The sequence below is a fragment of the Gobio gobio genome (assembly GCF_949357685.1).
Source record: "Gobio gobio genome assembly, chromosome: 19".
Lineage (NCBI taxonomy): Eukaryota > Metazoa > Chordata > Actinopteri > Cypriniformes > Gobionidae > Gobio > Gobio gobio.
Genome location: NC_137112.1, coordinates 17,278,693 through 17,567,050, shown reverse-complemented (window position 1 = coordinate 17,567,050; position 288,358 = coordinate 17,278,693). Strand labels below are relative to the sequence as shown.

Here is a 288,358-nt window from a genome sequence, read left to right as displayed (position 1 = left end):
ACGCACACAGTCACGCACACAGTCACGCACACAGTCACGCACACAGTCAGGCACACAGTCAGGCACACAGTCAGGCACACAGTCACGCACACTGTCACGCACACAGTCACGCACACAGTCACGCACACAGTCACGCACACAGTCACGCACACAGTCACGCACACAGTCAGGCACACAGTCAGGCACACTGTCAGGCACACAGTCACGCACACTGTCACGCACACAGTCACGCACACAGTCACGCACACAGTCACGCACACAGTCACGCACACAGTCACGCACACAGTCACGCACACAGTCAGGCACACAGTCAGGCACACTGTCAGGCACACTGTCACGCACACTGTCACGCACACAGTCACGCACACAGTCACGCACACAGTCACGCACACAGTCACGCACACTGTCACGCACACAGTCACGCACACAGTCAGGCACACAGTCAGGCACACAGTCAGGCACACAGTCACGCACACTGTCACGCACACAGTCACGCACACAGTCACGCACACAGTCACGCACACAGTCACGCACACTGTCACGCACACAGTCACGCACACAGTCACGCACACAGTCACGCACACAGTCACGCACACAGTCAGGCACACTGTCAGGCACACAGTCACGCACACTGTCACGCACACTGTCACGCACACAGTCACGAACACAGTCAGGCACACAGTCAGGCACACAGTCAGGCACACAGTCACGCACACTGTCACGCACACTGTCACGCACACAGTCAGGCACACAGTCAGGCACACAGTCAGGCACACTGTCAGGCACACAGTCACGCACACTGTCAGGCACACAGTCACGCACACTGTCACGCACACAGTCACGCACACAGTCACGCACACAGTCACGCACACAGTCACGCACACAGTCACGCACACAGTCAGGCACACAGTCACGCACACAGTCACGCACACAGTCACGCACACAGTCAGGCACACAGTCACGCACACAGTCAGGCACACAGTCAGGCACACAGTCACGCACACTGTCACGCACACAGTCACGCACACAGTCACGCACACAGTCAGGCACACAGTCAGGCACACAGTCAGGCACACAGTCAGGCACACAGTCACGCACACAGTCACGCACACAGTCACGCACACAGTCACGCACACAGTCACGCACACAGTCAGGCACACAGTCAGGCACACTGTCAGGCACACTGTCACGCACACTGTCACGCACACAGTCACGCACACAGTCACGCACACAGTCACGCACACAGTCACGCACACTGTCACGCACACAGTCACGCACACAGTCACGCACACAGTCAGGCACACAGTCAGGCACACAGTCAGGCACACAGTCACGCACACTGTCACGCACACAGTCACGCACACAGTCACGCACACAGTCACGCACACTGTCACGCACACAGTCACGCACACAGTCACGCACACAGTCACGCACACAGTCACGCACACAGTCAGGCACACTGTCAGGCACACTGTCAGGCACACAGTCACGCACACTGTCACGCACACTGTCACGCACACAGTCACGCACACAGTCAGGCACACAGTCAGGCACACAGTCAGGCACACAGTCACGCACACTGTCACGCACACTGTCACGCACACAGTCAGGCACACAGTCAGGCACACAGTCAGGCACACTGTCAGGCACACAGTCACGCACACTGTCACGCACACAGTCACGCACACAGTCACGCACACAGTCACGCACACAGTCACGCACACAGTCACGCACACAGTCACGCACACAGTCAGGCACACAGTCAGGCACACAGTCACGCACACAGTCACGCACAAAGTCAGGCACACAGTCAGGCACACAGTCAGGCACACAGTCAGGCACACAGTCAGGCACACAGTCACGCACACTGTCACGCACACAGTCACGCACACAGTCACGCACACAGTCAGGCACACAGTCAGGCACACAGTCAGGCACACAGTCAGGCACACAGTCACGCACACAGTCACGCACACAGTCACGCACACTGTCACGCACACTGTCACGCACACTGTCACGCACACAGTCAGGCACACAGTCAGGCACACAGTCAGGCACACAGTCAGGCACACTGTCAGGCACACAGTCACGCACACAGTCACGCACACAGTCACGCACACAGTCACGCACACAGTCACGCACAGTGTCACGCACACTGTCACGCACACAGTCACGCACACAGTCAGGCACACTGTCAGGCACACAGTCAGGCACACAGTCAGGCACACAGTCACGCACACAGTCACGCACACAGTCACGCACACAGTCAGGCACACAGTCAGGCACACAGTCACGCACACAGTCACGCACACAGTCAAGCACACAGTCAAGCACACAGTCAAGCACACAGTCAGGCACACAGTCAGGCACACAGTCACGCACACAGTCACGCACACAGTCACGCACACAGTCACGCACACAGTCAGGCACACAGTCAGGCACACAGTCACGCACACAGTCACGCACACTGTCACGCACACAGTCAGGCACACAGTCAGGCACACAGTCACGCACACAGTCAAGCACACAGTCACGCACACTGTCACGCACACAGTCAGGCACACAGTCAGGCACACAGTCACGCACACTGTCACGCACACAGTCAGGCACACAGTCAGGCACACAGTCAGGCACACAGTCAGGCACACAGTCAAGCACACAGTCACGCACACAGTCAGGCACACAGTCAGGCACACAGTCACGCACACAGTCAAGCACACAGTCACGCACACAGTCAGGCACACAGTCAGGCACACAGTCAGGCACACTGTCACGCACACAGTCACGCACACAGTCACGCACACAGTCACGCACACAGTCACGCACACAGTCACGCACACAGTCACGCACACAGTCAGGCACACAGTCACGCACACAGTCAAGCACACAGTCACGCACACAGTCAAGCACACAGTCACGCACACAGTCAGGCACACAGTCAGGCACACAGTCAGGCACACTGTCACGCACACAGTCACGCACACTGTCACGCACACAGTCAGGCACACAGTCACGCACACAGTCAAGCACACAGTCACGCACACAGTCAGGCACACAGTCACGCACACAGTCAAGCACACAGTCACGCACACAGTCAGGCACACAGTCACGCACACAGTCACGCACACAGTCAGGCACACAGTCAGGCACACAGTCACGCACACAGTCAGGCACACAGTCACGCACACAGTCACGCACACAGTCAGGCACACAGTCAGGCACACAGTCACGCACACAGTCACGCACACAGTCACGCACACAGTCAGGCACACAGTCAGGCACACAGTCAGGCACACAGTCACGCACACAGTCACGCACACAGTCACGCACACAGTCAGGCACACAGTCAGGCACACAGTCAGGCACACAGTCACGCACACTGTCACGCACACTGTCACGCACACTGTCACGCACACAGTCACGCACACTGTCACGCACACAGTCACGCACACAGTCACGCACACAGTCAGGCACACAGTCACGCACACAGTCAGGCACACAGTCACGCACACAGTCACGCACACAGTCACGCACACAGTCAGGCACACAGTCAGGCACACAGTCAGGCACACGGTCAGGCACACGGTCACGCACACTGTCACGCACACGGTCACGCACACAGTCACGCACACTGTCACGCACACTGTCACGCACACAGTCAGGCACACTGTCAGGCACACAGTCACGCACACAGTCACGCACACAGTCACGCACACAGTCACGCACACTGTCACGCACACAGTCACGCACACAGTCACGCACACAGTCAGGCACACAGTCAGGCACACAGTCAGGCACACAGTCACGCACACTGTCACGCACACTGTCAGGCACACTGTCACGCACACTGTCACGCACACAGTCACGCACACAGTCACGCACACAGTCACGCACACAGTCACGCACACTGTCACGCACACAGTCACGCACACAGTCAGGCACACAGTCAGGCACACAGTCAGGCACACAGTCACGCACACTGTCACGCACACAGTCACGCACACAGTCACGCACACAGTCACGCACACAGTCACGCACACTGTCACGCACACAGTCACGCACACAGTCACGCACACAGTCACGCACACAGTCACGCACACAGTCAGGCACACTGTCAGGCACACAGTCACGCACACTGTCACGCACACTGTCACGCACACAGTCACGAACACAGTCAGGCACACAGTCAGGCACACAGTCAGGCACACAGTCACGCACACTGTCACGCACACTGTCACGCACACAGTCAGGCACACAGTCAGGCACACAGTCAGGCACACTGTCAGGCACACAGTCACGCACACTGTCAGGCACACAGTCACGCACACTGTCACGCACACAGTCACGCACACAGTCACGCACACAGTCACGCACACAGTCACGCACACAGTCACGCACACAGTCAGGCACACAGTCACGCACACAGTCACGCACACAGTCACGCACACAGTCAGGCACACAGTCACGCACACAGTCAGGCACACAGTCAGGCACACAGTCACGCACACTGTCACGCACACAGTCACGCACACAGTCACGCACACAGTCAGGCACACAGTCAGGCACACAGTCAGGCACACAGTCAGGCACACAGTCACGCACACAGTCACGCACACAGTCACGCACACAGTCACGCACACAGTCACGCACACAGTCAGGCACACAGTCAGGCACACTGTCAGGCACACTGTCACGCACACTGTCACGCACACAGTCACGCACACAGTCACGCACACAGTCACGCACACAGTCACGCACACTGTCACGCACACAGTCACGCACACAGTCACGCACACAGTCAGGCACACAGTCAGGCACACAGTCAGGCACACAGTCACGCACACTGTCACGCACACAGTCACGCACACAGTCACGCACACAGTCACGCACACTGTCACGCACACAGTCACGCACACAGTCACGCACACAGTCACGCACACAGTCACGCACACAGTCAGGCACACTGTCAGGCACACTGTCAGGCACACAGTCACGCACACTGTCACGCACACTGTCACGCACACAGTCACGCACACAGTCAGGCACACAGTCAGGCACACAGTCAGGCACACAGTCACGCACACTGTCACGCACACTGTCACGCACACAGTCAGGCACACAGTCAGGCACACAGTCAGGCACACTGTCAGGCACACAGTCACGCACACTGTCACGCACACAGTCACGCACACAGTCACGCACACAGTCACGCACACAGTCACGCACACAGTCACGCACACAGTCACGCACACAGTCAGGCACACAGTCAGGCACACAGTCACGCACACAGTCACGCACAAAGTCAGGCACACAGTCAGGCACACAGTCAGGCACACAGTCAGGCACACAGTCAGGCACACAGTCACGCACACTGTCACGCACACAGTCACGCACACAGTCACGCACACAGTCAGGCACACAGTCAGGCACACAGTCAGGCACACAGTCAGGCACACAGTCACGCACACAGTCACGCACACAGTCACGCACACTGTCACGCACACTGTCACGCACACTGTCACGCACACTGTCACGCACACAGTCAGGCACACAGTCAGGCACACAGTCAGGCACACAGTCAGGCACACTGTCAGGCACACAGTCACGCACACAGTCACGCACACAGTCACGCACACAGTCACGCACACAGTCACGCACAGTGTCACGCACACTGTCACGCACACAGTCACGCACACAGTCAGGCACACTGTCAGGCACACTGTCAGGCACACAGTCACGCACACAGTCACGCACACAGTCACGCACAGTGTCACGCACACAGTCACGCACACAGTCACGCACACAGTCAGGCACACAGTCAGGCACACAGTCAGGCACACAGTCACGCACACAGTCACGCACAGTCACGCACACAGTCAGGCACACAGTCACGCACACAGTCACGCACACTGTCACGCACACAGTCACGCACACAGTCACGCACACAGTCACGCACACAGTCACGCACACAGTCACGCACACAGTCAGGCACACAGTCAGGCACACTGTCACGCACACAGTCACGCACACTGTCACGCACACTGTCACGCACACTGTCACGCACACTGTCACGCACACAGTCACGCACACAGTCACGCACACAGTCACGAACACAGTCACAGTACATTTACACTCACAAGACCCATAAAAGGCACTAAACACGTTATTACAAAGTCCATCTCACTACAGTGGCTCTACAATAATTTTACAAAGTGACGACAATAGTTTTTGTGCGCAAAAAAAAATCAAAATAACGACTTTATTCAACACAAACTTTGACCTCTGCCGTGAACTCATGAACCACCACGACGCATGTGCGAGAATATGACGCAGAACCGGCGTTCGGGAATCCATGAAATGCACACTTTAGTCCCATATTGAGCTCTACGACGAGACCTAAAGCAGGATCAATGTAGAATTCAACAGCTTAGATACGGCGCGTCTTCCTCTGCTTGTAAACACATCTCCTCACGTCTGGGTCACGTGTCCGAATGCCGGATCTGCGTCATATTCTCGCACATGCGTCGTGGTGCTTCGTGAGTTCACGGCAGAGGCCAAAGTTTGTGTTGAATAAAGTCGTTATTTAGATTTTTTTTTTTGCGCACAAAAACTATTGTCGTCGCTTTGTAAAATTATTGTAGAGCCACTGTAGTGAGATGGACTTTGTAACGGCGTCTTTAGTGCCTTTTATGGGTCTTGTGAGTGTAAATGTACTGAATGTCAATGGAGGCCTTTCTCAGCATCAGCTTTCAACAAAAATATCTTCATTTGTGTTCCGAAGATGAACGAATGTCTTACGGGTGTCGAACGACATGAGGGTGAGTAATTAATGACATAATTTTCATTTTTGGGTGAACTAACCCTTTAATAAGGGTAAAGGAATCCTGCTCCTAGAGAGCCAATGTCCTTCAGAGAGTTACACCCATTTCATACCGCACGTGTAAGCAATGCGTAAGCAACACATCTTTTTTTGGCACCTAAGAGCAAATCACAAAGCATTCATAAGCAGTGCAGCCATCATTAGGGCCCTATAAAATCTGTTTTATTTTTTCCCAAATTCCGTTTTATTTCCCCAAATTACATTTTTTTCCATTAAAATTTTTGGGAATTATATATTTTTTTATCCTTAACTGTTATTTTAGTCGTAAAAAGATTGTGCTTTTAATGTTAATATAATAGAACATAGGAATGACCTAAAATTGATTGAGGAAACAAACAAACATTTACTCTGTACTTCAAGACAAATACTGCATGATGCAACATAACACTGCACTCTAAGTACCTCAAGTCACAACAAAATATTAGTGCTGTGAATAGATCAATTCAAATTAATAAAAAAAATTCTGTAATTAATCATGATTAATTGCATTTAAAAAACATTGGAGTTTTTAATATTTTGATATTGTATTAATTTCAGTTACTCTCCAAATTAATGTAGATACAATTTTAAAGACAGCTGATTTTTATGAATGAAGGCCAGTATCACTGATACTAATGTCTCTTAGTAAAACATTAATGACGTTACATTACAGTATCACTGAAAGATACCAATTTAACATTTATTAGGCTTTAAAAAAACTTTTAAAACAATCTTTACATAAACCCATTATAATAAATGTTATATTTACCCATGGCCTAGCCCTGTTAGACATAGCCTAAATAGAAATTGAATAAAGTTATCAACACCTTTATTAACTGCATAAATAATCTAGATTATTCATCATTAAAGCTACATTTGTCTCTGTTCCTTTTGTTCTTTGATGAACATTAATGACAGACATCATCAGTGCTCCTGTCCCTTTAAAAACGGCCACTGACGAACATGACGCAGATCTGACGCTGTCCCGCGCATCTCATTTTCTCACAAGTTAATTTAAGAAATTTTCCATACAGTACATTAAAGTGAATTAAAAGCAAAGGAAAATACAGTAAGTACTCCCCGCGAGGGAACTGCTCGGTACCGAGGGCTTAGCGTTGAGTTTCTTAACTTTTTCACCAGCGAAAGCAGAGCCGTGGTGATCCGCTTTGCCATGCTTTCATTGTTTTGAAGGGGGGGCTGAAATGACGGGGGGGGGGTTGTGCTTCCCCCGGTCTGCATTTTCCCCAGACATGCGTTCTTCTCCCACACAAAACAGCATTGCATTCCAAATATGTAAAATTCAGTGAAATTCCGTGTTAACACTAGATTCCGCGTTAATATGCCAATTATGCGATTCCGTCTGCCCATCCGTGATCGCGGAATTTATAGGGCCCTACATAATTTCAGAGCCAAGTCTATTTTTACTGCGTTGCTCATGCTGACTGGGGTATATGCTTATGTGGCGATGACATATTTCCGCTAAAATCTCAGCCAGCTTTGTTCCATCAAGCGCATGTTGCTTTAATAGGGAGCAATGTCATGTGTTTAGTCATTCACACAGAAGCCATACATCAAGAACAGTAAAGGAGAAGGGCTTCAAACTACACATTTCATTCGCCATTCACAAATATGAAAAAAAGGAAAAATGATTGCATCACAAATCACTCTCTCCTATAGTGAATAAACCCTTTATGCCCCCACATCATCAATATACTGCTTACATGTGCAGTGTAAAACAGGCGTTTCCCTTAATGGATCACGAATTGTGTATAATGTCCTCATATTTACTGTTGATGTCATGTTGTGGGGGTTGGGTGAAGATCCAGGTGAGGGTTCTACAGTCAGATAGGGATACGTGTTGTGTATAATGTCCTCATATTTACTGTTGATGTCATGTTGTGGGGGTTGAGTGAAGATCCAGGTGAGGGTTCTACAGTCAGATAGGGATACGTGTTGTGTATAATGTCCTCATATTTACTGTTGATGTCATGTTGTGGGGGTTGAGTGAAGATCCAGGTGTGGGTTCTACAGTCAGATAGGGATACGTGTTGTGTATAATGTCCTCATATTTACTGTTGATGTCATGTTGTGGGGGTTGAGTGAAGATCCAGGTGAGGGTTCCACAGTCAGATAGGGATACGTGTTGTGTATAATGTCCTCATATTTACTGTTGATGTCATGTTGTGGGGGTTGGGTGAAGATCCAGGTGAGGGTTCTACAGTCAGATAGGGACACGTGTTGTGTATAATGTCCTCATATTTACTGTTGATGTCATGTTGTGGGGGTTGAGTGAAGATCCAGGTGAGGGTTCTACAGTCAGATAGGGATACGTGTTGTGTATAATGTCCTCATATTTACTGTTGATGTCATGTTGTGGGGGTTGGGTGAAGATCCAGGTGAGGGTTCCACAGTCAGATAGGGATACGTGTTGTGTATAATGTCCTCATATTTACTGTTGATGTCATGTTGTGGGGGTTGGGTGAAGATCCAGGTGAGGGTTCTACAGTCAGATAGGGATACGTGTTGTGTATAATGTCCTCATATTTACTGTTGATGTCATGTTGTGGGGGTTGAGTGAAGATCCAGGTGAGGGTTCTACAGTCAGATAGGGATACGTGTTGTGTATAATGTCCTCATATTTACTGTTGATGTCATGTTGTGGGGGTTGAGTGAAGATCCAGGAGAGGGTTCTACAGTCAGATAGGGATACGTGTTGTGTATAATGTCCTCATATTTACTGTTGATGTCATGTTGTGGGGGTTGAGTGAAGATCCAGGTGAGGGTTCCACAGTCAGATAGGGATACGTGTTGTGTATAATGTCCTCATATTTACTGTTGATGTCATGTTGTGGGGGTTGAGTGAAGATCCAGGTGAGGGTTCTACAGTCAGATAGGGATACGTGTTGTGTATAATGTACTCATATTTACTGTTGTTGTCATGTTGTGGGGGTTGAGTGAAGATCCAGGTGAGGGTTCTACAGTCAGATAGGGATACGTGTTGTGTATAATGTCCTCATATTTACTGTTGATGTCATGTTGTGGGGGTTGAGTGAAGATCCAGGTGAGGGTTCTACAGTCAGATAGGGATACGTGTTGTGTATAATGTCCTCATATTTACTGTTGATGTCATGTTGTGGGGGTTGAGTGAAGATCCAGGTGTGGGTTCTACAGTCAGATAGGGATACGTGTTGTGTATAATGTCCTCATATTTACTGTTGATGTCATGTTGTGGGGGTTGAGTGAAGATCCAGGTGAGGGTTCCACAGTCAGATAGGGATACGTGTTGTGTATAATGTCCTCATATTTACTGTTGATGTCATGTTGTGGGGGTTGAGTGAAGATCCAGGTGAGGGTTCTACACTCAGATAGGGATACGTGTTGTGTATAATGTCCTCATATTTACTGTTGATGTCATGTTGTGGGGGTTGAGTGAAGATCCAGGTGAGGGTTCTACACTCAGATAGGGATACGTGTTGTGTATAATGTCCTCATATTTACTGTTGATGTCATGTTGTGGGGGTTGAGTGAAGATCCAGGTGAGGGTTCTACAGTCAGATAGGGATACGTGTTGTGTATAATGTCCTCATATTTACTGTTGATGTCATGTTGTGGGGGTTGGGTGAAGATCCAGGTGAGGGTTCTACAGTCAGATAGGGATACGTGTTGTGTATAATGTCCTCATATTTACTGTTGATGTCATGTTGTGGGGGTTGAGTGAAGATCCAGGTGAGGGTTCTACAGTCAGATAGGGATACGTGTTGTGTATAATGTCCTCATATTTACTGTTGATGTCATGTTGTGGGGGTTGAGTGAAGATCCAGGTGAGGGTTCTACAGTCAGATAGGGATACGTGTTGTGTATAATGTCCTCATATTTACTGTTGATGTCATGTTGTGGGGGTTGAGTGAAGATCCAGGTGAGGGTTCCACAGTCAGATAGGGATACGTGTTGTGTATAATGTCCTCATATTTACTGTTGATGTCATGTTGTGGGGGTTGGGTGAAGATCCAGGTGAGGGTTCTACAGTCAGATAGGGATACATGTTGTGTATAATGTCCTCATATTTACTGTTGATGTCATGTTGTGGGGGTTGGGTGAAGATCCAGGTGAGGGTTCTACAGTCAGATAGGGATACGTGTTGTGTATAATGTCCTCATATTTACTGTTGATGTCATGTTGTGGGGGTTGGGTGAAGATCCAGGTGAGGGTTCTACAGTCAGATAGGGATACGTGTTGTGTATAATGTCCTCATATTTACTGTTGATGTCATGTTGTGGGGGTTGAGTGAAGATCCAGGTGAGGGTTCTACAGTCAGATAGGGATACGTGTTGTGTATAATGTCCTCATATTTACTGTTGATGTCATGTTGTGGGGGTTGGGTGAAGATCCAGGTGAGGGTTCTACAGTCAGATAGGGATACGTGTTGTGTATAATGTCCTCATATTTACTGTTGATGTCATGTTGTGGGGGTTGAGTGAAGATCCAGGTGAGGGTTCCACAGTCAGATAGGGATACGTGTTGTGTATAATGTCCTCATATTTACTGTTGATGTCATGTTGTGGGGGTTGAGTGAAGATCCAGGTGAGGGTTCCACAGTCAGATAGGGATACGTGTTGTGTATAATGTCCTCATATTTACTGTTGATGTCATGTTGTGGGGGTTGAGTGAAGATCCAGGTGAGGGTTCTACAGTCAGATAGGGATACGTGTTGTGTATAATGTCCTCATATTTACTGTTGATGTCATGTTGTGGGGGTTGAGTGAAGATCCAGGTGAGGGTTCCACAGTCAGATAGGGATACGTGTTGTGTATAATGTCCTCATATTTACTGTTGATGTCATGTTGTGGGGGTTGAGTGAAGATCCAGGTGAGGGTTCCACAGTCAGATAGGGATACGTGTTGTGTATAATGTCCTCATATTTACTGTTGATGTCATGTTGTGGGGGTTGGGTGAAGATCCAGGTGAGGGTTCTACAGTCAGATAGGGATACGTGTTGTGTATAATGTCCTCATATTTACTGTTGATGTCATGTTGTGGAGGTTGGGTGAAGATCCAGGTGAGGGTTCCACAGTCAGATAGGGATATGTGTTGTGTATAATGTCCTCATATTTACTGTTGATGTCATGTTGTGGGGGTTGGGTGAAGATCCAGGTGAGGGTTCTACAGTCAGATAGGGATACGTGTTGTGTATAATGTCCTCATATTTACTGTTGATGTCATGTTGTGGGGGTTGGGTGAAGATCCAGGTGAGGGTTCTACAGTCAGATAGGGACACGTGTTGTGTATAATGTCCTCATATTTACTGTTGATGTCATGTTGTGGGGGTTGAGTGAAGATCCAGGTGAGGGTTCTACAGTCAGATAGGGATACGTGTTGTGTATAATGTCCTCATATTTACTGTTGATGTCATGTTGTGGGGGTTGGGTGAAGATCCAGGTGAGGGTTCCACAGTCAGATAGGGATATGTGTTGTGTATAATGTCCTCATATTTACTGTTGATGTCATGTTGTGGGGGTTGGGTGAAGATCCAGGTGAGGGTTCTACAGTCAGATAGGGATACGTGTTGTGTATAATGTCCTCATATTTACTGTTGATGTCATGTTGTGGAGGTTGGGTGAAGATCCAGGTGAGGGTTCCACAGTCAGATAGGGATACGTGTTGTGTATAATGTCCTCATATTTACTGTTGATGTCATGTTGTGGAGGTTGGGTGAAGATCCAGGTGAGGGTTCCACAGTCAGATAGGGATACGTGTTGTGTATAATGTCCTCATATTTACTGTTGATGTCATGTTGTGGGGGCTGAGTGAAGATCCAGGTAAGGGTTCTACAGTCAGATAGGGATACGTGTTGTGTATAATGTCCTCATATTTACTGTTGATGTCATGTTGTGGGGGCTGAGTGAAGATCCAGGTAAGGGTTCTACAGTCAGATAGGGATACGTGTTGTGTATAATGTCCTCATATTTACTGTTGATGTCATGTTGTGGGGGTTGAGTGAAGATCCAGGTGAGGGTTCTACAGTCAGATAGGGATACGTGTTGTGTATAATGTCCTCATATTTACTGTTGATGTCATGTTGTGGGGGTTGAGTGAAGATCCAGGTGAGGGTTCTACAGTCAGATAGGGATACGTGTTGTGAATAATGTCCTCATATTTACTGTTGATGTCATGTTGTGGGGGTTGAGTGAAGATCCAGGTGAGGGTTCCACAGTCAGATAGGGATACGTGTTGTGTATAATGTCCTCATATTTACTGTTGATGTCATGTTGTGGGGGTTGAGTGAAGATCCAGGTGAGGGTTCCACAGTCAGATAGGGATACGTGTTGTGTATAATGTCCTCATATTTACTGTTGATGTCATGTTGTGGGGGTTGGGTGAAGATCCAGGTGAGGGTTCTACAGTCAGATAGGGATACGTGTTGTGTATAATGTCCTCATATTTACTGTTGATGTCATGTTGTGGGGGTTGGGTGAAGATCCAGGTGAGGGTTCTACAGTCAGATAGGGATACGTGTTGTGTATAATGTCCTCATATTTACTGTTGATGTCATGTTGTGGAGGTTGGGTGAAGATCCAGGTGAGGGTTCCACAGTCAGATAGGGATACGTGTTGTGTATAATGTCCTCATATTTACTGTTGATGTCATGTTGTGGGGGCTGAGTGAAGATCCAGGTGAGGGTTCTACAGTCAGATAGGGATACGTGTTGTGTATAATGTCCTCATATTTACTGTTGATGTCATGTTGTGGGGGTTGGGTGAAGATCCAGGTGAGGGTTCTACAGTCAGATAGGGATACGTGTTGTGTATAATGTCCTCATATTTACTGTTGATGTCATGTTGTGGGGGTTGAGTGAAGATCCAGGTGAGGGTTCTACAGTCAGATAGGGATACGTGTTGTGTATAATGTCCTCATATTTACTGTTGATGTCATGTTGTGGGGGTTGAGTGAAGATCCAGGTGAGGGTTCTACAGTCAGATAGGGATACGTGTTGTGTATAATGTCCTCATATTTACTGTGTAACCAACATAATATTAGAAGGGGGGTCTTAATGTTATACCTGATCGGTGTATATACAGGTTGGGAAAGCAATTAAACATTAATCTTAAAAGAATGGTAAAAATTTTTAATGGTACAAACCTGCTTCCCTATTACAAAACAAGCAGGCCAAAACAGCCCCTCAACACTTTAGTAAAGACTAGCAATCATTCAAACAAGCCTAGACCAAAGATAATTATTAGACTGGTTAAAAGAATAGTGAGATGAAATCTAGCCATCATGGTGTTTACTCTAGTTTATTGTTGTATATAAATAAACATGCGACACCAAAACCTTAATATTAAACTATATTATTCATACCACAGCACTGAAGCGAGTTAGGCGACCTGTCGAGGATCTTCCAGGCACCTCAGAAGGTATGGGCATTAATCTCATTTAACTAGCATGTTTAGCAAGGTTTGATTCAGTTCATGTAGACCAAGCAGTGCCTACTGTATATTACAGTATTATTTTATTCTTGGATTATTAGCCTTGGAAAGCCCTGACCTTGAATCTGCTGGTAAGACAAGATGGAAGTTTTTAACTACTAATCGATTTTAAAGATATATAAATGTTAGTCGAAGCTAAAAAATCAGTGGCATATCTAGAATTTGAGATTCTGGATCACTTTTTGCATTTGCTTGATTGATTTAAATTAGATGTGCACATGTTTCTGTTTTGTTTTTAAGCAGTTTACCAAAAATGTAAGAAGAAGAAGAAGAAGAAGAAGCAGCACAGCAGTAGGGAAGAGCATGAACAAGCTAGTAAAAAACACCAACAAAAATGTACAATAAACACTTTATTAGATCTGTAGATCAAGCCGCCTTAGCATCTGTTTCTATGAGCCGCTATACGTAGGTAATTCACCATATTGGAACAGTCCAAGCGGTTGGGGATGCCAAGTCCATCCCCCTAAACTACACTACTTTTAAAGGGGTGGTAAAACACATTCTTTCGAAGGCTTGATTGTGTTTGTGGGGTGGAATGTAACATGTGTTCATGCTTCGTTTAAAAAAAAAGCATTATTTTTCATATATTTGACCTTTATTCTACACTGCTCTGTCCCTCCTTGTAAAAACGGTCTGATGGTTTCCGGGTTGTATGAAGCCGGTTCCTCAAAAATACGCAATGGGCTCAGATTGGTTAGCTGGCCCAGTGTGTTGTGATTCGCTAACCGCCTAGTGCACGTATGTCGGAAACGCTACGCCCCTTCCCTTTACCGGTAGCCTCAGGCTACTAGCCTGTGCTTTGGGTAGTACAATGGCGTCTATAAAACCATACAAATTTGAGCAGTTTGTAACGTTAAGTGTTTGTCGGATAACGTTAAGTATGAATGAGCATTTAACGAACTGGTTTGCAGAGCCAAATGAGCGTTGTCATCTGTTTATTTCCTTGCTAACGTACAATTAACAATACAAACTATTACAGGAAAACACTGCGAAGAAAAATAAATCACACTTACAGGTTGTGGCCCGTAAACAGCTTCTGTTTTTAAATCCATCTTTCAGGACAAGCCGTTGTGCGAATCCTGCATTGAACTCATTGAACATGTGCAGCGGGAGCCGCGCACGCCCGTCTCATGTGGCGTTCACACCGGACGCGATTGACGCAAATAAATCGCGCTATTCGCGCGAAGGTGGACGCTTGAACATTTTGAGTTTACTCGCTTCATTCGCGGGTGAAATTCGCTTCATTCGCGTGTAACATTCACTGCACAACAGACGCAAATCCGTGTCATGGGCGGGGCTTCTGCCAGCGGCTCGTCTCGTTGAGAAATGGCTGACATGGGCTGCTACACATCTTTTTTTTGTTAAAATCTACTGTTAATGTGTGACAAAACGGAGTTTTAAGACTTTTTCAGTCGATAATGTAGTTGTTTAATAGCCTGGTTTTACCAGACTCTCGTACATTTCATTTGTACATAGAGTCTGGCCACTCTCCATTGACAAGCGTTTACTTCCTTGAAGGCGGGTTCTCTGTTGAAGTTTAAAACTATTGGATCTGCCAAGAGTCACTCTGAATCTGCCTAACCAATCGCTAACGTTTGGTCGTGACGTATGTCACGTGCCGTTCGCCTAGATTCTCACATTAACTGAGCACACCACCTCAGTATCAGTGATAAAACCTCGTGCATTCGGATTGTTATTTATTCACAGTGGAGGAGAGTTTTGTGATCGGAACGCGCTGCTCTCGTGGTGCATATATCATGCAATCATAACATGATTGTATGCTGTCAATAAAATGTCATATGCTTAGTATGATAAGAATAAATGCTGCCTTGAATAACAGCCCAATTCAAATGTTTACGTGCTTTTCTTTTATTTTTTGAGCGGTGGTGAAATATTTTGCTCTTGTAAACACTTGCCAGTATTTAAAGAAATACAAGTCTAGAAATGCAAATTACAGCTCACGCAACCGCGCAGTGCTCTGAAAGGGTCTATAAAGGATATAAACAGTGAGTTTTGAAGTGACATATTCTTGAAAACTCAGAGATGTGGATTCGGACAGCAATTACATTACCACACGACCTTGGTGTTTGTCAAAAGTCGATAATTCAGCCTGGGTTTTTCTCGCGGGTGGTGGGAGACGGACGGCTTCAGCAACTCCTTCACCACTAACGGAGCGAGCTGGAAAAGACTTTTCCCGGACCACAACATCAGCAGTACAGCAGTGATTGTTCTTGCTCCGTGTAACGGGAGTTCGTTTGTTCAGGGAAGAAGGAGGCGGGAACCGGCGAACGTTTAACAACTTTTAATCAAATAATAAACACAAAATGAAAGTAAAAGCGGCAGCCCCTCACGGACGACTGCCGCGCACAAACATAACAAAACCCAACTTAAAATCCCGGCCTGGTCCTCTCTCGTCCTTCACCGGTGTCGCTCGCCCTTATATGCCTCCGTGCTCCCTCATGAGAGGACTCGAGACCGGTGTGTCTCAATCACGCACACCGGTCTCGCTCGCTCGTCCACCTCGCCACTCTTTTAACTTCTGGACATTCGTCAGCGCTGCCACACACTCGCATCTTTCTCCGACGCCATTACTGAACTACAACTCAAACTAGCGCACGACATCAACGTCATCGCTCTCAGCCACTCCCTCTGTGCGCTGATTGGACCGGTAAAAAATTGTTCGGGGGAAAACCTAAGCATACACCGCAGTCCCAGACGTAGTACTGAAGGAAAATGAAAATTGAGCGGAAGTACGTAGGAGGGCGGAGCCAGGCTAGTTGTTTAAAGCTCAAATCTGTGGTTTATTTATATAAAGAGTGCCTATTTGTACATTTTATCTGGCGTTTTCGGAGTTGTGAGCTCCAGTGGATCAGCGGCGCTCACACTGGCAGTGTGTGTCCCGTGCAGCTGAACCGCGGCTCGTGGATTGCAAATACAGGCAAATATTGTCCATTCTGTCACATTTTCCAGTCTTCTCCTCCGACCCCTGTCTGTCTCGTGCTTTGATTTATGATGGGCAGCATATATCTGCTGCAGATGCGACCTATTCCCCTCTGTCTCATACACACATGCATATAACATGTTGAATGTTAAATGCACTGCAACCCCCCCGTCCCTAGGAAGGCTGAACAAATTGGACCTGCAGTCTGGATGAAAATAACAGCGTTTCGTCGGCATTGGCAACAACACTCCAGCCTACTAACTATACCACAGCAACACTCCAGCCTACTAACTAGCCTACCACAACAACTATTCCCCGCGGCGATACAAAATGGCCTCGCCCACCCTTATTTAATATTCTTGGAGGAGGGGTTTATGCAAATATTGGGGCTGGTGATGTCAGAGACCCCTGAGGAATGTCTAGTAGTCCCTAGCGGCCGTTTGCTGTAGTCCTTAGAAATTGATTTCTTTAAAAGCCAATATCTCCCTTTGCTTTAAACTTTGAACGTTGTAACTTTCCAGATGTTGTTTATGCTCAAACAGCAACATTACACACTAGCTAAAGTTAGAAAAGTGAAATCGTGCTTGCTCTATTGCTCTAAACTATAGAATTAAACTATTATTCTTCCGCAGTTTAAAGGTTACATTTTTTTTTTTAGCCAGCTGTCTTAAGGTGCGTTCTGGTTTCACCGATATCTATGGTTTCTCCACGGGGTTTGCAGCTTTTCGATGACCGTTGGCGTCGGGTGGCGTCACTTCAAAGCGTTCCCATGGCAACAGGGGGAAATGGCGGCTCTTGTGTGAAGTAAACAAACATTTTTCAACTTTCTACTAATATATGTGACTTTATTGCAACGAAAATGCGGGGATTATGAAATCATGCTAGCCCCAAATATTTTGCACGCGGAAATAGGCAATTTACGCAGCGAAAGTGCGGCGTATTTGGAAAAAAATGCTGTCCCCGCATAAATATGCAGACTTTGGCTGATTATGCATTAACTCTTGCGATCGCCTAATCGCGTTTTTCTGGAGGGACTGTATTTTATTTAACAGAAGTTCCCTTTCAAAGCCTACAGCGAACTGCCGGTTTGGACTACATCCCTCTACTTCCTGCTTTAATTACGTCAGTAGAACAGACTAACCTCCGCCCACAAGAATACGCCAAAAAGGGGGCGTGGTCTTGTTGCTCTCCCACGTGGAGAAGAGGAAGTGTTGCGTGGAGAAGAGGAAGTGTTGCGTTTGAGTGTGTTTGTCGCCATGTCGTCGAGACGCTGTTATTTTCTTCCCGGAGTCAAATCACCTTTGTTTGGCTTTCCCAGGGACGCTGTAGAGATTATTGAACGCATACATCTCCCCGTTACGGTAAGAGGCGTGACCTTTCCGTGCAACGTGCAACACAGGAACCGGGCAACGTGCGCTAAGCTGCTGTCCAATCACAACACAGGAACCGGGCAACGTGCGCTAAGCTGCGGTCGAATCACAATACAGGAACCGCTGGCACAATCAGAACTCGTTACGTGTTTCTGAAGGAGGGACTTCATAGAACAAGGAACTCATCAGCCGTTTTTAGGACAGTGAGAACAGCGGTATACAGATGAGTAAATTGTGTGAAAAATACTGTGTTTTTTTACACGCGAAACATGAACACATGTTATATTGCACACTGTAAACACAATCAAAGCTTTAAAAAAAACACGAAAACGGGACCTTTAATGTTTTTGATGAAAGCATTTCTCCATATAATGGACTTCGATGGGCATCATTCTGTTCAAGGTCCAAATGAGTTTCAGTGTAAATCGTCTGGTGTCGTTTGGTATTATTTAAAGGTCCCGTTCTTCGTGATCCCATTGTTCAAACTTTAGTTAGTGTGTAATGTTGCTGTTAGAGCATAAATAATACCTGTAAAATTATAAAGCTCAAAGTTCAATGCCAAGCGAGATATTTTATTTAACAGAAGTTCCCTTTCAAAGCCTACAGCGAACGGCTGGCTTGGACTACATCCTGGTACTTCCTGCTTTAATTACGTCAGTAGAACAGTAGAACAGACTAACCTCCGCCCACAAGAATACGCGAAAAAAGGGGGCGTGGTCTTGTTGCTGTTCCACGTGGAGAAGAGGAAGTGTCGCGTGGAGAAAAGGAAGTGTTGCGTTTGAGTGTGTTTGTCGCCATGTCGTCGAGACGCTGTTATTTTCATCCCGGAGTCAAATCACCTTTGTTTGGCTTTCCCAGGGACGCTGTAGAGATCATTAAGCGCATACATCTCCCGTTAAGAGGCGTGACCTTTCCACGTTTTTAGGACAGTGAGAACAGCGGTGTACAGATGAGTAAATTGTGTTAAAAATACTGTGTTTTTTTTTACACGCGAAACATGAACACATGTTATATTGCACACTGTAAACACAATCAAAGCTTCAAAAAACACGAAGAACAGGACCTTTAAAGCCCTTTTGAAGCTGCACTGAAACTGTCATTTGGACCTTGAACAGAATGATGCCCATCGAAGTCCATTATATGGAGAAATGCTTTCATCAAAAACATTAATTTCTTTTCGACCGCAAAAAGAAAGACATGGACATCTTGGATGACATGGGGGTGAGGAAATTATCAGCAAAAGTTTATTTAAAAGTGAACTAATCCTTTAAGTTTATCAAAGGGAAATGATAAAGTGCTTTACCTCAATTCGCATTTTAGTTATTTTTTATTTTTGTATTTGAAAAAGCACACATTAAACTTTGCTTCTTGTTCCCGTACTTGGTGTACTGTTTTATGTTCCTATACACACACACACATATATATATATATATATAAAAATGGCCTAGTGGTTAGCGTTAAACTTTTCGTGTTTGTGTTAAACCATTTGTCCTCATAGATCACTTTTGTCCTTATAATACACAATGTTTTCACATTTGTGTGTGTGTGTTAAACCGTTTGTCCTCCTAGATCACTTTTGTCCTTATAATACACAATGTTTTCACATTTGTGTGTGTGTGTTAAACCGTTTGTCCTCCTAGATCACCTTTGTCCTTATAATACACAATGTTTTCACATTTGTGTGTGTGTGTTAAACCGTTTGTCCTCATAGATCACCTTTGTCCTTATAATACACAATGTTTTCACGTTTGTGTGTGTGTGTTAAACCGTTTGTCCTCATAGATCACCTTTGTCCTTATAATACACAATGTTTTCACGTTTGTGTGTGTGTGTGTTAAACCGTTTGTCCTCATAGATCACTTTTGTCCTTATAATACACAATGTTTTCACGTTTGTGTGTGTGTGTGTTAAACCGTTTGTCCTCATAGATCACTTTTGTCCTTATAATACACAATGTTTTCACGTTTGTGTGTTTGTGTTAAACCGTTTGTCCTCCTAGATCACCTTTGTCCTTATAATACACAATGTTTTCACGCTTGTGTTTGCGTTTTTAAGTTTTCAATTAATGGTGTTCTAGGGGGTGCATATAAAAATATATGGCTTGGTTGTCCAAGGATAAGACAAAGCTCACACATTCACACTTAGTGAAAAAAGATGAACAGAAAAAGAATTACTCTTGATTCTGATTGAGCTAATTATTGTGGCATTATATTGTTTTTGCATTGAATTATGTGTATGCATGGTTAAAGAGATGAGTCTGTAGACTTAAACTGATCAAGTGTGTCTGAATTCAGAACGGGGCTGTGGAGGCTTTTAAAGTTTAGAAGTCAGAAAACTGTTTACTACCTTTTAAAGGATTTAGATATTCAGGGCATTATTAACAGACCAGAACTTTGTGACTATAAGGTTTGACTGACAGTAGTCTCATGAGGGTTCACAAATATATTGACGTGATAAGCCATTTGTCCTCAGGTCAGCGATGTCATTTCAATACTCAATGCATTGATTTTGTGTATGTTTAGATATGTCCTATTAATACATTTGTGTCCCTTTAATACACGATAATAACGTGTGTGTGTGTGTTATAGCTACTGTCCTTATAATAATGGTTTGTGTCATAGGCGGGGCTTGCATGTAATTATAATATGTCCTCATAATTGTGTATTTTGTCAGGTTGTTACATTATCACTTGTGTTGAGTGTAAACTAATTCTGAAGTGAAATCTGTGTTGTGTGGCTAAAACAAAATTTTTTGATATGCACCACAACTCTGTAGAGCAAGTGCAAAGGGGTGTCCCCCTAATACAGCAAAAAACTGGTTTGGGCTGAAGTGTCCTTGTAATACACATAAACCCGTGTGTGTGTGTGTGTGTGTGTGTGTGTGTGTGTGTGTGTGTGTGTGTCGGCATGACAGACCAACATTACTCGCAGTCGCACGATGACAACAATTAATCTTTGGATGTTTTCCCTCCCCTGAATGCCTTGCCCGTTTGGTCTTCTCCCTTTAATGATTTTCTTTAGATGCCTTCCTCTTTCTCCCAACAGCAGCTGGAATGACCGGCACCAATCCGTCATCGAAATCCATAACGTTAGCTTGACTCTGAAGCTTTGATTCTCTGACTGACAGACAGCTGTTGATCAGTGACTTAGCCTATGTGACTGACAGCTCGCCTACAGTATAAACTGGTAAACGTTTTTTAGTTAGCCTATTGAATCCTCTTTTTAAAAATATGTTTTTTGTTTTGATATTATCGTTAAATCACTGGGCAAACTCGGAGCACTTCACCGGCGGTGACTCTCTCCTCGCGTGACATCCTGAGCTTGCGCGGCATCCTGAACGTTCTATATCGCACTTTGCAAAGAAACTGGGCTGGCGGATATCGCGTTTTGTGAAAAAATACATTTTGTAGTTGGCTTAAAATGTACATTTTCAAATCTTATTAATGGCAGCAATTCACACATAGATTAAGGTACATCTAAACAGTGATTTCCAATAATAAAATCCAAATGTCAAAAAATGGCGTTTATCGCGTTTTGCAACCAAACTCTTCATATGCTGATATTTTTCCTAGCACACATGGGGGAAAATTATATATAATTTTTCCCCATTCCCCATGTGTGTGTAAATAAAACATATATATATAACACATGTAATTGTTTTTTTATATATATATATATATATATATATATATATATATATATATATATATATATATATATATATATATATATATATATATATATATGTATATTGAGACTGTATTTATTTTATGTTTTTCTGTGTGCTAGAAAAATTACAATATACCAGTATAGATTATACATATACTGATATTTAGCATTTTTTCTAGCACACATGGGGGAAAATTTTATATAATTTTTCCCCATGTGTGTGTAAATAAAACATATATATATATATATATATATATATATATATATATATATATATATATAACACATGTAAATGTTTATATATATATATATATATATATATATATATATATATATATATATATATATATATATATATATATATATATATATATATTGAGACTGTATTTATTTTATGTTTTTCTGTGTGCTAGAAAAATGACAATATACCAGTATAGATTATACATATACTGATATTTAGCATTTTTTCTAGCACACACAGGAAAAAAAAAATATATATATATATATAATATATAAAATGCATTTTTTTCCCCTGTGCTACAAAAAACAAATTGACGAAAAAAGAAAAGTTCTGGACGGCCGACCATCTGTGTGATTGTTGATTTTATGTCTGGCCATCAATATGAATGCTCACTGTATCACCGGCCATTAGATTGATTGTAGGACTGTGTGAGAATGTATGGGCCGCCGTCAATATGAATGCTCACTGTATAGCCGGCCGTTAGATTGATGCTTGGGCTGTGTGAGAATGTATAGGTGGCCATCAATATGAATGCTGTCTAACCGACAATATATGTCCAATGTTTGGAAGTCACTGGCTCCAGTTAACTGTTTGGTTACCGACATTCTTCAAAATATCCTCTTTTGTGGTCAGCAGAAGAAAGAAATTCATACAGGTTTGAAACAACTTGAGAGTAAATTTTAAAGTGAACTATCCCTTTAATAGACAAGTTGCGGGCCACCTCTGACTTTCAACCACCAACTACCCACCCAAACTGGCTTCCAGTTATTCCAAGGTAACAATTAAAAGTCTCACCTGGTATTAGTTGTTCTGCCAGTCATACTCAATGAAGTCCCTGATGAATGATGCCACGTGTGGATTGAGGCAATCGGTTTTTTTTTGGACCACCTTCCCAGTTCGTCTGCTAATCTGGACCTTTGAATTAAAAAAAAAAATGACGTTATAAATGTAATTTCGCCAGATAAGACAAATATTAATACAATATATGCTCCCAAAAGTCGGGAATGGCACTTCTAATTAGGCTATTAACAATCCAACGTTATAGTTTCTGCAGCTTGAAGGCAATGAAGTTCAGAAAAATCATGAAATTATTAAAAATATGTTAAGTAACGTAACTTAGCTGCTACGTTACCTCTAGCTGCGTTTTCTCGGCCCGCTTAACTTCAATGTCTGATTCCTCAGTCGGCAACAGCAAGCAAGAGAAAAAAACGAGAGATTATTAAACGGCTACCGCGCCAATAAATACAAAAAATTACACCATTTTAAATTAATGTCATTTCACAATGCTAACGTTAGACTTTAATCAAATTAAAGACGTTAAAAATGTAATGTTGCCGGATAAGACAAATCTTAATACAGTACAGCCCATGCCATGCTCCCACAAGTTTGAAAAGCATTTCACCAATCTCGTTGGTTTACGTTCAGAAAAATCATGATGAATCACTATGAAAAATAGGTTAAGTATTAGGCCTAACGTACCTCAGCTGCGTTTTCTTTCAGCTCGAGACCGCCGAGAGTCGGCAGGCTAGGCTCACTGCCGCAGCCTCACGCGCAAGTGGTGACAGAAAAAAAAGTGATCATATTATGTGACGTATCTGCACCAAAAGAGATCACATACACAATTCCAATTTAATTTTTATTTAACAATGCTATAAACTAATGACGTTATCAAATGTTGCCAGACTAGAAAATATATCGAAATCATGCAGAAATATATATTTGTGGTAATAAAATTATAAAATGCACACATAACATGAGACGTTTACTACGAAGTGTGCTGCTCATTACTCTTTTCTCTCTCAGTGCACTCTTAAAGTTGAACAAACAGGTGACTTTACAAGAATAAACTTTGGAAATAAATTATGTTACCTTTCTGAAGTAAAAAATGCAGATGAAAGTGGGAAATCTCGTAGCTTTCCTTGGCTGAAAAAAAATCTTCTAGAAATTGCTGTATTGTGATTCACAGGGAAAAAAAAATTACTGTAGAATTTACCCACCGTTGAAAAAAGACCATGATGCTTTGCAGATCTACAGCAACATGCTGTATACAGGTTCTACAGTAAGTATTTGCTCATTTTACAGTAATAATGCTGTGAAAACTACAGACATTTGTTACAGTGTATATTTATAGTTATTATACTTATATTACTTGTTGTATTTTCAGTTGCAAAGAAGTTTAGCTTTTTTATTAATATTTCATTTTTATTATATTTTTATAAGTTCTGTTGTACAAATAAATCACTTATACAAAGTCTTATGGTTCTGCCTATTATTTTATAGTTGAAAAAGCATTCAAGCATCATATATGATGGCTAAAACAGCTTGCAGTACACTTCATAACATTAGGTTATCAAGTCTCCTGTAGGTTTCTTGGCACCTGGACATATTCTTAGAAAAAAGCATGCAGGAACCCCATTTTTCATGATATCTTCGTCAAATTTTAAATATAAACTGATGAGACTTGTGCCTTTCCATTCATTAACTAACTGGATTCCTCCAGGATTATTTTCATATAGTTTTACATCAAATAATAAAGTGTTCATTGTAGCACAAATCATCTTCAAGACACTTCAACTTCTATAACTGTTTGTCTTTCTAAGTTTTTTTCTACTTTAATGTTTGGGTAATAAACTCTAAAGTGTCTTCTTTTTATAGATGTCTAAATTGTGCATGTAGTGCAAATTGTTCAGCAACTGCAATTGTTTTAGTTGGGAGATGTCATTTCTGGGGATGTGCCTCAAGCAGGCGGAGGGAGAAATGGAACAGACATAGTCTTGGAAAAAAGCTTGCAGTAACCACATTTTCCTTTATATCTTCCTCAAACTTGAACTATAAACTGATAAATCGTGTGGCTTTCAATCCATAACTGAACTGGATTCCTCCAGGTCTATTTTCATATATTTTTACATGAAATAATACAACATTCTGTGTAGTGCAAATAATTTTTGAGGCATTTCAACTATTATAATTGTTTATCTGTTTGAGAAATATCAACTCTGATTGCTTTTTATTAGAGTCCCAAGTGTCTTATTTCCAAAGATACCTTAATTGTGCCTGTAGCACACTGTTCTCAGGAGCTATAATTGTTTTAATTCAGGTAGGTCGTTTTCAGCTGTGAGCCCCAAAGTGGGGGTGCAGCTTAACAGGTTAACACTGTGAAGCTGCTGTAGCGTATTAGGGTTACATATATATTTAAATTAAAAATTAGCTCAATAGGGAATTGTGGGTATTAATATTTAGGAATTTATGATTAATCATAACGGGTTATAATCTAATCACCAATCTCCAAAATCACCCAAAATGGGAATACCTCACCTCGGTATTTCTGCAATATAATATATATATATATGGTTAACAGCAATTTATTGTAATTAACTACAGATATATCTATATTAAATAATCACAGAATAACCTCAAGGGAGTTGATTCAAAATTCCTCTCCGTTCCGTTTAAAGGACGAGCGGAGATTCCTTATCCTCTCACCAGGTCTATTCTTCCTAACCAATTTTCGGGAAGTTTATCCCTCTGGCCACAAAGGACAAACTTTCCGAGTTATGGTATTAATTAAAGCATTCAACGATGCTTATAAGAGCTCGTAGCTTAGATCTGACATTAAAGGGACTCGTGTTCCGTGAGCAAACAATGACAATCAAAACATGAATATCATGGTTTTAATAAAGATTAATACTACGATTACATATGACTACATAAAGAATACATGTATTTACAGAATAGTGGAAAGTAAAGAGGAGGATGAGGGGAAGGGAAAGGAAAGGAAGGAGGGTAAGATCGTGTCCGATCCGACACCTTCCCAGACAAAACCATTGGAGCCAGCAAGAAATATCACCTTAAACAGGGGTACAATCTTTAAAACGCATCTAAATTTCGGTAGAATTGATACTTGCATGGTTTCTTGGTGTTGTGTAAAGCAAGATGCGTGCGTTGGCGTTTCTCCGAGAGTTTGCGCGCTGAAGCGTTCTCTCCGTTTGGTTCTTCCAGAGCTTCGTTGGTCCGCGGGACTTTTAAAGGTGTCGTCTTGGAAGGGAAAGTTCATCTCGTCCAGCTAAGTGCGTCCGCTGACTGCGTCGCGGGGCGCGTCGATCTTCAAAGGAAACATCAGCTTGGCTGGACCGCGCCGGCTCGCAGGTCGAAAACCCGCGAGCCGCGCTGATGAGATGGGAGGAAAAGGGAATTTGACTCGTCCGGGGTCCTTGCAAGATGACTGAGCAACAATGTGTAGGTGTTTCTGACCTTTAATGTCCATTAACTACGCCCACTTTCCCTGCGGCCACCAATCGTTGGTGTGAATTTCAGGCGGGAGAGAGTTTCTTTGTACGGACTTTATTACTCAATGGAATGTTGTTGCTGGAAGCCAGAACTAGTAAAGTTTCACTCCCAAAAGGACTCACATATTAGCGGTACATCTCATAATCATATACTTTGTAACATTGACTAAGACACAGAAAAAGGAACATTTAGACATCCGACATGCCTTGGTTTACAGACATGAAGGCAGTGCATCTTCTATACAGAGCAATTTGGAGCGTTTAAGATGGCTCTTACATCACGCAAGCATAAGAAATATAGGGAGCATGCATACACTTAAGAACTCATCATATATGTAATTTCTGGGATAGTTTAATTAAAGGCTAAATAGAGGGGAATGCTTGTGTGTGTGTGTGTGTGTGTGTGTGTGTGTGTGTGTGTGTGTGTGTGTGTGTGTGTGTGTGTGTGTGTGTGTGTGTGTGTGTGTGTGTGTGTGTGTGTGTGGACTGGTAATCATCACGTTATGGGGACAAAATGTCCCCACAAAGATAGCAATATCCGAAATCCTCATCCTTGTGGGGACATTTTTAGGTCCCCATGAGGAAAACATCTTATAAATCAGACTAAGTGATGTTTTTTGAAAATGTAAAATTGCAGAATGTCTCCTGTGAGGGTTAGGTTTAGGGGCAGGGGCAGTGTAGGGGGATAGAATATACGGTATGTACGGTATAAAAACCATTACGCCTATGGAAAGTCCCCATAAAAGATGAAAACACTACATGTGTGTGTGTGTGTGTGTGTGTGTGTGTGTGTGTGTGTGTATTAGAGTCACACAACCCATGGCCCCTCCAGACTGATTGTTCTGGCTGATTAACATCTGATTGAAGTTCAGAAAGGGCCATCAGGTCTCTCCTGGTCATCTTCTAGCTGGCCATTAAACAGTTGGAGGCGCAATTTGGCTCAGACGCGCCGGAGCCAGTGGGCCAGAAATGTAATTTATATGCAGAGCTGTTTGGAGGAAAGCATCTCTGATCACTTTGATCCTTGCTGGGAGACGCTCCAGACGCTACACTGCTTTGAAACAATCTGCATTGTTGAAAGCGCTATAAAAATAAAGTTGACTTGACTTGACTTGACGTTTGAAACTAACCAATCAGATGAAGCTTCTCCCACTGTACTGAAGGTGTGACAAACATTTGGCCTGCAAGCCTTCCTTTGTCCTTAGAAATTCCAAATGGCCCTTCTGATGAGGTTAAGGGGGGAGGGGGTTGAGTCATTTTCAAATATCTTGGGTAAGGCAGTGGTTGCCAACAGTAAAGCAGATGTCTTTGTTTAATTTCAAATATCTTTGGTTATTTTCAACCTTACAGTATCTACTGAATCACTGAATGATAACATAGAAACAATTTGCACATGGACTAAATCCAAGACAGCATTGTGAATATCAAAGCTCAACACTGAAAGTAAACAAATAAACTGTAAATCAAACTCAAACCCAAAATACTAAAGTGATTCACAAATACACACAAACCAGCTAACAAATATATAGAAGATGTACCAAACAATTCAAAATGTAGAGGGAAAATGATATACACTCTGCTATTCAAGTCTTTTATCTGAGTGTTGTATTAGTCCCAGTCTTTGTAAAGTCCCAGCAGGCAATAAAGATATAAAATCCTAAATCCTAGATATGGCACTGGCACAATCCAACACAGGTAAGAAGTAGGTATCAGCGCACTAAAGCCCCATAACAGAGTCCTCTATGAGCTTCTCTGCAAACTTCCAAACACTATGAATTAACATTTTTATGGGAACATAAAAATGTGCATTTGAATAAGATTGTAAAGCATTAGAATGTACAATTCACTTAACTCCTCAAACACAATGGCCGTTTCTCAATATGCGTTCTTGTCTGTACTTGTGTTCTCGTGGACATGTGAAACGTCATCAGTCGCTGCCCAAGTACTGTTCCAATTCAAAGTTTACATCTAGCCAAGTACAGTTCAAATCCCCGGATGTGTCCTTGATCCATGCCTTTTATCGAGGATGCATGGACTTGTGCGGACTTCAGACAGACCTGTATCCCAGAATGCATCTCGCACCAACGGATGCTGATCAGTAATGGCGGAGGAGAAACCCCCAACCCCCCCATCTACTTTATAACAGAGCACCAACAGGGTGTGGGATTGTTTTGTTCCGCAGTCACAAAGCAGTGATTACATCTGAACTATATAAAAAATAAAAAATTACACTTGCAACAAATACATGCACAATACAAATACTTGCTGTAAACTTTCGACCGACCGCCTTCCCTGTTCAATTTATGGAAAAATTGTTGAAAGTTACCCTGCCGATCGAAAGACTAACGCGACCAGGTACGCTCATCATGACGTCACGTACGCATCTTGAGTTTCACTTTCAACATTCAACACTTTTCCATGGAATGCGGTCGGTCGAAAGTTTACTTGATAAAGTTATAAATATGAATATTGTTCTTACACAAATGCGTCAATTCGCTTCAGAAGGCTTTATTAACACCCTGGAGCCGCGTGGAGCACGTTATTTGATGGACAGATGCACTTTTTATGGGCTTCAAAAACAGAGCAACTATGAATCATTGTTCTAATGCTTGGATTAGCCTGGACTTTTGTAATATAACTCTGATTGTATTCGTCTGAAAGAAGAATGTCATATACACCTAGGATGACTTGGGGGTGAGTAAATTATGGGCTGATTTTAATTTTTGGGTGAACTTTCCCTTTAATGTAAATGGACATTTCATATATTCATGACAGTTGAACAAAGTTATGCATGTCCATGCAAAGTAACGTTAGGTTAGCGCATATGGAGGAGGTGGGTCATTGAATTGACAAGGTAACGTTAAGGAATTGTTTAGGAAATAAAAACGGCAAGTCGTCATTGTTAACATTAGTAATGTATTATCAGAACCTGTTCCGCTGTCATTAGATTAGATTAGATTAAACTTTATTGTCATTACACAAGTACAAGTACAAGGCAACGAAATGCAGTTTAGGTCTAATCAGAAGTGCAATAGCAGCAAGTGCAGGATATACAACGGTTGCATAAGTGCAGGACATGGATATGTACTGAATATATATAAATATATATAAATAGAGAGATGGTTATTACTATGAACAGAACAGAATTTACAGGTGAATATGTACAGTGAATAAATATACAGATGGCTATTACTATAAACAGAATTTACAGGAGAATATGTACTATGAATATAATATAATATACAGATGGCTATTACTATAAACAGAATTTTACAGATAGAGGTATACAATGATATGTTAGGCTAAGATGAGGAATATAGCATTGGATTAAGGTAGTGCGATAAATTATGGACAGAAGCTATCAGAAAAAAGTGTAAAAGTGCAGTGGAAAGTGGTTGCATATTACAGTTAGAAGTACGGTGCAAAATGCAAATGTAAACAGTAGGTACTGTAAATAACAGTCGGCAGTGCAAATGAGCATAATCCAGTTAAGGTATGGTAGTGCAAAATGCATAAGTAAACAGTTTTTACTGTAATAAACAGTCGGTAGTGCAAATAACAAAGTGAAGGTAGATGTGAGGTAGGAGAGTTAGCAGTATATGAGGGAAGTGGATCAACGGGGGTTCGAGTTCAGTAAAGAGACAGCTCTGGGGAAAAAACTGTTCTTTAGTCTGCTGGTTCTGGTCCGGTGGCTTCAAGCCATGCTTCAAGCTCGATGCAGACAGCGTTTCCTTTGGATGTAGTACTCGATGGCAGGTAGTGGAGTCCCTGTGATGCGGCAGTTTTCACCACCCGCTGCAGTGCCTTGCGCTCTGCAACAGAGCAGCTCCCATACCATACAGTTGGTCAGGATGCTTTCTATTGCGCAGCGATAGAAGTTCACCAGGATAGCCGAGAAGAGCTGATTCTTCCTCAGTGTCCTCAGGAAGAAGAGGCGCTGGTGAGCCTTCTTGACCAGGCTGGAGGTGTTGGTTGTCCACGACATGTCCACCAAGATTGTGGATCCCCAGGAACTTGAAACTGGAGACACGCTCAACAGCCATTCCATTGACGTGGATGGTGTTGTGTGTGCCTCTTGACTCCTTCCTGAAGTCCAGAATGAGCTCCTTCGTTTTGGTGGTGTTGAGGAGCAGGTTATTTTCAGTGCACCATGTGGCCAGGTGCTGGATCTCCTCCCTATAGGCAGTCTCATCGTTGTTGCTGATGAGACCAATCACCGTAGTGTCGTCCGCAAACTTGACGATGGAATTAGATCCATACACAGGCTTGCAGTCGGAGGTGAAGAGGGAGTAGAGAAACGGGCTTAGCACACAGCCCTGTGGTACACCAGTGTTAAGAGTGATGGATGTGAAGCAGGTGAGTCCTGATCGAACATTCTGGGGTCTGTCAGTTAGGAAGTCCAAAATCCAGTTACACATTGAAGTGTTGATGCCCAGGTCTCCAAGTTTGGCTATTAACTTGGTTGGGATGACAGTGTTGAATGCTGAGCTGAAGTCAACAAACAGCATGCATGCATAAGTGTTCTTATTGTCCAGATGAGTGAGCACAGAGTGCAGTGCAATGGAAACGGCATCCTCTGTCCTCCTATTGCTGCGGTAGGCAAACTGGTGTGAGTCCAATGTGGATGGTAGAGAGTATTTTAGGTGCTCCAGGACCAGCCGCTCAAAGCACTTCATAATGATGGGTGTGAGTGCTACAGGGCGGTAGTCATTAGGGCACCTCTGCTAGAGTGTTTTGGCACTGGCACAATGGAAGTGCGTTTAAAGCATGATGGTACAGCTGCTTGGGCAAGAGACAGGTTGAAAATGTCTGTAAAAACCCCAGCGAGCTGCTCCGCACATGCCCTGAGAACACGACCAGGGATGTTGTCTGGTCCAGCAGCCTTGTGCGCGCTGATCCGGCTCAGTGCCTTGCAGACATCTGTGGAGGAGAGTGTGATTGGTGGGTGGTCATATGAGGGTTTGAGCTTGGTTGCAGTTTCTCTGTTGTCTCTTTCAAAGCGAGCATAAAAGTAATTTAGCTCGTTCAGGAAGTTGATGTCAGTGGCTGCGGGGGTGGAGTGGGTGGGTTTGTAGTCACTGATGGCCTGAATGCCCTGCCACATGCGTCAAGGGTCAGAGTTGGAAAAGTGTCCCTCTATCTTTAGCTTGTAGCAGTGCTTGGCCTGTTTGATGCCCCTCTTCAGGTTTGCTCTGGATGTGCTGTAGGCTTGTGCATCTCTCGATCTGAAGGCAGTATTGCGTGACTTCAGCAGGAGTCGCACTTCCCTGTTCATCCACGGCTTCTGATTTGGGTATGTGGTGATCTGTTTCTGGGTTGTAATACTTTCAATGGTGGTATTGATATGATCCAATACAGAGGAGGTGTAGGAGTCAATGTCTGTGTGAGCGCCACTGGTGGCTTGAGAAGCAAACACACTCCAGTCTGTGTGTAGAAACCTTTCCTGGAGTGTGGAATCTGCCCCCGCAGGCCACACCTTGATGGTCTTCACTGATGGCTTCACACGGTTGATGAGGGGTGCATATTTGGGGGTGAGGAACAAAGTAAGGTGATCTGACTGTCCCAGGTGGGGGAGGGGTGTCGCAACGTAAGCTCCAGCCATGTTTGTGTAAACATGGTCTAAGGTTTTGTTTCCTCTGGTGTGGCAGGAAACATGCTGGTGAAACTTGGGTAGCACTGACTTTAAGTTTGAATGATTAAAGTCACCTGCAACAATAAAAGCAGCTTCCGGGTGATCAGTCTGTTGTTTACTGATGGCTACGTAAAGTTCTTTCATAGCAAGCTTGGCATCAGCATCCGGGGGAATACAGGCTGCAGTTATAATGGTGGAAGTGAACTCCTGCGGTAGATAAAATGGTCTACATTTAACCATGAGAAACTCAAGGTTAGCTGAACAATGACTCCCAACAATTATGCTGAGGCTCTGAGGTAAACAACATTAGCACACCCATTATGGCAATGTGAAAACGTATTTGAGACAGTAGCCTAACGGTAAAAATGATTCCTCATTCGTTCTTCCCATATATAGTGGACAACACATGCTGCAAGTTGACCTGTATGACACATAGTGACTTATGCTTGTGCTTGTACTTACATTAATGACAGATACCATTAAAAGTTAGACTAACAGCTAACTTACTGTTATAACAATGTACTGTCACATATGAGCGTTCATATTTATGATTATATTTGGCTAATCGCCATTAGTAAATTTTTGCGATACATAATTAATTCACAAAACATCTCTCATGAAGCATAAACAAAATTAACAGAAAAAAGAACTTACTGTGTAGGACTCGACACTTGCCATTGGAAGCTCCTTGTAGCAGCCTACGTTCCTGCTGGATTCTGCAGCCTATCTGGCAACTTCGAGTCAGGGGGGAGGGGGAGAGGGGATACACCGCTCTACAGTAATTTGAAAGTGATTGCAGTACCAGTTTTGGCCACAATACAGTTCCTTTAAAACTATATTTTGTGAAACATTTACAGTAGTATTTTTAAATTAAGCAGGGTTTCTCATCCGCTATTGACGCTTGCTGGTTGGTGCGAGATGCATTCTGGGATACCTGTCTGTCTGAAGTCCACACAAGTCTTCTCTCGATGCATCCTCGATAAAAGGGGCGGATCAAGCACACATCCGGGGATTTGAACTGTACTTGGCTAGATGTGAACTTTGAATTGGAACAGTACTTGGGCATCGACTGATGACGTTTCACAATTGACGATTGATGCCGATTTCTCTGGAGTTCGTTCTCCCGAGTCGAACTTGGCAAGTCTGAACTACCAAGGACGCAAGTCAGAAGTTTGCGTACTTGGTATTGAGAAACGGCCAATGTGATTCCAGCCATTTTCACCCATACTCCATCGCCATACCTCTCCAATGTTACTCGCAACCTTAAAACCACTTCCTCCCTTTGTTGCCCTCTAGTAGACAGGATGAAAAATTTCACCCCTGTACCAGGGTAACCGTTACATGCTACACAGAACAAAACATGAAAGTACACGGCATGCTAAAAAAACACACAACACATGGACAAAAGAGTGTATACTGCCCAAGCAAAACTACTTGCTCACACGAGACCAAGCGAATGCTCATACTGATCAAGATGGCAACAGGAGCATCAGGTGTTGTCATAGCTCTGCTAATGCACAGACCTGGTAATTTTAGTTTATTTCTGAATCATGCAAACAACCGCCCATCATTCAATGATAAAATATATGTAAATAATGTTTATAGCTCAATCCAACAAACAAACAATGCCTTGGGGAAGTTTGGATATGGGAAGCACGTTTTAGCGGTAACTTTTTGTAGTAATGTTTGTTCGTGTGGGAAGAAGGAGGCGGGAACCGGCGAACGATCAACAACAAACCTTAATCAAATAAACAAACAAAGTGAAAGTAAAAGCGGCATCCCCTCACGGACGGCTGCCGTGCACATACATAAACAAAATATAAATAAAACACAACTTAAAGTCCAGGCCTGGTCCTCTCTCGTCCTTCACTGGAGCTGCTCGTCCTTATATGCCTCCGTGCTCCCTCATGAGAGGACTCGAGACCGGTGTGCCTCGCAGGTGACGTTCATTCTCAATCACGCACACCGATCTCGCTCGCTCCTCCCATGTCTCTCGCTCGTCCACCTCACCACACTTTTATTTTTCCGTCTTTGTACAATCAAGCAAAGAAACATTCAAAACCATCAACTCAACTTCAACAAAGAGAAGCCTTAATCACCATGATTTGTTTACTATTATCGGGAGATATTCATCCGTGTCCAGGTCCGCGTCACACTAAACTACAGAATGCATCGGATTTTACGGCAGATTCAGCCATCTCACAGGGGACTAGTGGCTGGGCTTTGCCGGTACAGAATGTTGTGGTAACGGAGGCCGAGTTGCCAGTTGCTCCCATGGACCCATGCCACACCAATCTAGAGTATGCTGTGGATCTTACATCGGATTCAGCTATCCTACAGGTATGCACTTTAGGTACGTTTCTGTTTGGCCATGCTCAACAAACTAACCTTCCTTGCTTTGGTTCACCGGGCACTGGTGGCTGTGTTTTGCCTGTGCGAAACTTCGTTGCATGTGATGGGGTGGCGGAGACCGAGTTGCCGGATGCTTCCATGGCCGTGGTTGGCATTTCGTGTCGTGTTCCTGTGGGGATGTCGGCGTCTGGGGTAAGCCTGGGTTCCTGTGTGGTGAGCATGGGTGATGCGGATTTGCTGCCGGGTTTGTGCATCGCAACATCCTTGGGGAATGAAGGCAATTCTGCATTGATTGAACCCCGGGTCATATCTAGTTCTGTGAACTCTGGTTTAGGTACTTCTTATGTGCTTGAAAAGTCTATGCAAAAAGTAAAAAGGACATTTGTAAATCAAGCTATCTTGAAGAACAAGAAATGGGGGATCCTTCGGACAGTAAATCAATCAAGAACAATTTGGTATCCTAAAGTTAAGCCAAAGGGTCTCTTAGGTGGTCATTTGAACATACAAAGTTCCCTTTCAAGGGAACTTGAGCTGCGTCACAGCTTTGGGAACGCCTCTGCGTGATTGCGTGTGTTTGCTGGTATGCTTTATGGTTCCAGGTCTATGACATCACCCGCCCATGACGTTCCTTCTCTCTATTGGACTGATTACATACGTGCTTCACAACGCAATCACGCAGAGGCGTTCCCAAAGCGGTGACGCAGCGGCTCGTTCCCCATTAAGGTTACAGTCGTAACCGAGACGTTTTGTATCAAAAAGTGATCAAATTCATCATCTCTTTTTGAATTTTAATTTAGATTTTCTTTGCTTATCTGAGACATGGCTTCATGTAAACTCCCCCTCAGCAGCCTTAGAGGTACCTGGTTTTAAACTATATAGGAAAGATAGTTACGACATGTGAAATCTGGTATCCAGTGTAATTAAATTGTTTGGTCAAATTGTATGGATTTGGAATGTATTGGCCTGAATCCTATTCTATCACCACAAATGTCCTTTATATTAATTGTAATTTATCGACCTCCCTCTTCATATAGTAATTTTTATAATAATTTGAAACAATTACTAAAACAGTGTGATTTTAACAAAGATGTTGTTATTATTATGGGAGATTTTAATATTAATTGGGATGACAAAATGGCTAGAAAAAATCTTAAACAGGTAACTGATCATTTTGATCTGAAGCAGATGATTAATGGGCCTACAAGAATAACTAACTCAACAAGGACTCAAATTTATCTCATTTTTAGTAATCGACCAGAGTGAATTAAAAAAAATTAACATGGTAACAGGCCTTTCTGACCACAATTTGATTTTAGTGGCCAGAAAATTATCTAGTAAGAGATTTAACAAATTTCCTAGGAAATACGCTCCCTAGCGGTAGCAAATCGAATCTGCCGCGAGTGTAGTCTAACAACTCTCAGTAGACCTGCGAGCTGGAAAAACCAAACTCTGGTCAGGTCAATCACATTGTGTATAGAGTCGGTGGGTGGGCTTAACGTTATGACGGCACGTCACGGCACAGTTGCGGAGGTTCTACATGCTACTTGTAAACAAAGAAGCTGGCGAAGAGCGGTATTTCGAATCGACTTTGGCTGCGACTCTGGAATCTGGAATGGCTCTCATGGAGCTATCTAATTGCGTGCAGAGGGAATTTGAAAGACAACCATTTATCCCGCCCCTCTTGATTGAGCCCTGCTAATGGTGAGTTTCCAGACCCAACATCTTGATGTGGGTCTGGCTTGTCAGGCTAATTCTTATGGCATCCCAAAACATAAATTAGCTGATTTTAGAAGTGTGGTCCGTCAGATGAAATGGGGTGATTTATTAACCCTTAAATGCATGACTGTTTCACCAAACATTCTTACATATTAGGGTCTTTAGCGACCCGGATCTACATCTAACATAGATAAATCTATACCTGTCGCAATAATATATAAAACTCCTGATATTAGAGCAACAATTACAGAAGAATAAAATAAAACATATGTTGTTACCTTTTGGAGCTTGTAAGGGTTCAGTTTGAGCAGATGTTTTATACCATCATCATTGTCCTCATCAAAACTCATTTCCCAATACATTCTGCATCTGGATCATATTCGCGATCTCACAAATATTCTCAAATCTAATTTTCAATGTCTTGAAAATAGATATTTTGATCACTGACAGCTTCCTTCACCAGATCCATCATCAAGTGACAGTGACACTAATATTTGAATGTGTTCAGTACTTGCTCTGCAGTAAATCGCTGAGGCATTTCAAGTTTTGCAGTTTATAATTATTATTGTTTCATTTTCAGTCTGCAGTATGAGTGAAACATCACTTCATCATTCATTGTGTATCAGACACCTTGTGGAATAAAGGTGAATTGCAGATTTTTCATCATTATAGACTCATTTATTTTTGTGCAGGAAAAATAATACAAACAATCTTACACACCTCGGGTCGTTAGCGACCCTATACAATTTTGACAAAAAACTAGTGGAAAAACAGGCATTCAATTACAATTTTATAATTTGTTTTTCTTGTTATATTGTTTAAAATGGATTGATTGAGGAATAATAAGAAAGACAGGCAATAGATAAGGGCAACATACAAAGGGCAATGGATAAGGGCAATAGTCAAAAGTTCAAAGTCAATTTCATTGACGTGTTGCACACATATTCACAGCTGGTCACACCAAAAGGCGTTCCCCATAGCGCTCAGCGCAGAATCTCGTTCCTGCTTTTTCAAGGAACACGGTTGCAGTCAAGTAACCCGCAGTAGGGCTCAGGTGGCACTGATCCATCATACCTGGGTAGCTTAATTCCCTTGGGTCAGCAAAGTCGCCAGCGACTTTACTTGAGTTTTTTTTCCTGATAACTGTGAAAAAGACTCAAATAACTTACAACCCCAAATCAGAAAAAGTTGGGACAGTATGGAAAACGCAAATAAATAAAAAAAGAAGTGATTTCTAAATTTACTTTGACTTGTATTTCATTCCAGACAATATGAACACAAAATATTTCATGTTTTGTCTGGTCAACTTCATGTCATTTGTAAATATGCATCCTTTCCTGTCATTCAGACCTGCAACACATTTCAAAAAAAGTTGGGACAGCAAAGCATTTACCACTTTGTAATGTTGCCATTCCTTTTCACAACACTTAAAAGACGTTTAGGGACTGAAGACACCAAGTGATGAAGTGTTTCAGGTGTAATTTTGTCCCATTCTTCCTGCAAACAAGTCTTAAGGTGGGCAACAGTACGGGGTCTTCGTTGTCGCATTTTGCACTTCAAAATGCGCCACACATTCTCTATTGGAGACAGGTCGGGACTGCAGGCAGGCCAGTCAAGTACCCCTACCCTCTTCCTCCGCAGCCAGGACTTTGTAATGTGTGCAGAATGTGGTTTTGCATTGTCTTGTTGAAATATGCATGGACGTCCCTGGAAAAGATGTCTTCTTGAAGGCAGCATATTATGCTCCAAAATCTCTATCTACTTTTCAGCATTAATGGTGCCTTCACAGAAGTGCAAGTTACCTTTGCCAAGGGCACTGACACAACCCCATACCATGACAGACCCTGGCTTTTGGACTTGTTGCTGGTAACAGTCTGGATGATCCTTTTCTTCTTTGGTCCGGAGCGCACGGCGTCCATTCCTCCCAAAAAATACCTGACATACTGATTCATCTGACCACAGTACACGTTTCCACTGTGTGATGGTCCATCCCAGATGCCTCCAAGCCCAGAGAAGTCGACGGCGCTTCTGGACACTGTTAACATAGGGCTTCCTTTTGGCACAGTACAGTTTTAACTGGCATTTGTGGATGTAACTACGTATTGTGGTACTTGACAAAGGTTTGTCAAAGTAGTCCTGAGCCCATGTGGTGATATCGCTTATAGATGAATGACGATTCTTGATCGGAGATCACGGTTGTTCAGCTTAGGCTTGCGCCCTTGTCCTTTACGCACTGAAATCCTCCAGATTCCTTGAATCTTTTAATTATGTTATGCACTGTTGAATGTGAAATATCCAAATCTCTTCCTATCTTTCTTTGAGGAACATTGTTTTTAAACATTTCAATAATTTTCTCACGTATTTGTTGGCAAACTGGCGATCCTCGGCCCATCTTTGCTCCTAAAGGATTAGACCTTTCTTGAATGCTGCTTTTATACCAAATCATAATTACAATCACCTGTTGACATCACCTGTTTCAAATCACATCATTATTTAACCATTTTACCTCATTACTAGCCCTAAATTGCTCCTGTCCCAACTTTTTTTGAAATGTGTTGCAGGTCTGAATGACAGGAAAGGATGCATATTTACAAACAGAGGTGGGTAGTAACGAATTACATTTACTTCGTTACATTTACTTGAGTACATTTTTTGGGTAACTTGTACTTTTAGAGTAGATTTAAAGATGGGAACTTTTACTCTTACTCAAGTAAATTTCTTGTGAAAAAACTGTACTTTTACTTAGTTACATTCGGTGGCGTTCCTCCGTTACTGTCAAATGGTAATAATTATATTATATATATTAAAATAAGTGAATATGACTTTCGCAAGTCTCGCGAAACGTTGGAGAGGCTGCTTCGCGAGAGGTTGCTACGCATCACCCGCTTATAATTAGCGCGCGTTTAGTCGGAAGATGTGTGTGAGCTACGGGAGGCAGATTGCCCGTGGCCTCAAGTTCAGTCTATGTTTTCACTCCAAGATGTCAAAAAGAATAGTTTCATAATGCGATGCATGTTGTGTGCACCAAAACGAACTGACATCTCTCAGCATACAAGAATTCCACCCTGAAAAGAACATGTAGCGGTAAGTGTCACAATGATGCCTATATTTGAACACTATTAACGGTCATTTGGTAACTATGGGGAATTTTCCCTTATTATAATACTATTTCACACACTGTCCGAGTGTTTTCCTCATATGCGCTCTTGTGCAAGCAATGAATCGTTTGAATCCTCCAAACAACACACGTCCACGAACAAACGTTCTCATCTTCACATTTACATATCCTTTTCTTCACAAAACGAAACAAATTGAATAGCCTAATGTGACGTCTTGCATTTATACACAAATCCGGACAGACACCTGTCTGAAGTGTAGAAAATACATACAAATAAAAACGGTATTGTATTTTATTCCTACCTAAAGAATAGCCTATATACTTATACAAATATAAGAACAAAGTATGTTTTAAAAAGAGCTCTAGTTAGCCCAGCACACCATTAATTTACACTGTTTAACCATTAATCTCACACACACACACACACACACACACACACACACACACACACACACACACACACATATATATATATATATTATATATATATAAGGTTCATTAGCTTACATTAGTTAACATGAACTAATAATGAACTGCACTTATAAAGCACTTATTTATCTTTGTTAATTTAAACATTTACTAATGCATTATTAAAATATTGTTAACATTAGTCAATGCACTGTGAACTAACATGAATAAACCATGAACAGCTGGATTTTTATGAACTAACGTTGAAAAAGATTAACTAATGCTGAACAGAGGTGTTGTTCATGGTTAGTTCATGTTAACTAATACATTAACTAATGTTAACTAATACAACCTTATTGTAAAGTGTTACAGAGAGGTGTGTGAAAGCTCTCCAAGTAGCCTGAAATTCAGGGTTTTCGCTTATCAATCAGATCGAAAGTAACTAGTAACTAACTACTTGAGTAGTTTTCTCATCGAATACTTTTTTACTCTTACTCAAGTAAATATTACGATTGTTACTTTTACTTTTACTTGAGTAAATATTTCAGTAAGTACTTGTACTTTTACTTGAGTACAGATTTTGGCTACTCTACCCACCTCTGTTTACAAATGACATGAAGTTGACCAGACAAAACATGAAATATTTTGTGTTCATATTGTCTGCAATGAAATACAAGTCAAAGTAAATTTAGAAATCACTTCTTTTTTTTTAATTTGCGTTTTCCATACTGTCCCAACTTTTTCTGATTTGGTATTTACTTTTATTTGTGTATACTCACAATTAAAACAAAATGTTTTTCATAAAATAAATAAAACGAACATGATGCACATTCTGCCATCTGCTTCTCTGAGAAGTCAGTTCTGAAATGCTTTTGAAAATGAATTGATACTTGCCACCAATACATGAGCGATATGTCTTTAAAAAGCTTGAAGTGTCTACTTTTAAATAAACAAACTTCATCATTCCTCTGCTTTTTATCAAGTTTGGAAGACGTGTTGTGAGGAATATGGACTTAACTCAGAAGAAGAAGAACACGATGGACCCAGCGGATGTGAGAATCTTTTTCCACTTTCAGTAGTTAACGTGTTTTGATGCATAAACAAACAGCGCACTGAAGCATCCTTTGTTTATATTAGTTTAAAGTTTTAATGTAAACGATTGTAATTCACCCTTCGCCGCAAGTTTGATTGACAGGTGATCTGACCAATCACATCGCCAAATCTGCCATTTTGTCCGACAAAGCAGCCCAATCTGCCGTTTTGTCCGACAAAGCAGTCAGGAGAGTTAGTAGATTAACGTTGGTGGACTTGAACTTGGAAAAACGTCTCGGTTACGGATGTAACCCTCGTTCCCTGAGGAGGGAACGGAGACGTAACGTTAGTGACTAACGAATGGGGGTTTCGCTTAGAAGCCTATCAACTTCGAGTTTTGAGAAAACGCCCAATGGCGTGCCAATGCCATGGGGCATGCGGAATTTGCATACGTAGCTCCGCCTCACTGCGTGAGTATATAAGGAAGTACGAGGCAATATCGCATTATGTTACCTGCTTGAGGAGCCAAGACTGAACTCCTGCGTTCCAGGCAACACAGCTGATGTGGCAAGGGGACGTTACGTCTCCGTTCCCTCCTCAGGGAACGAGGGTTACATCCGTAACCGAGACGTTCCCTTTCGTTCAGTCACTACGACGTAACGTTAGTGACTAACGAATGGGGGTCCCAATATAATCCCGCCACTCAGCCGTCTTCCAGCGCCCTGCGTAAGTGTGAGTTCCCTGTCGTAAGACTAGTACGGACGAAGGACTCCCACTTAACACAGGATTACCAAGGTACACTGGGAAGCATATCCCAGTGAGGGAATGCCAAGATGCCTACCCGTGGGGAGGACTTAAGAGACACATATGACCCGGAGAGGGTTGCATATGGAAGATCTCTAGGGTACCAGCCGAAGGTGGATTTTTAACCCTAGGGGTGGCGCGGACACGCCAAGGGAAGAAACCCGCTCACTGCGGAGACTTACGGTGAAATACACATGTGGGGGTCGCCAGAGGGAACCATGCACATGGGGCACCTGGCCGGACATGAGTGTCTGGGCTCGAGAGGGCAGACTGAACTGATGTCGGCGTCGACAGTGCTGGAGGAGCTCAGGGCTCTCGGGGAGCTCACCTGAGGAAAAAATCGCACGTATCCAGTCCGTGGAGTGGAGTGGCGAGCAAGCGAAGACACCTGAGCCTGGCCCATCACCGGCCCCTGCGAGTACATAGTCGGACACTGGCTCCACTCGGAGATTGTAGAATCTGGCGAATGTGTTGGGTGTCGCCCAGCCTGCAGCTCTGCAGATGTCTGCTAGCGAGGCGCCATGCGCTAGAGCCCAAGAGGAAGCCACACTCCGGGTGGAGTGTGCCCTCACACCAAGGGGACATGGTCGGCCTTGCTGCTGGTAAGCCAAAGCAATGGTGTCCACTATCCAGTGAGACAGCCTTTGCTTTGAGAGAGCACTTCCCTTCCGCTCTCCACCATAACAGACAAAGAGCTGGTCTGAGGTCCTGAAACACTGCGTCATGTCTACGTAGGCGCGGAGAGCGCGTACTGGACAGAGCAATGCCAAGGCTGGGTCTGCCTCCTCCAAAGGCAGCGCTTGCAGGTTCACCACCTGGTCCTTGAACGGAGTGGTGGGAACCTTGGGCACATATCCAGGCCGGGGTCTCAGGATCACGTGAGAAATAGCCGGCCCGAACTCCAGGCACGCTTCGTCAACCGAAAATGCCTGCAGGTCCCCGACCCTCTTGACTGAGGCCAATGCGGTCAGCAGAGCCGTCTTCATAGACAGAAACTTAATATCAACCGACCGCAAAGGCTCAAAGGGAGGTCTCTGCAGAGCAGTTAGTACTACTGCGAGGTCCCAAGAGGGTACGAGAGGAGAGCGAGGAGGATTCAGTCTCCTAGCTCCCCTCAGGAACCTGATGACCAGGTCGTGCTGACTTACCTTTTTGTTCTCCAAGAGATCGTGGTGGGCAGATATTGCGGCCACATATACCTTGAGGGTGGAGGGAGACAGCCTTCGCTCCAGCCCCTCTTGGAGAAACTCAAGCACGGAGCCGATCGGACATTTCCAGGGGTCTTCTTGGCGGGAAGAGCACCAGGTGACGAAGAGGTTCCACTTCAACGCATAGGCATGCCGAGTGGACTCTGCCCTAGCGGAAGTGATGGTGGCGACCACCGTAGGTGGTAGGCCACTCAAACCTGCCGGGTCCCGTCTAGGAGCCACACGTGGAGGTTCCAAAGGTCGGGACGCGGGTGCCAATGGGTGCCCCGTCTCTGAGTAAGGAGGTCCGGTCTCAGAGGAATAGGCCAGGGAGGGGCTGTCGCAAGGAGAATGAGTTCGGGGAACCAGGTCCGGCCGTGCCAGTACGGGGCGACCAAAAGGACCTGCTCCTTGTCCTCCCTGATCTTGCACAGAAGCTGTGCGAGTAGGCTCACTGGGGGAAACGCATATTTGCGTAGGCCCCGCGGCCAGCTGTGCGCCAGTGCATCCGTGCCGAGCGTGCCCTCGGTCAGGGAATAATACAGGCTGCAGTGGGAAGAGTCGTGGGAGGCAAACAGGTCTACCTGTGCGTCGCCGAACTGTTCCCAAATCAGCTGAACCGTCCGGGGATGGAGTCTCCATTCTCCCGGGAGAGGCTGAAACCGCGAGAGCTCGTCGGCTGCGTGGTTCAGGACTCCCGGAATATGGACAGCACGAAGGGACCTCAGGCGCTTCTGACTCCATAAGACGAGATGGCGGGCGAGTTGAGACATGCGGCGGGAGCGTAGACCGCCCTGGTGGTTGATGTACGCTACTACGGCCGTGTTGTCTGTCCGGACAAGCACATGTTGACCCTTCAGCAACGCTCGGAAGCGGTGCAGGGCGAACCGTACTGCCAGCAACTCGAGGCAATTGACATGCAGGAGGCGCTGGGGTCCTGTCCAGGAGCCCGCGGCTGCTTGTCCATTGCACATGGCACCCCAGCCCGTGGCAGAGGCATCCGTCGATACGACAACATGCCTGGAAACTCGTTCTAAGGGCACACCGGCCCGTAGAAAGCTGAGGTTCGACCACGGGGTGAGTGTCTGTAAGCAGGCCCGAGTCACTTGGATCCGGAGCGTGCCAGACTGCCATGCCCATCTCGGGACTCGATCGCGAAGCCAGTGCTGAAGCGGTCTCATATGAAGCAATCCGAGCGGCGTTACCGCGGCTGCAGATGCCATATGCCCCAGGAGCCTCTGAAAAAGTTTCAGTGGAACCGCATTCTTGCTCTCGATTTGTCGGAGGCAAGTCAGCAGAGACTGCGCGCGCTCGCTCGAAAGCTGCGCGTACATGGCGACCGAGTCGATCTCCATACCGAGAAAAGAGATCCTCTGCACTGGGCAGAGTTTGCTCTTCTCCCAGTTGACCCGAAGGCCCAGACGGGTTAAGTGGTGGAGAACCAGATCTCTGTGTCCGCAAACCTGCTCTCGAGAGTGGCCTAGTATGAGCCAGTCGTCGAGGTAGTTCAGGATGCGGACCCCGTGCTGCCAAAGGGGCGCAAGGGCTGCCTCGGCGATCTTCGTGAAGACGCGAGGGGACAGAGATAACCCGAATGGGAGAACTGCGTACTGGTATGCCCGCCCCTCGAAAGCAAACCGTAGGAACGGTCTGTGTCGAGGAAGGATGGAGACATGGAAGTAGGCGTCCTTCAGGTCGATCGCTGCAAACCAATCGTCCGGACGAACGCATTCGAAAAGGCGTTTCGCAGTCAACATCTTGAACGGAAGCCGGTGAAGGGATCGGTTCAAGATGCGAAGGTCCAGGATTGGCCGTAACCCACCGGTTTTCTTGGGTACAATGAAGTAGGGGCTGTAGAACCCCGACCTCATTTCGGCTGGAGGGACAGGCTCGATCGCACCCTTCGCCAGTAGAGTGGCAATCTCCGCACGCATGACGGGGGCATGGGCCCCGGTCACGGTATAGCGGACTCCCCTGTAACGGGGAGGAGCCTGCGCGAACTGAATCGCGTAGCCGAGCCTGACGGTCCGGGCAACCCAGCGGGACAGCCCCGGAAGCTGAAGCCAGGCTTCCAGAGACTGCACCAACGGGGTCATACGGACAGTAGGCGTACCCCGGGTGGGGCAGCGAGGCAGCGTTACCGGCGCGGACAGGGGAGGCTGTTGGGCGTCCCCGGGTCGGAGCACGGTTAACGGCTGCGCCCTGACAGAGGAGACCAGGGAAGGACTCGCGTTCCACGGGGGTCTGCTCTGCCAGGGGGCTGGCGACAGAGAGGGACGAGAGTGGCGTGACCCGAGGGTGGCGCGCACTGCCGTCACCGATCTCTGGGGGCTCAGGGATGGGTTTGTCAGTTCTTTCTTTAACCACATTAGGGTGCTGCTGACCCGGGGGCCAGCAGCTGAACAAAAGATTCTCCCCCGGCCCTCCACCGGGGGAAGGAGCGGCCCTGCCGCCGTCTCCTGGAAAGAACTGCCCATCCCTGAGCCGTCCGCATCAGGAGCGCCGCTTAGCCTGGCGTTTCTTCGCGGGCTGCGGGGCTGGAGCGGACTGGGACGCCTTCCTGCGGCTGCCTCTGCGCGGCCCGGGTGGAGGCTGCTGCTTGGGTGGCGCAGAGGCGGAGGAAGCCGCGGGAGGGCGTCCTCGGCGGCGAGCAGGCTGAGGCACCTGCGCGGGCGGTGGGGTGGAGGCAGCAGCTGACCGCCGGGGCAGGATGTATTTTATTGCCTCAGTCTGCTTCTGAGCGGCCGAGAACTGTTGGGCGAAGCTCTCGACCGCTCCGCCGAATAGCCCATCCTGTGATATGGGGGCGTCGAGGAAACGTGTTCGCTCAGCGTCGCGCATATCAGACAGGGTGAGCCATAAGTGTCTCTCCTGGACCACATTTGTGGACATCACCTGACCCAGGGAGCGCGCGGTCACCTTCGTCGCCCGGAGAGCGAGGTCGGTGGCGGCACGCAACTCATTGCTGAGCCCTGGATCAGCCCCTCTCTCGTGCATATCGCACAGCAACTTGGCTTGGTAAGCCTGAAGAGTTGCCATGGTATGCAAAGAAGCGGCGGCCTGCCCCGCAGCTCTATAGGACTTCGCCACCAGAGATGACGAAAACCTACAGGCCTTGGAGGGGTGCTTTGGGTCACCACGCCAGGACGAAGCGCTCTGTGGACACAGTTGCATCGCAACAGAACGTTCGACTGGGGGGACCCCAGTGTACCCATGAGCCGCGGCTCCATCGAGAGAGGTGAAGGCGGAAGAGGCCGCCAAACGTTCACGGGAAGACAACGGGGCCTTCCAGGAACGCGCGACCTCTTCATGCACCTCGGGGAAGAAAGGTATTGGAGGAGCGGCCGGACGGGTGTCCGAACGCGCCGCCCCCAAAAACCAATCATCCAACCGCGAACGCTCGGGCTGAGGCGGAGGGTTCCACTCCAGTCCAAGCGCTGCGGCGGCCCGAGAGAGCATGGCTGTCAACTCTGGGTCCGACTCGGGCAATGCTTGGACATCCGAAGGTGGCAGCACAGCCGAATCCTCATCCTCAGATGACTCCAGCCCACCTTGTGATGCGGCGATAGACATCACTTCCTCCTCCGCCGCGCCAAACGCCACAGTCGGGACAGCAGGAGCCGGCCCCGATGTAGACGCCTGAGCGCGGGCCGGGTCAAGTGCCTGAGAGGGGGGTGTGGGCCGAGGAACTAGCGTCGGAGCTTTATTCCACACCGTCACCCTCAGATCACCCTGGTCACCAGCCAAAGTGCCGCCTCCAGAGGAGACCGCAGATTGGGGGGGGACGGAGGGGACTCTCGTTCCGGCATCAGCACGGAATTCACGGAGTCTCGATCGAAGCACTGAGATGGCCAGGTTCCCGCAGAGAGAACATGAGTCATCCACGAGCGCTGCCTGAGCGTGCTGAAAGCCCAAACACGTCACACAGCGCTCGTGCCCGTCGAAAGAAAAAAGCGATCTACCGCACCCAGAAGTGCACGGACGAAACATCCTGAAAAGGACGCGTCACGTGCAAGCTCTTTTGTGAGAGGAAACTTCACAGTCGATGCCGAAGCGCCCAGGGAAACACACACCAGCTGGATGCAGACCACTGCACAGATCAGCAGGCAGGAAGTATGCGATCACTGGAACGCGCCGTCACACCAACACCGACTGGAAAGCTGCTCGTCTCGAAGAAGCTGACAGAGTCTCAGAAGGCTGTAGGAGTGAAGAGGTAGGTACTCTTGGCTCCGAAAGCAGAAACATAATGCGATATTGCCTCGTACTTCCTTATATACTCACGCAGTGAGGCGGAGCTACGTATGCAAATTCCGCATGCCCCATGGCATTGGCACGCCATTGGGCGTTTTCTCAAAACTCGAAGTTGATAGGCTTCTAAGCGAAACCCCCATTCGTTAGTCACTAACGTTACGTCGTAGTGACTGAACGAAAGGGAACTGTGTGTACTGACGTCTTTCCGAGGTTAAAACAACATTTCTTTTAGTGTTCATTCATGTTTATTTTGTGCTTATCAATGAACTACAAGGAAGAGATAATCGGTTCACGAGCATCTTTAACTGAGGCGCTACAGCGATCACGACACATTAAATAGCCACAAAACGGTATTTATTGTTTAAATTTCTTTTAAAAAATGACAATTTTAAAGTTGAGACTTTGTTTCATATCAAAAGTAACTTGCTCTGTCTTGTCTGTCGGTGTGTTGTCAGTGTCCTCTTTGCTCCGCAATGCATTTTTCCCTACGTGAGAACGTGTGTGGCGTGTGAGCGCCATGGCTTGTCAGACATAGGGTCTTTGCGAACGGTCAATTACTTCAACAAACTATACATCATTCAAAAAAGGATCTAATACCCAAGCATCAGTATTTTACCTATTTTATTCTGGAAATTTTTGTGTCAAGAGTTATGAAAATGAAAAAAAGGAGTCGATACCTTAAAGGTCCCATGGCCTGAAATTTTAATTTTATGAGGTTTTTCAATATTAATATGAGTTCCCCTAGCCTGAATTTTGTCCCCAAGTGGCTAGAAATTTTGATCGGTGTAAACCGAGTTGTGGCTGTCTTTTTCTGCCTTTGAGAAAATGACAGCCCAGACGAGCTGATCTTACATTTTCCTGTTATGACGTCATAACAGGAACGGTTACCTCCCTTTCCTCCGTCCAGAGAATTTGGCACACCCATGCGAGCGCCATATTTATTTGTCCTCGAGAGATCATGGCTTGTGAACGAGTGAATGCTGGCAGTTTCTCAGTGTTTGGATGTACAAATGAAAACAGAAGTCTTTTTTCAGTTCCTTTTGATCTGTGATCAGTGATTTCTGATGTGTAGCTAATTATTCATGTTCACACAGAACTTTATTATTCCTGTTGCGGCTTCTCTCTCTCCCGACAGAACAGTGTTTTCTATCTTGTGAGTCAGTGTTTTTGTACGTCCTCGTCGCGTCTATCTGTTCTTAAATGTGCATCCAGTCATGAGTTTCAGCTCAACATCGACAGAGCCACATCTTTAGAGATAAACTTCACGCACGCCGAGGCTCGGGCTGCACTGACCGGTCGACCTTCAACATCACCGACCCCCAGTACTGCATCAAGTTCAAGTTCAAGTTCAAGTTTATTTATTTCTAAAGCACATTTACTACCGGCTTTTGGCCGACCAAAGTGCTGTACAATAGTCACATACACAATACACATTGAACTAACGACATCACAATCCTCAATCTAAATATGGTGCCTTAAAAACACGATCAGGTTACACATTAAAAGCTACTCTAAACAAATGAGTTTTTAGCGCTGTTTTAAACTCAGATAGAGTGGAAGCCTTTTTCAGTTCAATAGGAAGATTATTCCACAGAGTTGGGCCCACCACTTCAAAAGCACGGTTTCCCCTCTTTTTCAACCGGGTTCTAGGAATATGAAGGAGGGATTTGTTTCCTGATCTCAGTTTTCGATTTGAAGTATATGGGTGAAGTAAATCTGATAAATAAGCTGGTGCAAGATTATTTAAGGATTTGTAGACTAATAGTAAAATTTTGTAGTCGATTCTATATTGAACCGGTAGCCAGTGAAGGGATCTCAAGAGCGGTGTGACATGATCAAATTTTTTACCTCCCTTCAGAAATCGCGCTGCTGCATTCTGAACAACTTGTAATCTAGAGATTTGGCTCTTCGAAACTCCAGAGTACAGAGAGTTGCAGTAATCTAGCCTGGATGTTATAAAGGCGTGAATAGCAACTTCCAGAGAGGCATTAGATAGGAAAGATTTGATTTTGGAAAAAGAACGCAGATGGAAAAAACTAGAGCCCACTACTGAGGCAATTTGCCTATCAAATTGTAAGTTGTTATCAATTACCACACCTAGATTACGAACTTTTGCTGAAATAGTGAAGTTTAAAAGATCGAGATTAGGTGTATGTTGCCTGCTATGTTCGGAGGGGCCAAAAACAATAGCTTCACATTTATCTGAGTTTAAAAAAAGAAAGTTTTTTGAGAGCCATACATTTACATCATTCAAACAAGCTGATAGATTACTAACAGCATCCTCATTACCGCTGGTTAAAGGCAAGTAAATTTGCATGTCATCAGCATAACAATGGAGGGCTACATTATGTTTCCTGAAAATGGATCCCAAGGGAAGTAAGTATAGAGAAAAAAGAGTGGGTGCAAGAACAGAACCTTGTGGTACGCCGCATGATAGCTTGCTTGAAGAAGAAGTAAATTTACCAATTTTAACAGAAAAAGATCTGTTGGTTAGGAAAGATTTAAACCAGTTTAACACTACTCCTCCTAAACCCACATAAGACTCCAGACGGGAAATGAGAATTCCATGATCGACAGTATCAAAAGCTGAGGACAAGTCCAGCATAATTAGAATGACAGAGACTCCTGAATCGGTAATCATTAAGATGTAATTTAAGACTCTTACAAGGGCTGTTTCAGTACTGTGTAGTGATTTAAAACCTGATTGGAAGATCTCATGAATGTGATTAGTGGATAAGAAGGACTGAAGTTGCAGAGAGACAATTTTTTCCAACACCTTAGAAATAAAAGGAAGGACAGACACGGGGCGAAAGTTTGCTAGAATAGATGTATCCAGTGTGGGCTTCTTTAGCACCGGAGATACTGTGGCCCTTTTTAAGCTATCAGGGATAAGCCCTGACTGCAATGATTTATTAAGTAAAGTTACAAGGCCAGGGCCTTCAATATTAATGAATAACTTCATGTAGCGGGGGTGAATAATGTCAAGGGGACTTGAAGAGGTTTTTAGTTTTAAAACTATTTCTTTTAATGATTCTAGGGAAATAGAATTAAACTTAGTCCAAGAAGCCAGTGGACTCATTGAGATCAAATTATCATCGCCGGCATCTTGTATTTGTACTCTTAAATTTATCATTTTAGTTTCGAAGTAATTTTTAAAACTTTCACATAATGCTTTAGTAGGATTATGGAAGGTCTGTACCGTCGGATGTAATACTGAATTAATAATCGAAAAAAGAACCCTAGGAGTTTGATGATGTTCCTCGATCAAATTTGAAAAATAAAGAGACTTCGCTTTCTTAACGGCACTCTGATATGACCATAGACATTCTTTAAGTATAATAAAGGATATTTGAAGTTTGTCTTTCTTCCATTTTCTTTCTGCTTTCCTACATGATTGTCTCAGGGAGCGAATATCTTGATCTATCCAAGGCTCAGATTAACGTTTTGGCTTTTGCAACCTGTAAGGTGCAACAGCGTTTAATATCTCAAGCCATACAATGTTTAAGGATTCAAGATGTTGCTCAACATCTAGATTGGATACTAAAAATTCATCAAACACTGAGAGAGTGATTTCATTATAACGTTCACTGAAAGCCTCGCAAAAACGCGGTGAATACGTTCGAACTTGTTTTAAATCAGAGACAGTTTTGTAAGAAATAGCTGGAAGAGACATTTTAAACATGATAGGAAAATGATCAGAGATGGGTAGTTCAGTCACTTCAGTATCGATTATTGAGAGTCCAAAAGACAGTATTAAGTCCAATATATGACCACGGTTGTGTGTGGGTTCTTCAACCCACTGCACCAGATTGAAAGAATCAATGATATTCAGATGCTCAGATGCTAAGTAATCCGAAGCACAGCATACATGCACATTAAAATCACCCAACAATAAAAAACGATCGTAAGTAATGATTAAATCCCCAACGAGCTCAGTGAATTCTTTCAAAAAATCCTTCGTCAGATGCGGAGGTCGATGTATTAGGGCTAAGACAATAGGTTGAGTCCAGTCAAGTGTTGGTAGTTGAACTTCAAAGCTTGTAGGATTGATGGTTGGTAGCATTTGACAGCATGCTCCAAAACTTTCTTTAGCAATTACAGCTAGCCCACCACCCCTACCAACAGGACGGGGAGAGTTATAAAAGCAAAAGTCAGTTGGAACAAGTTCAGAGAACGGGCTCAAATCTCCTACCTTCATCCAGGTTTCGGTGATAAACAAGAAATCCAAGTTGTTAGATACGATAAAATCCTGTAAAATAAATGTCTTATTGACCAAAGAGTGAGCGTTGATCAATGCCATTTTAGGAGAGTGCAAAATGCTGTGAGGAGGAACAGAAGTTTTCCTCAGAGGACAAAGATTTAGAGAGTTTACTCCCGTCGGACGAGGACGAATAATAATCCGAGTGGCAGAGTCCTGTAGTAGTCGAACCGGGAGGTTGGGAGAAGCTGGTGGATTAGGCTGAACATATGTGAGCCAGCGAGATGTTGGGATCGGCGTATATTGAACCGCAAAGCGGATCTGATCCTCGGTCCATGGTCGAGATGTAGAAATCTTTCGAAGACCAGCTCGCAGATGGATCTTCAGACTGACCAGTTTTCCGCTGCGTTTCCCACGTCTTCTCCGGCGTTTCCTCGGGTTAACATCCAATGGCCAACGGCGAAGAAAATCTGGAATGTCCCTGAGAGTGCTTCTGTAGGTATTTTCTGCGAAATTCCCCAATTCCGCTTCAAAATCAAAAGTATCCAAACAGTACTTGCGAATATCCAGGAGTGTCTGAGGATCGTAAACGACAGGCTCCGTAAGATAAAAGAGTATAAAAGCACATAAAAACAACCAAACATAAAACAAGGAAGTGAGTGATAGACGGCATGCCAATCGCACAGGCGCCATCTTGACTGTAAATGGAGTGTAAATGGACTGTCAATACTGCATCTGGCCCACAGCGGAGGCACCAAACGCAGCGTGAGTTTAAGCAGAAGGGGGGTAAGCGTGAGGGTCTCCGGGCTAGGCTAGCCAGCTATCCCCACAATAAACTGGATTACATTCGATTACTGCTGTTGTGTCTTTGTTTGCGCTGTGTACTCAATCACTGGCGCTTTTCATATGATAGGAAAATATCAAAAAAAAATGCTATAATCAACACTTACTCGTAACTCGTTCATCTCGACAGCTGTAATGGTACATTACATGCGTTACAACGTTGGTAATAATCAGGAAGATGGGCTCGGCGTGACTGGGACTCGTGTTTATTCAGAACTCTCACATACAAACAAAATAAACTTGTGCTGACAGCGCTCTCACAACTCAGTACAATATCACTTTGTTAGCAATCTCTCTGTCTCTGGTCCATTGATGTCCGGTTGGCTAACGAATTCTTTTGAAATCTTTTGAACCGGTTATTTTTAGTGAACCGGTCGAACCAGTTCACCACATCGGACTGAATCGTTCTAAACCAGGGGTCTCAAACTCATTTTACCTGGGGGCCGCTGGAGATAGACTCTGGGTCAGGCTGGGCCGCATCACATATTACACATAAAAAGTGTTTCAAGTATTCTAAAAAAAAGTAGTACAACTGATCCAATCTTCTCAATCTTTATTATTAACAGTTCTTCAACATGAATGTTTCTTCTGAACATGAACTGTTCCTCTGAATTTGAACTAAATATAGCCTATAGAAATGAAATCATGTAATATGAAATAATGAATGATTTTAATTTTATTTTACTGTAAATAATAGACTAATTCACAGCAAGGCCGTAACCAGGTCAAACAGAACAGTGAGCGAAATTCTAGGTGTAAGTCTAGTTGGGAAATAATCTTTTTGGGACTATTTGTAAACAATATTTGCATTCATTTGCGTCAAATATATTATTAGTCCCGATTTTCTTCGAATAAGTGAGTGAATAAATACATAGATCCGCGAAAGATGGTGGTTTGGTCGAATTCTCTAGTGGTTTGATGGTAAGTGGAAGTGATGGTGTCTACCACATTCTGTGGTAGGTCACCTAGAACCTCCGCGTCCCGTCCACGGACCAGACATGGAGTTTCCAGAGGTCCGGACGCGGGTACCAGACGGTGCCCCATCTCTGAGTCAGAAGGTCCTTCCTCAGAGGAATGGGCCAAGGAGGTGCTGTCACGAGGAGCACTAGTTCCGGGAACCAAGTCCGGTTGGGCCAATACGGAGCAACCAACAGGACCTGCTCCTCGTCCACCCTGACCTTGCACAGTGTCTGTGCGAGAAGGCTCACTGGGGGAAACGCATATTTGCATAGGCCCCGGGGCCAGCTGTGTGCCAGGGCATCCGAGCCGAGGGTCCTCTCAGTCAGGGAACAGAACAACTGGCAGTGGGTCGTGTCCGGGGCGGCAAACAGGTCTACCTGTCCCCAAAGCGACTCCAAATCAGCTGGACCACCTGCGGATGGAGTCTCCACTCTCCCGGGAGCACTGGCTGTCGTGAGAGCTCGTCGGCCGCACGATTGAGCAGGCCCGGAATGTGAATGGCGCGAAGCGACCTCAGATATTTCTGACTCCATAAGAGGAGATGGCGAGCGAGTCGTGATATGCGACGGGAGCGTAGACCACCTTATTTGTTGATGTACGCAAGGGCCGCAGTGCTGTCCGTACGGACCAGAACGTGCTTGCCTCTGAGCGGCACTTTGAGGCGGCTGAGTGCAAGACGAACTGCTAACAACTCCAGGCAATTGATATGCCATTGCAGTTGAGGCCCCGTCCACAGACCCGAAACTGCAAGCCCGTTGTGCGTGGCACCCCAGCCGGTGGATGAGGCATCCGTGGAGACAACAGCATGCCTGGACACTTGTTCTAGAGGCACTCCTGCCCGTAGAAATGAAGGGTCCGACCACGGGATGAAGGTTTGGCGGCACCATAGCGTCACAGAGACACGGAGGGTTCCGCTGTGCCATGCCCATCTCGGGACTCGTTGTGTAGCCAGCATTGAAACGGTCTCATATGAAGCAATCCCAACAGCATTACTGCGGCTGCGGATGCCATATGCCCCAGGAGCCTCTGAAAATGTTTCAGTGGTACCGCTGTCCTGCATTTGAACGAATTCACGCAGTGCAACCCTGACTGGACGCGTTCTCATTGAGGCGTGCTTTCATGGCGACCGAATCCATCTCCCTACTGAGAAAAGAGAAGCCTCTGCGTGGGGCAGAGTTTGCTCTTCTCCCAGTTGACCCGAAGCCCCAACTGGCTGAGGTGACTGAGCACCATGTCCCTGTGTTCGTACAACTGCTCTCACGACTGGGCAAAGATGTAGGTCGTCGAGGTAGTTGAGAATGCAAACACCACGCTCTCTCTCATGGGAGCAATGGTCGCCTCCGCGACTTTCGTGACGGCACGGGGTGACAGGGACAGCCCGAAGGGTAGGACTTTGTACTGATATGCTCATCCATTGAATGCAAAGTGTAGGAACGGTCTGTGTTGAGGGAGAATCGAGACATGAAAGTTTGCGTCCTTCAGGTCGATCGCTAAAAACCAATCTTGGGGACGGATGCACCTGAAGATGTGTTCCTGCGTTAGCATTCTGAACTTAGCCTGTGAAGGGACCAGTTCAAGAATCGCAGATCCAGGATTGGCCGTAACCCGCTGGGGGTGCTGAAGCCATCTCCTGAAGAGCAGTTTCCTCCATCTCTGGGTGGCCCGTCTCAGGGTATCTTGCGACGGCGCTTGCCACCTGGCTTGGCAGCGGCCTGAGCGGGCTGGACGTCCTTCCCAAGGCCGGCTCCACACCTATGCCCGGGTGGAGGCTGCTGCTGGGCTGGGGCAGGAGCGGGGGCAGCAACGGGTGGACGTCCTCGGCGACGAGCAGGTGGAGGTGCTGCGGCCGGAGGCGGGGTGGCGGCAGCAGCTGACCGCTGTGGCAGGATGTGCTTAATGTTCTCCGTCTGCTTCTGGGCAGCCGAGAACTGCTGGGCAAAGCTCTCAACCGCGTCGCCGAACAACCCGGCCGAGGAGACGGGGGAGTCCAGGAACCGATACTTATCGGTCTCCCTCATGTCGACCAGGTTGAGCCAGAGATGTTGTTCCTGCACCACTAAGGTGGACATTGCCTGGCCAATGGAACAGGCGGTGATTTTCAACTGGTGGGATTCCCACGTAACCCCTGGCCAAATGGACGCCCATGGGAGGGGCCAGCGGTTTCCTCCGGGAGCACCACCGGCTGCGGAGCTTGTGGGGGATCAGAGGCCAGCGGAGGTACGCTTGGCGGGTTTGCCCTGAACATAATCCTCAGGTCACCCCGGCCAGCCGTCGAAGTAGGTCTATTCTGCTGGGCAGAGATAGCTCTAGATCGAGGTATGGGGAGGGGGACTCCACCTTCCCGGAGGTAGGTGAGTCTCGGCCTAAGCGCCGAAATAGTCATGTTCCCGCAGTGAGAACATGAACTATCCACAAAAGCTGCCTCAGCGAATGCCCAGGCAAGTGAGACAACTATTGTGATCGTCAGTGGGCGACAGGGAACGACCGCATCCAGAAACGCATGGGTGGAATGACATCTTGAAAAAAAAACGTTCTTTCAGTAGTGCTGAAGCACCCTGGGAAGACCGCGGCAGAATACAGGGGATAGTATCTGCTCTCAATAAACGGCAACGCCCTCACCGAACCAACAGGAAATGTACAGGTTGCTGTGAGAATAGCAACAAAGAATGTTTGTTTGATGCAGCGGAGAGCTCGTGCTCACGCTGTTCTGTGCTGTAACGCCAACACGAGCGTCCCTCTTCAGTTCTCTGATGAATCTCTTGCTGAATAGCAGGCAGTCTGTCTTCGTGTAACGCAGTACGTCGAACGGGACCGACTGAAAGGGAAATATATATTTCCTCCTATTTTTTTCTTATAGTTCAGAGGGAATACCTGACTCAAAGGCTCATTCATTATGTGGTGCATTATGCGGTTATTTGTCTGCTCAAGTTTGAATCACAGCATTATCATGATCGTTTACGCCTCTTAACATATTGCCTTTGTAAACAAAAAGTTTGTCTTACAAATTTTAAATCAATATATTATTTTATGTGAATGAGTAGGCACAATGATTTTCACATCAGTTTGAAGAAAAAACTCTAATCAACAACATTCATTAGTCAAAAGTCTTGTGGACACATATTTACTATGTTTTGTGGCCTTATTTTAGTGACTTTTTTTATAATTTTTTTTAAACCATGCATAAACATTATCCTTTCAAAAATACAAGCATTTACATACATGTTGCTCACATATCATGGTAGCCCAGTGTGTGCTGAATACAGTGTAATGACAATTTTGCCATTAATATGTTTATAAGCAACTGAAAAAAGCACAAATTTCAAAACTTCTAAAGGGCCCCAAAATGGCCTCTGACCCCTAGGGGTTAACATGGACCCATGCTGAGCCAGACTCAACCCTGTTCACCCCCCTTCCAGGCAGAATTTCCAGTGCTGCACACACACTTCCAGCAATGCAAGGTTGGCACGTCCTCAAAAATAAAAAAACAGCATGTTCACTCTCACCAGCTGAAGTATCGTCCTCATGCTGGCTGAATGCTTCACACATCATCTCACATCTCCTTTACAAGACTGCTCAATTGCACAGGACATGTTCCAATTGGTGGAAGACGAACTTGAAAGGACCGTTGAGCCCATAATAAGTCAAATTGCTTATGCATTTGAGCCGATATGGCGAGGGTACCGACCAGTACTACTACCATTACAGGTGTAAGAAGTCGTGAACCTGCTGGTTTGGGGTGAACAGTGGAAAGTGTGGATGGTGTACGCCGATGCCCACCATGTCAAGAGTCCATCTGCTGTCAGGAGGCTGATCTGGACTATGTATTGCGCGGTCACTTCACCATGGTACGTACATTTAGCATACTATGCTGGTAGGTGTTGGAAGTGGCAATGCTTTCTCTTAAACAGTGTTAATTTCGTTGACGAATAATTTTCATCATAATTTTCATCAACAACCTTTTTTCACTGACGAAAACGAGATGATAACTAAATAAAAACTAGTGTTGGATGACAAAAACTATTACGAAAATCAACTGTCATTTTCGTCAACAAATAAAACAGAGACGAAAATGTTAGGGAGGGTCGATTAGGGAAGAGATCCAGTCAGAACTGATGTCTTGTGTAACAGATGTGCGCATGATTTGAACGTGCTGATCTAACCGCTGGAAAACATCTCGGGTTATGACTATAACCCTTGTTCCCTGAGAAGGGAACGAGACACTGCGTCGGAATGACACTTTTGGGAACGCCCTCAGCGTTGCGCGTCTGAAGCATGAATGAAACTAAGACCGATCTTGATTGGTGCTACATCATGACGTAGTATGTGACGGCATACCCGGAAGTATAAAGGGACGCAGAGTCACAACAGCGCTAGCTTTTTCGCGATGAAGCAAATCGCCCCCAGGCATGGAGAGACGTGGCAAGGAGACGCAGTGTCTCGTTCCCTTCTCAGGGAACAAGGGTTATAGTCATAACCCGAGGTGTTCCCTTTCGAGGGAACTCGCACTGCGTTGGAACGTCACTTTTGGGAACGAAATGCCCACTATGCCACCATGAACCATGCCTGCCCTAGTGTGAAGCTGGAGCCCAGGCACACTTAGGACAAGAGCACCCTAGCGCCTGGCGTCGCAGGGAGATGCAGACTATAGAACCTGATAAATGTGTGTGGGGTAGCCCAGCCGGCTGCCTCAAGAAATCTCCCCATATGAAGGGCCCGAGAAGAGGCCATGCCCCTGGTGAAATGCACCCTCAAGGCCAAAGGTGAAGGCAAATCGTGCACCTGATAGGCCCAGGCAATCGCCTGAACGATCTAATTACTGACCATCTGCTTGGACGCGGGAAGCCCCTTCTTAGGAGACCCGAAGCACACTAACAGTTGGTCCGATCTTCTCCACTGCGAAGACTTTCGCAGATAAACTTGCAGAGCTCTGACCAGGCAGAGCAAATTAAGTCTCCCCTATTCAGCCGACACATGAGGTGGAGGATGAACGCCTGCAGAACCGTGGGCCGTGCCACATTAGATGGCACCTTTGGCACCTAGCCCGGCCTAGGATGAAGGATGGCTTAAACTCTGCCAGGGGCAAACTCCAGGCAAGTCGGCATAATCGCCATGGCCTGAAGGTCCCCCACTCTCCTCAGAGAAGTGATAGCCAGGAGCAGCGCCACCTTTAGCGACAGAACTCGATCTGTCGCAGACTCAAGTGGTTCGAAGGGGGCCGAAGCCAATCCCTCGAGAACCACCGCCAGATCCCAAGTTGGAACTCTGGAGCGAGTCGCAGGCCTCATCCTCCAAGTACCACTAAGGAAACGTACGACCAAAGGGTGCCTCCCCAAAGGCCCATCACTTATAGGAGCGTGGAAAGCCGCAATGGCAGCCACGTACACCTTAAGCGTGGACGGGGTAAGCCCTGCAGAGAAGCAATCTTGGAGGAGCTCCAGCACTGAAGCCACTGGGCAGTTAACTGGGTTCACCTCACGCTCCCTGCACCAAGTGGAAAACACGTTCCACTTTAAGCCGTACAACCTTCTCGTGGAAGGAGCCCTGGAACTGAGTATGGTCTCCACTACACCTGCCGACAGGCCAGCCTCTAAGTACTGAGCCCCCTAAGGAGCCAGACCCAAAGCTTCCACAGCTCTGGCTGGGGGTGAAGTATTGTGCCCCCTGCCTGAGACAGCAGGTCCCTCCTCAATCTGCCATTGAGGACCTGCCAGCAGTGCCATGATGTCTGAGAACCACACTCGGGCTGGCCAATACGGGGCTACTAGGAGTAGACTGACCCCGTCCTGCCAGACCCGCTCCAGGACTCCCGGGAGCAGAGCTATCAGGGGAAATGTATACAGACGCAGCCTCGGCCACGTCTGCACCATGGCATCCAACCCCAGCGGGGCTGGATGCCTGAGAGAAAACCACAGAGGAATGTGGGACGTCTCTCGAGACGCAAATAGGTCCACTTCCACTGGGCCGAACCTCTCGCATATGGACTTCACCACCTCTGGGTGAAGTCTCCACTCCCCGGGCCTCAGCCCCTGCCTCGACAGGATGTCTGCTCCCTGGTTCTGGTCCCCGGGGACGTACATCGCTCTGAGAGACGACCGTTTCCCCTGGGACCACAGGAGGATCTGATGCGCCAGTCTGCACAGAGGGCGAGACCTCAGACCCCCCTGATGGTTCAGGTACGTGACCACTGACATGTTGTCGGAGTGCACCAGAACGTGATAACTCCTGAGATCTGTGAGGAAGCTCCTCAGAGCCCTGAACACAGCCAACATCTCCAGGCAATTTATATGCCCTGAATGATGATGGTCCTGCCACAGACCCTGGGTAAAGCGGCCGTCCATGACCGCGCCCCAACCAGGGAGGGAGGCGTCTGTCAAAATGGATTTCCGGCGACATGACGCTCCCAAAACTGGCACGCAGCTGCCATGAGCCCCAGCAGTCTTTGAAACTGCTTAACAGTGATGTTGCGGCCTAGCTTCATGCTGGAGACCATCGCCCGTATAGACTCCAAGCGTGCGGGAGACATTTGTGCCCGCATCGTCGTCGAGTCCCATACTACCCCCAGGAACATGGTCCTCTGGGAGGGCGCTCTTTTTCATGTTGAGTCTCAACCCCAAGCTTTGAATATGGCCATGGATGACATCTCAATGCCGAACTGCCATCTCTCGCAACTGAGCCAGTCATCGATATAGTTCAGCACACGGATACCCTGGAGTCTCAGAGGAGCCAGAACTGCATCCATGCACTTGGTGAATGTGCGAGGGGAAAGAGCTAGGCCGAACAGAAGAACACGATATTGGAACGCTTCGCCCCCGAAAGCGAACCTCAGGAACTTCCTGTACGTAGGACTGATGGAAATATGGAAGTATGCGTCCTTTAGATCTATCGTGACAAACCAGTCCTCGGACCGAATTTAATTCACGATGATAGGAATCGTGAGCATCTTGAACCTGAACCTCCTCAGAGACCGGTTCAAGGACCTCAGATCTAAAATTGGGCGCAGACCCCCGTCCTTTTTGGGAACTATAAAGTACCGGCTGTAGAACCCCGACTCCCTGTCTGGCGGAGGAACACGTTCTATGGCCTCCTTTACCAACAGGGATTGTACTTCCTGTTCCATTACCCAAGCCCGCTCTGGGACCACTGCAGTCCAGACCGCCCCACTGAATCTTGGTGGGCTGTGGCCGAACTGCAGTCTGTACCCTTTCTCTACAGTGCGCAGGACCCATGGCGACACATTCAACAGGCGTTACCACGCCTGGAAGAAATCTACCAAGGGAATCAGTCTCTCGAGACTGACCTCAGGTGTTTTTTGAATACCATTCTCGACCCCCTGAAGCGGCTGACCGGCAGGGAGAGGTCGTGGTGACACTGCATAGTAATCGTTGGAAACTGATGTGTCCCGCAACGCACGAGGCGGCAAGAACAAACAGCGATTTCCCACATCTTAGATGATAATTCAGTGAAACACAGTTTGGATGATAGGCTGAATTAAAATATCTAACTTCTCAAAGTCAGATATCCCATTTAATTCCTCAGAATGAAATGCTGCCACAAATCACCCAACAAGTGAAAAACGGTCTGAATGGTAGGCTGAAAAAAAATATCTAACTTCTCAAAGTCAGATATCCCATTTAATTCCTCAGAATTAAATGCAGCCATAATCATCAAGCGATACTGTTTTAATATTTATTGTATGGTCTCGTTATCTACAAGCTGCCTCGGCAAACAACCGATCCGTTCACAATATATTTGGCTTTCATCCCTCGAGATGAAAGTCCACATGCGCGAGGCTGAAACACCCGAAAGCGCACGGCTGTTTGCGTCGAGTTATTTCTCAATAAACACAGCCAGCACCCTCAGGAGCTGACTGCATGCCTCGCATCCATACAATATCACATGTACACAGATCGCATGTGTTCACTCTTGTTGCAGACCCGCAATCTACGTGCTGTCTCAGCAAACGTTTAGATAGAGTCTTGTATTATGAAGTGACAAGCTTTTATTTACTACTTAAAATGCCTCGATATAATATACATAATATAATAATATAATATACATAATATACATATAATTCCTCGGAATCAAACATCTCAAGCATCGGGTTCTCCACCCCGGGGGAAGAAACCGCAGCGCGGGCTTCCACACAGGGAGGGAGAACATCGTAACTGTCTGATGATGACCGGGAAAAATGCCTCAGCAGTCCCGACCTCATCAGCAATTCCCAATGCGATCCCCACTATCTGGGCCACCGCACCGCCTCAGCGGACGCAGGACCCGAATCACGGGGAACGCGAGCCTGGCCGGCCTCATCGAACACGGCCAGGCGGGAGCGCAGCACTCTGATGGGTAGTGCTTCACAGTGCTCACAGCCAGCTCCCTCGAGAGCTGACCGAGCGTGCTGCGCTCCCTAACAGTTTACACACATCAAATGCGTGTCCCCACCCGTGTTGTAGCGAGGGCAGGGGTGCACACATCTTTTAAACTGTTCACTCGTCATTCTTTCTCTTTCAGACAATTTAACTTAAACACAGTCAGTTTCTCTCACACACAACACACAGCGCATTTGCTGAAGAGCGAAAAAGCTAGCGCTGTTGTGACTCGGCGTCACCTTTATACTTCCGGGTATGCTGTCACATACTATGTCATGACGTAGCATAAATCAAGATCGGTCTTAGTTTCATTCATGCTTCAGACGCGCAATGCTGAGGGCGTTCCCAAAAGTGTCGTTCCGACGCAGTGCGAGTTCCCTCGAAAGGGAACACAGTGCTGTTCTACAGGCTCATCCCCAATACAGCGCTTCAGAGCGGCTCAATCAATGAATAGGGCACATTTATGCCAGGCAAGTGTTTATGAACTAATGCTGATGAATAATGACAATGTTTACTTTACGATGTTTATATAGTAATATGTTTTAGACGGTTGTAACAATGCATATTTTATCTCCTGAATTTGAATGAGCTCCTGCAACTGCAATATAGTAAGGCGCAGACGTTTCAAAATAAGACTCAATGTTTATTTCGAGCTAGTTTATAATTAAAAGCCATGCATTATATATTCGTTTTTGCTTACACAATAAACTGTATTTCATTTAATTCCCATTTAATTCATAGTCAGGAGGAAAGAACAGTATTTGACACATATTCAATAAAGTATCAGGGTTATAATAGTTAACTAAAACCATTTAAAAGAAATCTTCATTACTTGAAATAAATGTTAACTGAAATAAAAAAAAAATAAATAAACAAACTTATTTGAAGCTTTAGCTTAGCCTGATATGGCCTACTAACTAAAACAGAAATACAAAGTTATAAAAACTATATAGATGTTTTTAAAAAACAAACAAAAAAGTGAATTGTGCTCTCTTTCTTGTATTTTTAATGTAAAAAAACAAAATGATGTCAAAATGTCAGTTCAAGTGACAGTCAGTTATGTAATGCTTAAATGCTTAATATATAACAATTTAACTAAACTCATTAGATTTTAGGAGACTGAATCTACTGTAGATTTAGTTTTCTAAAATCTTATGATATTTAGTCGACTAAAACTAGACTAAAACTAAAAACAATTCAGGTGACTAAAATATGACTAAAACTAAAATGGCATTTTAGTCAAAAGACTATGACTAAAACTAAATCAAAATTTGCTGTCAAAATTAACACTGCTCTTAAAGATGCCATCGAGCGGAAACACTGGAACATCCTGTTATAATTTGGATGAATATCCAACACCAAACTGCCTACATCACAAAGTTTTGATCATGGTATACCAAACAGATTGTTTTCGGTGCAGCATGATGTAAACAAATAACGCATCATACAATATCGTTCATGTGGCATCTTATTGCTACATCAGACCTTTCAGACATATTTGCATTACACTGGCTCGTTCACCAGTAGTGCTATGTCACATATTTTATGTTCACCTGCGAATACAATTAGCTTACCTGCTGTTAACTCGGACATTTTTAAGAGATGCATTAGCAATTTGACTTATTATGGGCTCAACAGCCTTTTCAAGTTCGTCTTCCTCCATTTCAAAACAAGCGTGTGTTAAAAAATTAAAGAAATGCTTATATTACTTCACTGGCCAATGGAGCAAACCATCTCCGTGACGTCACGCGCTGTGGTATTGCAAGATGACGGTGCCTTTGCTCCAAAAGCTTTAACGAAACATCCTTTTTTCTTTAAAATGGTTACATTAATCGTGTTTGTTATATAATTAATTATCAAAGTGGAAATCCCTTTACTAAATAATGTAAACTTGACTGATTGCTTCATTTCTACTTTAATTCAGATTGCATCACTTATATTTTCTCATACGGAACTTACTGAACTCTCTGCATTAACCCCTTAAATGCTAAAACAGAAAATCCCAACTTTTACAACTTTCCCAACTATTACAAGCAGATGGCTGTGCTACACTACCAATTGAATAACAGCTACAAAATACAACTGAAGTTAGACCCGATCACTTAAGACTACAGCAATCAGCTTCAAATGGCAGAAGGATGGATTTTTGCTTTTTTTATAGGCGAGGTGAGATAAATTATATTTATATTGTCATGCTGTATGAGTTATTTTCTTTAATTTTCTGTCTAAAAGTGACCAAAAAAGCCATTTTAAAGCTGTTAGGCAAACCTTGGGAGGGGATCTGACCGTTAAAATTTTGTGTGCCTTCTCTGTTTTAAAACCCACAGGCCACCAATGTTTAAATTAATATTTGGTGATGATATGTTCCTGTTCTTGTTATTTGTTTAGCAGGTCACATGCTCTCCTAACAGGTTGTGATGACACTGCCTGTGATCACACTGACCTGTCTCACACCTTTGTCCCCTAGGTCTGTTTACTCAAATTATTTCTACAACACAAACCAGTGTTTCATTCTCATAGACTAGCATTTACTGAATAATTTTCCATTACATAACATTTTATATTAAATTCTAGGTTATATGTAGCAATGTACTTAACATACATATGTGCACACTATGATGAACCATTTCTATGTTTTATTTTGGATTCAATTACACAAAATCATTGTTGACCAGGCATAAGATGTAAAATTTTTATTTTACATTGTATATTCTTTACATTTGTAATGCTTTTTTACATTCTTACATAAAAAATGTGTGTGTGTGTGTGTGTGTGTGTGTGTGTGTGTGTGTGTGTGTGTGTGTGTGTGTGTGTGTGTGTGTGTGTGTGTGTGTGTGTGTGTGTGTGTGTGTGTGTGTGTGTGTGTGTGTGTGTGTGCGTGTATATATATATATATATATATATATATATATATATATAGAGAGAGAGAGAGAGAGAGAGAGAGAGAGAGAGAGAGAGAGAGAGAGAGAGAGTGTGAATACAGGACAAATGTGATGCCACAGGGTCGCTTTACCTCACTAACTGCATCAGATAAGGGAGTAGGAGGGAAAGACAGCTCCCTGCTATATAAGGTGATGTCCAAGTGACTGATACCACATCTGGACTTAATCATGTGGCAGTTGTATCTCTGTCTCCTGGTAGCCATGGCTGGTGAGTACATAAAAAACAGAAAAGAGTTAAGCCAGATTCAACTGCATGCAGAGTGTGGTCAAAATAATTCTTGCTTAAATATTATTTATAAATGATAATTTTACCAGATAACATGTACTTTTAATGGTTAAAAGAGAATAGTAATGTTTTTCTTTCCCCTCCATTAGCCAGTGAGACTGTCAATTATGGTATGTAAACACAATAATGTACATCATTCATAAACCTACAGAGATTGCCTCTTTATTCTAAGATTTACTATAATGTTATATGTATTATTATATGTGATGTATATGTCAATAATACAGTTAAAAACAAGTTATTTAGGACCATTTCATTGTTTCTCAATGGGCAACATTTTAGATCCTTTCTTGAACTCTAAAAAAACGTACGAGTATAAATATGAGGGATTGGTACGAGTGGGCCGGGAACTGCCAGACCTGGTCGAGTCAGCGCTGAAGCTGAGGTGCACTTTTAAAATCATTGGTGAATCGCCACAAACCTTTGTCCTTCAGGTACTATTCTCCAATTCCAATTAACACTATTTCTCCAATTCCATCACATTTTAATATTTTCCTACTATAATAACTTTAATAATGTCATGTTATTAAACATAAAATTTTATTTTGCTTTGAAGATTTCAAATGTAGACTTTGAAGACTTGAATGGTATCCCTGGGAAAAGTGACTTTAGGCCCTCCCAAAAGCTTACTAAGCGTCTATCTGCTGAGTTCAGCCAGCCAATCGTATTTGAATTCTCCAAAGGACAAATTACTGACATTCGGACCGCACCTGGGGTCTCAAACACAGTTGTAAATATTGTGAGGGGGATCCTTGGATTTCTACAAGTCACAGTAAAAACCACACAAAGTTTTTACGAACTGTTGGAGGTACAGTATGAAATCTACATCAAGAGTTCATGTGCAAAAACCTCTAAGTCCGCCTGACATGTTTTCTTTAAAATGATTATTATTATTATTATTATTATTATTATTATTATTATTATTATTATTATTATTATTATTATTATTTTATCAGGCTCCTATGTTTAGGTTCAGTAATTTCCCTTTAAAGGCAATTAAAAGGTTATTAGTCAGTTGTCTTATGTCTAATTTTAAATCTTTATTCAATTCACTGGTATTTAAAGCTGTATTCCGTAACTTTTTGGGTTAAAAATTATCCAAAATTAAATTTTGAGCAAGTACATAATCAGCCAATCTCCTTACCTTAACCTGATTCACAACGGTAATCTTGTAAAAATGTGTTATAATTTGAATAGTACTGGTGGATTTCTACGGGAGCATGTCTTTGCGTCATTACATCACGTCTGTATACATAAAGAAGGAGTCTGCAGTTCCAGGTTAAAAAGACACAAAACTTCTGTCTTTTGCTGCAAAACCAGCAAAGTCCGTGAGTGGGTTTTAATTTTTTTTTTTTGTTGCAAAAACCTCTAAATCCACCCCTTTGGACAACAAGACATAAACAGTTGGAAAATCACTAAAGATGCAACTGGAAACATTGCAAATGATGCAAGCAGAATTCAAAATGTAACAATGAAGAAACTGATCCACACAGTAGAGGGGCTGCCATGTCCGTTTCTGTCAGAGTTTTATAGCAGCACAAGGAACACTGTTGTGTTTACTTGCTACTCGCGGAATCCTGTCATTGCCACTGTAATGATGGAAAAAATATGATAAACACTTGCAGCTCTGCAATTGAAAGCTGGCTCATACACACACCGTCATTCATCTTGAAATCATATAATTCTATTCGCATCTTCTGATTGGTTTCTGTGGATTTAGAGGATTTTGCTGACAAAGGAAAGTGTTTAACGGTTTCTGCCAACAAACCAGTATTTCTGAATTGGCTGACTCTGGGATTTAGCTGATTTGAACTGAAAGTATTTGCTAAACTTATACTATGTGCAGAGAGCATTCGCTCAATATCATCTCATTTTGGACGGAGGTGGCGTTAAGCAGCTTTTGCATCTGAACTCTTCACATGTTAATAGAAAGAAAACAGCCATTAATAAGAGAATGGCTCAATGGAAAATAACATAAAACTTTGATTTTTGTATGTCTTTAGTTGGGAATTCATGGTATATGTCAGAGCAGTTACACTGTTGAAGAAGACTCCAACGCCAAAGAGTTGATAGTGAACCAAATGGTTGATATCACCAACTGTCAACAGCCAGCTGCTTTGTACAGCGGTATGGCTCTCGCCCCAGAAGACAAACTTAGCAAACAGGTGTGTGTTTCGTTAAATTTCAGTTATAATCTTGAAAAGGAAAAGTTTGAAAGTTCAACCTTGAACTAATCCAAATGCTGTTTGAACTTACAGAGGGGTGAAAGTGTTGTTTCCACAGTGAAACACACCTACACAGTGAAGTCCACAGAAGATGGCGGTCTGATCACTAAAGCATTTACTCAGGAGCGCCAATATTTCTCTCCGTTCAATGTAAAGGGAGGAAACTCTCAAATGTTGGCATTGTAAGTGATGTAAATAGTCACCAGCTAACAAATCGTTGCAAGACTGCTGATTGTGCAAGACATTTGATGTGTTCCTTTTTGCAGACGGGACATTGAGCTTCTCAAAGTTTCAGACACAGTTGACAAAATAGTGACCGGACAGGTGCAAAGCAGAGGCAATCTAATATACAAGACAGAGAAGGACCTTAAACCAATTCCTGTTGTGATGGTCGACTTGAATGACCCAGCGCCAAAGGCAAACCTCCAAGACCATACACTCATAAATATCCAAACATATACAGACATTTAAATTTTTCTGTACTCCACAGATTTTAGATTTCATTAAGCGCTTGGCTCAGGCAAACATATATCATGTGGACAGCGCTAGCAGTACGGATATTCTGGGTCTAATTCAGTTGCTACGTGTGGCAACACTTGAAAATCTAGAGCAGCTATGGAAGCAGGTCTCAGGAAATGATGAGCACAGGTATTTTCTCTACACTTATCTAAATACTATGCAGTCTGATTTGCAGTAATATTTTCTCCCACTGAATCTTCTTTTTTGGTCTTCAGGAGGTGGTTCCTGGACTTGGTTGTGGGGGTAACAGATGAGAGGATCCTCAAATTCCTTGAGACTAGATTCAAAGTAGGAGACATTACAGCGAATGAGGCAGGACAGGCACTTGTAGTGGCATTTAACCACTTGTCTGCTGAGCCTGTGTCAGTGGCATTAGCTCAGGTGAGTCAGTGACCTAGTTATACATATGTTACAATCATTAATGGCATTTTTACTGGCCTTCTGATGCTCTGTTTTGCTTTCCAGGAGTTCCTGACAATTCCTTTCAGTAAATCCCAACCTCTCCTGTGGAACACTGTGGTTTTGGCATATGGATCTCTTCTACACAGATACTGTGTGTATACTGATCCCTGCCCCATCACTGTGGTGCAGGTAACTGTGGTCTCCCACTTCTGCATGCCGAATGATTCATACAAATATCATATTTTATAATCTGTTAGTTTTATGTGGAACTTGTTTCTCTGATATTTACCTTTTTCCTGTCCTTTGTCAACAATGTTGTCCAGCCATTACTGGATATGGCTGCAAGTAGCCTAAACAAAAACTCGGAGGAGGACATGGTCCTTGCACTAAAGGCCTTGGGAAATGCAGCTCACCCCTCCAGCATCAAGACTCTCCTAAAATTCCTTCCAGGCTACTCAGCTGGAGCTGAAAAACTTCCAACCAGAGTGCAGGGTGCTGCAGTCCAGGCATTCAGACTGCTTGCATACAGGGACCCCCACAGTGTAAGTACTCAAGTCAAGTCATCTTTATTTATATAGCGCTTTATCCAAGTAATTGTTTCAAAGCAGCTTTACTGGTATAAACGGGGAAAAATGATTCAATGATGCAAACAAAGTTCAAATTCTGCATAAAGTAGCTCTAAAAAAGAAAATAGTGTCATTGTTCAACTGAGGTCAGTTCAGAGTTGATGCAGTGGAAGGGAACTTGCACTGTGTCCTAGAATGCTTTGGGGAATGCATCAGTGTGACAGGTGTCTGAAGCAACTATTGAATCACGGCAATCCTATTGACCGGCGACAGCCCAAAACATCATCGTTTTAGCGACCCTGAAGTATAAAAGGGCGCCTTGTAAACATGACATTCACCTTTTTCATCTTCAGGGACTGTAATGTTTGAAGCACTACTCGAAGAGGTAACAAAAGTATGAAGTGCACAGAGAAGGCCAAGTTCTTTCAGAAGTGTGCCAACCCGTTTCCAAGTTATTTGACACCGTAGGACACACACGAGCTGTGCGTTTACTGCCTAGTGGAAGAGAACGCACAGGCAGTTCTTGATGGAGCGAATTGTGAGTGTTTTCCCTTGAGAACGCTCCACTCTCGTCTGGCTCTCTTCTCGAGGTAGGAGGGTTGAGCATCTGGAACTGATGGTTCGGGTCCCGCTCATGCCGAGGCAGAGTGGCGAAGCGCATTATGGGGCTCCCAGATGGAGCTTGCCAGTCGTCTTGAGACAGGGTGTAGTCCTCTCAGCCACCCTGTCCCATGTATGCAGAGCTGCTGGAGATTATGGAACACGCTGCGCGCAGTCTGCAGCTGCCATGGCAGCGCGTTATGGGAGAGATCGCTCACGGTAGGCTTGACGATCGATTTCTCTCCAGCCATAATCCTCCAGCTCCGGTGAGCCTTCCATTCCTCCCCGATCTGCATACTGAGATCGAGAAGGCATGGAAGACCCAATATTCAGCCTGTATTCACCGATATCAGCGGGCTAACTTCGCTGATGTCGAGGGGATAGGGGAATATGGGTATGTGCCGATGCCACAGATTGACAAGACATTTGCGAAATATCTCGCATCTGGGCAGGCATCGACAATGAAAGCTCCAACCCTGCCATCTAAGCCTCTCAAAACAACATCTCGCTTAAATGGCAGGGCATAAATGGCAACAGGTCAGGCTGGTGGTGCCTTGCACACCATGGCGGTGTTGCAAGCATACCAAGCAGACTTGCTGAAGGATCTCAATAAGGGAGATTTGTCCCCTGATTTGTCCCCAGGTTTGTCCCCTGATGCGGTAGTTGAACTGCACTGCACCACAGATCTGGCCCCAGAGAGACAGCTGTGGCTTAACATGGCTGATATCAAGGAGAAAGAAAAGGGTTTTCTCCTCGATTCACTAGTTTCGCCCTCTGAACTTTTCGGTACCTCCATTGAGGCGGTGGTGGGAAAGTTCAGGGAGGCGAAGGCACATTCGGCAGCATTTAAAACTTGCATACCGTGGAGATCTCGGTCCGCGTCCAGGCATATGGGAGGTCGCTCATGTGCCCCCTCCTTGGAGGAGTAGGACGCAAAGGAGGCGGGACTCCAGGAAGAAGAATGATTTGAGGGAGGTGATCCATCACAAATGCAATCAGCGTTGGTGATGGATCTACTCCCACGAGGGTGAACAAAAAAAAACTAATTCGCTTCTTACATCAGGCCTGGGGCTGGGCCCATGATGAGTGGAAGCGATATTCTGATGGCCCGTCTTGGCTTGGTTAGTGAGTGTGCTCCTTGCAGGCCTGTATGGGTGATAGACTTAATTCTGAGAGTTGGTGAGTCTTCATTCAGCACGCCGCAATTGAGTCTCCTTTTTCTAAAATAAAAAATAAACATGAAAATGCATTTCGCGCCAGACCTCTGTTCCCTGTGGCGAGTTAGAGGAGTTTGGGTTTCACAAAAGAAAGTAAAAGGAAGGATTATTAGGGCCCTGAAGTTCCCCTGCTAGGTGGCTAGAACGATAGAGTAGAAGCACCATTTATATGGGCTTCGTATATGAGTTTGGGTTGGCTTTCCTTTTGTGAATTCACTGGTTGAATCTATACTAGATATAGTGGAGGCGTTCTGCTAAAGCATTTCTGCCTCTGGCCTTTCACTATGTGAATGTAGGCTTCTAGCATCCCTAATGACAGTCTCCTCTCATGGTAAGAGTTGTCCGGCCAAGGCCCACCCCACTTTCTATATTCTGAGGTGATAAGAGTAATGCAGGCTGGTGCAGAGGCAGAACTTGATAGCGTCCTAGGGTTAGACCTTCAGTGTTTTTTTAAGAAAGGCAGATTGCATTTCTGTCACCCTGTAAAATCTCAAGGTCATGTGGATTAGTACTTCCCTATTAAAGCAGGGCATTTCTGAGTATTCCATTCTCAGCTCTGTATCATTCTGCTTCACACCACAATGGCTTGGGTCGAGTTGGAATTTCTAACCTTCACTTTGTGCTGGGTTTTCAAAGTACACTCCTTTGAAGCCAGAGCATTGCCATGAGCTGACGCTCACGAGTGCAGATGGTAGGGCCCTGATCCGGGACCTCCATTGAGGTAGGATGGTGTAAGTTGTACTCCCCTTGCTTAAAGGGTTTATTTGCTGAGTACACTGCCATTGGCAATGTAGTTAGGTACCAGGTCAGGTAAACAGCTTTTCTGCCAGTGAAGGCTGCACTATCATGTAGTAGGCCTCAGCAGGCCTCCATGATGGCCAGCCCCAAAAAGGGCTTTTTAGGCCAGCTTGCTTCAGGCGGTTGGCCTAGCAGTTTGGGCTGTAGACACGCTGACAAGTAGCAGGCTTTTGCAGGCCTCATTGGAAGAGAGTCCCGATGTTTGTGGGACATACAAAGCAGCTGCAACCAGGTAGCTAGCCTTGAAAGGCCTCCTGTGGGCAGCCCCAATATAGGTGTTGGTGTGATATGGTTCCCAACTGTGACTGTATTCGTAGCAGAAGACTTTCTATCAGCTAGTAGGCCCTACCAGGCCTCCCTGAACACGGGTTAGGGAGCCAATGCAGTGTTGACAGAACCGAGCTAATATTGTCATACTTCCTTGTTCTAGTAAGAACTCTGGCTACTGCATTTTGGACCAGCAGGAGTTTGTTTAATAAGCGTGCAGGGCAGCCACCCAGTTGAGCATACAATAATCTAGCCTTGAGGTCATGAATGCATTAACTAACTTTTCCGCATTTGTCATTGAGAGCATATGTTGTAATTTAGATATATTTTTGAGATGGAAGAGTGGAATCAAAGAGCACATCCAGTCAGGCCCTAACTGACGACAACGACTTGACAGAGCAGTCATTAAGAGTTTGATTGTATAGTAGGTTATTACATTCTGAGGTTTTTGGTCCAATAATTAGAAATCCCTGTTTTTTTTTTTTTTTTTTTTTTAGAATTAAGTAGTGGGAAAATACTAGTAATCCCATTTTTTATATCAGCTATGTATTCCTTTAATTTTGTGAATTGATAAGTTTTGTTTGGGTGCAAAGAGATAAAGAGCTGAGTATCATCAGCGTAATAGTGAAAACTAACGCCATGCTTCCTCTAGATATCTCCCAAGGGTAGCATGTACAGGGTGAAGAGCAACTGTCCTAGTACTGAGCCTTGCGGTACTCCATACTGAACTTGTGATCGATATGACACCTCTTTATTTACTGCTACAAACTGATAATGGTCAGATAAGTATGATTCAAACCATGCCAATGCATATCCACTAATGCCAACTACATCATTTTCTATGATGTCTATTCAAAAGAATGTTGTGGTCAACAGTATAAAATGCAGCACTAAGATCCAATAACACTAATAGAGAGATACAACCCCGATCAGATTATAAGAGCAAATCATTGTAACTCTAATAAGAGCAGTCTCAGTACTATGATACGGCCTAAATCCGGACTGGAAATCCTTGGTTAAATAGACAGTTGCATGGTTATAATTTTATCTCTAATATTATCAATCTTGCAAGTAAAGAAGTTCATAAAGTAATTACTGCTGTGCTGTTTAGAAACATCTTGTTAATTCAGCCAGACTTCTGAGTAATCATGAAGATATTACTATAAATTACAGCAACCTTTGCCTTTCAGACGCAGCTTGTGTTTATAACAGTAACCTTGAGGTTAGACTCATTTAAAGTATTGTAATCGTCTTTTGTGTAATTCATGTAATGTAATGTAATTTTAGCCAGGTTTCTGTCAAAACACAGCACATCTAAGTTATGATCTGTAAGCATATAATTAACAATATATGCTTTTAAAAAAAGGGATCAAATATTCAGCAACCCAAGCTTTAACATCTTTTCATCTGTATTATATCTGTTTTTAATGCCACCCCTTAAATGGGTTTGGGAGTTCTTTGTATTTACTATTTCCGGGGACAGACACAGTCTCTATATGGTGATATCTTGGTGAAAGAGTATCTATGTGTTGGGATTTATCTGACTTCTGTGACATGAGACAGCTTCGTTTTAGTGAGTTTGACAACCACTTAGACAGCCAGGTATTGAGTGATGACAGTCTGCTAAGTATCTCATCACTCCGGCAAACAGGGAGGTGAACTGACACCAAACTTGCGAGTTCACACACCTCTTTAATATTAATTTTAGGTAAGAGAGATGACCAATAACCCAGTAGTCACTCTGGTTGAGCTCCAGAGATCATGGGCGGAGATGGAAGAAACTTGTAGACAGACAACCAGCATTTTAATACTCCAATGATCTTGGCATTTATGAGTGATGAGACAGAAGCGTGCTTGGCAGTGGTTAAAAAACAACAACATCTAAAGGATCATTTTTTATTTTCTACATGGTGAAGGGCACAAAGTGCACTATATATGGAATAGGGAATGATTCAGGCAGTGTAAATATGCTTTCCATTGGGGCAAACAAAGTCTGGTTTCCTTTCCCACCACCATGCACACAATCTGCTCCGGTCCAGAGTCATGATAGCACAGAGCGGATCATATGCACGAGTCGCTGCATACAAGAATATAGGGTCCGTTTGAATTCTGCACAGAATGATATATTTGGAGGAGATTAGGTGAATAAATGGTCAGAGATAAGGCAAAAACTGCAACTTTATTGATTCCAACGGCTCTAGTCAAGCTATAAACTAAATGCAATTGGCTTCACTTCTCTGACAAGCAAATGCTCCAAAAAATATGACTAAATAGGTCAAAATCGAGTTACTTGTGGAAAGTGTGGGCTACAATGAAAAAGAAGAGTCTTGTTGGTTTTCACTTGTGCTTCATTCATTGCTTAGGAATTCCAAGAAAGAAACGTCTCGGTTACGTATGTAACACTTGTTCCCTGAAGGAGGGAACGGAGACGTACGTCAGAACTAATTGGGATCTGTCTTAGTCTGAGTGTATTAGAAACGAGCCAATCCGTATTGGCATGCGGTCCACGCTCCGCCCCGCAACACGGGTATAAATACGGAAGTGGAATACTGCATATTGCTTTTTCCAACTGAGGAGCCGAAGAAGTGACTCGGCCCTTCAGCGGAAGCACAGCACAGCACCTGGCGACGGGACGTTCGTCTCCGTTCCCTCCTTCAGGGAACAAGGGTTACAAACGTAACCAAGCTGGTCCCTTTCAGTCGCTCACATTCGGCGTACGTCGGAACTGCCCAACGAATTGGGATCCCTACCAACACGCCAGAGATGCTGGCCCTTCCAGCGCCCTGCTTGAGCTTACTGGAGTGCTCCCAGCTGGAGCAGGAGTCAGGGCTGAAGCAGGGAAGGTCCGACACTGCTGATTTCTGCAAGACCCACTCAGTGTGACTATTGGATAATGCTGGGAAAGTGTGCCCGTCTCGGGAAGAACGGGCAAGGCACATCTTGCGATTGGTACGCTAAGATGATAGCATCCACTATCCAGTGGGCTAACCTCTGCTTGGAGACAGCCTTTCCCTTCTGCTGGCCTCCGTAACAGACGAAGAGCTGCTCTGAGGTCCTAAAGCTTTGAGTCCGGTCGATGTAAGCGCGAAGAGCGCGGGCGGGACACAACAAAGCCAGGGCTGGGTCTGCTTCCTCCGAGGGCAGCGCTTGCAGGTTCACTACCTGGTCCCGGAAGGGAGTGGTAGGAACCTTGGGCACGTATCCGGGCCGGGTCTCAGGATGAAGTGAGAATCAGTCGGTCCTAATTCTAGGCACGATTCGACACGATTCGCAAGAGGGTACCGAGGATGAACGAGTAGGTTTTAGTCTCCTCGCACCTCTAAGGAACCTGACGATTAAGTCGTGCTTCCCAATGGACTTACCACGTACTGCATCGTGATACGCAGCTATTGCTGCAACGTACACTTTGAGTGTCGAGGGAGACAGCCTTCGCTCCAGTCCATCCTGCAGCAAGGAAAGCACAACGTTAATCGAACACCTTCGGGGGTCTTCGTGGCGGGAAGAACACCACTCAACGAACAGGTTCCACTTCAGAGCATAGAGGCGCCTCGTAGAGGGGGCTCTAGCCGAAGTGATGGTGTCTACCACTGCTTTTGGCAGGTCACCTAGAACCTCCGTGTCCCGTCCAGGGACCAGACATGGAGTTTCCAGAGGTCTGGACGCGGGTGCCATAGGGTGCCCCGTCCCTGAGAAAGAAGGTCCTTCCTCAGGGGAATCAGCCAGGGAGGGGCTGTCAAGAGGAGTGCAAGTTCGGAGAACCAGGTCCGATTGGGCCAGTAGGGCGCAACTAGCAAGACCTGCTCCTCGTCCTCCCTGACCTTGCACAGAGTCTGTGCTAGAAGGCTCACTGGGGGAAACGCATATTTGCGTAGGTCCCGGGGCCAGCTGTGCGCCAGTGCATCCGTGCCGAGGGTGCCCTCGGTCAGAGATTAGTACAACTGGCAATGGGTCGAGTCCGGAGAGGCGAACAGGTCTACCTACGCGGCTCCGAAAAGGTCCCATATCAGCTGGACGCGTGGACTGACGAGAGAGCTTGTCGGCTGTCTGGTTCAGCACACCAGGGATGTGAATGGCCCAAAGCGACCTCAGATGCTTCTGACTCCACAGGAGCAGATGGCGGGCGAGCGGAGCATGCAACGGGAGCGTAGACCACCCTGTCGGTTGATGTACACAATAGTAGCAGTGCTGTCCGTACGGACCAGTACGTGTTTGCCCTGAAGCGGCTTCTTGAGCCGGGCCAGGGTAAGACGTACCGCCAGAAGCTCTAGGCAATTGATATGCCAATGCAGCTGGGGCCCTGTCCACAGACCCGAGACTGCATGCCCGTTGTACGTGGCCCCCCAGCCCATGGATGAGGCATCAGTGAAGACCACAGCATGCCTGGACACTTGTTCTAAGGGCACTCCCGTCCGTAGAAACGAAGGGTCTGACCACGGGCTGAAAGTTTGGCGACAGTACGGGGTAACTGAGACCTGGCACTTGCCGCTCCTTGCCAGGAGTGGCAAGGCCCGGGGGCGTCACACACAGCCGGCTTGAGCCTCTTTGGGCCCAGGGACAAAGGAAACTGCTCTTTTTTTGACAATGTGGGTACCGCTGAACTCCATAGAGCCAGCGGCAAAGATTTTTTTGGTGGAAAAGATGTTGGCCCCCCGGTCCTCCTCCGGGGTGGGGGAGGGGTGCGGACACCATCTCCCTCTGATCAGGTCCTTCCGTCCCTGGGCTGCCCGTCTCAGGGCTGCTTACCCTTCAGTTTACCGGCCGACTTCGCAGGACCCTGAGCGGGCTGGGCTGCACCCTTGCGTCCGGCGCCCTGCTTCTCGGGTGGAGGCTGCTGCTTGGGTTTAGCAGGGGCGGAGGCGGACGCAGGGGGATGCCCAGCGAACCGACACAGGAAACAGTGTTGTGTTGGAGCGGCCACTCGCTGAACTGCGCCGTCACACCAGCACCAGCACCAGGTAAGAGCAGCTTCTCGTAGAGACACGTAGAAAAAAGCTTTTCTTAAACCGTTCGGCTCCGAAGTTGAAAGCAATATGCGGTATTCCACTTCCGTATTTATACCCGCGGTGCGGGGCGGCGTGTGGACCGCATGCCAATACGGATTAGCTCGTTTCTAATACACTCAAAGTAGATTGGTCTCTGAAGACAGATCCCAATTTGTCGGTCAGTTCCAACGTACGTCGAACGTGACCAACTGAAAGGGAACAATAGATACATTGTTTCACTACTTTCCAGGCAGTGAAATTACATCTAAATTTGTGTCAAGTTTTTGGCATTTTCACATGTGAGTATTTGAGGTCATATTTTGAAAAATAATTTTGGAAAATTATTTTAGTCTTAAATGTAGATCCCAAGGGATAAATGTAATTTATGTGATTTCTTAATTAGTTCCATAGAGGGTTACACTTTTCCAAATCACTTAATGCCAACTTCAATTAAATATGCTCATCAACAATTATCCACATTCATTATATGTTTAACAATATTGATCACATTCACCAATAATTTAGATGAAACACAAGACATATTTTTACACTAAATGCAACAACAGAGGATCCCACATTAAAAAAAATAAACAATTTGACAAATTAAATATTTGTCACACTTTATATTAGGTGTCTTTAACTACTATGAAATTTAAAAAAAAACTTGTGCTGCAATTGAGGTGGGATATGGATAGGTTTATGGTCAAGTTTGGTGGTATGGGTTTTAGGGTGGGTTCAAATGGAAGGGAAGGGTCAACAGTGAAATTATAACTGTAATTACAACAATTAATTATTATAATAAGTACATGATTACTTAATATGTATGTAATGAAGTACAAGGTAAAAACATGAATTCACATAATTAGTCCATTGTATTAAATGTTAATTTAAATGTTAATAGATAGTAGTTAAAGACACCTAATATTAAGTGAGACCAAAATCCTTATAAATCAATCCAGGTAACCACATCAACTGCATAACAGTGAGAGAGCTAATGATTGCAGTCATCAGAAATACATTGTCACTAAACAACATTGATCTTCACAATTAGAATATTTGGTAACACTTTACAATAAGGTTCATTATGTTAACATTGTTAAAGGGGGGGGGGGGGGGACACTCATTTTCAGTCCATCTCATGTCTATCTTGGGTGCCTATAGAGCAGTACTGCATCCTTCATATCTCCGAAAAGTATTTCGTTTTATTATATTTATAAAAGAAAGATAGGCTGTACTGAGTCTTTCCGGAAAAAAAAACAGCGGCTGGAGGTATATCGGGTGCGTATCAGCATCTGAAACCTGTGACATCCTTAAACTTAGAAAAAATACTTTATTCTAAATAAACCTTGGAGAACAATCAGATTTAGCCATACATATATGATCCAGAATCAGATCTAGAGGCTGAAATTGAACAGGAGAAGCAGCAACGATGACTACAACAGGATGTCTCAATGGTATGAACTGTAACTATCACTTATATAACTTACTTGTTTAGAGGCTTGTCATGAGCGAGTTTTGCAAAATTTGTGAGTGTTTACTCGTGGTTTATGAGGACATAATTTGGTTTATGGACTATTGTATGCAATTTAATGTTAGCAGTTGCAAGCGGTTTTGCACGTCAGACTAGTGCGTGTTTACATAGAAAAACAATGGAATAGTTGCGCATTTGAATGAACGAGTCGATAGCTAACAACACGAAGACATCTGAAGCAGTTTTACTCACCGCCTGCTTCCAACACACGATGCCAATACCTTTGGCCGACAGTGCAATGATGTCACACACTAATTTTATAACATTTGTAAAATTCATGTATTAATCCAATCATCCCTACATTTCATTAATTTAAGACAGAAAAATGTAATTCCTCATTCGTGCTGTTAGGAGCCAGTGATTTCAATTTATAAATCCAAAATGCTTCTCGTTTCAATAATTCTTTATTTATATCCCCTCCTCTATGTAATCCTAAGACTTCCTCTATCCCTATACATCCCAATTGTTTAATATTATGCCCCTGCTCATTGAAATGTCTAGTTACTGGAGAAGCTATGTCTTGACGTCTAGTGCTTGATTTATGTTCATTAATCCATAATTTCAATTGCTGTGATGATTTTCAATTAAATATATTTTGGTAAGGACCTTTTAGCATATAGATCAGGGGCATACCTGAAAATGGCTGCCCACAGATGGTCCCAATCCAACCTCACATAGCTAAACTCTTAGCTTTTAAAAAGATTTTATATTATTTATGATAAAATGCTTTACCGCCATTGATGAGTTTTTTTCCGGCAATCCATGTTTTGACTATTATATGGTAAGGCCGCTGTTACAGATCTTCTGAAATAGTACTGCATCTCCGGACCCAAAAACAAGTGAAGAAGAAAATCAGTGTAAACCAGAAGGAGCAGATAGTAGTTATTTATACACAGGTTAGCAAACGTGATAACCAACATTCAACATTTAAATCTAAAAACTGCCTAATGTTACCAAGAAAAATTTGAACCCACAAAGAGGCATACGACTGTGCAAGCTATGGGGGGTGTTGATGGAATCTACTCAATTTATCACGCCCAATGGACCCTCGTGTACACTTAAAATCACAGAGGTCTCCACTAACATGTACTACTTTCAGCAGATGCAGACCATCTCTCTACTTATTGTATGCTTGCAGGTACAGGATATTGTCTTGGACCTATTTGTACAGAAAACTCTTCCTGCTGAAATCCGCATGCTGGCCTGCATGGTGCTTCTAGAGACCAAGCCATCCATAGCTCTGGTCTCAGTAATAACTGAAGTTCTCTTAGAGGAGACTGACCTGCAGGTTGCCAGCTTCTCCTACTCTCTGCTCAGGGGCATTGCCAAGTCCCGCACCCCTGATAATCAAAATCTGTAAGCATGCTAAATTGTCTGCTGTGTTCTCCTCATCTCTTTTCAGAGCATATGAATAGTCCTCATTCCTATTTACTTCTTTTAAAAAGATCTACTGCCTGTAATATTGCCATGAAGATTCTTACCCGCAAACTTGGCCACCTGAGTTATCGCTACAGCAAGAGCATGCATTTTGACTGGTTCCATGGTTGGTTTACATCTCCTCAATTGTTAGCTTTGTAGTATGGCGTTTTAGTGGTGCTGGGGATGGTCTGATGCTGTTTCTTGTTTCCTCAGATGACTTTTTATTTGGGACATCCACTGATGTTTATATGCTGCAAAATGAACGTCTCATACCTTCAAAGCTTATGCTAAAGGGAAAAATCCATTTCATTGGGAGAATATTGCAATTTATTGAGGTAATCAAACAATGCTATAATGTTCAGTTGAATTTGATGTATACCATGTTTTTATATGTAATATGTTTCCAGCTTGGTGTCCATGCAGATGCAATCAAGGATCTGTTTGCAGGAAAAATCACTCAACTCACAGGTTTTGCCACTATAATGAAAATTGTGAGCATCTTCAGTCTCAGGATTTATTAAATGTACAACGTATGTCATAAAGTTAATGGTTATGCTCTGATCTTTAAAAGCTCTCTGACTGGCAGAACCTACCGAAAGACAGACCTCTACTGACAGCATATGCACGCTTGTTTGGACAGGAGGCCTTTTTAATGGATGTAAGAGGAGAATCCATTCAGAGCATCATAAAGGTATTCCACCATCTGCCTTAACAGGAGATAGAGACTTGTTTATTGTTGATTCTTTATTTGTGTCAATTTAATCGAAACATTAAGCTTTATTTTATGCTCCTCAGTCATTTAGTCCTTCTGCAGGGAAGGAGAGTAAAGTTTGGGAAAAAATTCTGGATGTTCAAAAAGGGACATCCTGGCACTGGACCAAGCCACACCTAGTGTATGAAGCTCGATTCATACAGCCAACTTGTTTGGGTCTCCCAGTTGAAATCAGCAAATATTTTTCCATAGTAAATGGTGTTACAATGAAAGGTAATATTTTTTCCTTTCTTTCTTTTTTCTACCATTTATTGTCAGTTTCCCATAACACTTATTTTAATGCTGGAAAATATGGCGCTAAATACAAAATAACAACATATTCCATGTCTACAGCTAAAGCTGAAATTAATCCTCCTCCCAAGGAACATCTGGGTGAGCTGCTAAGCTCAGATATTTCCCTGCAGACAGATGGCTATGCTGGGTAATAATAAAATGTTTTCAGCTATGATTATTTAAAGGTACACTCAGTAGTTTTTGGTTTATGTCAGGCAGGCTGATGTAACAGTCATCTTGAACTTGGACACTGACACCCAGTAGTGTGGATGTATCAATTTCAATCAATAGCTCCCTTTTGAAGGAACTCAACTCAGTGTCAGTTGTTGATGCTATAGGGACGAGTCCTCGTGGAACCTGGTGTCTGGGGTACAACTTTATGCCAATACCTATGGCCGACAGTGCAATGATGTCACCCAAGTGTATAAATAAGCGCCCAAGTGTATAAATAAGGTGCATGCAAACACGTCATCAACTTAATTCTCTTCAGGAAGCAGACCATTTTTGATATTGTGCTGTTTGTCTAGGAGCTTCTTTTTCTCCCGGATCTGCACACTGAGGTGTCATGTTCATGAAAGAACCCCTATTCAGCCAACATAGTTCCCACTAGTTTGAGTCCTGCCAATGTGGAGGGGCTGTGTAGGCAGGGATATGGGAGCGTAACAGATGCCTCCGTCATCACCATCAAGTAGCCAATAGAACAGCCTGCTTACTTTGTGGCATAGAGTGCTAATCTGTGGCCATGAACAGCTCCACGACTGCCTCGAGGGACAATCCCTCACCCTGGTCCAGGTTGGATTTGTAAACCTGCACCGCCATGGGCTCCACCAGCCAGACCTGCTGCCACATATGCTTTACTTACCAGCCTCTATTTATTCTGGCAAGGATGACCATGTGGAGAGATAAATGGATGGTTAAATTATCTTCAACCCGATACATCGTTCCATATTCCTGCTTGCACATCCCTTCCATATTTGCATAACTCAAACTAGAGGGAACTATGTAGGTTGAATATGGGTTCTTCCACTAACCTGACACTTCAGTGTAGAGATCCAGGAGAAAAGGAAGGCTCACCAGAGCTGACCTGACAGGAATCGTTCATCTAGACGTTCATCTAGATTTCCTGTTTCAGACCTGATCAGTCTAGCCTCATTGGTTAGCATGGCACAGTGGGTATTAATGTCCCCATATCATCAGCTACTGAATTAAGTATAATTCCAGTTTCCTGAGAAAGGAATAAACGCTCCATCGCATTGCCATGCTTCAGGCATGCTTGTGCATCTTCCTTCAGACAATTTGAATCTGATGACTTGTTTGCAGATGTCCTATTTAAACGCTCAGATGTCATCGCACTGTATTGGCCAATGGTATTGGCGTGGAGTGACATGTGTCTCAGACACCGGGTTCCGTGAGAATGCATCCTCATAGCGCCAGAAACTGATGAAGAATTTCGTTCCCTTCTCTGGGAACCAGGGTAATACACATACTTCATGAGACAATCCGCTCAAGTTAAAATTAAATGCCATTTATTAGACTACTGATATAACTACAGTTTCAATGTCAGTGCGCATGATTTTAAACATTATGTCTGTTTCACCTAGATCACAGAGCATGTTAAAGAAAGAGTTAATCCAAAAATTTAAATTGTTTAACCATAAATCCACCATAAAAATAAGTTGTTAAATTCACATGTATAATTTTCATTTGTGGGTGAACTATTTCTTTATTATTTATGGTTTCTCTGCTGAAAGCTAACTTTCCTTCTGTCTACAGAGTGACAAAGGATCATTTTGTCTTCCATGGAATCAACACAGATCTTTTCCAGTGTGGTGTTGAGATAAAGAGTAAGATGGTAATTGACCTGCCTTGGGCATTTGACTTGAAGATAAATGTGAAAGAGCAAAAGTATGAAATGAACTTTACTCCGAGGAAAACAGTCTCTGAGTTCATTTCAGTCAAGTAAGTTTTCCAACATTTCTACCGCACCATTGTGATGCAATAAAGTGCCACCAAATATCCTAATGAGTTCTTACCTTTCTTCAAATAGTTCTAATGTGTTTGCTGTTTTGAGAAACATTGAGGAACCATCCTTATCCAAAAGTACCCCCATGATGCCTGAGACAGAGGACTCCAAGCAGGGTTTGCCATTGGCCAGAAGAATTTTACCCACTTCAAGGGATGAACAGGTACAGCAACCTTTACAACACTAGAACAAAATGGAGATGTTTGGCACATCCTACAATCTAAACAGCTGTTTTTTTCTGCGGCAGACTGAGAACTCTGAGGTTAAATTCAGGCAATGTGCTGAGGCCAAGATTTATGGAACTGCAATCTGTATTGAGGCAGAAACCAAACGATCACACTACCTTCATGAATATCCTCTGTATTACTTGCTGGGACATACTCGCTTTTCATTTAAACTAGAACCAGGTATCAGAACCTTGAATTAATTATTGATACAATCCAAAAATTATATTTAAGCATTCCTATCAATAACATGTTTCTTTTTCCAAAGCAAAGGGTGCAAACCCCATTGAAAAGATTCAGATTCAGGTCACAGCGGGCAGAAAACACCCTCCAGGAGTCAGTGAAATGATGGATCTCAGCCGCAGAGTATTCAAGGTACAATAACTCAGCCATAACTCTTTATCAGTTATAGTGGCTGAATCATTCCCAGTAGTGAACTCGGAATATATTTGTGGCCATTTTGTTTTACATGCTCCCTCTATTTAGGACACAAGAGATGAGATCACCTCCTGTGGAGAACACAATCTATCCAGTTCCTTCCCTGCATATAAGGTGCAATAGAAACATTTGTTGTGTCATTGATTCAAATGTAGATATTTAAAAAAGGAGGAAATTTCAATGATGGATTGTGTTGTGTATATTTGGGAGACAGATGAAGACTAGCTTGATTACAACTACACATACTGTAAATGTGCTGCATGATATAAAGTGTCATGCAGCACATTCATTACACCTTTCATTCAGTCCACCCAGAGATTTATGTTTTAAAACTCCTGGTAAATTAATTTAAATTTGAGTGATTCCAAAGTATCTAGATGAGCTCCTTATTTTTAGTAGAAAAAAATGAGCAGCGGTGATATTGCTGTGCGAGAGTAATGTAATGTGACTGTAAGAACAGGATATCTAGAGAGTAACTGTCAACTTATTTAAGCTCTGCCATTCTCTTCATACTGTAGGATCTTGATTCCACTCCAGAGCCTGTAGTCACAGTAAAAGCACTTGGCCTAAGTCCGCCAGCAAAACCGCTGGGCTATGAAGGTGTAGCATTTTATCTGCCAACTGCTCAAAGAGATGACATTGAAATGATAGTCTCCGAAGTTGGTGAACAAGCAAACTGGAAAATGTGTGCCAATGCAAACGTAGATAAGAGTCATTCATCAGCAAAGGTAAAGTACTTTTTTTTCTGGTGCAACTTATTCTCATTGGTTTCCATACTGCCTCACTGATTTTTGTCCTGTGTTTTTAGGCCCATCTCAGATGGGGTGCAGAGTGTCAGACATATGATGTATCTATGAGAGTGTCCTCAGCGTGCCAGCCAGAGTCTAAACCTTCCATATACACCAAGATTAAGTGGGGAACTCTGCCCTCAGTGTTCACAATGATTGGTCAAAGGTAAATTTCCTGAAATACCAAAGCACAATTTATTATATGATTTCAAATCTCAGGGCTTATGTTATCTTTTTATTTTCACATGAATTTCCCTCAGAATTCAAGAGTATGTGCCTGGCATATCTTATATTATGGGTTTCTACCAGAAATATGAGAAAAATCCAGAACGCCAGGCTGCTGTCACTGTTGTAGCACCCTCACCAGAGTCCTTTGACATGAGAGTGAAAATTCCAGAGGTTGTTGTCATATGAACACATTTCATATATTCTCATATGTCTTTTCGATTGAAAATATGTCTTATTGCCTTTCTGCTTCTGTAGGCTGAACAAATATTATTACTTTGTCCTCTCTAGCGAACTTTCTACAAAAAGGCAATTCCCTCACCAATCGAACTTGTGGGGTTTGAAGCTGTGAACCTCACCATGTCTGCCTAACAGGTTAATTTATAAACTACAGATCAAAAATAAACTTCTGTTACAAACTTCTGTTCTTGTGTATTTGTGTAAATTCTATATCTTACTCTTTTTCACTTAACAGGCTGATGTCAAAGAGCACTTCTGGAAGACCAAAATGACAACATGGGAAAATGGACATTACTGGACATTCCTGACTTATATGCTAAAATTATGATTTTTGAATTATGCATCAAGAGTTAATTTGTGACATGAATTAATTATCTTCTGATCAATCATTATATTCCAGCCTAGAGTGGGTTATATTTACCTGTAGAGCATCAGCAACATCTCCTTTATGTTAATGTCAAAGGATTGGCATGGACTTGCAATATCTGCAGAATGAATCATACAGTAGAAGACAGTATCGCTGGGTATTTATGGGTTTCTTCCAGGGACACCTTGGCTAAAGGATGAAGAGTCCAGCTTGTGATTAGGTCAAGGATAGGATTCAAAACCTCTAAGACTTTATGTGCTGTATGTTAACTGTACATGCAAATGCATAGTGACCATCTATTTGCTAGTTACATCAACAAAAGCAAGAGAGCTTTTGCTGTTTGTTGATAATAATGATAATGATGTTAATGCAAACAAACTGTATTTGCTTAGTCAATATTTCAATTAAAGTGCAATTAACATGCTTGAGTAGTAAAAAAAAAAGTTTTACTTAATCTTTTGTCAAGTTTTAATTTTGTGCGTCAGAGATGTTTAGACGAAATGGGATCTCGGGGGATGAGGCCTTCATGGGGGAGAGTCTAGTTGACGCAATCTCTGCTGACACTTCAGGGATGTGTTTTGGTCGTGTCTAGGTGTTGCGGTCATGTCTAGGTCCACGAGTCTAGGATCTGTATACGGCCCGGATCCGGCTGACTACAGTGAACCTCAGGATAAACAGAGAGACTAATATTATCGTAGATACCATTCTTTTTGTACAACACAACGCTGACGAGGTGCCCATTCAACATCGAAAAAAAAAAAAAATTCTCATAAATTCACACAAGTGATTAAGAGTTTTTTCCTGTGATTGGCTGAATTCATCATTGCACTGCACACACTACGAAGATCACGTGGCAATAATATCAAATAGGGATGTGTCCGAAAACCTTAAATGGAAAGGCACGGATAGTGGCTTCAAAACGAATAACGAATAATGGAAAACATAATCGGTTGACAGCCACTCCTCATGTTTGCTGGATAACAGGTGAGCCAGAGGATAGCACAAACTTATACATAAACCAGTAAAATCCACAATAATGAGTGTATGAAGTCAATGGGTAAATTGAGTGCAGATCAAACAGCCATTTTGTCGTCTCAGAAATCAGAGCTTGGCAAGAGCATTATCAACTAAATACTACATCATACACATATTCTACTATTTGATATGTCTATTTTAAATTTAAATTTTAAATTTATATTTAAACCTTGTAAGATATGATACACAAATGAATGGAATAAGCACAGCACGATCGCAAATAAAATATCCCTGTTGTTCGTCTCTCAGAAACCGCAAACAGATTGCGCAAGACCGGAGAAGGGAGAAGAGAACACGAGGGAAATTCGCTAGATTTAGTGATCAAGAAAATAGAAATAACTGAGTAAAACCTTGAAAATAGTGTTTAAAGGTGTCATGAACTGGCTTTTTTTATTTTGTTATACTGTTGTCTGAGGTCAACTTATGACATCTGCGTGGTTTTTACATTCAGAAACATCATAATGAATAAGTAATAGGCTATTTTCTGCCTTGGTTTTGAGGCTCTCTGAAAAATGGTCGGTTTTGATGGGCGTGCCGCACTGAAGACTTGGAAGTAAACGCCCGTGGCTAGGATTGGATAAAATTTGCATATTTAATGAGCTTCAGCTCCCTCAGTACATGTGGGAATCGTCTGGGGAAACGCTCACAGGGCTCATCAAACAAACACAATGATTCATCTCTCATCCACCCACGATTGATTGGAATGTTATTTTTGTATTGGCTGGCCCGGTGTGAATATAACCGCAAACCGTACACACACACACACACGCTTGGTCGGCCCGATCAGTGAATAACCGCAACCCGTACACATACACACACGCACGTGCGCGCAAGAAAGGAATGTTATTTTTGTATTACTTGGTCTGCCCAAAGTGAATATAACCACGAACCGCACACACACACACACACACACACACACGCTTGGTCGGCCCAATCAGTGAATATAACCGCAAACCGTATACACACACACACACTTTGCGAGCCCTGGCGTTACAAGTCCGAGTCTGATCACGAATGATCCAATAACACCTCAAATAAAGGATTATCCAGCCTGACAGCGTGCTAAGGTATGTAATCAATAGATATCAAACAATCTGTAACAATGCAATACTAACACATATAAAAAACACTGCATGAAAAGTGGGATTTTCGTCAGTATGTGGCACCGTAGATTGCCGTGGAACTTCAGGTTTACGACTGTGCACGGCAATTTGCAGGCAACACCGAAAACTGCCGGAAATTGTCGGACATTGACGTGGGCCTTGCTTGGCAGTTGTCCCCCATGTCCCCCATGACCCCATGATTTCTCCCAAACTCCATTTTTGAAATAGCGCTTTCTGTGGTCAAAATACTGTGTATGACACAGTTCAGTGTTGCAATGTTCACAGAAGCGCCAACGTCGTTTCTTCAGTCTTGGGACTTCCATCTTTCAACTGACAGCACACCGTGTTGATATCACAGAGAGTTTAATATGCACACCGCTTGCTCATAGGTATGCTTGCACGTCTCGCGAGATATTCCTTATAACAATGACCTCGCATGTGATTGGAGGAGCCCGACGAGCTTCTCGCCCTCGTCCAATCACTTGCGAGGTCATGGCCATGACGCGTACATGACGTGAAGACGAGCATTAAAAAGACGTGTTTTGGACTTTTTTTTTTTTTTTTTTACATTTCCTGTGTTCCCTTATCGAGTCGGTCTCTCGACATTACATATGGGGGAAATCCATTTCCTCGAAAATGCTGAAGCCTGATTTGAATAACTCTTTTGCTTGCAAATAGCCAATGGCGCCCGAGCCCTCGCCTGATTGGCTGACAGCCTCCAATATAGACGACGGCGGGCGCCAAAAAACCTCAGAATCTTTCTTCTTCACCTGGAGTCTGATGATAACTCGTCGTAGATTGACGCAATCAGAGTGGACAACGTGGAAAATATCCCCTCTCGCGTTCCGGCGGATTTTTCTTTCAAAATGTCTCTTTACCGCATGTGTGGTCGTCCTATCGACTTCCGGACACACACGAGCAGTGCGTGCTGTGTCTGGGTCGAGCCCATGCGGAGGCGGCACTCAAAGGTTCAGGTTGTCGAGCCTGTGAAGGACTCTACCAGCGGAACTCCCTGCAGCCCTGAGGACGCCAGATTCCAACCTGGTCTCCGCCTTCAGCCACCTGCTGTTCCAGCTGCACCATCCAGCGTTAAAATATCCTTTATATTGTGTATGTGTGTCTGTGCATTACTTCTAAGAGCTTACTAGCTCTCCACCTCTCTTCTCTCGCGTCCGTCGCGTGTGTGTATGCGCCGCGGACAGAGAACGTTATGCTTCCGCCGCTCTAAATAGAGCCGCGGACATACGGAGCTCTCCTCTTCTCTCGCTTCCACCGCGCTGATAGCGCCGCGGACAGAGAATGTTATACACCCGCCGCGCTAATGGTGCCGCGGACAGAGAATGTTATACCCCCGCCGTGCTGATAGCGCCGCGGACAGAGAATGTTATACCCCCGCCGCGCTGATAGCGCCGCGGACAGAGAATGTTTTACCCCCGCCGCGCTGATAACGCCGCGGACAGAGAATGTTTTACCCCCGCCGCGCTGATAGCGCCGCGGACAGAGAATGTTATACCCCCGCCGCGCTAATGGCGGCGCGGACATACGGGGCTCTGGAAATGGCCGCGGACAGAGAATGTTATACTTCCGCCGCGCTGATAAGCGCCGCGGACAGGAGAGGTGCACTCCTGCACACGAGTGAACTCAAGCCTAAGCTCTCCTCACTCTTCCTCCTTTCTACTCTTCTTCTTCTCTCGCTCCTGCCGCTCTGATAATGGCCGCAGACAGAGAATGCTAGAGTAGACAAGCAAACTCAGGCTGCTGGATATATCGAGAACGCGCTTACGTCACAGCCGTTCTCGCTGCAGCGCGCTTGCTGCCAAAGGAGCGCTCTCTCCACAGTGCGAGTTCGCTGACTAGAGCGCGTCTTACGTCATAACACGCGCTCTCCGTCTAGAGCATAATGGTGTAAAATGGCGGCCAAGTCTGCACCTTTTTTCACTATATCACTTCTCCCAGTCCCCTCTATTCAGACAACTGGAGTGGTTCAACACTGTAGGTAATGTGTCCACTGCATAGTGTACACTCCTGCACAAGCACTGTTAATCAGTGCCACAAAATCACTCAATAAACCTGATATTCTCCCAGTTCCCTTGGTTCAGGTGACTGGAGATGTAAATAATGCAATTAACTAGCCTGTGGTCAAACATGCTCGGTTGCACACCAACGCTGTTATGCGTTTACCTCTGTGAACTCGCCCGCCGGATACGCCGCGAGTACTCTAATGTAAGTGGCGCCCACTATACAGTGCGCGCCACCACATTATAAAAAAAAAAAAAAAAGGATTGGGTAATCAACACTGTAAAACGCGGTTATACGCTTCAGTTCGCTCGCAGACCACCCCGCTTCGGCGGCGTGATTATGTCAGAGGTATCAGAGCAGAGCGCTCCATTACTACGGGCAGAAATCTCCTCCCTCCTGGCCAAACAGGCAGTAGAGAGAGTTCCCGAGGAACAGAGAAACTGCGGATTTTACAGTCGTTACTTTCTAGTCCCGAAAAAAGACGGAGGCATGCGCCCCCATCTTAGATCTGAGACTACTGAACAAGCGCTCGCAAAGCGTCTAGCTTTACAGAGTTCGTCTAGCTTTACAGAGCTTCCATCCGTTTGTGATAGATCGTCATGTTCTCATCAGAACGGACAACACAGCGGTGGTGGCATACATCCACCGCCAAGGAGGACTGCACTCACGTTCCCTGCACGCGGACATGCTGTCCAGGGAGGGCATTGTGCATGGAGAGTGGAGACGTCACCCTCAAAATGTGAGCATGATATGGGATCTCTTCGGCAAGGCGGACACGACCTCTTTGCTTCAGAGGAGAACGCCCATTGCCCGCTGTACTTCTCGCTGACAACAGCTCCTCTGGGAGGGGGCGCGCTGTCGGGCGTTGGCCCAAGGGGCGGAAGTATGATTTTCCCCCGGTCAAGATAATGCTGCTGGTGCTGCAAAAGATCAGGGAAGAGAAATGCGCGTTGATCCTGGTAGCACCCAAGTGGCCCAACCAACCGTGGTTCCCGGAACTGGTGAACATGTCGCGAATTCCCCCGTGGCAAATCCCGCTGAGAAGGGACCTCCTATCTTAAGCGAGGGGCACCATATGGCATCCCAGCCCGGAGCTGTGGGACTTGCATGTGTGGCAGATCAGTACGGAGTGTCACAGCGAATAATGCAAACAATAGCAGAGGCTAGAGCCCCTTCGACAAGGCGATTGTACGCTCTGAAATGGAATGTGTTTGCTAACTGGTGCGCTAGCAGACGGGGAAACCCAAAAGGTTGTGATGTTTCCTCTATTCTGACCTTCCTGCAGGAACGTCTGGATGCTGGCAGCTCCCCATCGACAGCGAAAGTCTACGTGGCCGCTATTGCCACCTCCCGTGATATGCTAGTTGGCCATTCAGTGGTAAACACCCCCTGATACTTAGTTTTCTCCGGGGGGCGAGATGACTGAATCCTCTTCGCCTTCGTCAGATGCCAGTTTGGGACTTATCGCTAGTGGTTAGTGCGCTGTCCGATCCACTTTTCGAACCAGCCGAGACTAGTGACCTTAAAGTGCTCTCTGCAAAGACGGCACTACTGCTTGCGCTAGCCTGCGGGAAATGACTGTGGGATTTGCATGCCCTGTCAGTGAACAGTGCTTGTATGCAGTTCGGGCCAGAGGATTGTATGGTCAGGCTCATACCCAAACGCGGCTACACACCGAAAGTGCTCTCAATGCCGTTCAGAGCTCAGGTGATTACGATTCAAGCGTTTTGCCCCACTGAACTAGACGCTGTGCGATGTCACAGAAGTGCGCTTGTGCCCCGTGCGTGCGCTGCGTGCTTATGTAAACAGGACTAGTCAGTTTCGAGCTTCAGAGCAGCTCTTCGTCTGCTACGCGGGTGCTAAGAAAGGCAGTGCGCTATCGAAACAGAGGCTATCACATTGGATTGTGGAAGCTGTGCGACTAGCTTATGCTTCCCGAGGAACCGATTGCCCAATTGGGGTGCGAGCACACTCCACTAGGAGTTTGGCGTCATCATGGGCTTGGGCAAAATGTTGGAAATTCCCTCGTTTGCACCTCATGTTCTGTCAGTGCAGGAGGAGAGAGCTGAGCAGCCATTGGGCGATTAGTCGCCTGAGGACACGACCCAGTTGGCGCGTGGTCTGATCAGGTTTTCAACTAGGTCGTATATCAAGTTGATGCAGTATGGTTGCGGTTGATTGTTGATCATATTAACTATGATACAGACCTCCTTTATTATGCCCGCGTTCATAAGCCGGCAGTATTCTCAAGCACTAACATGTTTGCTGTTTGGAAAATGGATTTCCCCCATATGTAATGTCTCGTTCCCTCCTCTCAGGGAACTACGGTTACGTGAGTAACCAGAGACGTTTTTGCTGCTTTGCTTTTTCGTGATCAACAATGACAGGACGCCGTTTCGCCTTCAGCTCCGCTTCAACTCCTCTGCATGGACGTGACCAACTTTTTCAACAAATTTTCAGGAGGCTGTCCGGCGTCTTCACAACTCTGAGGCAAACTGCAGGCGCTATGAACCAGAGCATGGGTAATGTAACGTTACGATTTAAAGAATATGCTTTTTTTCAGCTGTATAGGGAAATGGATGCTTTAATAGCTTAAAGCTTAAAAACTGCACATTAGACATGTGCCGGTAAACGGTAATACGATATACCGCAATAATGAACATGCACAATATTGTTATCGTGGTCACTTCAAAATACCGTGAATAATTATTTATTACGAATTATTCAGATTTTTAGAATGAATTTGAAGAATACTTTACCCCTCAACCGTTTAAAATGAAAAACACATCAAAGAGGGACGCACTGATGTAAACAGACCGTGCATGAGCCGAGCAAATGGCGGAATGAGGAGACGTGCTGAAGTGCACATTCATTCTTCGACAGCAGAGGGCGCTGACGGAACAGCAGAAATGCAGCCGTTTCCCCAGTAATCACATAACCTAATACATAATACTTAAAGACTTAAGGCTATTAATTTTCAAACTTGCATTTTATATTTTAATCTGGACTAAATTACATGCCCTAGATATTGTTTGAATATGTTCTAACTCTTGTTCAATCACACACTTTACAAGGCTCTATTATTTAACAGTAGTTCCTTCATTAACAAACTGACAATGAAAAATACTTCTAAAGCATTTATTTATCTTAGTTAAATGTACATTTCAGCATACCTATTGTTCTTTATAATTCTTTTGCACTTTAATCTGTTTTAAATATTTGTTTACTTTATACATTTTTGTGTATTGCTTTATTGTATTTAAATGTTTGGTTCTTTTGTTATAAGAAAGTGATTTAACCTGTTATAGTATGACAACACTTTTTTTGCAACTTATTTCAATATCGTGATAATACCGTATACCGTGATAAAAGCTTCAGCAATTAATCGCAACATGAAAATTTGATACCGGCACATGCCTACTGCACATTTTGTTTTCACAGACTATCCTCGCCTCATAACGAAGCCGTGACCTCTTATCTGCTTGGAGCGATTTCCGCGAGTCCAGATTTAACCGCTGATCATGACGACATTGTGTGTAAGTATAACTTCTAATGTTTTTCTCATTCCTTGTTTAATTTTACCGTGACTGTTTTTATTAATACCAGTCTCATGTAATTGTTTTCCAGCTGCCTGTAAGACGTATTATGAATCGATAAACCGGAGCTTCAGATACAAACAACCTGAACTTGCATCGTAGGCGGAAACTGCGAAGAGTTTAGCTCGGAGTCGATCAAGAAGAAAAAGGGTAAGATTTATTATATTAGATCCGTTTTTTGTCAATGTGAGTATTTTTCAGGTTGCTTATTGTCTTTATGGATTGTATTACAGTTGCTGGAAGCGAGACGAAGTGTGCTGGCTGAGGATGAGATGGACATTTGGAAGTGCGTGACCATTGAACTCATATCTGATGAGGAAGACGGCATTGTTGACGGGTTGTCTGGATGGATTGTGCGGCCACCACCCTCTCGCAGCCTGGAGCTCTCCGAACTCTGTGCCACTTTGCAATCCAGATTAGAGGCGATACCGAAATACAGGGCAACTCACCATATACGTCTGTGTTTCCCGAATGTGTTGGGCACTTCTTTTTGACGTTTTTGGAGGACAACATAAGAGACATTACTGCTGCACTGTACATAGTTGTGTGTTTAACAATAAATCTCTTTCTTTGAATAAACAGCTGTGTGTTCATAAACGAAGCTCTTTCTTTGAATAAACGGCACGGTCCGGGCAAATTTTCCCATATATTCCTTGATGGTATGAATAGTGTAGTTCATAGCACAATAACATTAATATAAAACATAAATTATTACAACATAAATTATATATTTATTATTATTATTGGGGTTTACATTTATAATGAGCCAGGGTGACCAATAATGATTGGTTTGCAGTGATCTGCCAACCAATCACGAGGGATTTTTCTTGTTTAAAAGAGTGAGTAAATTCAAGTCAGGCCGTTGACTCTCTGGTTTCGCTGCTATTCATATGCTAATTAGAGGCGTCGCACCTCCGCGCGGCCTCTCCGCGGGGGGCTCTCCACCTACGTCATGGTGTGTTTACGACAATTTGTGGCACAGACGAACGCGACGTTCGCTGCCTCTAAATTGTCGAAAACTGCCGAAAATTAGGGAGATTTCCGGGAGTCTACAGGCGTTTACGGGGTCGAAAATCCCACTTTTCATGCAGTGAAAAACATGTTTTACTTAAGTGTGTTGCACCATTCCTGTCGGATCCAATATAGAAGGCACAGCATTGTGTTTTAATCTCACTCTGTCTGCAAATTCAGTCTCGACCTGTATCTTGTTTACAATCGATACCACGGTGAAATGCGCAGTGTCTTTACCACGTGAGCTGGAACTTCATTAAAAATAAAGTTCAATCACTCATTCCTAATAGTAGAATCAGAAGGAAGCTTATGCAGGGACTGTGTTCTTCCACAACCAGGCACAGCGCAATGTATTACTCTCTTTGCCATGTTTATAGCTTGGTAGCGTGATCCATCCGTTTAGCTCCACGAGTCGGTGGGCGGGGCTACAGAATCAGACGTACATATTTATCTGTAGAGGCGGCGCTTCAGCATCCTATTTCGTCAGTGGTGTACATATTTCTGAGAGCTCTCGTTTTCTGGGCCTGGTGTCAATAAAAGCTTTTCTTTGACTAACAAGGAAGTTCCCTTTCAGTCGGTCACGTTCGACGTACGTCGGACGTCACAGACGAATTGGGGATCACTTAAGAGAGCCCCTATCAGCTTCGAGATATAGAGAACAGGCCAATGGGCTCCGCCCCGCGTCGCGGGTATAAACCAGAAGCGAGAGTAGCGCACTATTGTCATTCACTTCGGAGCCGAACAGGCATTTGTACGGAGAGCAAGACAACGAATATATATGCAAATATATATTTACCTTCTTCAGCAAAGAGAGAGAGACTCACGAGGGCGCTTGTGTGTTGGCGTGACGGCATGTTACAGCGCGATCTCACAGCACAGAATTTCTGTTTGTTATTTTCTGTTGGTTCGGTGAGAGCGTTCCGTGAACACAGTGAGTACATATCCAGGCTGCACTTCCCCCTGTATTCTCTCGCGGTCATCCCCTGTGTGCTTCAGCACAAAAAGAATGTTTCCTCATGTAGCGGAGCTCCCTCTCCTACACGAGGAGCGATTACAGGGATACTACCTCTAGCTTAAACATGACTACGCCACCCTGGTTACCAGGGAAACATTAATACTATGGATCTAAGATTTTACACAAGACACACAGGAACAAAATTGTCAAGAAGGGCTAGAGACATGGATACCAATCATCAAAAGATTTATTTAATTACTCACAATGATTGTTTTTAAAAGAGTATCAAAACTGGGTCATCATCATTCGCAATAAAAAGCGGAGACCATGAGATAAAGGAAGCCGAGCCTTAACGGCAGATGCACAAACTTAGTAAGCACCTATGATGGCACCTACTAGAGGACGAGCGAGCGTCACACACACACAACACGTAGGCTGTGTACACACGTGCGTGGAGAAGAGTTTGTGATCAAGATATCTTAATATATAAAGCAGCAGCGTCAAATCGCGTTGCTCCCCAGGCGTCGCAGAACATCGATTCCTCCTTTAATTCATGAACCCGTCGCCCATCCACACCAGGCATTCACAGGACACGGGACACAACCTCCCCCAAAGCACGGGAATGCGAGAGGGGCATGAAAAGCTCACACTGTTAGCTATCTCCGCAGCTATAAATCACATAGACGTTACGACACATCATATGCCTGTGCACTAATTAATCAGCCAACGCACACGTATAAGGTTACCTCAAAGCATCATGAGACACAGGACTGCAAGAGAGACATGTGATGAGATCTGGAGCCGCCAACAGGCGCGAACTATCCCGAACTATGAGCAAAACAATCGTTTACACAAAATCCCACACCTGTGTTACTATCTAACTCACACGACACCTACCTCAGAGCGGAAGTGTTACGGAAACAAGGGGCGGTCCCACGGGCAACGACGCGATACTCAAGTGGTAAGCACACGCAAAGAGTGGTTTTCGTGCTATTTTTATACCGTCCCATCCTGTTCGTGATTGGACCCGCACTACCCCAAGCACATTAGTTTAATTACAGGGCCACAGTACATCCCACTACACTCACAAAAGAGCAACACAGGTGTGACACTGTGTCTTTTTCAAGATGTCATTCAACCCGTGCGTTTCTGGATGCGGTCGTTCCCTGTCGCCTGCTGATGGTCCCAATCGCTGCATCACGTATCTGGGCATTCAGCACACAGGATAGTATAGACCAGGGGTGTCCAAACTTTTTTTAAAGGGGGCCGGATTCGATGTTGTGGACATACCCGGGGGCCGGTCCCTTTTCTATTATATATATATAGACGTTTATTTCTTGGAAACGACAAAAGCTTGAGCTGACAGTAGAGTAGCTTGAGATAGGACACAGGAAATTTATAGATATTTAACAATAAAAGTTTACCAAATTTTACCAATTTAACCAAAAAGTTTTAATGGGTGAAATTTTTATATTATTACGGAGTTAGAACTCTTTTCTTATTTAAATTTTGTAAGTGCTCTATTTAGATACACTTCAAAGCATTCTTTTCTGACTTGGTACTTGGTCTTTTTTCCAGTCCAAATATCTAAAAATTCTTAAATCAAGATGCTTTTACTAAGGAAATTTACATATTTTTTCTTGATTCCAGGGGGAAAAAATCAAAATGAATTGAGTTTTTGCTTGAAACAAATTAAATTATCTGCCAATGGATTAGAAAAATAATCTTCCAAAATCTACCTTAAAGATTCCAAACAGAAAAATAATTTTTCTTACCCCATTGGCAGATATATTTGCTTGTTTTAAACAGAAAACAATAAAAAATATCTAATGTCATTTAACTTATCTCGTAACATCTTGATTTAAGAATTTTTAGATATATTTAGACTCGAAACAAGACAAAAATACTAAATGACAGCATTGTTTGCAGTGCACACAAGGCATAAAGTAATACATATATATATATATATATATATATATATATATATATATATATATATATATATATATATATATATATATATATATATATATATATATATATAATGGTATTTAGTCTATAGACATAAATACAAATGCACAAAACTGCAAGTTTATGACAAAAATAGTCTGCAATTTGGCCTTTATTACTCACATGTCTACATTACAAATTTAATAAAATTATATATTAACCTACATTTCTGACAAATTACCGGTTACAGGTGTTACCACAGTAAACACATGATAAATTTGTAATGTGAATTGTTGTTTGAAAAGTATTTTGAATCGGCTCAGCTGATTTGCACGTTAGTGTTGTTGATTAAGTCAGCGCTGTGTAATTGGATTTAAATTAAATAAAATCACAGAGAGATTCGCTGCTCGTACCGGAGAGGAGACCTCTGCGCCGAACTCGAACACTTCTCACGGGCTGTTTAGTGGGCGCGTGATCGAGACACTCAGCAGGTAAACATATTTGTTCAGAGTCAGAGCTCGCGAGTTGCGCAGAGCACAAGCAGCGCTGTTTCGTTCCGCTTTGGGCGCTGTTTCCCTGGCCTAAAGTCTAGTACTGACACCTTGTGGTGACATCGTGAAACTGCATGATTTGTAAATGATCCGTGGCGGGCCACATATAATACATTTTAATAGACGCGCTGCGGGCCGTTTGACATTCATCCCCGGGCCGCATTTGGCCCCCGGGCCGGACTTTGGACACCCCTGGTATAGACTCACCTACCTTCGGGAAGGCGGAGTCCCCCTCCCCATACCTCGATCTAGAGCTATTCCTGCCCTGCATGATAGACCTACTTCGACGGATGGCCGGGGTGATCTGATGATTACGTTCAGGGCAAACCCGCCGAGCCAGCCTCCTCGGGCCCCTGATCCCTCACAAGCGCCGCAACCTGTAGAGCTTCTGGAGGAAACCGCTGGCCCCTCCCATGGGCGCCCAGCGGTCACTTCCAGGGCTCCGGCGGACAACCAGATGGCGATCACAGCATCGGAGGGGGAGTTCCAGTCCTCTGGGGATGAAAGTTTGGCTGTACTGCCTCCCTCTGGGAGAGTGGCAACGGTCGCATCGGACCCGGAGTTGACGGCTATGCTTTCCCGGGCCGCCGAAAAGGTCTTTGAGTGGAACCCTCCACCACGTCCCGAACCTTCTAGGTTGGATGATTGGTTTCTCGGGGTGGGTCATGCTGGTTCTCAGCGTCCCGCCCTGGTGCCTTTCTTCCCAGAGGTGCATGAGGAGCTTACCAGGTCGTGGTCGACGCCTTTCAGTGCTCGGAACCAAGGGCTTCAGGGCTCCTCCCTCCACACTATCCTCGACGGCGGGTAGGCCAAGGGTTACGTGGGAATCCCACCAGTTAAGCGGGCTGTCGCGATGCAGCTGTGTCCGGCGAACGCTTCCAACTGGCGTGGTGACCCGCGTCTCCCGTCCAAGGCCTGCAAGTTCTCTTCCGGTCTGACCGCGAAGGCTTACAGGTCCTGTGGACAGGCCACGTCTGCCTTGCATGCCATGTCACTGCTTCAGTTGCACCAAGCCTAAGCACTCATGGACATGCACGAGGGTAGGCCTGACCCAGAGCTCCTCCAGGAGCTCCGGACGGCGACGGACCTCGCCCTATGGGCAACGAAAGTCACCGCCCGTTCCCTCGGTCAGGCAATGTCCACTCTGGTGGTCCAAGAGCGTCATCTCTGGCTCAGCCTGGCCGACATGAGGTAGACCGATAAATATCGGTTCCTGGACTCCCCCATCTCCACTGCCGGGTTGTTCGGCGACGCAATCGAGAGCTTTGCCCAGCAGTTTTCGGCAGCCCAGAAGCAGACGGAGGCAATCAAACACATCCTGCTCCGGCGGCCCACCTGTCGCAGCACCTCTGGCTGCTTGCAGCCTTCGCTCCCGCCAAAGCCCAGCAGCAGCCTTCACCCGGGCGTCGGCGTGGAGCTGGCCATGGGAAGGACATCCAGCCTGCTCAGGCCGCTGCCAAGCCAGGTGGCAAGGGCCATTGCAAGTGACCCTGAGACGGGCCACCCAGAGATGGAGGAAACTGCTCTTCAGGAGATGGCTGCAGCTCCACTCATTCCCTCGGAGGAGGGCCGGGGGAGAATCCTTGTTTTGCCATTGATTTCTGTTGGCACCCAAATTTTCGATAAAAGAGCAGTTTTCAATATCTCTGTGCCCCAAGAGAGCACGCTTGGTGGTGTTCGGCGCTCCCATCCCTTGTCACCCTCAAGTGCCTCTCCAATCGCCAGCAGGGGGTGCCGGCTGTGGGGACACACACAAGCGGCCTTCCCACACTCGCACACCCCCTCAGCGGAAGCAGGTAAGTGTTGCACAGCACATTCAGACCCCCCTTCCGGCCGCTCCCATACCGTCCGAGTCGGGTCCCTGCACGCCGCTACGCTGCCCCGCTCCCCAGCCCGCCTCGCCGGCTCATCCGCACCATCAGACTCGGCTATGCGATTCAGTTCGCCCGGCGTCCCCCCAAGTTCAGGGGCATTCACTTCACCTCTGGGCGAAGGCGGACACCCCTGTGCTCCGGACAGAGATTGCAGTCCTGCTGGTGAAGGACGCGATAGAGCCGGTCCCTCCAGCTGATATGAAGTCCGGGTTCTACAGCCCTTACTTCATTGTACCCAAGAAAGGCGGTGGGTTACGGCCGATCTTGGACCTGCGGTTCTTGAACCGGGTCCCTTCACAGACTACCGTTACGAATGCTAAGGCGGAAACGCATCCTCAGGTGCATCTGTCCCCAAGACGCGACCTGAAGGACGCGTACTTTCATGTCTCGATTCTCCCTCGACACAGACCGTTCCTACGCTTTGCGTTCGAGGGACGGGCATATCAGTACAGAGTCCTACCCTTCGGGCTGTCCCTGTCGCCCCGTGCCTTCACGAAAGTCGCGGAGGCGGCCATTGCCCATGAGAGAGCGTAGAGTTTGCATCCTCAACTATCTTGATGACTGGCTGATTCTTACCCAGTCGCGGGAGCAGTTGTGCGAACACAGGGACATGGTGCTCAGCCAGTTGGGGCTTCGGGTCAACTGGGAGAAGAGCAAACTCTGCCCCGCGCAGAGGATCTCTTTTCTCGGGATGGAGCTGGATTCGGTCTTGCTGACAGCGCACCTCACCGTGGAGCGCGTCCAGTCGGGGTTGAACTGCTTGAATTCGTTCAAATGCAGGACAGAGGTACCACTGAAACATTTTCAGAGGCTCCTGGGGCATATGACATCCGCATCCGCAGTAACACCGCTCGAATTGCTTCATATGAGACCGCTTCAACGCTGGCTACACGACCGAGTCCAGAGATGGCCGTGGCACAGTGGCTCCCTCCGTGTCTCACTAACACATAGGTGCCGCCAAACCTTCAGCCTGTAGTCGGACCCTTAATTTATACGGGCAGGAGTGCCTCTAGAACAAGTGTCCAGGCATGCTGTTGTCTCCACGTATGCCTCATCCACCGGCTGGGGAGCCACGTACAACGGGCATGCAGTTTCCGGTCTGTGGACGGGGCCCCAACTGCAATGGCATATCAATTGCCTGGAGTTGTTAGGAGTTTGTCTTGCGCTGAGTCGCTTCAAAACGGCACTACTAGGCAAGCATGTTCTGATCCGTACGGACAACACTGCGGCCGTTGCGTACATCAACAAACAAGGTGGTCTACGTCAGGGAGGATGAGGAGCAGGTCCTGTTGGTCGTTCCGTATAGGACCAACAGGACTTGGTTCCCGGAACTAGTGCTCCTCACGACAGCACCTCCTTGGCCCATTCCTCTGAGGAAGGACCTCCTGACTCAGAGACGGGGCACCCTATGGCACCCGCGTCCGGACCTCTGGAAACTCCATGTCTGGTCCCTGGATGGGACGCTGAGGTTCTAGGTGGCCTACCACAGAATGTGGTAGACACCATCACTTCCGCTAGAGCTCCCTCTACGAGGCGCCTCTATGCGTTGAAGTGGAACCTGTTCATCGATTGGTGCTCTTCTCACCGAGAAGACCCCCGGAAATGCTCGATCGCTTCAGTGCTTTCCTTCCTACAAGATGGGTTGGAGCGAAGGCTGTCTCCCTCCACCCTCAAAGTTTATGTTGTCGCGATCGCCGCAAACCGTGACATGGTAGATGGTAAGTCTATTGGGAAGCACGATCTGATCGTCAGGTTCCTGAGGGGGCGAGGAGACTAAATCCGCCTCGTCCTCCCTCTATACCGTCTTGGGACTTAACTCTGGTGCTAACAGCACTGCAGAGAGCGCCCTTTGAGCCTTTGCAGTCAGCAGAGTTAAAAATTCTGTCTCTGAAGACAGTACTCCTGACTGCATTGGCCTCTATCAAGAGGGACCTGCAGGCATTTTCGGTCAACGAATCGTGCCTGGAGTTCGGGCCTGGTAACTCTCATGTAATCCTGAGACCCGGCCTGGATATGTGCCGAAGGTTCCCACCTCTCCCTTCTGGGACCAGGTGGTGAGCCTGCAAGCGCTGCCTTCACATTTGGCAGACCCAGCCCTAGCTTTTTTCTGTCCCATCCGCGCCCTGCAGACATATTTGGACAGAACGCAAAGCTTCAGAACCTCAGAGCAGCTCTTCGTCTGTTACGGAGGCCAGCAGAAGGGAAAGGCTGTCTCCAAGCAGAGGATGGCCCACTGGATAGTGGATGCCATCGTCTTGGCGTATGAGCCCACTCCACCAGGGGTGTAGCTTCTTCCTGGGCATTGGCTCGTGGCGCCTCGCTGACAGATATTTGTAGAGCTGCGGGCTGGGCGACACCTAACACGTACGATAGATTCTATAGCCTCCGTGTAGAGCCGGTATCTTCCTGTGTGCTCACTTCCCATAGTCAGTAACACCAAAGTGCCCATTCTAGTGTCGGCTTGCTGCGCCACTCCCTTCCCCACGGAACGAATATGTGCGCTTATATTGCTCCAGTAGAGTTCCCCAGAACGGCGAACCCTGTCGAGTCCTCCGCAACCCGCGGCAGTCGGACGTGGCAGAGTGTCCGACGCCAGGTCTAACACTTGTATGCATTGGTGGAACTTGTGTTTGGCTGGGTTCCATATGTTGTGACCCCCACGGCGGTCCCATATGTGTATTCTTCCACAGTACGGCTCCCTATGGTGAGCCCGTGTCTTTCCCTCGGCAGAGATCCTCTGCCGTCTCAGTACGGTGTTGTTCCCCCACCTACATAGGCCGGGGCCACCCCTGGGACTTCCGTATGTTGTACTGCCCAAGGCCAGTCCATACATGTATTCTCCACATGTTAACTCCCCCTGGGCATGATGTGGCTTCCGCAGCGGCCTTCCGGGCACGCTTTCCCAACGTTATCCAATAGTCTGCTGAGTGGGTCTTGGGGAACAGCAGTTGACTCTCCCTGTGTGAGTTTTCTGCCCGGAACAGACGGGGTCTGAAGGGCTCTTCGCTGGGCGCTGGAAGTGGTAGTAACTGTGGCGTTTTCCAAAGGGATTCCAATTCGTCGCTGACTTCTGACGTACGTCAAACGTGACCGACTGAAAGGGAACGCCTCGGTTACGTATGGTAACCCTCGTTCCCTGACGGAGGGAACAGAGACGTACGTCCCATCGCCACAGTTGCTGTACCATCACTGCATGGCAGAGTCACTAGTCCGGCTCCTCAGTGAAAAACAATAGTGCGCTGCTCTCGCTTCCGGTTTATACCCATGCAAATGCAAATCTCACACGCCAATGGCCCATTGGCCAGTGCTCTATATCTCAAAGCTGATAGGGGCTCTCTAAAGTGATCCCCAATTCGTCGGTGACGTCCGATGTGCATCTCCGTTCCCTCCTTCAGGGAACAAGGGTTACCATACGTAACCGAGACGTTTTCAGCTCTGAAACTTACAGGATATTCTTATATCACGATGAACTTTTATATATCGAAGGCTCATGGGAAAGTTGATTTCTTAGTTCATGGCCCCTTTAAATAGTGTTCTTCATATCCCTTGGAAGAGGAAGAGATGTGAGAGTGGATTTTGTTGTCATTTTACTCCTGTGATGATTGCTGGGTTTATTACATCCTGTATTGCTGCTGGACAGTGAATATCTGGATGTGGTGAGTTAATTTATGTATTTATGTTGAGTTTAATTTTTAAATGAGAAACCAACACTTCTTTTGTAAGAAAAGCAGAAGTTTATTTAGTTTGTTATGGTCATATATGTGATTTATGTTGTATTTTTGGATGTTGTTGTACAAATTCATAGTGTTGAGTTCAGTTGTTCTCAGGTGGTGTCGTTTTGCTTCACGTGGATGTCGCTGTGATGTACACGTGCCTGAAAATAAATGTGTAAATATATATAAGCAATGTAATATTTTTAAACATTGAAATAATTACTATGTATGTTAATTTACTGATATGTGGATATACAGTACTTACCTAATGTGATATTATTGTTACTAAATGCCAGAGGTGGGTAGAGTAGCCAAAATCTGTACTCAAGTAAAAGTACAAGTACTTACTGAAATATTTACTCAAGTAAAAGTAAAAGTAACAATCGTAATATTTACTTGAGTAAGAGTAAAAAAGTATTCGATGAGAAAACTACTCAAGTAGTTAGTTACTAGTTACTTTCGATCTGATTGATAAGCGAAAACCCTGAATTTCAGGCTACTTGGAGAGCTTTCACACACCTCTCTGTAACACTTTACAATAAGGTTGTATTAGTTAACATTAGTTAATGTATTAGTTAACATGAACTAACCATGAACAACACCTCTGTTCAGCATTAGTTAATCTTTTTCAACGTTAGTTCATAAAAATCCAGCTGTTCATGGTTTATTCATGTTAGTTCACAGTGCATTGACTAATGTTAACAATATTTTAATAATGCATTAGTAAATGTTTAAATTAACAAAGATAAATAAGTGCTTTATAAGTGCAGTTCATTATTAGTTCATGTTAACTAATGTAAGCTAATGAACCTTATATATATATAATATATATATATATATGTGTGTGTGTGTGTGTGTGTGTGTGTGTGTGTGTGTGTGTGTGTGTGTGTGTGTGTGTGTGTGTGTGTGTGTGTGTGTGTGTGTGTGTGTGTGTGTGTGTGTGAGATTAATGGTTAAACAGTGTAAATTAATGGTGTGCTGGGCTAACTAGAGCTCTTTTTAAAACATACTTTGTTCTTATATTTGTATAAGTATATAGGCTATTCTTTAGGTAGGAATAAAATACAATACCGTTTTTATTTGTATGTATTTTCTACACTTCAGACAGGTGTCTGTCCGGATTTGTGTATAAATGCAAGACGTCACATTAGGCTATTCAATTTGTTTCGTTTTGTGAAGAAAAGGATATGTAAATGTGAAGATGAGAACGTTTGTTCGTGGACGTGTGTTGTTTGGAGGATTCAAACGATTCATTGCTTGCACAAGAGCGCATATGAGGAAAACACTCGGACAGTGTGTGAAATAGTATTATAATAAGGGAAAATTCCCCATAGTTACCAAATGACCGTTAATAGTGTTCAAATATAGGCATCATTGTGACACTTACCGCTACATGTTCTTTTCAGGGTGGAATTCTTGTATGCTGAGAGATGTCAGTTCGTTTTGGTGCACACAACATGCATCGCATTATGAAACTATTCTTTTTGACATCTTGGAGTGAAAACATAGACTGAACTTGAGGCCACGGGCAATCTGCCTCCCGTAGCTCACACACATCTTCCGACTAAACGCGCGCTAATTATAAAGCGGGTGATGCGTAGCAACCTCTCGCGAAGCAGCCTCTCCAACGTTTCGCGAGACTTGCGAAAGTCATATTCACTTATTTTAATATATATAATATAATTATTACCATTTGACAGTAACGGAGGAACGCCACCGAATGTAACTAAGTAAAAGTACAGTTTTTTCACAAGAAATTTACTTGAGTAAGAGTAAAAGTTCCCATCTTTAAATCTACTCTAAAAGTACAAGTTACCCAAAAAATGTACTCAAGTAAATGTAACGAAGTAAATGTAATTCGTTACTACCCACCTCTGCTAAATGCAATTATGTAGGTCAAGTTTTTGAGTGAAGTTTGTTTTCGTTGATGGCAAGCCAACCCATTCGGATACTGGAAAAGAAAGAAGAAGAATCATCCTACAGGACCAATGAGAGTACCTTTATTAAATGTTTTCCCCTTTTCTCAAGGTAAAACTATTCCTGTATAGAGACTGAGTTTCTATACGGGACTAAGAACTGTTTGAAATAACTCAAGAAAGAGCTGAAATTAGTGATTGAACTATTTGAAATCGAACCTATCGTCGACGTGTGTGATATATCACACTTTTCAATAATCAAGGACTGATTATTGTTGAACTTGAACAAACTTTTGTCAGTCTACTGAATTACATGGTAAATGTATGTTTAGTGTGAAACCGTGATTTGATTTTTTTTCCCCCTTTCAATTATTTTCATTGTATTGATGTAATTTACTTTGAATTTTTTATTTATTTTATTTTATTGAAAGTGTTACTTTTAAAAAAAGGCCTGGAGTTAAAAGATTTATAAAAATTCTACATACTTGTCCACTATGGTAAATAATGCCCTATTTAAGGGGGGGCGATTTTGGATTCAGCCCCTGTCATGGAGACTGATGAGGGCAGCCCATAACACATCTCGATTGAGACAGAGCAGTCTGTCAGATGTGTAATGTGTAATCTGTTAACTTAATTCTAAATTGTGGTCTCCTGTCATCCCTCAGCAACTACCCTCTACCACTGTAGTCGAACACTGTGGTCTTCTGATTTCTTAATTAGTCCATAAAAGTGACAAACTAATTTGTTGAAATACAACCCGTTACACTTATCTCTCTCTCTCTCTCTCTCTCTCTCTCTCTCTCTCTCTCTCTCTCTCTCTCTCTCTCTCTCTCTCTCTTTCTAGGAGACAGCATGTAGGCCTATTATTTACAATTTGTTCAAATTTTGCATTTGCATGCAGTAACAGTAGTTTTAGCAATTCTCAACCACTAAATATATATTCTTTCATCTTCCATGTTCTCTAATCAGCTATTTACACAGTGCGATTCCTCTTATTTGACGTTGTGGATGATTGTCCTGACATACATAAAGTACTGTGTCGATTTCACCATCCAGCTTAGACTTTGCCCCTGGACTCGTTAAAGCTATTTTGCACCCTCATCCTGACTACCTTCCTACAGTTCCATTCTCGACCGTGCATCTGGTCGTTTTTGAAGCCTTCTGTCCTTCGCCGTTCACTACACCAGAGTAGGAGAAACTTTACCTACTGTGTCCAGTTTGTGCTCTTAAGACTTACGTCCAATGCACTAGCCAATGGAGTTAGTCAGAGCAACTTTCCATTTGCTATGGGGGCCGAAACCAGGGGACGGCCACCACCAAGCAACCGTTGTCACACTGGGTGAGGGATGATATAGCTCTAGCCTATGAGGCCAGTGGTCAAGCTTCACCTCTGGGAGTTAGGGCTCATTCCACCAGGGGGGTATAATCCTCCAGGGCCTCCAGAGGTGCCCCCTTGCAACAAGTATGTAATGTGACAGGCTGGTCGTCTCCGCACACATTTATCAGATTTTATAGTTTGGATGTTACTCCAGGCTCACATGTCCTTGAGTCGATATCCCAAGCTCATGCCTAAGGCCTTTCTTGTGTTTGTGTGCACTAACTACACAACCTTGAGGGGTCCAGACACTTCCAGTGCCGCATTGTTGATATATTCTCGTTCTCATAGTGCTAAGTCAGTAAAGCATTAAAGGGAAAGTTCACCCAAAAATGAAAATTAGCCCATGATTTACTCACCCTCAAGTCATCCTAGGTGTATATGACATTATTCTTTCAGACGAATAAAATCTGAGCTATATTAAAAAGTTCTGGCTAATCCAAGCTCTATAATAGCAGTAATAGTTGCTCTGTTTTTGAAGTCCATAAAAAATGCATCTGTCTGTCGAATAACGTGCTCCACGCGGCTCTGGGGTGTTAATAAAGGCCTTCTGAAGCAAATCGATGCGCTTGTGTAAGAAAAATATCCATATTTAAAACTTAATTAATTAAAACTTAATAAAGTAAAGTTTTGGCCGACCGCCTTCCGTATTCAATTTATAGAAAAAGTGTTGAAAGTGCCTCTGCCGATCGAAAGACAAACGCGACCAGGTATGCTCGTCATGATGTCACATACACATCTTGAATTGCGAGATGGCACTTTCAACACTTTTCCACGGAAGGCGATCGGCTGGAACTTTACTTGATAAAGTTTTAAATATGGATATTTTTCTTACACAAACGGATCGATTCGCTCCAGAAGGCCTTTATTAACACCCCAGAGCCGTGTGGAGGCTCATATTTCTTATCATTGACTCTCAGTCATTATTCAACCTTTTCTCGTGGTTTCTCTAAATAATTCAAAAAAGTATAGAATATAATAGCATATTTCTAAGAGGGGCTCCATTGTAATGCAGTGTTACAACGCACCCCATCTGCTCAACTAGGATTTAACCGCGGCTCATGTCTTCTCCTGGTTAGAACAGCATTAAAGAACTCAACTGTTAAATAACAGATATAAGATTAAAATAATATCAGAGTTGTCTGTTAACTTATTTTAAATAAACACAAAAACAGAGATGAAAACATACTCGGTTACTCACGTAACCTCGGTTCCCTGAGAGAGGGAACGAGTATTGCGTTATGGGAAAACTCCTTTTCTCGAGAATATGAAGCAAAAACTTTATTCTATAAAGTGTCTATGTAAAACGCAGTGCAGCTGCGCAGCTGCACAGCAGATAGAACAGCGCGAGCTGCGCGCTGATTGGCTGTGCTGCGGCAACTGCATAAACCTATGGCGAGGCGGCTGAGAGAGCGAACCAATAGGGGTCGCTAGAATTCCCGCCAAATAAGGTCATTAGAATTAGCATACCTGAGGCTATAAAAGACCGTGTTCTGCCATAGGAAATCAGGTTAAAAATCGGCTGAAGCGATACCCTGAGAAGCACAAGCACGGCGCGTTACGCAGTACTCGTTCCATCTCTCAGGGAACCGAGGTTACGTGAGTAATCGAGTACGTTCCCTTTCGAGAGGTCTCTCGTATTGCGTTATGGGAACCCAATTTAAAACGCAGTGCGTGCTAACTGACCCAATGGCCTGAGGCACGTAAGATGGGTGACAGTGAGTCACAGGTGTCCAACAAAGTGGGCCTCTTGAGAGGACATAATGAGTATATAGACCGGATAGAATTGGGCCATATGATTATAGAATTATGACCGGACATAGTCGGGCCTTATAGATATGTAGTATAACACATGCATGTGAAAACTGTTCCAACATGCTTGTGAAAACTGTTCATATATGAATAACAGGGAGACCGGGGTGCGAGGCGGGTTCAGCCTTCTGGCCCCTTTAAGAAAGCGTACAATAAGTTCGCTTTTCCCCAGGGATTGTCCCGCGACCTGAGCGTGATAAGCTGCTATAGCGGCAACGTATACTTTGAGCGTGGAGGGGGAACGACCCGCGTCCATTAGCTCTTGAAGGAAGGCAAGCACTTCTGCCATCTCGTACAAGTGTGCGTCAAGGTTTCGTGCTGTACACCAGTTAGAGAATACCGACCATTTCAGTGCATAGAGCCACCTGGTTGTGGGTGCTCTAGCTTCAGAAATAGTATTCAGAACTCTTTCAGAAAGGTTCGTGGGTATTGGTTGATGGGCCATACGTGGAGAGTCCACAGTTCGGGGTGGGGATGCCAGATTTTCCCTCTCGCCTACGTAAGGAGGTCTTTCCTCAGCGGAATCGGCCATGGGGCTGAGTCTGACATGAGAGTCAGTTCGGAAACCCACAACGGGGCTGTTAAGAGCACTGTGGAATTGGTTTCCCTGATCTTCTTGATGGCCTGCGGCAACATCGCGATCGGAGGAAAAGCATACAGAGGGAGACTGGGCCAGACATGGGCCAGCGCATCTCTGCGTTTGGAGAAAAATATTGGGCAGTGAGCATTGTCTTCTGAGGTGAAAATATCTACTTTCGCTTCGCAGAAGGTGCTCCAAATCAACTGAATTGTCTGCGGGTGAAGAGACCACTCCCCGGGGGGAATACCGCCTCTGGATAACATATCCGGACCCTGATTCAGAATACCTGGCACGTGAGCCGCCCTCAGGGAGCTCAGGAAGTGCTCTGCCCATAAAAGGAGGTGATTCGCCATGGAATGTAGGGAGCGTGATTTCAGACCGCCCTGGCGATTTATATAGGATACCACTGACATGTTGTCCGTTCGGACCAGGACGTGGTGACCCTTTATATACGGAAGGAAAGCTCTCAGCGATAGGATGACCGCTTTCATCTCTAGACAGTTTATGTTAGCCTTTTCACTGAAGTTGCCCACTGGCCAGAGACTGGCTTGCCCTCGTGTAGGGCGCCCCAACCTAGGTTGGACGCGTCTGTCGAGACCACTTTCCATTTCGTAACTGTACCCATCATAACACCTGTCTGATACCAGGTGGTCGCCTTCCAAGGAGCCAGAGCTTTTACACAGCTGTGGTTCACTTTGATGCAAAACTGGCCTGATCGCCATGCGTGAGCCGGAACGCGAGAATTTAGCCAGCGTTGGAGGGGGCGCATGTGTAATAGACCCAGTTTGAGTGCTGCCGATGCCGAGGCCATAAGACCTAGCATCCTTTGAAAACGTTTGAGAGGAATGTAAGCACCAGCTTTGAATGACGCCGCCATGTTCTGAATAGAGAGGGTGCGCTGTGAAGTAAGCCGAGCCCTCATCTGTATTGAGTCTATGACTGTACCCAGAAAAGATATATTCTGGGTGGGAGACATTGAACTCTTGCCGATATCGATCCTGAGACCCAAACATTCTAGATGGTTGAGGAGCCAGGACTTTTGTTTCGTCAACTGTGCCTCTGATTGGGCTATGACAAGCCAATCGTCGAGGTAGTTGAGTATCTGCATGCCTTTCAGCCTCAGTGGGGCTATGGCTGCATCCATGCACTTCGTAAAAGTGCGAGGCGCCAGGGATAACCCGAATGGCAGGACTGTGTATTGATAAGCCTGACCCTCGAAGGCGAATCTCAAGAATGGCCTGTGACGGGGTGCTATCTGAATGTGAAAGTATGCATCTTTCAGGTCGACCATGAAAAACCAATCTCCTGGGCGAATGTGCGGGAGGATTTGTTTCACTGTCAGCATCTTGAGCGAGCGCGTCATAAGCGCTTTGTTCAGATGTCTGAGGTCTAGGATGGGCCTGAGGCCGCCATCCTTTTTTTTTGGAACGAGAAAGTAGCGACTGTAAAAGCCTGACTCGCTTTGTGTCGGGTGCACGGTTTCCACCGCTCCCTTTTCTAACAGTTTCGATACCTCGGCGCGGAGCACGTGACTCACACTGCTTTTCTCTGAGGTTTCGACCACGGCGTAAAAGCGCGGAGGTCTGCGAGCGAACTGTAGTGAGTAACCTCGTTTTATTATGTTCAACACCCAATTTGATATACCAGGGATTGCCTGCCAGGCCTGGGCCCGTGAAGCCGGGGGTTGAATTGGAATCGGGGGCGGGCCGCTTAGTGATAGGGACCCGGTAACCCGTTTGATTTGTGCTTGTAACACTGTGGGGATAGTGTTGATGTGTGGCGGCTTGCACTGTGTAATGGGCGTGCGCATTACATTTATGGCACAGGACAGCGTGTGAGCTGTGTGGGGGGTGCTTGAGTGTAGGGGTGTATACTGTGAAGTGGGCACATCGTCTACAGAGAAAAAGCTCTTTTTGAGATTTATTTGGGTTGCCGTGAAAATGGCATTTGTGTGCAGGCAAGCGCTTTTGATAATGGGCTCGTTGACTGCGAAAACTGAGTCGCCAGTTACCTGTTTGTAGGGAACTGTGAGACTGAGAGAGTGTGGTGGGGGTCCAGCCGAGGCGGGACCTGGCCACCTTCTCTTTCCTCTTACGGCTAGGACGGCTTCGGTGGCTCGGGTCTCAACGCAGCTTTGGATCGAGGTCCCCGAGACTCAGGCTGCCTGCTGCGGCTTGCAGAGCGTAAGCGTTGCCGATTCCTGGATACCGAGCGTGGTCGAGAGGCCAGCGGCGCCGTCTTGGTTTGAGTGGTATGGTGTTATGCTCTAGTCTAGACTGAGAGCGCAATGAGCGTGTTTGACCACAGGCTAGTTGACTGCAATATTTACATCTCCAGTTACCTGAACCAAGGGAACTGGGAGAATATAAGGAAGTCCATGTTGGTAATCTGGCCGCAGCGATGCCGCTGAATTAACAGTGCTTATGCAGGGGTGCATACTGTATAGTGGACACATTGCATACAGTGTTGAACCTCTCCGCCTGAATAGAGGGGACTGGGAGAAGTGATAAAGTGAAAAAGGCGCAGGGCTTGGCAGCCATATTACGACGCCGTTATGCTATAGACAGCGAGCGAACGCACGCTGTGGAGAGGGCACGCGTGCTGACATAACAAGGCGCTGCAGTGAGAACGGCTGTGACGTAAGTCGCGTTCTCGACATATCCAGCAGCTTGAGTTCACTCGTCTAACTTACTCTAGCATTCTCTGTCCGCTGCGCTTCTTCCGCGCGACGGAACGAGAGAAGAGGAAGAGTGAGGAGAGCTCAGTCTGCCCGCGGCGCTTCTAAACGCAGAGGGAGACAGCGAGAGAAGAGGAGAGCTTCGGCTCGAGTTCGCTCGTATACTCTAGCATTCTCTGTCTGCGGCGTTTCTTCCGCGCGGCGGAACGAGAGAACAGGAAGAGTGAGGAGAGCTCAGTCTGCCCGCTGCGCTTCTCAATGTGGCGGGAGACAGTGAGAGAAGAGGAGAGCTTCGGCTCGAGTTCGCTCGTATACTCTAGCATTCTCTGTCCGCGGCGTTTCTTCCGCGCGGCGGAACGAGAGAACAGGAAGAGTGAGGAGAGCTCAGTCTGCCCACTGCGCTTCTCAACGGGGCGGGAGACAGTGAGAGAAGAGGAGAGCTTCGGCTCGAGTTAGAGCTTCGGCTCGAGTTCGCTCGTATACTCTAGCATTCTCTGTCTGCGGCGCTTCTTCCGCGCGGCGTAACGAGAGAAGAGGAAGAGTGAAGCTGGTCCTCAAAACTGGTGAGCCGAGTCCTCGGGGTTGAGAGGAACGAGTAAAGCCTTGTATGCTCTATTGAAGAGGCATTGCAGCGGCAACACACACACACATAGATAGACAACAGAATAAAGGATATTTAACGCCGGATGGCGCAGCTGGAACAGCAGGCGGTTGAAGGCGGAGACCAGGCGGGAATCCGGCGTCCTCAGGGCTGCAGAGAAGTGCAGTCCGCTGAGTGCTTTTCGATGGCGGGGCTTCAATTCCGAAGGTCAACGAAGGTATCGCTGAAGGAGATTAAATCTGATTTCCTATGGCAGAACACGGTCTTTTATAGCCTCAGGTATGCTAATTCTAACGACCTTGTTCGGCGGGAATTCTAGCGACCCCTATTGGTTCGCTCTCTCAGCCGCCTCGCCATAGGTTTATGCAGTTGCCGCAGCACAGCCAATCAGCGTGCAGCTTGCGCTGTTCTATCTGCTGTGCAGCTGCACTGCGTTTTACATAGACACTTTATAGAATAAAGTTTTTGCTTCATATTCTCAAGAAAAGGAGTTTTCCCATAACGCAATACGAGAGACCTCTCGAAAGGGAAATAAACTTAAGTAAGAAATTAACTTTTGCTATGATTAAATAAATGTTCAGTAATATCTTCCGAAGAATTTTTAATTTTGGTGCAATTTTTTCTCTAAATAATGTTTATATGGCAACTAGTAAATCCTACACTAAGTTTTGTCATCCTGGCATGCGTGGAAAGTTTTAAACCATGCGTGTTACAACTAACCCCGCGTTAGGTTGTGCCCCACTCCCCTATGTAACCTGAGATGCTTTCAAATAAGCCTGAAGGACTTACTCAGCTGGATCAGGTGCATTTAATTTTTATTAAAAAAATTTTTAGGTGCATTTAATTAAGGTTGGAGCTAAACACTGCAGGGCTGCTGCCCTCCAGGAACTGAGTTTGATACCCCTGAGCTAACTAATAGCTAACAATAGAACTCATACATGTTTTATCATAACTAACAATGTACCTATCACTACAATGCCATGCAATCATAGTGACTGTCTTTAATATAAATCTAACCACTGCCTCTCCTAACCATAATGGTAACCCTCCCAAAATGGCATCATAACAGAAACAATAAATCTCAAAATAAAACATTAAACACTAATAGATGTTCTCCAATAATAATCTTTCCCTCTCTTTGCGTGATTGTTGTCGATAAATATAAAAAAAAATGGCATTGAATGAATAGTAATTGTAGTTCTAGGTGAATGAAATTTAACACAAATATTAAGTATATCTTTAAAAAATTATTTGTTAGTCAATACTATTTTAGACTAATTAACTGTGGGAGTTTTAGTCCTTTATTTTAGTATAATTTAAGTGATATTCAAAGATTTTATTTAGTTAGTATAGTTATTTATTATTGCAATATTTACAAAGCCACATCAATGAGCCCTCTTGCTCACTGAGCAGCTTCTCTTTGCTGATCTGAGGTCAGTGAGTATTGTGTATGTTCAGCTGCAGCTGCTCACAGATGATTGGATCTCTGAGTCTTTTTTGATGGGAGGAGAGTGCAAACAAGCGCTCATACCACTCAAAGAAAGCTCAGGGACTCTCTGAATACACACAAAATGAACACTCTGATGCTTTGTGTGTTTCATGTCATATTCCTCAGAGTTTATGAGATCCAGTGTAAATCTCACCCAAAGCCTTCATGTGGATACCCTCCATCTCAATGGTGCAGGTCTCTGGAGATCGCCATAGAATGTGGGGTAAGTCTGATCAAGAGTTTGTTTTAAGTCTTGAAACAAGTTTTTTTTTCTGCCAACTTTAAATGAGACAATTCTGTAGCCCAATATCATATTTGACCTGTTAATTACAGAACATAATGTTGATGCATCTAGGCATAGTAATCTTTTTACTTAAAAATGTATAAGATTACTTCAAATACAAAACTTTTTTAACTTGCATTATGCAATTGTTGGTGTTCATATGCAGTGTGTTGTTGATTGTTTAGAATATTGACTTTTATGGAATATGGCACAGGTCTTATAAACTTGACTTATAAAAGACATGTGTTCGGCATTACTTTCAAAGACTTCTTTGTGCCTGTAAATTACTGTCATGCTTTTGAACACAAACAGCTTCCAATTAAATGGGCCACGAGGTTTCCCAGTTTGCATCATTTGATGAACCTCTTATCAACTGTATCTTCCTACTGTAGTGTCGAAGTTCATCCTGTAAATATTTAAATTTACATTAAAATTTTTAAATGTGGTCCATTTGCATAAAATTTGACTCTTTCCCACCTTTGCATGTAACACAACATTTAGTGTAATTCCTAAATCAATTTATGATTCATGCAAAAAGTAAATCAAGTATGCATTTACGATAAGCATTTATATCTGACAGCACGTTGTGAAAACAAATTCTGTCTTCTTCCACAGGACATTTGCAATAGTGACCCTCTCCCTATTTTTAAATCTCGTTTCAAAATGCATCTTTTTAGGCAGGCATACTGACAATATTGTATATGTAACTCGTTGATTCTATTTTTGCTTATAACTTGTTTCATGTGTTTTATCTGTATGTAAGGTGTCCTTGAGTGTCACATAAGGCAGCCATCAATAAAACATATTATTATTATTATTATTTATTATTATTATTATTATTTTTATCATCTTTATTGCTGCTACACCTTGTTTCTTTTCCATGATTTGCAATGCATTTTTGTGGTAGGTGCAGAAACAATGTATGGAACTGAATGCGACCCGGCCAGATCCAGTGGTTCCTCCCGTAGAGGTCTCGCTCTACTACGAGAGCCTGTGTCCAGGCTGCAGGGCTTTCCTAACAGAACAACTCTTTCCAACCTGGACTTTACTGAAAGATATAATGAAAGTCAACCTGGTGCCTTTCGGCAATGCTAAGGTAAAATTTGGATCTTTCATAAGAGTGTGTGTTGTAATGAAGATGTTACTTTTCACCGATTGTTACAACTTGTATTTGTTTATGATTGTTAACTTGACATTTTAGGAGCTTTCTGAAGAGAATTCATTCTCATGTCAACATGGAGAACCAGAGTGTTATGCTAATATGGTTGAGGTGAGTTTGTGATATAATACAAACCTTTACACACCTAGTGAGCTGCAACAAGCTTAGTAAAAATCTCAATTAGGTCTTGTTTACTAATTCGCTTCATTTAAAGTCAACTTAAATTATTTTGTTCAACGAATGAGCAACAGGTAGTCTTTTGAACTTAAAAATTATTGGCAAGGCAACTAAATAAAACTAAATTAATAAAGCAACCTATCACACTCAACTTTTTAAAGGTTTAGTTCACTTCAAAATGAAAATGTCCTGATATTTTACTCACCACCATCTCATCCAAGGTGTTTCTTTCTTTCTTTTTTCAGCCGAAAAGAAATTTATTTTTTTGAGGAAAACAATCTAGCATTTTTCTCCACTGGCAACCAAAATGTTGCAGGTCCAAATCAATGCAGTTTCAAAGGGATTCGAAGGGCTTCAGAGGCTCTGCACGATCCCAGATGAGGAATAGGGTCTTATCTAGCAAAATCAATGATCAATTTAGGTTAAAAAGTATTTACAAATCTTTTTAATCATTGCATGCTTCTCTGTGGCTCACAACGGATTGCGCAATACGCTAAACGTAGGCAGAAGTAATGCCCCAAGCGACTAAACCAAGGACTAATACCAACGCCCTTTAGCAAAAAACACTTCAAAATCGTCCACGTTGTTTTACCTTTTTCTGCTAAAGGACGTTTGTATTAGTCTTTGCATGTGCGCTTTGTAAACACGGGGAGGTACTTCTGCCTACGTTTAGCATGACCTTTCTGACGTGATTACGGAATCACTGGCGCGCCACAGAGCAACGAAAGATAAGCTATTTAGGTTAAAAAGTATATACCTTTTTTGTTTTGTTTTTTAAATGACCGATCGTTTCGCTATAAGACCCTATTCCTCATCTGGAATCGCTCTGTCCATTATGTGGAGAAAAATCCTGGAATGTTTTCCTCAAAAAACTTAATTTCTTTTCGACTGAAGAAAGAAAGACATGAACATCTTGGATGAGATGGGGGTGAGTAAAATATCAGGAAATTTTAAAGTTAACTAATCCTTTAATACAGTTTTTTTTTATTCGCTTTGGTGCTATTTTCACAAGTAAGGTGTACATTTTCAAAACTCTTAGTGCAAAAATCCAAACTGATCACACTTGTAACACAGCTAGTCATTCTTTCAAAACCTGATCTCATGCTTTCATTCAGTTGCACATATTTTCAGTCCATATAATCATTGTTTCAAACACAAGATTATTATAATATGTAATGAGAACATTTGGTTTAATCACCGAAACACAACAGTATGATCTTCTTTCAGTTTAGTACTTTTAACAATCAGTTCATCCAACAGAAAACAATGCAAGATACATGTTTCAAATCTCCCTCGTTGCTGAAATATCTACTGTAACAGAGGCTACATTTGCCTCATTAGAAAATACACTTACATTACCTAACTTATGTAATTGAACCCATAATGTTTGTAATAGTATTATTCAGTGTTATCAAAAGGTGTGATGAAGTTATGACACAGCCATGAGGCTCTGTGCTATAACAGTTTGCTGCCAATACAGTAAATGTTCTCACTGTACCATATGACTGAATCTATAGTTGAGCTTTATAAGGGTGAGTTACAGTAATGTGGCAGACTCTACCATGGTAATCTGTTTACAGTATCACATGGCATACATACTGTAATGTAAAATGCTATCAAAATATTTGATGCCATCTGTCGCCCTTCTTCTGATTTCTGATCAGTCTGATGTTACACCGTCATTGACTATTTCCTCTCCCTTATACTCTTATAATCTGTCAGGGTATACGTAGGCGTAATGGTTACAAGCTATACAAACTGTATATTCTCTCCCCTTACACTAACACTAACCCTAACCCCTAAACCTACCCATCACACAAAACTTTCTGCATTTTTACATTTTCAACAAAAAAAATACATTCTGTATTTATAAGTTTCCTCATGGCCATGGGGACAAAAAAATGTCCCCGCAAGGACAAGGATTTAGGATATTGCCATTTTTATGGGGACATTTTGTCCCCATAATGTAGAGTTTACCAGGCCACACACACACACTTTGACAAAGTAGTTATAATCTAAGATTAATCGCTTGTAATGTAAAAAGAATTCATTACATATGGTTATCCATATCGGAAATTGCAAACAAAGTAGAAACTATGTCTATATAATCAATATCTATAGAAATCTATAGGTGTACCAAATGATTCATTGATTAACCATTAAGATCAGTTGGATTAAATAATAGACAAATGTTTTAAAGTGAACGAGAAGAGATGCAAATCAAAAGTTTGATAGTAAGAGCTTTATGAAAGGCAGTTACTGTGAATGAAACATTTATAAAGAGGAAACACTTATTTTGTGTAGTGAAAAGGATACTTTGTGGTTTTGTGTATTGTATTAACACATTTGAAAATATGCTGAAATGTTTGAAAAAGTCCATCATAGCGCAATGAGTTTTGAAAATGTACACCTTGGTTGTGAAAATAGTACAATAAGCGAATAAAAAAAACTGTAAACTAATTAGCTCAAATTGAGCCAACTTAAAAAATATGAACTCTGAACCATGTGACAGCTAAATAACAGTGAGACCAACAGTAGCAGCATAAATCAAGCCAGCAAATGCAAAGCAATTATATTTTTTTAATACTGTAATAGTTACCACATATTTTTTTCAAGTTGCAATGCATGCTGGGAACTGGCACAGCATTGTTCAATGTAAATTTGAACCCCGTGTGTGTGTGTGTGTGTGTGTGTGTGTGTGTGTGTGTGTGTGTGTGTGTGTGTGTGTGTGTGTGTGTGTGTGTGTGTGTGTGTGTGTGTGTGTGTGTGTGTGTGTGTGTGTGTGTGTGTGTGTGTGTGTGTTCATTCTAATAAAAATTATATAAAAAACAATTTTGCCCAATATGAGTGTGTGAATGTGTAGCAACATGCTAACATCAAGAATACTCCCTGTGAAAGCAGCAGAGACAACAAGGCTAGGTTTTAAATGAAGATGTCAAAATCTCAAAGTTACACATTGTTTATATTTCTTCACTTTTTCACAGGCATGTGTTTTATATGCAGCCAGTCATGCAGCATTTCCTGTTATTTACTGCATGGAGTCATCTGCAGATGTACTCAAATCTGCTAAACCTGTAAGGATTTCTGAGCCAACATTACGGTCTCTCAATACAGCATTCTCTTTGAACAACAGAGAGTCTTTATATAATGGCCTTTTTTCCCCTTTTTTTGTCAGTGTTTGCAGCTCTATGCTCCATTTGTTAAATGGGGGACCATAGAGTCCTGTACCAGAGGAGAGCTTGGACACAGTTTGATGCATCAGAATTCAGTGAAGACGCAAGCGCTCAAACCTGCACATACTCATGTGCCCTGGATCACCTTCAATGGGGTGAGGCCTTCTAGAGCAGAGCATTTGCACTATTCTGTGTCTGGAATGTAGAAATAAAAGACACTAATATGTAGGGGTTGAGTGTTTTGATATCTAAATGTGTTTTTTTCCTCAGGAATACACTAGTGAATGGGAAGATAAGGCTATGTCCACTCTCTTCAACCTTGTATGCAGCTTGTACAAAGTATGCTAATGTATCTTTTCACATTAACCATTTCTGATTGCTGAAATAATGCACATCAACAGGGCTTAATTAAAAACCTTGTGTACTTCTCTTACAGGGAATCATGCCACCAGTCTGCACTGGAGCCCTGAAAAAACTGGACAGAAGCTTTTGTTAGTGGAAGGGAGGAGTGTTACACAATACAGAATTATATATGACACTATTTGCTGTTTGTGTGTTTGAGGTCAAATTAATTATAATGTTGACAGTCTTAACCATATCTGAAGTCACGTTGTTCATATTTTCGTAGAATATGATATCACTTCTTTAACTCTGAAGCTGAATTTCACTAAGAGCCACATTCACAAAAACATACAGCTAATACAAAAAAAAAGGAGCTAAAATCAAAAGTTGGATCTTACTAAATACCCTGTATTGATGCCAGAGGCATTTTCCTTGTGGGCCATTATTTTCCAATATTTCCAATTATTGCTACATACCTCAACTCACCAGCAGAGAGCAGTGTCAGAGCATTTTGAATGCCTTCAAAACCCTGTGTCCTCAAAAAAACAGTTTTTTTGGGGTTTTTTACAAAAATAATACAATTATTCTTGGTTAACAGACATTAGTTAAGTCTTTTTAACGCTGCAGAAACGTATTCATACATTTATTTTTAAATATATACACACATTTTCATTTTACATCATGAAGACCTTATGCATTATTATAACTGCCATATCCGGGGGTCTCGATTCATCAAATTGTGGCCTTCCTCAAACAAAATAAAGCTTTAGCTGTCTAATAAAAATGTTAGGCTACTTTCATTGGACATGGTACGTGAGGTATGGCTACTTACTTACCAAAGTTGGTACTTATTGGTAACAATAAACAATTACATTTATGATATTTGTAAATAGTGTTTACTATATACACTTTGTGTTCCTTGCTAGCACACAAGTACATACATTTTCTTACTTGTAAATTATTTTGAGTTTCTGCTGTTAAGAAAAAATATTGTACAAAGATTTTTTACCAAACAAATGCATATCTATAGAATGATTTCCATCTCACTAAAACTATACCTGTAACTGACAAGCATATGTTAGAGAATGAGGTCTTCAATATTCAACCCAAACTTCTTGTTTCAACAGAAAATGTCAACACATAAAAGAAAACAACGTTGAGGCAAAAGTGGCTCTTTTTTTTTTTTTTTTTTTTTTTTTTTTTTTTTTTTTACAAGCGATGACATCAATATTAGTATGTAAAGCTAAACGTAGCAAAAAGTAACACCATTACCTATGTCTCTGGACCATTATCAAAAGTTTAATAATGCTTCATAACTCTCTTTACCAACACAGGGCAGTGCCACAAAATGTTTCTCCATTTAAACATGCCTTCAACACCTGTGTCCAATGGGAAGACAAATCAAATGTGGGTCATGGATGTCTTTAAGCATTAATGAGTACCTCATGTGCAATGTAAAATAAGATTTTCTCAACAAAGTGGATTTTTTTTCCAAGATGAAAAAAACTCAAAGAAGTACTTATCTGATCTATAAGTATCATTATCAAGAGCTTATATACTAACTAAACATCAAGTCATAAAACCAAAAAATTAAACATAAAGCTTTATGCACAGCTGCACTACTTCCTGAACTTCAGCCAGCTCCTTTGTTTCCTGTCTGCCATTATTGGACAAACTGATTAATCCAGGTGTGCCTGACCTCTGTAGTCACAGCAACAATAATCAGGCACACCTGGATTAATCAGTTTGTCCAATAATGGCAGACAGGAAACAAAGGAGCTGGCTGAAGTTCAGGAAGTAGTGCAGCTGTGCATAAAGCCAATTAAATCTATATACCTATAACCGGTAACACTTTACACTTTAAAACACTTTATGTACATGAATAATCATGTATTAATGCATGAATTAATAGTTTATTAAACATGAACTCATGATTAAGACAGGAGTCATAAGGATTCATGCATGAATAACAGCAGCATTAATACATGTTAGTACAAGTTTGATAATTAATGCATTAATTAACATGTATGGTTAAACTAAATCAAATAGGCTCCTTAAGAATAAATAAGAAGTACTCTGACTTTGAATTAAACATTTGATTTAATACTCTCATAATTTAAACTGTAATAGCCAATTATAATCTGCCATCTGCAGCTTTAAAATTTGTAGCCATTTTTGTGAGCCATTATTACACACATTTTTCTAATCAAAAGTGGAAAATAGACTAATAACTATCACTAATCATTTTAATTTGATATAAACCATTTTCAGATTTTTATAGTTCAATTAGGCAACGTTTAGTCACAGCTAGTTTTCTTCCCGGAACTACAGTATGTAGGGTTTGTTTCTGGTGGGATACTCATTAGTGGCACTCTCGGTGCTCCTAGCGCGTTAGTTGTGTTCCTTTCGGCTGCATTTTCATCAAATAATATATGTCGACTGCTTTGGTTAACCGAAATAATAATTGAAGCCATGTTTGTATGATTGTTGTATTAGGATATTTCTGGAGGTGTGTACTTTAATTAACTGTATTTTTTAATTGTTTAAATGTAACTTATATGCTTCGATTAGCATTAGCCGGTGGATGCGCCCTGTTTTACATGTAAACATGCCTTATGTGGGTCTTTACAGGTATATATGGGCTTTCTTTTAAGTCCATATATGTTTAATTATATAAATATAAATAAAAGAACTAGCCTACAAATACTTTTTATATATTTTTTTTTTTATGTACCAAGGGTGTAAAGGAATAAGGATTCTTAGTGTATATGTTTATTATTTTTGTAATGAATGAATTGTTAGTGCATCATTGTACAATGACTTTACTTCAGGGGGCACGACATTACTATCTCATGGTTAACTTACCATACACTAACATCAACTAATGGCTTGTTAATGTATGACTATGTCATGACTACTTGAGGGGGCACATCATGATTAATTCATTATTAACTAACCATACACTAACATCAACTCATGGCTTGTTAATGCATCATTGTGTCATGACTTTACTTGAGGGGGCACATCATGATTAATTCACTGTTAACTACTTATCAAATTCAGCTCATGATTTATCATAAACTTACTATCAAATACACATGTAACTAGTATAACTAGTATTCGGCCCAGTTAAGAGAATGGAGGTACAGTATCATCACGGCCTGTGTCTGGGTGGAGAGAGAACTGTACGGATCCCAGCAGACGATCCCTCACTTCCTGACTTTACTGCATGTTTCCTGTTTGGTTATTTTTTGGTAACTGATTTCTCAGGAACTGTTATAAGTCACAGTAGGTTTAGTTTGATGGGAAAGAGAATATCACAAAACAGACTGAGACCTTTTGAGATAAAATATAGCAGATTTAGTATTTTCTATGTTTGATAAGGGTGATCATTGAAAGTAATGAAAAACTATTCCTGTGGCTTTCAGTAATATTTATGATGAAGCTTCTGATAAAAATGGTTTAAATTATGACAATAATACATTTTAAAATGTATTTCAAAGTCAAAATATTTGTTATTCATTCTTAGAAAGCCTGTTTGATTTAGTTTACCCATACATGTTAATTAATGCATTAATTATCAAACATGTACTAACATGTATTAATGCTGCTGTTATTCATGCATGAATCATTATGACTCCTGTCTTAGTTCATGATAGCTCCTCATTTGTTCATGATTAGTTCATATCTTCACTAATCATGAGTTCATGTTGAATTAACTATTAATTAATGTATTAATACATGATTATTCATGTACTGTTATTGTAAAGTGTTACCCCTATAACCTATTAGGTTTTGCATGTGAAAAACGTATATTCAAATTTATGTTGCTTGATTTTTATTTATTTTTAATACTTAAAAAATTGATGACTCATAAATTGGAGAATAAAGTTAAAGTGAATTTTAAAGAGTGTTGAGGACTTTAGGCTCAATGTGCATCTTCCCTTTCGAGGGAACTCCACACTGCAACTGACATAGACACTATGGAAACGCTTTGCATGATTGCGTCTTGAAACATGTGGGAAATCAGTCCAATGGCATGGCGGGATGTCATCCTGCGTGTGATTCAGATGATCAGACTCGACTAGGCAATTCAGTTCGCCTCACGAACGAGCGTGCTCAGTCAGTGCTGAACTGCTTGAATTTGTTCAAGAGCAGGACAGCGGTTTCACTGAGGATCCTGGGGCATATGGCATCCGCAGCCATGGTCACGCCGCTTGGATTGCTTCATATGAGAACGCTCCCGCACTGGCTTCATGGCCGGTTCCCAAGATGGGCATTTCACCGTGGCACACATCGAGTGGAAATCACTACGATCTGTCGTCGTACTTCAGCCCGTGGTCGGACCTGGCTTTTCTATGGGCAGGAATTCCCCAAGAATAAGTGTCCAGGCATGTTGCCATCTCAACAGATGCCTCTAGCATTGGCTGGTGTGCTGTATGCAACGGGTAGGTAGCCTCTGGCTCCTGGACAGGACCTTATCTGTAGTAGCATATAAATTGCCTCAAGTTGCTAATAGTACAACTTTTACAACTAGTACAATAGCCCGCTGGTCTGGATGGACAACACATCGACCGTTGCGTACATCAACCGTCAAGGTGGGATCTACCACAGAGATCTTCCCTATGTAGCACTGCCCTGACAGTCAGTCCATGTGTGTAACTACACATCACTGTGGTCTCCATAGCGGCCCTTTCTGGTTGAATTGGGCACGCTTTCCCAGTGTTATACAATAGTCTCACTGTGCAGAGTTAAAGCAGAAAACTTAATTGTGAGTATTTGTGTGCTGCCTTATATACCCGGAAGCAGAGGATTGTCTTGCGATTCAAATTTCACTTGCCAATGTGCATTGGCTTGTTCTGTTATCACACAAAGGTGATTGGGCTCTCGGGTGAGATCCCAATACATCAGTCTTTCTGACGTAATGTCTCCATTCCCTGGTTACGTTAGTAACCTGGACTTTATTATCCATTCAACTGCAGTAATATAATAGGGTCCCAGAGTTCACATCACTGTTAAAAAAGTCTTAAAGAAATATGGTGAGGACCTGCAATCTCATCTACAGCGGCCCCAGAAAATATTTTGACATTTAAGTAAAAAATGTATGAATGTATTTTGTTTTAAAGCATAGAAATATCAAAGCATAAATTGGAGTAAAAAGTTAAAGTGAATATTAAAGAGTGTTGAGGACTTTAGGCTTGATGTGCATCTTCCCTTTTGAGGGAACTCCACACTGCAACTGACATCTGCAACGCTTCTGCATGATTGCGTATTGAAACATGTGGGAAATCAGTCCAATGGCATGGCGGGATGTCATCCTGCGTGTGATTCAGATGATCAGACTCGACTATGCAATTCAGTTCGCCTCACGAACGAGCGTGCTCAGTCAGTGCTGAACTGCTAGAATTTGTTCAAGAGCAGGACAGCGGTTTCACTGAGGATCCTGGGGCATATGGCATCCGCAGCCATGGTCACGCCGCTTGGATTGCTTCATATGAGAACGCTCCCGCACTGGCTTCATGGCCGGTTCCCAAGATGGGCATTACACCGTGGCACACATCGAGTGGAAATCACTACGATCTGTCATCCGTCGCAATCTCATCTACAGCGGCCCCAGAAAATATTTTGACATTTAAGTCAAAAATGTATGAATGTATTTTGTTTTAAAGCATAGAAATATCAAAGCATTTTCTGGAAAGAGATACAATATAGTACAAACAGGCTTTTCAAGCAAAACATCCCTGACGAAAAAGAAGTATACTTCAAGTTAATTTTATGAAGTATACTTAACATTGCCACATTAGACGCTAAAAAAGCTTTTTATAGGGTCAACTGGAAATTTAATATTCACAACACTACACAATTTTGGCTTTGGAGACTCATTTATTAACTGGATCAAGATTTTATACACATCACCATCTGCCACACTCACAACCAATGAACTAACATACCAAAGATTCACACTGCACAGGGGGGCGAGGCAGGGATGTCCACTCTCTCCATCTCTATTCACTATTTTTATTGAACCCTTAGCAGCAGCTATCCGCCAAAACCGAGCAATCAAAGGTATTGAAACACCACAACAAACACATAAAATCTCACTTTATGCAGATGATATTCTACTATATATACAAGAACCTCTAGCATCTACTCAAGAAATAATTAAAACAATCCAGTAATTTTCAAAAATCTCAGATTACGCAATAAATTGGAACAAATCATCGATCCTCCCTTTACATAAAACCAAATGGGATATGGCACCCCACCAATCACCTATACCTATATGTCATGATCAACTCACTTACTTAGGCATTAAGATTTCCTCCAGACTGTCAGAGTTGGTAACACTCAACTTCACACCACTGCTAAAATAAATAGAAGATGACTTACTTCGATGGCTCAACCTTCCAATCTCCATAATTGGCAGGATAGCAGCAATAAAGATGACAATTTTACCAAAAATCAATTATCTATTCTCAATGATTTCAACCCACCCCACACTCACCCGGTTTAAATCACTAGACTCGATTATCACTCACTTCTACTGGAAAAATAAAACGCCATGGATAAAACTCACTACAGTACAAAAAAACTAGGTTCAAGGAGGACTAGAAGCACCAAATTTTCATTATTACTCAATGGCTAACCAACTGCAATACATATACAAATGGATCCACCCCACCCAATCTGATATTATATGGCTAGATATAGAACAATCACTATGCAAATAATTAAATATAGCTGACATACCGTTCCTCACGAAATCAATCAAACAACACATGTTTTAATGCTGTAACTATAGCTTCCACTCTGACAGCCTGGTGGAAATTTTACCAGATCACATATATATACTAGCTCCATCTAACCTTACCCCACTGTGGAACAACCGTGACTTCATAAGCAATAAAAAAATACTGAATTTTCGCACATGGGCTGAAAAGAGTATCACCCACATTAACCATATTTTCTAATCTAACACATTCACAACATTTCTGCAATTGGCCCTGAAGTTTGGCATCGGGAGCAATGTATTTTTAAAATACCTACAACTCAAATCTTCTGTTCTGGCAAAAATAAATATCAGAGCCACAAATTTAGAACTTCCACCGGCAAGATCTGTCACAGGGTGTTTTGGTGTTGGTTCATGTTCATTGTTCCTTGTTCATGGTGTAAGTTTATCATGTTCATGTTATGTTTGAGTGTCATGTTCACAGTCTTGTCATGCACTTCCTGGTTTTGTCATGTTTCATTGTCATGTGATTCCCATGCCCTCATGTGTTTTGTCATGTCATTGGTTGTCATTGGTCATCACAGCCGAGGGAACAGCACTGCTGTGGCAGTGGATAAAATTAGCCAGAGAAAACTGAGCTCCTGTGGGAGAAAAAGGAGAAAAAGTTAGACGGACAAATGGAGAAACACATTGTGTAACCGAATGGACTCTTATTTTGAAATGTTTATGTCTTATTATTGCAGATGCTCATTCAAATTCATATGAAAGAGATAAAACAACAACAACAACCTTTATTTCTATAGCACGTTAAAAAACAACATAAGTTGACCAAAGTGCTTTACTCTCTCAACAGTACTAATAAAACATTGACAAAACACCCCGATATAAACACACAAAACACAAACGCACATCTCAAACTCCCAGTCCTTATGGGCAGTTGTAAGCAAGAGAGAAGAGATGTGTTTCCGACACAGATTTAAAACATCCTAAGGATTCACAAGATCTGATATGCCGAGGGAGGCTATTCCGGAGGCGTGGCGCAGCCACAGAGAAAATTCAGTCTTATAACAGTATACACCGTTTTCTTTTCTGTGATTTATATCGTAATATGTTGTCATTGTTGATACGAATTCGCTTTGCATAAATGTATGCTATTCATTGATTGTGAAATGCTCTGAACTGAAGCATTCTGAAGCATTGTTCAAGCCAGTAGAACGCACAACGGTGCCACATTCAGAAACGTGATCGCTCACATTAATTCAATGAAATCATAGCCTTTGAATTTTTTTTTTTTTGTTTTTTTTGTTTCATAAAAAATATATATATATATTTATATATATATATATATATATATATATATAAGATGGTATAACAATCATTGATTCGCTTGTTATACAATAGCCTGCCCTACTATAAGGTATTGATGTTACATTTAAGAAAGCGTGTGCTCCCAAACACTGACTACGTTTACATGGACAGCAGTAATCTAATTATTGACCTTACTCTGAATAAGACAATAATCTGATTAAGGTGTTTACATGAGTTGCTTTTAGAATATTACGTTCATGTTCCCATTTTACATGTTACAGAACATAGCTCGATTAATAGTACGTCATTACGTCCCCATGCCACGCTACGCTGTCCGGCGTCCAATCATAGCGCGACTTTCGTAGGTCTGTTCAAATCAATGGGCTCAGGCAACCCGCTGTAATTTTACCTGCGGGTGTCGCTGTTGGACAGTGTGACTTTATAAAAACGAGTGACTTTTATACTTTTTAATGTAATATATATATATATATATATATATATATATATATATATATATATATATATATATATATATATATATATATATATATATATATATATATAGTTTTATTTTTTGTATATATTGTGTCTTTCAGTTTTTTTTAAGAGACACTGCCCATCTTGCCTCCTTCTTGACAGCCAACATTTCGAATAATAGCTTTGATTAATGATGAAAATTAAGGTTTCAAAATCGTGATTGTTTGGATTGTTTTTTTCTGCCATCGAGCCACAAGCGCTCACTGAATGGCCATATGGCTCGCGAGCCTAGAGGTTCCCGACCGCTGTTGTAAGCAGACAATTATGAATCTGGGATTACAGATACAAACGTATTGTATTTTACTTTTACAATGAGCAGAATTATTACAACACAAAGAAAAAAAATATAGAGGAGGCCGTGTCCGAGTGAGCAGTCAAGCAAGACACGCAGTCACGCACCATAGCAACACGTCATGGCAACGACATTTCAGACTGAAAGATACGTAAAAGATAAACGGGAATGTGAGCGCATTGTTACTGTTTTGTACGCGCGGTTATATTATTATAATCCAAATTCTGTTTTATTTGTCACAATATTATTGATGATTGTTTAGAGGGGCACTTTATATACTTTTGATACGAGCCCCCAAAGCCCTCCCCTCTGCACTTGCCTGGTGTGTGTGCCTGGTGTGTGTGTGTGTCCTGTCACAAAATGCGGCGAAAACTCATACACGAGGTGTGTACATGTCTACAATGCACTTGGATAATGCGACTAAAATAGGCATACTCCACGTCTTAATTCGATTTTTGTTTAATTCGAGTATGGCTTTAACCGGATTAAGGTAATTAGAAATCGCTGTTTACATGGTAATTTCTTAATCAGACTCAGAGTATGGTCTTAATCAGATTAATATCGGAGTATTGTTGTCCATGTAAACGTACTGATTGTTCAGTTCGCACACGTCTATTTATAGTCACAAAAGCGAGTATGGTCGCACTGTGTTGAGCCCTGTGAGCTTATGTGAGCGTCAAGTTGAGAAGTATTGAATCAAGGCGGTGATTATCAGCTGATTCCAACTAGTAGCTGATTGTTTGGCGTAATATGCACTGTTGCATTGACAGCATTTTAGTGATTTAGCCTCACAATGTTCGCTCGCTTTACCAGCAGCGAGTAAATTGATCGTTCATCACCACGGCGACCGCATGCGCGTACATGATGAACGCATTTCTCCTGTGTGAAAAGTATCTGCCTGTACTGTAGTACACAGAGGCGGAAAGATCGCAAGAAAAGAAAAGTAAAAGAGCTGTAATACATTATCTTAAGACAGGAACTGCTGTAGTTCTCCCTGTTGCAAGTCTGTGCTGTGTGCACTCCTTTACACTGTCCGAGCACTGCTCTCGCAGTTGGCTCGTGAATGCTGATGGAAGCGGCCGAAAGGGGTTTTTAGATAGCTTATAAATTTGTAAGGAAAAGATTTTAGTATTGTAGAGTTGCTTCGAGCCCTGCAGACAGCGTGGGCGGGCGGGGCGACCTGCCGGAAATGCCCTCCATGCTGGAAACTGTCAATGAATGGAGGTAAGACTGCTGCGTGTATATATACCTCTATTGTTGATTGGCTGAGTGCTCTCCACCTGTGTCAATTATCTGAACGTGCTCCTCCCGAACTTTGTTCATAAAACATCATTTCTCTCTAAAATATACAAAATCATTTCAAATCAACTTCAGACCACATACTTACCAACATTAAAATGGGAAAACGATCTCTCAATAGCTCCTGATGCCAACTTCTGGACCCAAATCTGTAAAAACATCTATCTCATGTCCAAAAATGCTAATCTTCAATTAATACAATGCTCCTCATAGCTCTAACCATCACCAAGAAAACACTCCTCATGAACTGGAAAACTTGTAACAACATACATATTAACCACTGGAAAAATCTTATTACAGACTTCATTACAATGGAATACACATCTCCCCCTTATAATTACGCATCTGTGTAGAGAAGTCGTGTGTGTGTGGGTGAAGGAAGGAAGAAGACGGGGTCGGCTTGACTGGGACTGTGCTCTTTAATACTCAAAACTGGTTGTATTATAAACATAAACAGCGCACGTGGGCGCAAAGACACAACAACGTGTACTCAAAACTTTCTTTCAGACGATCACTCAGATTCCTTGTAGTTTGCTCAGGCAGGCAGTGTGCACAGCGTCCCAGTCCAACTCTCTCTCCCCTCTCTCTCACAACCGCGGGTTTTATGGTCTCTCCACGGCAATTACTGGAACAAGAGACAGGTGTAAGTGATCTGCACTTGACCTACTTACTCACCGCTCGTCTCCGCGGTCTCTCTCTCCCGCTACAGACTTCGCAGAACCACGCCCCCTTCGCCACATACCCCCACCGCCCGCACCAGGCCGGGTAGCCATCCGGCCTGCAGCCCCCCCCCTCCTGGAGAGGAAGTCAGCCACAGCCATCTGTGCACCCGGCCTGTGGATCACCTTGAACTTAAAAGGCTGTAAAGCTAGATACCAACGGGTGATCCGGGCGTTGGTATCCTTCATGCGGTGGAGCCACTGCAAAGGGGCGTGGTCCGAACAGAGGGTGAACTCCCGGCCGAGGAGGTAGTAGCGGAGGGTGAGCACGGCCCACCTGATAGCCAGGCATTCTTTTTCTATGGTGCTGTACATCGTCTCTCTCTTAGAGAGCTTGCGACTGATGTACAGCACCGGCCGCTCCTCACCCTCCACCTCCTGGGACAGGACTGCGCCCAGCCCCCTGTCCGAGGCGTCCGTCTGTAGGGAAAAAGGGAGAGAGAAATTAGGAGCTTGTAAGAGCGGCCCACCACACAGAGCAGCCTTTATTTGGGTAAAAGCCTGCTGGCACCGCTCCGTCCACTGAACTGTATCCGGCACCTCCTTTTTAGTCAGATCAGTCAGCGGGCTAGCGAGGTCCGAATAATTGGGTACAAACCTTCTATAATATCCCGCTAGCCCCAGGAACTGTCTAACCTCCTTTTTGGACTTGGGCCTTGGGCAGGTCGCAATAGCTGCAGTTTTGTCAATTTGGGGCCGCACCTGTCCATGACCCAAGTGGAAGCCCAGATATCTTACTTCCACCCGCCCAATCGCACACTTCTTTGGGTTGGCCGTGAGCCCCGCCCTCCTCAGCGACTTTAGGACAGCGCGCAGATGCTGCATATGCCGCTGCCAGTCCGCACTATAGATGATGATATCATCCAAGTACGCAGCAGCATATGCAGCATGCGGCCGGAGAATCCTGTCCATTAGCCGCTGGAAGGTCGCGGGAGCCCCGAACAACCCAGAAGGAAGGGTGACAAATTGGTGTAACCCAAACGGCGTGGTGAAAGCTGACTTTTCTTTGGACATTGGCAACAAGGGGATCTGCCAATATCCCTAAGTTAAGTCCAGCGTCGAATAAAAGCGAGCGGACCCAAGCCGATCAAGCAACTCGTCCACCCTTGGCATTGGGTACGCATCAAATTTCGACACCGCGTTCACTTTTCTGTAGTCCACACAGAATCGCACTGAGCCGTCAGGTTTTGGTACCAAAACTATCGGGCTCGCCCAATCGCTGTTGGACTCTTATATTACCCCCACATCCAACATAGCCTCTAACTCAGCCTGAACCACCTTTTTTTTGTGTTCGGGTAAACGGTACGGCCGGCTGCGAACTACCACGCCCGGCTCCGTCTCAACATGGTGTTGAATGAGGTCTGTGCGACCAGGGAGGGGCGAGAACACGTCAGCAAATTCTGCCTGTAACGATTTAACGTCAGTGAGCTGCGACGGCGAGAGATGATCCCCCCCCGGGGCCAGAGCGAGCGATTGCGGTTTTTCCTCTGGCCCGAGATCATCTTCCGCTGTCACGACCGTCGCTAGCAACACTGACTCTGCCTCCAACCACTTTTTAAGGAGGTTGAGGTGGTAAATTTGACGTGCTCCCTCCCTATCTGAGCGCACCACCTCATAGTTGAGATCCCCAACTCGCCGTGTGACTACAAAGGGTCCTTGCCACTTTGCGAGTAATTTAGAATTGGAAGTAGGGAGCAATACAAGTACCTTATCTCCCGGTGCAAATTGACGGAGTCTAGCCCCTCTGTCGTATAGCTGTTTTTGTCTGTCCTGGGCCTGTAACAAATTCTCCATTGACAGCCGCCCCAGAGTGTGGAGTTTTGTTCTCAGGTCGAGGACATACTGAATTTTGTTTTTTCTCGCGGAAGGCCCCTCCTCCCAAGTCTCCCTAAGGACATCCAGCACCCCCCGAGGCTGGCGCCCATAGAGAAGCTCGAAGGGGGAAAACCCCGTGGAGGCTTGCGGGACCTCGCGGACAGCAAACATCAGAGGCTCTAGCCATTTATCCCAATTTCTTGCGTCCTCGTGAACGAACTTACGAATCATGGATTTTAACGTGCGGTTAAACCGTTCGACCAAGCCATCCGTTTGTGGGTGATAGACGCTTGTGCGAACCGATTTAACGCCCAACAATTCGTACAGTTCGCGAATAGTTCGTGACATGAACGCCGTGCCTTGATCGGTGAGAATCTCTTTCGGGATTCCTACCCGGGAGATTAAAGAAAACAGTGCGCTCGCAACACTTTTCGCCGAAATTGTGCGGAGCGGGACTGCTTCCGGGTATCGCGTTGCATAGTCTACCATAACTAATGCAAAGCGATGCCCGCGTGCTGACCGCTCTAATGGCCCGATGAGGTCCATACCAATTCTCTCGAAGGGGACCTGCACTAGCGGGAGTGGGCACAATGGTGCTTTTGGGGTGGCCGGTGGATTCACCAACTGACATTCACGACAAGACGCACACCATCTGCGTACATTCTCGTGAATGCCCGGCCAGAAGAAACGGGCCATTAGACGGTTGAGTGTAGCCGTTTGTCCTAAATGCCCGGCCATAGGATTAGAATGAGCCGCCTGGAAAAGCATTTCCCGGCGGCTTTTAGGTACTAACAACTGGGTTGTATCCTGCTTTGATTGGGTGTCTTGGGTCACCCGATACAACCTATCCTTTAAAATACAAAAATAGGGATAAGAGAGCGGCTGGTCAGGCTGGAGGAGGTGGCCGTCGATGGAATGGACCTGATTAAACGCGTTTTTCAGCGACTCATCCCGGGACTGATCCAGGGGAAAGTCATCGCGGTCTGTGAGAACGGGCATCTCCAGACCGCTCTGTTCCCCTGGACCGGCCCCCGGAGGTCCCGAATCCACCTCTCCCAACTGAGCAACCGTCTCTTTCCCCGTTACACGGTTTCCCCAAGAAGCATCCGCACATAAATGCCCCAACAATTTATTAAATGCTGGCCAATTGGTCCCCAAAATTAGCGGATGCCGGAGGTGCGGGTTAACTGCCACCTCAACACTATGCGTTTGTCCCCGAAATTGAATATCCCCGTGCACACACCTCACCATAACCGTGCGGCCAGTACCCAATGCCACAGGGTGAATCAGGCTTTGGTGGATAGAGGTCTGGTTACAACCTGAATCCACCAAGGCCTGATAAGTACCCCCCTTGATACTCACAGGAATCAGGTACAATCCGGCTTGATCGGGGGCGGCTTGTGGAGCGTCGGGGACCCGGACCAGCGTCCCGACCTCCATGACGGGACAGCGGTCGATGAAATGCCCCGGATCCCCGCAGCGCCAACAAGCCGGCCCAGACTTCCCCGCCGCCCTAGTGGCCGGAAGTAGGTCTGGCGATTGGCGTGGAGAGAGCACTGGAAAGGAGGTGGAGGGATAGGGATCCTGGCCGGCCGCCGCTCCCCTCTGGATCGGACGGGGAGGGGCTGGTGATTCAGCGGCCCCGCTCGTTCTCCATCTTGGGGCTGGCCTAGGTGGCCACACCCCCCGCGTCCTGAGAAGGGGAACAGGTTTGGGGAGAGAAGGGGCAGAGACAGCAGCAGGGCGAGAGAGAGAGAGAGAGAGAAGCCGATGGTAAGGGCTCGCCGACCCCGGTGCACGCCACCATGTGGTCCTCCGCCAACTGGATGGCCTGGGACAGCGACGTCGGGCGGTGGCACGACGAACTGCTCCAGTACCACCCGGTCAATGACTCCCTCAACGTCGCTTCCGCCGGCCATCAGCCACCTGCGGCATGAGTCCCGGAGCTGGTGAGCGAAGACGAAGGGCCGGCCAGAGTCGCTGAGGGTCAGGGTCCGGAAGCGTTGTCGCTGTTGCTCCGGACTCCGGCCGACCCGCTGCAAGATGGCGCGCTGCAGGTCTTCGTAGTCCAGGAGGTTCTGGACTGGCAGTTGGTGGGCGGCTACCTGCGCTTCCCCTGACAAGAGCGGCAGTAGCCGCATGGGCCAGTCGGATCTGGGCCACCCCCGGGACTCGGCGGACCTCTCGAAGAGGTCGAGGAATGCCTCCGGATCATCCTCCGGACCCATCTTCGAGAGGCTGATGGTAGCTGCCGAGTCGGTGTTAGACAGGGGAGTGGCCGGAACCTCCCGGACGATCCAGCTCCGGAATAGCTCGCGGTCTTCGTGTTGAGCCCGGATGAGGGCCTCGAACCGTTTGTCTTGTTCCACCCGGACGGCCAGCAGGTCCTCGTGAGTCTGCTGGTGAAGACCGGCGAGCGATTGGACCAGGTCCGCAAGCGGCGTTTTTGCCGGGGTCTGCATAGCAGCGGCACTCTTCTTCCTTCCCGGGTTTCGGCACCAGTGTAGAGAAGTCGTGTGTGTGTGGGTGAAGGAAGGAAGAAGACGGGGTCGGCTTGACTGGGACTGTGCTCTTTAATACTCAAAACTGGTTGTATTATAAACATAAACAGCGCACGTGGGCGCAAAGACACAACAACGTGTACTCAAAACTTTCTTTCAGACGATCACTCAGATTCCTTGTAGTTTGCTCAGGCAGGCAGTGTGCACAGCGTCCCAGTCCAACTCTCTCTCCCCTCTCTCTCACAACCGCGGGTTTTATGGTCTCTCCACGCCAATTACTGGAACAAGAGACAGGTGTAAGTGATCTGCACTTGACCTACTTACTCACCGCTCGTCTCCGCGGTCTCTCTCTCCCGCTACAGACTTCGCAGAACCACGCCCCCTTCGCCACAATCTGAAACCGACCTCTGCCATCCAACACTTTCTGACCTCTTACAACTATGAATCCCTTCTCTCCTCTCAACTCCGACTCCTCCCACCTTTTAATCAACCCACAGATAATAATGCATTTTTGTTATTATGTCATCATTGTCATTATTTTCATTACTGTTACTAGTATTATTTGTTATTGTTGTAATTGCTGTTGTTATTGTCGTTGCTTTCATCATTGTTATCACCATTGCCATCATCATCATCATTATTATTATTATTATTATTATTATTATTATTGCTGTTTTGGAATCACTAACCTGGTTTTTATTGCTATTACTACTGCTATAGTTAAATCAATTGATTATTTCCAATTCCCCCCTAATCTTTTCATGTGTTTTTAATGCACCACAAAAAAAAAAAAAAAAAAAAATAATATATATATATATATATTCTTCTTTTAATGCACCTTAGACACTACACATAACATACACAAAAATAAAAAAGTATAGGAGAAAATAGGGACTGAAGAGATGTGGGGGGAGGGTTATTGTTACAAGTAGACAGGAGGCAGACACAGATGTTAACAGGAATGGTAGTTTATTGACCACAGTAGAGCATGGGAAGTGGAGCAGGTGAGTAAACCGGTTGATGCAAGCTAGGAAGGTGATATGAGAGAGAGAGTTACTGTCTTTTGTATCGAAGGTGGAATGACGCTGGAGCCTGGAGGTTTCTGGAGATCGCTGGAGACTGGAGATCGCTGGAGGACAGAGGGACGGACAGGAACACACCCACACAGCAGACAGGAAACACGAAAGGAGGGATACACGCTGGAGACAGGTAGTATCGCTGGTAGAGTCCTTGAGGTAAGCATAGATAGCAGTATATGCGAACGAGACCGGACGTGGAGTGCTGTGTGCGTGTGCTACTTGTAGTGCTGGTGATGAGTGCCATGATGAGGTGCAGGTGATAGTGATCAGTACTCTGGGGATGGAGTGCGCTGTGATTGGTGGAGGGTGGAACCTGACGTGTCTGTGACAGTACCCCCCCCTCCACGGCCCGCTCCAGAGGGGCGAGAACCCCGACGCCCGTCGTCCTCTACCCCGCGGAGCTGGCTTCTCAGGATGACTGTCGTGGAATGTCTGGAGTAACATGGGATCTAAAATGTCGTTCCGTGGGACCCAGGAGCGTTCCTCGGGACCATATCCTTCCCAATCCACAAGATATTCCAGTTGACCACCACGACGTCGGGAGTTCAAGATCTCATTGACCTTGTAGGCCGTACCGTCCTCCAGGATGAGTGGAAGGGGGGGTTCGGCGGGAACTACGTCAGGTCCTGTGGGGGAAACAGAGGGATGGTGAGCTTTGAGTAGTGACACATGGAAAGTAGGATGTATACGATACCCTTGTGGAAGACGGAGTTGATATGTGACCGGGTTGACCTGCTTGGTGATGGGGAACGGGCCAATGAACCTGGGACTCAGCTTTTTGCAAGGCAGACGCATTCTGATGTCTCGGGTAGAAAGCCATACCAGTTGACCAGGCTGGAAGACGGGGGTGTCAGAACGCTGAAGATCCGCAACCATCCTGCGTCTGCGCAGGGCCCGTTGCAGCTGATGGTGAGCTGAGTCCCAGACCCTCTCGCTCTCTCGGAACCAGTAGTCCACAGCAGGAACGTCGGAGGGTTCCCCATCCCAGGGGAACAGTGGAGGTTGGAAACCGAGTACGCATTGGAATGAGTCCTGTGGTTGACTGCTTCAGGGAGTTTTGGGCGTACTCGGCCCAACCTAGGAACTGGTTCCAAGAGTCCTGGTGGTCATGACAGAAGGTACGTAGGAAGCGACCAATTTCCTGAACCTTCCTTTCCGTCTGCCCGTTTGACTGTGGATGATACCCCGACGTCAGGCTAACGGCCACACCTAGGAGTGAGAAGAACGATCTCCATACTCGGGAAATGAACTGGGGACCTCGATCGGATACTATGTCTTCAGGTACTCCGAAGTATCTAAAAACTTGATTGAAGAGTGTTTCGGCTGTTTCCATGGCAGTAGGCAGACCTGGGAGTGGGATCAGACGACATGATTTGGAGAAGCGATCTACTACCACTAGGATGGTGGTATTACCGTCTGAGACCAGCAGGTCAGTGATGAAATCTACTCCTAGGTGTGACCATGGGCGTTCTGGAACGGGCAGAGGAAGGAGCTTACCAGCTAGAAGATGACGTGGAGATTTGGAAATGGCACACTCCCTACAGCCCTGCACGTACCTTCTGACATCCTTTGCCATCCCTGGCCACCAGAAGCGTTCTTTTAGCAACGAGAGGGTTTCATTGACCCCCGGGTGACCAGTACCGAGTGACGTGTGAGCCGAGTGAATGGTGGGAGTGCGTCGTGTCCGAGTGAGGTATAGCAAGCCAGGTGGACAACCCGGCGGAGGGTTCGTGGAGGCATTGGAGGAGGGAATGGTTTCTTCGGACCAGGTAATAGGACTTACTATGAGGGAGCTTGGAATAATGGGTTCTGGTTCTTCGATCTGTTCGTCAGGGGCATGAAGACGGGATAGAGCATCAGCCTTAAGATTCTTGGTACCAGGACGGTAGGAGATGGTGTAGTTAAAACGGGAGAAGAACATGGCCCACCGGGCTTGTCTGGGGTTTAATCTCTTGGCTGATCGAAGATATTCAAGGTTTTTATGAACTGTTAGCACCAGGAACGCATGTTTGGCTCCCTCCAACCAATGCCTCCACTCTTCTAAGGCAAGCTTGACTGCGAGAAGTTCCCTGTCACCGATGGAGTAGTTGACCTCCGCCGGGCTGAGCTTGCGGGAGAAGAAGGCGCATGGATGGAGTCTACTTGGCGTCCCCTGCTGCTGCGACAACACCGCTCCCACTCCGGTTGTGGAGGCATCCACCTCCACGACGAAGGGCTTTTCCGGGTCTGGATGGACTAGGAGGGGAGCGGTGGTGAAGGCTTTCTTGAGGTGGCAGAAGGCGTTGGTGGCTGCCGGGGTCCAGGACAGAGACTTGGGTTTGTTGCGTAACATACTGGTGAGTGGATGAGTGATGGAGCTGTAACCTTTGATGAATCGTCGATAGAAATTGGAGAAACCTAGGAAGCGCTGGACTTCTTTTATAGTGGTGGGTTCTGGCCAGGTGGTGATGGATTCCACCTTCCTCTCGTCCATCCGGATGCCACTGTGATCGATGTGGTATCCCAGGAAGGAAACTGAAGTTTGGTGGAAAGAACACTTTTCGGCCTTGAGGAATAGATGGAACTGACGTAGACGGTTGAGGACCTCCGCAACGTGTTGGCGATGTTCGGCCTGGCTCCGGGAGTAGATGAGGATGTCGTCGATGTAGACTAGGACGAATCGATGGAGAAACTCCCGGAGCACCTCATGGATGAAATCCTGGAATACGGAGGGGGCGTTTACCAATCCATACGGCATGACGAGGTATTCATAGTGTCCAGTAGGGGTAATAAAGGCAGTCTTCCACTCGTCCCCCTCACGTATCCGGATGAGGTTGTACGCGCTGCGGAGGTCCAACTTGGTGAACACAGTGGCACCACGGAGATGTTCGAGGGCTGCTGGGACGAGAGGAAGGGGATACTGGAACTTAACTGTTATCTTGTTGAGGGAACGATAATCGATGCATGGCCGCAAGCCTCCGTCCTTCTTTGCCACGAAGAAGAAGCTGGACGCAGCAGGGGAAGTAGACGGCCTGATGTAACCTTGGACGAGGGCTTCCTGGATGTATTCCTCCATGGCTTTCTCCTCCGGGATGGATAGTGGGTATATCTTACCCCTTGGTACTGGTTCACCCGGATGCAGGTTGATGGCACAGTCCCATGGCCGGTGTGGAGGCAGCTTGGAAGCCCATTGCGGGCAGAGACAAGACATCGCTGAAAGGGGCGTAACACTTGGGAACATCGACGGAGCGTTGTTCAACTGGACTTTCGATGGATGTGGCACAGAGAGTCAGATCAGGCAGAGATGAGGATGGAAGAGGAAGTTCAGTCAGACATTGTCAGAAGCAAGTGTCGCCCCACTTCAGGATTTCGCCCGTTTTCCAAGAGATGGTAGGATTGTGCTGCTCCAACCAGGGGCGCCCCAGAACCACGTCAGCGGTCGAATCCTCCAGAACCAGCATGTGAGCCTCTTCCTGATGTAGAAGCCCGACCTGAAGAGTGACTGGTCCAGCCACGGTACGGACGTGTTTGCGACTGAGGGGTTTTCCGGTTATTGAGCTGATCCTGTAGGTGGTCGGAGACGGAGTGGTCTTGAGGCGTAACTGGGGGCAGATGGCACCGGAGAGGAAGTTGCCGGCTGACCCCGAGTCGAGGAGCGCGACCACTGAAAGGGAGACATTAGCGGCAGTAAGGGTGACGACAGTGGTGAGTGGTTTCATTTTATGATCAGCAGGGATAATGGCACTCACCATGGGTCGCGGAGGTCGTGTGGGGCATGCAGCTATGACATGCCCAGGCTCACCACAATACAAACAGAGACGTAGGGTCAGCCGACGGCGGCGTTCTTCAGGGGTTAGTCGGGAGTTCTCTAACTCCATGGGTTCGTGGGCTGGTTCTGGGGTGCTGACGGGCTCGGATCGGCGGAAGGGCACGTTGATGGGATACTGGTCCTGGTGCTCTTGGATGCACGCCTGCATGCGAGTGGCACAGCGAATGGAATGCTGGATGAACTTCTCAAGGCCGATGGAGTCCTCGCATGCAGCGAGATGCAGCCGTACCCGAGGTTCCAATCCTTGCCGAAATGTAGTTATCAGCGCCTGTTCATTCCATCCGCTGACTGCTGCAAGCGTTCTGAATTGCAAAGCATAATCGTAAATAGACATGGATCCCTGTTTTAAATTGTAAAGTTTCTCACCAGCTGACGAATCTGTGATTGGCTTCCCAAACACCTCCCGGAAGTGGGAAATGAACGCTGAGTATGACTGCGTTACCGCACCTTGTTGTGACCAGATGGAATCGGCCCACATTAATGCTTTGCCGCAGAGCTGAGATATAATGAAGGCGATCTTTGAAGTGTCGCTCGGGTACAAGTGCGGCTGCATCTCCAGGACCAGTGTGCATTGCAGCAGGAAGCCGCTGCAATTCTCCGCCGATCCTGAGTAGGGCGCCGGTTTGGCCATGGGACTAGCATACGGAGGTAGTGAAGGAGGGTTGTTGACAGATGGGTTGGTGTTTGCTGGTGCAGGTGAATGGACAGTAACTGGAGTGGGTTGTGGAGGAAATGTGCGCCGGAGCGCATCTACCAATTCCTGGAAGGGATCCGGTTGGCTCATACTGGGTCTCGGTTTTGGTCCGGTCTTCTGTTACAAGTAGACAGGAGGCAGACACAGATGTTAACAGGAATGGTAGTTTATTGACCACAGTAGAGCATGGGAAGTGGAGCAGGTGAGTAAACCGGTTGATGGTAGCTAGGAAGGTGATATGAGAGAGAGAGTTACTGTCTTTTGTATTGAAGGTGGAATGACGCTGGAGCCTGGAGGTTTCTGGAGACTGGAGATCGCTGGAGACTGGAGATCGCTGGAGGACAGAGGGACGGACAGGAACACACCCACACAGCAGACAGGAAACACGGAAGGAGGGATACACGCTGGAGACAGGTAGTATCGCTGGTAGAGTCCTTGAGGTAAGCATAGATAGCAGTATATGCGAACGAGACCGGACGGGGAGTGCTGTGTGCGTGTGCTACTTGTAGTGCTGGTGATGAGTGCCATGATGAGGTGCAGGTGATAGTGATCAGTACTCTGGGGATGGAGTGCGCTGTGATTGGTGGAGGGTGGAACCTGACGTGTCTGTGACAGTTATCTTATATTCTCTAATTATATTATCTTCTATTATTATCTTACTATCTAAAATTAATTTATCTATAGAAAGTGGTGACAATGGTAACCATTACATAGGAGAAAAAAAGAAAACATTACTAATACAATGATGGCAGTACGATGGTAATGAGGAGTGGTGGTGGTGATGGTAATGAAGATGGTAATAAATAATAAATGGTTACTTTGCTTATGCACACACACACACACGCACACACACACACACACACCTATACATTTACACTTTTATTTCACTTCTGGAATTATGGAATTACTAAATTGTTCGTTACTGCACTATTTTGGTCTGTCTGTTAAATAAAAAAAATAAAATAAAATAAATATTAAGTATACTTAAGTAATATTCAAGTATATGTTATGTAGTAAGTATACTAATATCAATGAACTAATAGTAAACTTGTAAGTGTACTATTTCAATACTGCTTGGGACTATATTACTTTTTAGTATACCGGTATAAAAGTATATGTTTAAGTGTACTATAAGTGTAACAGTAGTAAACTTTAAGTGCACAACTAGTTCACAACTACGTTTCTTATTTTTACTACATCTGTACTACAAGTAAACTTAAAGTTTACTATTTTAATACTTGTAGCATATTTTTTAGTTTATGCAAGTACACTTTGAAGTATACTTTCAGTAAACTACTAGTTTAGTAGTTTTATACTGCAAGTACACTTGTAAGTTTTTTTAAGTGAACATAACATCATACTTATAGTTGACTATTTATATGTTATTTTTGCACTTTAAGTATACTAGTATGTTCCTATTTAGGTATTATTTTTTATACTTGAAATATACCTTTAGCTCTACTTTAACTCTTTCCATTTTAAAACATTTTATTCTAGCTTCATGCATTCTTTATTATCAACACTTGAATGTAAGTTTCATAAAAAAATAAATAAAAAAAAACCATACATTTTAAAACAAAAATCTAAGAAAATCAAATTTTTGTCAAAGATTACGTCCAGATCGAATTAAGAAGATGATCAAAATACAGATGGAGTAGATTGAGTCAATCAACACACCCAAAGCTTCACAGTCATTTCCTCTTCATGGGTTCGACTTTTCATTCGGTAACATTATGCAGTTTTGATTTATATGCTGTTTAATATTAGATGATTGCATTGTTTTACATTTCCGTGAGCAATCATCTATGGCTGGATCCCAAATGGCACACTTCTATGCACTTTCGGTCTTGTGGACTTATAATGGCTGCCACGTGTGTGTGTGTGTCTGTTTAGTCCACAAGACAGTAGGGTGTCCCATTCATCATTTTAGGTTTCAGAAGGTTGCTCGCTCACGAGCTGAGATACTCGGAATAAGGAACGTCTCGGTTATGTATGTAACCCTTGTTCCCTGAAGGAGGGAAGGAATGGAGACGTGCGTCGGACATCACCGACGAATTGGGATCACTACAGCTTCGGGCCAATGGCGTGCAGGTTTTGAATCTCGCGCTCAGCCCCGCAGTGCGGGTATAAATATGGAAGTGGATGCAGCGCATATTTGTTTTTCACTGAGGAGCCAAACTACTGACTCGGCCATACAGTGATGGTACAGCAACCGACTCTGCCAAGGGAAACACACAGGCTCGCCGTAGGGAGCCATAACCGTGGAAAAATATACATATGGGACCGCCGTAGGAGTCACAACATATGGCACCTAGCTCAGCTGGGGAACGCAGCACTGGGGTGCGCTTATGCTACTGGCCCTGGCGTCAGATGCTCCTCCACATCTGACAGCCATATGGTGGTGGAGGAACTCAACAGGGTTCTCCTAGTTGGGGAACTTACTGGAGCAATAAAGCGCACACCATGAGGAGGGGAATGGTGCAGCAAGCCGGCACTTAGAACGGGCACCTCAGTGTTACTGGCTGGTTGAAACGAGCACACGGGAAGAAACCGGCTCTACATGGAGGCTATAGAATCTAGCGAATATGTTAGATGTCAGCCAGCCCGCAGCTCTATATATCTGCCATGTGCCAGTGCTCAGGAAGAGGCAACACTCCTAGTGGAGTGGAGTGAACCAAGGGTGACAAGGTATAGAGTTGTACACCGCCAAGCGCGCTTTCTTGGCATCCAGAGATATTGGAAACAGCTCTTTTATTGAAGTTTAGTGGCAGAACACAAATTCGATTTGTACAAAAGATTCTCCCCCAGCTCTCCTCCGGGGGAGGGAGGGGTGCGGACACCACCTCCCGATGAGCTGTCCCCTCCATCTCTGGGTGGCCTGTCTCACCTAGTTTGGCAATGGCCTGAACAGGCTGGGTGGCCTTCCTGTGGCCGGCTCCACGTTGTTGCCCTGATGGAGGCTGCTGTTGGGCTTTTTGCAGGAGCGGGGGGCGGCGGCAGGGGGCACGCCGGGGCAGGATGTGCTTTATGGCCTCTATCTGCTTCTGGGCTGCCAAGAAATGCTGGACGAAGTTCCACAGGAGGGATCTCCACGTACCCCTTGGCTGGCCCGCCATTGAAGGTAGTGAGGAGTGAAGAGCCACTGGGCCGTTTTCTGGCAGAAAAAGGTGTCGTCCATGAGCTAGTGAGTTCTTCATGCACTTCCAGGAAGAAGGGCACTTGGGCAGGGCGCGGACCACCCCGAGATACCAATCATCCAACCTAGAAGGCTCGGGACACAGTGGAGGGTTCCACACAAGCCAACCTTTTTGGTGGCCCGAGATAGCATAGCTGTCAATTCTGGGTCCGTCTCTGTCAACGCCACTCTCCCAGAGGGAGGCAACGCAGCTGAGTCTTCATCCATAGCAGGAATAGCTCTAGATCGGGGTATAGGTATGGGGACTCTGCCTTCCCGAAGGTAGGTGAGTCTCGACCTCAACGCAGAGATAGTCATGTGGGTACATTAACGATCCACAAATGCTGCCTCAGCGTGCTGAATGCCCAGACACACAAGACAACGGTTGTGACCGTCAGTTGGTGGCAGGGAACGACCACATCCAGAAACACACGGGTGGAATGACATCTTGAAAAAGACGCCGTGTCACACCCATGTACTCTCTTAGGGGAAAAGCTCTTTAACGTGCTGAAGCACACAGGGACATAGTCATAGCAAAAACACAGGGAATAGTGCAGCCTGTGTTTTGCACTCACATGGATTGCCCCACCGAACCATCAGTGTTGCTGTGATAACAGCAGTTTTGCTCTCAGTGAGCTTGTGGTCCTCGCTGTCGTGTCTTCACACCAACACTCAAAACTTCTCCTCTTCGTTCTTTTTCTCTCACTGTGTAAACAGGAACATTCTTCAGCAGCACACAATCGGCTCCAAAGTGAATGACAAATGTGCGCTACATCCACTTCCGTATTTATACCCGCACTGCGGGTGGAACACGAAATGCAAATCTCGCACGCCAATGGCCATTGGCCCGTTCTGTATACGCTCGCAGCTGATAGGGCTCCCAGAAGTGATCCCAATTTGTCGGTGACGTCCGACGTACGTTGAACATGACCGACTGAAGAGGAACATATCTGTTTTCTTTATAAATCCATATTTTCAAACAATGTACGATTATAAGACAATATGTACAAATATTTAATAGTACTAACATTTAATAGGCCACTCAATAAAAAGATTAAACACAACTACAAGCCAAGTATACTTAGAATACTTCATTATACTATTAAGTATATCTCAAGCAAAAGATTGAGTACAGAAATTGAGTACAAAAGATTGAGTATAGTCTAAATATACTTAGAGCTTTCTGTCAGTATCAAGTATACTTAAGTGCAATTTTTGAGAAATACATAAAAAGTAGAATGAAATTATACTTTCTTATTTTTTTTGTTTAAAAGAAGTATACTAATAGCACACTTGAATAAACTTATTTTTCGTAAGGGATATCACAAGAGTTTAAGTTATAAATGATAAATCAATTAATACTGTTCTATATAATGCAATTACTTCATGCATCCTGTAAGAATCACCTTGATAATTGTTGACACATGGCTCATAAGTGCCATTAGTTCTAAGAAAAACTTCATGTGTTTCCAAATGCCACTTGGTTTAATATTTTGTATATAAATTTAGTGCATTTGCATTGTCATGCAATGGCATTTTTACACATGACATGAGGGTCCAAAAGTATCTAAATACTTTTGGGGCCACTGTATACTGTACATAGATGTTCAAAACCACAAAAGAAAACAAGCAGTAATTAATTCCCTTTTGTTTGTGCTTCTTTATTTTTCTGGTCCCTCACATAATATTTATTGAATAAACACTGTATCTGCAGTAAAGTTGTAAACGCAGAGTGTTTGACAAGAAAATTTTTGTAAAGGTTAATGCTCTGTGTTTTGAATGTGCTCAAGATTCTAAAAGTGCTTTTATATTATGTATTGCTAAAGCAAATGGCATTAAATTATCAGAGGAAATATAGACACCGACAGAAAAACAGGGGCTGTACAGGGGCTTTCATTAGTGCTGATAATACACATAGATTTCACATACAGGATATATGTTTTCAGTTAGATAATGAAATGCATATATTAAGATTTTCGAGTGCCATCAACACTTGAAAAACAAAACAGATTAAAACAAAGCACCAATCGACACCCCCAAATCCCCACCCCCCTCACAAAAGATAGCTTTTAGAAATTATCACATTTAGGACTTATTCACTGTGCTTCAATAAGGTATAGCTCTGTTCTCAATGAAAAGATCTCAATCACATTTAATATGAAGGTAGTTTATATCATCAGACATGCATTATGCACTTTACTCTGTTAAACCAGGTTACATCACTGGCAAGCCGGTTAACTAAATGTCCTTCGTCCCGAATTGTTTTCCGATTTGCTTTTGTGCTGCTATGTAATTTGGAAGAGCAGATATTGTCGCCTCCTTAGCTGTGTCCAGGCCTTTTCCTTCTTTGGACGAGAATCCCATACAATGCATAACCAGTTCAAGACATTTATGTCTGCATTTCGACACGGTACCATTAAAGCCACAGCCAGACATAAAAATGGCCACATTGATGATTTGGTCTGTCTTGAATTCAATAAAAAGTCCACAAAAAGCAGTAGAGAGAGCATGTGTGAGAATAGTGGGACGTCCTCCCTGCTTCATGTGTCAGCTCTTATAGTCTTGTAACATAGAGTCACTACAGGAGCCAGAACATACAGGGGAGGGGAGACGATTGAAGGTTTGGATGCACACTAAAGATTACCTGATTAAGACTGAGAGGAATCTATAGTTAAAGGGAAAGTTTACCGAAAAATGAAAGTTCTGTCATCTTTTACTCACCCTTGTGTCATTCCAAACATGCATGGCTTTCTGCCATTGAAAACAAAAAAGAAATATAAAAACCATAAAGGTTTCATAAATGTGGCCCATATGACTTGTGCACTGAATTCCAATATTCTTATGAAGCCATTCAATAGATTTGCGTGGGGAAATGGCTGAAATGATTATTTACTTTAAAGTTTTACATCCACCTTGGATCAATTTGGCACGTTAGTGCAATTTGTAATGATATCTAATTTGTGAACAAATTGTTTGCTTGAATCAAAATCAGTCTGACTGTTTCATTAATGAGTTCAAATTATGGTTATGATTCTAAAATTCACACAGTTAATAAATGATATCATATGACTTCCCTTATAAGACTTGGAATACACCTCAAAAGTCAAATTGAAAATTTCAATGACATTTTTGTTTGCATGGACAAGTTTGGTCAGTACAATTCTATATAAAAAAAAATCATATGGGTTTAAAACGGCAGGATGAAAAGTAAATATGACAGAAGTTTCATTTTTTGGGCTAACTGTTCCTTTAAGTTGAGGGACTTATGTACATTATCAAGGAGTCAGTTACGCGTTGAGTGATGCAACCATGGATCCAGCTTCCTACATCACACTGCACTTCGCCTTCAGCTTGTCTGCACGTCTCTGCTTGCTGGAGCGCATGTTCAGACTCATATCCCGCTTCTTATCCAGGTTCAGGAGCTCCTGAAAAAGCTCCTTCACGTTGGAGTTGGTCTTGGCTGATGTTTCCATGAACGCACATTTCCAGATGTTTGCCTGAGCTTCGCCCTCCTTGGTCTCCACCTCGCGCTGGGTCTCGTCACTCTTGTTACCCACAAGCATGATAGGGATGTTCTCCACATTACCTTTGATGGCCAGAACTTGCTGGTAGATGGGTTTCAGCTCCTCCAGCGACTGCCTGCTGGTGATGGAGTAGACCAGGATGAAGGCGTGGCCCTTGGAGATGGACAGACGCTGCATAGCAGGGAACTGGTGGCTGCCAGTGGTGTCCGTGATCTCCAGAGTGCATACGCTCTTGTCGCAGCTGATGACCTGCCGGTATGTGTCCTCCACCGTAGGGATGTAGGTGTCCCTGAAGGTGCCCTTAACGAAGCGCAGAACCAGGGAGCTCTTGCCCACGCCCCCTGCTCCAAAGACCACCACCCGGTAATCATTACTCTGCTCTGGCATGCTGCTCAGGTTTATCGGGGTATGTGGCGGTTAAGACTCAATTATCCCCTGAGATCTGAAAAAGGAAAAAGGTTTAATTTGCTACACATCCACATAAGAAGAGTATCCAATATAAATGTGTCTTCTGAGGTGAACATTTAAACACAAATGAATAGAGATTTTGAAAACATTCTAATTTCCAAACATCAAACCAGGAAAAAAATACTTCTAGCCTATTCCAATCAATCTATTAACAAGGAAAGGAAGACCTGGTACATCTCCAAGTGACCTACTACATTATTACACCATCTGTTTGAATATCCTATAGTGGATTTTGCCCATACCGACAAGTATGGAATGAAAATGGGCAACCAATAAATCAGTGATAGTTTTTAAAATCAATAATATATATGAACTTGTTTATAGTGAGTAAATGGAAATGTAAAGCCACTGAATGTATATTATAATTTAATTATTAAATAAAACAATTAAAAAATAAATAACAAATTGCTATGCCTCACCACTACTCACACACTAAATTATTATTATTAATTTTTTATTGTCATTTGAAATATATTTAAAGGAACACGCTGACTTTTTGGGACTTTATTCACCATATCCCCCAGAGTTAGATAGAAAATCTAGTCTAGAAAATCGCAACTTTACGCAATTTTACGTCGGTCTTAGTACACAATGTAACTATACACAACATGTAAATAGGAAAATGTTGGCGTTATTTTGTCACTTATTGAGCAGTAGGCTAGATGGAGCCGTTTACCTCCAGTATTTGAGCTAAGCTAGGCTAGCGGTGGGTGCGTCAGACAGAGCTATGGCACGCACAGAGATGAGAATGGTATGTATGGATTTATCTAACTCTGGGGGATACAGTGAATAAGCTAAAGTCCCAAAAAGTCGGTGTGTTTCTTTAATGATGTAAACTCACGTCTTGTTTTTTTAAATGTCCTTTTAGAATGGTATCATATGTTTTATCTATGTGCTTCTCATAAACATTATACTGTACTGATGTTTGAGATTTATATATTTTATTGTTTTCACTTTTTACACATAACTACATCATAAATCAGGAAGCTCTTTTTTTCCTCCAAAGATTGTGCTGTAATTATTAACGGGATAAACATAAAACAACAATATATGCGTGTCCCTTTTGTGTGTCCTTATTTTTCTCACATTTTACCCTAAAATTAAAGGAATTTTTTGTTGCATTAGGGCAATGGGAGTTTTCGGGGAAAATTTTCTTCAAAGTCATTTCAGTTTTCCCACTATCCCAGCTTAACATGAGATGGTTTAAAATAAACCATTTGTAGGCCGATTCCACCAAATGTGTAAACACTGTGGCTGTGTGGCACTATCAAAACATGGATCTGTTTGTTTGAGCTCTCAGACTAGCACAATATTGCAACATCGACACAATCAACAGTGTGCATTTTTGGCAGGACTCTCTGGTTTCTGACCAACTTGGGTAAGTGTTTGGAATGATAGTTTGATGCTAGTGGCTCAGAAATGGCACATTTCATCTATAATTTGTAAGGACATAAAAAAAATTCTTAAAATTGGCTTAATTATCTTAAAGCACAATATAATTTCTGATTCCTTTATTTTCATTAATGTTGTCATGAGATCTACACGATATCATTGGTGACAGGGTTGCCTGACAATAAAAAAACCCATCTGAAATTGCTAGTAGATTTCACAGTTAATTACAAAGAATGAGAAAGAATGAGAAAGAATGAGAAAGAAACACAATTATATATATATATATATATATATATATATATATATATATATATATATATATATATATATATATATATATATATATATATATATATGTTTTTTTTGTTGTTTTTTTTTTTTTTTTAGAAATAATGATATGGTGTTCCAGTATTCCTATATGGTGGATCTTTAATGTTCAGAACTTTCCTGAATGTTTGAGTCTCTCTCTCTCTCTCTCTCTCTCTCTCTCTCTCTCTCTCTCTCTCTCTCTCTCTCTCTCTCTCTCTCTCTCTTTCTCTATCTCTATACATTAGTGTATGCCACTGTATGTCTGTGTGCCTTTGTGAACTGAGTAGGATGGTCTCTGCTGCCATCAGCATCAAGGTCATCTATTAATGACTCATTTGTCTTGCTGTGAAGCAGCCGTTGGACCCAGTCTCCTGTGGAAAGCAAGTTCACACCAGATATTTCTGGCATCTTACTGAATTTTTGTAGCACTTCCTGACATTCTCAACAGAGAAACGAAATGCCTAATTTTTACAAGATAGACTCCATATAGTACACACACCAGACCAATGCGGTCTGATGAACAGAGAACCTGTCTGAATTTTTAAGAGCTTGAAAATACTCTGTGGGTCACACATCTACTCTAAAATTCAGCGGTTCTTCTGAATTAGCAGTAATGATTACTATCACTCAGATGAACAGAGACCAGATGAGCATCTTCCTTTCTTTTTACTTGAAGCATAAAATGAGTGGAAAGAAGTTTTGAATATGTAAGTCATTTTGTTTTTCTATGTGCATAGAACCAAAGTCAATCTTTCATAAAACTGACTCATACATTTCATATTCCATCATTTTTCTCTCCTAGTAAAACTGACCAGAGGTCAGGCACTTTATATTGAGAGTTAGTAAATGCCCCCAATTGGAGGTAATGCGCAGAGATGCGACATGCTGTTTGAGAACCATGGAAGAGTGATATGAAAGATAAATGCCAGATCCATGATAAATAAATGACTGGATGAGGAAGATCTTCTTCTCCCCAAACACACACACACACACACATATATATAAAGAGGTGAAAGGCGCAAATAAAAATAAAAACAAATATGTATGCTTTTATTTATTAAACGTTTTTTAAACAAAATAAACTACTTTTATGATTTATTTTTACACAAAATATGCTCCATAAATGTTCAATACAAACATATATGTGTGCTGCAATCATACACTATGGGAGTAGTGAAAAAGGATGAAGCAGGATAGTTCACATTTTTGTGGTGCCATCAGCTAATCAGCGTTGTCATGACATAATTGGATTTACTAATTGGATTTCTCAAGTGTAGGGAAGCCCATTTTGGCCAAATAAGAAAAGATGTTTTGTGTATATCATATTAGCACATAAAAATTCATAATAATGAAAGTCCTACTTATGAGATAACAAGTCAAACGTACGACATACTAAGTAATAATCATTAAATAAAAAATTGAAATGACAAAAATTCTAAATAATAACATAAAAAGTCAAAAGGATGACCTAAAAAGTCATTAAAAATGTGACCATCATATTTTCAAGCTTTTATGTAATAATAATGACTTGTAATTATAATTTCATTATTATGACTTTTAATGTGATGTTTTATTAATATTTTCGATTTAGTATGTCATAATTTCAACTTTTTATATAATTATTATGATTTACCAAATGTTTTTACAGTTCATCAACTGGAAAAATTGTTCTAGAAATGATAACAGTGATATCAGTCCATTGTGTCGTTATCTCTATAGCTGTTTGGATTTCACTATTCTCTTAGAATTAGAACAATTATTAAAACTTTATTGTTATTGTTATGGTTATCATCCTTGGTGTGAATGGGTCATTAATATTATTAATATCAATAAATATCTATTTATTGAACATTGGTGTTATTTATCATATTGCTGCTGCTTCGTTTTATAACGCATTGAGCTACTTTAAAACTATGGATTACAATGATTTTGCCATGGTTAATATTCCAAAGCCTGTGTCTGCTTGGTTGGCTATGGGTGCGCGATGCCCACTGAGGCACCACAGAAGATAATATTGCATTAGTTTTCTGCTGGTTTGTACCAGTTTGCATGATGACTGCATACATCAGGCCTTTGTACACCTAAGCTGTATTAGAGATTCTCCTTGAGCCACTTAGGGATTTCTCAGTTGTGCATCGTTTTTGGGACTATGGGAATTCTCCGGTTGCTGTGGAAACAGACCTCTAGGGCATGTATAGGGTGATTGACAGAATGAGCAAAAACAAGAATGAGAGAATGTCATCAGAGATACTAAAAAAAAGAAGACGTGGGTAAAATAAAAAAAAAACGATTTCTAATGTTGCATGTCATCTTTCTGTCAGTTACCCTAGTAACCAACTGGCAAACAGTGGGTTTAATTTACGTCACTGCAGCCTATACAATGAGGTGAAAGAAACTATTTATAGTGAAAGGAAAATATGTTATCTCAGATTTTTTTCTTATAGGCTATTCGTAGACAAAATAATTAACTGATCCAGACTGATTATTTGAATTTTCCGAAAAAATACTTAAAATCTACAGCTATTTCCCCTGAGGTGAGGAAATGTGTAATTGAGGTGATCTAGAAGGCGACAGGAGACATGCAAACGTCTATCACATGTGATGTCTAAAAATACCACAACCCACCAACTAAATTCTTACTCAAGCTCGATCCTGAGTCCTTGAAATCACTGGTAGAATGCAGATCTGAGATTGTCCGCATCTTTTAATCAACGGGGTTTGCTGTTACATCTAGCGTTAATATTGCGCGTAAATACATAGGCAACATTCAAAACAGGCATCCTGTTATTTTCACTCAGCCAGTTGGGCAATAAAGCACATATAGGCAATGCAACATGAATGAACAAGCATTTCGAAGCAATGAGAGGCCGTGGATAACAGAACACGCTATTTAAAATTTCTTTTAACTTAATCGCGTCTCGTTCACATTCATACGGAAACGAATCATCCGAGCTTTCACATGAATTCGCACCGAACGAAACGTCATTATAAGAAGGAAGAGAACGATATTTTTTAATATATAATCGCTTGTTTGTCGCCAAATGAGTATCGTTCGCGCACGCAGGCGATGGATAACAAAATGCAAAGGCTCCTCAAAGTCATACGTTGCTGTGCGCCTAAAGATGCTATTGCGGTCCGTCACACGAAATTATACAAGGACGCGCGTCACAGGAGCGTATCGATACATGAAAGCCGCGTTTGTCTAAATGCTTTACATATTAAAACAATTATGTACATATAGCAAGTGAAAGCAATGTATTCTTACCTGGCGACTGTGTTGCAACGTCCCAAATCTTGTTAGTCATAAATTATAGGAAGCATTAGGAGATCAGATACACGACAAATGTCTTACATTCTCTGCCGTACCAGTCCCGTTTCATTTTCTCGTGTTATTTGCATGGCGTAAATCGAGTGATGTCGCTGAAAATGCTGTTATTGCTCTTTGGGCGGGCGGGCGCGCGCGCTCCAGCTGTCCTACCACGTCCTCTCTGACGCACGCAAGCACGCGATATGCGGCTCACCCCCGCGTCCTGTGTCCCGTTACACGACGAGAACAAAAACCCCACCTGCTCTATACCGTAAAAACTGTTCTCCATCTACGCCATGTTGATCACACAACATTGTTCCGTCACTAAAGGGGGATGTTACATTAATAAAACACCATTTTGTCCTTTATTGGCCCACACTAGGCATGGATGGAGAAACTGGAAGGATACAATTTCAATATCTATAAGAAAATAGTGTTTTATCAAATACAAGAAATAAAAGGACTAACATTCAGATCTGTTTGGGCTATTAGTAGCCTACGCACCGGTAAAAATGTATAGGCCTATAAACGGCGATATGGTTATATATGGTTAAATCATCATACAACACATTATTTTGAGATTGGGGATCAGATACCATGCGTGCACCTGCTGATGTAATCAGGTTGTATGATTTAGCCTACGCATTGACGCATGCATTTAACTTACTCTTATGTTTTAATTTAAACAAATGACACACACACACAATAGCTATATATTGTAAAAACAACAGACTCCCACGCTTATCTAAGGTGTGCTCATCTTGGCGTCAGGATGACCACTTTTGTTCAGTAGTGTATTAGTATTTGTCTCCCTCCAATGGTTTTCTGATGCATCGTCAAAGCAATCATTTTACAGTAAATTAAGCCTATAAAACCTTCAAGACAGCATGCAGTGTTGGAGAGATTCGATTATTATACAGGGAATGAACAAGCATGTAACGTGTAGGCCTATATCTCAAGTAGGCCAACATGAATGTTAGTAAAAAAAATAAATTTATTTTAGGGTTAAATTCTCGCTATTTACTAGTTGTTTATAAGCATGCATATTACTAGGATATAGGCTGTTTATTATTGCTTATAAAACATTAATGCCTTATTCTGCATTAACTTATTCTACATCCCTTAATTCTAACTAATACCTAAATTTAAACGCTACAAAAACTACCTTACTAACTATTAATAAGCAGTAAATTAGGAGTTTTTTTTAAGCAAAAGTTGTAGTTTATTGTGAACATGTGTTCCCCATACTAAAGTGTTACCAAAATAATAATAATAATAATAATTAAAAACTCATTAGCATCATACTTCATGGTCACATGCGCCTTAACGCTAAATTCGAAATAATTTTCTTTAATACGTATGATGTAATGGCATGCCATTTAAATTAGCCTACTCTTTTGCAAAAAGACTACTGACTTTTTATAAGACTACTGACCAATTTATATATATATATATATAAATGACTGTATCTTAATTTTTACACAACATGAATCACAATATAGTTTATTTCATGATGATCTTGATGTTTGAATGTAAAATGCTAACCAAAGTGAAACCTGTTTTAATATATTAGCCATGTTACCTGTGATAGTGACAGCTTTTTGTTTCAAAGAGAGTGCGTCTCATCAGACATGTTTCACATTAACCACTATGGTTCTCTGGCAACCAGGTGCTGTTGGCGTGTGGATGGGCGTTCGGAACGCATTGGGGGTTTTATGTTTTAGCTGAGGATGGTGTTGTTTAAGTGGTGCCAAATTAAATAACTAATCAGTTTTTACAACAGAAATTAATCAATCAAAATCTTACATTAGCTTTTTTCTAAAGCAAAATGAATTTCCTATTATCACTGTAAAGCTGCTTTGAGGCAATCTGTGTTGCAAAAAACGCTATATAAATCAAGGTGACTTGACTTGACTATGAATGTGTTATTTCATTGTTTTATTCTTATAGCACAATTTATAAAACTATTAATACTTATAACAAAAACACTCAATGAGTTTGTAAAACTAAAAGCACAAACACTGCTTTGCACTCAGTTTGCAGTTTTGTAACACACACTTTGCAAAACTGTAGGTACAATCCACTGCACAGCACTCTTTTTTTGCGGAACACAGCTGACTGCTTTACACTCAATTTCCAAATGATCAACACACTCCTAGCAAAACTATACACATGTATGGCTATTATTTACACTATTTTGCCAACTGTCTGGTACACTGTCACATGTGAAAACTGTTTTAGATAATTAGTTCACTTTGCAGTCAGCTTAAGCACTATAAATAAGCCACAGGTAAACTGTACGTGTGGAGTACAATGGAGGGAGCAGGAAGAGTGAGAAGAGTGAGAATTAGAGGAGCCCGAGGGAGAGGACGTGGAGATGAAGAAGTAGGAGGAAGAGGACGTGGAGGTGAAGAAGTAGGAGGAAGATGAGGAGGAAGAGGACGCGGAGGTGAAGAAGCGAGAGGGAGAGGATGACAAGAACAAGGAGGTGAAGTTAGAGGAAGAGGACAAGGAGGAGCAAGAGGGGGACGCAGAGGGGGAAGAGGAAGGGTAAGAAGAGTAAGAAATAGAATTACTGATGACATCAGAGCTACAATAGTGGACCATGTAATCAACCATGGAATGACCCTGAGGGAAGCTGGCCAACAGGTTTAGCCTAACTTGAGCCGCTAAACTGTAGCAAGCATCATAAGGACATTTCGAAATGAGAATCGGTTAGTACAGTAACTTTGCACTAAGTTTTGTAGCACTGCCATACCCTAATGAGCAACACAACAATACCATACATGTAAAAATACTGAAATTGTTACTTTACAGAATTGCTAGAAGTCCAGATGCTGGGGGCAGAGGAAAAATGTTCACTGTTCAAATAATTCCATAAGGCTACGAGAAATTCAGCAGCGCATAATTGAGGATGACACCACCTTCAAAAACATACACAATGTGTGTCACGATACATGGATTCACTGGCTCATTTCTCTTTAGATGTATGTTTGGTTGTGTCTGAGGCGTGGTCACTGATCACAGCAATCATCATCACCATCAGCTGCACCTCATTCACCTGCCTATATAATTGCCTCACCTGCTATCTGTGTTTGTCGATCGTTGCAGTTTGTCCTGGTGTGTTTTCGTGTGCAGTCGTCCTCCCTGGTGGTCGTGTGTTGAGGATTCCGCTTCCTGGAGTTCCCGTTGCCTGGTCTTGCCCATTGCATCCCTGTGTCACGCCATGCCTGTCTCCTTCATCTCTCTGCCTGCTTCAGACATTCTTCTTGGACTTTGTAGTGAAACGTTCGTTGTTTACAAGGAGGAAGAAGGCAGGGTCAGCGTGACTGGTACTCGTGGTTTTTATTCAACTTCTCTTTATACAACATAAACGTGCGCACACCGCGCTTCCAATAACTCAGGCTCAAATAATTTGTACAGTTTTCTTTGTCCAGTCCGTCTCACGACCACGAGTTCCCAGCCAGTGTCTCTCTCTCAGTGGCCAATTCCCATCTGGCTTATATACCGTCTCTCCGTGCCAATCACTGCAATTAGACACAGGTGTTTCTCATTATGCACTTGACCTACTTACTCACCGTCACTCTCCTGACTCTCTCTCTCCGTGCAGACTTTGCTAAACCACGCCCCCTCTGCCACATACCCCCACCGTTCGACTCAGGCCGAGGCCCCATCCGGCCTGCAGCCCCCCCCCCCCCCCCCCCCCCCATTTCTGGAGAGGAAGTCAGCTACAACCATCTGGGCCCCCGGCCTGTGGACCACCTTGAACTTAAAAGGCTGTAAAGCTAGATACCAACGGGTGATCCGCGGGTTGGTATCCTTCATACGGTGGAGCCACTGCAGGGGTGCGTGGTCCGAACAGAGGGTGAACTCCCTTCCCAGGAGGTAATATCTGAGGGTGAGGACGGCCCACCTAATGGCCAAACACTCCTTTTCTATGGTGCTGTACTTAGTCTCTCTCTTAGAGAGCTTACGACTAACGTACAGCACCGGCCGCTCCTCACCCCCCACCTCCTGGGACAGGACTGCGCCCAACCCCCTGTCCGACGCATCAGTCTGCAAAAAAAACGGAAGAGAAAAATCAGGAGAATGCAATAACGGTCCACCACATAAAGCAGCCTTCACCTGGGAAAAAGCCAGCTGGCACGGCTCCGTCCGCTGGACGGTATCTGGTGCTTTTTTTTTAGTGAGGTCAGTCAGCGGGCTAGTAAGGTCCGAATAATTAGGTACAAACCTTCTATAATATCCTGCTAGCCCCAGGAACTGCCTCACCTCCTTTTTGGTCTTGGGTCTCGGACAGGTTGCAACTGCTGCCGTCTTATCAATTTGGGGACGCACCTGTCCATGGCCCAAGTGGAAGCCCAGATACCTGACTTCCACTCGCCCAACTGCACACTTTTTCGGGTTGGCCGTCAGCCCCGCCCCTCTCAGCGATCCCAGTACCGCTCGCAAGTGCTGCATATGCCGCTGCCAGTCATTACTATAGATGACGATGTCATCTAAATACGCCGCGGCATATGCAGCATGCGGTCTCAGAATTCGGTCCATGAGATGCTGAAAGGTGGCTGGTGCCCCGAACAACCCGAAAGGAAGCGTAACAAATTGGTGTAATCCAAACGGCGTTGTGAAAGCGGTCTTTTCCTCGGATAATGGTGTCAGAGGGATCTGTCAATACCCTTTTGTTAAATCCAATGTCGAATAAAAGCGAGCGTACCTAGTCGATCAAGCAGCTCGTCAACCCGAGGCATTGGATATGCGTCAAATTTTGACACAGCGTTCACCTTGCGGTAGTCCACACAGAAACGGATCGAGCCGTCCGTTTTAGGAACTAAAACTTTCGGGCTCGCCCAATCGCTATGGGACTATTCTATTACGCCCATGTCCAGCATTGCCTCTAATTCTCCCTGAACTATTTTCTTTTTATGCTCAGGCAAGCGATCGGCCGGCTGCGCACCACAACACCCGGCTCTGTCTCAATATGGTGATGAATGAGGTTTGTTCGACCGGGCAAGGGCGAGAACACGTCTGCAAATTCTGCTTGCAACTGGGCTACGTCAGTGAGCTGCAAGGGTGAGAGGTGATCTCCCCCTGGGGCCAGAGCAAGGGATTGCACTTTGGTACTCACTTCTGGCCCGAGATCCTCCTCTCCACTCACCACCGTCGCTAGCATCACTGACTCCACCTCCCTCCACTTTTTCAGGAGATTAAGGTGGTAAATTTGACGTGCCCCGTTCCTGTCCGTTCTAACCACCTCATAATCGAGATCCCCAACTCGTCGTGTGACCTCAAATGGTCCTTGCCACTTGGCGAGTAATTTAAAGCTAGACGTGGGCAATAATACAAGTACCTTCTCTCCCGGTGTAAATTCTCGTATCCTAGTTCCCCTGTCATATAAGCGGCACTGTCTGTCTTGGGCCTGTAGCAAATTCTCCCTCGAGAGCCGCCCAAAAGTGTGGAGTTTTGCTCTCAGGTCCAACACATACTGAATTTCATTTTTACTTTCGGAGGGTCCCTCCTCCCAAGCCTCTCGCATGACGTCAAGCACCCCCCGTGGTTGACGCCCATACAGAAGCTCGAAGGGGGAAAACCCCGTGGAGGCTTGCGGGACCTCACGTACCGCGAATAGCAGGGGTTCTAGCCATTTGTCCCAATTTTTGGCGTCATCCTGGACGAACTTACGAATCATTGTTTTTAACGTGCGATTAAATCGTTCCACCAAGCCGTCTGTTTGTGGGTGATAGACACTGGTGCGAATCGATTTAATGCCCAATAATTCGTAAAGCTCGCGTAACGTACGTGACATAAACGGCGTGCCTTGATCAGTGAGAATCTCTTTCGGGATTCCCACTCGGGAGATTAGGCTAAACAGTGCGTCCGCCACACTCTTCGCTGAAATGGTGCGGAGCGCTACTGCCTCAGGATATCGAGTTGCATAATCCACCAGGACTAATGGAAATCGATGTCCTCGTGCAGATCGTTCTAATGGCCCGATGAGGTCCATACCAATTCTCTCGAAGGGGACCTGCATGAGAGGAAGGGGGCGCAATGGCGCTTTTGGGGCGGCCGGCGGATTTACCAACTGACATTCCCGACATGCAGCACACCATCTGCGTACATTCTCGTGAATGCCCGGCCAGAAAAATCGGGTCATTAAACGATTTAATGTGGAGGTCATTCCCAAATGCCCAGCCATCGGATTACAATGAGCCGCCTGGAAAAGCATTTCCCGGCGGTTTTTGGGTACTAACAACTGAGTTGTATCCTGCTTTGTCTGAGCGTCCTGGGTCACTCGATACAACTTATCTTTTAAAATAGCAAAATACGGATATGAGAGCGGCCGTGCAGGGTGGACAGGCTGACCGTCGATGGACTGGACCTGATCAAATGCATTTTTTAGCGATTCATCCTGGGATTTCTCCAGGGGAAAATCATCGCGCTCCGAAAGGTTTAGTCTTTCAACAGCGCTCCTTTCCCCTGCAGCCACTCCCAGAGGTCCCGGCTCAGCCTCGCCCACCTGCACCGCCGCACCCCTTCCGTGCTCTCTGTCCTCCCAGGAGACATCCGCACATAGCGTTCCCAATAATAACCTAAACCCCGGCCAATTCGTCCCTAAAATTAGCAGATGCCGGAGGTGCGAACTAACCGCCACCTCCACTTTATGCTTTTGGCCCCGAAACTGAATAGTGACTGTCATTAGTGGATATTTCAAAACATCCCCGTGCACGCACCTTACCGTAACCATGCGGCCACTATCCAATGCCCCCGGTTGCATCAAGCTTTGGTGGATGGAGGTCTGGTTACAACCGGAATCCACCAAAGCGTGATAAGTACCCCCCTCAATACTCACAGGTATTTGGTACAACCCAGCCTGATCGAGGGCAGCCTGCGGGGCGTCCGGGACCCGGACCAGCGTCCCCACCTCCATGACCGGGCACCTATCGATGAAGTGGCCCGGATCCCCGCAACGCCAACAGGCCGGCCCGGGCCTCCCCGCCGCTCTATGAGCAGGAAGCAGGTCAAGGGATTGACGCGGAGAGAAGGAAGGAATGGGGTTAAAAGTGTGTCCCGGATGGGTAGGCCCCGCCTCCCGGGGTGGAGCGGGAACGGAATTCGGTGACTCCCTATTCCCCCCAGACCTCCATCGTGGTGGGACTCCCGGTGGTAGGCTCCGGCGAGTCCGTGGCATCGGGACCGGCCTGTGAGGGAGAGAGAGAGAGTGAGAGACAGGGGAAGGGGTAGAGAGAGAGACTGAAGGGAGGGGTCCGCCACCAGCTGATCCTCCGCCAGTTGGATGGCCAAGTCCAGCGACTCCGGACGGTGGCACTAGACCCACTGCGCTGTCTTCGTGGGCAGTAGGGCTATAAACTGTTCCAGCACCACCAGATCGACGACTTTGTCCGTGTCGCTTCCCTCAGCCATCAGCCATTTGCGGCACGCGTCCCGGAGCTGCTGTGCGAGTACAAAGGGCCGGCCACTCTCCCCCAGGTCCAGCAATCGGAACCGCGGGCGATGTTGCTCAGGGGAGAGGCCGACCCGCTGGAGGATGGCCTTCTTTAAGTCTTGGTACACCAGGAGATTCGGGACCGGCAGTTGTTGGGCCGCTATTTGCGCCTCCCCCGTTAGGAGAGGGATTAGGCGCAGCGGCCAATGATCCTCGTCCCACCCACTGGCCTCAGCCGTCTTCTCAAACAGGTCCAGGAACGTCCTGTGCGCCCATTTTGGTGAGAGGCAGCTGCGTGGGTGGGCCTGCTGATGGCTTTGGCTCGGCCCGAACCTCCCGGCCCATCCAGCTCCGGAACGCCTTGCGGTTCTCCTGCTGGGCGTGAACGAGGACCTGGAACCGCCGTTCCTGATCCTCTCTCATGTCCACGAGCGCCTGATGATGGTGGAGGCCCGCGAGTGATGTGATGATGTCCGCAAACGGCGATCCTGACGGGCTCTGCATCCTGGCGGCGGCACTCTTCTTCCTCCCGGTTTTCGGCACCACTGTAGTGAAACGTTCGTTGTTTACAAGGAGGAAGAAGGCAGGGTCAGCGTGACTGGTACTCGTGGTTTTTATTCAACTTCTCTTTATACAACATAAACGTGCGCACACAGCGCTTCCAATAACTCAGGCTCAAATAATTTGTACAGTTTTCTTTGTCCAGTCCGTCTCACGGCCACGAGTTCCCAGCCAGTGTCTCTCTCTCAGTGGCCCATTCCCATCTGGCTTATATACCGTCTCTCCGCGCCAATCACTGCAATTAGACACAGGTGTTTCTCATTATGCACTTGACCTACTTACTCACCGTCACTCTCCTGACTCTCTCTCTCCGTGCAGACTTTGCTAAACCACGCCCCCTCTGCCACAGACTTATTCCTTGGACTTATTCCTTGAGTCCTTGTCAGTAAATAAAGAGATCTTTTCACTCACTATTGGATCCTCATCTGTTTCCTGCATTATCCACGTGACAATGTGAGCATTTCTGTATTATGTTGTGTACTTGCCCACAATAGAATCCGAATGAAACAAATCTATGATTTGTTTCTTTCTAAGTCCCTTTTGAAAGAAACAGTGAACGTGTAAAGCAACTGCGATATGACTATGTGCAGGTAAGCTATAGTATCATTGGTACTGAATCTGGAAGTGCATACTGTTGTGCTGTGCATGGGCCTGCTGTGCTGCATTTGTTTTGTCTTGTCCAGAGAGTGATGGAGCTACAGGCAGATGCTATGGTCATGAGCAGCTTTTTGTGGATGAGGCAGGTTTTAACCTCACTAAAACAAGGAGACGTGGCAGGAACATTATTGGACGCCGTGCCATAATCAATGTTCCAGGACAATGTGGTGGTAACATAACTATGTGTGCAGCTATAAGTCAAAATGGTCTTGTTCACCATCATGCAACCCTAGGCCCATATAACACTGCACACATTATTACATTCCTGGACACCTTACATGACATGCTCATTAATGTTCAGAGACCAGAGCAGACCAGATACGTCATCATATGGGACAATGTTAGTTTCCATAGGGATGCTTTGGTCCGGTTTACAGATCACCCACTCTTCACTGTACTTAACCTCCCCCCATACTCTCCATTCTTGAATCCAATTGAAGAGTTCTTCTCTGCCTGACTATTGACCAGGCATCATGTCAGGCCTGGATACAGAATTACAGAAGATATTTTCCCCGGTGCCTTGGACTAGATGACATTGCATATGATGTAGACAAAATTTTGTGGCCGGAACCAGGCCCTGTCCACACGAACGCGGGTATTTTCAAAACCTCAGCTTTTTCTACACTGTTTGGCTGTTCGTCCACATGCGAACGCAGTATCCGGTAACTGAAACCAGACTTTTTCTAAAACTCCGGAAAATCCGGTTACAGCGTTGTCATGTAAATGGTGAAACCGGAGATTTTGGCTTGTTAAGTCGAAGTGTGCGCTGTTCTCTCCTTTGTTTGACGTCAGATTGTGCGCCGTTATCTCTTTTGTTTACATGAGTGGAGTGTACTACGCAATGGCGGACGTAGCTTTTTAACTCTGCTAACAGCTCTTATCACATGTATACAGATACATGCACAGTTATCTCATTGTATTGCAGAACAGAGGCGCCAGAATGCAATAATACAAAATAGTAAGGCAAGTGTGTGAAGCTATTACAGTCCACTTGGGCCCTGCCCCTGTGTACAGTTACCTGTCACTGAGTCCAGAGTAAAGGAACTTGTAGAAGGGTTTCACTGAGCCCATGGCATTCCTCAGTGCATCAGTGCCGTGGATGTGAACGTTGTGGAAATCAGGCAGCCAATCATAGCGTGGTTTTGCGTTTTCATGTGGACAGAGATTTTTTTTTTAACCGTGCTTGTGTAAACGCAATGGTTTTTAAAACGGAGGAAAAACTCTGGTTATAAAAATACCTGTGTATGTGTGGACTAGGCCCCAGAGAGATCACTTCTTTTTTTTTTCTCAGTGAAATTACTATTTTGTGTTTTGACTTGGAAAAAAACTTGTTTGTTTTGACATGTGTAAATAAAAACCAGTACTTGAAATTTGGATCCCTGTATGTTACAGTTTTTTCTCAATTGCTTCAGCACAATTTTTAAACCAGGGCCCAGTTTGTCAAAACACTACACACAATTAACACAACCCTACACCAAAGTAGCACAACATTTCAGATCATTTGCAAAAATGAACACTTTTGTCAAAACTATACTCGACTTCATAAGAACAATATTTTGTTACCATTCAAAACACACACATTTCATATGACTTCAATCGTTTTGAAGAAGTTACACACTGCTGTTGCTTACCTAAAACAATTTTAGCAAGTCTAATTCTCAGTGATTAGAGTATGTAAATGAAGTACACAGAGAAAGTGCAACTATTCAATAGTTCACCAAACACTACACAAGACCAATGCTGCATATTGATGAAAATATTTATTTCTCTCCACATTGTAAAATCATTCGATTCATTCATTGTTTTTTATATCTGCTGAGGTTGGGCTGAAGTCTCTGTCCAGCCTCTTTCAATGTCAATCCATGGGTACTCAGTAGTACCCATGGGTACCAAGGTTGCCCGAATCACATCTGATAAATTTGGTCCCCGTCTTCTTTGGCCACATCCTACTCCAGGTCTACCTCTTCCTACCCCCCTCTTCCCCTCTCATCCCCCTTCCCCTCTCTTCCTCTCTTCCCCTCTCATCCCCCCTTCCCCTCTTTTCCTCTCTTCCCCTCTCTACCCCTGTCTACAATTTAGCAATCATGTGTTTGTGCACCTGTTGGCTATGTTTAACAGATTGGCTCATAGGTGTGGTAATTTGACTGTCAGTGCTTTGGAATTGCAAGGAAGTGACATCATGATATACTTATGTGTCTGATGTATATACAAGTGTGTTTAGTTTTTGGCAAATCACTGTGTGTAATGTTTTGCAAATAGTGTGAAGCTGACAATGTGCTTACAGTTGTGCAAATCTAAGGTTTTGCTAATTGTGGGAAAAGTTTAATTGTACAGTTTTTTACAATCGCTATGACAATTTTTTCAATACTTTTAACAAATTTCCTAAACACTTAACGCACCAACACAACTCACGCAATTGCCAAAATGATTAATTTCATGCTCAAAATCACACATTGTAAACTAAACTCCATAACTAATTTTCAAAATACGATAATACACTAACACAATACACTATGTCGACCAAAACCCTACCACATGTTCTCTTCCAACAGGAGCATTTAGTCAATCATAGCACAATGTCATAAAAGCACTAACACTAGATGGAATTACAGAAACTGCATTATTTTTTAATAAAGTAATAGTATAACTTTTTAATAGTATTACTGCCGTTATACAATAGACAGTATATTTTATTGATCACAGATTGTGTGTCTTTTGAGGACTCCACATTTTTGTTTTGTTAGGTTTAGTAAATGCATGCATTTTGTTTCTTTTGCTGCAGAAATGCGATACAAAAAATGAATGACCCATCTCAGAGTAGCTCTATAGAATGCCCTTCAGTTTTATTTCATTATCAGCAATCACCATGTTGACAATAGCAAGTCCCTGTTCTTCATTCAGGAGCTTTCCTCTGCCCCTGAGGGAGGTAGATGTTGAATCCTAAAATACATTTAGGGACCAGAGGCATACAGTCACTGTAATGCATGGTAAAATGATTTACACGTTGCAGTAGGAGAAGCCCTTATACAATGTCCTGTTGGTTTCTTGAAAAATCTGGATAATGGATGCCATTGTGTCCCAGCTGAGATTTAGCTGTACTCGTTCACCAGCCTCTCTGTATGATAGCCTGTGGTTTATGACATGGTCTATGATAGTAGCTCTTATTTCATCAGTTACCCTAATTCCGGCCCTTCTTTGAGCACCACCATGCATTCTAACTCCTCAATCTCTACCTTGATCTTGTCCAGGCATTCCTCTCCCTTGCCCTTGTCCAAATCCTCTCCCTTGTCCTGGTACTCATCTTCCTCTCCCTCATGCAGGTATTTTTCTTACTTTCTTTGTGTTGCTCTATATTGTTCCTTTTTCCACACAAAATAAGCCCAAAGATGTCCTCTTTTACTGTATACCATATGGTCATGTGATTGAAAGAACATCAACACCTGAACAATTCCTAGACAGGAATCAGCTGTGATTTATATATTTGCATAACTTCAATCGGCTGTTTCTCAGTACCAATGGAATAAAATACTAGGGATGAATTTGTGTTTCAATTCACAATATGAACACAAGCTGTTTACCTTGACTTTAGCCTATAAGGTTAGGTTTAGAAAAGGTGTTATCTGTTCTGATATAGAGTGTTAAAGCATTGGTAAATTTGGCAGTAAAAATCCATTGTTTTGGTCTTAGTTGAGCTTGTGTGTAAAATAAGTTCAAGCATTTTAAATTTGTGTTAACTATATGCATTTTGTGTAAAAGCAACAATAAATGTGTTAATTACACAGACAGATGTTGTGCTAATTGCGTTAAGAGTTTAGCAAAATTTGTTAAAAGTAGTTAAAATTGTCATAGCGATTGTAAAAAACTATAATACACACTCAATACTTCAAATCTATTATGGAACAACACAAATGTTTTGGAGGATGACATGTAATGGTCATTCAAGTGCAAGAAAAAAAACACATGCTGATGAAATGCATGCAAGTAATTTCAGATAAAAGAATCCAAATGCATAAATATCACACTAAAGACTTTTACTATTCTCTTGGACTATATGGCGAGCCTGTGAATCAAAGTCATACATCACCATTGAAAGACTATAATGTTACAGTTTTTTTCTGATGGCATAAGCACATTTTTTTGTAACTAGCTATTGGCTATTTTTTGCAAAACTCTACTCACAAATAAGAAAACCCTTCATCAAATCAGCAAAACGTAGTTTTCTTTTACATCATGTATGTACCTTCATTATATAGATGACACTTGCCTGTAAGTAGCCTATATATATATACATGTATATATAACATATTGACAGATATATTTTTTTTTTTACATATTTTGACAATATTTTATTTACGTTCGCGATCAAAATTTTAAAAAGAGAAGGAGAAAAGCGTATGTGTGTGTGGGAGGGAGAGAGAGAGGCGTGACATCAGAGCGCGCAGCATCACTGAATGCAAGGCATCATCCCCACAGAGAAAGACAGCAGCGCCTCCACGCCCAGTAAAAACCACCAATGCTGCTGAACATGAGGTAAGATTTAAACAAATTAAATCTATTGGCGTATATGTTAAATCATGGATCATAACACATGCATGTTTGCGGGTATTTGTGCGTTAAATTTAACGATGAAATGTGTGTCCGTGAGACGTGTTGGGTCCTGATGAAAATATTTATGAGGGCGCCAGAGAGGGCTGCTCACCAGAAGCGTTTTCCCACGAATCTTAAGATTTAATGCCTAAATAAGATTAAAATGAACTGCCTGATACAACACAATGCTTATTGTTTCCGGGATCTAAAAAACTAAGATTTAATTTGTCTGATATCGTAACTAAAATATCACGATCAAGGTCAACAACAAAACATCAAAGATATCTGCTCTGCCCGAGTCATGGGCTTTAATATTCACAAATTCGAGGGTCATTTTCTTGTTCAAGTTATGATAAAAGCTTTTTATCAGCCATTTGAAGCCATTCGATGTCCATAGAAGTAAGGAAAGGATCATGTGTAAATGTGTTTCGGCCTCCATCACCTTGAATTTTGCATGAGCACAAAGAAAATGTGACGATTTATTTTATTAGATTCGTATGTACATTATTTGAGCAGTCTTTTTCGGAAACTGGTTTTCATCCTAAACCAGACTCTGAATTAGACATAGCTCAATGAACATCAGAGCTATATAAAACTATTATAATAAAATGATTGTTTTATTATAGATAGATAGATAGATAGATAGATAGATAGATAGATAGATAGATAGATAGATAGATAGATAGATAGATAGATAGATAGATAGTCCCCTTAATTTCTTTATGAAGAATGCACAAATACCTTGGTCTACATTTATTCATGGCATAGAACTATTGCCTAAAATAACCACTTTACTGAAAGAGAAATGTAATAGCAATAAACAAATTCATAGTGAGGTAAATGGTAAATCCAGATTTTATTTGAAGAATTATTGTATCTGCCATTTGATAAGTGTTACAAGTAGGATAGTACCGACAGAGTGATCAGGAATTAGGAATACGTTTATTTTATAATGATCAACTGACTGTACATTATTCTTGTGTAAAAAACACATGGACATGAAATATTGATTTGAGAGATTTTTTTTATTAGCATTCTTATAGAGACCACTAAGAGATAGAAAATGAGCATAGCTATTTAGCATGTATATATTGTATATTATATGGACACCATCATTATTCTAAATTATTAGTTAACTTAATGTGGCAAGTGACCAAGAATTCCAGGTTAACCTGTAATAATATTTGACATTTCAAGACAGTTTGTCTTGTCTATGAACTTATGTAATGTTATGTGAGAATAATAGAAACTGACAACCGAGATGTTATTCCTAGTAGTAAAACCTTGCTGGCTATTCAAACACAAGATGGTGGTGCTTCATGAACCAACTATAGAAGTTGTTTGCTTAGGCGAGTCTTGGAAATATTCTAATGAAAATGACAGTTAATCTTTAAATGGCCGGTTCAGTTTTGTTTAGTTTTGTACAGGCCAGTTCAGTTCACATTCAACATCATATTCATATATATATAACAAGTAGTAGTTGTATATATATATACACCTTTTGAAGTGAAACTCAACACTGCATCTTGGAACGAAGCTATGGGGAACATAGCTCATAGCTCAACGTTGTCATCAGCGTGTTGGGGGTCTGAAGCATGTATATAAATGTGTGTAAACACAATAATCTTATTGGCTGACAACAGTCCGATATGTCATTAACAGAGAAGTATAAGAAGGTGCTTACAATGTATATCATCAGCTTTTTTGTCTTCACAGGAGCCATTTGTTTGTAGTAGCCTGTGCGAGGACGATTTAGTATGGAAAACTTAGACAAGTGTTTCGGGAAGTGTGTGCCTCTGTGTCCCAGTTTTCTGACACTTGAGGACACACGATTTGTACATTTGGTTATTGGGTGAGGAGCATATGCGTTCAGTTCTCAATGGGTTCTGTATACGCCCATTGTGATTAATTTGTGATGAGGAAGCTCCATTCACACTTGACTGCCTTCTCAAGAGATGAGGGACAAGCGTCTGCTTGAAGAGGTGCGGTTGAAGAGGTGAATATATTACTTGCATTGAACCCTCTCAGCCTGCCAGCCCCTCATATGAGTTGTTGGAATGTATGGCCCACGCCACTACAAGAATGGATCTGGTGTAGGATAACAAGACCTGAGGGAAGGACGCGCCGTGAATGATTGACACATCTGACCTGGCTAAGTAAGAGCCGGCAAGCATTCCCTCAGCATGGCGGAGTGGGTATTTGTTCCCCCAGCATCAATCCATGATGCAGTGTTGAGTTCAAAAGGGAACATCTCAAGTTATGACTGTAACCATAGTTCCCTGAGAAGGGGAACGAGACACTGGGTCTTGTTTGTCTCCTTTAAACAAAAAAATTGGTGAAGTACATTGCTCTAGGGAACTCCGGTAATGATGTCATGGACTGTCATCGGCCATTAAAATTGTTGTGTTTACACATGTGCTTCAGACACCGGACACTGACGTAACCTGAGATGTTTTTTTGTTTTTTGTTTGCAGTTGTTGTGTTTAGTGGTGTTGTTCAAAATATAGAAAGCTTATCTAATTTCTTTTGTTTATAAATAGAAGGTCTGATGTGTGATATTTTTTCCTTCCTCAGAATATGTTTGATGTCAAAGCTGACATTTTAATGAAGGTTTAGTCATGTTGTGGTCAGCGTCGATTGATATGTCCCATATATATTATATTTCGGACCTACTTTATATTAGGTGGCCTTAACTGCTATGTACTAATATTTTAATTAATCATTTGACACAATGCACTTATTGTGTACATACATGTTTTTAACATTGTACTTACATTTTTTTAATTAGCTGCATGTAATTACATCTGTAATTAATTTCTGTAATTACATTTATAATTACACTGTTGACCCTTCCCTTACACCTAACCCTACCCTTAAACTTACCCATACCACCACACCTTTAGCCCTATCCACCTCAATAACAGCACAAGTGTGTTGCAATACAATATGAGCACAATAAGTACATAGTAGTTAAGGCCACCTTATATAAAGTGTGGCCGATATTTCTGTTAAAAGACATGCAAGAACTTCAGTTTTGAAGCTGAAACTTGTCTGGTTTTTCCCTAAAGCCTGATCATAATACAATATTAATTTAGATTCAATGCAATTTCCCAGTCTTCTGGGATGTTGGAATTAATTATATGGAGCATATGATGAAGGCTACTGCAGTGTTGTTCTTTTCTCTCTTTTTTTGGTAAAAAAAAAAAAGTATGGTTGCATATTTATTTTGGCACCTCTCCTCTCCTGCTAAATTTAGCTTACCATTAGATGAAATTGTGATGAGTCGTTAATATTACTAGACCCTTGGTCATCTGAATAATTCAATGACCTTACTTTATAAACACACTGTTGATTGATGGGTCTTTGACATGGAGACTACAACATTTCTTGCAGAGGACACTAACATAGAATCAGCCTTGATTAAAATGTCTTTATTAACATTTTAAAGTAGTCCACACAAATTCCAAAAACCATACACTCAATAAAATGTCTGACTATTCCCCATTTGGATGATGGGTGAATTGCCTGAATTTGCAGCCACCATTTTATACAAACTGTCCACAGTACAGCATTACAGTCGGGTTAACGTAGTCTCTTAACAAACACATGACCTGCTGGATCAGATATGGGATTCTCAGGCATGGTGCCTTCCTTTGCAGGTGCTGTTTCCTTGGTAACCAGACGGTCTAGGAGTGAATGGTTGTTGTGAGATGTGGTCAGGGAGGGGGGAGGAATGTAATCATCCTCCATTTTCTTTGTTCTCATTCCCGCTGCTTGTGGCCTACTTTAGTTCATCGTATCAGAAACCCTCTGTCTACGCATGTCTGATTACAATATTACTTACTTTCTTAAATTAAATAGATTAATCAGACCTCTAAATTATTATGGGATTTGATAAATAACATTTTAAAATGTTATATCTAATTAGCTTATCTCTGGTCTGTCTAATATCGATTCCTTGAGTTTGCTAGTCATGTGTTTGGTACACATGAATGCATTTGAAAGCATTTACAATGTTGTTTGGTTATGGTATATCTATATTCATTCGGTATCGTATATTCATATTCATATTCAGTGAGAACAAAAAAAAATGCATTCATGTGCATCCATCACATGACTAGCAAATGCAAAGAATCAAAGTGACTCTTCTTGATTCTGAAAGAATGAACAGTCTGATATTATATTATATTATATTATATTATATTATATTATATTATATTATATTATATTATATTATATTATATTATAATAGTAGATTGCTAAATTACTTTTGTTTCAGTGAGGCTGTTTACTGACCTTCCCATCATTTGTGCTGTTAATGTGTTTGCCTGCTTTTGTGTTTGCATGATTGAAGAGCCTCAGGCTCTAGTTATATCACAGTTAGGGAGGACTTTAGGACTCATAGTCATAGCCGCATATGTGAGCCACTAACACAACATCACTGATTCTCTGTTCATCTGAAACAGGAAATATAGTTAAACTTTCAACCATGTGTTGTATTGCCCATAACCTCTAAATATTCAGTCAGAACAGAATTGTTTTCAGAAACATTTCTGTGCTAAAACAATAATTAATGTATCTGACTCACTTATACATTACTGAAAAGGGATTTTTTATTTATTTTTGCAATTCTGTAATTCTAGTTAATTTCCTATGGCCTGGTGTCATTAAATATATACTGTAAAAAAAACTAATAACCTAATTTCTGACTAATGTATTCTGTTTTGGTTGTTCCAAACAATAGCTTCACCATTAGACTATTTCAGCCCCTCAAAAAAAAAAAAAAAAACGCCTGTGTATCTGTCCTCTATGCCTTTCCCATGTAGCCCAGGGGAGATGTGCTGTACAGATGTAGATCTGAGGATCACAGCATACAGTGAGACAAACTGTATGTTGGGTATCTCTTTATGTCTAGTCACAATGCAGAATCAGATGCTCTGATTTTTAGAGCATTCCCTTCTAAAGAGAGCAGGGATAGGGTGTTACCATGGCAACTGTCGAGAACTGCTGCCCTGCATTGGCAGCTCACTAACACTCTTTCAGTTATTTTCCTCAAGGGATAGATCTTTGAGCAGATTACCCAGTATCCACTGCAGCATAATACAGCAGAGCACAGAAAGCTCAATATATATACGTATATATATATATATATATATATATATATATATATATATATATATATATATATATATATATATATATATATATATATATATATATATATATATATATAAAATTAAAAAAGGAATCGCCATTTCCTCTCCTGGCATCATTAATTTAACAGTTATTGAAACACCTCCTGGAGCCAATTAAAATGCAGAAACATCTAATGTCTCTGCATGGTGCCCATTTGGTCGTGCATTCAGCCTATTTGATCTGGAACAAGACTAGCCAAATGAAAAAGATGAACCAGCTGTGCTTAAATCCCTGTGGACAGTCACATATGCTTCATCATCAAACATCTTTCCATTCTTCCGTTCTCTTTTTATATCTTACCAAACACACATTTTCAATTTAGGGTCTCCTGTGCTGTCAAGAATAATGAAATCTGTCCAAACTTTGCTGAAATTACTGACAGATACTTTGTTCACTGTGTCCTCATAATATAAAAGCAATTGTGTCAAATTCAACCACTGCTCTAGCCATCATGTTCCCGGTAAATTGGTTGTCTCCATTGATCAGCTAGTCTGAATTTTAAATGACTGATTTTGGGGCTGTGCATGTTCTTTACATAATCCAGCCTGTCCTTAGATGGACCTCACCCAAGCGTATAAAGGCATGTGCTTCTCCAGAGAGGTCTGGTTGAGTGTCTGGTAATGCAGTTTAACGCTGGCTGAAATTGGGATCTGTTCAGTCTGGAGAATGCAGCAGTCTGTTTGTGAGTAAATCTTTATTTGACTAATGGAGGGCTATTAGAGCAGAATTACAGAGACTTAATTTAGACAATTAGAGGATAGTCGTGATTGCAGTGAATGCCTTGGTACTTCGTATCTGTGCTGCTAAACTATTTGCGCTACAAACCAGTATGTTTATGATTATGATAATTCATTAAAGGAAGTTAACAAATACCAGTTTGCAGACTGTTTTTGAAAAGGCCACGTCTAAGTTAAAAAATAAGGTACATAATTCAGTAGTATGTGGATATGTTATGTGATGTTGCAATGTTACACTTTATTGGCCATTTACACTGTTAGGTTGTGTTAAACTGTGTTGAGCGTCATTTAAGCTATGTTAGAGTGTGTTAAGCTGTGTTTGTCACAGATGGGTGCATAAATCGCACAACACAGCGGAGTATCAAACAAACAGTCTTTAAGAAATCCAACACGGAACGCAAATGGAGAAAACAAGAAATACCGCAATGTACAACCACGTAAAACATCAAAGACAACATCAAACCAAGAACTGTGAGGAACTGAAGACTATAAATACACAGGGTAGCTAGCCAACAGAAACTGAAACAGGTGTGTAACATAATCAGTAACCATGGAAACTAACTAGGGAAACAGGTCCAACAGAGGGGAGATGTTCACTCTGGAGATGGGCGCAAAGGTAAACACCATGGCAGAGATGACGGAGGGAGGAGACCAACTCTCGAGACCAACCAACAGAGGCAAAGACAGGAGACGTGGAGATTCAGGCAGAGCTGAGGGATGATGAGACCGGGCAACACAGAAGGAGCTGGAGGCATAGGCGGAACCGCAGCGACAAACAACCAAGGTGGAGCCAGGGTGCCAGAGGACTGAGGCGGAGCTGGTGTGACTGAGGACCAAGGCGAAGACAAAGGTAGTCAGATGAAGCCAAAGGGGTGGAGGGACGGGGCTCAGCCAAAGTCCCTGAAATCCATGGTCTATGCAGAGAAATGTCTGACCAAGACAGAGTTGGAGGGACGAGGAAGCCCAGTGGAGCCACAAGAACGACAGTCCCAGGTGAAGGCGAGGGGGCAAGGAGCCAAGGTGGAGCCAAATTGTCAACGGGCCGAGGTGGAGTTATGGGCGTTTATTGAGTTCAGGCTCCAGGGTGATGTTGGGCTCAGGCAAACTGAACATAATCCTGACAGTGTTTTAGGGGCTGTGCATGGTGTTGGGCTGCTTAATGGCTGTAGATGAGATGTTTTAGGGTGTGTTAAGCTGTGTTGAGCTATATTACGGTCAGTTAAAATGTGTTAGAGGGTGTTAAGATGTATTGGTTTGTTTCTGTATGCTGTGTTGGGATGTTTAGGGTTGTGTTAAGATATGTTTGGCTGTGTTAAGCTGGGTCAGGCCATTCTATAGCAGTATATCAGGTTGAGGTTTATATTATCACACTAGTGTAGACCCCACTTTAAAGCGTATATAGATTCAGAATCAGATGTTTGAGGTTGAAGCCTCCCATCCCCCAGCAACTGTTCCTTCATGACCACAAACCATGAATTAAAACATAAAACGTGGAAGTCCTTAGGGTATGTGCATGTATATTATTACTGGAGGGACAGGAGCAAAAAAGACAAAAAACAAGGAACAGCAGAGAGAGACAGAGAGATAGAGAGAGAGTGGGGAAAATAAGAATGTTTAATGTGTTCCTGGTCTGGTGTATAGTGGGGGGATGGTCAAAAAGCTTTGGAGGAGCTGCTGGCACCAGTCACAGAGAGAATTAACACAGCCGTGAATAATGTAAAGCTGTCATATCAACCGCAAGGAGGCTCTGCTCATACAGACAGATGGCTTGGTGATGATTTTTTGGAACTATGTTATCCACAAGCTTAAAGGCAGACTTTGCATTTATTGTGTATTCCAGACATATTTGAGCTTTTTTTTTATCTAATATGCTATACAGATTGCAGTATTTGTTTTTTGAGCTTGAATGTAAATTAATGTTAAGTCAAATTAATGTCACAATACACAGTTTCAGATTTACAGAAAATCATGATGTTAATGTTTAAAATATCTCAACATCAAAGATCATGTTGCATTTAGCAGGTTAGAGCATGGGTGATATAGTGTGTATTTTGAGACGATACAAGCAATCAAGCAGCTGTGAATATGCAGATAAACTGGACATACAGTATATATTTAACTCTAAATATAGAGTTGTGAAACAATTCATGTTCGTTTTGACGTTTACACAGCTTCCTGGTTAAAAGCACACTACATTACGCTATACACTGTCACTTATCACTGTTTAATCTATACTATAGATTATAGTATACACCAAGTACTGTTTGATACTGTAATAATGCCAATAAAAAATGCATGTGTATTTCTGGATCCAATATTACAAATGTCACTTACAATCCTGCAAGTGCTTCTGTGGAGGAAAAGAAAGCAAAAACCTACATTCCCTGCCTGTCTGTTTTAATTATAATAATAATACATTCTTTTTTTGGATTTCTATCTGGTCCAAATTGGCTGACACTGTTGATTAGCTGTTAGCTGAACTTCCAGATGTTGGATCTACAACAAACCTGGTAGAACATCTTGATCAAGGTGATTAGAACTGGTAAGCAGAACAAAAACCAAAAAACATTTTTTTTTATAAAAGTGAAAAAAATACTTTCCTTCGACATAAGCCAAAATGTTACTAATGTCACAATATATATATATATATATATATATATATATATATATATATATATATATATATATATATATATATATATATATATATATATATATATATGACAACCTTTTACATCTAAAATATCATTTTTTATATGCATCATATTTTCAGTTATGTAATTAAAAAAACATGAAATGATTAAAACTCACATTAATTTCTGCAACCAGTAAAGCTATCTAACTATACAATTTAAACAAAATAGTTTATTTTTATCTTTTCTAATGGGAAGTGTTGTTTGCTTTTAGACTAACTGAACAAGACTTTTCAATTAGACCAATATAAAAAATATCCACTTTAAATAAATGACACGGTTCTTTCACTTTTTTCAGTGTACTGTACTGCAGTCAATATGGAAAGAGTTATTTTTTAAAAATCCTACACCCATTTATAGCTTGAAAATATGTATTAGCTTTATTAAAGGGTTAGTTCACCCAAAAATGAAATTTCTTCCATTAATGACTCACCCCAATGTTGTTCCACACCCGTAAGACCTCCGTTCATCCTCGGAACACAGTTTAAGATATTTTAGATTTAGTCCAAGGGCTTTCAGTCCTTTGAATGTAAGTGTATGCACACTTTGCTGTCCACGTCCAGAAAGGTAATGAAAACATCATCAAAGTAGTCCATATGTGACATAATTTGATTAGTTAGACTCTTTTGAAGCGTCGACAATACATCAAAGATCATGTTGCATTTAGCAGGTTAGAGCATGGGTGATATAGTGTGTATTTTGAGACGATACAAGCAGTCAAGCAGCTGTGAATATGCAGATAAACTGGACATACAGTATATATTTAACTCTAAATATAGAGTTGTGAAACAATTCATGTTCGTTTTGACGTTTACACAGCTTCCTGGTTAAAAGCACACTACATTACGCTATACACTGTCACTTATCACTGTTTAATCTATACTATAGATTATAGTATACACCAAGTACTGTTTGATACTGTAATAATGCCAATAAAAAATGCATGTGTATTTCTGGATCCAATATTACAAATGTCACTTACAATCCTGCAAGTGCTTCTGTGGAGGAAAAGAAAGCAAAAACCTACATTCCCTGCCTGTCTGTTTTAATTTGTATAAGCGACAAATAACAAAATTATAATAATAATACATTCTTTTTTTGGATTTCTATCTGGTCCAAATTGGCTGACACTGTTGATTAGCTGTTAGCTGAACTTCCAGATGTTGGATCTACAACAAACCTGGTAGAACATCTTGATCAAGGTGATTAGAACTGGTAAGCAGAACAAAAACCAAAAAACATTTTTTTTTATAAAAGTGAAAAAAATACTTTCCTTCGACATAAGCCAAAATGTTACTAATGTCACAATATATATATATATATATATATATATATATATATATATATATATATATATATATATATATATATATATATATATATATATATATATACATATATATATATATATATATATATATATATATATATATATGACAACCTTTTACATCTAAAATATCATTTTTTATATGCATCATATTTTCAGTTATGTAATTAAAAAAACATGAAATGATTAAAACTCACATTAATTTCTGCAACCAGTAAAGCTATCTAACTATACAATTTAAACAAAATAGTTTATTTTTATCTTTTCTAATGGGAAGTGTTGTTTGCTTTTAGACTAACTGAACAAGACTTTTCAATTAGACCAATATAAAAAATATCCACTTTAAATAAATGACACGGTTCTTTCACTTTTTTCAGTGTACTGTACTGCAGTCAATATGGAAAGAGTTATTTTTTAAAAATCCTACACCCATTTATAGCTTGAAAATATGTATTAGCTTTATTAAAGGGTTAGTTCACCCAAAAATGAAATTTCTTCCATTAATGACTCACCCCAATGTTGTTCCACACCCGTAAGACCTCCGTTCATCCTCGGAACACAGTTTAAGATATTTTAGATTTAGTCCAAGGGCTTTCAGTCCTTTGAATGTAAGTGTATGCACACTTTGCTGTCCACGTCCAGAAAGGTAATGAAAACATCATCAAAGTAGTCCATATGTGACATAATTTGATTAGTTAGACTCTTTTGAAGCGTCGACAATACATTTTGGTCCAAAAATAACAAAAACGAAGACTTTATTAAGCATTGTCTTCTCTTCCGGTTTTGTTTGAATCCGCGTTCACGACGCCACAGTGACACTGTAAGACGCTGTGACGTGTTATCTGGTGTATTAATAAGTGATTAGGGCATCCGGGACATGCACACTTACGCACCATTTTAAAAAAAAATATAGCAATACAAACAATGTAGAACAACATTGGGGTGAGTCATTAATGGAAGAAATTTCATTTTTGGGTGAACGAACCCTTTAAGCAATGTTACAGTCAAGCAGTCAAAGTTAGGCTTTTAAAGAAGATAATACCAACTGGTATATTAAATTATAAACTTGCCAATCAGACAATAGGTAGATTTAGGGTAGTTAGTCACTTTAAGAACATTACGAACGGTCTTTACTCACTTAAGGAAAGGCATCTGACCAAACGTTAAAACTATTACAACTATTATTTCCATTATAGAGCTAATGTAGGCTACTTCGAACTAGCTAGATAAATAAATAAAATGTTCCAAAAATTTCTGACAACCTTAAGCTGGTATGAATTACTTTTTCAAAATTGTTCTCCAAGTATGCTGCAATTTATGGTTGACTGCAAACCAACTGTATACACTGAATTTGTAATGAAATGTAGACGTGATTGTGATTGCATCGACTCTGACCCCTGCCCTCTGACCTTCTCAGGGATCCAATCGAGTGATGATGTCATACCCAACGGCCTCCTATGACCAGCTGGTGCGGCAGGTGGAGGATCTCCGTAAGGAGAACTCTCACCTGCGCCGTGAGCTTCAGGACAACTCACACCACCTGTCCAAGCTGGAGCATGAAACATCTGACATGAAGGTGAGTGAAGCTCAGATTATCACAAAATTATTAAACTGAAAGGCTTGGATCCACAGGGGGGCTTGGTCCACCCAATTATGAACATGGTCCATAAACTGAAATCAGGCCAGATACTTGAGCTTTGATTCTGGATGTGTTGTATCTGCTTCTGAATTTACATAACAGATCACACAACTGAAACTGTTACACAGCGTCAGGGTAATGTTTGAGAATGATCCACAGAATGGTGCAGTGTGTGTGGAGTATTAGTGGCCCCAAACAAAATTGTAAAAATAATAACCAAGCAATTTTCAAAAGTTTCCCAGCAGGTTTATTATACATTCTGCACTGCTCTTATCTTTTATTGCTAAATAGTCAATGGTCTGTTAAAAAGCTTATTATAGGCTTATTATAGTCCTCTGACATAAGTTGACATTTAAAAAAATTGTTTAAACAAAGCTTTAATTTGAAAGCACCACAGAGCAACATAGTTCAGGGTTCCCATTCGTCCGGGAAAACCTTGAAAACCTGGAAAATGTAGATGATCCACTGGTGGCAAGTTGAAGTGAACCCAAGTGCAGTTTAATTACAAATCCAAAATGTGCAAACCATGAACAGAAACAAAACAAACGATGACCATGACTCGATAACAGACTTGACTTGAAAACAGAGAACTCACCAACAGTGGTTTAAACAATACTCAACAAGGACACATGGCAAACTTGGGGGTTTATTAAATACACAAAAGGTGTGTTCGACATTGGCTGCGGCCGGATGCAACCGATCGGCGAGAGTAGCCGCATGCAGGCGGGGAGGAGCTGCAAACGGAGATGTGAAGTCGGACACTTTCTGCTTCCCGCAGTGACGCTCGCGCTGTGTTTGCATACTTTATCACAGCTGAAGTAAAATAAATGCAATATTTGGCAATACACAGATGTTTCAGAGACATTATTGTCATGTAATACTTTATTCACTGCTTAATACTGCGTGTGTTTGTACAAGAATAAAGTTCAACATATAAGCCTACATTATCAATGAAGTGGGGTCTACGTTTTTTATCAGTTTTATTTTGATAAACATGACAATATAACATTGCGACTACATGAAAGGAGGTTCCCTTCCCTAGGGGGACTTCCTTTCCTCGAGAATTTGAAGCAAATTTTTATCCAAAAAATTACCATGTAAAACGCAGTGCAGCTGCACAGCACCTCAGCAGGAAGCAGCTGCGTGCTGATTGGCTGTGCTGCTGCAACTGCAGGAACCTATGGCGAGACCACTGGGTGTGGAGGACCAATCAGGTCCCTCTAACATTCCCGCCTCAGGGGGCAGCAGAATTTGCATAGCCAGGGGTATAAAAGACCCTGTCTCGCCAAGTTCGTCAGATTATTTCTTCTTCAGCGACTCACCTCGCTGAGCTCTGGATTGAAGCCTGCCGTCGACACGCACCCAGCGGAACTCTGCAGCCTGAGGACGTCGGATTCTCCGCCCTCAGCCCTGCCTTCCAGCTGCACCATCCAGCATATATCCTTTTCATTACCAATCTGTGTGTTTGCCGTCGCTACACACTCCCCAAAAAGAGCAGAGACGTTGTTTAAAATGTCTCGTTCCTCCTGCGCCTCGTGCAGAGGGTTTCTCGGGGACGAGGATCGGCACATTATCTGCGTCTCGTGTCTTGGGCGCGATCACGTGCAGGCCGCACTCAACCAGGGCGGCTGCCCGGAGTGCGACGAGATGAAGCTGCAGACCCTTCGGGCTCGGCTCGCGAGCTTCGACCCGGATCCCGTCCCCTGAACTCAGCCTTTCGAGCCGCGGAAGAAGAAACGCAGCGACCAGAGGCCCCCGGAGGGTTCTGATGAGTACACGCCGGCCATTTCCCCGTGTGCCTCGCCGTCGCCTGTCATGTTCGCAGAGGAACAGCACAGCTCCCCTCGTCTGGCGGCTGCTGCTGTCTCCTTTGGCAGGCCGGAAGAGGAGGATGATGACAGCCTTTCGCTTGCTGCATCTGAAAGCGGGTGGTCGGACACGTCTCGGAGCACGCCACTTCGACGCGGACCGCCACGGGCGGAAAAACCTCAGTTGACGCTGAGCTTATGCGCCTGCTCACTAAGGCCGTGGACGACCTCGGCAAAAACCCGCTCCCTTCTTCCCAGGAGTCCACGAGGAACTTTCCAAGTCGTGGAAGACGCCAAATCCTCTTTTTCTCCCGCGCTCTCGATTGACGACGGCGCGCAGGAAAAGGATACCATGGTCTTCCTCCCCTTGAGGAAGCCGTCGCTGCACACCTTTGCCCACCCTCCGCCAGAGGATGGCAGTCAAAGGCTGTGCACCCATCGAAGGCCTGCCGCACTACTTCCAACCTCGCCGGTCGAGCATACGGCTCCGCCGGCCAGGCTGCCTCAGCGCTGCACTCCATGGCAGTGCTACAAGGCCAAACTCCTCCGTTCTCTGGACGAGTCTGTCCCCGACACCGAGGCTTTGAAAGACCTGCGAGGCGCCACTGACCTGGCCCTGCGCGCGACCAAAGCTAACACTTAGGCAATCGGCAGATGCATGGCCAACTTGACGGTGCTAGAGCGCCATCTGTTGCTCAACCTGACCGAAATGAAAGACTCGGACAAAACCGCCTTCTTGGACGCACCCATGTCGCCTTCAGGATTATTCGGTCCCTCTGTGGTTGGGTTCACAGAACGCTTCACCGAAGCGCAGAAAGCCTCACAGGCAATGCAGCATTTCCTGCCCAAACGCTCCAGCTCCTCTGCCAGCTGTCGCACCAAGGCTGGACCCGCTCAGCCCACCAGGGCAGCGCCACCAGCTTCCCAGCCTCGCACGGCTTCTAAGCCCAGACAGCGCTCCCGCTCTACGAGCCACAGCAGACCGCCAGAGCGTCGAGGCCCCCGACCCAGTAATGTGTCGAAACCCGAGCCGCCGAAGCCGTCCTAGCCAAAGGCACAAAGAGAAGGTGGATAATACCCGCTTCGTCCGGTTTACCACCTCGCTCTCCTCCAGTATGTTCCCCAGCTCCCTACAACCAGGTGGCTGGGTACATTACCTCCACAGCCAACGAGCCCGTAAACAAACACGCTCGCCTGTACACAAACGCTGTTTTCACGCGATCCAAATTAATCACAAAAAGAGTTTTTTCTCTGTAGGCAGTGTGCCAGCATCAAAGCATGTACCCCTACACTCAATCACTCCCCTATGTTCCCCAGCCCCCTGCACTCGGCTGGAAACATTATTCCCACAGTCAACGAGCCTGTACACAAGCCCCACTATTCTATGTCCCCCAGCCCCCGCGACCAGGCGGCTCTATTCAGGCAAATGGTCAGTCTTTTCGGACTGGTGTAAAGCACGAAGTCTGATCCCACATAGTTGTGAAATATCAGAAGTGCTCACTTTTTTACAAGAACTACTGGACGCGGGTCGTTCCCCCTCCACGCTCAAAGTTTATGTAGCTGCCATAGCAGCATACCACATTCAGGTGAATGGACAAGAGGGGCTAGAAGGCTTCACCCACCTCGCCCCCCTTCAGTCCCTATATGGGACCTGTCCACGGTCTTGGATGCTATGAAAGGCTCGACATTCGAGCCTCTTCATTCGGTGAGCTTAAAGCTCCTCTCACTAAAGACCGCTTTTCTGCTGGCACTCGCATCAGTTAAGCAAGTGGGTGACCTGCACGCGCTTTCCGTGAGCACCTCTTGTCTGGAATTTGGGCCAAACGACTCCAAGGTCGTCCTCAAACCAAGGCATGGATATGTACCTAAGGTGCTCTGGACTTCGTTCAGAGCACAGGTCATTTCACTTTCAGCACTTCCATCATTACAAGATGAGGAAGATGCGAATTTGCTCTGTCCTGTCAGAGCGCTGAGAATATACATAGAGCATTCCACCGCTTACAGGCAATCTGAACAGCTCTTTGTGTGCTTTGGCGGCCGCACCCGTGGGTGCGCGGTTACAAAGCAGACCTTGTCACGATGGATAGTGGATGCTATCTTGCTGGCTTACGAGTCCAAAGAACTCGGCTGCCCTATAGGCATCAAAGCACATTCTACTTGAGGCATGGCCTCTTCATGGGCTTGGTCTACTGGCATTTCATTGAACGATATCTGTGTGGCGGCAGGCTGGGCCTCCCCGTCCACTTTTATCAGGTTTTATAATTTGGATGTCCCTGCCTTACAGGCTGGGCTTCTCGCTGTATAATACATATTAACCCTTTATGGCCCGAATATTCTGGTCTGGGTTAAGTACTTGTATAAGGTCATAAGCATACATTCCCTTATATGACTCGACTTGTCTGGTCCTATCAGTATACCAATTATAACCCGACTCTGTCCGGTCGATATATATATATATACATATATCATATGTGTGCTATTCACATTGAAATAGCCCGACTCAGGTCTGGCTTATGTTAGGAACTTTCCCATGAATATCATATTTACGGGCCCACTTAGGTCGGCCTGGGGTATGGTGTCTCCAGGCTATCAGAGCCGTAAAGCGAGCACAGCGTTTTGAATTGGTCCCCCGACCATTTAGCAAACGCAATACGAGAGTACTCTCGAAAGGGAACGTTTCGGTTACTTACGTAACATCTGTTCCCTGAGAAGAGGGAACGAGTATTGCATTGCTTGCCGTGCTTACGCTTGCTCAGGGAGTCGCTTCAGTCGATTAACCTGACGAACCTGGTGAGACAGGGTCTTTTATACCCCTGGCTATGCAAATTCTGCTGCCCCCTGAGGCGGGAATGTTAGAGGGACCTGATTGGTCCTCCCCGCCCAGCAGTCTCGCCATAGGTTCCTGCAGTTGCAGAGCACAGCCAATCAGCACGCAGCTGCTTCCTGCTGAGGCGCTGTGCAGCTGCACTGGTAATTTTACATGGTAATTTTTTGGATAAAAATTTGCTTCAAATTCTCGAGGAAAGTAAATCCCCCTTGCGTTTAGCAAACGCAATACCCATTCCCTCTTCTCAGGGAACCGAGGTTACGTAAGTAACTGAAGCGTTTTACTGTTATAAAAAAACAGATTTGTGCGCATTAGTGGAGCTGAAGGGTTTTAGAATAAACACGAAACACACGTGAACACTGTCATGCGGTGAATCTGGCCAATCGTGGAACAGCTGTGTCGTCATCAGAGTCTGTGCAGCCTCGTACAGCCGCTCTAGAGAAACTGCACCGGCTGTATTAGCCGACTGCTCTCGAATCGTTCTCGCGGCACTTTGTTGACATACGTCACTGTCACGTGGCGTCGGCGCTGCCTCAAGTCAGACAAAATTTCTAACCAGCATGCACTGCTTCAAGTCAGCCGCCAATCGGTCTGCGCATCGCTGGGTGAAGTCGAACAAGCCTAGAGACTAATGACTAAACAAGACATACCTGTGAACAGTCAGGGCTGCGTTTCCCAAAAGCATCGTAAGCCTAAGTTGATCGTAAAAACGATCGTACAAGTGATCTTAATATTAAGGTCTGTTTCCCAAAAGCATCGTAACTTAAGTAGCACTTGAAAATGATTGTAGATCTACGAGTGCTCTGGAGTAATCGTAAAGCTCTAAGTGTATCGTAAGAAGACAGAGTTATGAGGTCACCTACAGGAAAACCGGCAGATTACACCTTTAACTTTATTCAAGTGCATTGTGATAATACTATAAGGTTTTGATTGTACTTTATTGTACAATTTTGTATTATTTTGTTTATTTTAATATTCTCATTATTATCAATGTTGATAAAAAAAATAACAGTTCTGCTGCTTAATATTTTTGTGGAAACTGACTTTATGATCACTGAATTTTTTTTTTTTTATGAGGGCAGGTAACAAACAAAAAAAATTGCTTTATATAGACGTGTTTTGATTGCTAATCCACATCAGATGACAATTATTAGGTGAAACGTTCAGAGGAAACGATTTCATATAAGGTTATATTTCAGCACTTCGCAAATGGACAGCGACTCTTAAGTAGCACTTAGAGCACGTTCTCGCGCGTTCATGTTAAGTACATTTTTGGGAAACGCACGTGGAATTGCTGCGAGTGATCGTAACTTCGCTCATAGAACATGCTCTTTAGAGCTAAGATACATCGTTATTGGGAAACCCGGCCCAGAACAGTGAACCAATGACAGAACTGAACTGAGAACACATGACTAAAACAACCAATGAGAACATAACACATGAGGACAAGGGAATCACATGACAATAATCACATGACAATAAGGAACACATGACAAGACCAGGAAACATGACTAAAAGCAGGAAACATGACAGTGAACTTGAAACAGAACCAACACACTAGACATTACAAAAAATTGCTGACAAATTTTCCCGTCCAGAAAAACACATGGAAATTTGAGAAAATGTTAAATGTCTTGGAAAATCATGTTGTTGTCCTGGAAAATATTTTTTTATAAAGTTCTTCGTTTTTTCTTTAGCCGAGAACAAGGAGTTCATCACTGGCCCAAAACAATTACATTAAATTACATTAAACAAAAAATTAAAATAGTTCACATATTTTTTAATGATATCGACACTGGTAACGAGAACATTTGTCATAATGTATGATTAAGAGCTCATATTAAAAACTGATTTTATAGTTAAGTCATGGCAATAAACTATAGATTGTTTCTGCCACTGAATTAAAAAAAAAAAGGTAATTGCAACTTTTTATCCCACAATTGTAAAAAAAATTCTCGCAATTGCGAGTCTACATAATTGTGATATAGGGCCCTATCTTGCACCCAGCGCAATTGACTTTGTACACCGACGCATGTGTCATTCCTATTTTGCACCCGCGCAAAGCGCGCTTTTCCCTCCACAGAAGCACGTCGCTAAACTAGTGACTGAACTTGCGCTCCCTGGGCGGTTCAGCGCAAAAAAGGAGGCGTGTTCCGGCGCAAACAATCCCTGGTGCTATTTTGCTGTTCCATTAAACAATTGCGCCACTGACCAGAAAAAACCTAGTTTAAAGTCAGTGGCGCGTTGCGCGTTGTTCATTATGCTATTTTAAGGGCGCATGCTTGACCATAATGTATAGCGTGCACAACGCGCATACACTTTGCTCATGTAATCTACACAGATGCAACAGTTATTTTTGCAAATCATAAATTGTTACACTAAAAAAATATTAACACATGAGATGACGGAAATCATTGTAGTGTGCCACGAAGATGTGAAAAAATAGGCATAAATCTAGCTTACAAATTATTCAGGCTAATTGTAATAATTAAGGATAAGACCTGTTTGCCCAATAGTGGCAAGACATATATGTATATAAGGACATCTGACAAATTGGTTTGTCCGTCAAGAACCAGGAAAAAAAATCGACTGAAAAACTGAAAAAAACTGAAAGACTGAAAAAAAAGACTGTGAAATCACCTTTACCATCATGTACAACATTACAACTTCACTTCTCTGTCTTTCACTGCTCTTACAAGAACATCAGTCTCCTCGGCTGTGAACCGCTCCTGGTGTGCGCCTGGTAAATACGCCATAATAATAGCAATCCATAATGGAACTTGCGCACCTGCTTTTAAAGGGAATGTTGGATGACGCTCTGATTGGTTTATTCACGTTACGCCCAAACCACCCCTATGAATAATGAAGCTACTTCAGACCAACCCATTTTAGATTTGCGCCGGGCGCAAGAGCCATTTATCCCGCCGGGAAAATAGCAACAGCGCCGAGACCCGCCCACAAAGTTACTTGCGCTTCGCGCTTTGACACTTGCGTTTCAGATCGTTAGAATAGGGCCCATAATGTGTTATAACATCACAATTGCAAGATGTAGTTGTTATAAATTCAGAATTGCGTGATATAAACTTGCAATTCTGACTTTTTCCTCACAATTGCAGGTTTATATCTCGCAATTCTTACTACTTTTCGAGGCCGATCTCACGAAAATGATCAATGTCGTGTGCAATGTCGTGGAATATATACGGCAAAATGAGTTTTGGTGTGCATATGGTACGTCGTTTTTGCCGTGCATATGATACGTACTTTATGGCGTATTATACGTACGAACCCCCCACCCTACCCAAAAGCGTGTCATATACACACCATAAAGTGCGTATTATATGCACGCGAAAAACTGCGTAGCATATGCACGCCAAAACTCATTTTGGCGTATACATTCCACGAGATTGCACTCTCGTACTATTGATACGCATTGTCATGAGATCGTGTTGACTTTTCTAAGAATTGTGAGATATAAACTCGCGATTGCGAGTTATAAAGTCCAATTCTGAGGTAAAAAAAAGACTGACTTTTTTCAGAATTGTGAGTCTATATCTCACAATTCTGACTTTATAAATTATAAGTTTGAGTTTATATCACAATTATGTAAACTCACAATTGCGAGAAAAAGTCAGAATAGCCAGATAAAAAGTCACAATTACCTTTTTTTATTTTTTTTTTTTTATTTTTTTTATTTGGCGTGATACTTGTATTTTATTCCCGCTGTAGTAAAATTGATAATGTCTTGATTAGCCTACTGAAAAAGAGTGGGAACCCTGATCAACCTAAGAATGGCTAGATTTTTTATTTTATTTTTGCAAATAAAAATGAGGTAAAGAAAATATATATTTTACTTGTTTAATCCTGTGTATAAATACCCCCTATTTAGTTCAGTCTCTTGTTGGTTCTTGTTGACACTACATGTGGTTTTCTGTTCTTCTGCAAATATGATATTTTGGTTTATTATTAAAAGACTAATTCTTGGAATTTGATATTCTCCTTTGTTTGATTGAACCATGATACAATGGGCCTGTTGGTGTGCACCAAAAAAGGCGTTGTTGTGCTCATGCAGTAAAGGGTATTTTTGGACTTTGGATATTTGTTTTTTAAACCTCAAAAAATAATTATAACTGAAGTTTATTCTTTTGGAATATTGTCTGTTCAGAATTTGATTGTTTTGTTATTTTCTATATGAAGTACATAAATGTTTTATAATACTATTGGTCATGTTGAGCAGCATGTTGTAGGTCTGTTTGGTGAGAGCGTGTCTCCACTCCATTACATGCATTTGTATCAGTCATGACCTACTTTCCACTAAATGTCTGGAGACTCTAATGATGAATGTCCAGCATCTCTGAGCTGAATGATGTCTGAGCACATTTTAAATCATTGTTGTCCATTACAGCTCTCAGTTGAGCGGAAAAGGCAACTAATAGACCATGGAGCTTATTGTATTATTGACCTGAGTCTTAAATTGCAGAATGTTTGATGTGTTACATGAGAGTGATGTCGGTTCAGCTTTCGAATTCCAGTAAAATGGGGAATCATATTCACATTAAACGATTCTGCCTATGAAATCATACCAACAAACCACATAAATCCACTTAAAGGAACACTCCACTATTTTTGAAAATAGGCTCATTTTTCAAACTCCCCTAGAGTTAAACAGTTGAGTTTTACCGTTTTCGAATCCTTTCAGCTGATCTCCGGATCTGGTGGTAACACTTTTAGCATAGCTTAGCATAGATCATTGAATCTGATTAGACCGTTAGCATCTCGCTCAAAAAAATTACCAAAGAGTTTCGATATTTTTCCTATTTAAAACTTGACTCTTCTGTAGTTACATTGTGTACTAAGACCGACGGAAAATGAAAAGTTGCTAGAAAATTTTCTAGGCCGATATGGCTAGGAACTATACTCTTATTTCTGCATAATAATCAAGGTACTTTGCTGCCGTACCATGGGTGCTGTAGGTGCAATGATATTACGCAGCGCCTGAAAATATTACCCAGATAGGTAACTTCCAACGTGACCGGCACTAAGTTTGTGTAGTTGCAGGTATTCCGTTTCAAATAGATACAGTTCAGGATCTGCACCAAAGTAAATATCTTCTGAATTGTCTCTCACAAATGTCTCCATGGTTGCAAGGCACGCTCCTTGTGCAAGCAGGGTGTCACGTTGGTTATGTTGACGGAATTTAGCCTATTTTCAGGGGCTGTGTAGTCATTGGGGCTGCTGCACCCATGGTACAGCAGGAAAGTTCCTTGATTATTATGCAGAAATGAGAGTATAGTTCCTAAACCATATTGGCCTTGAAAAATCGCAACTTTTAATTTTCTCTCGTTCTTAGTACACGATGTAACTACAGAAAATGATCCTATTTTCAAAAATAGTGGAGTGTTCCTTTAAGATGGCATTAAAATTCATCAGATGAAGAAATACTCTTAAAAGGTTGTGTGTAGGTTAAAAACTGCAGATACATGCCTGTTGCGAACAGTTGGAGTCAAGATTTGTTTAAAACAAATTAATACTTTTATTCAGAAAATATGCATTCAATTTATCAAAAGTGACAGTAAAGACATTTCATAAAAAATGTATTTCAAATAAACGCTGGGGTTTTTTTACTCCTTGTCCGTGTCTCACAGAGATCAGAAAAAATTTAAGCAGCACAAACATTTTTAACATTAATAACAATACAAAATGTTAAGTACCAAATGAGCACATTAGAATGATTTGTATTATGAAAATTCAGACATCACAGAAATAAATTACATTTTAAAATATATTAAAATAGAAAGCAGTTATTTAATATTAAAAACATTTTTAAAAACATTACATACATTAATACAATTTGAATTGTAGTTTTTATATATATATATATATAAACTACAATGTTGCATATATCCATTATGCATTAAGTCATAATAAATGAGTGACTTTTAAAAAATGGTGCGGTAACGATTTGATAAAAGACATCGTTGTTAAATAAATAGTAACATTTATTATTAATTACAATCAGAACATGCAACTATTCTGACATGTTTGTCTTTAGACCATTTACAGTTGCCAAGGCATATTACAGTTTTTCTCAATCGATTTGACACATTTCTCCTAACTCAGGTCACTGTTCTCAAAACAGTTAACACAGTAATCTGAACACTTTGTAATTGACCTAAACAGGTTGTAAATTGTCCTTCATTTCATGCAAATTACAAATCACATGCATCAATTGGGAAAAGGAAGCAGTGTAAGAGTGAGCGGTTTTGGAGAGGATAAAGGAATGGTTATATTGAGAGGGAGAGGAACAGTGAAAGAGGTAGAAAGAGATGAGGGGAAATGAATATATGGTATAGGAAAAGGAGATGGAGCAAGAAGAGTTGAGGATGTAGGAGAAGCAAGAATAGCTGACGATTAAATACACAAATACATGAATGAAAATACATGTTTTTCGTGTTCTTTAGTAGTGTTCTTCAGAGTTCTTTAATGACAAGTTTAGTTGTATGATATTGAGTTTTTGCCTCACAAAAACTGTAATAGGATATAAAGCTTGAGGAACTTAAAAATCTAAATTGAGACTTAAAGGGGTTGCTCACCTAAAAATTATAATTCTGTCATAATTTACTCTCTCATACCATTCTAACCTATACTGTATGTATTTATTTCTTCTGCCGAACACAAAAGACAATATGGACAATAAACACTGAGACTGATCAGGTTTGGGTGAAGGGATGAGGTGGGGACTCAGATGCAGAAAAAGAAAAAATGGGCTTTTATTTGACAATAAAACAAAGAAAAACTACCACATGGGGGAAAACAGGACCGACAGCTGGACAAGGCAAGACTGGACAGGGTAAACAGCATCAGGCAGGGCAGGACACAAAAGGTAAATAACTACACCTGCAGGTGTATTTTGAAATGTTTAAACCAATCATCTTGATTAATGTCATTTCAGTTCTACTTTCTGAGTATGAATTATCAAATGCATTGAAAGACAACAATATACAAGCACTGTAAAAGGTTTTGCCTCAAACTCAACTGACTGGCTTCTCTCCGGTATGATTTCACATGAGTCTCTTCAGACCTCACTGCACATGAATTATGAGCTTCCAGAACTTCTGATTGAGGCTGTGTGTGACCTCCTAATTGAACTCCTTTCCAAAAAAACATAGAAATAAAACATCAAAAATAAAAGTTTTTTTTCTTAGTCTTAATAAGACAAACAATAAGTGCAACCATAATCAAAGTAATCTCTCAATATTCAAAGTGCAAACAGAAACCAGAGATAAGAGATGGTGGTGGTTACAACCACGCGGGATAAGACATTTATCAGACACTTAAATTCTGTTGCGCAACGAATCCTCCGCCATGGTCTTGTCAGTCATCTCGCCTTACTTTCGCCAGATCAGAGAACTGCTGGACTTTATGCGACTCTGCTGCAGCTCATGCTGGATGAGCAGATCAGATTTACAATATTTTAAAATTGAAGCAACTGTTATCCAACGGGTTTTTATCTCCATTAAAAAGCAAAATGACAGTGGATGCAGTGCGGTGGTGGGCACCATAATTTAATGTAAACATAGCGGTGGCATATTCCATGCTAATTTTACCCTCAAGCTCCGTCATGGCGATTTCACAAGACAGCTTTTCACCTTTTACGAGAAATCCCGTCACATTTTAATATTGCAAGATCTCGTGGCACCCCTAATAAATAGGCAAGGACATCAACACACGAGGACAGAAAAGCATACAACATGAGCAAACTCAAAACCACATGCTCACGTGACGAGACCAGATAACAACAGAAGACAAACACATGGAGAATGAATGTCCAAACCCCAACACAGAAGCAAAACCAAGCTAGACTGAAGTGCTGAATATCATGCTCCACACTAGGGATGTCAAATTACACGAAGATCCATGATCGATCGTCGTTTTAACTTCACTATTAATTAATCTATTAATTGTTAGCCTTAAAACTGCAATATGCATCTACAGCAGTGGCTTATAGCCAATGATTTATTAAAATAGTGTTCTCATTAATGTTATAACAGTTCCAATCATAGTTATTATTAGCCATGCATTGCTGTTTGAGCTCACGTGCTGAAGCACTGAATGAACACTGGTAAACTGATGCATTTTGCTAGCACGTTATTTAACTCAAAGAAACGCAACATATATGAGATTAATCAGATATATACAAAATAAACATAATATTACAAATATATCTGCACAAAATCTCACAAGTGCACAAGGGAACTTGAACTAAGTTACTTGCTATTAAGAATGTGTTTTTCCATTCATGTTGTGGACGTGCGCTTCCTGGAGCAACACACTGAAACCATGTTTGGCCCCACTTTATATTAGGTGGCCTTAACTACAATGTACTTACATCAAAAAATAAGTACAATGTACTTACTGTGTTCAAATTGTATTGCAAAACACCTTTGCTGATATTGAGGTGGGAGATGGGTAAGGTTAGGGACAGGTGTGGCGGTATGGGTAAGTTTAAGGGTAGGGTTAGGTGTAAGGGAAGTGTCAACTGTGTAATTAACAATGTAACTACAGAAATGAATTACAGATGTAATTGCATGCAGGTATTTTTTTAAATGTAAGTACAATGCAAAAATGTATGTACACAAGAAGTGCATTGTATCAAATGATTAATTAAAATGTTAGTACATAGTAGTTAAGGCCACCTAATATAAAGTGGGTCCCAATGTTTTATTACAATATCGTTCTCTTTATAATGTAATGTGATATGACAGTCCCAATCAGTCATTAGGGCTGGGCGATATATCGCATGACATTGTTAGGCGCATCTCGTCAGTAAAGCTGGTTCCTTGATTAGTAGTAAATCGCCATCACCTGCTTTCAGAGAGAGCGGCATTTACTACACAGAGCCGTAGTTCACTGACAAGCTGAGCCATATTGCATTAATAATCACGGACGTATCGCCTGCGATAATTAATGCGATATGGCTCAGCTTGTCAGTGAACTACGGCTCTGTGTAGTAAATACCACTCCATCTGAAAGCAGGTGATGGCGATTTACTACTAATCAAGGAACCGGCTTTACTGACGAGATGCGCCTAACAATGTCATGCGATATATCGCCCAGCCCTATCAGTCATTAGTCATGATCACTCAATAGTCATTATTAGTTGTGCATTGTTGTTTGAGCTGCATGCACTGAAGCTGACAGAACCCTGACAGAGACATTTTTCAAAATATCTTCTTTTGTTTTCTGCAGGAGAAATAAATACATACTGTAGGTTAAAAGCCCTGATATACTTCTACAATAAGCAGAATTGTAGAACGAATTGATGTGAAGTCATTTTGGGAGTTCAAAACAGATTGCCAAAGCACAGTTTTCCGGAAAGCTCGCTTTGGCAAGCTGTTTCAAACTCCCAACTCCATAGTAAACACCTTCGTACTACCATTGGTCCATGGCGATAACGTAATAGGTTGGTGTGAGCTGAGGCTCCTCCTTTTTTTACAGGAAAATCTTCTCCAGTTCATTTCTTCTGTTCAGTCCATCGAGGTCAGACATCTGCGAGTGAAAACATCTGGAGTTGAAAGTTAATTTGTACTTCTGATGAAATGAGACACTGACACTTTTTCATGCTTGCTGTATAAATAAAGTGCTATTTATATATTAAAGAGATAGTTCACCCAAAAATTCAAATGATCCCATGATTTACTCACCCAAGCCATCCTAGGTGTATATGACATTCTTCTTTCAGACAAAAACAATCAGAGTTATATGAAAAAAAAAAAAATGTCCTGGCTAATCCAAGCACTGTAATGGCAGTGAATGGCAGCCCAAAATTTTAAGCCTCCGGATCCGGGAGTTTAATAAAGGCCTTCTGAAGTGAATCGATGGGTTTTTGTAAGAAAAATATCCATATTTAACACGTCTTTAAATATACACCTGTTAACACTCTAACATGGTAACATGGTAAATGGATTGCATTTATATATAGCGCTTTCAACAGACCCATGGCCATCCAAAGCGCTTTACATATTGCCTCACATTCACCCATTCATACACCGATGGCAGTGTCAGCCATGCAAGGCGCCATCCAACTCGTCGGGAGCAGCTGGGGTTCCCTTTCGAGAGAACTCGAACTGCGTCAAAGACACTTTGGGGATAGTCCCTTAGTGTAGCGTGTCTGAAGCATGAATAAAATCAGTCACCGATCCTGATTGGTGCTGCGTTATGACGTAATATGTGATGGCAAGCCCGGAAGCTACAAATGGACGCAGGCCCATAGTAAAGACAGCCTTTTTGCTCTTCAGCGAGGCGCTCTGTGTTTGAAATATTGTTTGTCTATTTGGTGTTGTTTGTCAAGGAAATAAATCAAAGCATGGCTAGCGAGCAGTTTAGACCAGTGAAAGTGGATCTGTTTGCGTCTCGAGAGACGTCCTACTGCCCACTGTGGTTTTCCCTCAGGCATCCAGCCCCGCTGGGGTTGGATGCCATGACTCAGACGTGGCCGAGGCTGCATCTGTATGCATTTCCCCCGATCGTTCTGCTCCCGGGTGTTCTAGAGCGGGTCCGCCGGGAGGGCATCAGCCTTCTCTTAGTAGCACCCCGGTGGCCGACCAGAGTATTGTTCTCCGACATCTTGGCACTCCTAGACGGCCATCTGTGGCAGGTCCCTCTTGAGACCTGTTGTCTCAGACAGGGGGCACTTATACGAGGAAGTTGTACAGCCTGAAGTGGAACCTCTTTTCCACTTGGTGTAGAGAACGGTTGAACCCAGTCAGCTGCCCCGTTGCGGCAGTACTGGAGTTCCTCCAAGACCGTTTCTCCGCCGGTCTAACCCCGTCCACTCTTAAGGTGTATGTGGCTGCCATTGCGGCTTTCCACTCGCCAGTAGATGATAGACCTTTGGGTAGACATCATCTGGTTGACCGGTTCCTCCGTGGGGCTCGGAGGATGAGGCCTGCGGCTCGTTCCAGAGTCCCAGCCTGGGACCTGGCGGTGGTACTTGAAGGGTTGGTTGAGGCCCCCTTCGAGCCGCTGAAGTCGGCTGAGGCAAAGAACCTGACCCTTAAGGTAGCCTTTCTTCTCGCCGTTACTTCTATGAGGAGAGTGGGGGATCTTCAGGCCTTGGCGGTGTTGCCAACCTGCCTGAAGTTTGCCCCTGGCGGGGTGAAAGCCATCTTATACCCCAGGCCGGGCTATGTGCCCAAGGTGCCATCCAGTGGGATGCGGTCAGTGGTTCTTCAGGCTTTCCATCCTTCGCCTCACGCGATGGCAGAGGAAGCTAGACTTCACCTGCTCTGCCCGGTCAGGGCATTGACTACTTATTTGGAGAAGTCTGTGCAGTGAGGAGATCGCACACTGTTGGTGTGTTTTGGCTCACCCAAGAAGGGGTTGCCTGCTTCTAAGCAGACAATCAGTAATTGGATTTTCCAGGCTATAGCCATGGCTTATCGGGTGCACGGTTTGCCTTCACCCATAGCCGTGAGGGCTCACTCCACGAGGGGCGTGGCCTCCTCGTTGGCCCTCCTTTCTGGGGCCTCGCTTCATGAGATTTGCGAGGCGGCGGGGTGGGCCACCCCTCACACCTTCATCAGGTTTTATAGTCTGGATCTCCCTGTGTTGCCTGGCGCCAGGGTACTCGCATCCTAAGTTGTGCCTGGTTCCCAGCTTCACGCTAGGACGGGCGTGGTTCGGTGTGGCCTAGTGGGTATTCGTTCCCCAAAGTGTCTTGGACACAGTTCGAGTTCCCTCGAAAGGGAACGTCTCGGGTTATGACTATAATCCTTGTTTTCCCTGAGAAAGGGAACGAGAACTGCGTCTCCCCGCCACACCTCATCACAAAAGACTGTCTTTACCATTGGCCTGCGTCCATTTGTAGCTTCCGGGCTTGCCGTCACATACTACGTCATGATGTAGCACCAATCAGGATCAGTGACTGATTTCATTCATGCTTCAGACGCGCTACGCTAAGGGACTATCCCCAAAGTGTCTTGGACGCAGTTCGAGTTCCCTTTCTCAGAGAACAAGGATTATAGTCATAACCCGAGACATTAGGTGTCTTGCTCACAGACACCTCGACATTTGGTCATGTGGAACTGGGGATTGAACCCCCAACCTTCCGGTTTGTAGACAACCTACATGAACCACTGAGCCACTGCCAACCCGCAAGCTAGGCACAGATTATTTAATTGAACCAATAACGAGCAGTGAATTAGGAAGATGTGGAAGGTCTTGTGCTCTCAGTTTCCCTCTGCTGGTGTGAGAGTGTGGTGTGATAAAAGAAGTATATTGGGGCCCCTTAAGAATGACATGAGATTAAGTAAAATTACAGAATTTTCATCTTTGGGTGAACTATCCCTTTAACATCCATCTTAAACTTACAGCTGATTCATCTATTGAATTGATTCGACAACTGCTTTCATGAGATTATAGGTGATACATATTCAATATCCCATGATTGCACTGTGGCCCACATACTGAGCGTAATCCTTGGCAAAGATGTTCACTCTCACAGTCTGTCCTCTCCTCAAAGAGAGCAGATGCATGCATTATGCTCATCTGGTTACGCTGTATGAGAGAAGTGTCTCTTTTTACTTTGAAATATACAAGTTTGTTTTTGCTAAACTGGGCTACACTGGCAAACAATGTCTGCTCATTTATTTATTTTTGTTTTGCTATAATAGGAGGTTCTGAGGCAGCTGCAAAGTAAACTGGAGCAGGAAGCCGGAACTCTTGCCTCTTCGGGCAGAACTGATGTACTGGACCAGCTTAAAGGTACTGCTGGAAATTTATACACTTCTCTACATTGCAGTCACAGTTCAATTATCTGTAGCATTTGTCTTTGAACTGTAATATATTTATGTTTTATTCCTCAGTTATTTAATTATGTTTTTGATAAATATACAATATATTTAGCATATTATCTATTTGAATAGCTACTATAAAATAACACATAATTATACAGGAATTGAATATACATTTAATTTGAAGTTACGTCTGTTACACATACAAAAGAAATAAAACAAATAAAATAAGTTTCATGTCTTTGTTGAACACAATGGGTTAAATAATTAGTTAATGCTTCTTTGGGAGCAATAAACCTCCACCAAACATGTCCTGTAAATGCGGATCAGAACTGCACAACAGACTGTATTCTGTAACATCCCTCTAAACGATTTCAACTAACTATCTAGTTATGGACATTGAATGGCTTTCCTGGGGTAAACGTTACAATGAGACATGATACATTTCACTAAGTTGTACTGTTTCGTTCAACATACCTTCTGATGTTTATTCAGACGGTATGGTCCTATTACTAATAGTAAAGAGGAAGAGATGATTGGTTCACGTGTGCTCTTCTTGGACAGAATCCAGAGTTTAACTGTAAAATCACAGGCAAAAACCATGCTCCTTATTACCATGGTTTTATGATTTATATAACAACAATAACGTAATTATAATATTACTAAGAATAACCTATGGTATTTGTAATGAAAAAATTTTTTTTCTAAAAGTGACTTACGTATATTGCCCTTATATATTAGGCTACCAAATATTTAATATAAAGCTAATAGAAGTAAGATTAATTATAGATACCATAATGCAGCATTTCTGCTGTTTTAGTAAGTGTGTGGTAAATTTCTAAAGGGTGGTGCTGTGTGGACTGAAAAGCTTGTAATTACTGTTGTGTAGCCTACAGTTTACCTTGACACTTCAGTTTAAATGGTCAGAGCTATTCAGTCTGGTTTCAGCTAGTTTCGCCACAGAGCCTTTAATGTTCACATATCATGTTGCGCTTGTATTGAATTCAAATGGATCAAGTGACTGGCACTGATTATCACTTGGCGAAAGTGTCAAGTGAGTTTGTCTGTGGTGTGCGTGAGACGGTCCAGCTGCGACTGCGCTGCGACTGCGGGATGTGTACGGTTTAATCAGGTACTGCCTGGTGGGTTTCATCTTTTGGCTTTTGGTCTTTGTCTCCCATGCACTCGCAGCACTCCAGTAAATAACAGCGCTTAATATGTGGAGGCGTGACAGAGTTTTGATGAGCAGCCCACCGAGAAAAGTTCAGGTGCTCAAGATGGCCAGTCAATCCTTCCCTTGGGGCTTCAGCAGCCCCACCTAGCCCTTATGTTAATCCGGCCCTGTGTACAAAACTACAGCAAAAGAAATGCATTTTAGCTGAGTCATTTGTATAAATCCACAAGTACTAAACAAAACTATAAAAATAATCTTGTTTTTTACAGAGCTGCATATGGACTTGACCAACTATTACGAGCTAAAGTATCAGCCTCATAATCTGCGTGTGTTTCCGGAGACGATGGCTAGCCAGGTAGGGGAAGGCGAGGAGAGACTGAGCATCGGTAGAGCCAGGAGTCCTATCTTCCCACCGTCCCGCCAGTCTTCATCTGCATCTGGAGAGGGCACAGCCATACACCCCGGACACCCTCATCAGGCTGGAGAATTCCGTGTCACTGCCCAGCACTTAGAGGAACTCTCTAAAGAGAGGTGAGATCATCACATCTAAACACTCATCATCTGTCTGGTTTAACCAAAATGTTCTTTTCCTTAGAGGCCAGTGCCTTTTCCCCTTTAAAAACCAGTGGCATTTAGTTTAGGTCACATCCATGATTCATAATAATTACTTGTTCTGGCTAAAGTAGGTGGTAATATAGGAAATTATAGATGCTCTCATTCTAGAGAGCATTTAACTGGATAACAGTTTGGATTCAACCATGAATGCAAAATTCTTCATGAATATAAGAGAGATAAAGAGAAAGACATTCCACTGGATTTATTAGGTACACCTTGCCAGTTGGACCCTTTTGCCTTCAAAACTGCCTTAATTCTTTGTGGCATACTGTATATTCGACAAGTTGTTGGAAATTCCTCCGAGATTTTGGTCCATATTAACATGATAACATCATGCAGTTGCTGCAGATTTGTTGGCTGCACATACTTTATGTGAATCTCCCATTCTATAACATCCTAAAGGTGCTCTATTGGATTGAGATCTGGTGACTGTGGAGGCCATTTAAGAATAGGGAACTCATTGTCATGTTCAAGAAACTAGTTTGAGATGATTTGAGCTTTGTTACATGGCACTTTATCCTGCAGTTAGTATCCATCAGAAAATGGGTACATTATGATCATAAAGGGATAGACATGGTCAGCAACAAGGTAGGCTGTGGCATTTAAACGATGCTCAAAGGGGCCCAAAGTGTGCCAAGAAAATATGCCCACACCATTACCCCACCAGCAGCTTGAACCATTGATATAAGATGGGATGGATCCATGCTTTCATGTTGTTTCCACCAAATTCTGACCCTACCATCTGAATGTCACAGCAGAAATCAAGACTTATCAGACTAGGCAACGTTTTTCAAATCTTTTATTGTCCAGTTTTGGTTAACCATAGTTTGCTGTTCTTAGCTGACAGGAGTGGAACCCAGTGTGGTCTTCTGCTGTAGCCCATATATCAGCTCAAACCAGTATGTCCATTCTCCTCTGACCTCTGGAATCAAAATTTCGGCCACAGAACTGCCACTCACTGGATATTTCCTGTTTTTCGGACCATTCCCTGTTAACCAGATGGTTATGTGTGGAAATACCAGGTCCTGAAATACCCTGTTTGGCACCAACAACCATGAAACTTTAAGGTCTCTTAAATATTTAATCAGATCGTCTCTTTAATCAGATCATCTTGATCATGTCTACCTGCCTTAATGCTTGTGATTGGCTGATTAGATATTAACAATCAGTTGAATAGGTGTGCCTAATAAAGCCTAAAACTTCTAAAATACTCAGGAAGGAGAAAACAACATATTTTATATACCCAATGTGTTTTCCAAATGTTTTGTTATTTAAAAAAAAAAACATTCTGTTCAACTAATTCAACATCCTATGGGCTATGGCCTATTCTATTTAAATTCACACTCATGAAAGTGATTCAGATTTTTTTCTCAATCCTGGTTGAGTTCAGCAGTTTTCAGGAATATGTTTTGTGTGTTGTAGGTCCATGTTGCTGAGTGAAATAGAGAAAGAGGAGGGAGAGCGGCGATGGTATTACTCACAGCTGCAGGGTTTGTCTCAGAGACTGGCTGAACTGCCACGGCTCGATACGGTAAGCAGCCTAAACAACTTGCACCCCAGTTTTTCACTAATAGAACTGTGTGCATCTGTAGCCAAAAATGAGGTCACCTGGTTTTGCTGCTAACGACCACAGACTGTCCTACATGTAGATTTGTTTGAGTCAGGTAATGCCCTTGTCTAGTTTGAAATAACAGCTATGATTCTTAAGGGTAAGTTCAGCCAAAAATTTAAATTGTCAATGTTACATATGCTACATGTATGTATTGTAGTAATTACAGTAAATCCTACAAACCCTAAACTAAACCAAACCCTTATCCTATCCAATGTTTATCCTAATGTTTATGCAACTCTTTTTTATAAAATAAAAGCTTTTTTATATAATAGATTTTATAGAATAGGACTTTGCTTAGTCCATAAGATTCTTTCATATCTCTAGAAATGTGTTCTTGTTCTTTGAATGGTGAACAATGGTATGTGTGTAGTACAAATGATATCTGTGCATTTTTCTGTGCTTCACAGTTCTCCTTGCAGGTGGATTTTATTCGTCAGCAGCTGGAGTTTGAAGCTCAGCAATTGCATTCTGTGATGGAGGAACGTTTCGGCACCAGTGATGAGATGGTTCAGAGAACACAAGTAAGAACAGATTATAGATTAAATGCCACATTTTCATCTACAAAGATCCAGTTGTAAATCCAGCTTAAGTGTCACGTGTCAGTCACAACCACGTCACGCTTTTATCAACTGCAAATCTAACAGTTTATGTTGTGTTCTGGATGCTGGTGTCCCCAACCAGGCTTCTTAATCTCCCTAACCAGCAAGCTATCCTTGGTCAACCAGCATCAGAAAAACCATGTTGGATGAACTGTATGGCTAAACTGGGATTTGTAGCAGAGATATTATGGTGTATGATACAGTGGTGTATGAAAATATGCCTTCAAATTAACACTATCAAATCATTAGACTGTTGCAGATATTGTATAATTAATCACAGTATGTGTTTCTATGTACAGATCCGTGTTGCTCGGTTGGAGCAGCTGGAGAAAGAGCTTAATGAGGCACAGAGCTCTCGTGGTCCTCAAGAGAAGAGTGCTCTACCAGAGACTCAGGTGACACATACACCCATGAATCATAAAATTCCTTAAAGGGTTACTTCAGTGATTTAGCATTAAACTCTGCATCAGTTGAAACCCGGTAGTATATTCGAATGATCATGCTTCCCCCGCTCATACCCCCTGAGACGAGAGATTTATGTATTTTATGTCTTGGAAAAAGCCTCCGATGACGCAAATATTTTATGGAAAAAGTCTCGTCCGAGACATGAGATGCAGATGATGTGCCGATCCTCGCCCGTAAGAAAACCTCTACACGAGGCGCAGGAACGAGACATTTGCAACAACGTCTCGGCTCTTTTCGTGAGTGTGTAGCAACGGCAAACACACGGATTGGTATATAAAGGATATGTGCCGGATGTCGCAGCTGGAAGGCAGGCTGAAGGCGGAGAATCCGACGTCCTCAGGCTGCAGAGTTCCGCTGGGTGCGTGTCGACGGCAGGTTTCAATCCAGAGCTCAGCGAGGGGAGTTGCTGAAGAAGAAATAATCTGACGAACCTGGCGAGACAGGGTCTTTTATACCCTTGGCTATGCAAATTCTGCTGCCCCTTGTGGCAATATTAGAGGGACCTGATTGGTCCTTCCCGCCCAGAGGGCTCGCAATAGGTTCCTACAGTTGCAGCGGCACAGCCAATCAGCACGCAGCTGCTTCCTGCTGACAGCTTTACAGCTGCACTGCGTTTTACATGGTATTTTTAGGATAAAAATTTGCTTCAAAATCTCGAGGAAAGGAAATACCCCTAGCGTTTAGCTAAAGGCAATACGAGAGTTCTCTCAAAAGGGAACAACGATCTCCAGTATTTTGAATTTGGACTGCAGTAACTATTTCGACCACTAGCTGTCAATCCTACATACCACACCATTAAACTGTTCAAAAATACTTAAAAATAAATGATACAGATAATAAAGTGACCTCTTCTATGAGGAGTGTTTTCACTTTATGAAATAAAATTTATTATGATATTTATAGTGTTAAAACATTTCAGATGATTGTCTGGAGATTTTAATTTAAATAATTAATTATTTTAAAGGCTTAAATTACTGAAAAAAAACTTTAATAAATAAATAATGATGAAATAAATAATAAATAAAAAAAAACTTTAAATGAGTCAAGCGGTTTTGTTTTAAAAATTTATTAATATTTTTTTGAAAAATTGTCAAAAATGGTATAACTGACATGCAACCATAAAACATAGACAGTTTAGTGTTTAGCATATTTATAATAGTTTAGTGAAGACAGGAACTTTTCATGGTCTCACTTGAATTGGCACTTTGATGATTTAATTCTGGTGAATTATTTAGTAAAATTTAAATTCTACAAATACATTTCTCCACTATTTTTTATCTCTAAGTACAGTAGTGGCATTTACACCGAACAATTTATAGATGCTGTAAACTACTGAGGGTTTGCCATTACCAGGGGCAACACAAAACCACAGAGAACAATGTTTTGACTGAACCAGCATGCTGGAAAAGTCCCATTCGTCCCCTTGGAATTATAAGGTTCTATCTGCGTTCTGAGCAGTTTTGAGATATTGAGCTTCAAAGTTTTTGCATTACATATAGGAAAATGTATATGGGGAACAAGTTTCTTTCAAACATTAAAATAACAGGGACCCTAAATGTATTCTAAATATACAATATCAAAATCTTCTCAAAATTGTAAATGGGAATTTTTGGAATGGGTCAAATGCAGATAGAACCTTCTAATTCTAAAAAAACACTTTTCGCTTAGAACTATAAGGTTCTATCTGCCAAAACATTATTTGAACATTAAATATAAAATTAATGTTGTAACAATGTCTCAACATGTGTTAGAAAGTTAAATTGTATCCTTTCTATGACATTTATTTCATATTTTTAGCACTTCCAAGTATTTAGGACATTTCAAATTGAGCAAGGTAGGTCTAAATATTTTGTCCAGTGCAGATGTTAATTGTTGGTACGAATTTGATGGGTAATTAAACACATTATTGCAGAAATTGTTAATCTTTCTTTTGTTTAGACAGAAAGCAGCTACTGTAATACATCTGAGCAGGACTTTATTCCACCTAAAGTGGGCCAGGTAAAATTGCTGAAATAACATGCTAACGTTTATTGTTTTAATTAAGACCCCATCAATTAAACTGTTGACTATTTGACCTTTAAGGCTTAATATTGTAAAAATTAAGACATTTTAAGACTTTAAAAACTGCAAGAAAACAGACATGCTTCAGCAAATTCATTCATAAAGTTTAATAATCATTGAAAAATGATTCACTGACTATATATAATCACAAAAAATGTCAGACTCATTTTTTAAAAAACAGACTTATCACAAAAAATGTCAGACTCATTTTTTAAAATACAGAACTATACTCTCTGTGACTCATTTTTTAAAGCGGAAATATAATACTCTCCATGACTCATTTTTTAAAAGACTTATACTCTCTGACTCATTTTTTAAAACACAGACTTATCACAAAAAATGTCAGACTCATTTTTTAAAACAGAACTATACTCTCTGTGACTCATTTTTTAAAACACAGAACTATACTCTCTCTGACTCATTTTTTAAAACAGACTTATACTCTCTGACTCATTTTTTAAAACAGACTTATACTCTCTGACTCATTTTTTAAAACAGACTTATACTCTCTGACTCATTTTTTAAAACAGACTTATACTCTCTGACTCATTTTTTAAAACAGACTTATACTCTCTGACTCATTTTTTAAAACAGACTTATACTCTCTGACTCATTTTTTAAAACAGACTTATACTCTCTGACTCATTTTTTAAAACAGACTTATACTCTCTGACTCATTTTTTAAAACAGACTTATACTCTCTGACTCATTTTTTAAAACAGACTTATACTCTCTCTGACTCCTTTTTTAAAACACAGAACTATAATACTCTCTTTGACTCATTTTTTAAAACAGACTTGTACTCTCTGACTCATTTTTTAAAACACGTATACTCTCTATGACTAATTTTTTAAAACAGAGAACTATAATACTCTCTGTGACTCATTTTTTAAAAAACAGACTTATAATACTCTCTATCTGCTAGTGGCATGAATTTAAACATGGACTTAATGTCACTCATCTTCGCCTCTGAGATGATGCTCTGTTTGGAGAGTACCCTTGGTTTGGGTAAGATGGATGTAGGTGCCAGGCTTCTCGTGTGTTTGCTTGGTCCTCTTATGTCTACTTTAACTCTTGGCTCTGCATGTGATTTTGTATAATGAAGAGTATATGGACACTGATCAAACACAAGCTGTGACACTTCAAAAAATGGAACCAGTTTGTACTGAAACAGCTTGGAACATGCCTGAAAGTCATAGAAATCTATACTCTTCATCTGTATGATTTCATATGGGTTGTTCCTGTTCACCTTCAGTAAAATGCGCAAGAAAGACAGTGGTGAATAGAATTCAGACACTGCCATTGCCTTTTCAATATGGCTGTGCATATTGTCTACCTCCTGCACTGCGGAGTGGCCTGGAGTAGAGTATTTCATTGTTATCTTTTTAATTTGAGGATGCCTTCTCAGGAAATCTGCTATAGCAAAGGCTATTATGGAATTTCTGTTCTGAGGCACACAACTATCACTCCATGTAATCAACTCAGTGGCATGTGGATGATCACGTACAACGCGTTCTAATATTTTCATTAGTGCACTTGCAACATCATTTCCTCCCCTACCTGACATTGCCTCTGTCCACAAAGCACAGTAGCCTTTTTTAGTTTGCGAACAGTGAGCAGTAAGATTATACAAGTTAAGTTTCCGCTTGTAGAAAAAAGAGCTAATTTCAGCACGTGGACACGAAATAACATTCTGTAGGTCAAAACAGACTGTTAGAGTATCTTTATCCTCTCTATCTTTTTGGCGCTCTTGGCGCATTGCCGTCTTGTCAGCTATATGCTTTGTTTGATGGTATTCATCACTTTGGCCTACCATGTTTTGCTTTACGGCAGTCTCATATGCTTCACACTGATCGCACCGATCCTTTTTAGGGGTGTGAAAGCTAAGGTTGAACTCTGTGTTGAATATGAATCGGTAATAAGATTCTTTCACAGGTGTATTTCCATTCTCGTTGCATTTAAGTCTGTAGAGATCATACATCCTTGAAACATTGAGTACTGGTTCAAGGTACTGTCTTTCTGTGCTGGCACGACAGTAATGTGACTCAACAACAGGAAAGGAACTGATGTGTGCCTTTACATTCTCTTTCTGATTTTCGTCAATGCATTTTTTTGCATGCTTTCCCCTTGCATCTGATTTTGGCATGCTAGTTGTCTGATTTTTTTTCATGTGTGTATTATACACAGGTTTCTGGCTGATGGCAAGTGTGCCCAGATAAAACTGCTTACAGACTCTCACCTTTTCACCCTCTACGTTTAGATAGTACTTAAATGAGTAGTTACGCTTTCTGAGCTGTTCATCACAGGTTTGTCTTTCTTTTTCTGTGCAGTCTGTAGTCATGGCTATAAAGTCATATTTCCTGTTTTGACTCAACTGGTAGAACTGTGTAAAGCATTTCTCCCTTTCATCTGGGGTTACTTTCTTTGCACATTTGTATTTACATGACATACAGTTCTTCAAAGTTCTCACTTGTTTGGCAGAAGCCTTTTTATTTGCAGAGTTGACATGTTCCTTGCCCTCCTGATAATGTTTCTTGCGGGTACATGCTTTCCATGTTGAAGGATTTGAAACACGTCTCCTGTTTCTTCTTTTCTGAGTAACCCCCAGCTCTTCAATTTGTAAACTGGTAGGTGCAGTCACTGGCTCGGTCACTGGCTCCACTGATGCAGTCACTGGCTCAGTCACTGGCTCCACTGGTTTGTCTGGTAGGACCCTAGGGCCTGCTGCATCTACCGTGTCACCTGCCTGGAGAAAAAATACATTTGAAAAAAATACATATTTAAACATAATATTTAAATACAATGTAAAAAATAGGAATGCAATAAATTCAGAAAATGTTCTTATTATTAGCTCACTACCTCTGTAGCTCTAAACTAACCAATTCTGACTGACTGACTGACTGATTCTTACCTTTCCTCTCTCTGTTGTTCTCTGTGTTGGTATTACTGGACTGCTTGTTTCTCCCTCTCTCTCTACAAGTCTGATTTTACATTGCTCCTTTACAACATTGCTCCTTCCCTCTTCTGCCTCAGTTTCTCTCTCATTCTCTGATGATGCTTTTTTCATATTTTCTTTGCCTGGTGCTCTCTTTCTCGTTCTCCTGCTGTTGTTTTTAGCATTACTTTCCCCCCTCCTGGATATGTCAGGTTCATTACAAAAATAGACAAAAAAAATATATGGTATACCATTGAGTAGCTACAGGCTACAATCATTCTGAAATCATTTTAATACTGAGGTAACTGCTTTAACAAGCTTTCACATGTTCACATTTTCACATAACGATCATAACTTACTGTAACCACACTATTTTGAGTACACTTAGGTTCGTTGGTAACACTTTACAATAAGGTTCATTAGCTAACATTAGTTAACTACATTAGTTAAAATGAACTAATAATGAACTGCACTTTTAAAGCATTTATTTATCTTTGTTAATGTTAATTTCAACATTTACTAATACATTATTAAAATCTTGTTAACATTAGTTAATGCACTATGAACTAACATAAAAAAACCATGAACAGCTGGATTTTTCTTAACTAACGTTAACAAAGATTAACTAATGCTGAATAGAGGTGTTGTTCATGGTTAACTTAGTTCATGTTAACTAATGCATTAACTAATACAACCATATTTTAAAGTGTTACCGGTTCTTAGTGCTTGCCTCTTGATATCAGGAACTATGAAGCTAGCGCTGCTGGCTAGTGTGGTGTCTAACTTAACTATGAAAACAATCTCCTCAGCGAGACCAACAACGGAAAAAAAAACACTGAACTTGCCTGGAATTCGGGCTGCTGTCCTTGACAAGATCGTCAATAAAATTGTCGATCTTGAGGTTTCTTAAAAACTTCGCGTTGCGTGCCATAATCCTCACAGATACTGTGTCTGCGATCCTGTCAAGGAAAAAAGCCGGCGAGCGGCGGCGACACGACATATAAAGTTGATCCTGATTGGTCCTCTTCTGTGCATTCGAAGTGCTGATTGGCTCACGCAGATAGAACCTTATAGAGCCAAGTCAGAGTTCGACTTTGTAGATAGAACCTTTTTGTTTTTCAATAAAAAGTCCCAAAATGTACACAACTTTAAAAAAAAAACATCACATAATGTAAATAAGTTGTCACAGAATAAGAATATGTGAATAACTCAATTTTGACAAAAACGTCAGATAGAACCTTATAATTCCAAGGGGACGCATTAAAAATGTGACATTAAGAGCACAGGTAATGGATTGCGGTTATAAAAAGGAATTAATATATAACATTATACATGCCAATTTACATTATATATCTGGGCTAAACATAAAAATAGCTAGTTGCTCATTTTAATATGATTAAACAATTGTAAATTGTAATTAGCATTAATTTGTCTTAAATAATGATTCAGAAATGTATTTCCACTGTAGTGTAGCATGACTGCTCTGTTACATAAAATATTATATTTAATATTTATGGTAATGTAATAAAATGTGTAATTCAGTGTTTCAATTATGGAAATATGATGTAGTTTTGATGTAGATATGATATTTCTCCAATAGCTACTACTCAGCACATGAAAATTGGAGGTGTTATTCTTCTAGGATTTTCATCTTTTTACCGCACAACTGCACTTCCCAATCTCACCTGGCCCTGTCTCAAAGCAGACTGGCACCGAATGTTGCTATGCAGAAAACAGGGTATGCCCTCTGCAAGCTGCCTACTATTGGCTGCTCAGTAACTGGGATGCTTGGCAAGTGTGACGCTGTAATTTGGAGCATAGCTCTCTGAGACTAAGGGATTCCCACCGCAGCACGGTCATCTGTCTGCTTAACACTGCACCAGACTGACAATGAGCTCTTGAGATCTACGTACTGTTTAATGATGCTGAGAAATCTAAAATGATAAAGTCAGGATGAAACCTTGCCAAACTTGACATTTAATTTGTGTGCAATGAGTAAAGCTTTTTTTATTGCCCTACTACACTTTTCAATTCATTCTGCATTTTGCACATTTTAGAATAATAGTAAAGTCATCAAAACTATGAAATCATGTGGAAGTATGTGGATTATGTAGTGCACAAAATAGATAAATAAAACACATTTTATGTTAGGCACCCTTTTGTCTAAATTACAGCTTTGCACACTGGACATTCTCTTAACCTTCATGAGGTGCATCCTGGGATGCTTTTTAAACAGTATTGAAGGGGTTCACATGTATGTTTTACTCTCAGTAACTGTTTTCCTTCACTGTCCAGTCCAAAATAAATAAATAAATAATAAATTAAAATGTTTTATTTTGTAAATAAAATCACATTCACAATTAATGGTTGTAAATAAGCACAATAAAGCTTATTTTTAAGCATTTAGGTAAATTCCCCTCCCTATTATGATACTCTAAGCAATATCTGAAACTTTGTATTTTAAACTCTTCTTGTGTTTGCCTCTTTTTGATTAATCGTTTGCTGTATTCCTCCTTTGTAAGCCGCTTTGGATAAAAGTGTCTGCAAAATGAATAAATGTAAATGTATTTTTTTTGTGTGAAAACATTAAAATCTACAAAATTATATTCTGAAATCTCTAAAAGATAATTTGAGCTATATCTGTATCCTTGTATGCAGTGTAGTTGTTTAGAGATTGTATTTGTAGCACTGGTGCCAAACGTTGCTATAGTGATGGGTTTGAGCACGCAAGAATGAAGTGCACTCTCCACATGCAGATGGTGTGCAAATGCTCAATCAAACAGAAACAGATTTTAAGCAGAATATATATAAACTGATAGCTTCAAAAGGTATTTGATACTTGGTAATAAATATGTGTAGATCATTCTTAATATATCACAGAATTATTTTGCTGCTTTAATATATATAAATCAATGTGTTAAGTCAGACATACAGTATAAACCAAATTACCTACTGTACAAAATGGGAACAAATAATAAACCATACTCTCTGTGTTCACAGAGCACCGAGTGCCTCTCCAAAGCACCTGTCCCTGACATGGATACTGGAAATGCTGGTACTTTGGATGCTCCTGGAGAAGCAGGGAGCAAAGTAAGACCATTTTTGTGTTTTTGTTTTTGTTTGTTTGATTTAATAAAAAAATATATAATTTTGCATTCAAAATTCACAGAAGAATCATTAGGAACTGTAAAGAAGCTTACAGTACGTTTCAGAATGTAACCATTTTACTAAGGGGCAATATTTGCCTTTCTGTAAATGTAAACCTACTGGTCTATGCTTGTACTTCATACTTGAATAAATGCATTGAAATAAATTCGAACACTTATGGTTGCAGCACAGTGGCTCAGTTGGTAGCACTGTCGCCTCACAGAAGGATAGGTGAATTGGAGACACTAAGGGCACTATTTTAACGATCTAAGCGCATGGTCTAAAGTGTACAGCGCAAGTGCACTTTGGGCATGTCTGAATCCACTTTTGCTAGTTTAACGACAAGAAAAATGGTCGATGTGCCTGGCGCATGGTCTAAAAGGGTTGTTCCTATTCTCAAAATGAGTAATGGGTGTGCTTTGGGCATAACATGCAATAAACCAATCAGAGTCTCATCTCCCATTCCCTTTAAAAGCCAGTTGCACTTGCACCATGGCAGATTCGCTATTTACATGGTTGAATATAAACACCCTCGACCTGACAAATCAGTTTATTAAATACATGTGTGTACTGCCACAATTGGTTAAATAAGTAGCCACTTTCATTCGTCATTACTGCAAAATGGTAATTCTGATACATGCAATGACTATCCATTATGACATGTAGGTATTTTTATCGTTATGTACACAAAAATAATCTTTTACAATGTAATCCTTTTATTTTTAATATTTAAAAATGTTTGTGTGTTGCTGCACATCCCTGTGTGTGTAATAAGCAGAGTGTACGCACGTTGTCCATTTACTATTTAAACAACGTGGTGCAGGACGTGAAAATGATAACTGCGTCAGGATGAATACAGGGAGTGCAGAATTATTAGGCACGTTGATTTTCTGATCATATTTTTTTTCCAGGCACATTTGACCAATTCCAAACCACAGTAATCCTAATAACTACTATTGATTTAGTATTTAATAATGTATAAGTGATATATAATTGTTCATGAAGGCTGGAAATGAAAAACACCTTATATTCAGGTGTGCAGAATTATTAGGCATGTTTTCTTTTACAGATAAATTGAGCCAAAAAAGAGATTTAACTCAGACTGAAAAGTCAAAAAGTATTAAATGCCCATGAGAAGGATGCAATACTAATGCAATACTAGACATTGCAGTTAAGGCGTGACCATTGGACAGTGAAATGCTCGTTGGGTCAGCAGGATCTGACAAAAACATGTGGCGGAGAAAAGACACCTGTTAACTGCAAAAGAATTAAGAATTAAGGTGAAGAATTAAGGGTGAAACCATCAGGAACCCTTTAGTCTCCAGCGCCACCATTTTCCAAAGCTGCAACCTACCTGGAGTCTCCAGAAGGGCAAGGTGTCAGGATCTCAGAGACTTCAGTTAGGTAAAGAATCCTAAAAAATGACCCCCACTAGATAAGAATCACAAGCTGAAGTGTTGTAAAATACATGAAGAAGGTTTTTTTATAGGCTTTATGGACAGATTGAGAGTGACTCTTGAAGGACCAGCACCACATCCTCTAGTACCACTGTTTGAAGAATTCATCTTCCATAATCTGGCAGTACGTTTTGGGAGTTCATTTTAGTCCATCCTGAAGTCCGTTTTGCAGAGATGGACTAAAAATGAACTCCCAAAACGTACTGCCAGATTCTGGAAGAGGAATTCTTCAAACAGTGGTACTAGAGGATGTGGTGCTGGTCCTTCAAGAGTCACTCTCAACCTATCTGTCAATAAAGCCTATAAAAAAACCTTCTTCATGTATTTTACAACACTTCAGCTTATGATTCTTATCTAGTGAGGGTCATTTTTTAGGATTCTTTACCTAACTGAAGTCTCTGAGATCCTGACACCTTGCACTTCTGGAGACTCCAGGTAGGTTGCAGCTCTGGAAAATGGTGGCGCTGGAGACTAAAGGGTTCCTGATGGTTTCACCCTTAATTCTTCACCTTAATTCTTAATTCTTTTGCAGTTAACAGGTGTCTTTTCTTCACCACCTGTTTTTGTCTGACCCTGCTGACCCAACGAGCATTTCACTGTCCAATGGTCATGCCTTAACTGCAATGTCTAGTATTGCATTAGTATTGCATCCTTCTCATGGGCATTTAATACTTTTTGACTTTTCAGTCTGAGTTAAATCTCTTTTTTGGCTCAATTTATCTGTAAAAGAAAACATGCCTAATAATTCTCTACACCTGAATATAAGGTGATTTTCATTTCCAGCCTTCATGAACAATTATATATAACTTATACATTATTAAATACTAAATCAATAGTAGTTATTAGGATTACTGTGGTTTGGAATTGGTCAAATGTGCCTGGAAAAAAAATATGATCAGAAAATCAACGTGCCTAATAATTCTGCACTCCCTGTATATCAAAAAACACTTGCGTCGCATTGCGCCAGGTGTATGATGGGGCCCTAAGGTTGTGTTCACACTTGTGGTTTGGTTCGCTTGGTCTGGACCAACAAAAAAAAAACATTTAGTCCTGTCCTTAACATTCAGATATCATTTTTATCTCAGAACCAAAAGATGCCGAAACCTAAAGGTATAGGGATACGTTCACAAACTGATTGGTCGGCTTTTATGTCGTATTGCTTATTTTGAGACGGAACTCAAAATTCTTGCTTCATGCTTTCCCTGGGACCAAATGTAAAATGTGTATCTTGAATGCAATGTAAGTCGCTTTGGATAAAAGCGTCTGCCAAATGCATAAATGTAACTGATGAACATCCTAAACAATGCTGTGTACTGGGATAAATGCGGCCATTGTATGTATGTGCATAGCCTACATATGATGGTATTTTGACCAGCTGAGAATTCATGAAGAGCTTATAAAATGTGTAAAGGAGTAAAAAACAGAGGCAGGAATCCCTCCGTCACATGCACAAACGATCTGCTGTGAGGAGACACGAATCTGCCTGTACCGAACTGTGAAGGCAACATCACAATTATGATTTTAAAAAAACTATATGCGTTCAGAGTCTGATGCAGAAACGGAAGACAACAAACCTACACCTCAAATACCAAGAATACTCCAGTCTGTGACAGTGTGGTAATTAGTCATCTTTATGTATATTTATTCCTATATTTGTGAGGTAGTTATTACAAGTCAAGTCACCTTTATTTGTATAGTGCTTTTTACAACACAGATCGTTTCAAAGCAGCTTTACAGTGATAAAAGAAAAATAATGCAACAAGATTGTTTAGGCTGTACAGCGGCTCTAGAAGTAAGTCATTGTCCAGTTTAAGTAAGTTCAGTTGTAAAAATCATTGGTTATTAATTTAGGGGCTGTTTACACAACACCATTTTCAACTGAAAAAAAGAACTTTTTATGCATTCTGGCCATTCATTTACACAACAGCATTTTGGTGTCCTGAGAACGCAAACTTTGAAACAGGTTTCAAAGTGCAAGTTTTTGAAAACGATACCGTTATCGTTACCGTGTAAATGTCAAAAAACGTGAATCTGTAAAAATACATGTGTATTACATGTTTAGTCTATAGGCATGCACGTTTGAATGCATATGTGCACAGGCGCGTAGTATTTACACGCCCCATTTAAAAAATTTCTGGTTTTTAGCACATTGTTGTCGTGTAAACGTACCCTTAGTTAATTTATCGATATTGCAGCTCTGGAGAAAACAGTGATCTCATCATCTAGCTCAGTTCAGTTCTCATACAATGTTGTCAAAACAGGCAGATCAGTAATATTACTGAATATTAAGTCTCCCCAACTAAGCAAGCCAGAGGCGACAGTAGCAAGGAACCCAAATTTCATCAGGTGACAGAATGGAGAAAAAAACCTTGGGAGAAACCGGGCTCAGTCAGGGTGCCAGTTCTCCTTTGGCCAACAAACAAACAGTATATGATTATGATTCATGCAACATTACAGGTCAGAAGTCAGATTAGGATCAGAACATACAAAATATTGAAACCAGTTCCATCTGGTTGAAGATCAGATTCGTTACACCGTGATGCAAACAGGTTTGTTGAGGATCTGAGCCACTGGCTGTCGTGTCAATGAGGCCTTCATAGTGGATAGTCTAGTTGACATGGTCTCTGCTGACACTTCAGGGCAGTGTTGTGGTCGTGGGGTCCACCTGGGCGCAGGTCCACCATCTGACCTGGATACGGCCCGGATCCGGCTGACTACGTTAAACCTCGGGATAAACAGAGAGTAATATTAGCGTAGAAGCCATTCTTCTTATGATGTAATGAGTACATCAGGTGTTATGGGAAGTGTTCCCGGTTCCGGCTGACCTAATTCATGCAGTCGAACAATCATTTTATATTATTTTAATTACATTATATAAGTGTTTAAGTGAAGACACTACAGAAAGGTGTTTATCTCGTTACATAGTTTGCCAACTATGAATCATTTATGTGTATAATATATGGTTTATAAGGCAAATAAAGTTTAGGTACTTGGAGTTACCACAGTTATATTTGGCAAAGAATAACTTATGGTGTTCCGTGTAAACAAACTGAATGAATGTACCATTGTTTGTTGAACTTAAATTCCTTATTCATAATTTTCAGTAAAGTGAAAGTAAAGGGAGTACATTAAACAATCTGTAACAGACAAAGCAATAGTGAAACATGGTAAAAAAAATTAAAAAAACATTGTTACTCACAATATTGTGAGTGTGTGTTGTGACAATACTATCGGATCCAATATAGTTGGCACTGCATCATCTTTTATTTTCAATCTCTCTGAAAAGCCTCCTTTTGGCAGCTTGGCAGTTCTAATAAAAGCTAACAAGGAAGTTCTAATTTAAGACTAACAAGGACGTTTTGAGTTCTGAAAGATACAGGATATTTTTTTAAATACCTCTTATATGTCAAAAGATCAAGGTAAATGTAAATTCTTAATTCATGACCACTTTAAAATCAACATCAAACACAAAATAGTTGTACATAATACACAACATATTATAACATAATTGTCTGGTTCCTACATAAACCCATGACTTTTGATGTTATTGATATCCATTGCAATGTATATGTTTATACCCTACTTTATACCCTTATATGCAATATACATATAGTTTTAGTTTGAACATATTGTAATCAAAAACAGTAGTGCAATAATGAACTGTAGATAATATTTCACCTATAGTTAAACTGTTTGAATTGCAGGTGGAGATGGTTTTTTGGCTACTCTCCATGCTGGCCTCTAGAGATCGGGAAGAGATGTCCCGTACCCTTCTGGCAATGTCAAGCTCACAGGAAAGCTGCATTGCCATGCGCAAGTCTGGCTGCGTCCCACTGCTTGTGCAAATACTACATGAGGGAGGCACCGGGGAGGCAGCTGGGACAGGAGGCTATAGTCGAGAAGCCCGTTCCAGAGCCAGTGCTGCCCTTCACAACATTGTGTACTCACAGCCAGACGAGGGCCAAGCACGACGTGAGATGAGAGTTCTTCATGTGCTAGAGCAGATCCGCTCACACTGCGAGAATGGCTGGGACTGGATTGAAAATCAACAATTAAGTACCCCTTCACCTGGTGGTGGCAAAATCACAGGTGAGTGCTGATTAGGTAAAAACAAAGATAAATTGTCATATATAGTTAAAATGATATAAAATGATTCACAAAAATATTTTTTTTCTTTGATATCCACAGAAATCCACGAGCCAGTGGATCCCCAGATATGCCAGGCCTTGTGTGCAATAATGAAGTTATCTTTTGAGGAAGAGTACCGCAGGGCAATGAATGAATTAGGTACATCAGTGCAGTTACTCTTAATAGACCAAAGAGCAATTGATTGTATTCTGTAGGTGAAAACACACTGAAAAAGCTTATTTGTGTATCTTTCAGGGGGCCTGCAAGCCATTGCAGAGCTAATGCAGCTGGACCAAGAACTATATGGCATGCACAATGAGCCAATCAATATGGCCCTCCGGCGTTACGCAGGAATGGCTCTCACTAATCTTACATATGGAGATGTTGTAAATAAGGTACATTTTCAAATTATTGCATACAAGTGTGGGATAATGTATAAATGAAAGACACAGGGTTAATAAAACAACATCATTTAATTCCTTTATAATTATATAATCAGCCCCCAATATTAAGTTATTGCCACATTGGCCATAAATGTTTTTACTGAAATATATACACAATTAAATATTGTTAAATAATAAAACAAAATATAAATGTGATCATTGGTAACAGTTTATTTTGCAATTCTGATAATGCATACATTCAGTACCAGGCAAATGTATAAATAACATGCAGTATTTTTCAAAGCTTGTCTTCTTGTGATGTTGACAAAATCCTCTTTATTTACTTTTTCAGGCTACTCTTTGTTCAAAGAAAAACTGTCTTCAAGCCATTGTTGCACAGCTTGCATCTGATAATGAGGAATTACAGCAGGTACATGCGTAACTTTTCCAAAGAGCAAACCATTAGATGAACTTTAAGTACAGACAAACATAACAACAGCTCATTTTAATAGTATTTTTTTATTTGGTAATTATTTGGTCCACAATCAGCTCTGTGATCTGTCATTACTTTTAGGTAGTGTCAAGTATACTGAGAAATTTGTCGTGGCGTGCTGATATCAACAGTAAAAGGGCTTTGAGAGATGTCGGCAGTGTGTCAGCACTTATGACATGTGCCTTGCAGGCTACAAAGGTACAATTAAATATCTCTTGTTTAGATCCAAGTTTACATAAAAGTGAAGATAACTGATTTACTCATTAAACTAGTGACATTTGTGCTCCAATACCACTCAGTAAGTAATAAGTGATTTTGCATGGTCTTCCCCACAGGAATCCACCTTAAAGAGTGTGTTAAGTGCACTGTGGAATTTGTCAGCACACAGCACTGAGAATAAGGTGGCAATTTGTTCTGTTGATGGTGCTCTTGGCTTTTTGGTTAGCACTTTGACTTATCGATGCCAAACCAACTCATTGGCCATTATTGAGAGTGGTGGAGGCATACTGCGTAATGTGTCCAGTCTCATTGCTACCCGAGATGATTACAGGTATCATGTTTATTCACATTCACAAATTAAGCAGAGGTCTTGGTCAAAGTATCAATGACATCACTTAATTTCTTCCTGGTTTTTCTATTTCAGGCAAATCCTCAGGGATCATAACTGCCTTCAGACTCTGCTGCAGCACTTGCGATCTCACAGTCTGACTATAGTGAGTAATGCATGTGGAACCCTCTGGAACCTGTCTGCACGTAGTCCAAAGGACCAGGAATTGCTGTGGGATCTGGGAGCTGTAAGCATGCTGCGCAATCTTATCCACTCAAAGCACAAAATGATAGCCATGGGAAGTGCTGCAGCTCTGCGAAACCTCCTTACAAATCGTCCACACAAATATAAAGATACTGCTGTTATATCTCCAGGATCCTGCATGCCATCCCTCTACATGAGGAAACAGAAAGCATTAGAGGCTGAATTAGATGCGAAGCATCTGGCAGAAACATTTGATTCAATCGAGAAGCAAAGTTTCAAGCATCAAAATATAAACAAGCCATTGAGGCACATTGAAAGCCTAGCAAAAGACTATGCCTCGGATTCTGGTTGTTTTGATGATGATGAGGCTCCTAATACATCAACCAGCTTGGACACGGGAACCTTCTCCATGCTCTCCATGTTCTTGAACAATTCTAACTTCCTGAATAATCAGCCACGTAAGCGAGAAGGGGAGCCTGAACAAGATGTTGAAACCTTTCAAACTGATAATAAAAGGTCACAACCCCCTGATGATGAAGTGACTGTGGCAGCTGAGAAATTAGCCAAGAAGATCACCAACACAGTGGCTAAAATTGACAAACTGGTTGAAGACATTACCATGCATACATCCTCAGAGGACAGCTTCAGCCTCAGTTCAGAGGATCATTTTGTGGATTGGAATTATGGACCAGATGAGCTTCACGAAGCACGAGCCATTTCATGTTCCCCTTGTCATCTCTCTGATACCAGCTCTTTTTCACCTAAAGAGCGCCTCAGTAGAGCACATGCCTTCTTGCGTCTTAAAACAGCCAACTCGAGTTTATCCAATGACAGCCTTAACAGCGGAAGCACCAGTGATGGCTATTGTGGCAGTCAGGAACAGACTCACACATCTGCAAGACCAACAGAACAACGACGTCCAAATAAACTTGACCTTAAGTTAGCTCACGAGGAACCATTGAACAGTGGTGTACATATTTCAAGAGTCATATGTCAAAATGAGATCCCTGAGAGAGATTTTGAGACAAACAAAGATGCTATTTTGCCTGATTTAGGTTCCACAGATACAGAGAAGAGTCAAGAACCTTTTATATCAACACCTGCAACTGTATCAACAAAGGTGTCTTCGGATGCCAGTATACCAACTGTCAAGTTGTCTCCCTCCTATCAGCATGTTCCACTGATCCAGAGTGTTGCCAAGTTTGGCGTTGCAAAGACTGCAATTAATGTTCAGGCAGCTCAAGCAATGCGTAGGCAAGCTTGGGTTCCAACAGTGATGACTGGTGGAAGTATTAGCAAGTTTTCCCCAATATGCGCTGCGAGAAGTCCCACAATAGGACAGCTGGAGACCCCTCAGAAGTATTCTGTAGAGAACACTCCAATATGCTTCTCTCGCTGCAGTTCTCTGTCCTCTTTATCATCTGGGGATGGAGCACTTGATGGACAGAGTCAGACTGAAAATGAGCTAGAGAGTGACTCCTCATTAGAAATCATAGAGGTGGAAGATGTGAATGTTGAGAGAAAAGATGAAGAGGATGAGAATGAGACACTTGATGACTTGAGTGACAGTCAGTTATTAGTAACTGATCAGAAAATAAGCAGCTCTGATCCAACTGAGATCCCTAGTACAATCAAAAATGAGAAGAGGTTCCTTAGAGGAGTGTCCCCAATAATTCTTGAGGACAGGACACCATCTAGCTCTTCAGAAAACTACATTCATGAAACACCTCTTGTAATGAGCCGCTGTAGTTCAGTGAGCTCACTTGGCAGCTTTGAATCTCCTTCAATTGCCAGCTCTATTCAGAGTGATCCATGCAGTGAAATGATAAGTGGAACTGTTAGCCCCAGTGACCTACCAGACAGCCCAGGGCAAACAATGCCTCCGAGTCGCAGCAAAACTCCATGTTGTGCAGAATCAAGTGGACCAGAGACACAGGCGCTTAGTGGTGTAGGAAGCCAGTGGGAAAGCAGTTTGCGCAAATTTATGGAAATCACAGACTTTAAAGAAAGGTTTAACCTACCTCCAGATTTGGACACAATGATCTATTTCACTGTGGAAAAACCAATTGAGAATTTCTCATGTGCCTCTAGTCTGAGTGCCCTCCCTCTACATGAACACTATGTTCAGAAAGATGTGGAGCTCAAACTTACTCCTTTGCTAAACCAACAAGACAATGATCCAGAGGATTCTGAAAATGAAGAGGATATGGATGACCAAGACCAATACAGTGAAGGCAACTCAGACGATGACATTGAAATTCTCAAAGAGTGCATTAATTCTGCCATGCCTTCCAGGTTTAAGAAGGTAAGGCCCACTGTGATGCCCAACCTCTCAAACCAAGTTCTCAACATGCATGCTCGAAAATCTGTGCAATTACCAGTGTATATGGTGCTGCAAAATAAAAACAATCAAATGTTTACTGGACAAAAGCTTGGAATGTCTTCAAAAGAAATCTATCATGATGATTCCTCTTACACTGACTCTGCTGAAGGTACGCCCATCAATTTCTCAAGCACCACTTCCTTGAGCGATGAGACTCTCCAATATCCTGTCAGAACTAAAGGAATAAAAGACTGGCGAAGAAACAAAGAGACACAAGAGCTTGTTGATATTGAGGCAAAGAGAATTGAAGACCTACGCATGTTCTCTCGCTTCCACAAACCAACTAAAATGACATGTCAGTCTCACACAGTTGCAAACCAACTGAACAAAACAATCAGACATATGGTGCCCACTCAGAGATTACTTATACAAAGTAAAGAGATGGCAGTAAAAATGACCCAGCAAAGGATTCAAAGCCAGTCTCCAGTTCGACAAATTCAAAAGCAAGGACAGAATTTGTCAAAAAGCATGCCACAGTTAGATATTCCCATAAGAAAAAGCACAGAGGTGTACCAAAATCAGAAAACCTTCTCTCGGAGTCATGCACAGGAAAACACTTTATCCTTTCAGTCTAGACACCACCCAACAACTACAGAAGTGGCCATCCGCCATAAAATGGACAGACAGGATGGACCGATAAATAGGACTGGACGGAAACAACATTATGAATCAAGCAAGACTAATGTAATACATAACATTAATATACAAGATCAAGTCAACAGTTACCAGTCCCGCCAAAAGGGTTTTCACAGAATCAAGCAAAATCTAATTTTAGAAGAAGCACCTCCATGTTACTCATTGAGTTCCTCCCTTAGCTCTTTGAGTGATGCAGAATTTGAGGAACATCATGAAAAACCTCAGCATACATGGATAAGGAATAGACATAATATTACATCCAACCCTCAGTGCCCTCCTAAATCACAGCAAGACCTCAACCAGTTTGAAGAGAACAGCTCACCAAGCTCAGTCAGCATGGATTCAGAAGATGATCTTTTGATAAAATGCATAACATCTGCTATGCCTCAACACAAGAAAAAGCAGACTGCCAGAAAAAGGAAAGCTGAGAAAAAGCACAAACAGAAAGCTAATCTTCAGAAAACAACAGAGTGGAGCCCTGAAATTGACCTAGACAGTGATGAAATGGCATCCGACAAAGACTCTGATCTCAATAGTGTTGAATGGAGAGCAATACAAGAAGGAGCAAATACAATCATTGACAAGTTACAAGCTTCAAAGTCCCAGGAACCCTCATCAGAGTCTGAATCTGTTCTGTCATTTATGTCTGGTTCAAGCTTTACTCCTAAAGAGAAGAAGGTATACAAAGATGACAAAAAGGCTAATAAACCACTTGATTTTGCCCCTCGTAAACCTGTTGCAAACTTGCCTGTGGTCTTCAGGGGTAGAACTGTGATATACACACCCAAGAAGGAAACAACTCTCTCTCAAATACCACCACCTAAAAAAAATATACCAAAAGCCGATGCCCCTAAAAATCCAAATCTAGCTCAACACAGGTCAAGAAGCCTTCACAGACTGGGCAACCCCATGGACTCCACTACGTTTTCATTGCCCAAAAGAAGCTCAACACCACCTGCCAGGATACCAAAGAGCTCATCTTCAGGATCATCTCAAAGTTCAACACCTTCCAGGCATCCTCAGAAAAAAGTAACCTCACCAACCCAAACTATTAAACAAGGTCCGAAGAAGGTGGCATCAGCACCATGTAGTCCACCGGACAAAAGCACTTCAAACATCAATCAAAATTCAAAATCTCCTATTGACAGGAAAACACAGAAATCCCCTGTCAGAATACCATTCATGCAGAACCCATCAAGGCAAACAAGAAACATTTCACCTTTAGTAACTAACCAGCCCAGTAGCATCAGCAGACAAAATACACAGATGTCAGGGAAAAGAATCCTACCAGCAAACCGACTGGATTTGGTTCGCATGACATCTACTCATTCAAGTAGTGGTGAATCAGATCGTAATGGCTTTCTCAGACAACTGACATTCATCAAAGAATCGCCAAAAGTCTCAAGACGTGATGCTTCTTCACGTTCTGTCCCAACATCGCAGCATGTCTCACCCCGAAGAGCAGGTCCAGGGGCCCCAGCAGTTTTCTTATGTTCCCCTCGTTGTCAGGAGCTCAAGGAAGAAGTTCAAGGTCCAAGAAGAATACCTGTGACTCAAGGACAAATACAAGTTCAGGAACGGGGGGTTGTCAGACAGGACATGGCTCTATCAAGAGCCACCTCCATTGATAGAGACGTCGCTGTGAAACGTACAACTAGACGAACAAGCTCAGAAAGTCCTTGCAGGGCCTCACAGAGAAATAGACCCGGACCAAAGCAAAGAGAAAAAAGGGATGAGACCTTCAAAAGATATTCTTCCTCACCAAGCATAAATGTCTTGAGTCGTGTGACCAGCCGCTCCTCTCTTCGCTCTTCATCCTCTGACTCAAGTGGACGAGCTAAAAGTGAAAGGAACTCAAATCAGAAGCAGCAGAGGGTTGGATCACGTAACTCTGACAAAGTGACCTGGAGAAGGATTCGTGATGAGGATGTTCCCCAGATATTAAAGAGCACCCTTCCACCCACTGCATTGCCTCTGTTACCTTCACCCGATGGCACCAAACAGATGCCACCACCATTACCAGGAAAACTGCCTACTATTACACTGGCATCACGGAAAACAAGTGACGCAACTGTTCAAACTGAGGACTACTCAGCCAACAAAATTAACTCAAGCACCTCTCCTACAATTGAAAAAGGTCTTAGCATTACAGAGGAGGCAAATATGGCCACCCCCAGAAAAATAAGCATGGCCTTTGGGAATACCCTCCAAGATGGGGATTCGGATGGCTCTCTAAAAAACTACAGCACAGCATCATCCTCCACCTTTCAGTCAATGGAAAGTACCCACAGTGGTGGTGTTGGCCATTTCCGACAGAGCTCCCCTAGTAAAGCCGTCAGAGTTACTCCTTTCAACTACATCCCCAGCCCCATGGTCTGTTGCTCTGCACAGACACAGGGTCAAGCAATGACAATGCCTGAAAAGACAGGGGAAAAACATGAAGCATAAAACCTGTGATCCAAAGTTCCAGGCTTGACAAAGTACTATGCTCCTGATGCTGTAAAAACTCAGGTGGTAATGGATATTGTTCTCTTTACCTCGGTTATTTAATGAGTCTTGTGCTTGCCAATGCATCAGAAGATTTACTTATTTGGAAAAAAGGGGGGAAAACTTAATCTGGATGTGAACAATTAGCCATGTACTATAGAATCTCACTGGATTCACAACATGTACACAGTGAGGGTATAACTTTTTTTAATTTTTGTACAGTGATATTAATCATTGCTTATGCTACTTGGACAATTAATCAAACATGAGAGACTGCCTCGGAGTGTGTTATCCACTGATAAAAATTATGGCCCACATTCAGAACAATATGCAAACAATTCTCCGAAAAACAGTGACAAATACTTAAAAGACCATGTGCCACCTGCAAACCGGAAAAGACTGTTGTATTCTCACATGAGAACCATGTATGCACATGCCTTTATGCCACACTGACAGGTTAAAACAGCCTATTGCCTTCACTTATTATTACTGCAGGTAAATATTGCTACAATAGGTCAAATCTGCACAAAATGTCAATGTAATCATCATGGATATTTAGTGATCTGTTGTAAATACTGATTTAAAACTGTAGTCTAATGCTTCCCAGAAGGCAAATTGTAATCCTGCCATTGCAACAAATAGCATGCTCACTTATCCACTGTAAACACGTGATGTTGACTTTGCAGTTTCTTTTTTCAATGGAAATGACAGACTATGAGTACAACCACTCATCTCTACCCACACATTTGCATTTTTGAATATAAGATTGTTGTAACTGTCGAGTGTTCAGCAAATGTATGTAATACAATTAAGTGGCTGTACATATTCCTGCTTACTGAATGCTTTCATAATGTCATTTTGTGTCCAGCCACGTTATGATTTGAGTATTTAAAAGCAAGCTAATGAGTAGCAACTCTGTAGTTTGAGATAAATACTTGCCAATAACAGTAAGTTGGGCTGAATTCTAACAGACTTCTGTAGAATGTTCAAAATGGCTTCCATTCAACCAAAGCCCATTACCAAAACTGCAGCTACACAAGCAAATATTGTATTAGCCAGCACAAAAAGTTTGTCTTATTCAGTGAGGTGCAGTATTTACATGGACTTAGTTTTACTGTGATATAACAGCTTCACTCAATTTGTCTCTTGGTCAGAAAAACATGCATTTTCTCTTAAAAGTAATGTCAATGATCCCACATTAGCCTTTGGACATTCTGAGAATGATAAAGAGAACTGTATTCCAGATGTGTTGTGAGCTCTGATACCAACTGGTGTTCCCAGATTAAAGACAAATCCCTGGTTTCACAGACAATGCTTAAACCTAGTCCCAGACTAAAACGACTGTTTGAGCCGTTTTAACTGAAAGCTCAACTGTCAAAAATTGTCAGTGCCATTGTTTTGTCTCAAGATGCACACCAGAAATGTTTTTTTCCTAAGGCACATTTATAAAAGCTACTTAAATGTGCTAACTGAACTAAGGCCTAATCCTGGCTTAATCTAAACCCTGTCTGTGAAACCAGGCTTTAATGTCTGACCCTATCTGAAGATATTTAAATTGACCGGTCACAGAGCTCAGTGTAATGTGTAATGATCCATAACTGTGGTGGTGAGGATAAGGCAATGATGCAATGCTAAACTCAAATTGACAATTAGGGACAGATGTATGCATTTGAGAGGTAAAAGCATGAATTGGGTTCAGAATGTTGATAGAATATTGTGTAGACTAACAATTAAACAGTTGTGGCCAGGAGTTAGGGGTCCTTAAATAAACATTCTCATAAAAATGTGTATGCATTGTATTTTTCTGAGTGGAACTTTGATTTATTCAATGGTAGATACTTATATTCAGCTAAATATGCAGACATCTACTGTAAGTAATTTGTACTTACCTGCTGTGTTTGAACATTCTGACCTAGCAAAAGTTTGGGTCAGGAGTGGGACTACCTTATTTCTGACCATTGCATGCAGGGGGAACCCATTAGTTGGTTGGAACCCCAACTAAACTGTTTAAATTATCCTTAGTTTATATACTATTTCATGAAATCCGCTTACATTTGCCAAGCCATAATTTTGCCAATGTGCTGTTTTGTTCTTACATCTTTCATTGTTATGAACTAGACTGCTAAAACCTAAATTAAATTTCTGTTCAGCAACAAAAAATTTGACCAATAAATGTTGGGCTAAATTTTACAACAGAAAACCGGTAACACTTTACAATAAGGTTTCATTAGTTAACATTAGTTAATGTATTAACTAACATGAACTAACAATACATTTGTTACAGTATTTATTAATCTTTGTTAACGTTAGTTCATAAAAATACAGCTGTTCATGGTTTGTTCATGTTAGTTCACGGTGCATTAACTGATGTTAACAAGATTTTAATAAAGTATTAGTAAATGCTGAAATTAACATTAACAAAGATAAATAAATGCTTTATAAGTGCAGTTCATTATTAGTTCATGTTAACTAATGCAGTTAACTAATGAACTTTATTGTAAAGTGTTACCAGAAAACCCATATCACAAATTTGCGAACACAATCAGTTAATTGACTGACAAATATTCATTTATTTATCAATTCGTTTAATTCCCTTTCGAATGGGAACTCGCACTGCGTTTTGAGGACACTTTGCCAAAGGCAGTCCTCATACTGTCCTTCTCAGGGAACCATGATTACATGCGTAACCTGAGACGATTTGGTGCTTCTATTTTGGCTAATGCCAAAGAAACGACACACTTAAAGGTAGTGATTTTTGGTAAAAGCTGTTGATATTTGAAATCACCTAAACAAACACGCTGTATGACACACGAGTATATTCAAGGAAAAGACAGTTCTGTGAAACACAGTAAAACCAATGTTACGTGAGTATTAAGAAGAAATAAAGCAACCTCGGCAGCCATTTTCAGGCCTTTCCACTGCTTAAAGGGTTAGTTCACCCAAAAATGAAAATTCTGTCATTAATTACTTACCCTCATGCCGTTCAAAACCAGTAAGACCTTTGTTCATCTTCGGAACACAAATTAAGATATTTTTGTTGAAATCCGATGGCTCAGAAAGGCCTCCATTGGCAGCAATGTATTTTGCACTCACAAGACCCATAAAAGGTACTAAAGACGTCGTTACAAAGTCTGTCTCACTACAGTGGTTCTACAATCATTTTATGAAGCGACGAGAATAGTTTTTGTGCGCAAAAGTCAAATAGTGACTTTATTCAACTTTATTCTGGGCCTTAGATGTGAACTCACGAAGCACCATGACGGCGAGAATATGACGTCGAGCACAGTTCGGGCATCCATGAAATGGTGCACACTTAAGCACCATTTTGAGCACTACGCCAAGACCTAAAGCACAATCAATGTAGAATTCAACAGCTTAGATACAGTGCGTCTTCCTCTGCTTGTAAACAAACTCCTCGCTCCCGAGTCATGTGTCAAAACGGCGGCTCTACTCTCGCGCATGCGTCATGGTGCTTCATGAGTTCATGTCTGAGGCCCAGAATAAAGTTGAACAAAGTCGCTATGTTGATTTTTTGTTTGCACACAAAAACTATACTCGTCGCTTGATAAAATTATTGTAGAACAACTGTAGTGAGATTGACTTTGTAACAACGTCTTTAGTAACTTATGGGTCTTGTGAGTGCAAAATACATTGCTGCCAATGGAGGCCTTTCTGAGCCATCAGATTTCAACAAAAATATCTTAATTTGTGTTCCAAAGATGAACAAAGGTCTTACGGGTGTCGAACGACACGAGGGTAAGTAATTAACGACAGAATTTTCATTTACCCTTTTAAGGTCTCTCCAGCGCTGGAAAGCTCCTCCGATATTAAAATGGGTCCTACCTCTTGCCTGATCGTAACCCTTCTTTAAGTTATATTCCCCTGGTCTTTTCCTCTTTTGTATTTTCTATGCCATCTCTCTCTTTCTATAGTCGTTCTGATAATGTCTGTCTTGTGCATTGAGTGCTCTCTCTTGCCCCATCATGAGTGGACACGCCCATTACTGCTAAGTGGCTACAAGTGTGTTTCGGTGCTTGGCCCAATCCACTTTTCAACAGCGTTTTTCAAAAATCGCTTACTGCACCTGTAGCTTTAAAGGTGGTGAGATCTTTATATCATGCTACACTTTAAAATGAATTTTTGCATGGACAAAAAACCTTATGCTATTTAACAGAACTTATTTAATGCAAATAAAAATTAAGCTGTGAAGAATAGATGTACAGTCATCAATATGTTCAACAGGTTGTAGTGTCTGTAAACACTGAAAAAATCCATTAATCAAAAAACTCAAATCTTGTACTGTGAAAATGTAGATACATATTACATTAAATGTTGTGCAATACATTAAAGGGTTAGTTCACCCAAAAAAAATTAATTCTGTGAGTAATTGATTACTCAACCTCATGTTGTTCCCATCCCAACCCGTAAGAACTTCGTTCATCTTCAGAACACAAATTAAGATATTTTGGATGAAATCCGACTCGTAAAAACATCGTTAAAATAGTCCATGTGACTCCAGCGGTTCAACTTTAATTTTATGAAGCGACGAGAGAACTTTTTGTGCACAAAAAAACTAGCAAAAATAACGACTTTATTCAAAAATTTCTTAACGTCTGTGTCAGTCTCCTACGCTGTTGACGTAGTAAATACAGTCCAGCGTTTCTGAGTTACATTAGAGCAACGCCAGCTTAACATTGGCCAAAACGGTTCACGTGAGCACCACAACACATGCGTGTGATGCTGACGCAGGAGCTGAACAACATAAACTGTGTAGGAGACTGACACAGATGTGAAGAAATTGTTGAATAAAGTCGTTATTTTTTGTTTGTTTTTTTCTCGTCGCTTCATAAAATTAAGGTTGAACCGCTGGAGTCACGTGGACTATTTTAACTGTGTTTTTACTACCTTTCTGGACCTTGAAAGTGTTAATTAATTAGCTGTCTATGGAGGGGTCAGAGAGCTCTCTGATATAATTAAAAATATCTTAATTTGTGTTCCGAAGATGAATGACGGTCTTATAAGTTTGGAACGACATGAGGGTGAATAATTAATGTCAGAAATATAATTTTTGGGTGAACCTGCACTTATTGAATGGACTGTGTACTTATATTAAATTACAACACATATCAACATTTACCAAGTAGATTTATAACAAATCAGCCAAAAATATCACAAACAAATCATTAAATAAATGCACAAAACATCCAATAGGTAGAACACTCAGTAGCCTATTCTCCTACTGATTTTAATCTTAAAGGGGCTACATGCGTTTTTCTGAAATTTAAACTCGCGACTGACACTTGTGGCCAAAAAACAGAACTGCTCTCATTTTCTGCTCGCTCTCGCAGCGGTGGTGACGTCACATCCGCAGACAGCGCGGGAAAAGACGACCCGCCAGAAAATAGGAAAAATAGGAGACAGGCTTATAGGTGCACCCACTGTTAGCGGACAAGGTGTCAGTATGCTCATCAGGAGATGTTTGAGTCATAAATGGTAAAATAAAAAGGCTATTGTTACGTTTATTTTGGGGAAAAAGTTGCATATAGCCCCTTTAATTTGTTATATATTCACAAGTGCCATGTCCGGCAATCAACTACTGAATAAGCAAATAACAAGTTCATAAGATGGTGTGAATGTTCTGCAGGGCCCTTTGAGTTGTCACAGTGCGCTCCTCTTCACCTCCATCACACTGTGTTCCAAAGACTCCCCAGCCGCACGCAGCTCGTCTCTCCGCCGAGCAAGATTGCCACGTTCCTCTTGCAATCGCTCATGCAGCTCTATGTAGCGTCTGCTCTGCAGGTATCTTACCTCCACTTCACTGTTGCTGGAACTGGACTTCAAATCTGAAAGATGACACCTTAAGTCAGTGGTCAAGGCCAAATGTTACCATCATGCATGCAAAGGTGCAGTCATTCTAAAGGTATCGGACTGACATTACCAGGTGAACAAACACAACACACAAAAGGACAGTACTTCAAGTTACCAATGAGATGATGAATGGCATTAACATTACCAGGTGAACAAATACTATTAAAAGGAAATTAATTTATGTTCTCTTCAAATGATGATTCTGTTATTCAATTTGTAAAGCCTGATACACAAAACTTGCTTCATTTCGAGACCAACAGAACTTGATATGATAACTTGCAGTTCAGTAATAGTTGGAATACACTACACCACAGTTTGGAGGAATCTACGGCAATTCCCGAAAGTCCAACCAGATCTCATGAGAAAATGGTGGCAATTAGTGGGAGATAGTGGAATTTGTACAAATTCATACTAATTTACCACCAATTTCTATTATTCAGATCAGTTAAATTATGAATGAATTAGGTCAGCCGGAACCAGGAACACTTCCCATAACACCTGGTGCACTCATTACATCATAAGAAGAATGGCATCTACACTAATATTACTCTCTATGTTTATCCCAAGGTTTACAGTAGTCTGCCAGATCCAGGCCGTATCCAGATCAGATGGTGGACCTGCGCCTAGACTAGGGATGGGCCAATTACCGGTTTCACGCTAAACCACGATAAAATGTACTGATGGTTAGTATTATCGTTTAAAAATTAATTATCATTAAAACCATGTTTGATTATCGCAATTTTGAAAACTCGCAGTAAATTCTGTCCAGCCAGCATCAGTCTGGCACAGGCGCAGCACGCAACGTTGTTTTTTGAATGAGAAGAAATGCCGGAAGGCAGTGACAGCACTCAGGAGATTTTTCAGCTTTCTAAAAGGACCAAATCTTAGGTGTGGTCATATTTTGGCTTTTACAAAAGTCCTGAGGGAAACTTAAAGTGGTAGTTCACCCAAAAATGAAAATTATGTCATTAATTACTCACCCTCATGTTGTTCGACACCCATAAGACCTCCGTTCATCTTCGGAACACAAATGAAGATATTTTTGTTGAAAGCTGATGGCTGAGAAGCCACTGTGGAGAGAAATGGACTTTGTAACGACGTTTTTAGTGCCTTTTATGGGTCTTGGGAGTTGAATGTACTGAATGCCAATGGAGGCCTATCTGAGGCCTTTCTCAGCCATCAGCTTTCAACAAAAATAACTTAATTTGTGTTCCGAAGATGAACGGATGTCTTACGGGTGTCGAACGACATGAGGGTGAGTAATTAATGACATAATTTTCATTTTTGGGTGAACTAACCTTTTAATCGAGGATGGTCCCCCTGTCTACAGAACATGCAAAACAAAAGTCTCTGCAAAAGGAGGAAACGTTTCAAATCTGCCGAGTCGTCTTCGTGATCATCACCCACTGTTGTATAGCGAACGCAAGGCAAGTGGACTTTGACCTCAATATCAAAACTACATCAGGGAAATAATTGGACACAAAATGAGTTGAAATGTTTTATCTCACTCACTTGAAATTAACGTAAAAGACAAGACAAGTTTGCAGCAGGTGGCTTTGAGCCAAAGATGAATGAACAAGTTCAAAGACTATTAAGGGTGACATTTAAGGGATAATACTGTATATCGTACACTTATTACACAGGTTTTTTTACCACATAAATAATTACGGGGACATTGAATTGAGAGTAATGTGTTACATTTGTCTGGCTATCACCAGACCAAGCTCAATCTTTTAAGATTGAGTCTGCTTTGTATTTTCTACCGCACAAGAGGTGTGATCAGCGGGCATAGTTCAAATAACTCTGTACAAAATTAGATAGTCCTTCAACCAATCAGACCACAAGAGGCGTGATCAACAGGCATAGTTCAAATGACTCCGTACGCAATTGGATAGTCCTTCAACCAATCAGACCAACGATACATCGCTTCTCTATCCTTCATTATGTTAAACCCGTCTATAGTGCGCCAGGTGGATAAGCCGGTTTGTGATTGGTCCCTGCAAACTTGTGACAGAAGCAGGATAGAAATATGTTCAGGTTTCCAGTAGGGCTGGTCCGAATACAATTTTTTGAGCTTCGAAGCTTCAGTAGAAATCAACATCGAGTATTTGAAGCTTCGGAGGGAAGGAACTGAACATATTCTTCTCTCTAATAAAGGCAGGAATCTCGAGAAGTGGGGCGCCTCACGCGGGCAGGGCTTATATGCTCCGAGAACAGACACTTTTGAGATACAAAACACACAGGTCTGTTACATACCAGTTTTGATATATTATAGTAGTAAAAATCATTTAGTCAGTTAGAGAACAGATGAACTACAATTAAAAACTGAACGTGCAGCGTGAGCCGAACGAGAGTCAGATTTCATTCATCACGAGAGTGAGGAGCTGAATGATAAGATGATCGCAGAAGATTTGGTTTCAAAGCTAAATGTAAAAGAGCCTATTTAAGGGAGTTTGTCATTGTACTGTTTAGTTGTTGTGTTTTTCATTAAGAATAATAGTCTAATGAACCCACAATTCAAGCAAACCGAAATTAAACTGCGCACGGCTGCATTCGTTCACAGCCGCTCAGGGCACAAGCACTGCAATGTGATGGTGAGGGAACATTTTGATTCTATTATTCTATTTTCCACAATGTCAAACCAACGCAGCTTAACCCAAAATACAAGCTCAAGCATGCGCTTCTTCTATACAAGCTCATGCAGTTGTGCACTCTAGACAGATAATACTCCGTTGCAGGGAACACTAAGAGGAAGCAAATATATTTATTAAGAATAACGAGGTTGGGTTCCTATTCAACTGTCCATTCTATTAAAAACTGCTAGGCTATAAAATAATTGTAAAAAAGAAAAAAAAGAGTATTGCATTTCGTCAGATTTTATAGTGTAAACATATGCAGGCGCGAATGATAACCGTGTCGAGGAGGGTGCCAGGAGTGTGCGAAAAAAATAAATAAAAAAACAACGAATATTCAAATCCCAAAATTGAAAATTGAATACCAACCCATCCAACGAACATTCGAATATTCTGGTCCAGCCCTAGTTTCCAGCCTGAGCTGCAGGGCGAAATCAAAATCACAGTCTAGTTTTACATCTGACCCATTTATAAATCCATTTTGTACGGTGTACATAATCGTCCAGACAAGATGATCACAACAATATTATAGTAGTATTAATAGTAAAGTCCTCTAATTTAATTTTTAATACAATCAAAAACGGCGACACAAGGCGGAAAGTTGCATTAATGAAACGAGAGAGCGCGTCTGTTGTAATGTATGCGCTGTTATAATGCGTTGCTATTGACGACAGTCATTATAAGGAAGGAAATGCCACAGAATAGAATCTTGCATAAAAAGTGCATAGATTTGTTGTTGATTTTCAAATATAAAACTTGTTGAAATGTTTTCAGTGTGTGCATCAGTTGTTTTTGAACACTTTAATCTAATAAAAAAAGTGATAATATTGATAATTGTGATAATTTTGGTCACTATAATCGTGATATGAAATTCATCCCTAGCCTGTGACGTCCAGATGAAAACGTTATCAACATGATCGGAAACGACTTAAAACGCTGTATTATGCATGCCAGACAAGTAATTTGGCGGCCATTTTGTAAAGGAAAAACCACGCGCTTGTGCACATACGCATTAAAATGCGCTTGCGTGCATGCCATCACCGCTCACAGATTCAAGTTTTTTTTTTTTTAGTTTACAAGATGATAACGGTATCCTTTCAAAACCATTTCAAAACCTGTTTCGGGTTTGCATTCTCTGACCACCTGTTGCCAATGCGGATGAGCGGCTGGAACGCATTTAGAGTTTTCTATTTTGGTTGAAAATGGTGTCGCGTAAGCGGCCCCAAAGTAATTAACTAATGACGGAAATGAATCAATCAAAAACTTCTAGAGCTGCTGTACAGCCAAAACAATCTCTCTTCCATTAATTTCCTATTATCACTGTAAAGCTGCTTTGAAACAATCTATACTGTAACGCTATATAAATGAAGGTGACTTGACTTGATCAATTTGCCTAAACATAAAATAGTTATGAATTGCCATGAGATTGTGTTGGAAAATCATACCAAGTCTGTAGATGCCAGTCTGAGTTGGCAGTTTTGAAAGAAAATTCTGTAGTGTATGATGCACAGACTCCAATTTTTTTGCTTCAGACTATGATTACATCAAGTCGGAGCATATCAATCATGTTTGATATTTTGAGCTGATTTAAGTACACATAGGGAGCTGATTGAGACACACCCTATGTTGTGAATCGGTATATTGTGTACACAAATTCGGGCACTGGTAAGGACAGCATAGACCTGGCATGCAACAACTTGGGACACTGATGGTGACATGACAAACTCCTCATTGTAAAATGTAACTTCTTGTATTAATGAACAACAGCAGAGCTGATATTATTCTGACATTTATTTCATGTTATTTAAAGTATATTGAGATAAATACTTTGATTGTTACAGACACCTGCAATGTTTTAGCCATAAATTAAATGTATTAGCCGTATTAAATTAGCCATATTATTAAATGTTAGCTAGATTATGTTCAGTACCTATTTAACGATGTATGTTTATGTTAAATATAATTAAATAACTTTGTTCATTTTTTCAAAACATCCATCACGTCATTATGTGTGGTGAGTTGGCCAGCGTGATTTAGGTTTCGTGCTTCAGAACTTCTGCTAAGGGAAATATTGCCCTGGTTTTCACATTCATAGAACACTGACTGAGGAACTTTTTAGAGAGTGCATGTTTCAGTGCACAGGAAGCATTTTGCTCTTAAAACAGCCAACTCCCTGATCAGTGCCCTGACTACGGCTGCGTTCACACTGCAGGGCTTAATGCTCAATTCCGATTTTTTTGAAAAAATGTCCAATTAAATGCGACCTTTTGTGATCTCCTGTGTGAACGTGAAATGACCGAGAAGTGACCCGCATGCGCAGAAGAGTACTCAACGGTCAACGACGTCACTTGTTGTTTACGGAAGTAGCCAAATATGGGTGTCAGCATTGGAGTTCGTTTAGCTTTATTAAAGTTATTTTCGCAACGGAGCCAGCACCATTACAACCTTCTCATGTTAAGAAGAAAATTAAAAAAGAGGAGGAGAGCAAGGTTTTTGGCCATGGCGTTTTGTATCTTCTCATTCCCGCCTACTTCAACGTACAATGATGACGTTTGTCGCATATCAACGACGTGTGGGTCGGATACATGTGACCTGGCAGTTCAGACTCAAGACGCATTTCAAAAGATCGGATATGTATCGGATTTGGACCACATACAGGGCTCCAGACTAACTTTTTTCACTAGGAGCACAGTGGCCCCCAACTGAAAATTTTAGGGGCACAACCAGAAATTTTACGGGCGCACACCGTAAATCAACATGCTAACCAAATCTACTAATTTCCACTGTATTACTAATAGGGATCGGTATCGTTAAGGTTTTAATGGTATTACTACTCTTACCGATACTGCTTATCGATCCGATGCTTTAACAGTATTCTTACCGGTTCTTTTTATTATACATTATTTTATTTTTTTTTATAAAAAAAAAAAAAAGCATAATTAAGAACATAATTAATATGGCTTTATAATCTGAAAAGTAAAATATCTATAGCAAAAGAAACCGCAAAGTTTGAACAAAAATATAAAACATCTATTTGTAAATGGACCAGTGTGCAGGCATTCGGAAGGTCTGCTAACATTAATATTACAGTAAAGAACAAACCTACAAAGAAATCTAATAAAGTAATGAAATGTAAAATAACACTGCATAGTTTTCACTGTATAAATTGATAGATTAATGCTTATAAAAGCTAAAGTTATTAATTCAAGAGATGTGAATATTTTCTATTTGCCTTTTGTTCGATTCGAATTAATGGCTCAATCGTCAGCAGGTTTATTAGACGCTGAAATGACAGCGCAAGGCTGTGAAGGGAAGGGTGAGCTCGACGAACACGGCTATAGGAATAGTTTTACCTCATATCATCTTTTTATAATTCTTGAAAGCCGAAATCGAAAATAAAATTAGATTAATATCACAGCATATCCCAAGAGTTTAAGCAGACTAAACTTTTGTTTAGTTCTTGGCCATCGTCACTCATTAAAGCTGACTGTGGTGTTGTGTTCCCTGTAGCTCCACGTGAGAGAGCGCTCGCTTTCTCTCTCTTTCTCTTTCTCTCTCTTCTGGATTGCGAATGGCAAAAATGCATCACGGACAAATGGTTTAATATTATCTCATATAGAAAGATAGAATTTGCCAGACATAACGTCTATCAATTATAATTAGTAAGTGTATTTTCTTAATTTCTCCAGTACCGACAGCAGGCAAATTTACTGGTCGCACATGTGCGACTGGATGTAAAATTCAGTCGCACACTCTCAAATTTTAGTCGCAAAATGCGACCATTTAGTCGCACTCTGGAGCCCTGACCACATACCCAAGTGGCCTGGGTCGCATTTGAAAAGATCGGATCTGTGTCGTTCAGACTGTCATGAAAAGATCAGATACAGGTCGCATAAGGGCAAAAAAAATCGGAATTGGGTCGTTTCAGCCTGCAGTGTGAACGCAGCCGCTTAAAGGGTTAGTTCACCCAAAAATGAAAATTCTGTCATTAATTACTCACCCTCATGTCGTTGGACACCCGTAAGACCTCCGTTCATATTCGGAACACAAATGAAGATATTTTAGTTGAAAGCTGATGGCTGAGAAAGGCTTCACACAGGCCTCCATTGGCATTCAGTACATTGACACTTCCAAGATCCATGAAAGGCACTTAAAACGTCGTTACAAAGTCTATCTCACCACAGTGGCTCTACAATAATCATACAATGCGACGACAATAGTTTTTGTGCGCAAAAAAAAATCAAAATAACACCTTTATCCAACTTGTTCTCGACTTCCGTGTGCGCCTCCACGACGCATGCGCGAGAATATGACGCAGATCCGGCGTTCGGACATATGACCCAGAAGCGATTTGTTTACGAGCAGAGGAAGACGCGCGTGTCTAAGCTGTTGGATTCTACATTGATCGTGCTTTAGGTCTCGGCGTAGTGCTCAAAATGGGGCTTAAGTGTGTATTTCATCGATTCCCGAACACCGGCGCTACGTCATATTCTCGGGCACGCGTCGTGGAGGCGCACACGGAAGACAAGAACAAGTTGGATAAAGGTGTTATTTTGATTTTTTTTGCGCACAAAAACTATTGTCGTCGCATTGTATGATTATTGTAGAGCCACTGTGGTGAGATAGACTTTGTAACGACGTTTTAAGTGCCTTTCATGGATCTTGGAAGTGTCAATGTACTGAATGCCAATGGAGGCCTGTGTGAAGCCTTTCTCAGCCATCAGCTTTCAACTAAAATATCTTCATTTGTGTTCCGAATATGAACGGAGGTCTTACGGGTGTCCAACGACATGAGGGTGAGTAATTAATGACAGAATTTTCATTTTTGGGTGAACTAACCCTTTAACTAGGGAGCTGATGCACCCATATTCTTTTAAATAGTCATGCGTTTCCTCGTGTTTTGTATCTGCTCAGATTTTAAAGTGGAAAAAATGAAGCAGTCTGTCATGTTTACATTATTTAGTAAACTGATTTCCACTTTAATAATTCCACGATTAATGTGACCATTTTAAAGAAAAAGAATGTTTTGTTATAGCTTTTGGAGCAAGGGCGCCGCCATCTTGCAATACCACAGCATGTGACGTCATGGAGGTGGTTTGCTCCATTGGCCAGTGAAGTAATACAAGCATTTCTTTACTTTTTTTAATACACACGTTTTGAAATGGAGGAAGATTAATTTTATTTTTAATAAATTTAAACTTTTTTCACGTTATCATTATGGGGTATTGTTTGTAGAATTTTGAGGAAAATAATGAATTTAATCCATTTTGGTATAAGGCTGTAACATAAAATGTGGAAAAAAATAAGCGCTCTGAATGCTTTCCGGATGCACTGTAATTATTCAAATCAGTTATTATTTGTGCTCAATTATTATTAATGGCTATTATTATTTTGAATGCTGAAAAAACTGTTTTTGCATATTAATATTTTTGTGGAAACGGCAATATTTTATTTTTCAGGATTCTTCGATGAATAGAAAGTTAAAAAGAACAGCACTTATTTGAAATATAAATCATTTGTAATAATTATAAATGTCTTTACTGTCACTTACCCCAGACTTTTTAATGGTAGTGTATCACCATATGTAAAAGAGCTGTGTAAAAATTCTCCAAAATTATTTACTATTTGCTATGTACACCAGGAAAGACTAATTAATATAATGTAAAGTGTGCCAGTCATTCATAAATGTTAATGCATTTCAATAATTTCAATTAAAAAAAATATGATTTTTTTGTATGGTGTTTGTTAGTAAGTGGTGTTAAAAAGTTCTCTGAGACTGTTCATAATGAGTTGGTGGGTTTATGGTGTGAAAGTCCAGGGCCAGTTTTTAGCCTCAGTCCGCCACTGGTATCTTCATAGATAGACTAAAAACTAATATAGCGCAAAACGATACTAATCATGTCAGTTGTTCATTTGCATTTGCGACGCGAAATGCGTTTTTAGTCTGAAACTAACTTCTTGTTCAGATAGATGCGTTACTTTCCATTCCCCGTGTTGCTGCATGAAAATCTGTGCATTTATGCTATGTGCATAGATCCATGCATAGATCAGCCACCTGTGTTTAAAGCCACTGTGCTGAAAGACTCTCGTCTGTCCGATAGCCTACCTTCAGCAGATTCGTGTAAAACAATGAACACTGGATCATTGGGATAGGCTCGGTTTACATCCTCCATGATCTGCTCCACTGTCGGCGGATCGGGTCGGGTCGGCAGAACCATCCGCTTCTTGCCTTTGGAACCAAAATTCATCCTGACTGGAAACGCACCAGCTCTAGTTTTAAATACCAATGATTTTTATAAAGCATTAGTGTTCATGTTGATAGGGAAACAGTACACTGTGTTACAAACCCTACTAGTACATGACTGAACAACATATTTCACATGTAAACTGTTTGCTATTACACCCAGTGCTGACTCGTCAGAGGATGACGTTTCAACATCTTTGTGATGATTGTCGCCATCTTGTGACTCGGAGTAAAACTGCGTTTGAAGAGAATTTGCATTTTAACAATAGCTGCAATTAAAAAAAAAAAAAAAAAAAAGACACTAAGAGAGAGCAAATATTCATAATACATTACAGGTTGAGCTCAATTTATAGCAACATTTAAATAAACCATAATGCACACACAACTAAATAAAATGAGAGGGTTCTAAAACCATATGATATACAGATACAAAACAATTGACATTGCTGGGTAGTAACTGAATCTGAATTACGTAATCAGATTCTAAAAGTTAAGTGACTCACTTTTTATGTTATAAAATACTTGTAATCAGACTACACTTTGATAGATTATATATATATATATACTGTCAAGTCGATTAATCGCAATTCAAAATAAAAGTTTATTTTTACATAATATGTGTGTGCACTGTGTATAATTATTATGTATATATAAATATTTTATATATAAATATAAAAAAGGAGTATGTGTGGCTGTCGGTCACTACTTCGGAATCACAGATTCTGTCTTATGAACAAAATAAGAATTTTCACCGGAAAATGTCATCTGAACAAGTAAGTAACATGTCTGCCACTTTTGTTCTGACCAACTGTGAAAAAAGCATAGGCTAACAATAAATCGCGCTACCAGCGATTAAATCTAATGACCATTAGCTCACAACACATGTCACACAGTGGAAATTATCATTATTGTTATACTTTGATCTCTAATTGTCAATGTTAACAACATCAGCATTGCGTGACTACGTGTATTTAGTGTGTATTAGTGTTACCTGTATAGATTTACATTTCTTGCAGTCTATTCTTTTGCTTTTCACAACAGGTGAAAATGGTTGTCGCTTGGACCCTTCTGGATTACAATCCACCAACAAAATTATAAATTTAATTATTCCAGCTGCTGTGAGAAAAGGCTATAAATGATCCACCCCCTCCATCATCCTCATATGCGATAGCCTACTAGCCGGACTCCTTCTTTATGTATACAGACGTGACGTGTTCCTGAAAAAAAAGTGTTCCCTTTCGAGAGTACTCTCGTATTGCGTTTAGCTAAACGCTAGGGGAATTTCCTGTCCTCGAGATTTTGAAGCAAATTTGTATCCTAAAAATACCATGTAAAACGCAGTGCAGCTGCACAGCTCTCAGCAGGAAGCAGCTGCGCGCTGATTGGTTGTGTCGCTGCAACTGCAGGAACCTATGGCAAGACCGCTGGGCGGGAAGGACCAATCAGGTCCCTCTAATATTCCCGCCACAAGGGGCAGCAGAATTTGCATAGCCAAGGGTATAAGAGACCCTGTCTCGCCAGGTTCGTCAGATTATTTTTTCTTCAGCGACTCACCTCGCTGAGCTCTGGATTGAAGCCTGCCATCGACACGCACCCAGCGGAACTCTGCAGCCTGAGGATGTTGGATTCTCCGCCTTCAGCCTGCCTGAGTCTGTCCCTGATACCGAGGTCCTGAAGGACCTGCGCGGCGCCACTGACCTGGCCCTGCGCGCAACCAAGGCCAATGCTCAGGCGATCAGCAGATGCATGGCCAACTTGACGGTGTTGGAGCGCCATTTGTGGCTCAACCTAACTGAGATGAAAGACTTGGACAAGACCGCTTTCCTGGACACGCCCATGTTGCCTTCAGGATTATTCGGTCCCTCAGTGGTTGGGTTTTACAGAACGCTTCACCGAGGCACAAACGGCCTCACAGGCAATGCAACATTTCCTGCCCAAGCGTTCCAGCTCCTCCGCTAACCGTCACGCTAAGGCTGGACCAGCCCAGCCCAGCCCACTAAGGCAGTGCCACCAGCTCACCAGCCTCGCACGGCTTCTAAGCCTGGACAGCGTTCCCGCTTTACGAGCCGCAGCAGACCGCCAGAGCCTCAAGGTCACCGACCCAGCAATGTGTCGAAACCCGAGCCGCCGAAGCCATCCTAGCCAGAGGCACAAAGAGAAGGTGGATAATACCCGCTTCGGCCGGTTTACCACCTCGCTCTCTTCCAAAACGTTCCCCAGCTCCCTTCAACCAGGTGGATGGGCACATTACAAATATAGCCAACGAGCCCACAAACAAACGCGCTCGCCTGTACACAAACGCCGTTTTCACGGCGACCCATATGAATCACAAAAAGGTTTTTTTCTCTGTAGGCAGTGTGCCAGCATTAAAGCATGTACCCCTACACTCAATTACTCCCCCATGTTCCCCAGCCCCCTGCACTCAGGTGGCTGGAAACACTATCCTCACAGTCAACGAGCCCGTACTCAAGTTTCAAGTTTCAAGTTTGGTTTATTTATATAGCACATTTAAACACAGCAAACATGGCTGACCAAATTGTGCTGAACAATACACAAGTTAAAGAAACAAGGACATAGCCCAACATTTAAGACATAAAATCACAGTGAATTAAAAGCTATAGAGAAAAAGTAGGTTTTAAGAGAAGATTTAAAAGTGGTTACAGACTGAGCCGATCTGATATAATCCGGAAGGCTATTCCATAGCCTAGGGCCAGCAATAGCAAAGGCTCTGTCTCCTCTGTGTTTTAATCGAGATCTGGGGACAGATAAAAGTCTCTTATCACCAGACCTCAAATTTCGTGTAGGATTATGTGGACAGAGTAGCTCAGACAAATAGCTCGGTGCCAGGTTATTTAATGATTTGAAGACAAAGAGTAGAATTTTAAAATCAATTCTGAGATGCACAGGTAACCAATGTAGTGATTTTAGAATTGGAGTTACGTGAACAAATTTACGCTTTCTTTTGAGGAACTTTGCTGTGGCATTCTGTACTAATTGAAGTCGAGCAATAGAATTTTTGGACATACCAAAGTACAGAGAATTGCAGTAGTCCAAACGAGTTGTAATGAGCGCATGGATAGCAATCTCTAAGGTTTTCTCAGTAAGAGAAGATCTAATCTTAGAGAGAAGACGTAGCTGTAAAAAACAAGAGCTGATCACAGCATTTATTTGTTTGTCAAATTTGAGGTTCTGATCCCAGAAAACACCTAGATTCTTAATGCAGTGTGAAGTAAATGGAGCAAGGTAGTCCAGGTCAATGCTTCTGTTCCCAGAGTCACCATGAGAGCCAAATACAATAACCTCTGTTTTTGATTCATTCAAAAATAGAACATTTTGAGAAAACCACAGTTTCACTTCATCTAGGCATGCAAAAAGAGATTTCAGAGTAGCATGTTTGTTGCGTTTTTAAGGTAGATAAATTTGGGTATCATCCGCATAGCAGTGAAATGATACACCATGCTTTCTGAATATGGAGCCCAGAGGAAGTAAATACAGGGAAAAAAGGATGGGTGCGAGAATTGAACGCTCCACAAGAGAGTTGAGCAGACGAGGAGCAGAAATTACCCAATTTAACAGAAAAACTTCTGTTCATTAAATACGACTTAAACCAGTTTAGGACAGTTCCCTGAATGCCCACAGAGCATTCTAGTCGTGAGAGGAGAATTTTATGGTCAACTGTATCAAAAGCCGAGGTTAGGTCTAACAATATTAGGATCACGGAGTCACCGGAGTCAGTCGCTACTAGAATATCATTCGAAACCCGCAATAATGCTGACTCAGTGCTGTGCAGAGGTTTAAAACCAGACTGGAAAGTTTCAAAAATATCATTTGAGCTCAGGAAAGATTGAAGTTGAAGAAAAACTGTTTTCTCCAAAGCTTTGGTAATAAAAGGAAGTGTCGAGATAGGTCGAAAGTAATTAAAATCCTTATTGTCAAGTGAAGGTTTCTTGAGGAGAGGTGTAACTGTGGCTTGTTTAAGACTATCAGGGATAGTCCCGGAGCACAAGCATTTATTTATAAAGGACACCAAACATGGTCCAACGGAGTCAAAAACTTGTTTTAAAATACGGGGAGGAAGAATGTCATGAGAGCAAAAGGAAGGTTTCAAATGTTCAATAATTTCTCTGAGAGACAAAAGAGAAACTTGATCAAAAACACTCCATTAACAGATGGTTGTAATGGAGATCTTAGAGAGGTGATTTTATCACAGAAAAACCTACAGAAACCTTCACATAGTGACACAGAGGGATTTGAAATCACATTAACAGGAGGATTTAGAGCAGTATTTAACACAGAAAATAAAGCTTTAGAACTATGGTGATTTTTTGAAAACAATCAAAGCAGTTTCTGAGCATTTCATATGAGATTTGTAATTTGTCCCGTTTTCATTTTCGCTCAGCTCTTCTACAGGCTCGCCTCAAAGAGCGGATGTTATCATTGAGCCATGGTTCAGTTTTAAGTTTTGACTTCTTTGGTTTTAGAGGAGCAGTGGTATTTAAAACCTCAGAGCAAGCAGTATTAAGCAGACCAAGATGTTGTTCAGCATCCAAGTCAGGTAAAGATGATTCCAGAGACATAGATAAATACACTTCGTTAAAGATGCTACTGAAGTCATCATGAAACTGGAGGGAAAAGGAACGCGCCCATTGTACAGTAGGAGTAATGTTAGATCTTGATGGAGGAAAAGGCATAGAAAACAATACTGGCATATGATCTGAGATCAGAGTATCAAAAACCTGAGCATCAGTAATGGAAAAACCATGAGAAAGAACCAGGTCCAAAGTATGACCATGAGTATGCGTAGGATCTTTCACCCACTGAACCATGTTAAATGAATCCATGAGATTAAAAAACTCCATTGTTAGAGGTTTTGCCTGACAGCACACATGAATATTAAAATCCCCTAGCAGAAGAATATTATTATAATTAGTTACACATTCACCCACAAAGGACGGTAAATTAATTTATAAAATCTTTCACTAGGTGAGGGGGCCGATAGACCAGCGCTAACAGAACAGGATCATCGCATTCCAATCTCAACAGCTGTACTTCAAAGCTACTGTAGATTGTAGACGGAACAGAACGACAGTAGCTACTGAAACTGTTTTTCAAAATTACCGCTAGCCCACCTCCGCGGCCAGAGGAGCGAGGAGAGTTAAAAAATGTGCAGCCTGTCGGAATCAAGTCAGAGAAAGGACTCAGATCACCAACCTTCGTCCAAGTTTCAGTGATGCACATAAAGTCCAAGTCGTGGGTAGTAAAAAAGTCATTTAAAAGGAATGTCTTATTGACTAGCGACCGAGCATTAATCAGAGCCATCCTGGAAAAAGATGCAGAGTCAGAGATAGCGGGAGGAGACACTCTGTTCAAAGAGCGAATATTCTGAAGCGTGACTCCACCGCGGCGAACACGGAGAGGAGGGTAGCAGGGGATCGTCCAAGGAGATTCCGGGAGAATCGGTCGAAGCCAGCGAGCAGGTGGATCGAACGAACGGCAAGCAGCACAGCGGCCACCGCCTAGATTACGTGTCATAGAGACGAAGCTGGAAGCGCGCCCAGCGTGCAGCGCCATTTTCAGTTTGACAGCAACCCCTCTGCGTTTCCCGCGTCTCCTGCGGCGCTTTCTGCGGGGAGCGTCATAAGGCCATTCGCGCAGATACTCTGGAATATCCCAGACTGAGTTTGGAAAGCAGTATTGTGATCCAGCCACAGAGTTTCTTTGCTCTGGGTTGTATGTGGCCACAAAAGAGTCCCGAATGTCCAGAAGTAACTGGCGATCGTAAGCCAGAAGTGAGTAGCAGTTTGACACAGATAGAAGCACATAGATTACGTAAAATAGCAGAGACGTCAGACGGCATGCCACATACACAGGCGCCATCATGATCAAACATGAAGATGATCGAAACATGAAGATGATCACAAGCACCAATATTCTATGTCCCCCGGCCCCCTGCACTCAGGCGGCGGGAAACAATCTCGCAGTCAGAGAGGCCGTGAACAAACGCTCTCTGATAAGCGCCACTTTAACACAACATTACCGGGCCACCGAGTCCCTGTTACTCAGCGACTCGCCCCACAAATTAATTCAGTCCCTGGCTTCGAAGGCCGAGGCCTGGCAGGCCATTCCTGGCATTTCAAAATGGGAGTTGAACATAATAGAACAAGGTTACTCGCTACAGTTTGCTCGCAGACCACCGCGCGACAACGGTGAGAAGCGACAAGTCACGTGCTTCGAACCGAAATATCAAAACTGTTAATGAAAGGGGCGGTGGAAGCCGTACACCCCTCACAGAGCGAGTCAGGCTTTTACAGTCGTTACTTCCTTGTACCAAAAAAGGACGCTGGTCTCAGGCCCATTCTAGATCTCAGACATCTGAACAAGGCCCTTTTGAAGCGTCCGTTCAAAATGTTGAAAATGAAACAAATCCTCGCGCACATTCGCCCGGGAGATTGTTTTTTCACTGTAGATCTAGAGGATGCCTATTTCCACATACAAATAGCCCCTCATCACAGGCCATTCATGAGATTCGCCTTCGAGGGGAAAGTTTACCATTACAGGGTGCTACCCTTTGGTCTATCTCTGGTTCCCTGCACGTTTACGAAGTGCATGGAAGCGGCGCTAACCCCGCTGAGACTTCGGGGAATGAGAATTCTCAACTATCTCGACGACTGGCTCATAATAGCTCAGTCAGAGATACAGTTATTAAACCACAGATCTTGGCTTCTCAACCATTTGAAATGCTTGGGCCTCAGAATCAATGTGGCAAAGAGCTCATTGTCTCCCACACAGAACGTTTAGTTTCTGGGAACAGTGTTAGACTCACTAGAGATAAATGCGCGACTGACGTCACAGCGCGCTCTCTGTTCGAAAACGAGCGGTTTCCCTCAGGTCCGGTGCATACACTCCTCTCAAACACTTTCAGAGGATGTTGGGTCTCATGGCCTCGGCGGCGCCAGTCCTCAGACTAGGTCTGTCTCGGGCCGATTACAAATCAAGGTAGACCACAGCTGTGTGTTGGCTCTGGCTCCTTGGAACTCCTGGGCACTGTTACGAAGTGGAAAGTTATCTCGACAGATGCATCCAACCTAGGTTGGGGAGCCCTTCACGAGGGCAGGCCAGTCTCCGGTCTCCAGTCTTTCGGAAAAGAGCCTTGACATAAACTGTCTAGAGATGGCGGTCACGCTATCGCTAAGAGCTTTCCTTCCGTACATAAAGCACCACCATGTCCTGATCCGAACGGACAGCAGGTCAGTGGTATCCTATATAAATCGCCAGGGCAATCCACAACTTTCCCGAACTCTGACCTTTCCCATGATCGCTATGGCAACATAGAACAAGCCGGTAACGAACTTCCGGTTTACGTTAGTCTGTAGATACTGCTATCAGCTAAACGCTTGATTGTATTATCAGGACTCAGGAGTAGACTTTTACAACAACGCCTCTGGTAAAATGATCACATCTCCCAGATGGTCGCATGGATCTGACTATCTTACAAGAACTGGTGATAGTACAGTTAAAGTGCCCCATCTGTCTACCTTAACGGAATGGGTAGACAATATGAAATTGTGGCCAGACGTTAGCTATGTGGATATCATTAACTATTTCGTCCTTAATGTTGTGGGATGTGTCTCCAATGTGTTTAGTTTAAGACAGCTCAGTGCGTGTGTGTAATCACAGTGAGCGCGTGCGCATGTCAGAGGTGAGCGCGCGCCCCTCTGTGTGAGTCCCCGCAGAGCAGCGGATGAGTGTGCTGTGAGAGTAATACGGTGACCGGTGCAGGTAGTTAGATATATGCAGTGTATTCCCGTGCAGCCAGAAAAATAAAGCATCTAAACGCTGCGGCAAGACGGGCTCTTTGTTTAGGGAGTTAACCCCGGGACGAGAACTTCCGGCCCTAGAGAAGACGGATCTCCCCTGTATCTCCCGATCCACGGTTAGGAGACAGAAGCAGGAAAGGTTAACATTAATGAGGGTGTTGATGGTGAGATACTAAGAAATTACAAGAGCACAGAGGCTTACAACTATCTACACAGCAACAAAATCGAAAAAATACTGTGTAAAAAATACGACGAGTTTATTTTCCTTAAGGCTGAGGTCGAGCGTAGTCAGAGCCTCAACAAGCCCAAACAACTTGCTTGGTTAATGACGAGGCCCATTGGTATCATCAAAACAGTCGGCTGTTCATGCATTGCAGGGCTAGGGAAATCTTGTAGCCATGCAGCAGCTGTCATTTGGAAGGTAACGTTAATGATGTTAGAGAGGTCTTGCTACACAATAAATCTGTAAATTATTGAAAACAATAAACATACACCTTGCAAAAATATATACAGTTGTACTGCAGTATTTTCTAAGTACAGAGCAGTTATACTGCAGCACAATAACATGTCCATGTCCAAAATATTGAATTTCTGCAATACTGTAGTGTGCAATGCATTTAATGTACAAACAGGTACAGGTGAAACTCGAAAAGTTTTAATATTGTGCAAATTTCAGTAATTCAACTTAAAAGGTTAAACTAATATATTATATAGACTCATTACATGCAAATAAAAATGTTAACAAATAAAGGCTTGAAATATCTCACTTTGCATGTGGTGAGTCTATATAATATAGTTTAAACTTTTAAGTTGAATTACTGAAATGAATTAACTTTTGCACAGTATTCTAATTTTTCGGTCGATGAAATGGTAAGAACAGGCATAAACTCTCTTCTGTGGATTTTTTAGCTTTAGGACTGCTAACCATTCTTGTGTTTTTGTCTCGTCGTTGGGCATTGAATGGAGTGCGTAGGGTGCTAGGCAACATGTCAAACGGGTCCGTTTATGTTGCAAGCAGGTACCATTCATAAAATCCTTAAGTTTTCTTGTGTTGTTTGTACACCCAACAACGGCACACGTTGAGCCACAAGGAGCCATTGCTTAATCTGTCTGTCAGCAGCATATGCGATCAGTTTCACTCGTTTGTACCGCCGCGAGTAACTGTTATCTCTGTGTGCTAAACCGGAACTGAGATACCGTCAACAGGAAGTATCGAGTGTCATGGCGACGCCCAATAAGACTTGCAGGAAAGTTGTGGATAAGATCTATTGGTCTACACACGATGGCAAAAAGAGTTCTAATATGGGCAGAGCACAACCTGAGCTCGCTGAGAGCGACTCATGTGCCAGGCATTCTGAATCTGGGTCCGGACATGCTGTCCAGGGGCAAAGTGTCCCCAGCAGAGTGGTCTCTTCACCCACAAATGATCCAGACAATTTGGGGCATGTTTGGCGAGGCAAAAGTGGATATTTTCGCCTCACAAGACAATTCTCAATGCCTAATATATTTCTCCAAGCACAAGGACGCGTTGGCCCACGAATGACCCAGCCTTCCTCTTTATGCTTTTCCCCCAATCTCAATGTTACCTCAGGTCATAGAGAGGATCAGGGAGAGCAAATGCGCTGTGCTTTTAATAGCCCTGCTCTGGAGAAATCAACCATGGTTCTCACTGCTAAGTCGAATGTCAGATACAGGCCCGTGGCCAATTCCGCTGAGGAGAGACCTCCTCATGCAGGCGAAACGGCAGATCTGGCATCCCTGTCCCGATCTATGGGCGCTTCATGTCTGGCCCATCAACGGGTACATGAGAACCTCTCTGAAAGTGTATTAAACACTATTTCTGAAGCTAGAGCCCCTGCGACCAGGCGGCTCTATTCAGGCAGATGGTCAGTCTTTTCGGACTGGTGTAAAGCACGAAGCCTGACCCCACATAATTGTGAAGTGTCAGAAATGCTCACTTTTTTACAAGAGCTACTGGACGCGGGTCATTCCCCCTCCAAGCTCAAAGTTTATGTGGCTGCCATAGCAGCGTACCACATTCAAGTGAATGGACTGTCACTGGGGAAGAACGATCTTATCGTGCGCTTCCTCAAAGGGGCTAGAAGGCTTCACCCACCTCGCCCGCCTTCAGTCCCTATATGGGACCTGTCCACGGTCCTGGATGCTATGAAAGGCTCAACATTCGAGCCTCTGCATTCGGGGAGCTTAAAGCTCCTATCACTCAAGACCGCTTTTCTGCTAGCAATCGCATCAGTTAAGCGAGTGGGTGATCTGCACGCGCTCTCAGTGAGCGCCTCTTGTCTGGAATTTGGGCCAAACGACTCTAAGGTCGTCCTCAAACCAAGACATGGATATGTACCTAAGGTGCTTTCAACTTCGTTCAGAGCACAGGTCATTTCACTTTCAGCACTCTCATCATTGTTAGATGAGGAAGATGCTAATTTGCTCTGTCCTGTCAGAGCGCTGAAAATATACATAGAGCATTCCACTGCTTTCAGGCAAACTGAACAGCTCTTTGTGTGCTTACAAAGCAGACCTTGTCACGATGGATAGTGGATGCTATCTCGCTGGCTTATGAGTCCAAAGATCTCAGCTGCCCTATAGGCATCAAAGCCCATTCTACTTGAGGCATGGCCTCTTCGTGGGCTTGGTCTACTGGCATTTCACTGAATGATATCTGTGCAGCGGCAGGCTGGGCCTCCCCGTCCACTTTTATCAGGTTTTATAATTTGGATGTTCCTGCCTTACAGGCTGGGCTTCTCGCTGTGTAATACATATTAACCCCTTACGGCCCGACAGTCTGGTCTGGGTTAAGTCATAAGCACATTCCTTACATGACTCGAATTGTCTGGTCATTCAATATTCTTATTGACCCGACTATGTCTGGTCTATACACACACATATATATATATATATATATATATATATATATATATATATATATATATATATATATATACATACTACACGTATCTTTGTGTGTTATTCTCATTAAATAGCCCGACTCAGGTCTGGCTCATATTGGGGACTTCTATGAATATCATATTTACGGGCCCACTTAGGTCGGCCTGGGTATGGTGTCTTTTTTGCGTTTTGCATTGGGTCCCCTAGCGTTTAGCTAAACGCAATACGAGAGTACTCTCGAAAGAGAACGCTTCGGTTACTTGCGTAACCTCGGTTCCTTGAGAAGAGGGAACGAGTATTGCGTTTGCTTGCCGTGCTTCGCTTGCTCTAGGGAGTCGCTTCAGTCAATTAACCTGGCGAACCTGGCGAGACAGGGTCTCTTATACCCTTGGCTATGCAAATTCTGCTGCCCCTTGTGGCGGGAATATTAGAGGGACCTGATTGGTCCTTCCCACCCAGCGGTCTCGCCATAGGTTCCTGCCGTTGCAGCGACACAGCCAATCAGCACGCAGCTGCACTGCGTTTTACATGGTATTTTTAGGATAAAAATGTGCTTCAAAATCTCGAGGAAAGGAAATTCCCCTAGCGTTTAGCTAAACGCAATACTCGTTCCCTCTTCTCAGGGAACCGAGGTTACGTAAGTAACTGAAGCGTTCCTGTGGCTCAATTTACCCCAGGCTAGGGGTAAGTTGATCTGAGTCAGTGGGTAATTTGCACCATCTGGGTGTAAGTAAACCATCTGATTGAATCTCAGTCAAGCCCATGTGAAAATGTAAAGGTAATTTAAGTCTTTTAAAAAAACCTTCAATAATCAAATTTCCTTTAACAATAGTCTTTTTCTTAAAGCTAACTTAATTTGAAATTTCAATATCTTTAATTGTTTGCATTTCTGAAACAATATGTTGAAAACCAAAGTTGTAACCTTCCCAAAACAGACTAAACAGAGTTTGTTGAGTAAAATTAATTACAAATTAAATTAAATAAAAACTGAATTAGAATGAATGAATAAATGTAATAGAAAATAATAAACATTTCAGTCAAAAGGTTCTTGGCATGGTAGTTTTTCTGCAATGTCAAACATGTTAGGCCATTAGGGAATACAGGTGAAAAGATATATGATTAAGCATCTTCTGGATCTTATCAGAGAAGGATTTGGTGCTGGTGCATGTACTTTTTTTAAAGAAAATTAGTTGTGTAACATTACATTGAAATTATACCAGTTTATACTTTAGAGATATACTACAGTGCCTTATGGTGGAGTAAGTTGAAACGCTGGCTCAATTTACCCCACAACATTTGGCTCACTTTGCCCCATAGCTGTAAACTGGGTAAACCCAGCCCGATCTCTCAGCGATTTGATTTCGCCCTGCAGCTCAGGCTGGAAACCTATATATTTTTCTATCCTGCTTCTGTTACAAATTTGCGGGGTTAACACAATGACGGATAGAGAAGCGACGGATCGTTGGTCTGATTGGTTGAAGTACTATCCAATTGCGTACAGAGTCATTTGAACTATGCCCGTTGATCGCACCTCTTGTGCAGTAGAAAATACAGAGTAGATTCCATCTTAAAAGATTTATCTTGGTCTGGTGATAGCCAGACAACCATAGCTGCCATTTTGGATAAAACTAGCTAGCTTACCAATTCAGGATAATATTTAACTAAATGATTTACATGGTTTTATACATTGCTAAATAACCAATATGGATCATAAGTATTTTAGACCTGGACAAATTTGCTTTGATGCAACAGCAATTACACCTGTTATGCAAAAATGTTACTTTGACAAGCCAAAAATAGTTTTTAAAGTAAATGTGTGCCTTCCACTCCTCCCATGTGCTTCTCATTTTCACAGTCTGGCAGAAATGATGGGTGGTTCCAAAATATATGGTCACATGACAATAAAGTGTGCAGTTGCCAAGATAAAGGGGGTGGGTCAACTTATCCACTGGCTCATCTTACCCCACTCTAAAGGTGCAAACTCGAATGCTCGAATTTCCAGTGGAAATCCACCAGTACCACTCAAATTATTACACATTATTACAAACTTACCATTGTGAATCAGGCTAAGGTAAGGAGACCATTTTAAACACTGACTGGTTGTGTACTTAAAATATTTATTTTTGATCATTTTTAACCAAAAAAAGTTTTGGACTGCAGCTTTAAATGCCAAAGACATTTAAACAACCAGTAGAAATGTGAACAGTGAGCAAAGAATAACTGGCATAAATAATTGTGTTTAGGTTTAGAAATATAAATAAATATCCCAGATTATAAAGTCCAAGCAATCCTGACAATGGGTGCCTGAAAATCATGCAGATGAAGATGAATTACAATTCACTCATTGAGGCCTTTACATTGAGACTATGATACTGCTGTCATGTCAAGTCTTCAACATGCATCTCTTGCATGTTGTGTCATGGGATTTTTCACCTCAGACCACTCTGACCACCTGTATTTCTGCGTGTAAAAATATACATGTATTAAAAACTTTAAACATTGAAATAACTCCCACCTCACTCACACACTCACACACACACACAACTTACTGTTTAATCAACAGTGGGTTCAGGCTACATTCAGAGGCATGCAAGGAGAAACAATATAGAGATAGATTAATGTGCAGAAAACCAAAGAATGGAAAAACATATGACTCAGCAAATGTTGGTTTATTAGCAATATGATGACATACAGGAGCAGAACTAGGCAGTCTTTTAGCTTCAGCATCAGCTGGGGCAATAGTCCGGTTTCTCACCAGAGTGTGAAGGACTGCAACAGAAAGATTGATGAATAGAACAAGTTAAAACTTGATGAGAAAAATATGGTGGAAAAAAATTACATTTACATTCATCTAGGGAAACAATGAGGACTGTCATTTAAACTACTTAATTCACCTTTAAATTGGAGCTGAAACTAAGTTTTGCAGTGTGAATAAATAATGCTCTATTACTCTAACATTTATAATAAAGTAATCATTGTTAAAATTATTGGACAATTATATGTTTGTAGTATATTACATAGTGTTCTAAATGGGTCTGCTGGGTGATGGTTTGATCTGTCTAAATCGGTTTGTTTTGCAGTCTCTATATTTGGAATGCAACCTGCGTGTGTTATTTTATGAAATACAATGCTGGCCAACCAAAGCTGAACAGTGGCATAAAACGCTGATTATATTGTATTTTCAATTTATATTCAGTTTCAAAAAAATCTAATATTTACTTATTATTATTCGTGACAAAATTTACACCTTAGGAATGATCTAAAAATTCTGATGTTTCACAATTATTCCATGGCTGATATTGTGCTTTTTGAGATTAATCAACAGCCAATATCCACAGGAGTTTTTACAGCTACCTTGAGTCAGTTTCAAAGTATGCTTCAAGCTTTAAGGCCCGGTGTGAACAGGCCTTTAGATGTTTTTCTCTTTATAAAAAATCTGGAAATTAATGCTGATTTGAAACACCTCAAAAGCCTGACAATCTTATGTTGTATACCCTCTCTTGTGACGCTTTCAGCTGCTGTCATGGCCTTCCCACTTATATTGTTGACCATTCCGTCTACTGTGGCTTCATGCTTCAGGAAAAATGGCAGCACCACATGCCTGTACAGAATCTGAGAACCATTCCAGGAGACTGGAGCCATACACCATAACAGGAACAGGCACTAAACACCAGCAAAGACAAGAAAAAGGGCAAGGGAGAGTGAGTAATGGGACCAATCAAGCTTCAGTATTCGGAGAAAGACAGAGGCCCCTATTTTAAATATCTAAGTACATGGTCAAAAGCTCACGACGCAAGTGCACTTAGGGCATGTCCGAATCAATTTTTGCTAGTTTAACAGCGGAAAAAAATGGTCTAAAAGGGTTGTCACTGTTCTCTTAATGAGTCATGGGTGTGTTTTGGGTGTAACGTGCAATTGACCATTCGCAAAGACCCGCCCCCTTTAGTTACTGTTGCTATGGCGCTCTCACACCACACACATGTTCTCACGTAGAGAAAATACGTCACGGAGCAAAGAGGACACTGACAACACGCCGAAAGACAGGACAGAGCAAGTTACTCAGCTTTGAAGTAAGTCTCAACTTTGAAATTGTATTTTTTTTAAAGAAATTTAAACAATAAATACCGTTTTGTGGCTCTTTAATGTGTCGTGATCGCTGTAGCGCCTCAGTTAAAGCTGCTTGTGAACGTTTCGGTTACTAACGTAACCTCGGTTCCCTAAGATGAGGGAACGAGTATTGCGTTTTGCTAAAACGCTATGGGGGGAATTCCTTTCCTCGAGATATTGAAGCAAATTTTTATCCAAAAATACCTTTTATACGCAGTGCAGCTGCACAACTCTCAGCAGGAAGCAGCTGCGTGCTGATTGGCTGTGCCGCTGCAACTGCAGCAACCTATAGCGAGACCGTGGGGCGGGACGGACCAATCAGGTCCTTCCAAATTCCCGCCACAAGGGGCAACAGAATTTGCATAGCCTAGGGTATATAAGACCCACTCTCGCAAGGTTAGTCAGGTTAATCGACTGAAGCGACTCCTGAGCAAGTGAGCAAGCACGGCAAGCAAAACGCAATACTCGTTCCCTCATCTTAGGGAACCAAGGTTATGTTAGTAACCGAAACGTTCCCTTACGAGAGTACTCTCGTATTGCGTTTTACTAAAACGCTATGGGGGACCAATGCAAAACGCCGTGCTTGCTTGACGGCTCTAAAGCCGACGACACCAAACCCAGGCCAACCTAGGTGGGCCCGTAGTATGATATCAATAATTCAGAATGAGCCAGACCTGAGTCGGGCCCTCATGAGAATGAACACGATATTCGTGCAATAAAAGTATAGACCAGACATAATCGGGTCAGGAATAATGAGTGGCCAGATACTTCGGGCCGTATAAGGAATATGCTTATGACTTAACAATATTCAACCCAGGCCGGACTTATCGAGCCTTAAGGGGTTAAATCTGTTCATACAGCAAGAAGCCCAACTTGTAAAGCCGGAACATCTAAATTATAGAATCTGATAAAAGTGGACGGGGAGGCCCAGCCTGCCGCCGCACAGATATCATTCAGAGAAATGCCAGTAGACCAAGCCCACGAAGAGGCCATGCCTCTAGTAGAATGGGCTTTAATGCCTAAGGGGCAACTGAGATCTTTAGACTCATAGGCCAGTGAGATAGCATCCACTATCCACCGTGACAGGGTCTGCTTTGTAACCGCGCACCCTCGGGTGCGGCCGCCAAAGCATACAAAGATCTGTTCAGTTTGCCTGTAAGCAGCGGAACGCTCTATGTATATTCTCAGCGCTCTGACAGGACAGAGCAAATTAGCATCTACTTCATCTGACTGTGATGAAAGTCCCGAAAGTGAAATGACCTGTGCTCTGAACGGAGTTGAAAGCACTTTAGGTACATATCCATGTCTTGGTTTGAGGACGACTTTGGAGTTGTTTGGCCCAAATTCCAGACACGAGGCGCTCACAGAGAGCGCGTGCAGATCACCCACTCGCTTAACTGATGCAATCGCTAGCAGAAAAGCGGTCTTTAGTGATAGGAGCTTAAAGCTCACAGAATGCAGAGGCTCAAATGCAGAGCTCTTCATGGCATCCAGGACCGTGGACAGGTCCCATATAGGGACTGAAGGGGGGCGAGGTGGGTGAAGCCTTCTAGCCCCTTTAAGGAAGCGAACAATGAGATCGCTCTTTCCTAGTGACAGTCCGTTCACTTGAATGTGATACGCTGCTATAGTAGCCACATAAACTTTGAGCGTGGAGGGGGAGCGACCCGCGTCCAGAAGCTCTTGTAAAAATGTAAGCACCTCTGACACTGCACAATCATGTGGGGTCAGACTTCGCGCTTTACACCAGTCTGAAAAGACTGACCATTTGCCTGAATAGAGCCGCCTAGTTGTGGGGGCTCTAGCTTCAGTAATAGTATTCATTACGCTTTCAGAAAGGTTCTCATGTACCCGTTGATGGGCCAAACATGAAGCGCCCATAGATCGGGACGGGGATGCCAGATCTGCCGTTCCGCCTGCATGAGGAGGTCTCTCCTCAGCGGGATCGGCCACGGAGCTGTATCTGACATCTGACTCAGCAGTGAGAACCAAGGTTGATTTCTCCAAAGCGGGGCTATTAAAAGCACAGCGCATTTGCTCTCCCTGATCCTCTCTATGACCTGAGGTAACATTGAGATTGGGGGAAACGCATAAAGAGGAAGGTTGGGCCATTCGTGGGCCAACGCATCCTCGTGCTTGGAGAAATATATTCGGCATTGAGCATTGTCTTGTGAGGCGAAAATATCCACTTTTGCCTCTCCAAACTTGCCCCAAATTATCTGAATTATATTTGGGTGAAGAGACCACTCTGCTGGGGACACTTTGCCCCTGGACAGCATGTCCGGACCCAAATTCAGAATGCCTGGCACGTGAGTTGCTCTCAGCGAGCTCAGATTGTGCTCTGCCCATATTAGGGCTTCTTCCGCCATTGAGTGCAGATCGATAGATCTCAGACCGCCTTGGCGATTTATATAGGCTACCACCGACCTGCTGTCCGTTCGGATCAGGACATGGTGGTATTTTATGTACGGAAGGAAAGCTCTTAGCGATATCGTGACCGCTTTCATCTCTAGACAGTTTATATGAAGGCTCTTCTCCGAGTCTGACCAGAGACCGGAGATCGGCCTGCCCTCGTGAAGGGCTCCCCAACCTAGGTTGGATGCATCTGTCGAGATAACTTTCCACTTCGTAACAGTGCCCAAACTCACGCCCGTCTTGTACCAGACGGGATTTTTCCAAGGAGCCAGAGCCAACACACAGCTGTGGTCTACCTTGATTTGCAATCGGCCCGAAAGCCATGCGTGAGCTGGAACGCGGCGATTCAGCCAGTGCTGTAGGGGGCGCATGTGCAACAGACCCAGTCTGAGAACTGGCGCCGCCGAGGCCATGAAACCCAACATCCTCTGAAAGTGTTTGAGAGGAATGTGTGCACCGGACCTGAGGGAAACCGCTCGGTTCCGAACAAAGAGTGCGCGCTGTGACGTCAGCCGCGCGCTCATCTGCAGTGAGTCCAATACTGTTCCCAGAAACAAAACTTTCTGTGTGGGAGACAATAAACTCTTTGCCACGTTGATTCTGAGTCCCAAGCATTGTAAATGGTTGAGAAGCCAAGATCTGTGGTTTAATAACTGTATCTCTGACTGAGCTATTATGAGCCAGTCGTCGGAGATAGTTGAGAATTCTCATTCCCCGAAGCCTCAGCGGGGTTAGCGCCGCTTCCATGCACTTTGTAAACGTGCGAGGGGCTAGAGATAGACCAAAAGGTAGCACCTTGTATTGGTATGCTTTCCCCTCGAAAGCGAATCTCAAGAATGGCCTGTGATGGGGGGCTATTTGTATGTGGAAATAGGCATCCTCTAGATCCACAGTGAAAAACCAATCTCCCGGGCGAATGTGCGCGAGGATTTGTTTCATTCTCAACATTCTGAACGGGCGCTTCATAAGGGCTTTGTTCAAATGTCTGAGATCTAGGATGGGTCTTAGACCACCGTCCTTTTTTGGTACAAGGAAGTAACGGCTGTAAAAGCCCGACTCGCTCTGTGAGGGGTGTACGGCTTCTACCGCTCCCTTTATTAACAGTTTTGATATCTCGGTTCGAAGCACGTGACTTTTGTCGCTTCTCACCGTTGTCTCTTCCACAGCGCGAAAGCGCGGTGGTCTGCGAGTAAACTGTAGCGAGTAACCTCATTCTATTATGTTCAACACCCATTTCGAAATGCCGGGAATGGCCCGCCAGGCCTCGGCCTTCGAAGCCAGGGGCTGAATTAATCTGTGGGGCGAGTCGCTGAGTAACAGGGACTCGGTGGCCCGATAACCTTGCGCTAAGTTGGCGCTTATGAGGGAATTGTTTCCCGCCGCCTGAGTGCAGGGGGCCGGGGGACATAGAGTATTGGTGCTTGTGTACAGGCGAGCGCGCTTGAGTGCGGGCTCGTTGACTGTGAGAATAATGTTTCCAGCCACCTGAGTGCAGGGGGCTGGGGAACATGGGGGAGTGCTTGAGTGTAGGGGTACATGCTTTAATGCTGGCACACTGCCTACAGAGAAAAAGCTCTTTTTGTGACTCATATGGGTCGCCGTGAAAACGGCATTTGTGTACAGGCGAGCACACTTGCTTGCGGGCTCGTTGGCTGTGAATGTGGCGTTCCCAGCCGCCTTGAAGGGAGCTGGGGAACGTTTTAGAAGAGAGCGAGGCGGTGCACCGGCCGAAGCGGGCACTATCCGCCTTCTCTTCATACCTCTGGCTAGGACGGCTTCGGAGGCTCAGGTTTCGACACATTGCTGGGTCGTGGACCTCGCCGCTCCGGCGGTCTGCTGCGGCTCGTAGAGCGGGAACGCTGACCGGGCTTGGAAGCCGCGTGAGGCTGGCGAGCTGAAGGCGGCGCCTTGGTGGGCTGGGCTGGTCCAGCTTTAGCTTGGTCCAGCTTTAGCTTTAGCTGGAACGCTTGGGCAGGAAATGTCGCATTGCCTGCGAAGCCTTCTGTGCCTCAGTGAAGTGCTCCGTGAACCCAACCACGGCGGAACCAAACAATCCTGAAGGCGAAATGGGCGCGTCCAGGAAAGCGGTCTTGTCCGTGTCCTTCATCTCCGTTAAGTTAAGCCACAAATGGCGCTCCAACACCATCAGGCTGGCCATGCATCTGCCGATCGCCTGAGCATCGGCCTTGGTGGCGCGCAGGGCCAAGTCAGTGGCGCCGCGCAGATCCTTCAGAGCCTCGTTATCAGGAACAGACTCGTCCAGGGAACGGAGGAGTTTGGCCTGGAAGACTTGAAGCACCGCCATGGAGTGTAGCGCTGACGCCGCCTGGCCGGCGGAGGCGAATGCTCGACCGGCGAGGCTGGACGTAGTGCGGCAGGCTTTGGGAGGGTGCACAGCCTTTGACTGCCATCCTCTGGCGGAGGGCGGGCAAAGGTGTGCAGCGACAGCTTCCTCGAGGGGAGGAAGGGATTGATATCCTTTTTTCTGAGCGCCATCGACTACCGAGAGCGCTGGAGAAAAAGAGGATTTGGCGCAAGAAGAAAATGCCGCCTTCCACGATTTTGTTAGCTCCTCGTGGACTTCTGGAAAGAAGGGAGCGGGTCTTTGAGCGGTCGGTTGACGGCAGTTCTCGAAATACCACTCATCCAGTCGGCTTCTCGTGGGCTCCTCGGGCTGAGACCAGTCAATGCCGAGGTCGTCCACGGCCTTGGTGAGCAAGCGCATAAGCTCAGCGTCGACTGAGGTTATGACGCCGCTAGCCGTCCGCATCGAAGTGGCGTGCTCCGAGGCGGCGCCCGACCACCTGCTCCCGGATGCAGCAAGGGAAAGGCTGTCATCCTCTTCCTCCTCCGGTCCGCCGAACGAAACAGCAGCAGCCGCCATGCGAGGGGAGCTGTGCTGCTCGTCGACGAACAACACGGGCGATGGCGAGGCACGCGGGGACATGCCCGGCGTGTGCTCGTCAGAGCGCTCCGGTGGCCTCTGGTCGTGACGTTTTTTCTTCCGTGGCTCTAGAGGCTGGGAGCACGGGACGGGATCCGAGTCGAAGCTGGCGAGCCGAGCCCGAAGGGTCTGCAGCGCCAGCTCGTCGCACTGAGTGCAGCCTGCGTGTGGTCTCGTCCGAGACATGACACGCAGATGATGTGGCGATCCTCGTCCGCGATGAAACCTCTGCACGAGGCGCAGGAACGAGACATTTGCAACAACGTCTCGGCTCTTTTTGAATTTGAAAAACAGAAGGTATGAAAGGATATGGTGCCGGATGGCGCAGCTGGAAGGCAGGCTGAAGGCGGAGAATCCGACGTCCTCAGGCTGCGTGTTCCGCTGGGTGCGTGTCGACGGCAGGCTTCGATCCGGAGCTCAACGATTGCAAGTCGCTGAAGAAGAATTAATCTGACTAACCTTGCGAGGGTGGGTCTTATATACCCTAGGCTATGCAAATTCTGTTGCCCCTTGTGGCGGGAATTTGGAAGGACCTGATTGGTCCGTCCCGCCCCACGGTCTCGCTATAGGTTGCTGCAGTTGCAGCGGCACAGCCAATCAGCACGCAGCTGCTTCCTGCTGAGAGTTGTGCAGCTGCACTGCGTATAAAAGGTATTTTTGGATAAAAATTTGCTTCAATATCTTGAGGAAAGGAATTCCCCCCATAGCGTTTTAGCAAAACGCAATACGAGAGTACTCTCGTAAGGGAACTGATCATCTCTTCCTTGTAGTTCATTGATAAGCATGAAATGAACATGAATGAACACTAAAAGAAATGTTTCAACCACGGAAAGACGTCAGTAGACACTGTTTTTCCAAGTTCAAGTCCACCAAAGTTAATCTACTAACTCTCCTGACTGCTTTGTCGGACAAAACGGCAGATTAGGCGATGTGATTGGTAAGATCGCCTGTCAGTCAAACTTGTGGCGAAGGGTGAATTGACCAAATCAGAGTCTCCTCGCCCATTCCCTTTAAAAGCCAGTTGCGCTTGCACCATGGTGGATTCGCTATTTACAAGGCGGAATATAGACACCCTCAACCTGACAAGTCAGTTTAAACAACTGTGTATTGCCACGATTGGTTAAATAAGTAGCCAATTTAATTCGTAATTACTGCAAATAGGTAATTCTGATACATGCAATGACTATCCATTATGACATAGTGTTCTGCTGCATGTCCCTGTAATAAGCAGAGTGTACATGCGTTGTGTACCCGCCCAGAGGCGCATATTACTAACGCGCTCTTTAAATAACACAAAAAATACTGCGCTATTGACTTTAGACCAGGTTTCAGTAGGTCAATGCCGCAGTCGTTTTCAGTTGCCTCGAAATAGCAACAATAAGTCTGAACACACCTGGTTGGGCGCAAATGCATTTTCTATTTAAACAACGTGGCACAGGACATGAAAATGATAACTGTGTCAGGCTGAAACTAGCAAAAAACTCTTGTGTCGCACCTGGCGCCGCATTGCCCTGGTTGTATGATAGGGCCCAAGTCAGAAACTGTGAAACGTATCGAAAGGGAACTATAACGATGAACGTATTAGCGTCCACACCATCGGACGATATCATTCTGTTTATTTACATGTAATTTTTGCATTTAGCAGACACTTTTATCCAAAGTGACTTACAAAAGAGGAACAAAGCATTCATCAAAGAGCCAACAGTTGTAGTACACAATGCCAGGTTTATTAGACGGCTAGATGGAAACCAGAAGAGAAGAAATGCAGAGAATTTATTTTTTAATAACTGTGTGTATGCATTGGTTTAAGAGTGTGGGGTCATTATTCTAAGCACTCGTTTTTGAAGGCCGCACGGTATATTAAAAACATTTAAAAACCATACTATAGCTTAGTGCTGTTGTGAATTCACAAAGGCTGCGATTCAATCAAATAAACGCACTGATCAGGCAAAACATTATAACCTAATATTGTGTTGCTCCTTTTTGCTGCAAAAACAGCGCTGACCCGTAGAGGCATGGACACCACTAGACCCCTGAAGGTGTGCTGTGGTATCTGGCACCAATATGTTAGTAGAATATCCTTTAAGTCCTGTAAGATGCGAGGTGGGGCGTCCATGGATCAGACTTGTTTGTTCAGCACATCCCACACAGATGCTCGATTGGATTGAGATCTGGGGAATTTCGGAGGCCAAATCAACACCTCAAACTCGTGCTCCTCAAACCATTCCTGAACTATTTTTGCTTTGTGGCAGGGTGCATTATTCTGCTGAAAAAGGCCACAGCCACCAGGGAACACCGTTTCCATGAAAGAGTGTACATGGTCTGCAACAATGCTTAGGTAGGTGATACGTGTCAAAGTAACATCCACATGGATGGCAAGACCCAAAGTTTCCCATCAGAACATTGCCCAAAGCCTCACACTGCTTCCACCGGCTCGCCTTCTTCCCATAGTGCATCCTGGTGCCATGTATTCCCCAGGTAAGTGACGCACACGAACCCGGCCATCCATGTGATGTAAAAGAAAACGTGATTCATCAGACCAGCCCGCCTTCTTCCATTTCTCCGTGGTCCAGTTCTGGTGCTCACGTGCCCACAGTTGGTGCTTTCGGCGGAGGACAGGGGTCAGCATGGGCACCCTGACTGGTCTGCGGCTATACAGCCCCATACACAACAAACTGCGATGCACTGTGTATTCTGACACCTTCAGAACCAGCATTAACTTCTTGAGCAATTTGAGCTACAGTAGCTCGCCTGTTTGATCGCACCAGCCTTCGTTCCTCACGTGCATCAATGATCCTTTGCCGCTCATGACTCTGTCGCCGGTTCACCACTGTTCATTCCTTGGACCACTTTTGATAGATACTGACCACTGCAGACTGGGAACACCCCACAAGGGCTGCAGTTTTGGAGATGCTCTGACCCAGTCATCTATCCATCACAATTGGCCATTGTCAAACTCGCTCAAATACTTACGCTTGCCCATTTTTCCTGCTTCTAACACATCAAATTTGAGGATGAAATGTTCACTTGCTGCCTAATATATCCCACCCACTAACAGGTGCTGTGATAAAGAGATAATCAGTGTTATTCAGTTCACCTGTCAGTAGTCATAATGTTATGCCTGATCAGTGTATATGCCCTGCGGCTGTGGGTTTAATATTTATTTACACATATTTACGTGACGGTTATGTGCGTCTCAGAGCGGCTTCGTTCTGCTCCACATTAACTGTTATCATTTACATGCATGGAGCACGTCTCAAATTCCATCACTGCATATGCTATGAGTTTGGGTCACTTATAAAGTTCATCTGGGAACGTGCGCCATTTAATCAGATTTGTAAGGTAAATTATTTATTTATAAATTATAAATATAAGTTATTTATAAACCTACACCAACACTGGAGAATACATCAATATGTTTCTAAATATACACTGTAAAGCGTGATTTCAAAATAAAAGTTTAAAACCCTCGCTCTTAGTTTGCATGGTTTGATGTCCACATATTCTTGTTTAAGAAATTACAGTGGCTGTAGTATTTCTATTGCAAAGAATTTGCCAAATAATAAAGATTAAGAGAACATTTTCATTAAATGACCTTTGGCCAATATTGAACAAGGATTTGATCTGCTGTAAAGTGGAACAACAACAATCACCAGGCCGCTGGCGCCCTCTGCAGGCATTTGTTATAATACTGTACATAATAATGTACATAGGATGATTGTTTATAATTATATTATGTATTTTAACTGTGTTGTTCTATAAAACATTAGATTACTTGTTCTTTTAGTAATTTTAATGGCTATTGTTTGCTAATATTTATTTTTATTGTCACAAAAAAATATCCGATAATCATTAGTAAATTCGAGTCTGAGGACGTGAACAGCCCCGGGTTGCCATCTTGTAATTACGGTTATGACATGGCGTAAACGCAGCATAAGCTCATTGTTTTGGTTCAGGAGGAACTGTAAAAGAGTTCTGTCTGTCTACGTCTACAACTCTGCATAGCCTTATGAAACACGCTGATGACGTGTGATGTCTGAGCAAGCAGAGTGCACAGAGGTATGGAAATGCATATGTTAACAGTCAGGTAGGACATCGTATCATTTTGCATTCAAACATTTTTTTGGTTTGGTCGTGAGACTTCCACATAAGATATATGTACATGTTTTAAAGTTTAGACCACTTCTATTATTGATTGCTATCAGGATGTGAAGAAAATTTCAACCAGTTTAACGAAAAACATGTCATACCTTTAAAGGGGCTATATGCGTTTTTCTGAAATTTAAACTCGCGACTGACACCTGTGGCCAAAAAACAGAACTGCTCTTATTTTCTGCTAGCTCTCGCAGCGGTGGTGACGTCACATCCGCAGACAGCGCGGGAAAAAAACGACCCGCCAGAAAATAGGAAAAATAGGATACAGGCTTATAGGTGCACCCACTGTGAGCGGACAAGGTGTCAGTATGCTCATCAGGAGATGTTTGAGTCATAAATGGTAAAATAAAAAGGCTATTGTTACGTTTATTTTGGGGAAAAAGTTGCATATAGCCCCTTTAACACTGACTGTAACAGATAATTCCACTAAAAATATATATTTTTTAAAACATTATTTGATTATATTTGATTGATCATAAAAACAATGTTACAACTGCTAAAACCAAACGTATGCCCTTGACCACTATGGAAAACTGCCATATCTGTCTAAAGACCAACAACAGAGCTGTTCTAAATTACAAACAACTATTTAACCTCTTAGATGGGCATGACAAAGGAAGGCAGAAGTCTTAGTGCCAGTTAGCAGGAAAAAGCTGGTAATAATTGATCCTCTTAAATCGGATATTAGTCAGAGAAAGCATCTGCCATTGTTCTACCAACCTTGCATACATAGTAGAAGGGAAACCAGTAGAGAAAGATGTCAGAGAAGAATTCACCCACACTGAAGATGCCATAGATTACCCAATACGTCAGCCATTGTGTGTCATCCTCCTTATCAGGACTTTCTATGGCTTTGATACTAAACAATGTAAATAGAAAAAGAATCTGAAAGATAAGCCAGTTAAGTACTGCAACAAAACTCAAAGACATAAAAAAATCAATCAGTTTAGGTTAAGACAATGATTTATGAAAAATCTTAAAAGCACATAACTCACGAGAAATATGCAGGATAAACAAAACCAATCAGATTACAGAGCAAAGAAGCGCCATATCCAAATAATAAATATGCTCCGGTCACACCTGCAGCACCTGTTGGGAGAAAAACCATAATGTCCTTCTAAAACAACTGAATTATGTATGTCTTTAATGTGTAAACTGCAGAATGACAAACATTTGCTGTAACTAAGAAGCTAATCATGGGCAACTGTCTTTGACTGTGCCATCAAATATAATCTTTAACTCTCTACCGTTCAATGTAAACAGCTTTTGGAACAGAACCATTAAATGTTCTATATAATTCACAGTTCTATATAATCTATTTATATGCTGAGGGATGAAGGTGGAATCCCAGAAGCCTACTGTGTGTTTTGGGAAGGTGTAGGCTATGCTTTGCGAAGAAATTTGCCCACAGGCGTTAGAGATAGCCTATACAGACAGTAGCCTACGTCAGACAAAATCTTCATTCGGGGAAGTTCTCATTTAGAAAAAAATTAAATAAAATACATAATGTTGTTTTATTTTATTTATTAAAATGCAAAAAAAGTTTTCTTTCAATGAAAACAAAAGGAAACAACTGCGTGTAGGCTATTAGGCTATCACACATATTGTGTGTGATAACATGTAGGCTACACGGGCAATATTCGACAATATGCTATATGCATTATAAAATATGCATGGTCTATGTATTATTGAAGCAGTTTTAGCAAATGTTTTTGTCATTTTACACTATAACAGCTTCGACTGACCCGTGTCCACCTGTTACAGCACTACCGATGTGAGTAGGCTACGGCTCATTGGCAAAACACTTTCTATAAAACATGAAAAGATAAAATTATGACTTACCGAGCGCTAAGTAACGTTTCTTGATGCCTGTTTTTTCTTCGATTTTATTGAGACAGTCAGTGACTAAATTCTTCTCGTTCAAAAATGCCTCAATGCGGTCCTTTATCTTGGTAAATATGGCAAACATTGTGACTTAAATGGAAAGTGTAACGTTATGCAACTAAAGACAGGTGTATGATTGAGAACATGAACTGTATTTGGCCCTCTCTAGATAGTTTTGCTGACTGAACAGACAATCCGCTTACTGTCAGACTAGTGCCAAGTGACGAGTCTGTGGGGAGGATCATCAAGGCTCCTGACTGACAGCAAGGAGACCAATTACGTGTGATAGGGGAGAGCGGGGTTAGTTAACACTAACACACATGGTTTAAAATTTCCCACACATGCCAGGATGACGAAACTTTGTGTATTTACTTAATATAATTTATGATGGGCATATCGCGTTTAAATAGTGTCAAGTCTCAGTATCGCGCGGATACGCTCCCTCGCTCGGATAATGTTCTGTGCGCTCAAATATCATGTGCGCGCGTCTTTGTTTTATGTGCACGAGATTTGACACTATTTAAGCGCACTATTTGGGCAGCATATATCTGCTGCAAATGCGACCGTATTCCCCTCTGTCTGAAACACACATGCATATAACATGTTGTATATAAGTAGTTCACATGATAAATGTAACATTTAAAAGTTAAGATATGCTTCTAGTTTTAATAATTTAAACATGTCTTTGAAGTTTGGGCAAAAACTTCTGGCAGTGTTGTGTTTTCGTGTATTTATTTTTTTTCACAGCGCTGGATGTCATATGAAATTTACATTTACGCATTTGGCAGACGCTTTTATCCAAAGTACCCATATTACAGGGACAATCCCCCTTGAGCAACATGGAATAAAGTGCCTGGCTCAAGGACACACTGGTGGCGACTGCTGGGATCGAACCAGCAACCTTCTGCATATCAGCTGAGTGGTTTAACCGCCACCATCTCCATATGGTGATGGTGAAACACACGGAACACTTCATGGTGAAATGTGTTAATCAGGTCAGCTGAATTAAAGCCATGGTGCATTGTTTTGATCAAAATTGACATGATTAACATGAAAAATGTTACGCCAATGTGTCGGACTCGGTAGACAGCCAGTTAAGAAACAACTTCTACATGATATAACAGTTTTTTAATACTGTACCCTAAATTGTGGATGATTAAGCTATATATCATATGCTGAAGTAAATATCTGGTGTTAACGATTAAAAAAAACAAGAACCGTACAGAACCGAAAACCGTGACCCTAAAACCGTGATACGAACCGAACCGTGGGTTTTGTGAACCGTGCCACCCCTACGTTCCATAGTTTTATGGAATGCTGAAACATTCAAATAAAGCCATAGGCTACGTGAACGCATATCGCTGATTATTAGCCTAACTTTCATTCATTTAGGTTAATGGTGTTTATTGTCATTGTTTACTTCTGTGATCCTGCATCTTGGACAAGTTCACTACGTTTTGCACTCAAAAACATAATTTTAGCTTAAATCGTGAAAAGGTTATGTCCACAACAGTAGGCTAAGTTTTGAGAGCTCTACGATAACAGATGGAGATGTGAGGGTCGTATTTTCATTCGAAATAAAATCCTGTTTTTTCTTTCTAATCCAATGATAATACTGAAAGAAAATGCAACTAGAGCACAGATTAATGGCAGAGAGCCTCGCGCATCTGATTGACAAATAAACTGCACTTATACTTATATCATTGTTTTTGTTAATATTGTGGTTATTTTGCCTCGTACATTCGGTGCAAAAGCACATGCATTTTAGACATGTCATATAGTTTTAACCATGCAATAAATGCACATCCGCGAATATAATGTGCTATCCTGTTTATTTATTAAATCGCATTTACTGCTGGGCTATGCGCCATTTCAGGAGCATCCATAATTACTATTTAAAATCAATCAGTTATTGAAATGCATCTTCATTTTACAAATAAAGTTTCAGAGATGGATGCTTTCTACATCCTTATATCCCGCGGTCAGTCCGGGACTAGGTTCCCCCATCAATATTGTTTAAAAAAACAAGAATCGAAAACAACCGCGTGAAATCGACTCCAATCGATTCCGGAACCAGGAGTTGTAAAAACAAATATTTCTGAATAACGTCATTGTTGACATAGATATACATGCTAGATGTCTCGTCTCATGACCTTTATATAGGCTATTTATGTCTCATGACCTTTATATAGGCTATTTATATTAATTTGAACAAAGTGCCTATTAATGATTGATTAACTAAAATGATACATGTGTAATTGATTAAGGGTATAATAATTACATAAATTATATCTAAATCATTCAAAAGTATTATTATTATAAATAAGCATTGTTAAAAGCCAGACGCTTTAGTCTTTAAAAACCATTTGCCATGTGTGACCTTTAATTTGGAGTAGAAACAGGGGGAGTGACTTCAGAGGTGCATCAGAGGTGTGTCACTTTACTCACAGCTGATTGGTCTAGTTTCAGTTTGAAATCTCTTATCCAGAACATAACCTGCCCAGGAGCAGGTTAGCCGTGGAGCGTAAGTAACTATGGAGATGAACACAGCTAAAAGCCAAACCACTTTAATGGTACCTAAAACCCAGGATTAGCACAAACTAAGCTTAAACATATCTGGCTAGCCAGCAAAACCGGCTTCATGGTATAGGCCCCAGGTTATCTGTGGAGCATAAGTTACTATGGAGATGAACACAGCTAAAAGCCAAACCACTTTAATGGTACCTAAAACCCAGGATTAGCACAAACTAATCTTCAAGATGGCGCCGCCGTGCTCGGTCGCCGTTCAGGTCGCTCCGCTAAGACTTTGCTTTTATTTATTATTCTACTCTCTTTTACTCTCTATTTTTTCCAACGGATCATCTGCTTTGATCTGTTACGACAGCAAAACACTTCTGGAAATTGGTTACCGCTACACTGACCTGTTTCAGGACACTTTCTCCAATCTTCCATCTGAGATTCGCCGGGACGCCGAGTTGAACAATGGCCACTCGAGTCGACGGCGAAGATTCAAAAAACACCGCGGGAAACGCGCTGGGATCCGCAACAGACTGAGAAAAAGAGCATTCAGTCCTCCTCTCCCGAGCATTTTGCTCGCAAATGTCCAATCCTTGGAGAATAAGATGGACGATCTTAGAGCCAGGATAAGTTTTCAACGGGACATGAGAGACTGCAACATCTATTGTCTGTCCGAAACATGGCTCACGCCAGCGGTCCCGGATACAGCCGTGACGCCGTCCGAGAACTTCTCTGTTTTTCGGATGGACAGAACAGCCGAGGCCGGGAAATCTAAAGGCGGTGGAGTGTGTTTCATGATAAACAAGAAATGGTGCGATCCTAGGAACATCTCCATTCTTTCGCGATCCTGCTCGCCTCACTTGGAACATTTAACTCTCATGTGCCGGCCTTTCTACCTGCCGAGGGAGTTTTCCTCGGTCATCGCTACTGCCGTTTATATTCCACCACAAGCAGACACGGGGCTGGCTTTATCTGCCCTCCATGATGTGACCAGCGGCTTCATAAACAAACACCCCGACGCTGCTTTCATCGTCGCGGGTGATTTTAACAAAGCAAACCTAAAGAAAGTATTGCCAAACTTTCACCAGCATGTCTCCTGTCCCACACGAGGAGCAAACACACTGGATCATTGCTACTCTCCGTTTAAGAACGCCTACAAAGCTCGTTCACAGCCAGCTTTTGGCAAATCGGACCATGCCGCCATTTTCCTCACACCGGAATATAAACAAAGGCTCGTTCAAGAGCCCCCGGTGAGGAGGGAAGTCAAACGCTGGTCATCCCATTCAGAGATCACGCTACAGGCAGCTCTTGATGACGTCGACTGGGACATGTTCCGCGCGAGTTCTGAAGACGTCAGCGAGTTCACAGAAGTGGCGCTCTGCTTTATTAACACACTGACAGAGCAAGCCACACAAACAATAACTATAACGTCCTTCCCTAATCAGAAACCGTGGGTGGACAGTTCAATTCGCACTGCAGTAAACTCGCGCACCACCGCTTACAATGCCGGTCTCCAAACGGGGGATATGAGGGAGTACAAAGCTTCATGTTACGACCTCCGGCGCGCCGTTAAAGCCGCAAAACTCCGCTATAAAGACCGAGTGGAATCTCATTTCCAACTCAACGACTCCCGGCGGATGTGGCAGGGACTGAGAACCATCTGTGCTTTTGGAACTAAATCCTCTGCAGAGGTGAGAGCTGATCCGTTGCTGGTGAACGAGTTAAACTCTTTCTACGCTCGCTTTGATGGTAATCGCGGCAGCGCGACTCCGGCGAGTGACGCGTCAGAGAGAGTCCCTCAGAGCAGCAACGGTCACGTGATCTCTGTCTCGGAGGACGAGGTTCGGAGGGCACTCAAACGTGTGGATGTCAGGAAAGCTGCTGGGCCGGATGGTATTTCAGGTCGTGTTCTGCGGTCCTGTGCTGATCAGCTCGCAGGGCTCTTTACATCCATATTCAACGAGTCCCTTGCTACATCTGTTGTCCCCACCTCCTTCAAACGATCCTCCATCATCCCTGTACCTAAGATCAGTAAACCCTCTTGCCTAAATGACTATCGTCCAGTGGCTCTCACATCTTTAGTCATGAAGGTCTTTGAGAGACTCATTAAAAACAACATTTGCTCCTCCATTCCTGACACTTTGGACCCTCTTCAGTTTGCCTATCGTCCCAATAGATCGACTGAAGATGCCATTTCTCACGTCCTTCACTCCTGCCTCACTCACATCGACAGCAAAAGTGGGAACTATGTCAGGCTGCTATTTATTGACTATAGCTCAGCCTTTAACACCATAGTTCCCATTAAGCTAACACACAAACTCCTGGATCTAGGCCTGAATTCTTCTCTCTGCCTCTGGATTGAAGATTTCCTCACTGGCAGACCCCAGGCGGTGAGAGTAGGCCAGTTCACCTCCACCTCCATCACCCTGAGTGTTGGAGCTCCACAGGGCTGTGTGCTGAGTCCCCTGCTCTACTCTCTCTACACCCATGACTGTTTGTCCACACACAGCTCCACCTCGATCATCAAGTTTGCTGATGATACTGTTGTCCTGGGTCTCATCTCCAACAACAATGAGACGGCATACTTGGACGAAGTGGAGCAACTGACATCATGGTGCCAGGACAACTGTCTCTCTCTGAATGTTAACAAGACCAAAGAACTGATTGTGGACTTCAGGAAGAGACAGCATCGGTCATACTCCCCTCTCATGATCAGCGGGACACCGGTAGAGAGAGTGAGCAGCTTCAAATACCTGGGAGTGAACATCTCCGAGGATCTGACCTGGACTACACACATCCAGACACAGGTGAAAAAAGCCAGGCAAAGACTGTACCACCTGCGCCAGCTGAGGAAATTCAGGGTTTCACCAGCCATCCTGAAAACTTTCTATCGAGGGGCGATAGAAAGTGTCCTGACTCAGTGCATCACAGCGTGGTACGGGAACAGCACCAGTCACGACTGCAAAGCCCTGCAAAGAGTGGTGCGCTTATCCGAGCGCATCTCAGGCTCAGCTCTCCCGTCTCTGCAGGACATCTACACCAAACGCTGCAGAGGTAGAGCTACTAAAATCATCAGAGACATTAATCACCCTGCAAACTCTCACTTCACCCTGCTGCCATCTGGTAAGCGCTTCCGTAGCCTGATGGCAAAAACTGAAAGACTCAGGAGGAGTTTCTTCCCCCAGGCCATCAGACTCCTGAACTCAGTCACGTGACTCACTTCACCCCCGCACACACATAAACATACAGTCTTTTAACATTAACATCCACATACTGCAATTGCACTGCACTTTACGTCCCTATTGTTACTGCGTAACAACCTGTAATAAACCTTGCACATTATACTTCTTTATATATACATATTATATATTTTATGTTAACCACTTATTTTTAAGTCTACAGTTTATCTCACTTATCATATCCACATATTTTTTTATATTTTTATTTTTATCTTATTTCCTATTTTTATCTTTTATTTGATTTATTTATAATTCTACTTATGTTAATACTTTTTATTCTAATTTTATTCTATTTCTATTTAATTTCTTGTAACTGTTATTTGCACTGTCCATGGAGCGGACCTGTTTACATTTCACTGCCAGTTGTATATTGTGTATATAACTGTGTATGTGACAAATAAAACTCTTGAATCTTGAATCTAAACATATCTGGCTAGCCAGCTAAACCGGCTTCATGGTATAGGCCCCAGGTTATCTGTGGAGCATAAGTTACTATGGAGATGAACACGGCTAAAAGCCAAACCACTTTAATGTTACCTAAAACCCAGGATTGGCACAAACTAAGCTTAAACATATCTGGCTAGCCAGCTAAACCGGCTTCATGGTATAGGCCCCAGGGCAGGTTATGTTCTGGATAAGAGATCTCAAACTGAAATTGGACCAATCACTTGTGAGCAAAGTGACACATCTATGATGCAATAAAGTCACTCCCCCAGTTTCTACTCCAAATTACTACATAGCAAATGGTTTTTAAAGACTAAAGTGTCTGGCTTTTAACAATGCTTATTTATTATAATAATAATTTTGAATGACTTAGATATCAATTAAGTAATTATTATACCCTTAATCCATTACACATGTATAATTTTAGTTAATCAATCATTAATAGGCACATAGTTAAAATTAATATAAATAGCCTATACAAAGGTCATACAAATAAGCTTTAAAATCAATAATTAAAGCTATACAAATGACTACATGTGAGTTTAAATGTTCAATTATCTCTATCAACTAAACTAACTTCATAACTTTTACTTGCACTGACTAAGTAAGATTTTTCTTAAAGTTGTCCACTTTCATAGACAGCTCTTTTCTTCCTGTCTATTTGTTTAAATTCTTAATATTTTTCAATCATGTAATATTCTGCAGAAGAGAGAAATGAATTTCAGTTTCACTGATCCACAGCATGTGATTGGCTGTTCACTACTGATGTCAGAGCTAAACTCAGGATCAAAGCCTGAATTGATAGAGAAAGCTGATGATCAGCATCATGAGACCAACAAAGCCTGAATAGATTGGTTTGGTTTTGTCAACTCGAAACTAATCCTGTAACCCTGAGTTTGTCAAACTACCATCATGGTACAGGCCCCAGGTCTCAAATGAAAGGTAACACTCTGAAGTTTCTTGTAGACTATTTGGATTGTATGTCAGGGGTTCTGATATAGAATGACTACACAAAATATGGAATAATTACACCAAAGTCTCTATTTTTAAACTATTATAAAAAGTGACATTTATTTGAAATACAAAATAGGTACAAGAGTCCCCTTTACAAATATACATAAAAGAAATGCTGCATGTTGAAATCCCCACCCTGTAGAGAGAACTACACTACTGTGGAGGACAGAGGTAAAAATAAAAAAATAAAAATACCCAAAAAACATATCTTGGGCTAATGCCCTTTGAAAAGGACAGTTTTATTTAGCTTCTGTCGCATGTTGTTGCTCTGTAAGCTAAGGTTAGTAACTTTAGCGATGTGGTGCAGCCGTAGCTTAAAAAACAGGGACACAACTAACGTTAACAGTGTATGGTGGTGGCTGTCTATGCCATACTGCGCAAACACATCCTCTGACCCTATCCTCTTCCGTACGATGTACACGACCTCTAGCAGTTTGATGGGCTGTGATCGTCTGGTACTTGCTGATGCCTGATGAAGGACCCACTCTGCTGCCCTCACTGTGCCTTCTGATGGAATCACCAGACCTCCATTTTTTTTTTGAAGTCAGCAGGTGGTAGCTCTGATCCTTGATGGCAGATGCAGCGTCTGTCACCAGGCTGGCACGGCAGACGTCACAGGACAGCTTCTTCAGAGCCCGTCGCACAACAAATCCTGAAATTTGAGTTAGTATAATAATATCATAACTTATAACAATAATCATTAATAAGCATGGGGAAATTAAGGGAACATTTCTCTTTTTGGACTATCGTGAGATTAGCCGCGTTTCCACCGAAATTACCCGGAACAATTTGTACCAGGAACTTTTTCCAGGAGCGTAATCTGAAAGCTCGTAAAGCTAGATTTAAAATAAGACAACGTATGTTATTATCAGATATTACGGACATTGACCGTGAGATGGCTGAGATGAACGCGTGCCATCAGACAGAAAGAGCAAGACTGATATTTACTGAACGAATGAACCTCGCAAAAGCCTTTTAAAAATGCCGGTTGAAATAAAACGCTGCGTGAGTTCAACCAATCAGCATGTTCAGCGCCCAAGTCCCACCCCCGAAAGTTCCCGAACTTTGAAAAAGTACTAGCCCGGGAGCAGGGCCGTTTGGAGGGGGAAATATTTACCCGGAACTTAATTTAGACCCTGGTTCCTGCGGTCGAAACACACCGAGTACCACCCCAAAGTTCCTAGTTCCTGGGGAAAGTTCCTGCGGTGGAAACGCGGCTATTGTTTTCCCCCAGAATTTGACTTTTGGCACTATCAGTTATAGGCAAAATCGACTTTCAGTCAGCCTTTACCTGAAATGTACACGAGCGTGTTGTCCACAAGACCATTGAAGAGGACGGAAAGGTAGCTGTGGTCATGTACTAGGGCAGGAATGTCAGCAAACGGGGATGGAAGATCTTCTCCTCCTGCTGCAGAGGACATATTTACAGCTGACAGCCTTGTAGAGGTGTCGATGACAGCTGGTAGGGACTCTGTGTCATCCTGCGCCGTCACATTCCCTCTGCATGGTTAAACAACCCCACAACGGGCCATCAGCTTCCTAAAGATGTACTTGAACTGGCTGGCATTAGGGTTGTTATTCCAGCCACCTTAAAAAACAAAAGATATACGAGTATAGTACACAGATATTCAATACATGCTTTCAAATTTTTATTCTTAAAAAAAAAAGAAAAAAAGATTTATTAGAACTAGCCACCCCTGAGTGATCTTTCCACATAAATTAAGTTGAATGACATAATCATACAATTCAGACTGTATCAGTGGTGATAAATTCACAGGCATTTTTTAAATACTCAAAATGGTTTGTGACACTTCCAGGTACTGTGTATGTCTTCAGAAAACACATTTTACCAAAAATAACAACATATGGACCAACAAACTGAAAACAATACAAGCATTTGCTGACACTTTGTGTCACTTAGTGTAGCGGCTGGTAAATATAAATGATGAACCCTACCGGATGCTCTGATGGAGTTGAAGACATTTAACCACGTAGCCATTTAACCACTAACCCAAGCATCCCTATTGTGGACACTGGACATACAAAAAATAGCTATAATCTCAACATGTATCAGCACGAGACATGAGCTATTAGATCAGTAAGTTTAACCATTCATGAGAATATTGTCTGTAGTGCTAATGAAGAATACCTTTGCAATGAACTGGGATGTGGCAGGTGAATATGTAGGGTATCTCTCAGGTAGTGATATGCCTTTGGACCATGCAGATGGAGTGTAAGGGCAAAATCTCTCTGGGCCTTGGTGTACTCTACACCCTGCCTCGACAGGAGATGAACCGGAAGATCTGAAATTCAATTAGCAAAGTGATTCAGTAGGTATCCTTTAAATAGTAACTAGGAAGTCAACAAAGAACATAAAATACACAAAATATTCAATGTAATATTTTTATTTTACCTGAGTAGCATTCAAGGTTGTCTTTCAGCTCTTTGTTGATGAGATTTTTCTCCTTCAGTTCCTCCAGAAGAGCCTGCATGTTCATCTTGGCCCTGTTTTCTCTCCTCAAAGCATTACTCTTCTCCCGCTGCAGTTTCCTCAATTGCGCGGAGGATTCTTCAAGTTTGGCCTTTATAGCCTTAGGGCAAGCAGGCAACGCATACAAGTGGTCAGTGGCCTGCCACTTGAGGCTCAAACTCCTATCTCCAGTGGCTCCCTGTTGTTTTGCCAAAATATACAAATATATAAATAATAGTAATATGGAAATGAATAAGTTACTTTTTTAACAATTCAATCTTCACTTTTCAATTCTGTGAGCACAAATACATGTTTAGGCTCTCCAATTCTCCAAAAAACAACATAACAGCATACATTTAAGAAATTGTATAGGCTTGTCCAGTTATAAGGCAAAATATGTTTGCTGAGATAGCCAGTAGTTCTCAAACTTTTTACACAGAGTACCACCTCAAATAATATTGGGCTCTTAGACTACTAACACCAAGATAAAGGATTTAATATAACAAGCCACAGGATGCTCTCATTTGTTTGACATCCCCATGCAAACACTCACAACATCAGGTTTAGGTACATCCTGAGACAAGTCCATTGGCAGGTTGTCTTCCGCTCTTCTAGAGGTGGTTGTGTTTCCGGTTGCTACCAGCTAAAATAAAGTAAAGAAGTTTTGAGTGTCTAAAATGTGCTGTAATAAACACATTATATAACTTGCAGAAACAAAAAACTAAAGTGACATTTAATCACATATTGATATATCAATCTTATACACCTTGAATTATTGTTGGTCAATGATACACATACCCTTTGAAGATGAGCTGGAAAGTTGAAAATGTTTGGCACAACACCCTCTTTAAGCCGGACATTCTGCCCCGTTCTGTCAAAGTCCTCACTCCTGAAGTGCTCACTGCAGAGCAGTGTCCTGTCAGAGGCAACAAAATCAACCCTTCTTAGGGCAAGTTCCCACTGCCTCCTCATCTTTCCGGATTTGGGAAACCTTAAAAAGGTGAGAAATGTACTCAGATATATAAATTGTCAACATTTCCATCCCTTTTTTCCTTCTTTCAACATTAAGGGTAAGGACAAAAATACACACCTAAATTATCATATGTTTGGGGTAATTGTATGTTTAAATGTGCGTGTGCACATGTATGCATGTATGTACTTTAGAATAAGACAACCACACTAAACTAGTTATAAAAAGGTGTCCAAAAGAAACATTCTGCGATTGTGTAAAAGCTTTGGGTCAACAACAATCTTGTAATACTATTATGTCATAGCCCCGCTTTTCCTGTGTAACAGGACCTGTATTGTACATACATCCACTAAGTAACTAACGATTATCCCAAATATAATCATAATATTAACATCTTACAGGTGAAAGGTGATCCCACGGGCTCTCGTTTTGAGACTACGGCGATTGGAGCATCCATAGGCTGCACAAAAGTCTGGCATCTTCTTCTATAAAGCCAGCAATTCCCTGTATCATAATGTAAGACGTTTTTAACAAACCAAACCGATTGGAAATCATGTGCAACTTAAATTTTAAAAGAAAGAGCAATTCTGCCTCTACTACTGATGTAAAATTGCTGGGTAACGTTAGCAGCTAAACTGTAACTACTAAGTTAGGTCTCACTCAAAGCTTATTGTTATTAGCCAGCTAATAACTACAACCACATTCACAAAGATTGTAATCTAGACAAAAGATTAGTTGTCATAAAATCGTTATTGGTGTCAGTAAAACCGTAATAATTGAACAGCTCGATTGTGGTCTCAGTCTTGATAACTTGCCCAAATAGCCGTGATACTATGCTGCACGATTAAAAAGAAAAGAAAAGCTGCAATTTCAACATATTCAAGCATCCAGAAATATAGCCACGTTAATAAAGTTTGTAAAAATCCAAACAATTTGTAAATCTGTCAAGATTTCAGCGAGATAAGAGTATTTGTGTTTGTGCAGATCACTCACCTTACATCAGATAACGTTACCACAGAGCCAGAACGCTTGCCTGTGACAAGATGGCCGCCGGTGATGACGATAGTGACTCCGCCTTAAGACATCTAGCTTTTATTATGTATATCTGTGATTGTTGATACCCCTTTTTTTACGGTCTATGGTCGATACCAGCAGGGGTTCAGAAAAAAAACGGCAGCTGGCAGCATATGGAATAAAATTTGTGCCATAATTAAACAAACAAATCCAGCATTTTGCAAACAAACACTATCTGCTTCGCAAAGGAAATCTCGACTTGCAAACAAATAGAAAGTGATGTGCATATACAAAGTCAGTTTGAGCGAGAACGCAGAGGAGTAACAAACATGTGTTGTGTTTTGCAAATAATAAATGAGTGAGCACACATCATATCTCACAAATAAATACAAACCATCCTACAAATTACATGTAACCTTTGAACAAATCTAGTCAATACAAATGCAATATCTGTCTGTTACAAGACTCGCACAGATTTTCTCACAAATGCAGCTCGCGCAGATTTTCTCACAAATGCAGCTCGCGCAGATTTTCTCACAAATGCAGCTCCCGCAGATTTTCTCACAAATGCAGCTCGCGCAGATTTTCTCACAAATGTAGAGCAACTTCCTCTTCCAAAACAGCAGATGGCGCTTTGGGTCAATTTACACTTAGGTCTCCCCCGAGAAACCCTGAAACCAACACTTTTCCAGCTGACGAAATGAGCGGTGAACAGGTGAGTTTCTGTATAATAACCCTTTTTGAGATGTTCTTTTGCTAATTGTTCATTACATATCTAAACAACAAGCCACGTTAGCACTTATTAGCAACCCATTATCTGTATATAGGCTATAGGACCGGGTCCGTGTAACGCTTCACAATTCAATTTTCAGACCATATAGTGCAAATGCAAAAAATAAAATATTGAAACAAACGTCCATTTTTTCCTTTTTCTCGGTTACTTCATCAGTGGATTTTTGCCATTTTCTCTCCATTTTTCAAATTTCCTTTTGCTAAATTATGACTTAAGAAATTATCTTTTGAATAAATTGAAATCTAACCGATTTTATTTTCCTTCTATTTTTCCCCCCCAATTTACGTGGACTGTGCCAGACATGATTTTTGTTGAGTTTTGTTTTGCAGAAATAATTTCTTTGAAGTGAATTTAGTTTTCTATAAATTGTATTTTAATTTTGATCAAGGTTCATCTAATTGCCTGTATATTTAATACATAAGAAGCAAACCAAGAATGCCGGGAATGGATTGGCATGCGTAACGAACCCACTGGCCATGTTTCCGCTGCCTTTGAGTAGCCTAAGGCTGAAATAGCGTCTTTCTGTTTTTAATAAATTTTTTGAATATAAGTCTTAATTACAATAGGCCTATTATAGACAGTTATGATATTTGTGGCTGCACCGGGGTCCATCATTACTAGGTTAAAGTTACACGCTTATCATTAGTGATCCATGGCACCTGTTACCCATGGCTGTTATGAACTGCAGGCTTCAATCAATAAATTACAACAATTTCGTGCTATGGGCACTGCCACTGATACAGGCAGCGGATGATATTTTTCTGCTTTCAAACAAGTGTGACAAAGGCATGGGCTAAATACATTCTCTAATGTGGATACAGACATATATACACACATCACTATACAACACCCTATTAGGAGAAAATACATGTCGTTTTAATGAGAAAAATATGTCGTTTTAACGACATAAGATCTCGTTATTACGAGACAATTATGTTGTTTTTACGACATAAGATCTCGTTATTACGAGAAAAGATGTTGTTTTAACGACATAAGATTTTTTTTTTATTTGTCCTTTGTTTTACCAGGGTAGTCACATTGAGACAGTAGTCTCTTTTCCATAAGATCTCGTTATTATGACATAATTGAGTGAAAAAAATAATATGTATGTGGCAGCAATGCGTCACCGTAATATTTACATAAGGCAAAATGTTTAAAATCTATCTGAATTGGTAGCCTATGTCTGTGACTGTCTTTCCACTTTTTCTTTCTTTATAATTTTGTTAAAGTTATAAAGTTCAGCAATTTTTTGTTAGCTTTTATTCACATCTTAACCTAGCCTACATGCAAACATACAAAATATTTGGGCCTAAATAAACTCCTTTGCCGATGTTTTCACTTAGTGATCATCATTCTTCGTTTCCACGGCAACATTGAACTTTTCATTGAATATACTGCTTCTCACATCTTCTCTTGCCCTTAAATTTAGCAGTCATTAACTCAGTTCATTACAAGCCGTTAGCCGAGAATGATAGGCTTTGATATGCCTATGTATATGTAGGCTATATAATGATATGCTGCAAGTCAAGAGTAGCGGATTCATAATTTGTAACGTTTAATTATCAAATGGCAAGTCCTTAAATCATTCGGGTACATCGAGGCATGCATCAATATAATAAAGTAGGTGTGTGTGTGTGTGTGTGCATGCGTGCACGTGAGTGTGTGTGTGTGTGTGTGTGTGTGTGTGTGTGTGTGTGTGTGTGTGTGTGTGTGTGTGTGTGTGTGTGTGTGTGTGTATGTGTTTGTGCATGCGTGCACGTGAGTGTGTGTGTGTGTGTGTGTATGTGTAGCCTACTAATAACAAATAAGTATAGATAAATACAAAGCAGCGGGCGAAATAAGTAGCCAGGCCACCGTTTTGCCCGCTGCTCCCGATGGCCAGACCTGAATTCTACATTTAGCACAGTTATTAACAATAAAAACTATGGCGTCCTCTGTGTTAGCCTTTTAAACTATAAGTTACTTCTCAACGTGCACACAGGCTATAGCCTAAATAAACGATGTAAAACAGTCCGCGACCTCCCCCCGCTAACGTTATATGGCACAGTCCACGTAAATTGGGGGAAAAAATAGAAGGAAAATAAAATCGGTTAGATTTCAATTTATTCAAAAGATAATTTCTTAAGTCATAATTTAGCAAAAGGAAATTTGAGAAAAGGAGAGAAAATGGCAAAAATCCACTGATGAAGTAACCGAGAAAAAGGAAAAAATGGACGTTTGTTTCAATATTTTATTTTTTGCATTTGCACTATAGCCTATGGTCTGAAAATTGAATTGTGAAGCGTTACACGGACCGGGGTCCTGCCATCATAGGTTGCTTTTTACATCGTGTCTACACTGCATGCGAGCGACGCATTGCAAATATGACATATGCAGTCCCCAAATTATTATTTTGGACAGAAAAATTAAATCCACTTTTAAATTAGATTAAAATGATTATTCAAACTCACCTACCTGTGATTTTCTAATGATCCGAAAGACCTTGTTTAGCATGTTCAGGTGTGTTTGATTAGGGTTAGAGCTAAAATCTGCAGTGCATTTGCCCTCCAGGGCAAGATTTGAATAACCCTGGTCTACACTGAACAAGTTTGTTGTTCTCTATAATAACTTAATAGGAACATTTTAATCTAATTTAAAAGTGGATTTAATTTTTCTGTCCAAAATAATAATTTGGGGACTGCATATGTCATATGCAAGTTCACATTCACTATAGTTTGCAATGCGTCGCTCGCATCGTCGCTCGCACGAGTGAGCGAGCTGCCTGTGACAAGATGGCCGCCAGGTGCGGACGTCGACCTCCATTGGCCAGCAGCGCGGACGAGACATCTAGCCTTTATTATATATATCAATGAACCAGACAACCTGCCAAAGTAGGCGGTACCTGCCGCTTCACGATCTCCAATCACTAGCATCCAAAGAGTGACAGCAACCAATCAGATGATGACCGGGCTACAGCAGCGTGTACAGTGATGATGTCGGCAGAGCTAAAATCATAGACATAATAATGTCTATGGCTAAAATGAGGTAGGTTTGTTAATAACTTTAATATCAGCGAACGACAGGATCGCTACCTACTGTAGTTAATTGTTTAAAGAGTCTGTCAAACATTAACTTATCAAAGCAGAAGAGTCGACACTCCAGACTGTGGAATAATTGTGTTCATGGTAAGTAGTAAATGACCAGGGTTAACATTAATGATAGACAGTTTAATCAGTTGTAAAACACCAGGATATGCCTTTTGTAGGTGTTGTCAAATCTGCAGTTTGATTTATATTCATAATTGTTATAAAGTGTGTGTGTGGGGGGGGGGGGGGGCACTACTATACTGTATATTGCGCTGGACTGGGAGTTTGAATTTACTCAGGTAAGCATAATACAATTTTTATTTATTTATCAAATGTATTTTGAGACGTTTTAACTGTAATTGAATTTGAATGTATCTGCTGTGCTTCAGCATGACTCCTATCAGTGAATCTGCTGGTGTCAGAAATAAAGAAGGGAAGGAATAGACTATGTGAATTCAAGCAATTTTTGACTTTAACTTTTGAATATTAGTAATCAATAATTCATATTTTCCAGGAAGCCACAGTGCACATTTGTTGCAGAAGGATGCAGGCAAAACAACAGACGAGGTAACAGCACATTCAGTGTGACAGAAGCTCATTTCAAGTGTTACCCTCTCATACTGTATCTACAGTATCTTTCTGATTAAAATACAGAACAAATGCATTTCTCAAGTACTAACTGCACCCATAGGATGTGCATTCTGTATTAAAGGAAGTTACTGTCGTGATGTATAGAAAATAGTGTTTAATGACAATGTCAGTCGTTTCTGTTTTTTAATGCCACATTGTTGCCAGATAAATTCTTCTTCGTGTGGTCATTGAGGTGGGTGATCCTGCTTTTGTAAACTTGGGTCTTGTATGTTTGCATACATAAACTAAGTTTTCAATAGTGTATAAAGGCCATTATGTTTGTATTTTTAAAAAAATGTATTCGCTTTGGTAGTATTTTACATTTACAAGTAAGGTGTACATTTTCAAAACACTTAGTACAAAAATCCAAACTGATCACAATTGTAACACAGCTAGTCATTCTTTCAAAACCTGATCTCATGCTCATATTCCACATACCGTAATCATTGTTTCAAACACAAGATTATTATAATATGTAATGAGAACATTTGGTTTAATCACTGAAAAACAACAGTGTGATCTTTCAATTTAGTACTTTTAACAATCAGTTCATTCAACAGCAAACAATGCAAGATACATGTTTCAAATCTCCCTCATTGCTGAATTATCTAACACAGGCTACATATGCCTCATTAGAAAATACACTTACATTACCTAACTTATGTAATTGAATCCATAATGTTTGTGATAGTATTCAGTGTGTTATCAAAAGGTGTGATACAGCTATGACACAGCCATGAGGTTCTGTGCTATAACAGAGTTTGCTGCCAATAAATGTTCTCACTTCTCACTGTGCCATATGACTGAATCTGTATTGTAGTTGAGCTTTATAAGGGTGAGTTACAGTAATGTGACAATTTACAGTATCACATGGCATACATACTGTAATGTAAAATGCTATATTTGATACCATCTGTCTCCCTTCTTCTGATTTCTGATCAGTATGATGTTTCACCTTCATTGACTATTTCCTCTCCCTTATACTCTATTCTTCTCTATTTACAAATTGCAAATATTTCTGCCCCCCCCCCCCTCTATATTATTTACCCTTACACTAAACCTACCCATCACAGAAACATTTCTGCATTTTTACATTTTCAAAAAAACTAATTCTGTATGATTTATAAGCCTGACCAGGATTTAGGATATTGCCATCTTTATGGGGACATTTCGTGCCCATAATGTAGAGTTTACCAGGCCACACACACACACACACACACACCTTATAATCTAAGATAAAATTGCTTTTAATGTAAAAATTAATCATTTAATTTGGTAATCGATACCGGAAATTAGAAACAAAGTTATGTTTAAACAAAACTATGTCTATTATCAATAGCTATAGAAATCTATTGGTGTACCAAATGATTAATTGATTAACCATTAAGATAATTTGGATCAAATAACAGACAAATGTATTTAACTGAACGAGAAGAGATGCAGATAAGAAGTGTGACAGTAAGGTCTTTATGAAAGGCAGTAACTGTGAATGAAACATTTATAAAGATGAAACGCTTATTTAGCAGGGCTCTCAAGTTTTGAAGACAGGCAAGAGTGACATCTCCAACCCCCCACCCAAACACAACAATGGGGGTGTTGTTGTGTTTGGTAAGGATCACTGAACACAATTGGCGGGACGCCTGCCGCTCTTTTATTGATCACCTTTTTGTCGAATCATATATTTGAGTAATTATCATAAATCATAGGTATCATTCGAAAGCTTAGGAACTCAAAATTCATCCTGTGAAAACCGTTTTGAAATCGGACGTTGCGTTACCATGGAAACACTAATCTAAATTCTCCTCCCCCTAGTGGGCGGTGTCATATTTCATATTACAAAATGTATTTTAACCACTTTATAATCAAAGTCTTTTCTAATCTTGACAAAACACATATCATCGGAAAGGTCTGGTGACTGGTATTTGGTGACTGTTTTGTTATGTAAGTGATATTTGGACAGAAATTTACAGGAAAATGTATAAAAAAAACTACCAATGAAATGTGGATAACACCCGGTGGCTATTTATAGTAATTTTAGAGTAAAACATTTTTGTAAAATATATATTTTGTATAAAATAAAAATATTTAGTACAGTATTTTTCATTTACAGTAAATTTAAACTTCCATAACTTTTTCATACTTTCATATTTTGAATTGCTTTCACTTCAGCAATAATCTGCTGAGTGTCTTCTTTAAAACAAGACCAGACTTAAATTTCCATTAATTCATTTGTGTGTGTGTGTGTGTGTGTGAGTGTGAGTGTGAGTGTGAGTGTGAGTGTGAGTGTGAGTGTGAGTGTGTGAGAGAGAGAGAGAGAGAGAGAGTTTTGAGTTTTTCACAACAACTTTTATTTCTCAGAGCTTCACATTGTAACTGTTACATTCTAATCACACTCTTGTCACATACTTATTGCAATGCCAAATCAAAAAACAACATTCCATCCACAACTGTGCAAATAGCTTCATTATGTCCCCACCTTTGCAAAAAACCTTCATAATCATTAACCAACTTATAAAACTTAAAATCAATCAGAACCCGACTTTTCACCAAATTTTTAAAAACAGTCTCAACTTTTTGCCCCACTATACCTTCTAGTTTTATTTTCCTTGATATATATATATATATATATATATATATATATATATATATATAGCTCTTTTAGCTTGTCCAACCAAGAAATTTAGCAGTTGACCTTTGCGTTTTTGTGCCGCTCTATAACATGGACCGAGAATGAAATTCTGACTGGAGAAGTTGTCACCAAAATTAAGAAACATTAACTTGAGTATACTAAACAAATTCATTAATCTTAAGCATTCTAAAAAGCAGTGAAAAATCGTTTCCCTTATTTTACAGAAAGGACATTCATCAGACACATTGGAATTAATAACGCTCACAAATGCATTAACAGCAACTGTGCCGTGCAATATTTTCCATTGAAGATCACCAGTGTGCTTTTCTAATGGTGACTTATAAAGAATTCTCCATACAGGTTTAACATCATCTTCCAACCCCAGTTTTTCTCTCCACACTGTATCCTTTCGTTCTTTAAGAATTGTTTTGTTTAAAACCTTTACACAGCATTTATATAACACTTTACTTTGAACATCTTGAAAATTCAAATTCTCCAGACTTTTCAAATCCAAAAAAACGCCACTTAAACCCTTTAAATCAGGAGTAATTAACATTATTGGAAATGGATCTGTAGTAGTATAAACCACTTTGCCGTTATAATATTCTTTCAACAACATTTTTTCTTCTACTGACAACCTTTGCATTAACAAATCTAACACTTTTCCAACTTGTCGTACAGATTGAATTCCCAAATGAGATGCCACTGATTGAGCGTTACATAGCTCAGGGCCACCAATGTCCATTAAATGATGTAACTTTAATGTTTTGGATGAACACAGTATTTGAGATAGTCCTGGTGTGGCTTCACAAGTCACATCCAACCTCGCTCCATGAACAAGAGGTTCCTCAAGCAGCCAGTACAGAGATGTTGTGTCTTGCCTCTGTTTTTTAAAAAGTTGCCAGACATTAAAGCAGCACTAGGTAGTTTTTGCTCTCGGGGTCCCCCTACAGTTGGGAAACAGTATTGTCCTCTACTACTGTCGTAAACTCTGTCAGGGGATGCATCGCACGTGCATTTGTTGACATGACAACCATGATAGCCCTGAACACTGCCGGAGTTCACATGCAGGTGTTCTGCTTGCGTCGCGTGTGAAATGTCTTCATCCCAGGTACAGTGGCATATGTTTCAGCATGTCATATGAATATAATTTCATGGGTTTTATTTTTTTCAAACGCCAAATGATCGCGATGCTCACGTTTACAAGCCAGTGTCATTATAGTAGCCTAGTCTATTGGTTCCCGTTTTACAGAATCTATATGATACTTCAATTCAATGTTTTTGTGGTAGGTAATAATAACCATATATCGTCAATATTATAATATCAAGCTACCATAGATGAATCTGCAAATTTGAAAAATCGATTTGCATTATAGTTTGAGGCAAGACAAATAAACCAATATCACAGACATGTTAGGTATCCTAAAATATGATTTTGTACGTCTTATCATATGTATTTACTTGCAAGAATGTAGCCCCTCCTCCTTCAGCTCACGCCAACGAGCAAACGCTGGCCCAATGTTGATCCTCATCCTGCCTTTAATCCGATCACTTTCTCGTTTCCTCTTTTTGCTTTCCTCCGACAAAACCTTTGCTTTCTTATTTTTCTGTGCTGCTTCGGCCATGACTATAACATTCGGCAAACAAATGATAGTTTGGCTTGCACGTCCGAATTTAAGGAAGTGGGGGTGGTGGTGGAAGTGACGTATATGCCGTAAAGCAGTCGAATTTTGTAGTTCTTTTTTTTCTCGGGTTACTACCCGAAACCCGAAGTTTAAAAGTACGAATAAAAACGATACAGACCTCCTCAGGCGATGGCAGACGTGTCATTCAACCTATTGTAAGTCGATGTATCATCACAAGAGGTTTGAAAATATATTATAAAGGTTGAAAAGTTACCTAGTGCTGCTTTAAAAAGTCCTTTGTAGAATTGAATCGACGTATTCAACTGTAGTTTGCCGAAGTCTGTTAGAAAGAGTCCTGAGTTCAAATTCAATCCACTCACTTGATTAAAGATTGTCACCTACTTTCCTCCATACCAAATTCTCTGGTCCAGTCAAGTATCTCTGTATAAACAACAATCGAAAAGTCGCTCTTCTGCTGGCCAGATGTATGAGTCCTTGTCCGCCCTTCTCCGTGGGGAGAAACAGTACGCTCTGGGCAATCCAGTGAAATCCACTCCAGAAAAAGTCTACTAAAATGGCTTGTAGTTTTGCCAAAAGCCCAATAGGAGGATCAATACAAGTCAAACGGTGCCATAACATTGATGCAACCAAATTGTTAATAACTATAACTCTCCCTCTAAAAGACATCTTTGGCAAAAGCAACTTCCATTGTCTAATTTCCCTTTTACTTTTTCTAAAATACCTTCCCAATTTTTTTGTATCATAGACTCATTCCCAAGATAAACTCCCAGATACTTAATTCCATCATTTCTCCAGGACAGGCCTCCTGGTAAACTAGGAGGAACTCCATCCCATTTACCACACACCAATGCCTCACTTTTAGGCCAGTTTACTTTGGCTGAAGAAATAATGCCAAAATCATCAATAATTTTCTTTAACATCAATATATCATTTTGATCTTTAATCATAACAATAATATCATCAGCATAAGCTGATAATTTGACTTTTTCACCTGATTGTGGTATCGACCAGCCTTCAACATTATTTCTGATTTTTACCAACAAAGGTTCAATCGCCAAGGCATACAACATATCTGACAATGCACATCCCTGTCTGATCCCTCTTTTGACTTTAAAAGGTGCACACAAACCTCCATTTATCTTCAGCACACTCTCAATGTCCTGATACAAAACCTTGATCATAGCAATAAAACCTGAGTTGAACCCAAACTCCTCCAGTGTACGCCAGAGATAGCCGTGCTCAACCCGATCAAACGCCTTTTCCTGATCTATGGAAATAAGACCAGTATTTAAACCCAATAACCTAGATACTTCCAAACTATCTCGATTCAAAAATATATTATCAAAGATAGACCTCTTAGGCACACAGTACGTCTGATCGTGATGAATGACCCGACCAATTACCTCCCTCAGTCTTATTGCCAAAACTTTGGATAACATTTTCAAATCAGTGCACAGAAGTGAAACGGGTTGCCAATTCTTCATATCCTTCAAATCTCCCTTCTTTGGCAGCAGGGTTATGACTGCCCTTCTGCAGCTCAGTGGTAGCAAGCCATCAGCCAGACTCTCACTCAGTACTGCAAGCAAGTCATCCCCTATTACTGCCCAAAAAGCCTTGTAAAAGTCAATGGGGAGACCATCCATCCCAGGTGCCCTGCCACATTCCATGCTCTGCAGTGCAATCTGCAATTCTGCTATGGAAATGGGCTTCTGAAGTTCAGCATTCACTTCATTCGGCACTTTTGGCAACCCTGTATGAAACTCATTGACTGACTCATCCACTTCTGGGCTCTCACTCCTATACAATTCTGAATAAAAAGACACCGCCCTTTTTCTAATCTCATTAGGCTCTGTTATGTCTGTTCCAGTTATTGAGTATAGCGAGTGAATATAACGACTTTGACCATTCTTTTTTTCTAGACCAAAGAAGAACTTAGTCGGGCCATCCATCTGCTCAATGCTCTGAAATCGAGAGCGGACCAGTGCGCCCTGTGCTTTAACACCTAACAGTTCATCTAACTTACTCTTTTTGGATTTGAGTAGCTCACTATGCCCTTGGTTTCCCGTGGATGCTGTTGAATTCTGCAGTTCCACAATTTCAATCTCCAGGTTTTTCATTGACCTGGAAATGTCCCTGGAAACATTGAGTGTGTACTGCCGGCACAGTTGCTGTATTTCCACTTTACCACAATCCCACCACTGTTGTAAAGATCTATATTCATGCTTTTTCAACCCAAACTGCTTCCAAAAATATGTAAATGTCTCAATAAAAGACTTATCTTGCAACAATAAGACATTAAAGTGCCAATAAGCACTTTTGGGTTTTATATTTGCTATATAAATATTACATTCAACTAAACAGTGGTCAGAGTAAGCCAAAGTAATTAAATTCTCTCTTGCCTGTGCCCATGTATATTGTCTTTCATTCTTATGCAATATTCTCCAGATATCATAGAGATCATGTTCAGCAATGATTTTCAACATTTCAGGCTGAGATGCAATATGAGGCTCTTTATGGTTCCTATCTACTTTAGCATCTGCTGTGCAGTTAAAGTCTCCTCCCATAAACATATACTCTTCTTGTTCCAAACTAGAGAGAGCATCATTCAATTTTTTCAAAAAATAAACCCTCTCAGGACCACAAACAGGAGCATAAATATTTAAAAAAAACTAAAACTAATTTTTCAAATTTTGCTCTAACTTTCAATAGTTGCCCTTCAACAATGTGTTCAACTTCATATGATAAAGGTTTCATGTGTTTTTGAAAAAGAACAGCTACACCACCACTAGATGAACTTTTATGACTTAAAATAACTTCTCCATCCCATCCCATTTTCCAATCAGTCTCATTTTTTGCATCACTATGGGTCTCTTGAACCAACATCACATCATATTTCTTTTGTTTTATTAATTCAAAAAGCTTTGTTCTCTTCCCACTTTCTCGTACTCCATTTACATTGAGTGTGCCCAATCTTAGCGTGTTCATAAATGTATGAATAGAGACCAGAATTGGGCAAAACAACCAAAAATACAACACAAGAAAAATAAAGAAATCAATCTGTTTCAAATTCATCATTAAGTATATTCATTTTAATCTATTGCACACATTTTTTCAATCTGTAAATCTCTTGATCAGTCAAACTGCTTGCACCGTTCTCTTTCATTGACATTTTGGCTGAATTGACAAACAATTCTCGATCCGGGAAATACTCTTCCACTCTCACTCCTTTCATTCCCTTAGTTGTTTGTAAGAATTTTCTTATTCTGTCAATCGTATAATCACTTCTAGCAGATCTTTTTTTGTGAGGCTGAACTCACAGATCCTGAAGAATCACTCCCACTTTCTGGGGCAGATTGAGACTCATCAACATTATCTGATTCCATCTGAATCTCAGAATTTTCAACATCTTTTCCTGATACTTCACCGCCTATTTCTTTCCTACCTCTCTTCCCACAGCCTTTTTCCTGCAATTTCCGTTTAATTGCAGGTGTTTTAAACACACTTTCATCTTCTACCATTTCCAGATCTTCCTCACCTCCAATTACAACCAAAGAATCAGTTGCCTCAAACTTTTTCATGTTTGCTTTTATAGCCTCATTCACAACCTCTTCCAAGTTTTCCTTTTCAACTTCATTAATATTTCCATCTCCATTTTCTGTGTCAGCCCTCGATCTTTCACCAGTTTCTGACTGTCTCTGTTCTTCATTTCTACCCAAATTTGTTTCATTCTCATTTAGAGGCATTACTGAATCAACCTTCTCAGGACAAGCACGAATTATATGTCCCTCCTGCCCACAGCCAAAGCACTTCATACTTTCTGACGTTGCATAAATCACATAATCGTAATTGTCCACCTTAAATTGCATGGCTAAGCTTAGCTCTTCATTCTCATTTTTTAGAATCATATGTGTCTGTCTTCTAAATGAAACCACATGTTTCAACTGAGGTAACTTACTCCCTAAAGCAATCTTCCTGATTTTAGACACAACTTTACCATGTCTCATCAATTCCCTTTCAATCATCTCATCTCTGATGAACGGCGGTACATTTGAAAGCATAATCCTTTTAGCCGGCTGGACTAACGGCATTACCGGAGTAAACGCACTGTTGACGACAATCCCTTTCACTACAACATCATTAACTTTCTCTACACTATTCAAAAAGATCACTACAGCACTATTCATCCTAGCTGCTGACAACATACTAGAATATCCAACAACTTCAGCGACTGCAATTGTGCAATCCTCCACAGAACAACGCTCTGCAGTGATGATTTTAATTCCATGCTTCCGCGTTAAATCATCCAAACTTTGAGACGCCGCCATATCGGCCAGCGTCTCTACTTGCTCAATATTACACTTGCCAAACAAACGATTTACACAACCAAGCCGCAATAAAAGAGAAAGTTAGAAAAACTCTCTCATTCAACGCCACACGCTCCCCACAGACACTCCACACATGCGCGAGAGAGAGAGAGAGAGAGAGAGAGAGAGAGAGAGCATCGTATAACATCAACGATGCAATACACTTTAATTTATTTAGTGCTAATAAAATTATTAAGCCTATTTGGAGAGTGAGATGTTTAATATGACAAAATGTCAGTCATCGTGTGATAACGAAAAAATAATAACTAGGCCTACACTACTTTTGTTCTGAGCAGGTGTTGAACAGGCTGTAAAACTGTTGGACACTCATGAAAACCTGACGCTGATTATCTGGAAAACATTCTCTAACAGCAGTCAAGTTGTCAGTGTTTGTGTCAAACAAGTTGTGAATTCGTTGTAACATTAAAACAGGAGATCATGACTTACTCTGTGCTCAGAGTGATGCTCTTTTTCTAACTTCGTTCGGTGTTTCACTATGGGAATCGCTTTGGCGTGACCACTACGGAAGCTCTTATGCCACCACGTCTGTCTTTGACAGACAGGTCGACCTGAGATCAGGCTCCGCCTCCACCTATATAACTCAGGTTGGACCTAACAAAGTCATTCTCGCTTTCTTCCCGTGAGGGACTACAACAGCTCTCTCAGCACGTCCGACCTCGTCGCTGATTTCTCTTAACTGTTCAAAAGGCGGGCCGTCATTGGATTACGCTACCGAACGCGACATCAGTGGATTGGATTGTGTTGAGTGTCACACCGAATAGTGTACGCGTCAAGGTGAGCTATTCTTTTTGGTCTATCGCGTGTTATCACGACGGTAGAATTTTCAGTGGTGTCAAACTGCCGTTAGGCTTTACGCGTCAAGCGAGCCACGAAACCATCAGACTAACGTGTTGTGACGAGTCTCTGAATCACTCCTCCTCTCTCAAGCCGTTATGTCAACAGTCATTACCCCCGCCAAAGGAAATGAGTCGAAAAGCAGGGAGCCTGCACCCCGGCCGTGTCCATCGTCATGTGGAGCAACCGTCTCGGGCAGGGACCCCCATCCCATGTGCATCGTGTGCATGGGCGTGAAGCATGCTCAAACGTCGCTTGCGGACCCACAAACGTGTGTTCACTGTGCGTCATTGCCGGTGAAAATTTTGGAGAGAAGGCTGAGAGTGGCGGTGGCTAACCAGCAGGACCCATGTCTGGCCGGAGCCACCGCGAAACCTAAGGCTACTGACCATCAGCGAGCTACCCCGACGAGCTGGGCTGATATGATGGAAGCCGAATCCCCTGATATGCCTCCTCTGTTCGATGGCCTTCTCGCACACGAGGAGGAGGAACTGGGGGACGAGGACGCGGAGGGCGATGCTAACTCTGACCTCCCCGACTTGGAAAAGCCCAGCGATCCTCAGATCGGGGATTCCCTTGGGGACAGTGTCGTCGAGAGTCACTATGACGACGGACGCTTCATTAAAGGGCTGGGGAGCGACTCTGATGGGCAGAACTGTGAACGGGGTGTGGCCTCCACAGCTGATTCACAAGCACATAAATTACTTGGAATTGATGGCAGTGTTTCTAGCACTGAAACATTTTCTGAGCTTCATCAGGGGCCAGCATGTTTTAGTGAAAACAGACAACTCCACAGTGGTTGCTTATATCAACCGACAGGGAGGCACACGTTCTCTTCAACTGCACCAGTTGGCAAAAAAGCTGATTGTATGGTGCGACATAAGGCTGTTATCCATCAGGGCAACCCATGTTCCAGGCATATTGAACAGGGGGGCAGACTTATTGTCCAGGGGAAATCCCCTGTACGGAGAGTGGAAAACCATCCTCACCCAGACAGGATAGCTCTCTGGGCCTGGCCCGTGAGAGGTGGAATTTAAGTGCAGCAGGTCTGCCCCCATCAGTCGTACACACTATACAGAGTGCAAGAGCCTCTTCCACTCGCTCACTTTATAGTAATAAATAGCGAGTCTTTGAAGTATGGTGTGGGCGGAGTCATATTGTCCCTTTTCAAAGTTCAGTGAGGGACATATTATGTTTCCTTCAGGATCTGTTAGATAAAGGGAAAGCTTTTTCTAAGTTAAAGGTATACCTAGCGGCTATATCTGCTTGTCATGTGGGTTTTGGTGACAAGACCGCAGGTCAGCACCCTTTAATAAGTCGCTTTATGAAGGGGGCACGACGTAAGAGGCCAGTGGCCAGACAGATGGTCCCATTGTGGGATTTGTCTACGGTTTTAGAGGCCCTTTCTCAACACCCTTTTGAGCCGTTGGAAGCTATAGGGTTAAAGTTTCTTTCTCTTAAGACAGCACTGCTGTTAGCGCTGGTCTCAGCTAAGAGGGTGAGTGACTTACAGGCTCTGTCGGTCAGCCCGTCTTGTCTGCAGTTTTCTCCAGGGTTCACAAGGGTTTCCTTTCGCCCTAATCCAGCTTTCGTACCTAAAGTAGTGGACTCGTCGTATAGATGTCAAACTACAGAACTTGCAGCTTTTCACCCTCCTCCGTTCTCTTCTCCGGAGGATACGAGGTTGAATTCTTTGTGTCCTGTACGAGCACTTTGTGTGTATGTGGAAAGGACAGCAGGTTTCAGGGTAAATGACCAGCTGTTTGTGTCATGGGCTACTCCTCGCAAGGGGAAGCCATTGTCACGTCAGCGACTGTCCCATTGGATTGTAGAAGCTATTTCTCTAGCATATAAATGCAGAGGTTCCCAACCTCCCGAAGGCTTAAGGGCCCACTCCACTAGGGGCATGGCCACATCATGGGCCTTACTTAGGGGAGTTTCGGTCCAGGAGATCTGTGCTGCAGCAAGCTGGGCCACACCGCACACTTTTGTGCGATTTTATAGACTGAATGTGTCGGAGCCATCCTTAGCTCACGCAGTGCTAGGAGCCAGCACATCAGGTCCCATATGATGGGGTATAGCGTACGTTGTGCAATCCGGGAGTGGTCTATGTCTCCCATAGTGAAATACCGAACGAAGTTAGAAAAAGAACGATGGGTTACTTAACGTAATCCCGGGTTCTTTGATAACAGAGTGAGGTGTTTCACCAACACTTCCCTCCTTGCACAGGAAAGGGAAGAAATCTCTCCATAATGACTTTGTTAGGTCCAACCTGAGTTATATAGGTGGAGGCGGAGCCTGATCTCAGGTCGACCTGTCTGTCAAAGACAGACGTGGTGGCATAAGAGCTTCCGTAGTGGTCACGCCAAAGCGATTCCCATAGTGAAACACCTCACTCTGTTATCAAAGAACCCGGGATTACGTTAAGTAACCCATCGTTTCTCTGTGGGTGAACGAGGATAGGCTTTTTTTCATTGGTTGTTGTGTTAAATCTTACCCAGATACAATAATATGGGGGTAGATTTGTTGCGTTATTCCAAACAAATAGATTGTTATCCACAAATAAATGTAAATAGATTCACAAAAATTTTATAAATTCACAAATAAATAGAATGAGATCCACAAATATATGCAGGAGTTACACAAAAATGAATTCGATTCACAAATAAATACAATGACATTTGTGAATAAAAAAAAAATCCACACATATGTTTTTATGTCACAAACACAACTCTAAAGTAGCCTAGCCTAGAAATCTAGACGCACCCTTGCGGCAGAAAATTTATTTTGCCGCGAGTGTAGTCTAGCAACTCTCGGTAGAGCTGAGAGCTGGAAAAACCAAACTCTGGTCAGGCCAATCACAGCGTGTGTAGAGTCGGTGGGCGGGCTTAACATAATGACGGCACGTCACGGCAGAGTTGAGGAGGTTCTGCGTGCTACTCGTAAACAAAGCTGACGAACAGCGGTCTTTTGAAT

At 42.6% G+C, this 288,358-nt stretch overlaps 7 protein-coding genes across 25 annotated transcripts; 3 read left to right on the top strand and 4 right to left on the bottom strand.

The window, feature by feature from the left end:
- Window positions 1–65,213: 65,213 nt before the first annotated feature.
- vtg3 (vitellogenin 3, phosvitinless) lies at window positions 65,214–84,588 on the top strand (the record flags this gene model as incomplete). The annotated part of the gene is made up of 25 exons (XM_079845333.1): window positions 65,214–65,381; window positions 65,504–65,755; window positions 66,951–67,112; window positions 67,206–67,354; window positions 67,439–67,589; window positions 67,663–67,820; window positions 67,907–68,072; window positions 68,157–68,282; window positions 68,417–68,635; window positions 79,193–79,410; window positions 79,500–79,597; window positions 79,687–79,808; window positions 79,881–79,964; window positions 80,045–80,164; window positions 80,269–80,458; window positions 80,579–80,666; window positions 82,292–82,477; window positions 82,566–82,704; window positions 82,789–82,948; window positions 83,034–83,140; window positions 83,252–83,317; window positions 83,722–83,931; window positions 84,012–84,157; window positions 84,252–84,390; window positions 84,508–84,588. The coding sequence occupies 25 exons, from the start codon at window positions 65,214–65,216 to the stop codon at window positions 84,586–84,588; spliced, it is 3,705 nt and encodes a 1,234-aa protein (XP_079701459.1).
- A 28,536-nt stretch (window positions 84,589–113,124) lies between these two features.
- ifi30b (IFI30 lysosomal thiol reductase b) lies at window positions 113,125–119,354 on the top strand. The gene is made up of 7 exons (XM_079843936.1): window positions 113,125–113,303; window positions 114,271–114,459; window positions 114,565–114,633; window positions 117,684–117,773; window positions 117,875–118,027; window positions 118,143–118,211; window positions 118,309–119,354. The coding sequence occupies exons 1-7, from the start codon at window positions 113,163–113,165 to the stop codon at window positions 118,366–118,368; spliced, it is 771 nt and encodes a 256-aa protein (XP_079700062.1). The 5' UTR covers window positions 113,125–113,162; the 3' UTR covers window positions 118,369–119,354.
- Window positions 119,355–143,243: 23,889 nt separating this feature from the next.
- Window positions 143,244–151,374, bottom strand: diras1a (DIRAS family, GTP-binding RAS-like 1a). Its single transcript, XM_079844216.1, has 2 exons — window positions 151,130–151,374; window positions 143,244–146,137 (listed from the first exon to the last, which is right to left on the bottom strand). Exon 2 carries the CDS (start codon window positions 146,080–146,082, stop codon window positions 145,495–145,497), a length of 588 nt encoding a protein of 195 aa, XP_079700342.1. The 5' UTR covers window positions 146,083–146,137; window positions 151,130–151,374; the 3' UTR covers window positions 143,244–145,494.
- A 12,911-nt stretch (window positions 151,375–164,285) lies between these two features.
- On the top strand, window positions 164,286–220,541 carry apc2 (APC regulator of WNT signaling pathway 2). Its single transcript, XM_079844082.1, has 15 exons — window positions 164,286–164,360; window positions 175,788–175,946; window positions 193,316–193,406; window positions 194,879–195,140; window positions 196,647–196,755; window positions 197,244–197,357; window positions 197,735–197,830; window positions 205,897–205,986; window positions 211,205–211,589; window positions 211,689–211,787; window positions 211,884–212,023; window positions 212,364–212,441; window positions 212,586–212,702; window positions 212,840–213,054; window positions 213,148–220,541. The coding sequence occupies exons 2-15, from the start codon at window positions 175,803–175,805 to the stop codon at window positions 218,720–218,722; spliced, it is 7,515 nt and encodes a 2,504-aa protein (XP_079700208.1). The 5' UTR covers window positions 164,286–164,360; window positions 175,788–175,802; the 3' UTR covers window positions 218,723–220,541.
- Window positions 220,542–222,921: 2,380 nt separating this feature from the next.
- cUnh19orf25 (chromosome Un C19orf25 homolog) lies at window positions 222,922–233,688 on the bottom strand. 8 transcript variants are annotated; one of them, XR_013818541.1, is made up of 4 exons: window positions 233,369–233,688; window positions 224,309–224,604; window positions 223,653–224,011; window positions 222,924–223,288 (listed from the first exon to the last, which is right to left on the bottom strand). XR_013818541.1 is itself a non-coding variant. In XM_079844200.1 (2 exons), exons 1-2 carry the CDS (start codon window positions 233,508–233,510, stop codon window positions 224,420–224,422), a joined length of 327 nt encoding a protein of 108 aa, XP_079700326.1. In that variant the 5' UTR covers window positions 233,511–233,684; the 3' UTR covers window positions 222,922–224,419. The 8 variants fall into 8 exon arrangements, 1 of the variants encoding a protein (XP_079700326.1); XR_013818542.1 differs by having other exon boundaries at window positions 222,924–223,274; window positions 223,664–224,011; XR_013818545.1 differs by having other exon boundaries at window positions 222,924–223,274; window positions 223,412–224,011; window positions 233,369–233,673.
- Window positions 233,689–245,085: 11,397 nt separating this feature from the next.
- Window positions 245,086–259,936, bottom strand: reep6 (receptor accessory protein 6). The gene is made up of 7 exons (XM_079844199.1): window positions 259,691–259,936; window positions 258,844–258,937; window positions 258,569–258,707; window positions 247,722–247,890; window positions 246,920–246,996; window positions 246,777–246,800; window positions 245,086–246,687 (listed from the first exon to the last, which is right to left on the bottom strand). The coding sequence occupies exons 1-6, from the start codon at window positions 259,815–259,817 to the stop codon at window positions 246,780–246,782; spliced, it is 627 nt and encodes a 208-aa protein (XP_079700325.1). The 5' UTR covers window positions 259,818–259,936; the 3' UTR covers window positions 245,086–246,687; window positions 246,777–246,779.
- A 6,663-nt stretch (window positions 259,937–266,599) lies between these two features.
- Window positions 266,600–271,426, bottom strand: LOC307142962 (THAP domain-containing protein 6-like). 12 transcript variants are annotated; one of them, XM_079844197.1, is made up of 9 exons: window positions 271,380–271,426; window positions 271,155–271,222; window positions 270,786–270,890; window positions 270,215–270,407; window positions 269,970–270,059; window positions 269,360–269,615; window positions 269,096–269,249; window positions 268,238–268,534; window positions 266,980–267,598 (listed from the first exon to the last, which is right to left on the bottom strand). In XM_079844197.1, exons 3-8 carry the CDS (start codon window positions 270,863–270,865, stop codon window positions 268,522–268,524), a joined length of 786 nt encoding a protein of 261 aa, XP_079700323.1. In that variant the 5' UTR covers window positions 270,866–270,890; window positions 271,155–271,222; window positions 271,380–271,426; the 3' UTR covers window positions 266,980–267,598; window positions 268,238–268,521. The 12 variants fall into 12 exon arrangements, with proteins under 12 accessions (XP_079700320.1, XP_079700323.1, XP_079700322.1 ...); XM_079844196.1 differs by having other exon boundaries at window positions 271,202–271,222; window positions 271,380–271,423; XM_079844192.1 differs by lacking the exon at window positions 271,155–271,222 and adding an exon at window positions 268,903–268,979 and having other exon boundaries at window positions 266,981–267,598; window positions 271,380–271,423.
- Between the last annotated feature and the right edge of the window lie 16,932 nt (window positions 271,427–288,358).

What these genes read in the sequence shown, in the direction of transcription:
- ifi30b (XM_079843936.1), top strand. Translation starts at nt 113,163, where the DNA reads ATGAACACTCTGATGCTTTGTGTGTTTCATGTCATATTCCTCAGAGTT. An exon ending in GTTATGCTAATATGGTTGAG is followed by an intron (nt 114,634 to 117,683) that starts GTGAGTTTGTGA and finishes ACTTTTTCACAG; the next exon opens with GCATGTGTTTTATATGCAGC. An exon ending in CCTGGATCACCTTCAATGGG is followed by an intron (nt 118,028 to 118,142) that starts GTGAGGCCTTCT and finishes TTTTTTCCTCAG; the next exon opens with GAATACACTAGTGAATGGGA.
- apc2 (XM_079844082.1), top strand. Translation starts at nt 175,803, where the DNA reads ATGATGTCATACCCAACGGCCTCCTATGACCAGCTGGTGCGGCAGGTG. An exon ending in ATGGAGATGTTGTAAATAAG is followed by an intron (nt 212,024 to 212,363) that starts GTACATTTTCAA and finishes TTACTTTTTCAG; the next exon opens with GCTACTCTTTGTTCAAAGAA. An exon ending in ATAATGAGGAATTACAGCAG is followed by an intron (nt 212,442 to 212,585) that starts GTACATGCGTAA and finishes CATTACTTTTAG; the next exon opens with GTAGTGTCAAGTATACTGAG.
- cUnh19orf25 (XM_079844200.1), bottom strand. Translation starts at nt 233,510, where the DNA reads ATGAATTTTGGTTCCAAAGGCAAGAAGCGGATGGTTCTGCCGACCCGA. An exon ending in TTTACACGAATCTGCTGAAG is followed by an intron (nt 224,605 to 233,368) that starts GTAGGCTATCGG and finishes GTCATCTTTCAG; the next exon opens with ATTTGAAGTCCAGTTCCAGC.
- diras1a (XM_079844216.1), bottom strand. Translation starts at nt 146,082, where the DNA reads ATGCCAGAGCAGAGTAATGATTACCGGGTGGTGGTCTTTGGAGCAGGG.
- LOC307142962 (XM_079844186.1), bottom strand. Translation starts at nt 270,865, where the DNA reads ATGCCAGACTTTTGTGCAGCCTATGGATGCTCCAATCGCCGTAGTCTC. An exon ending in CGTGGGATCACCTTTCACCT is followed by an intron (nt 270,408 to 270,785) that starts GTAAGATGTTAA and finishes CACCTTTTTAAG; the next exon opens with GTTTCCCAAATCCGGAAAGA. An exon ending in ATGTACCTAAACCTGATGTT is followed by an intron (nt 269,616 to 269,969) that starts GTGAGTGTTTGC and finishes GCAAAACAACAG; the next exon opens with GGAGCCACTGGAGATAGGAG.
- reep6 (XM_079844199.1), bottom strand. Translation starts at nt 259,817, where the DNA reads ATGTTTGCCATATTTACCAAGATAAAGGACCGCATTGAGGCATTTTTG. An exon ending in CCTTCTACTATGTATGCAAG is followed by an intron (nt 247,891 to 258,568) that starts GTTGGTAGAACA and finishes GCTGGTGTTTAG; the next exon opens with TGCCTGTTCCTGTTATGGTG. An exon ending in TGAAAGCGTCACAAGAGAGG is followed by an intron (nt 246,997 to 247,721) that starts GTATACAACATA and finishes TTTCTGTTGCAG; the next exon opens with TCCTTCACACTCTGGTGAGA.